Source organism: Sarcophilus harrisii, chromosome 4 (assembly GCF_902635505.1).
Source record: "Sarcophilus harrisii chromosome 4, mSarHar1.11, whole genome shotgun sequence".
Taxonomy (NCBI): domain Eukaryota; kingdom Metazoa; phylum Chordata; class Mammalia; order Dasyuromorphia; family Dasyuridae; genus Sarcophilus; species Sarcophilus harrisii.
Genome location: NC_045429.1, coordinates 53,792,686 through 54,081,043, shown reverse-complemented (window position 1 = coordinate 54,081,043; position 288,358 = coordinate 53,792,686). Strand labels below are relative to the sequence as shown.

Genomic DNA, 288,358 nt, shown 5'->3' with positions numbered 1-288,358 from the left:
CTCCACCATTTATTATCTTTTCCTGTCATCTTAGTCAATCTGAGAGATATGAAATGATACCTTAAAGTTGTCTTAATTTGTATTTCTCCAATCAATAGTGATTTAGAGCATTTTTATATGACTGGAAACAGCTTTAATTTCATTTGAAAACTGCCTGTTCATAACCTTTGACCATTTATCAAAGGGGTCAAAGGGTAATGGGCTTATATTCTTATAAATTTTGGCCAATTCTCTGTATATTTTAGAAATAGAGGCTTCCCTACTTCTAAAAACAAGTATCTCTTATGTGTGCCTTAATTGGACCAGATAATGAATATAATGAATAGTACCAAAGCAGAAATATTTTTCATGGCAAGCTCTCTCTCTCTCTCTCTCTCTCTCTCTCTCTCTCTCTCTCTTTCTCTCTCTCTCTCTCTTCCTCTCTCTCTGTCTCCTTTTCCTCTTCCCTCTCTTTCTCTTTTTCTCTTCCCTTACCTCCTCACTTTCTTTCTCTTCCTTCCCTCTATCACAACCTTTTCTTTTTCTGTCTCTCTCTCTGAATCTGTCTTTCTTTTCTTTCTTTCTTCCCTCTCCCTTTCTTTATCTCCTTTCTTTCTCTTCCTTTTCTTCTCTCTATGTCTGCCCTTACCTCCTCTCTTTCTCTTCCCTCTCTCCATCCCATCCTTCCCTTTCTCTCTGTATATATATATATATATATATATTATATATACAACAAATATATATATATAATATATATACACACACATATGGCACAATATATGTATACTATATAGGTGTACATATAAACATATGTGTATAGGTGTTTCTCTCCCAGTACTCCCTGTACTTCTTGGATATAAGTATTATTTTTCTTTCCTTTTTTATAGCCTTAGTAGCCTGCACAATATCTTGCACACAGTAAGCACTAAATAAATGCTTGCTGAGTTGAATCAAACTTTGGTTTCCTTAAAGCACCAGATAAATGATGATTTTTATTGTGGCTGAAATACAAGGGACAGATGTACAGAGAGATCACCAGAACAAGGAGGCCATGTTGTTAAATGAAGAGGGAATAGTAAAAAGTATGGGAGAGAAGAGGAGAGATGGGAACATTTGGTTTGATTGAGTTCAACAAATATTTACTATATAAGAGTATTGAATACCAAGCTGAGGCATCTAGCTTTATAATGAGACAAGGAAGCCACCATATACTTTTTTTAAGCAGAGAAGCAGTGCAAAAAAAAAAAAAAAAACAACAACAACATCTGAGGAAGATTGTTCTGCCAGCTGTGTGTAAGATGGTTTGAAATAGTGGCAGGAGGACTGATGAGGAGGCTATCACAAGAATCCAGGCATGAGGTGTGCTGGAATGCCTGGGGAGGAGACTACCTGGGGGAGTGAAAAGAAGTGGCCAATCAGAGAGATGTATTCAAAGGAAGACTAGGCAGGTTTTACTGAGGGGATTGAACACTGAAAATTAAATAAAAGAGCAAATAAAACTTCCAGTGCTTTGAAAGATCCTGTAGATTGGGCAAAATAGAAGGCTGTGAGAAAGTAATTCAAAGGTCCAGATGCAGAGATTCTTTGGAGTGGAAAAGATTAATTCAGGTTTTGATATATTAAATTTTATTGAGATTTCCAAGTAGAAAGGTCCTATAAATATATTTGTGTAAATGCTGAGAAGAGCTGAAGAATCATGGCTAAAAACATAAATTAGGATTCTACAATTATAATAATAAGTATAATGGGAATAGCTGACATCTTTATGGTGCCTCAGGCAGCTACATGATAGGATGAATAGAGTGCTAGGCTTGGAGTTAAGAAAGACTGAACTTAAATCTAGCCTCACATACTTACTAGCTGTGTGATCCTGGACAAGTCAATTATCCCTATTTACCTCAGTTTCTTTATCCATAAAATGAACTGGAGAAGGGAATGGCAAACCACTTTAGCATCTCTGCCAAGAAAACCCCAAATGGGGTCATGAAGAGTTGGACATGTCTGAAAAAAAAAGTGGTGCCTTATAAACATTATAGCATTTGACCTTCACAGTGACCTTGAAAGGTATTAATATTTCTATTCAACAGATGAGAAAACTGAATTTTATAGAGGTTAAGTGAATTTTAAGGGGGTAGAATCTGAACCCAGGTCTTTCTTCCCTATCTCCAGAATAACAGAATACAAAACAAAACAACCCCTCCATCTCTCCAAACTAAAAACCAAAAGTATATAAGATATAATTGTAGCATTATGGATTTAGAACTAGAAAGAATCTTAGAGATCATCTAGGAAAGGAGTTTTTAACGTTTTTTTTGTATCCTGAAACCCTTTGGTTGTTTGTTGAAGCCTATGGATTTCTTAATATGGCCAGCCCAACAGTCATGCTCTCTACAGTAGAGTCAGAATGCTTGCAGTAGAATTCAAGAAAAGAGCTCATTGTCTAGTATTTTATCTTGCAAGTGATCTTCAGAATCTTCCTAAGATATTTCAACTGGAAGCACACAGGGCAAGCGCTCATAAGGTGGTCAGAAAAAGCCACACAAGTTCTTCTCTTAAAAACTTTAGAATCAATTGTATTACATGGCACGAGACCGCCCAGTATAGTGTGCCCTTCTCAGAGAAGGTGCTGTGCTCTATGAACAAAGTAGAATTGAATTAGCTCAAAAGAGACACCGGATGTGCAAAGTTAGAGAAGTTACCCCAAATGTTCATAGGGACTATTCATTTCCAATCTGTGACAGAACAATCTGAGCTCATATTGGATATTGGTCTGATCAGCCACAGTGGGATACACTGTAACTTGACTCTAACATAGTGATGTCATTTTGGTCCTCTTCGAGAATGAAAGATAACAAACAACCATGGATTTCTCAAAATAATGCTTTTAAATGCACAAAATAAAATACATAGGATTGTAAAGAAAACCAGCTAAATAATCAATATAACAAATTATAAATTAAGTTATAACAAAAAAAATAAACTCCAAACAAACAAATTCATGGACCTCAGGGTAATACCCCCTCATTTAGCACAAGACCATTATTTCACAAAAAATGAAAACTGAGGTTCAGTGAGCTTAATGAATTTACCAAGACCACATAGATAATGATGTAGTTGAAGCCAAAATGCATGAACTGGGGAATCTTGGTGGTGGAGTGAATAGGACATCAGCCTTGAAGGTAGAAAGATCTGAATTCAAATTTGGCTTCAGATACATACTAGCTATGTGACTTTAGACAAGCCATTTAACTCTAATTGCCTCCCCCCCAAACGAATGGATGAACAGTGATCTTCCCCCTGTGCATACTTCACTTTCTCCACAGAGGGCAGAGGCAGAGGGACAAATTGCCCAACACTACACATTGGAGGAATATCTTCAGTTAAATATAAATGAGTGAATAAATAAAAATGAGAAAAAATAGTCAAATAGGCAGCTGTGATGAGAATGGGCCACATAGGAAGAAGTAGATTAAAGGCTTGAGGGTACACAAATATGTATTGATTGGTATCTGGGTGGGAAATGGTAGAGAAGGCAAGAACTCCCCAAAGACCAGTGCTTTTGATGCTACAGAGAGTTCAGAATCCATTCACAGAATCCAAGCTTTCCTGGGTCTCTGGCTGTGGAACAGAGAGAAGGAGAAGAAACTGAGAAAAAAGAATACCTTATGGGCCCTAGGGGCCCCAGGATGCAGAAGGAAGAGGTTTCTGTTTGTGATTGGATTGGTCCCCAGGGAATAAGTTTATTCAAAATGAAATGAAATGAGGTTTGGCAAATGTATAGCAACAAAACAGAATATATATTATTCTGATTGAAACAGTCACACTGTGAGTCAGATAACAAACCATGGGAATTATCATGATGGCAAATAGAGAGGCAGATAGTTTAAGATGCATCTTTTTGATTCATTCTGAAATAGATCAGACAGTAACAAGTTCAGGGAAGTGAATGGTATTTTAGGGAGGCGGTACTGTATAATCAGAGCTGATTTGGTTCTCCCTCTCTTCTTTTGCTTCAGTTCTGAGAAAGCTGATAAGTCAGCCATGGTTGGGATGTTATAATGGAGCAAGTTCAGGGAGTCATTCAGAAATCTTGAAAGCAGAAAATCCCCAAGAAGGAACAGACTCTCTAGTGAATTTGACAGAACCCTCAGAGTAATGATTGCACTCACATGCTTATCACTGCAGTCAGGAGAAATCCTTTCCCTGGGCAAATTCACACCATTTTTATAGAAGAGGCTAAAATAATGATTTCTCCATGACCCATATTAGGGTCAATGTCACCATCCAATTTCCCCATCACATTAAGATAATGACATTTTTGAATTTGCACGCCCATGGTTCTCAAAACAAAGTCCTAGAATATCTGTAAGGCAGAGTTCATTCTGCAAAAGAAAAAAATTGAATGCTGATCTTGATTTCACAGAGAAGGCATAAAAACCCAAATGATATCACTTCTTTTCAGAGATTTAAACATAGAATTCTAGAACTTAGAATCTGGGGCAGTGGGGTGGAACATACAGCTACAGAATCAGAGAGCCTGGGTTCAAATTCTACCTCCGAATTATGGGGACTTTGTGACTTTGAACTAGATGCCTACTCTCACTGGACCTTAGAGTCCTCCTGAATAAAATAATAATGTTGGACTAGATACTGGATCTTGAAATCCAGTCCAGTTCAAGGTGTGTGATCTTAGAATTGATTATTTTGGAATTTCTCTAGCATTGAGTTGGGGTCAAGGAGAACCATTACCTCTGGTATGAGGGCTGCTCATCTACCTTTGGTGTCTGCCTTTCATCCAACTCTCACCTATGGTTCTAAAAAAATTGTGGCATAAGCAGTGGCTATACCACACCAGAGTGGATGGGTTAAACCAGGTTGAGGGTGGTTGACAGGACTCAAATCCATTGGTGAATTGGTGGGGTGTTTCACCCAAACATATGAAAACTTTTCTTGGCAGAATGGGTGGATCAGATTTATTCTAGTGTCCATGAAGGTGGCTGAAGCTTGCATTGTCGAGCATGTAGAAAATAGTTTGATATTGAAGATACCAAAGTCATCCACTGAATCCTGGGCCATTGCCTATTGTCCTGACTTTGGTCCTATCATTGGATTTCAATGAATCTGGAAGAGAGAATGAGGCTGAGGACTCTGTGCAACCATGTTTTACTTAAATCCAGTTAACTGGCAAGTTAAGATATCACCCCAGAATGTCATTGTTTCTCTTTTAAAATGATGTACAAACAAGTTCACTACCTGACCTTTATATTTTACAGATGAAGAAACTGAGATGCAAAAGCATTAAAAAACTGAATTAAATTAAAAGCCCACAGTCATCTAGTAAAATGAACAAGAAATCATACAAAAACAAGGTTGTATAAAGTGAGCATTCATATAATGGTTTATAATTTTTCTTCATGAAGTAATCATATAAATATTATTATCCTAATAGAAATGAGGCTCATTGAGGAAAAGTCAAGTCAATAAGCATTTATGAAGTATTTATTATATAGCAAGCACTGTGCCAAATGCTGGAGATACAAATAAGAAAAAATAAAGATAGCCTTTTGCCCTCAAGAAGCTTATATTCTAATAAAAAATAAGTGGGAAGAGAAGGATGTTGGTAAAGTCTGGAGGGTCAAAAGCAGAACCAGAGGAATGAAGGCTGATTGGCCTGGACCATTCTTCAAAATGGGATTTTTAGGAGGAATTCACCAGTGGGAGAAAGAGACCATCATGATAAAGGGATGTTCCAGAATGAGAAGACTACAGACAGTAAGGGAACTTTTAGGGTGAGAAGGCTACTAAGTCAAGGTCAGTCAGTCAGTCAACATTTTTTAAGCACTTACTATGTGACAGGTACTGTGCTAAGTGCTAGGGGAGCAAAGAAAGGGAAAAGGCAGCTCCTTCTCTCAAGGAACTCATACAAACATGTAAACCACTGTAAGTATAGATAAACAATCTATACATAAGATAATTGAAAATAATCAACATGGAGAAGGCAGTAGCCTTTAGAGAGATCAGGAAATGCTTCTTGTGCTTGGATGGTGAGACTTTAGTAAAGAATTGAAGAAAAAAGAGATGAGGAGGGAGAACATTCTAGACATGGGGGACAGCCCATGAACATGCCCAAGAAAATGTAGGGAAGTAAAAAGAACTTGTTTAAAGTTTACAGCAAGGAATTCGGTGTCACTGGGTTGTGAAGTACATGGGGCTGGGGTTAAAAGGTATGAGGAGAATGAAAAGGTGGGGAGGGGGCAGGTTGTGAAGATCAAATGAAGATCAAATCAATTAATTTAGCACATATATGCTACATATTATATATACATATAATTTATAAATATAGCATAAGTAAATGCATAAAGCATTTAAGACTGTGCTTAGAAATGTAGTAAGCACTATATAAATCGTAGTGATGATGATGCTGATGATAGATGAAGGGGTTCAAACACCAAACAGAGAACTTTATAGTTCATCAGGAGAGCCGCTGAAATTTCTTGAGTAGGATATGGTTAAAGCCATGCTTTAGGCAAATCTCTTTGGAATCTCAGTGGAGAGTGGCCTGGGATGGGCCAGGAGACCAACCAGTAGACATGGTGACCATGTTTAGAGAGTCAGAAGCACAGAAGGAATGAAAGATGGTTAAAAAAAAACAACTTGGCTATAATGATACAAGATAATAAATGTGAGAGAGGAAGGACTCATATCAAGGTCTTCTGAGTCTGAATTTAGTATTCTCATTATTGCCCTCCCTCCCCCTGCCCAATACAAGCATTGCATCCTGCCGACACTAAAGAGTATCTGAGACAGCTCATTTAGACTTTTGGAAGAACTCTTTTAAATTATACCTGAAAAATGGGTGCATTCAGGAGGCAATTTCATAATTTTCCAGGTAAACTTCTTCCAATCAGTAAATTCTTCTTTAGAATCAACCTATTTTTTTTTTGCAGCTTATTTTCTTTTTCTCCTTCCTCAACGAAGTTTGTTCACAGTATAAAATTAACCATTCTTGTTTCTGAAGTCAATCTTTAATATTCTCTTATCATCTTTTTCAATTTATTTATTGGACTGTGCATTTTAGAACTTAATTTATATCATTAGGGGAAGCTAACAGCACAATGGAAAGAATTCCAGGTCTAAGGTCAGGAAGACTTGTTATAATGAGTTAAAGCAGATTTAATTATAAGACTTCTTTGGTCCATTCCAGCTTTTCTAAAATATATCTCTTCTTTCCCATTTTAAACATCATCTCCCATTTCCCCTTCACCCCCAGGATGTCTAGTGGATGGGCAGTTGACTAATCACTATATTATAGAAGGGATTCCTGTTCAATTGCAGGTTACAATAAGTGGCCAAAAAGCCCCTTCCAACTCTGAGATTCAATTCAAAAGATTTGTAGTAGCCTATTATGTGCCAGGTACTGGGTTAGGCACTGAGGATACAAGATAAATATGAGACATACCACTCAAGGGAGCTTGCCTTCTACCAAAGGGAAGCAATAAGCAGATAAATAAGTAGATATAAAGTAATTTAGGAATTGGGGCCACTAACAACTTAGAATATAGGGAAAGACCTATGTTAGGAGATGGGTTGAGCTTTGAAGGGAGCTAATAGGGAAAGCACAGCAGGAAAAAGTGGAATATTATGTATGGGAAACAGCAAGTAAACCAATTTGACTGAAACATAGAATGTAAGAAGAATGTAATCACCCTAGAGAGACAAGAGTCAGATTGCAAAGTTATTCGAATACCAAACAGAGGTGTTTGTTTTTTTTATTTCAGAAGCAATAGGAAGCCACTGAAGCTTTTAGAGCTGGAGAGTAACATGGTTAGACCTATGTTTTGGGAATATCATTAGACCTATGTTTTGGGAATATCAATTGGGAATTTGTGTAGAGAATGGCTCGACAGAGGCTGAATGCAAAGAGACATCTTAGAGGCTCTGGCAATGGACTGAGAAAAAGGTGTGAAGTTTGAACCACACATAAGTTGGTTTGGTGAAACTGAGGAAGGGTACTAAGAAGAAATGTGGATGTAGAACTGGCAGGATTTGACAATTGGTTGGATGAGAGAAAGTAAAGAATCCAGGACAACCCCAAAGTGGCCAATCTCTGTGACTGATTGCAGGCATGGATGAAACATTTATTAAGTACTTACTGTGTATAAAATTCAGCACCAAAAATACTGAGAATACAAAAAATAAGATATCCCCTGCTTTTGGGAGCTCACATTTTAATGGGTGATAACAATATACTTTGAAGATTTCAACTACAAATTCCCTGGAAAGTTTCCAAAGTTCTAAGGGAATAATGACAAAGCACATAGTAATGACCCTTCTTTGATGCCCTTTTCACTGATAGAATCATATCAATCATGGAAAGAACTGTGGTGCCCTCAAAAAAATAATTTAAAGTGGATCCTCTGATTTCTTTATATAAAGCCCAGGTTGGCAATAATTGAATTTTGCTTTCCCTGGAAAGAATTTATATAATGGCAGCTGGATATAAGATTGCAAACTTTTTGAGAGCAAGCTCTTTCATCATTTTGCCTTTATATTCCCTTCTCTAATCTTGTACAGTAAACACAGTGAGTACTTAATAAATATTTGCTGAATTAAGTATAATTGAATTGAATTCTATGTATAAATGATCAACATAGGGGAATGATCCTGTCTTCTCTCATGAGGACTAATTTGAAAGGTTAAATCTGATTCTGAAAATCACCAATAAATCAAAATGGGAGCAATGATTCCTCTCAAAAACAAGTTTGCAAATAAGGAAATTAAATTAATGGTTGAGTTTTATTTTTGTCTTATCTTGATTCTTACTATCTTGATATTTTGTTAGGTGTGACTGACCTTCAGGACTTCGAGGCAAATGAGAGGCTAAATTTCAGAGTTCTTAGGAAATTTGTGATAGCTCCAACACTAGCCCACGTGGAAACGAAGCACAGCACATATTTCACAGAGCCCTGAAAGCTTATGAATCATTGCTTCAGATCCTTTGGTTATAATCCTTCTAAATGAACATCCACTTGGGACTGAGAAGGCCAAAGATGAACACTTTTAGGACACAATCCACCAATAAGTGTTGTGTCCTCCTTTCTAGAGCACCCAAGCTGGGGTGATAAAATGTACAATTACTTTCTAGAGTGCCTGCACAAGTGATTAAAATATACCTTCCTAGTGGAGAAATGATGAAGCGGGACCCCCGAGGATGGTGGAAAAATGGAGTCCATTTATTTCAAGAGCTTTCCCCTTTTTATAATGTAACAAAAACAACACTGTGCATGTGGGAGCACATAAACAACTTGCTCTTGTATGTAGTTTGCCACCTGGTATCCCTCTGCTTCAATCTCAACACAGGTTATCACCACCCCCTGACTCTCAGGAAGGCCAAGAACCCTTAGAGGAGATGGGGATCCAAACCAGACATTGTTAGCAAGTTTCCTCTGAGCTGAAGGGTCTTATACCTCACCCAGAGTTTCCCCACTGACTGTGACCCTCTACAAACAAAGAATAAAAAGAAAATTGGAAGAAAAAAGAAATTAAGAGCCCAGACAGCTAATAAAATGGAAGAAAAAATTAATAAACAACAACAAACCACACCTTTTCTATTTTCTTCCTGCATTTTGTTTTCTTCCTGCTTTGTGGTATTGATGGATCCCTAGCTGTTTTCTCTAGAATTTCCTTTCCCCAAAAGACAGAAAGGGGAAAGAAGATAGTTTCCCCAGTCCTCATCTTCAGAATTTTCTCTTCCCAAAAGGCAGAAAGGGGAAGATGATGGGTCAGAGCCAAAAGTCTACTCAAAATTGCATATCTCTCTAAGGAATATGGAGAAATAAAATATCTTTTCTGTTGCTCCTGGTCCCAACAAATATCCTATCTGATTGACAGTATCTTGCTAAAAGATAACCTGTCTCCTCACCTGGATAAAAACATCCTGGCTCCTCCCTTACCTGTACCTTGCTCTTCCTATGTGGACTGTTAACTTGCTAGCTAAATCCCACATTTTCAGTATATACAACTCTCCTCAAATGACTTCCTTTAGAGAATGGTCTGTCACTATGGTGCAAATAAATTCTTTTGTGCCTATAAGAATTCTTTCAAACTTTGAACCATGACTCTCAGATACATCAGTATCCTCATTAGTGCCAGTACACACACACACACACACACACACATCTCCATTTAATCCCTAGATTCCTCAAACTGCTTTTGATAAATTGTCCTAAAACCAAGCTCTGAAAATTTCTCTCCAAAGTATAAAGAACTGATAACAATTTAAGTGACTACTGCAGAGGAAGATTTGAATTTTAACAAACTTTTTCTAGCCTTTAACTAACAAAGAAGCTCACAGAATATAGTGCCATTCAGTAGAGAGTCTTTAGGAAATAGTCCTTTTTTTTTTTTTGCAGGGAGGGGGAGATGTTTTCTCAGTGACTCTGAAAATCGAGGATTTTCACTGACTGTCCTTCCTATGTCTGGAATGCTGTCCTTCATATCAAATAAATCAAAGCCATGAGTTGAGGAATAAGGCATCTTTGATTGATAGAACAGTGCATTTCCTAATTTCAAGAAACATGGAAAAGCTTCTTATACCTTTAGGAGAAGTGGGGGAGGAAGTAGTATGAGATTATGGAACTTCAGTGGCCCTTAGTGATTGGGGCAACCAAAGTCACTTCATTCTGTTTGTTTTGCCCTTCGTTCCATGAATCCCAATGCAAGGGAGCAAAGACTCTAGAAGTCCAGCTTGAGCTAGGCTCCTCCACAAAGAAAAATTCCTGGGGAAGGTAGCTAAGGTATGATTCAACTCCACCTAATCAAAAATAAATATCTTAAAAAGTGGGACATTACAGAAATTCCACTTAAGGGAATGGAAGTCCATATTACATTTAGTATTTACAGTTTGTCATTATATTAACAATTATATTAATTTTTGTCACCCATTTCTACCTTTTGGATTATCTGGAGTCCTTCAAATCCCAGCTAAAATTCTGTCATCTACAAAAAGCCTTAATTCTAGTTCCTTCCCTCTGTTGATTATTTCTAATTTATCTTGTACATAGCCTGTATGTACAGGCTTTTGTATTTTGTCTCCTTCATTAGAGTGTGAACTCCTTGAGAGTCTGTCTTTTGCCTTTTTTGTATTCCCAGTGCTTTTCATAGTGCCTGACACAGAACTGGGACTTATTTTATCAACTGATTGAAAATAAAGTGAAGTTCACATTAGAATGTGTATGTCTATGCAAGTATTGGGGGGGGGGGGTGTGTGATAGGAAGAAAGCTGAGCTTGGGAATCATCCCCCTTCCATCACGTCCTATCTCCATACTTCAATCTATCTACTTTCACCTTCCCAGCTATATAATACCATACTTAGATCTATCCTATGGTTAAAAAGTCAATTATCAGCCTAAATCTCTTCTCCTTTTCACAGCCCAATTCCTAGAAGAAGCCTTCTACATCCTGTGCTTAATCTTCTAGTTTCTCAATTTTTTTTTCTGAAAAGAGAAAGAAAACAGAGTTTCTCATTCTTATTTTGTTTATTTCTCTTTTCTTTGCCAATGAAAAATGACCTTTGTGCTAAAAATTAGGAATTATGAAAGAAAAATGGCTATCAAAAAGTAGCTTAAGAACCCAAAATAAATAAGATTATAAGACATGGTACAGCTACCAAGGATCAAGTCTAGTCATGTTCTCCAGGTGAGCTGCATTCTTGAATACTGAAAGAAATGGCATATGCAATTGCCAAGAGATAGTCCATTATATCTGAAAATCATGGAATTGTGTTCTTTGGTAATGGAGGGCTCTTTGGGAGGGGATGAGGAGAGAAATAGAGTTGGAAATTTAAAGAAAAGTCATGGAAAAGATAATCATTAGCACATTACTTCTTTCCTTATATAAATGACATTAAAGCAAATATCTAATTTTTTAAAGGGCAGGGAGGGGAGAGAATAGAGTTTTCATTCTATAGTATAATGAACTTGATCTTAGTTACTGGAAATTTGTTTAAAGGATGGTTACTGAATATTTAGCAAAGGAAGTAACAATTACAAAGAATAGGAATGATTTTATTAAGGACATGCCATGCCAGAATGAGCGTATTTCATATTTTGACAAAGTTATTAAAGTAACAAATGAGGGGGATGTAAATTTTACCAAAGCAATTGATAAAGTATTTCATTTTATTCTCATAGAATATATGGAGATGTGAACCACATAACAATACATAGGAGTGGCGTTGGACCTGGCTAAGTAGGTGGATTCAAAGAGTAATAGTTAATGATTCCGTGTCATTTTGTCTGGAAATTTCCAGTAGCATTTCCCAGGGATTTATGCTTGATTCTAGGCTGCTTAAAATTTTATCAATGATTTGTATAAAGGCTTAGATGGCATGTTCATCAAATTTGCATTTGACTCAAAGCTCGAAGGAATAACTAACAATTCAGTAGGAGAGTGAGGATCCAAAAAGATTTTGATGAATTGGTAAAATTCAGTGAGAATAAATATAAAGTTTTGCCCATGGGTAAAAAACAGTCAAGCCCAAGAGTACAAGGAGAGGAGAATCTAACAAATTACTCCTTCTTTTGGAGTCTCAGGACTACAGTCACACAGGGTTAAATCTTTGGATTAGGGGCACTGTAGTGAAACAACACACAAAGAATGCTCATACTTCTAGCCCAAACTATCTGATCAAATTGTAGATATGCATTACCTTGAGGCAATACAATGAAGACCTCAAAGGTTTTTTCCCTCCATCTTTCCCCAACCATCAAACTTTCACATCACCCATTTTTCAAAGTCCTCACTAAATGGGAATTGTTATTTTTTGATCACGTCCAATTCTTTATGATTCATTTGGGATTTTCTTGGCAAATGTACAGGAATGATTCACCATTTCCTTCTCCAGCTTATTTTATAGATGAAGAAACCAAGACAAAAAGGATTAAATGACTCGCTCAGGGTCATACATCTAATTAAATATCTGAAGCCAGATATTGAGCAAATTGTACAATTCATTTTTGTATTTTCCTCCACTATCTCAAATGCCAAACAAATATTTCTAAGATGAATAAAAATATGAATGTATAGATAAGTGAAAAATTAGAAAAACTAACCTGTGCTAATTAGAAAGATTACCCTGATTCTCTTTTTCCTTCCTCCTTCTCCCAAGTAATATGTGAGTATATATATTTGGCTGATAAACTTTAAAAAAAAAATATGCTCACTATAACTGAATGCAAGAAAATGCAGATATTAAGCACTTAGCATATACTAGGTGGGAGCAGTTAGGTGATGAAGATAGAGTGCAGATCCTAGAGTTAGGAAGACCAAGATTTAAATCTAGCCTCAGGCACTTATTAGTTGTGTGATCCTGAACAAGGCACTTAACCCTTTTTTGCCTCAGCTTCCTCATCTGTAAAATGAGCTGAAGAAAAAATGGCCAACCACTACAGTATCTTTGCCAAAAAGACTCCAAAAGGAATCATGAAGAATCAGATACATCCAAAAATGACTACACAACAATGATAGAAATATATAAGACACTGTGCTAAGCACTAGGGATACAAATATAAAAAGCAAGACCATCTCTGAACACAAGTTGCTTGTATTCTAATAGGGGAAGACAATATGGCAAGTGATAGCTAAGGAGGGTGTTTTGGTCTGGAAAGTCAAGAAGATGGTGACTGGAGTCTTAAACCAGTTGACTGGCAGATCTTTCCCACATGTATATGTATATTCACACACACACAACATACATATATAGTTACTATTGTCATAGTTGTATAAATGCATATATACCGTGCTTTATCTAACAATCATATATATTTATAGCACTTTATATAGCAAATATATATATATATATGTGTGTATATATATATATATATATATATTGCTTTAATGTTTATAAAGAGCTTTAAAGTTATTTTATCCTTACAGCAACTCCAGTAGGTAGATGCTATTAATATTCTCATTTTACAGATAGGGAAACTAATACAACCAGTGGCTAAATGACTTGCTCAGGTTTTCAGAGCTAATTGTCAGAGGCACAATTGAAATTCAGGTCTTTCTAACTCCAAATACCACAGTTGAATATCACAGTAAGTCTGAATCGAGCTAGAAATAATAAATTGATGTTGTCTAATAATATTCTATTAATAAGATCAGGTCTGGTTATTAGGAATTTGCCTACGTAGCTGTCCTTGGCTCTGTTAGAATTCTTGGTTGATATCTTATAAGCCATCCTACTATCCAAAATGATAGTGTAATAATATCTTCCTTCCAGCTCCAGCTAAAAAAATAAGCAATGGACCATGGGACTGGACTGAGGAGATATAGCTGCTGTTGTTAACAAGAAAGGTCCTTGCTTCACTCTTGATCTTTCCCTTATAAAAGGACAGTAATCCAGTCAACTCTCAAATCTGGAGTGAAGAATTTTGTCTCTTACGGGAAAATTGAAGACCAGGCAACAGAGATTCTGAAAAATATGAGAAATTCACGATGGGGAAAATACATTCAGCAAATTCACCCTTTCTTCTATTCTTTAGGGCAAAGAAGGCCTACAAATGCCTTTCTCTCTTGCTCTATGCCAGAAAATACACCACTCTCTTTTTGGAGCACTCAGAAACTCTCTCCATTTCTCAAGGATAAGGGATGCTCAACAACTCCTTGCTTTCCTTGCACCTCACCTGCACCCCACTTCCTCTTATTATTTTTTTCTGTGTTCAGTTTGAAGGTAGATCAGTGACCTCACATCAAGTAAACAAGTTCAGTGAGCACCATGAGAGGTAACCTTACTGCATTTTCTTCACACAAAAAATGTTTCTGTATCTATGTCTTCAGGGTTATTTTAGAATTATTCTTGTTTTTAATCTATTATTTCCACTAGATTTTCTTGTTTATATTGAGCTAGAAAATTTCCCACAAATTCTTGTACTTAACTGATTTTCATAAGATATTCTCTCTCACCTCCCCCCTCCCCCATGTGTGTGTGTGTGTGTGTGTCTGTCTCTGTCTGACTGTCTCTCTCTGTCTTTGTCTCTCTCCCGCGCTTCTCTTCTTTCTATCTAAATGTTTGTTTTATTTAGGGAGATTTAACACTTTCATAATAACTTATTGGACATTTATTTAAAGATCCCTAGAGTTGCTGACTGCGAAGGAAAATCAATTGCACTTCCTAATTCCTTCCTGGATCAGGGTTTCTTAGAGTATAAAAAATGACTAGGGCTATAACAGGTAAATGGGGAAAATATATGGAAGCAAATGAGCCCCTGCAGGACACTCAGGCAACTGTAGATAGCTATCTACAATAATAATAATGATGTTAACAATAATAATAACAATAGCCAACAGTAATAATAAAAGCACTTATATAGTGCTTTGAGGTTTTGTAAGATTCTTTACAAATATTATCTCATTTTATCTTTAGAAAAAATCCAAGAGACACATGCTATTATTGTACCTATTTTACAGATGAGGAAACTGAAGCAAACAGAATACCTGCAGTCCTGGCCCTGAAAATTAGCATTTGCTTCAGTGATCTTATAGTTGCTTTCATTGGAAGGTCTACATTTACCTGTTTTTTCCTTTACAAACTCTCAGGAGCAGGCCAGAAGTACAGAAACAGCCCTTTTCCTGAAAACCTGGTCTTCTGAGAATTTTCCTCTGTCTTTCGAGTAACGGTAGTCTCATCTAACCTTGTCACCTTATCAGACTACTTTCCATGACCCCAGTTATATCTGACAAAAGTAATATCATGGAAAGAAACTTGAAAACTAATTATAATGTCCCAAAACAGGACTGTCAGATCCCAGTCTTAGCAAGAACTATTCTTTGCCTCAGTTTCAACATTTGCAAAATGAAGCTTACATGACATAGCTGTAACCCAGGCAGAGAGATGCCATGAGTCACTCAAGAAAAGAAAAAGTGAGATTTTCTATATTCAGAGGACAGTGAGCTCCCAAAGAGAATAATATTTCTACACATAGCTGTCATGTATGTAACCTATGATTGCTAAGAGTATTAATATTATTTTTCTGGAATGGCTATAGTGGCAATCCTACTAAGAAGCGAGGGCATGGGCTGGCATGGATTTAGAAATGAGGACCCAAATTGACCAGCGCTGGAGGATATTATTTTTATGCTATCCTCTCTTTATGAGGTACACCAAGAATGAGATAAGAGGAATCAGCATTCTGTGCTTTCCACCTGGCATAAATCATGAGTCTCCAGCTGCAGAGGAGAAGGCTGTACTCAGCATGAAAGGCTAAGCTTGATGATTTATGGAGAAAAATTCCATCCCAGACTTTGGCCTTGGATTGTTCACAAACTCCTAGGATTCATTTCCCTTGTGGCTTATAGAATCCATGTCCACCAACCCTATTGATTCTGATGTTGTAAGGTAGAAGGACGAAAACAACTTATACCCTTGGCTCTAAATTCATGAAGACGAACTCAAATGAAACATAAAAGCAAAGCATCATTTTAGGTGAGGTTAAACTTAGAAAAGTACATCTCACACTGAGACCATATCAGGATGTAGATAGCTTCTCTTTCTTATTCTTGATTTCATTTTATTATTGGTTTTGGTTTTATATCATATTCATTTCTACAAAAATTCTTCACTTGCTCTTGTAGGTTTAAGAAAGATTTTAAAAAGAGAAAAAGTCGGCAAAAACAACCAACACATCAATTACACCTAACATCATTTGCAATATTCCCTGTATGTAATCTTCCACCCTTCCAGTGAAAGGAGACAGGTGCATTTTATCATCTTTATTTCTGTGGCCAAGCATGGCTGCTGTAATTACAAAACAACTCTTAGAATTAATTTCTATATTCCTTCAACTCAAGTTTGTGTGTCTTTTTGTGTGCTTGAGTGTGTGTATATATGTGAGTATAAAAGAATATATGTAAATATTCATTGTGATTCTCTTTACTCTGCATTAATTCCCATGAGTCTTCCTATTTCATCTCCCAAACTTTTGTTTTCATTTCATTTTTCATTACATTCTCATGTATTAATATTCTAATACAGTCACATACTATGGTTGTTTAGCCCTTTTTAAATCAATGAATACATACTCCATTTCTAGCTTTTTGCCATAACACAAAGTTGAATATGAATACATTGGCATATTTGGACCTTTTTCTTTTTCTCTTTGGCCTCCTTTCCCAAACAGGGGAATCTCTGAACCAAAAACTATAGATATTTTAGTCACCCTTTCACCTGGATTCCAAATTGTCTCCAGAATGATCAGATCAATTCAGAGCTACAACCCTGACAGGTTTCCTTTCAAAACTCACAGACCTCACATAGAAAGAGATTTGTATATGTCACTGAACAAAACACTTACCTTCTAAGATTTAGTTTCTCCATCTTTCAAATGAAGAGATTAGACTGGAAGATTTCTAAGATACATTCTAACTTTTACAATTCTAACATTATTTTCTGAATAAGTCTATTGTAACTGAAAAATTGGAATAAGCTATCAGACAGCTAACACTGTAACATGAAACATAGGGCTTATGTACTGGAGAATTGAATATGGATAATATACTTTGTAACTCTAATTTAAAACGATGATGGTCATGGTGATATCACATTTGTATGTTGTTTTGTTTATAAAGAGCTTTCCTCCTAAGAGCTCTGTGAGATATGTAGTATAAGCATTACTACCACCATTTTACTAATGAGGAAACTGTGACTCTGAAATAATGTTATTTGTACGAGGTTGTACAGCTAACTATAATCAAATCTGGGATTTAAGTTAACAGGTTCCAGGGGTCAATATCCCATTAGTTAGTACTATGCCAATAAAAGCCTTAAATGGCTAAGAATTCATAATCCTTTTCAGAGATGTGGCCCAAATTTTCAGGAGAGCCCTATTTTGAAGAGCAAAATTTAGTCCTCTTAAAGCACTTGGAACTATGAATCTTTTTAAAGTCTTTTTAGTCTTTAAAATTTTTTAAATTTATTTTATTTTTAATTTATGGAATAAAATGAGCATTTATATAACAGTATAATAAAAAAAATTGCACATGAAACTGCAAAGCTATTATGTGGAGCTTGCCATTCCTTTTCAATATATAATAAAATGATCATGTAAATTCCTCTTTTTATTTTTCCTGTTTTCCCTCTTCCCTAATCTATCCTGCATGACTGCCATTAGACACAAATACATACACACATACATATAATGTATGTATATATGTACATGTTTATACACTTCTATTCATCATTCTTTTTTGGATGTAGATAACATCTTCCTGTCCTTTATTTTTAATTTGTATATTTACAATAGTCAAAATGATAATCACTTATAATAAATATTTATTGAGTGTCCATCATATACCTTATTCTTTTTCAGATAATACTCCTAACTCTGCATAAGATCTTATCTATTATGCTATGGAAACCTCTTCACCCTGGAAGCTTAATTCCCCAAAGTCCCTAGACTAGTTCTTCCATTGGAATTAGGTTCTGCCCTTTAAGCTTCCCCACAGTCAGGTTCTTCCCAGAACCTCCACTTTAATGAGGAGGCCCAGGCTAATCATGTCTTTAACCCTATTCAGTCTGCTCTTCTGACTGTTCTTTCTTTTACCATGTCCATACTGAATACCTTCATCTCCATAACCAAAGCCTTTTCAGATTCCACACTGGAATGTAATTCCACATTGGAATGGAAGCTCCTTGAGGGGAGAGACAACCTTTCTTTTGCTTGTACTTATATTTTTTGCACTTAGTAAGGTACCACTTAGTAAGGTAAGCATAGTAAGCATTTAATAAATGTTCGTTGAAGGAAAGCTATGACAAATCTGGACGACATATGAAATAGCAGAGACATCATCTTGCTGACATGTCTACTGCTTTAAGCTGAAGCTTAATTATTTTGGCCACATGATGAGAAGACTAAACTCATTGGGAAAGACTCTGATGGGAAAAATTGAAAGCAAAGGTAAAAGGGGATGGTAGAGGAGAAAATGGATAGATAATGTCATGGAAGTAATGAATATGAACTTGGATAGACTTAGAAATATATCGGAGGATAGAAGTATCTGGGTGCTGAGGTTCATGGGGTCACAGAGAGTGAGACACGACTGATCTACTGAGCCATCATAACAAATAAATAGTTGTTGGCTAGAGGTAACTAGGACTCTGCTGTAGGCAAAGTGGCAGAAACAAAGGTAATAAAACATACAATCCCTGGCCTTATGATACTTTAAGGTTGGCAAAATGTTTTCCATTCACTTGATTTTCACAAAATCCTGTTAGCTAGGTAGCATGAGGACTTTATTTTCAGTTTATACAGGATGAAAATGAGGCTCCAGAATATGAAATTATATAACTAGTAAATGGCATAGCCAAAACTTGAACCTAGATTTTATGAACCCAAATCCAAGGACCTATTCAATTATACTATTTACTTTCCTCTGAGTGATAACACCAAGAAAGCACCATTGCTTGACATAACAATTACAAAAGATGATATAACTATTGCAATCTCTTCTTCCTTCCTCATGAAATCCTAGATCATGCTGTATTTTAAGGACCACTGACAGCAGAGACAACAGAAGTGATGCATATAAACTGGGGAGGTAGAAATCACTTCCATCAGCTTCTCTAAAGTTCTGCCAACCCTGAAATGAAAGCACTTCATATTGGATTTTTCAAACACTTCTGACTCTTGCGGTATAAAAAAGGAGACCTGGTGAGGATTCTGGGAAGATGGTGAAGTAGGTTGGTAAATTTCCCCCTTTCCCCTCCCCTGTTCTAAAATGCTAGGCAATTTGATATAGGTAATGCAGGTGTGTTATCATGTAAAACATATTTCCATATCATTCACAGTTGTGAAAGAAGAAATGTCTAAAGGAAAAGAATAAAGTAAGTGAAAAAAGTATGCTTCAACCTGCACTCAGAGTCCATCAATTTGATTAATATCTGATTATGAATATCATAAACAATATCTGATTATGGAAAGCATTTTCCTTCATGAGTCTTTTGTACTTGTCTTGGATCATTGTGTTGTTGAGAAGAACTGAGTCAGTCATAGTTGATCATCACACAATGTTGCTGATACTGTGTACCATGTTTTTCCTGGTTTAGTTCATTTCACTTTGCATACAAGTCTTTCCAGGTTTTTCTTAAATCTGCCTGTTCGTCATTTCTTATTGCACAATAGTCCTGTTTTAATTTGTATTACTCTAATCAAAAGTGATTTAGAGCACTTTTCTATGTCCCTATAGAGAGCATTGAATTCTTCATTTGAAAACTCCGTTTGTACCTTTAACCATTTATCAATTGGAGAATAGCTTGCATTCTTACAAATTTTACTTAGTTCTCTATAGGTTTTAAAAATGAGACCTTTATCAGATTTACTTGCTGTAAAAATTGTTTTTCAGCTTTTTGCTTTCCTTCTACTTTTGTTGCATTGATTTTGTTTGTGCAAAAGCTTTTTTATGTTAAACATTGTAAAACTATATGTTAATTCCAATATATGCATATATATTTACACAATTATCTTTCTGGACAAGAAAAATCAGATCAAAAAGAAAAAAAATGAGAAGGAAAATAAAATGCAAGCAAACAACAACAAAAAGAGTGAAAATGCTAAATTTCTAAGAGTCCCCATAGTCCTCTTTTTGGGTGCAGATGGCTCTCCATCACAAGTCTGCTGGCATTGTCCTTAATTACCTCATTGTTGAAAAGAACCACATCCCTCAGAATTGATCATCATATAATCTTCTTGCTGCCTTGTACAATGTTCTCTTGGTTCTACTCACTTCACTTAGTTCATGTAAGTCTCTCCAGGCCTCTCTGAAATCATTTCTTATAGAACAATAATATTCCATAACATTCATGTACTATAGCTTATTCAGCCATTTTCCAATTGATGGGCATCCATTCAGTTTCCAGTTCCTTGCCATTACAAAAAGGGTTGCCACAAACATTTTTGCACATATGTAGGTCCTTTCCTCTTTTTTATGATTCCTTTAGGATACAGACCCAGTAGAGACACTGCTCTCTACTGGTATGCACAGTTTGATAGCCCTTTGGGCATAGTTCCAAATTAATTTCCAGAATAGTTGGATTAGTTCACAATTCCACCAACAACATATTAGTGTCCCAGTTTTCCCATATCCTCTCCAACATTTATCATTGGCTTTTCCTGTCATCTTATTCAATCTGAGAATTGTGTACTAGTACCTCAGAGTTGTCATAATTTGCATTTCTCTAAACAATAGTGATTTAGACTGCTCAGCCTCACTCTTTCTTACAGAGTCACCAAAGTCCAATAACAAAACCAAGTCAAGATAACTAGAAATGCATCCTGGCCTGGCCTAGGATGCAGTGGATGACTGGGGTATCTTTGATGTCTGACCAAGCTCTAAGCATTCCAGAGCAGTTGCTCAAGCCAGTTTCATGGCCAGGAACAAATTGCTTTCTTCTATCCATTCCCCTAAAGGAAGTCTTTATATGCTTGCGGTAGATACTCCCCTAAATCACTGATGGGTTTGAGACACCGGTTACATTTAACCTAATTCACCAATGGGTTGGAGGCCTGTCAGTTACCTTCAGTCTGGTTTAGTCCATCTGCAAAAATGGTTTTATCAGGGCATGGCAGATGCATGTGCTATAGTTTCTAGGAGCCACAGATGGTAGTTGAGTGCCAGGTGGACATCAAAGGCCAAGAGCAACCCTGAAAAAGTGCTAGTCGTCCCTGAACACCCTATAACCCTGAAATTCCATATATCCCCATACTGCTAGATATTGAGAGGCATTACTTATAATTACAATAGGCATCATCTTCCTATTCTCCTAATCCCTTTTTAAAAAATGTGAATCGGGCTTCTGCTTATTAACCATCATCCTAGCTTCTTCTGTTCTATTAAGGTTTTACATATATATATATATATATATATATATATATATATATATATATAATATTTGTTTAAAGTTGTATTAAAAATTTTGTTTTTATTGTTGTTTCTAGCCATATCCCTCCCCAACTTCATCCCAATATCAGATCCAGTGAATTTCTCCTTGTAACATTAGGCCATCTCCTTGGTATCTTTTGTGTCAATTTTTACCTATCCCAATAAACAGAGACCTGGGAAAGACTTTAATTTTTTTATTTTCTTTTTAAATTTTTTCTAAAAATTTAATTATTATAGCTTTTTATTTACAAGATATATGCATAGGTAATTTTTCAGCATTGACAGTTGCAAATCCTTTTGTTCCAATTTTTTCCTCCCTTCCTCCCACCCCTTCCCCCAGATGGCAGGTTGACCAATACATATTAAATATGTTAAAGTATAAGTCAAATACAATATATGTATACATGTCCAAACAGTTATTTTGCTTTATAAAAAAAGTCAGACTTTGAAATAGTGTACAATTAGCCTGTGAAGGAAATCAAAAATGCAGGTGGACAAAAATAGAAGGATTGGGAATTCTGTGTTGTGGTTCATAGTCATTTCCCAGAGTTCTTTCTTTGGGTGTAGCTGGTTCAGTTCATTACTGTTCTATTGGAACTGATTTGGTTCATCTCATTGTTGAAGAGGGCCATGTCCATCAGAATTGATCATCATATAGTATTGTTGTTGAAGTATACAATAATCTTCTGGTTCTGCTCATTTCACTCAGCATCAGTTCATGTGAGTCTCTCCAGGCCTTTCTGAAATCATCCTGCTGGTCATTTCTTACCGAATAATAATATTCCATAATATTCATATATCACAATTTATTCAGCCATTCTCCAATTGATGGACATCCACTCAGTTTCCAGTTTGTGGCCACTACAAAGAGGGCTGCCACAAACATTCTTGCACATACAGGTCCTTTTCCCTTCTTTAAGATATCTTTGGGATATAAGCCCAGTAGTAACACTGCTGGATGAAAGGCCAGGAACAAATTGATATCTTCTTGAGCATAGTTCCAAATTGCTTTCCAGAATAGCTGGATATATTCACAATTTCACCAACAATGTATCAGTGTCCCAGTTTTCCCACATTCCCTCCAACATTCCACATTATCTTTCTCTGTCATTCTAGCCAATCTAACAGGTAGATAGTGGTATCTCAGAGTTGTTTTTATTTGCATTTCTCTGATTAATAATGACTTGGAATATCTTTTCATATGGCTAGAAATAGTTTCAATTTCTTCATCTGAGAATTGTTTGTTCATATCCTTTGACCATTTATCAATTGGAGAATGGCTTGATTTTTTATAAATTAGAGTCATTTCTCTATATATTTTGGAAATGAGGCCTTTATCAGAACCTTTGACTGTAAAAATGTTTTCCCAGTTTATTGCTTCCCTTCTAATCTTGGAAAGACTTTAATTTAAAAAGCCAAAGTCAACTACTGTATTCTGGGCCATTGCTAGTCATCTTGATTTTTATTTTGCCACTGGATTCTTATGACTCTGGACACTTTGTGAAGCTCTGCCTTCCTCAAATCTAATTCATCGAGCAAGTTAAAACATGATGTTATTGATTCTCTTCAGAACAACAATTTATAGGAGAATTATGAATTTCTTCATCTCTTCTCCTGGTCAAGACTGATCATTATACTTACAAAACATTAGGCTTTGTTTTTATGATTTATTGTTTGTTTACATTTTTGTTTTAATTGTTTATGTTGTTTTCCTGGTATACTGTATATTTTCCAGGTTTTATAGCCATGTAACAATGAGGCTGGCACAATGGCTCTGTAGATCTCCAGTCAAGTAGTCAGTCTAATCCCTCTCCTCTTTCACACTTTTCTTTGGAGCCAGGCTTCTATTTGAATTGTTTTGGGAAGATTATGAAGATCACTGACAGGATAAGATGCCAGACACTGAGGTCCTTGTTTTAATTAGTTTTAATAACTTAAATTTATATGACTTATTTAGGGTTTCAAAGTGCCAAGGTTTACCTATATCACCTCAGGAACCTATAAATTATCTTCATTTTACAAATGAAGAGCCTATGAAGTGCTTCAGGCAGGATTCAAATCCAGGTCTTCCTGGATCCAAGTGAAGCACTCTATCTACTAAACAATTCCCAGGCAGTGATTTTCCCTTCCACTGAGGTTTTCAAACAAAGACTGTATGGCCACTTGTCAGTGATGTTAGAAAAAGGGATTGCTATTCAGGCTTAAAGTGAATAAGAGAAAGTCTGGTGAAATGGATAGAGCCTCAGATTCAGAGATGAGAAAATGAGTTCATTGCTTACCCTGATCATAAACCTACAAGTTTTGTGATCCATACAAGACCCTTCTTATCTCTGGACTGTTTCCTCATCTGTGAAATGGGAGGGGGGCTTAGTAGTAGTAATAGTAGTAGTAGTAGTAGTAGTAGTAGTAGTGGTGGTGGTAGTAATCAGTGCCTTTAAATGTCCTTTATTTGATTATAAATGCAAAAATGAAGGAAATCAACCAACAATAGTCCAGAATAATTGCTATTTCCTGATGCCAATCCTAGTGGGAAAAAACACTTTACTAAGAGTTGGGAGATCCTGGATTGTGCCTTATCATGAATTTTCTTCCCTGTCTAAATGATCCTATGACCTTTGTTTTCTAACTCTATTTGTTTTTTTTTAAACTTTGGAGAAATGAAATGCACCTTTAAGAGGTATTTGATTCAGTTGAACCAAATGAGCTTTTAAGATTTTTTTCATGTGAGGGGATTTACATATATGCTAAAATTATATGAGATTCTATAATAGATGTAAGTATGTGGTAATAGCATCAGTCATGGGGCTAAAGAGTGGAGGGACTGTTCCAAAATTTAATGGTAGGTGAGTGAAAACAAGAACATGAAATTAATGGGAAACAATTGAGATAGTTTCCTAAGAGAAGTCTTTGTGATATGGCAGATCATGTCATACAGAGTTAAGAAAAATCAAAAGGGGTTTGCTGTGTCCGTAAAAGCTTACAGCAAAAAGATAAGGACAGCAAAAAAAATACCCAGAGAATGTGCTCATGAACACCTGAGGGATTAAGGGAATACTAAGGGCTTTAATGTATAACTACAGGGAAGAAAGAAAGGAAGGGTGGTAAGGACATAAACCTATTGACAAACAGACAGAGGCATTCAATATAAATGCTGGGGCTAAAATATTTAAGATGCTGAACTCCATTTAAGAAAAAATAAAGAAAAAAAAAAGAAGACAATTAAGAACCTCTAAGATATTATCAGAAGAATCATTGGGGAAATAGCAGGAAAGGGAGCCCTTGGACAAGTGGAAGATATGCAAATCAGCAGGTCCACATGGCAAGCTTTCTGAAGACCAGAGGGAATTGGCTAATGAGCTTGGGCAAGCGATTACTGATAATTCAGAGAGCTAGGGAGTCTCAGAGGACTGGAGAAAAGCAAAAGTGCTGGATTAGAATTCCCATGAAACCCTGGAAATGAGTAGCCAATGCACAGAAAATAATAGAATGGATACTGAGTGACATGGTGAATGCATAATCCATGGAAGATACATGTAAATAAATATTATTTGTAGGTAAATGCAAACAAAAGCAAAATGTCTTTTTTTTCTTCCACAGGAATAAAAATGTGCTAGCAAGAAAGTGAGCACTTAAAAAAAAAGAGGGTGATACTGTGCTGATATTTTTGTGACCTATAGACTTTATTCAGAACAGTTTTAGAAAGATCAAGAAGCATCACTGCCAGTTATAAATGAAACAAATTTAAAAAAAAAGAAATGCAATAAGGAAAATCCACAGGAAAAAAAATCAATGTGTTTTTAGTATATTGAACAGTGTTGACTATTTTATTAATGACATTATTAAAGGGGGGAATTCAACCCTTGCCTTTCCATGGTTCAGAGAAGAAATAGTATCATATTTTTTGTTCTCCCAAGGCATTCAAAAATTGAGTCAATTCAATTTTAAAAATTCAACTTCAATTCAGCATACACATTAAGACAAATCATTTTATAAACAGAGAATTAAAATTAGAGCCAGGAAGATTTGAATTCAAATCTTGTTTCTAACATATAGTGGCTGTGTTTCCAAGGTAAGGCAATTCACCTCTCAGGGCTCTAGGCAACTCTAAGACTATGAAGTTACAAAGGTGATGTCAAATTTTATAAATTAGAGGAAGCTTCCTCACTTTGGAAGTTTTAATGAAATGAAATGAGGACCATTTTCTTTCACTATCTCCTAAATGTCCACCATACATTGATCACCTGAAAGGCAAATTAAGGTCTTAGAGACTCTGAGCTCCCTTTCCAGGAACAAAACATGAAAGTGAGTCTCTGTGTGAATAGGCTAAGGTAACCCATATCATATGACTGAAATAGACAAGTAGATAGTTTTTACCTAGTGTAAATGTTACAGGCAATTTATTCATGTTTAAAGACAATGAACTACGCTATTTTTTTTTTCATCAGACATGATTTAACTTCCCTTTATGTACCATATTTCACTGAAATCCATTATACATTACATTATAGTCCATTATAACTATTTGGGAAACTTTATTGGCTACCATTTTGTTTCAAGATGGCAAACTAAACTGTAAATCAAAATTAAAGTGTTTCTTGAAACCCTTTATTATACTAAATCTCATCAGAATCATTTAACTTCATGAGGTGTGAATAGACAGACAAGTGGGAAATATTAAAATATCAATAAAAGAAAAAGAGAAACCACTTTATTTTATCATAAATGTGAATATGAGAAAAGGCAACCAGTAGGCCAAAGTAACTTCTACTTCCTACCTCCAACATTGCCTAGTGAAAAGAGGCTTTTTATGAGTTGAAATAATCCTGATTTTTGTAGGGTCTTGAATTTTCTCCCCAGCATGAACCAAATGTGGGTACAGATTAAGAGAATTTCCTTCTTATAAAGTTTGTCTTCTATGGCCACTGGCACCTCAAGCTCCTTTCACACCTCAAGAAAGTCATCTTATAAAGAAAAGAGATTGCTCAAGACTATCTAATTGCTGGTACTGCTGTCAGTCCTGTTTGTTCCTGCCTTGCCTTAGAGGGATATATGTTCATGAGTAGATGGGGTAAGTGAATATGTATTCAAGTTTGAAATTATTTCCTCCATCATTTATCACAAATCACAAATAGTTCAATGATACATGATGTAATCCATTTTTTCACTTCCTCTATCCATGATGATGGTAAGCTCTTTCTGTGCCTTAATAATAATTAATAATAGTAGTAGTAATAATAATTGGCATTTATATAACATCTACTATTTGTCAGGCACTGTACTTTAGTGCCCTACCCTCTGATCCTTCTAGGTGCCTCTAATAATAGATTGATTAATGGATGATCTTCTTGAGATTTTACAGGTTAAAGAAAATCCTCCTTTGGTGGCCAACTCTATGAGGTTTACCTCAGAAAGGTTGTTAAGATGACAACAAGCAATCTTTTGTTGGGACCGAGCTTGAGACTGGTAGGATCTGCCAAAGTTTGTGCTTCACTAGCATGGTCCATGAGAGTCATCTTTGTATGGATGAGATATTGGAAGGAGTTCTACAGAGGAGGGGCTCTTGTTATAGTGTAAGATATTTTCACATTAGTGAGTAGGAGTATAATTTTTTCCTGAGTCTATTTTATGCATGTTTATTCATTTCTTTTACTTTTTAGTTATTGTCGGGGTAAGGTATCAAGAATAGGGTCTGGCACTTAGGAGCACTAAGTAAGAATTCTGTCAATACTTCTCTTCCTGTTGGGGATCCTTGCATGTTGTCATGAGGGAATGTAGCGACAACTGTCAGCTAAGAACCACATAAGTCTTCATACAGATCAACTTGGGATGGGGATAAGGAAGCTTTATCAAGTAGCACTTAGTAGGAATTTGTTGATATGAGCTGAGAATAAGGCCAAGGGAGAATGACGTGAGGCAGGGGACAGGGGCATGTAATAAGTTACATGATAACTTTATTATATATTTTAAAAGAATAGCAAGTTTTACATAATAAATTTGCAGTTTTATGTTTTATCATCTTTTCTCATTCTACTGTATTATAAAAATGCTTGTATTATTTTATAAATTAAAAATTACAAAATAAAAAAAGAGAACATAGGAGAGTCTTTCAGGATTAGTTTCTTTGAGTATACTTGTTCCCTATATGTGTGTTACTACTAGTGTGTGCCCACTCTTCTCACTGAGGTTGAATGTTGTTATGGGAGATTTATAAAATATACTCTGGATTTATTGGTAGAATGTTTTATAGCTACATTTCTTATGATGCTGCCTCAATAAATACCTTTGCTTTAAAAAAAAAAGCCACAGAGGATAACTTTACTGGGGGAAATTCTAAGAAAAGAGAGGAGTAACATGGAAATGAGTGATGAGAGGACCCCCAGACCAAACTTAGTTTAATTGACATTTATGCTTGAGATCACCTCATGGGTGAACATTGCATGAGAAAAGTAGTAGAATTGTACTTGGAAGCTATAGATGAGCAATCCATATCATTCTGTTTTTTTTTTTCAGTGACATCTTGAGTTGTGTATACCCACAGTGGCAAAGAGTGTATTTATATCTAACTTTCCCCTCAATTCTCATGTAAATACCATCACCCCAAATAGAATAAAGAAAAGGAGACATCCCATACCTGAATCTCTCTCTCTGAGAAGAGTAAACATACATTTTTGATCTAGATAGTTTTAGAGACGACAAGGCATAATTGAAAGAACACTAGATTTGGCAAAAGCAGGCTTGGGTAGGATGCCTATTTCTGCTACTTACAAGCTGTTTCTCTCTTCAATGTTCATAAAAATAGCAGGAGGTAGTAGATATGGGAAGCTGCATACAGTCAGAAAGACCTGGATTAACATCCCACTTCAGACACTTATTAGCTATATTGTGCTGTAGATTCACTTCATTATATATGCCTTAGTTTCCTTATCTGTAAAATGAAAGGGTTGGACTAGTAGTATCTCAGATTCTCTCCAGCTTTAAATCTATGATCCTATGAGGTCATGACCTTCTGGGGATTTATTTCTTTATGTAAAAAATCATCTCAATGCCAGAATCTTGAGGGAACAGAATGGGGGTCCATATTCTACTTTTCATCCTGCCTACTATTGGAGTTGTCCCAAAAATGCTTGCACTGAGCCTATATATTCCAATACTTTTATAAAATTAAATATGAGCAGATAGTGTGGAAGTATGTTTTATATGACTGCACAAATATAATTGCTATCAAATTGCTTGCCTTTTCAAAGATGGGGGAGGAGAGAAAGAGAATTTGGAACTTACATTTAAAAAAAATGAATGTTAAAACTTGTTTTTACATGTAATTAGAAAAAAATATAAAAAGTGAATAAAAAGCAGAAATCCTATCCACTCATGCAACATATAAAAGAACATAAACATCAAAATATAGCATAACAAAAATATAAAAGATATAAAATAGCATCCTGGAGACTTATTTTACCTGAACTCCATCAAAAAAAGATGAGAAAAATGAGATAATAATAATACTAGTTATCTAACATTTTAAGGTTTTCAAAGCACTTCCTGTACATTATCTCATCTGACCTTCACAAGAAACCTGCGAGCACCTGGCATTCTGAATAAATGCTTGTAAAATCGAATTGAATTGTACCCAAAGTGCTTGGTCATCACTAAGTGCTATGATATTCATGGGAGCTGTGCTATCACAGAGATTTGGATCCTAGCAGTCGGTTGAATAATGATGTTTTTGAAATCTGATCCACAATATTCATTAGGCTGATTTGAGCCTTCTCGTGTAAGAAATTGATTTGGATAAAAGGATGACAGATTAGAAGGGGGTGGCCAGACAGAATGTTGCAGAGATTCAGGCCAGGCAGGTCTAAACAGGAGGGTATTGGTCCCTGCTTAATAGCTTCATTAATGATCAGGCAGAGCAAGCTGAAAGCTTGGTAAACTACACATCCTGATCATGAATCTGAGTAACAAAGATGTTTAAGTGCCTCCTGGTCTTTATTCTCTGTGTTCTTTGAGCTCAGAGCATTTTAAATACATTTATAAAAAATATGGAATTGTTCCCTTTTGTACGGTTTGTGTGATTGTTTTCCTTTCTGAGACTAGCTTGGATAAAGAACACACTGTGGGGGGCCAAAAGCCATCCAAGAGTCAAACCAAGTACAAAGAAAAGGTTGCAGAGTCTTGCAGGGAACTTCAGAACACTCCGTGCTATGCCATGTAACCAAATGCTTTCTCTCCTGTTCTCCTGGGATCTACAGTGAAAGGCTTTCTCTAGATCAGTTAAATGTTGCCTTTCAAGTTTTCAAGTCCTAGTGAGTGAGAACTCCTGCATCTACTATAGAGCACAGAGAGGGGCAAAAATCTCCCCACCCACTCCTCTAGCATATAATTTTTGATTGAATGAAATGACCTTTCGGTTTCAGCTCAACTGCTGAGGATTGTGCGTTTGTCAGCTCCTGTCCAACTATCATCTTTCTACAGATATCCCAGCCATTTCTAGTTCTTGTCTCTGTCCTGAGTGCCAGTCCTGAATTGAGTTAATGGATGATTATTAAGTGCTTTTTCAATGTGTCATGCACTTTGCAAAGTGCTGGGAATTCAAATACAAGCAAAAGAAAAAAATTAGTCCCCATCCTTAAGAAGCTGAAATTCTAAGAGGGGCTTAAAACAATAAAAGCAAGCTGAGAAAGAGACAGGTATGAGGGAATTATGAAAAAAGAAGTCAAGAAGGGAGACCAGCAAAAAATGAAAGAACAAACATCATTAACCTGGCACTTTCTCTAAAATGAATGTTATAGGAAGAATTGAGCAGAGGAAAGGGCCTCAAGGGAGGGATCATCTTCCAGGATGAGAAGGTATCACTCACTGACTGTTGGATGTCTCCAACTATATGCCCTGTAGATATCTCAAACTCAACTCATCCCAAACAGAACTGATTATCTTTCATCCAAGTGTTTCCTCTTCCTAACTTCCTTATTTCTGATAACTTTATTATATATTTTAAAAGAATAGCAAGTTGTATGTAATAGATTTGCAGTTTCATGCAGTTTCATGTTTATTATACTATTATGAAAATACTTGTTTTATTCCATAACTCAAAAATAAAATAAATGGATTTTAAAAAAAAGAATATTTGCTAGAGTTTGGAAAAAAACATATTAAAAAAAATAGGAACATCACCATTTTTCCCCAGTCACCCAGGTTTGCAATCTCATTCCTCCTTTTCCTCACCCCACCTTCTCATATCCAATCAATTTCTAAGTCTTCTCCATTGTACATGCACAATGCTTCCTCCACTTTCCACTCATACAATGTCTACTCTAGATCCAAGTGCTCTTCACTTGCTGTAATAGCCACCTTGCAGTTATTCCTACCTTCACTGTCTCCCCTCTGGTTTTCTGTTTGGCATTTAATCCCTTCTCAAGCTGATTTCAACATGACCTTCAAGTACATTGTACACATTTCCCTTTATATACTCTTGTGTTCTGCCACACAATTTTCTTGTTGTTCCTAGTATAGACCACTTACCATCACCCATCTCTGTGACTTTATATAAGCCATTGTCCTTCATCTAGTCCACCTTCTCCTTTATCTCTTGACATTTTCATAGTTACTAGTAATCCCTTCCCTCCACTCAAATTGCTTTGTACTGAATCATGTGTATACACATTGTTTTCTACCAGTAGAATATAAGCTTTTTTTAGGATGGACTCGTTTTGCTTTTTTTATTTATATTCCTTTACCTAATATAGTGATTGGTACATAGTAAACACTTAATATCTACCTGTTATACAAATGAATAAATATTTTTAAACAAATATTGTTTGACACTAATTTTCCTACATTTAGCAGGCAGGAATATACTGATAAATGCTTAACAACCAGCTCCCTAGTGGAAAAAAGTATGCACAACACACTTTACATTTTTACCTGACTGATTAACATTTTCTCCATCACTAGCTTAAGTTTAGACAATCAAAAATCCCATAAATCAAGCTTTTATTTGTAGCATTTTCCAATTGTCAAGGTATAAATGCTCATACGGATAATTTAATAATTTGTTCCATTTGAGCTGACTCCAATACTGCCCTGTTAGTAGGTCCTTAAATAATATTTGTTTAATCAATCAACTAACCAACAAGTATTTCTTAAATGATTACTATGTGTCAAGCACAGTGTCAGGAATGAATGTTTTTTAAAAAGTAATCAACCTTTTACATTCATCTACAATTCAACTTTTTAACTCAATCTTACTCCCTGTCTATACTATATAATTTTTCACAGGTCTCCATATCACTGAAAAGTTAAAATTATTTTTATTAATGTCTCAAGGCCAATTGGTTGAAAGTTCTCTTTCCACAAATGCCAATTGATATGAAAAATCATTTTCTTGGATCCTATCAAATTTCCCTAAATCAAGAAATTCTCCTAATTGTTAGATTGTTATTTTTAGATGAAAAAAAAAACAGAATGATATGGAGCTGATCACTTATAGCTTCCAGTGTAATTATTCATCAGATGAATCTGGGATCTGTTTTTGTGAGTCCCTGTCCCTTCTGCATGTACCCCACTAGGTGTTCTCTTATCTCCTGTAACCTCATAACCTCATCAGCCAGACATCTACATCTGCCAGAGATTCATTATCAGTCATCCTAATGTTTGTATTGCTCCATGAGGATTGGCAGTAGACTTATCAAACATCTATGCACAAGGGTCAACACCTTAGCAGACCATACAGACTCTACCCTGTGCTGCTCTCTCCAATTTCCTGAACACTCCAGAGAATGCACCTGGAAATCTTCAAAGAGCATCTTCAGATTTCCCAGGAATATGTATGCAAACACTGCCCATTTATAATATACACTTACTGGTCCATTATTTCTATACTTGTTAACTAACTAATTACTTGGTTTCCACACACTGACACTGTTTATAGGGGCACCTGGGTTGTGTAGTGTATAAAACACTGTACTGACCTGAAGTTGGGAATATTTTGCTGTTTATTCCTTTGTTGCTCAGTTACTAAGCATCTGAGGCCAGATTAAAACCACAGGACAACAAGTCTTCCTGACTTCAGGCCTGGATCTTTATCCATTGCACTATCTATGTCCATAATCTTCCCCCTTCCTATCTTTTTAGCTTTCTTAAACCTTACTGTTCTCCACACTCTGTGATCCAGCTACATTGGTCTATTTTTGATTTTCTCTCCTGACTCTGTGACTTTTTCCTTTCTGTTCTCCTTGCCTGGAATGTTCACTCGCCTCTCTGCATTCTGCCTTCTCTGGTTTCCTTCAACCCTCAATTATAATCCCATCTTCTTGCTCTAAATCACTTTTGATTAGAAAAATGCAAATTAAAACAACTCTGAGATATCATCTCACATGCATCAGATTGACTAATATGATAAAAAAGGAAAATGATAAATATTGGAGAGGATATGAGAAAAACTGGGTTACCAATGTGTTGTGGGTAGAATTGTGAGTTGATCCAAACAATCTGGAGAACGATTTAGAACTATGCCCAAAGGGCAAGCAAACTGTACATACCTTTTGATCTAGCAATACCAGTACTACTGTACCACTACTATATCCCAAAGAGAAGAAAAACAGCAAAAAGGATCTACTTGTGCCAAAATATTTAAAACAGTCCTTTTTTGTGGTGGCAAAATATCGGAAATTGAGGGGATCCCATCAATTGGGGAATGGTTGACTAACTAGAATGGAATATTATTGTGCAATATGAAATGATGAACAGGAAGATTTCAGAAAAATCTGGAAAAATTTGTATGAACTGATGCAAAGTGAATGAATCCACCCAAGAAAAACACTGTATACAATATTAGCAACATTGAATGATGATCAACTGTAACTAACTCAGCTTTTCTTAGCAACACAATGATCCAAGACAAATACAAAGGACAATGAAAGAAAATGCTGTCCATAGCCAAATAAAAAAAAAACTGATAGACTCTAAATGCAGATCGAAGATACTTTTTTCACTTACTTTATTCTTTTTTCATTTTTCCCCTTTAACCTTTCTTCTTTGTGAATGACATAGAAATATGTTTTACATGACAGCACATGTATAACCTATATCAAATTGCCTACCGTTTTAGAAAGAAAGGAGGGGAGGAAGGAAGGGAGAAAAATTCAGAACTCAGAATCTTGTAAAACTTTTCTTGCTAAAGATTTTCTTAACATATAAATGAAGGAAAATACTATTTAAAAATAAATAAAAATAAAAAACAAACTCTATATAATCTCACTGTCTTTTAGAAGTCTTTCTTGGCTCTCCTTAATATTACTTTCTTACATCTGTAATTATCTCCAATTTACTTTATATACACTTAAAATATATATACATGAATGTTATTATTTGTTAATAATTATTTGACTTGGTTTATTTTTTATTTTAATATTTATTCATGATAAAGAGTGTATAAATTAACATGTAAAATATATACACTATACACTGTGTGTGTACATTCCATGTACTGATGCTAAGTGGAATCATTTTTGCAAAAGTCTTTGTATTTTTTTTTTGCATGTGTTTTGACAATAAGGCATGATCCCCACCTGTGGTTCTCATTTGAGAAAACTGAGGAAGACAGAGGTTAACTAACTTGTCCAGGTTCACACATCAAGTGTTGAAAGCAGAATTTGAACTTAGGCCTTCTCTCTGGATTTAGTGTTGTATCCATTGAATCCTCAAGTTGCCTCTTAATGTTTTTTTTTCCTGAGAAACAGTGTCAAAGAGAGATAGGATGGAGAAAGCACTAATTTGGGATCTGGGGAGCTGGGTGTAAAACTCACTTCTGCTACTGAAAAGCTAGATCCAATCAATTACATCTCTGACCCTCAGTTCCCAATCACTAAAATAAGCTAAATAATTCCTAAAACTGCTTCCAATTTTAATAGGATTTGATCCTTAAAGAGGCAGTGTGTTCTTCTGGTAAAACCACAGGACTGGGATTGTGGTATTCCTAGGAATTAACTGTTTAACCTTGAATGAATCTCCATATGTCAGAATTTAGGTTTCTCAACTATAAAATTGAAGACTTTGGACTAAAATCCCTTCTACTTACAAATTCCCATAATCCAGTGCCAGTTTCCCCATGGAATTTGACCCTAAGACCAGTCCTCCAAAGCTATATAAATCTGTCCCCTTGATCATCATATCTTGAGGTTGAAAACTATACATGGTGCTTTTTGATATCTCTTTCTGTGCCTAACAGTTGAATGCATAGATCATAATAAAAATTCTTTGGTTACAAAGTTATTTTGAGAAAGGGACAAGAAAGAAAGAAAAACAACTGGGATAAATACACTCAAAAATGATCTGGATAAATCACTGCAATAAAAGAATTCTGGGAGAGCAAGCATTTGGGGGAGAGGGCTTGAAGAGGAACAAATCTAGACATCAATCCCCTGAAGACATCAATCTTCCTCAGGAATCTTTCTTTAACTTCAGAAGCAACAGGACATAAATGATGTTTCAAAAACAACCTGAAAGAAAGAGATAATATCATTCAGGATTCTGAAGAATCCAGCTTGGTTCTACTTTATCATCTTATTACAGCAGCCATGTCTGGAACTACTGAAGATATTCCAGAATCTTGTCAGTCTCAGTCAGTGCTAGGTGGCTACCATCATCTACCCCCCCCCTCCAAAAAAACACCCTCTTTTCCCCCACTAAAAGAATTAGACTCCTTCTGGATTCATCTTTGTCATCAAATTGCTGAAGAAAAAAACAACAACTAAACCGTCATGCATGTGGAACAGATGGGCTGCTTAATGACCCTTCCTGGACACTGAAAGCTATCCCATGGCCAACTGTTACCAGTTCAGAATCCAAGGGAGTAGGCTATTTTTTTTCGTCTCGCCTACTGGTCTTTAATAGTCTCTGTACCACTCTCTCTGTGATCCCATTGCCTAGGAGAGCTAAGATGATTAAGGGAGTTTATATTTGCCATTTCCAAGAATCCCTCTTGCAATTTAAATGATTCATGCACCCGGATTTTATGAAGAGGAAAACAGCCGTATTGTTGTTTGTGCTTTTAAAAACCCTCAAGTGCTCAGCTTCCTTTTTTGTTGTCTGGAGAAAGGGGCAGTTTATCTGTGATTCTTCAAGCTTTCCTTTATTCCAGTGATGGGGAGGTCTCCTGGGATTAAAATGAAAATTATTTACTTAAGTGACAAATAGACAAATGCTATTCTGATTGGATCTGGGTCTGCTTGTCTTCTCAGAGTGAATATTGAGATGGAGGGGAGGGAGAAAGAGAAGAGAGAGAAGAGATAGAGTGTTTAATGTGGATACATTCCTTCATTCTGCTTCTCCTTCCTTTACCAGGGACAGATCCCATACAGCAGGACTTCTCCACTCTGTCCAGATAAGGGGATGCTCTTGATTTCCCTGAAGCCTCATGAGTCCTGCCAGGGGCACGTTACTGCCAGTACAAGCTGCTGACCAGGGACTGCTGACAGAGCAAATAGCTACTGAAGGAGGCAGAAAGAGGAGGGAGAAAGGGAGGGGTGAGGTTGGGCAGTAGCAGCAGGCTTGAAAAACTCACTAGATTGCCTTGACCAATCAATATGCTTCAGTTGACCTATTGGGGACCCCTGACAAAAAGCTATGGGATCTAAGATCTTATCCACCATTGTGAGGTGTTTAATAATCATCTCTCTGGCATATAGGACACAGTTTTAAGTTTAACCTGCTTTATTACCATTTTCTACATCACTTTTTAAAGTTTAGACAATCCTTGAAACAATAAAACCCCTATTTGTAGTGTTTGCTTCTTCTTTATTTTTTTGCCAAGGCAATTGGGGTTAAGTGACTTGCCCAGGGTCATACAGCTAGGAACTGTTGAGTATCTGAGGTCAGATTGGAACTCGGGTCTTCCTGACTTCAGGGCTGGTGCTTTATCCACTGCACCACCTAGCTGCCCTGTTTGCTTATTTCTGAGGTGTGAATGCTCGCTCTGAAAATTTAAAAATTAAGGTTACCTCTCTTGAGCAGGTAGGAGCTCTCTATAGCATACCAATGCATGAACTAGTTAACTAACTTTGTGATCTTGGAAAAGTTAATTTGCCTTCATTTTCTCATCTGTAAAGCAAGAGAGTTGGATTAGATGATCTCTAAAGTCCTTTGCAGCTCTAATGTTTTATGATTATGATTGTGTTATCTTAGACCATCCTCCCAACCGAGGTACCAGAGGTAAAATATTTCATTAAAATGGTAACTTCAAACTCTCGCTTCAGGGAAGAGATGCAGCCTCCCACATACAAATCTAGCTGTCTTGATAAGTTTGGTGTTCTCTGTAGCACATCTCCACCTATTATTTTTCCCAGCAAGAAAGGTTCCTGTGGGAGGCAGAGTTATGAAAAACACCTTTTTTTTCAGTGGACAGATTATCTAGGCTTAAATTTTGGACCCCAATGGATTCTCTTGTTATGTGAAATGGATTCTTGCTTAGTTAACCTTCAGACTGAGTATACAAACCAGCCTGCCTAGTTTGAGTGACAAATTAGAAAAATAAAAACAAAATATATAGAATAAAAACCACCAGTCAAACCATTTGAGTCAACAGATTAAACTGCATTGTTAGTGTTACTTATTTACTTATATTGATGGACAACTATTTGTAACATTAGTCAAATATTTAGATATAACTTCTTACCACAAAGCTGAAATATCCAAAATAATTGGCTTCATGTTGTCATGACAATAGAAGAAAATATCCTATATTCACTAGGCCTTAAAAATATTAAGGATTGGGTGGCAAATAGACATGCATGACCCAATAATGTCCCATGGAATGATAATAATAAATTTATAAACTATATCTTTATGTTGTTTTAGGGATAAGCATTCATTTATTTTTAACATTAGTTTTTATTGACATATTCTGTTTCTTACATCACTACTCTGAGTATAGTTTACCCTCTCCTTCTCAGACAGACATCAAAGACCTAAAATAATATTTTTAGAGGGAAAAATTAGCACCATTGATCATATATTGAAAGAAATCAGAAAATATGTATAATGTGTAACACCTGTGGACCTCCCACCCCCACAAAGAGAAAGGTTTGGAATGTTTTCTCTCCACTCAATTCCTGCTTGGTTTTATGATTTTTTTTAAACTTCTGATTTTTTTAGTGTACAATTTTTTCCCATTTACCTTGTTGTAGTCACTGTGTACATTGTTTTCTTGAGTTTTGTTTCTTTCCATGTTTCTCTGTATTTATCACTGGATCATTTTTATATTACAGTAGCATTTTATTATATTCATATACTATAGTCTATTTAGTCATTCCCCCGTTAAGAGGCATCTAGTTTGTTTTCAACTTTAAGATATCACAAAAAGTGCTACTATAATTTTTTTTGTTTAAATGGGGATTTTCTTCTTATTGATTTCTTCCTTAAGGTAGAAGCACAGTAATGGAGTCTCCAGTTCAAGGGGTATAGGCATTTAATTCACTTTACTTGCATAATTCCAATTGCTTTCTAAAATGGTTGTACCATTTCACAGCTCCACCAACAACAGATTAGTGTGCCTATCTTTTCACAACTCCCCATTTACTTATAATGTTTTAAAGAAGAATTGCCTTTCTTCTTGAGAAAGAGACAGTGATAGCTAAGACAATCTATGAACTCTTGGACTTCTTCCTATGTCATCTATTTTATTTCAACTTCTGCAGGAAATAATGCTAATCAGTGTCAATCTTTTAATATGTTAAGGTATTGAAGTAAATTTCTTATAAATCTGTTTCCAAATTGGTTTGTTTATTTCAATAGGATTATGAACTTTTTTCATCAACAAATGACATTTCTTGATTCCTACATTTTGTTTAAAGTATAAGACTCACTTTCAATACTAGAGAGTCAAATTCAGTAAATGTTGTCCAATGCTAACACCTCTCATTAGAAACTAAAAGAATTAAAATTATTGAAGCAAAATATCACCTTCAAGTCTGTCCTAGCAAAAACTCTTCCAAATATATGCAAAAAAAATTAGTTAGGACCTGATCAGTACAAATAAAAATCCCCGAAGTAGTCACATATATACAAATTCATGCTATTTCAAGTTTCAGTTACATAAAAATAGTCATTAGTTCTAGCCCAATAGAAATATAAAGTAAAAATTCCAATAATATGATCATTTCAGGAGATTATTTGAATTGATTGGGATCCATCTGTATATGGATTCCTTAAAGAATATGACAACAAAGATAACCTTGTCTGTTGATCTTCTGACAATTAATATTAATTAAGGCATAAAACAGGGAAATGAACACTCACCAAAGACGTTTGCCAATGTCATGGGGGAGATCCAGCTCAGAGACCAAATCAAAGAAGGATTACTGACAGATGGTGAGGTCCCCAACTATTCTTATTTGCATATGACATTGTGCTCATTGCACCAAGTCACAGAACATTTCAGAGGCTCTTAAATGAGACACATAATCAATCAAAAGAGGTGGCCTGACTATCCAGGGTGGGGGTGGGGGTAAAATAAACACAAAAAGAACAATTCCTATGGCCAGACAGTGATATGTAGTTAGATGGACAATGTATAGAGTTGGTCCATCAATATTAATAGATATCATAGACAGACACTGAAGTGGATAATGAGTTGGAATGGAACAGGAGGAAGAAAGCAGGGTTACTTTTGGGAAATTGCAAGGTTATTTTCATGACTCCAAGCTTCTCTCTGAAACAAAGTTCAATCTTTTTAATACCAATATTCCAAAGTGAGTCATGGAACATTATAGCCTCTGAAGAACTGAAATTGATGATCAGCTACAGAAAAATGGAGAAGTGCATGTAAGGAATGTGCGGGCTGCAACATGATACAAATGAGGAGTAGGGATGTACAGGATTTCATTGATGGAATGTTTGAAAAAGAAAATGGAAAACTGTAAATAAAACTGAGAAGTAGCTCAATCTTTTTGTATTTCAGTTTGGAATTATGCAGAAAAAGTGTCTTAAGCATTTGTATCCTTTTAGCCTAGTGATCTCACTTCTGGGAATATATCCCAAGGGAGTCAAAGACAAAATGTAAATAAGGTCCTTTATCTATCCCAAATATTGATAGCAGCACTTTTATGGCAGTAAAAATTGCAAAGTGGGTGCCCTTAATTTGATAAATGGCTGACCAAAGCATGATATACAATTATAACAAGATTTCATTGTGAAATAAAAGATGATGAAGATGAAGAATTCATAGAAATATGGGAAGATTTCTTTGAACTAATGCAAAATAGGGCAGAAGGGAGAGAGCAGAACCAAAAGAACAATATACACAATGACTATAACAAGATTACTGAAAAGAACTCTATAAGGAAGCTAAACTTTAGATAGCTGGAAAAATTAATAATGGTCCTAGAGAATAGATAATAAAATATACTTTCCTTCTCTAAGCAGAGAATCAGAGGACCACTAACAAAGAATAGTGTCTGTGTCATTAAACTTGGTCTCTGTTTTCACTTCACTGTTTTTCTTATTTAAAAGGAAGGTTCAAATCAGAATTGAGAACAGGGAAAATATTTCTTGAATGTCTATGATGCAAACACAAAAGACCTAATTAAAATGTTTTAAAAGAAAATGGGCTAGTCAAAAACAAGGGACTCGAAATCACTGATGGCTATCTTATGTGATGCATTGGTATCTTTGAAATGTGAAAAGAAAGCTAGGAAGGCTCCAGATCATTGAAGCTATGGTGAATTTATGGGAAATATAAAAAGAAGTAATGGATGGCAGAAATGAATGAATCCACACCCAATGGAGGGAATACTCACATAAGTAAGATTACAGATAATTAGACTATTCAAATAATAACAGTACAAACAGAACCACAGTGAAGTCCTTTGATACTTGCTCTTCCCTTGGCATAGTGATCTCTGTCGACACAGTCATTAGAATGGTCTACAGATATTCTGGGATATGTTGTTTTGTGTTGAGGTAAGTAGAGGGAGCTGGAGCAGAGTACTAGTTAAGTATAACTGGCAAGGCTAAATACAGATATTAGTGAATATTCTTTGGAATCAGCCACTAACATTCATGGATATTTGTCAGTCACTTTAGCTGTTCCTTACTTGTAATGGGCTGAAGCTCGATTTGATACACTGAGGCCCCAAGCACTTGAGGCTAAATAGCAATTGGACAATACTCTATTAATATATGCTTGGAGAAAGAATGGCCCCGCCCACTCTGTGCAAGTTTTGATGTGTTGTATAGGAAATGACATAGAGACGATTTTGGTGGGTGGAGTGAGAGAGACAGAGGCACTGCTAACTGGGTTTTTTGATTGCTCTCACTTCATATCGCCATTTCCCCTTCACTTCCACAAAGAATAAAGATCAAGGATTTTCCCTTAACCTGAATTCCTGACTCCAGCTGATTTTAAAATATATAGTCATCACACTCACTACTTGCCTCATTTCCTCTTCTGGAGGAAGAAACCTAGTCTAACAAGTTTGTATTATTGTTTAGTTGTTTCAATCACATATGACTCCACCCTTTTGGGGGATTTTCTTGGCAGAGAAACTGGAGTAGTTTGCCATTTCCTTCTCCAGCAAATTAAAATTTGAGATGAAAAAATGAGAAAAACAGACTTAAATAATTTGCCCAGGGTCACAGAGCTAGAAAATGTCTGAGATTCAAATTTGAACTTGGGCCCTCCTAACTCCAGCTCCACAACTCTATCCATTATGCTGCTCTAATCAGTTTATATCTCACTTTTAAAAATATTAAATATGAGAAGTGGGATTCTACAATACTAGTTCCCATATGTCAACACTAAAGAAAGCAGTTAACACCTATTAAGTTAGAACTAGAAATATAAACCTAATTGTCCTTCATGACACAAATATCAGTGTTTATCTAGACAGGAAGCAGGACGTAATTAAAAACCATTGAAACATTTATTAAGTCCCTACTATATGCCGGCTACTGGATTAAATGCAGGGAGAAGAAACCAGAATTTTAGAGTTGGAAGGGAAATTTCCTTATTCAATATCCATCAAATCATCTCTTGATGGAGAGGAATGTTATGTTATTATTTATATGTTCAATAATAATTGGTTCAGGACACGCTAAGTTGTAGCAACTAAATGTATTTGCTGTATGAGCTACTAATGAAGGAAAGACACTTCCCTGACCAAGTATTAAGTCTGGCTATAGGGAACAGGTAGAGGGGGCTGAAATAAATTCTAATATTCGGAGTCTCTAATGAAATATTCCAGGGCACCTCCCAGAGATACTGCTTAACAGATCAAGGATATTTGATTGTGATGTTCAGGGTCTGTTGTTAGATGACCACACATTTTGTAGTTGGCTAAATGAGAACCACTCTGACAAAGCTGTGGTAAGAAAACATCTTTAGATCCTTAGAACTGTCCCTTCCTTGGTGAAGGTCAGGTCTGCTATCAGTAAGTCACAATGACTACACTCACTTGGAGATTGCAGAGGGAAGGAAGAAAAATAGGAAAGAAGGCTGCTTTGTAAATGACTTCCCAGGGAGGGAATGAAATCACAGCTTGGTGATTCAACAGAAAACCCAAATTGCACCCATTAGTAGTGCTCACTGAATACAAGATACAGCCAGAAAAATTTAAGCTAATCAGTAAAACATTCACTCATGAAAAAATCATTCCTGGTTTGTTTTACATTAAACTAAAATCCTTCCTGAATATACAATGAGAGTATTCCCTACTGTTGAAGCACTCAACTTAAATGAGAAACCTCATCTGGGACCTTGACAAAGTATTTCCAACCTTTTGTCAGGGTACTCTCATTAATCATTCTAAAACCCATACTTCATGATGTACTTTTCTTTTCACATCCCATCCCTTGCTTTCCCCAGGAAATTAATTTCCATTTTCCAAATTTTCATCCTTTTCTCCCAAACCTATATCCTTTGGGGTCCCTCTACATTGCTTCTTATCCTTAGTACCCAGATCCTCCTAAGTCAACAGTAGTTTAACTTTCCATATTTCAGATCATAAACTTCTGGTCAAAGATGCCTTGGAGATCAACTAGTTCAAACATCATGTTTTACAGATGAGGAAACAGTATCAGAATGGCTAAATGACTTTTCCAAGGTCACAACATTAATTAATCAGGGGCAGGACCCTTAGTTCGTATTATTTCCCCTGGGAACCATCCCAAGTACTAGAAAAATTAAGAATGTTTAAGCTAGATGGAATGATAGATTTGAAAGTTAAAAACGACATCATTTTACAAATAGGGAAACTGATGTTCAGAGAGGGAAGGTCATAGCTAGTTAATGTAATAGAATTCAGATCTCCTGACTTTATCTGATATATTTTCCTCTTTATTACTACATAAGGCAGCTGGGTGGTGCAGTGGATGAAGTGCTAGACCTGGAGTCAGGAAGATTCATTTTCTTGAATTCAAATCTGACCTCAGAAACTTCCTAGCTGTGTGACCCTGGACAAGTCACTAAACTCTATTTACTTCAATTTCTTCATATGTCAAATGAACTGGAGAAAGAAATGACAAACCACTTTAATATCTCTGCCAAGAAAACCCCAAATGGTGTCAGAAAGAGTTGGACATGACTGAAAACAACTGAACAACAATACACTTCAGCATGAGCCAGAGAAGTAGTTAATTCATATCAAGTCAAGGGCAAAGATTGACTTGTAATATATATTACTTTATAATTTTCAAAGCACTTTTATCTGCATGATTTCATTTGTTTCTCACAAAAAGTTAAGAAAATAATTTAACAAATGAGAAACTTGAGACATGTCAGAACCAAGATGTAAACTTCAATCTCCAGACCCATATTCTAGTGTTCTTGACTATGACAGCTTGTTGATGTGTTGAGCATATGTATATCATCGTACAGAGGTATAACACTGACAATCAGCCATCAAGGTAGATTAGGATTAAGGCTAGAAAGGAACTTGAGTTTAAGTTTTAAAATGGAGAAAACAACTAGCAAAGCACTTTTGGATTGTCTTAAGACATGGAAGGACACAGAAATCTCTGGGTATGCATATGAAAGGACATGGAATCCCATGTTTTTATAGGGCAGGAACCAAAAAATAGGATAGATGGGTATTGGTTCTATACTTTGACATCTAGATTTATCTATTTTTCCTTTCATGTATCTTGAGAATTAGACTTTTGCTTACCACATGGGTGTGAAGTAGTGTTAGCTATTTCTTTGGGTTTTCCATTTCTTTGGGATGTAGGTAAGATCAACAAGGAATAAGACTTCCAGAGATCACTGGTATATTAACAACTCAGATATTGGAGCAGAGACCAGAACATAAGGAGGAAGTATTAAAAATCCCCATACTGGCAATTATTAGGACTCCTGTCTGATTAGTGAGCGGGAGAAGAAGATTGATTTGTACTTATCTTTCTTTTCCCTACTTTCCCTATTATATAATCCATTATGAGGCAGAATGCCAGTATGCCCTTTTCTCTTCTTGCTTTCCATGATGGGTGATTCAAAATTTCTTCCTGCCACTTTCCAAAGATCTGAGAGGGCAAGGGAAAGAGAATTCAGAAAATGGCTAGAGCCCATTTCCTTCCATTTTCGCTAGGTTCAATAAACTTTATTATTTCAGCATAATAAATCTCTGAATCTTTAGGTGCATTGAGCCGTGACTGAGAGAAGAGAACCTAGACATATGGCTTGGGAACTCATGAGACTGCCGTTTTAATATTTTGAGTAATGGTCCATTTCATCCCACATATTTATTCTGGACCAGGCCCAACTATCTGAAGGTTTATTCTTGTAGGAAGTCATCTAAGCATCCATAGGCTGCACATCCTCTGATGGCCAATGGGAATACTATAACCTTTTAGGAAGGTTATCTCAGACATGTGCCAAAGAATCTCTGATAAGACCATGGGAATGGCATCACAAGTAAAATACCACTTAATTGGAAACTCAGTGTATTCCTTCACTTGCTAATTAATATAGTAATACACTCCTATTTGTAGGGTTAAGACAGATCTCATTCAAGCCATAGATACTAGAGTACCAGGAAATGGGCCACAAGGATTACAGATGTCGCATTTCCTATATTTACACACCTCTACCACTTTGTTCTGCACACAACAGATTTTTAATAACTATTTGTTGATATTGAAAACAGTCCTGCTCTATGAAGAATATCTATCATAGACCATCTGGGTACTTATGGACCTCTGGCAATCTGTGAAGTCTATCACTTTTTCAGGATAATGTTTTTAAATGCATAAAATAAAATACATAGGACTATAAAGAAATGTAGTTATATTGAAATGAAGTATATATACATATATATAAACATGTATATATAGATGTGAGTTGCACACATATGCATATATGTATACATGAATATATATACATATATAAACACAATTCAGAAACTCTAGATTAAGAACTCCTGCGCTAAATAACATTATCGTCTCTTCTCTTTCCACATACAAACTGTAACTTTTAAATTTAGTGACTGTTCTATTAAAGTATTTTACATCTTTGTTGGTTGATTTGGAATCAAAGTAATGAAGGTCTTCATAAAGACTACTTCACTAGAAGTAGATGAAAACAAATTTCAACTTTTAGCTCATCTGTGATATCTTACTTGTTTGTGATTCTATTTCTTTCTACTCCCCATCCTCTTCAAAATTCCAGTGTCTCTTTCATCCTGCCTCCTTCCAGACTAAGACCCTGGAAAAACACTCTATTTCTATTCCCATGCTGTCAAAACTTCACTCTTATAAGTCCCAGTCCTTAACTCTCAGCAAAGTGACAGTAGGTAGTGATGGATCTAGTAGACAAATTAGTCCCTGCTCAATTGTTATTCCTCCCATAATAATAGCTAACATTTGTATATACTTACTATATGCCAGGTATTCTGTTAAGCATTTTACAAATTTTATCATTATCATCTGATCCTTACAACAACCCTGTGATATAGGTGCTATTATTATTTGCATTTTTAGTTGAGGAAATGGGAATAGATAAAAATTGAGTGCTCAGTCCAGGTTAGCTAATAAGTATAAGACTGGATTTGCACTGAGGTATGACTCTAACTTCCAAGATTTATTCACTAAACTACCAATACCAATACCAATACCACTGAACTGTCATTAAAGCCTTAATTCTATAGAAGGACAATAAGAGTGTCCATGAATAATGAGGAGAAAAATGTTTTTGACCTATCAATGCTCCCTCTGCCAAGAATCTAAAAGAGCCTGCATAATCTTTTTTTGTTCCTGGAAACTTTTTAAAGTCTTTAATATAAATTTATGTCTAAAGACAAATTCTGGGCATCACTGGCTCTGGGATTATGCTTCCTTCCATTTGTGGCTGTGGGAAACAATATGAAGGATTGAACCTGACTGGAGAAAAATTAAGAATGACAGACACAGTCAGAGTAACTGTTTAAGCTTTTGCCTACCTTCTAAGGATTTTTAAAATTCACCTTATCACAATATTGTTCAGTTACAATAACGATCCCTATATGAGAAGTTCAAAAGTGAAGCATACTTTTCTGGGAGGTGTTTCACTTTAAGGTAAAAGAGACTCAGGTGAGGCCACTTATTAAAGTAGAATAAAATTCATAGGTTTTCAGACATCTGCTGACCAAAAAATGCTAAGCTCTGCAAAAAGGTGCTGTATTAACTGAAGCAAGCGTTTGGCAACCAAATAGAATTGAGCATCTCCTGGACCACTGGAAAGCTGTAGTCAGCTAAGCAGTGGCCAGATATATAAGGAAATAGAATATGACCTGCAGTGTACCTTGTAGAAGCATAATGTGGAGGATATTTTTGCAGGACTAATTACTGAAGCCTTCTCTATCTGATGAGCATTGTTTCCTCTCCTACAACTGATTGTCATCTTTCTAGTTTTGTCTTTAGAATAATGGAGTTATTTAATCTCAATGGAAATCAGAGTAATATTCTTCCCTGTGTTTCCTACCCATTGCCATTATAAATGCTTCCAGAGATAAGGCTCCTACTGTCTTCCATCTTCTCTCAGGATGTTGGACTGTAACACAAACTTTAAAGGAATATGTTGTATTATAACAAAAGCATGTTTTGCTATACAAAAAAAGAGAAGCCCTTCTCTGTGAGAAGATTGAGAATGAGGTTATATTGGGATAATCTTTGATTCTTCCATGCTAAGAGGAGTGGTTATCCATGTTTTCTTCTTCTGAAGAGTCATGTTATTCTTTATCTATAGAAGGGGTTCAAAACCAAATAGAATAAAGACCCTAATCTCTGTCTGCCTGTCTTTCTGTATACATACAAACACAAATACACATGCATACACACAGACAATGACCCCTGCAGGGGCATAATGAGTTCACTTAATGACATTATCTATGTTCTACTATAGTTTTATTTATTTTGTTAAATATTTCCCAAATACATTTTAATCTGGAATGCTCTGGAGGATTGCTGGCTGAATGTTTGATATTTCTGAACCATAGGACCATGACAAAGAGAGATGAGGAATGACATAGGAGATAGCCGGTTTTGAAAGAATAGGAGATTCTATAGTTCAACGATAAGAAGAAAAAAGATTAAGGCCTTGGGAACCCACAACTAGAATGTAAAGTCCCTTGGAAGGGGCTTAACTTGGAGGTAGAAAAATAAGCTGAATTCAGAGTCTGGGAAATATGATTTTTGTGTAAATCATTTCACTTACCTAAGTAAGTTTAGACTTAGTAAGTAAGTAAGTTAGTTAGTTTTAGTAAACCTTAGTAAGTAAGGTTTAGACTTACCTAAGTCTAAACTTAGGCTCCAAAGTCCCTTTCAGTTGTTGTGGTTCTTGTGATTATCTGAGAAATATTGGAAGAGCAGAAAAAGGATGACTTGACTGGATTTTGGCAGCAGGTCCCAGTGATAAAAAAGGAATATTTAAATTATTGCCTAAAGTTGATAAATATATCATTGTTGCCATTTTTTCTATTTCCTTTTTGTTGAGCCAGCTTAGCACTTTTAAAAACAAGGGTCCTAAGCAAAGAAGCTATATCTTACTTAGAGACTAATACTCTTTTGATATCTGGGTAAATTTTAAGACATCTTTCCCATGGAGAGGCAAGTTGCAAACAATCAACTCTGAACAGTAGTGAAAGGAAAGAAGAGAAGGAAGGAGAGAAAAATCATTGGAAAGTAAATTTCTTCAGATCTTTTCACAATGATTGTTCAGCATTGGCAGGAATGTGAGGAAAAAGTCCAAAATTATCAGGACAAAAAGGTAGGAAAGTCAGAAAAAAGGTTCTTTCCCTTTCCCCATCATGCCAAGGCAGAAGACAGACACCTGAAAAGGGCAACTTGCCAAGAGGTTAGTAGCAAAAATTCAAACAGAACCATGATCTCCATTTCATCAGGTATGGATAGCAAGGAGAATATGTAATTAATAAAGAGATTAATTGAGGGGGTCTAAAATAGGAGGAAAGCTTGCATTGAAATGCTTCTTTCAACATCATCTAGCAACTATAAAAGGACTTGTCAAGCAACATGGATTTTAGGTAGATCAACTTCATTAATTTTCTTAGAAGTTAGACTTTTATAGGATTGAGGAGAGTGTGAACATGTCCATTAGCATCTCACTAGGACATTTTCTTAGTTCTGCATATTTTTCACCCATTCATATGTCATTGGATGTGGATAAGGACTGAATTTATGCTTTCATTAGTATAAGGAACTTTCAATGAGGAAACTCCTCTATAATTGCTGGTTAGAACCTAGAGAATTGCCTTGAGCATTTAAGAGTCAAATAACCTGCCCATGAATCATATAGCTAGAATGTATCAGAATTAAAATTTTAACCCAGGTCTTCCTGGCTGAAAGATCAACTTTCCATCCAACAAGCACAATGATTTGATTCAAAAAGACAAATGAGTTTTAGAAACATCACTGCCCTCTTTGGACTGAAACTATAAAAGGTACTCTTATGGAAATGATAGGAAAGATGCAGCAAGATAGCTCAGAATAGGTCACAATCCAGATCCCTAAGGGCAAAGGTAGGAGTGAAATGGGTGAAGGAAGGGAAGGGAAGGAAAAGAAGAAACCTATGTACCAAACATGGTTTTCCCAACATCAATATCACAGTAGCCTCTAGTAGCAGTCATAAAAATTCAGTGTAAAAGAATATTACAGTTGTATCTTCTCTTACCCATATTGCTTGAGAAGTAAGGTAGAATCTTTTAACCATATGTCTACAAGAAAAAAAATGAAGCCATATGATTCAACTTTACCAACACAGAAAAGATTTCCTGGAAAATACTGTTTATAACCTTCAAGAAAAAGGCAATCTCTACCTACCACCAATCTTTTATGATCTTAAGAACCGCTCTTCTAAAGAGAAGGAGGAGTTCCTGGACAAACCTAGCCTCTTAAAGAGAAGTCATTGTTTGAAGAACTATGAAATTCCCAAAATCAGTTCAGCATTTTATCTCCCTCCTCTTTGATTCTGGGCTCATTTCACTGATTTTGCAGAACTACATAGCAAATAGGTCTTCAACTACTTGTTTTTTTTTTTTGAGGTTAATTATCCTGTGTGCACAATTAGTTAAAACTCTTTTTGAGTGATCATGTATCTCATTTGATAGTGTCTGCAGTATACAGGAATTGATACAATTAAAATAATCACATTTTAAATATGAACTTATTACAGACTTTAATCATCTATAGAGGACCACTCTTCCATTCAGATTCTATAATAGACACCCTCCCTTTTGATGGTGGAAAATATCTTTGAGCAAACATCTATCTCCTGATTTTATGCCTCATTTGGCATTAATAATCATAAAATCATTAAACAAGTTTATCTCATTAAACCTTTCAGAGAATTTTTCATGATATTGACATATGCGTAGAAAATACTTTGAGGAGAAATTTAAGATAGCTTTGCTTTTTATGCTTAATAAATGATAATCATTCTCAGAATCCTGTGTTTTATAACTTTATAACTTTCAGCAAATTATATGTCTATAATGATGCAGCCTGCTGTAAAATATCACTGACAAAAGTATGTCTGTTCCTTTCTGATGACTTCATCAGTGATGCTCTCAATGTATGTGTATATCGTTCTCATAAATATTGTCTGTATAAATGAAAAGATAATCACTTATTGGTATTTTCTCATTTATTCATTTTTTTTTTGCTGAGGCAATTAGAGTTAAATGACTTGCCCAAGGTTACACAGCTAGGAAGGGATAAGTGTCTGAAATCAGATTTGAATTCAGATCCTCCTGATTTCAGGGCTGGTGCTCTATCCACTGCACCACCCTAGCTGCCCCTCATTTAATTTTTAAAAATGTTAAAGTCCATGATTTTGTCAGAGTATTTATTTATCCTTCCAATTTTTCAGATATTTTATTTTTTTATTTTTAATACTTGTTTTATATAAAATTTTATTTAATTTTATGCACATGTTAATTCCCAACGGAATATAAGCTTTTTGAAAACAGAGATTATTCCATTTTAATCTTTATAACCCTTGTGCCCAGAAAAATTGCCTAGTACACAGTAGCTTCTTCATAAATATTCATTGATGAAGTCATTTAAATTTGATCCCTAAAAATCCTCCAAACTGTGTAGCCTCCAGCATAGAACCCTTTGATATTTCAGCCATTTTCCCCATGTATATTGTTTTTAGTGCCATTTCTTATATTGAATAAAATAATGTCAGAACCCAAATATATGGAGGAAAAAGTTTATCATAGAAATCTTTACAGATTTTTTCCATTCTTTTTCATCTATAGCTTGGCCTTCTAATTTCATCATTTTATGCTCTTGAAATCATTTTGGTTTCTTGCTATATTTTCTATAAGTTATTTTTTCCTTCATGGCTTCTAGTAAGGAAATGTGAGAGTACAAAAAAGACAGCATATAATAAAGCATAGAACAGAAAATTCAGCTTATTTGAGCAGCAATTTTCTTTAGGTGGGCAACAGTTTGGAAAGCTAGAGGGAGGAGAAAACAACCATTTGGTCCTATTACTGGTATGTAATTATTTTGCCTTTTGAAATAGATTCCTGAATCCCAGAAAGACAGAACAGCTGTCATAGCTAAGCATAGTAAAAAATGGATAGTTATAGTCCTGGAGCCTTTGGTTTAGGTTACCACTTAGCTGTTGTGTCTTTAGATAGACTTTCAGGGAGTGGGCATTGCATATGTCCAATTAAGAGGATAGTTCAAGGATATTGGCTCACTCAACTGCTCACTGCTCAGGCCACACTGGGGAGAACTAGCACGAAATTCATATTCTAACACTTTGGGATGAACTATCAGTTGACAAGCAGTCTATGAGTAGAATCAAACATATCTTTTTTGTGGAAAGCCTTGTTCTAGTCCTTGTTCTGTTTCTGGACTTCCATGTGCCTTGGTTAATTAACCTCTTCATTTCTTTGAGTCCTAGTCACCTCATACTTAAAATCAGGATTCTGTCCAGCTTGCAAACACTATAGACTAAAGATTCCAATGTTTTCTGAGTATTTATTTTATGCAAGGTACTTTGCTCTGAGGAAAGCTTCAAAGCTGGAGGCTATACCACTCCTATCCATAAGGAGATGACAGAATGTCGAAGAGTACAAATATTCAGTGTCCTGCATCTGATTCTCAGCTCTGATATTTACTAGTTGTTTACTAGACTGTGGACAAGTTGGTCCAATTCTCTAAGGTTCAGTTTCCACATCTGTAAATGAGTGGTGCTGACATTTTATAAAATTGCTTATATATTAAGGCCATTGAAAAGAAAACATTTCATCAACTTTGAGTATTAGGTAAATATAAACTTTTATCATTATGACAGACTAGATGGGGAGATATATATCTATATCTATATAAACATTATACATAAATATAAAATTAATAGTGCAAGGGTATATATATAAAGTACCCAATGCATGGTAAATATAGTAGCAAGTGTGTGAGTTCAGAGGAGAAAGTCTAGCCCAACCACCCTACCTGTCAGGAATATCTGCTCTACCCCTGTCTGCATCTACAATGAAACAAACTATAATGCTAATGTTTCCTGTAGGTAGCCATGCTGTCAAAATTCTGGCTATAGGTTTACATTTAAAACATTTCTTCAAGCCTGAGAAAACATGGGAAATGACAAGGAAACATCCTCAAATCAGTTAGTTCAAAGGAAAAAAAGCAGATGGAGAGACAATCCTATCCCCATGTTCCAAATGGACTCCATTCTCAATCATTAGCTCCCTAATCCTCCTTAACTTTACATATACATAGAATTTTGGAGAAAGGCCTTTAATTCATTATTCACAGAATAAGGAAAAATCCCAAAATAGAAAATGAAATGAATTTTTAAAAATACACTTCATTTTCTCTTAGGCTTCCAAGCTCATCAACCAAACACATTTAATGGAGTGCCTACTATGAGCCCATTACCATGCTTAATTTGGTTTAAAAGCTGAAAGGGACCTGAGGGGCATCTAGTCTAATGTAAACCTGAAAACCTGTTCTACCAGATTCCTGATAACTAGTCATACATCCTCCACTTGAAGCACTTCATTGAAGGGAAATCCTCTGTTTCTTGGCACAGATTATTCCATTTTTGGATAGATAATTGTTAGAAATTAACAATTGTTAATTGTAAGGAAAATTTTCCTGATATCAAACTCATCTAATCCTTCTTTGATATGACAACCACCAAACATTTCAGCTTAGGAATCATCTCTATTAGGTTTTTTCCCCCCAGGCTTAACATCCCCAGGTCCTTCAACTGATCCTCCCATGGATGTTCTCCAGTCCCAGAACCATCCGTAGTTTGGACACACTCCAGCTTATTGATGTCAGGGGATAGAGTACTGGCCTTGCAGTCAAGACTTCAATTCAAATCTGAGCTCAGACACTTAAAAGCTGTGTAACCCAGGGCAAGTCACTTCACCTCAATTGCTTCAAAAACAAAGAAATAAATAGATGTATGTTTGTGTGTGTATGCACACAAATACAGAAATATACCTATATGTACTCATGTATATACACATATGTGCATATATATACATATATAGTAGTGTATATATTGTTTATTATATGTTACACATGCATATACATATATGTGTGTGCACATATACATACATATGCATATGTATATATCTATAACTTGTTTATTACAGAGAATGCATATATGCACAAACATGCACATACATGCATACATACATATGCACACTCACAACATAACATATACCTAAACACACATGCCTAACTATGCATGTGTGCACTGTATAGCATGCATGTTACATATAACACATGCACAACTACCCTTGACTATACCTACATGCATGTATGCGGGTGTCATATCACATGCACACATGCACAAACACACATACATGAACATATATGTGTGCATATGTATGCATGCTGTGTATGCTGTGTGTAGCATTATTAACTACATGTTAAAACATGCATGCACATATTGCATTGCATGAGCACACTGTGCATTTATATACATTTTATATTATATTACATTGTTATATATGTATATCACATACATATATTACATACCTTATATATTACATATAATATATACACACATACATATACATACCCACACATGCAAGCACACACATAGTTCCCAACTGTCAGAGCACTCTAGGTTTGATCTGATGGATAATGAAGCATATTAAATATATCTCCTATCTGAAGTACTTGACTTCTCTTAATGCAGACTAGTATTTTTGGCTGTCATGTTATTGACATTGAACTATTATATATGTAATTATGTATTTTTAAAATCTTTTATTTATTTAAATATTTAATTTAATTTATATTAAATATATATTATAAATATATTATATATCATATATTATAAAATATTAATTTAATTAAATATTTTAAATATTTAAAAAAATTTTTTTAAATAAACTGGAAGTTACCTTGGGCTAACCACATAATCCTTGAGCTCAGCTCATTTTCCTCCTCTATATAATAAGAAGGTTGTATTAGAGGCTTCTGAAGTTCCTTTCTTCTTTAACCCATGATCCTTTTTATTCAGCTACTTCCTTATTGTATATGTATATTATATGAGTTGGGAAGTAGCTGAAGAAACTGTGACATCAATGAAATGGAATATTGCATATATAATATAGTTTTTCAAAAGTATATATGCAATTATATGTTCTGTGCAACATAATGCAGACCTAATATGAGGAATACCATTGAATTTGAAAGGAGCTTTATCAAATAAAGCAAAAGCCAAAAAAAAAAAAAAAAAAAAAGATGAACTAGGATCATACAGTGATCAAATAAAGAAAATCAAATCAGAATGACTATATAAAAATGCTGATGGGGATTTAGTGTTACATAATCTATGCACATAAATTTATTTAAATGTAAATAGTTACTAAGGAAGTTTAACTGTTTTTATTAACTATTATTTTCATTGATTTGCCATGTTAAATTTCTTAATAAAATACTATTTTAAATTGACAAGCATGTCATTTAAATGCCTTCCTCTATATTGATGATAGAAATTTTGAATTGAAGTACAGACCTCTGGGATACTGCATTGGAGGAGAGCTCTCCAAATTGATATGGTCTCATTTTTTTTTTATAAATAACAGTGCTGCAAATGTCTATACTGACTTCAGGTTTAAAAAGTGTCATGCACAACAACCCAATGTGGTAGCCATTATCTTTTCCCTTTTTTGGATAGGAAACTGAGGACCTCAGTTTTTTCAGATATGTCTGAGTCTTTAAGACTTCATTTGAGATTTTCTTGGCAAAGGTACTAGAATGGTTTCTCATGTCCTTCTTCAGCTTGTTTTACAGATTAATAAAAAAAAACTGAGATAATCAGAGTTAAGAGATTTGCTTATGGTCACACAACTAGGAAATGTCTGAGGCCAGATTTGAACTCAGGAAGATGAGTTTTCCTGACTCCATACTTAGTATTAGCCATTGTGCCACTTAGCTTCCTTTTTCTTAATATACTTCAACCAAAACACATATTAAAACCTATTAGAATCTAGCTGTCATCTATTAAGGCAGACACTATCAGGATTTGAATAAGATGCTAAACAATGCTACTCTTCTTGCTAATGTTTTGGGAAAAATAGTCATTTTCCATAAAAATGTTACATGTGCTAAATTATAATAAGTTTTTGATGAAGGAAATGGCAAAATATTCCAAGTATCTTTGCCATGAAAACCCTAAATGGGATAACAAAGAGTCAGACATGACTGAAATGACTGAAAAGCAAATAACAACAACAATAAATAGGCTTATTATTATTAAAATCAATGTCTTTAAAAAATTGATCAGTTTTAACTTTTAATAGGGTAAAAATTGATAGATATAATCCATATAAACAGAAGCTATCTGTGGTCTTCAATGATTTTTTTAAGAGTATAAAGTGGTCATGAGGCTAAAAAAGTTTGAGAACCACTGATCCAGAGTAAATGGATATTTTATTCTAATCTTTCAACCATGACCAACTTCATCTAATTGTATTCTCCATAAGCAGAGCATGGAGGCTTTATCAAACTTTTTGCTGAAACCTCAGTTCACCCTGTCTTCAGTGTTTTCCTAATCAATCAATTAACCAACAAATTTTTACTTATGGGCGGGATTGTTTGCTAGGTGCTGGGAATGCAATTACAAAGAATGAAACAATACTTACATTTATGAAGTCTAGTTGCTTTGTCGAGTGAAATTGTTTATCTTCTGTGACGTTTTCTGTTAAGGATTATTTCTTTTACTAAGCTTACACACACACACACACACACACATCCATATACATATATATATATATATATGCACACACACATATATTCCATTTGCAAATTACACACACACACACACATATATATATATGCTTTAGAGTTTTGCCATGAACAAAAGTCAAATGCAGTGAACTGTTTCATAGACTCTACCCTTTTTTGAAAATTGGGATATCTGAAATGATGAGTTTAGTGAATTTAGAAACATATGGAAAGACTTGTTTCCCCTCCCTTTTTTCTTTCTTTTGTATTTAACTTTTAAATAAAGAAACAAACAAAAAAATCTCATCAACATCTTTTACAAATCACTGAAAAAAATCAGGGATGAAATCTAGTAGTTCTCTTACTATTCTACAACAGGAGTTCTTAAGCTTTAGTGTGCTCAATCCCTTTGGTAGTCTTTGGTGAAGCCTGTGGACCCCTTCTCAGAATAAAAATTGAAGAAAATGCTAAAATTTCATTTGAGTTTATGAAAATAAAAATGTCACTTTCCCTCCATTTCATGAAGTCAATTCATAGATCCTTCAGAGGCCTATGGACCTGAAGTTGACTCCTTATTCTAGGATGTAATTCTCCTGGACAGTTAGAAATTTCCAACCATGCCCTTACTTAGGCTAGTTTTCTACTCTCTTGGAATCATTTTTGTCCTCTCTAACCCAATCCAAAACTCTCTCTGGAGAGGAAAAAAAAACAACAACGTTAAAAATTAGTAGTTCAATCTTCTTACAATCATTTATTGTTATCAGTGGTCTTATCTCTTTTTGATTCTTCTTCTCATTCTAAACCTTAGTGCTTCCAAGATTATCATATATATTTCATTCCCAACTATTGGTCCATTGTATATTTATAAAAGGATTTTTAAACCTGAGTTTGATAGTGAGTTTCTTATGCTCCCATATCAATCTCTAGGCATCTTCCTCACTCCCATCCCCTTTCCTTCTCTTTGAAAGAATTTCTGCTTTTTCCTTCAAAATGTTGTCTTGATAGCTTCCCATCCAGTTGTGACTGATATCCCCAATAATATGTTAGGCTATTAAATCTATTAAATCACAATTATTCTTTTTCTGAACTCTTTAAAAAAAGTTCTCTTGAATCCTGGGGATAGGTCATCCTTCTGTCTTGGTGATAAATCAATCAACAAGCATTTATTAAGTGCCTACTATGAACTGAGATCTACAAAATAATGAAACAATCTTCATTCTCAATAAATTCACATTCACCTTGCTGCTGATTTTCTGTAGAAGCTGATCATTCTCTATATTCTTGAATAATAGATTTTCTGAATTCCCTTGCTTGGGGTAGTGAAAGGCTTAGTTTAAATTAATTTATCATTAATTCACAACACAAGGCTTGAGGACCCAAAACAAAATACAATTATCCATTTAAATCTATATGTGATTTCTCATCTGACAACTGTATTCCTGAACTTTCCTCCTATTTCCCTGGATCATAGGCTTTCTGCTGCCTTTGGGGTTTGAGGACTTAGGAAAATAATAGAGAAGAGAGAAAAGGAGAAAAAGAGAGGGAGGAAGGGAAATTACTGCAGTGATTTGTTCTCATCTAAAAGGGGCAAGAAGGATGGTACCCACTTTTCAAAACCATTTTAAGGATCAAATAAGATAATGGATGTGAGAGCTACTCTGAATAACAAAAATGCTATATTCACAAGTTATGTTTAATATTATAATAATAACTAACATTTATGTAACACTACGTGGTTTTTAAGACCATTTAGTCTTCACACAATCCTATGAAGTAAGTGCTATTATTATTCCCATTTTGCTGATGAAGAAAATTGGGGCTGAGAGAATTAAGTGACATACTCAGGGTCACACAGCTAAGTATCTGAGGAAGGATTTTAATTTAAGCCTTCCTGACTTCAAGAATTTATTGGATCTATTACAACACCTAGCTGACTTGATTATATTATTAAAAGTCTGCAAAAAAGAGCATCTCTTTCCTTATCCTCTTCCATTTGCCACCCCAATCATCCCATAAGAGAATATTTTGGACTGTCTCTGTTGAATAAGGAGGCTTAAAAAAATCAAAAAGCCTAAAATAAAATCATTCAGTCACAGAGACTCATAAATCCAAGAGTTGAAGGTGGGAATGGTGAAAATGACATCATTTTGACCCATATTTTGTCTTTTCCTAGAACCAAGAGTTCCAGGGAAGGCAGGACTATTTAGCCAAACTCAGACCAGTAGACAAAACTTTGGGGCTTTCCCAGAAAAGATAGTTTTCAAACAGAGTTTCATCCTGGAAAAGGAAAGAAGTGTTCCTCCCCCCTTCCCCCACATTTACATTGACCCTTGACTTGATGGGGGTAGCTGACTCAGCCAGAGGCAAGGGCATCAGCTGGTATTCGATACAGATGCTGTCAAAGACAAAGCCTGAAGCTTCCTGTAAACAACTTGAGCTAAGACTGTGTCATTTCCCTGTTCCTGTTTTCTGAATTTTGGTTTCATTATATTTCTACCCAGATTCCCACTCAGCCACTAGTCTTAGCCCTTGGACATTGGGCACCTTGAGATATCTGACCTCCATCTGGCCGTAGGAGCTGGTCTGCTCTTCTTCAGCCTCACCTCTCTTGACAAGGATTACCCTTCCCCTGCCTGGGGATTTCCCTAATTACTAGTTTCTGCCAGTTCTGCCTTGGGCAGCAGGTGACAATGCAGAACAAGGCACCTGGCAATATTAATTGGATGAGCAGCTGGAAGATGTAGGGGAGTGAGGAGGGAGAGGGTTGACATTACAGCTTCTACTCCTTTTCCATCACCTTATCCCCCTTCTCTTATCATATTCATCTTTCTGGTTTTCTCCTACTAACAGCTGAAGCCCCCATTTAAACCTGTAATTTTGTTTAGCTGGGCTTTTAGCTCATGATGGCCATAATATCCTAACCACTCTGCTGAGATCATCACTTTCCAGGCAGGGAGAGAGAATGGCTAAGATCAAAAGCATAGGAGGGAGAATGTGCTCATCATGTTTGAGGTCCTGTGAATAGATCTGAGAGTTCTTGTATAAGGTACCCTAAAAGTCTTAGCACCATTTTAAAAGCTTAAGAGTTGGGGATGTCCCATGTAGCCTTTTAAAATGTTACAAAAGGTTTATGTACCTCATCTGAGGCCCCACATTTTGTTGTTGTTCGGTCATTTTAGTTGAATCCAACTTTTCGTGATCCCCATTTGTTTTTTTTTTTTTGGAAAATTATTTGCCATTTCCTTCTCCAGCTCACTTTACAGATGAGGAAACTGAGGCAAACAGTATTAAGTAACTTGCCCATGTTCACACATCTAGTGAATGTCTGAGGCTAGATTCTTGACTCTGGTCCTAGCACCATCTCTATCCATTGCATCATCTACCAACCTAAGGCTCTACATAACCACAGTTATTATTATTTCTACTTTGCAGATATTGAAGCTTGTCTTATGCCTCTTAAGAAGGCTACTCCATTATGAACTTTTCTGTTTTTTTCTTTATATGCACTAGGTAGAGCATATAGAAAGAATTTTTAAAAGGAAGAAAGAGAAAAGTCCCTTCTACATATTCTTCTGCTTCTCTATCCACTGCTTTTTCTAAAAAGCAGTGGATAGAGAAGCAGAAGAATTCCAAACTCTCTGTGCATTTCCCTTTGATCCCTCTCCAATGGTGGCAGCTCAAGCTTTTCTGTGCCAGGTACAGTTAAAGGAAAAAACTCATGGTGCAATTGTGTTGTTAAAAGGATATTTGGTTTGTGTATGCTAAGTACCTGATCAGATGAAAAGTGGCCATTCACATGAAAAGGCTTCCTCATCCAAGAATGAGAAGGCGAGGCTACAGAATCAAAAGCAAAAACACTTTTTAGATCTGCCTAAAACTCCTTAGTTTGAGAAGGAGCATTTACTTAAGTGAGTTAATGGTCTCCATATTTTTAATATACAAACTAAGTCCAGATATGGAACTATCCTGAGACATGAGACTTAAGGAAGATGATGGGTTCAAGTTTCAGCACTTAAGAATGAAGTTAGGGATCAGAAACTGCAAAAATGTCTTTGATCATTCCTTCTCCCTTGTCTCCATATATAATGACACAAAATTTAATGATTCTTTGTTCTTTCTTCTTTCCTAATATAAAAATGTTTCACTGATATTTAGCAACAACTTTCTGAACGGTAATATCTGAAACTCTGGCCCCACATATCATCTTGCACACAAGGATATCAGCAAAACCAGATTAGTATTCTTGAAGCATCATATCATTCCCCTCCTTGCACAAAAGAAACTTCAATGTCTCCCTATAATCTATACCAGGGCTTCTTAAACTGTGAGTGGAGATTCTAGATGGGGTCTCATAGCTGATCATAGGGAATCATGAAATTATGATTTATTTTCAGTAGATGTTTGAATTGTATGCCTTTTTTACATCCTTATGTAGCTAGGGTCATGTAAAAATTTCTCAGGTGAAAAGGCACAAGGGGAAAAATTTAAGAAGCCCAAGAGAATCAAGTTGAAACATTAAGTCCCAAAGTCAAGCCCTCCACCAAAATCTGATCCCAATCTACCTTTCAGTTTTATCTTCTTCTGTATCAATGGGATAGAATCAAATAGAAATATAGGGGCCGCTAAATGTACATAAAGATCCCTGAGAGACAAATATTGACTTAGACAATTTATATATTTCTTTTTAATATGTAAATATATCAATATATTAAAATCAGATAGGAAGTACAATTTAATCTGATTTGGAAGCAATTAGAAACATTGTAGATTGACACCTCTGTTCTATATCAGCTCCCTAACTCAAATTATATTACTCACTGTTCTCCAAATGCACTCTACCTTTTACTGCCTCCATGCCTTTGCTAGCATAATTCTTCATATTCAGAATGTGCTCTTCTCAAAAAAAGGAGAAGGCCAAGAAAAGAAGGACCAACTATAGTTCTCCCTGAATCTCTCCTCTGGGTTCCCAGTCTTTATCTGGTCTATTTCTCCTGAGTTTCTCAGGACTAGAAGTGATCTGTTTCATTCATTCATTCATTCATTCGGGCTTATTAAGTACTTACTGGGCATTATGCTAGATGATAGGAAGACAAAGACATAAATAAAACAACTTGCCTTCTACTAGAGCGTAATCCCTCACCCCCCAAAACCAAAACCAAAACCAAAAAACAACCAACCATGTACACACATAAATCAACATGAAATTTATACACACACACACACACACACACACACACATATAAATCAAATACAAAGCAATTTGGGGCAGTGTACTAACAACCATAACAGGTTTCTTAAACTTTTTTGTGCCATAGACCCTTTAGGCAATCAGGTTAAGATTTTTCTTTAGTCTGTAAATGAAAAGACCTTCCCTAAGAATGTTTTTAAATTCATAAAATAAAGTCCAAAGAATTCCAAGAAAACCAACTCTATTGAAATATAGTTATCAATTAGGGTATATTTTTAAATATTGCATTATATCAGTATGTATATAATATCATATGATATCAACATGCCAATACAAAATATTAAATATACATTATAAAATATATTATAACATGTTATAATATAGTACAAATCTTAATATGTTTATATTGCATTGATATGCAAAATATATTAATATAAAATATTAAAAGTATATTACAAATGAAAAATATATCAACACATATATTACGTAATATATTGTGAATATATATATATATATATATATATATATATATACACACACACAGAGAGAGACAGAGAGAGATACATAGAAATAATACATATATATCTACATATCACAGAGTCCAGCTTAAGAATTCCTTAATGGAAGCATTAGAAAAGGTCTCATGTAGAAAATGTTACTTAAGCTGAGATATGAAGGAAGCTAAGGATCTCAAGAGGGAGAAGTGAAGAGGGGAAGTGCATTCTGGCCATGGATGACAGCATGCATATGGAAGGAATTGCACGAATTAGGAATAACCAACCAGTAAGCTAGTTTGTCTGGAACATGGAGGGCATAAAATGAGATAATGTAATATTGGTCTGAGAAGATAGGTATTAGAGAGGTTGTGATGGTTTATTAATGCTAGAGGAGTCTGGGTTTTTTCCTAGAGATAATAGAAAGCCCCTGACATTTCTTAAGTAGAGGAGTAACATGTTCAGATTTATGCGTTAAGAATATCCATTTGGAAGCTACATGGAAGATGAATAGGAGAGAAGAGATATTGGAGGCAGGTAGAACAATAGTAACCTCTAAATTAGTCCAGATTAACCCCTGCCCCCATACCTAGGTTGTAGAGATTCACTAAATTGCTGTCTGTATCCAAGATGTAGGAAAATTCTTAATATATCAGATAAACCCAGAAAATTTCTTTCTTTTTTAAAAAAAATAGTGATATCTTTTTAAAAAATATTACCCATGTTTTCCAATATATCTCTGCCACCTTCCAGAGATCCATCCCTTGTGGTATATAATTTTTTAAAAGAGGGGAAAAAACAATACAATTCAACAAAAGGAACAAAGAGTCCACTCAATTCAATATTATATGGTATGTTCCATGTCCATAGACACCCCTCCATAACTCTGACAAAGAAGGAAAGGAAAGTATATCTGTGAATGTTTTGTTTGAATCCAGCCTTGATCATCATTTTAGCATTTGGTTTTGTTTGTTTGAGGCTATTACATCAAACCTACAGTGATGTTGCTTTGGTCACTGTTTATATTGTTTTCCTGCTCCTACTCCCTTCCCTTTCTTGAATAATTCACCTCACTTAAAATGTTCTCCTCTTTTCCCTCAACACAAGGAAAAGACTCAGGCAGAAAGTAACCTTATCTGCAATTATTCCAGTACCTTTTTTTGCTTGATCTCTAATCTTTACTTGGCTTATTTGATCAGGGACTCCCAGGGTCCCAGAGCTGGTTTGTTTCATTCATGCATTCATTCATTCATTCATACATTTGTTTATGCAGTAGCCAACAAAAATCATGATAATAATAACAGCTAGCATTTGCATAGTCCCAACTATGTGCCAAGCAGCACACTATGTATTTACAAATACTTTTATCTTCACAACAAACCTGTGAGTTAGGTACTATTATTATCTCGAGAGAAATGATTTTTTTCTCTCCTGTATTAATACCTAATTATTGAATCGTGAACAAGGTTTTCCTCCTTTTCTACTTCTTCATCCAGAAATCAACCAGTGGAGAAAATCTTTCTCAAAGACTTATCCAGAAAATAATTCTAAGTATAGGCTAAAGAGTGGGTTTCTTTTCATTGTGTTTACTCAGATAGGTTTGAGAATATATAGATTGTCTTTTTTATCAGACAGGTGGTTTAGAAATTGATGTTTCCTTGACCAAGACCTGGCTGATCCAGGTCACATCCCTCAAGATCCTCATTGCAATATAATCCACCTCTCATTATAATATTCATTCTCTCATTAATTATTAATCTCTCAGAGTTGATTGCCACTCTCAGGAATACCCACTCTACTAAGAATATATAAACTGTGAGTCCATTATGATGAGGGGTCTTTAGTATTCAAGACTGCTACTAACTTCTTTTGTTAAAATACTATCATTATTAATAAGTTATTTCTTGATCTAGAAGGTGTTTCTCTCAGACTTTTAAATGTTACAGTTTCTATTTCACTGTTGAGAAAACTGTTAAGGTTAAGTGACTTGTCTGAGTATGTCTGAGGCTAGATTTGAACTGAGGTTTCCACAGCTAGCACTGTTTCCTGTGTACCACTAGAGAAAGACTTCATGTAGGATTGAAACTATATTGAGACTGAAAGGAAGGTTAAAAACTCTAAGAGACAGAAGTATTGGACAACTTGAACATAAGGGCTGGAAGTAAAATAACCCTCATGGAGAAGAGTAAGCAGACAAATTTGGCTGGAACATATGTCACAATTAATGCAAATAAAGTGCAACTAGTCTAGAAAAGGAGATAATAGTGAGATTGTAAATAGGTGTACATGCTAACCAGAGGAGTTTGTGTCTTATCCTAAGAGGTAAGGGGACCACTAATGTGTCTTAATCAGAGGAATGAGTAATAATAAGATCAGATGTATGTAAGAGTAGGGATTGATTAGCACATTAATCAAATCATCCTCCTGCACTTCTAAACTAAGTGATAAAATACTATGTTCTCATACATTTTTCAGGTAGAAAATATAAACATAACATCATAGTAACAGTTAACATTTATATAGAGCTTACTAAATGCCAGGCCCCATGCTAAGTATTTTACAATTATGATCTCATTTCATATTCACAACAACTCTAGGAGGTTAGGTACTATTATGACCCCCATTTTACAGATGGGGAAATTGAGACAAATTGAGATTGGGATTTGCCCAGGGTCACACAGCTAGCAAGTGTAAGTAAGTAAGTAAGTAAGTAAGTAAGTGTCTAGATTTGAATTCAGAGTCTCCCAAATCCAGATCTAGCTCTCTATTCACCGCCCCACCTAGCTGCCCCTACTGATATTTCCGTAGATGCCATAAGAAGTTTGTTTGAATTGGCTGAGGGATTGATCGTGCCCTGTGAGACTTGAAATGACTATGAAATATAACTATGAAATTAGACGGAATTAGAGTTTCCAAGGCTTGACAATCAGAAGGAGAGAACATTCCAGCAACACTCTTAAGAAAGAATTCTTGCAGGTTGTTGTTTATCCTTTGCTTTTGAATAAGACTACTGACATCATGGGTGATGTCTTGACTTGTGGGTGAGTTGGATTTAAATGAGACAGAGTTGTGCAAAATCATCAGCTTTAATCTCTTTTCCAAGGTTATCGAATTCCAGTCGCAGGACAAAAGTCAAGAAGACTGGAGATGGCCCAGGATACAGTGGATGATCTTGATGTCTTTGATTAATGGGAATGGGACAAGGAAGGAGGAAAAAAATTGGAAGGGAGGAGAAAAGAGGGATCCTTATTGGGTGGGGGTAGGTTAAGTAATAGAAAAGGTAGCGGGTAGAAGTCAGGAGAACTACACATAAAAGATACACACAAGCATACAGATCAGGAATAGAATTTATTAGGAAAAAAGAAAGCAGTGGCAGTAATCATTGATCTCAAAGTTAAAGCTAAAATAGATTTAATCAAAAGAGAAAAACAGGGAAACTACACTATATGTCAGCCATGTTAATCAATATTGTTTTAGACTATTTAAAATAATCAGACAACGTAAAGTTGGAATATTGCAATAACATGGGAAATGATGAAATTTAGAATTTAGATTTAAAATTTATTCTTTTTAGAATAAGTTTAAATTTAGAAATTTATGGGTTTAGATTTAGAAAAATATGGAAAGACTTGGACTTAGGAAAAACGATGCTATCTACAGCAAACAGAAGACAAACAAATATATTATGATCTTACGTAGATTTATATGATCTTATATGTCCATATATATGTATGATTATAAATATCTACATAATGTGTAATATGTCAATGTATGTGTATATATGTTTGTGTATGTGTGTATATATAAAGATATCTTCATTTAATTATAGCCTTAGAGAGGGAAGGAAAGGAAAAAAAAAAGAATAAAGTACAAAGTGCACTGTAGAGAACAAAAGAAAACCTACAAGGAAGCAAAGAAAAGATGGACAGCTCTGAACATAATATGTAGTGTTTATTATCTAGTCTTTCTTGAAATAGAAATTTATCATTTTATACTTTGAATTCTCTCATGTTCTGCTGTGTACATAGTGATGATTTCTTTTTTTCTATTTTGTATTTAAGTTTTAAATAAAAATAATAAGCAATTCATCAAAATTAACCAATATGTCAACCAAATTCAACAATGAATGCAATGTTCTATACTCCTACAACAACTGAGGCAGGGCAGCTCTGCCTCATTCTCATATCTTTTCTAGGATCAAGTTTGGACATTTAGAATTTAATATTCAATTAAGTTATTGTCATTGCTTCCATTTACTTTGTTGTAGTTGTAGTTATTGGGCCTATTGTTTTCTGAATCTTCTCACTTCATTTTGCCAGAGTTCATATGAATCTTGCCCTATTTCCCTCTTCTCCATATTCTCAGTTTCTGTCAGCACAAGAATATTCTTTCATGTTCATGTGCCTCAGTTCATTTGACCCTTTCCCAATAATTGGAAATTTGGTTCTAGTTCTTTGTCACTTCAAAATATATTATTATAAATGTGCCTGTATGTTTGGAACCCTTCTTTCTCTCTTTTCCTTCTTTGGATACATACTCAGTGGTGCTATCTATGAGTCGAAGCATATAGCAAGTTTTACTAGAACAATCCAAAAATTGCTTTACAAAATGATTGGACTAATTCAACAATGGGCTAATGTTTCTGTCTTTCTACAACTCATTCATCATTAATGATTTCCATCTTTTGTCATCTTTGCCAATTTTCTGGTTGTTAGGTAAAACCCCAGAGTTGTTTAGATTTATACTTCTCTAATTATTTTGATTGGGAGCACTCTTTCATATGTTTGTTAGTAGTTTGTGAATCTTTTTTAAAAGAACGTTCATATCCTTTGGACAGCCAGCCATTGGGGAATAGCTTTTGGAAAACTATAATTTTTCAAAAGAAACTTCCATGGGAAAATAAAAGAAACCCCAATTCAATTAAAGTAGTGTTTAAATACTTACTACCTACAAAACACTGAAAAGGCATTGAAAAGTAAAATCATTTACAAGGTGTAAAATTCTGATGCCAATTTTGGCTGGTATAGCTTATAGGATCCAAAAGCATCTGTTTCCTCTCTTGCCTCTCTTCTGTCATGCTTGGATGGCAATAAAAAAATATTCATACTTCTGGCCTGAGGGAGCTTTGATTTTCTGTTATGTCCCAAACTGGAATGATTCTCACTACCCACAGAACCAACTTCTCCTTTTTTACCTGAGGGAGCATTCAACCAGTACCCCTTGGCTAGAGTTGTGCTAGGATTTTGCTCTGCAGCCTCTATTCATTTTTCCAAATGTTTGCATTGGGACCCTGACTGTGCAAGTTCTTTCCCTCTCCCATCCCAGAAGTTTCTTGCCAGCTCTAAGTTATATTACAATGACTTCATAGATATGTCCCCTTGCCTTTCCCATGAATCTTCGGTTGCTCTATCCACCTGGGAAGCCAGAGAATCACAGAATCGTTAAGATTAATTTTAGAGGCCATTTAGTCCAATCCATATATGAGCAAAATCCCTTCCTAAAATCACCAATAAGGGATTACCTAAATTTTATAACAAAGATCTCAAGTGAGAGGAAACCTGCTATCTGCTAAAGTAGCCTATTCCTCTATTGGAGAGAGATAAAAAATTATTAGGAAAATTTTCTTCCTATCAGACCAAAGTCTGCCTCTACAACTTCTGTTTATTGGTCCTAGTTTTCTGTGCTCAGAGGTCAAGCAGTATAAATCTATCCATCCTTCACAGACATCCTTTAAAATACTCAAACGTTTATATCTCTGCTAAGTCTTCTCATTTGCAGGCTAAACATCATGAGATTCTTTAATCTTTATTCATCAAAGTCTCCAATCTTCAAACCCCACTTCTTACCCTAGAGGGAATGAGATGGCACACTGATCAAGAAGTTCAAATCAAGTCTTGGACAGTTATCTGTGTGACCCTGGGCAAGTCATTTAACATATATCTGCCTCAGTTTCTTCAACTATAAAATGGGGATAATAATAGTACCTATCTTTAAGGGTTTTTGCATGGCTCAAATGAGATATTTGTAAATACCTGACACATAATGGTTCCCTTCCTTCCTCTTCCAGCTTGCAAATGAATTTTTCATATTAAAATGTGCCCACATTTGAACAAAATGTTCTAATTGTGGTCTACTTATAGCAGAATACTATGAGACTAGAAGTAACATAGTCCTTGATGTTATGCCCCCATTAATGTCTTCTAATATAGCAGCATTTTTGGCTAACCCGTAATGTTTTATTATTGATATGTATTAAAATCATAACCCATTAAAATGCCCAGATCTTTTTTATATTAACAATTATCTAGACATTCATTCCCCTACAATTTTATAATTATAAAACTGATTTTTCTAATCCAACTTTAACAATTAATTTTTTTCTTATATAATCATATTTTATTAGAATTATCTCAGGACTATAATCTATCAACATCTTTTCAGATACTGTCATTGAACACTGTAGATCTCTCAGTTTTGTTTATTTGCCTAGCATGCCATCTATATCTTAATCAGTAATAAAAATGTACCTTTGTATATTAATTAATCATAAATAAATTAATGATCATTAATTAAAAAAAAAAGATTACTGGAGCATCCCACTAGAGACTTTCTTTCAAACTAACAATGACTCATAAATGCAATTCTTTGAACCTATTTATTCACTCAAGTCTAGATACACCTAACTGTACTATTATATAATCCGTAGCTTTCTCTCTCTTGGCCACATACATAACATGAGTCACCTTTTTAAATATTAAAAATAATGTTTTCTTCAGTTATTAATAAATAGAGTCATCTTGTTTCAGGGGCACAGTCATATTCTCAGAATATTCATAGTGATGCAACTAATACTAAGAAATGTCATCTTGGGCTCTTATTGGATTTTAATTGACTTTTAACCAAAATTAGTTAAAGCTGAATCTTTTGCAAAAAGCAGAGGAAGCAGAGTATCAGTATGTTGAGAAAAGGGGGTAAATCAAGGTACAGAATGTATATAGTACTTCCTTAATCTATCACTCTAATAACCCTGTAAAAAAAAGATAATGAGTAGTTTTGCACAATCTTTTTCTTGATGAAATCACATTGGCTCTTTGCCACCACCCATTTCCTTTTCTAGATATCCTTTAATAAAAAATCAAGAATTATCAACAAAATCCACTTCAGAGTTGAAAGAAATCTCAACAGCCCTTTGGTTCAATAAGCTAACAGGGAAAGAATCCACATTGTAACTCGCCCTCAATGAGGACAATTCCCTCTCTAAAGAGGGAATATTTCTATTTTGACCCAGCTCTAATTGTTGGGAAATGTTTTCTAGACATCAAGCTTTACTTGGCCTCTTTGCAAACATTTCCAATAAGTGAAGACAGTAATTGTGTCTAATCTTTTCTTCTCCAGGTTGGACTTGCCTATTTCTTTCAATTTATCCTCTCATAGCATAACAATATCCTTTACCATCCTTTGTCAGCCTCTCTGGCTTATCAATTAAGTTCCAGGACTGAAAGTCAAATTCATTAGCCTCTAATTTGTAGGTACTTTTCTTCTCTTCATACTTCATGTGCCAAATCCTGCTTATTATAACTCCACAATAACTTTTGCATTTATCTGCTTTCTTCCATTCACACTGCTACCACCTTCATTCAAGCTCTTATCATCTCTAGCCTGGCCTATTATATGGATTAAATTGGTTCTCTTTTCTAATTCATCCTCTATACAGATGATAAAATAATCTTTCTAAGTGTGAAATGTTCTCTGTCTTCCACCTTTCTGATTTCCTATAAAACTCACCTGTGTTATCATCTCCTGTGTATAACCTTCCTTGATCCCACTTTCCCTACCAGGATAGCATTCTCTACCTCCTCAAATATTCATTGAGTACTTTTCTGATTTCTTCTTTTTACTCTTGACTTTCTAATCTGTATCTAAGTTAAATCCTCACTATTTCCCTTGCCCCAATTTCCAGGAGAAACCAAGTTCCTTGAGGGCAAGAATGACTTAATGTTTTGTGTTTATGTTCCCAAGCTCCTAGGCTTATACATAGAAAATCTGGGCTTGAGTCACAGCTATTGCTGTGTGACTTTGAGATTTTCTTTTGATCTATATGAGAAATGAGGAAAATGCCTTCACTTCTTATCTTAGAATCTTGTGAGAGAGAGGAAGGAATGTAAATATATGTATATGTATATATATAATTATACATTTATATTATACATGTTATGTTATATTGTTATATACATATTATGTAATATATATATATATATATATATATATATATATATATATATATAAATTGCATTATTTCCCCAAAATACTAAGTACTTTGTTATCATAAAACCCAAGCTGGGTTTCTCTTTAAAAAAATCAAACTGACATCTTCTGTTCTGATCATTTCCTAATATATCTCTTGATCCTTTGACTCCTAGAGTCCTATACATTTTTTTAGCATGTGCTGATGAAAAGAGCACGATCCATCCATTTTATTTTGTAATTTGTATTTCATTTAATTCTTAAATTAAAGTTATTTATTTAAAACATAAATACAAAATAGGAAAAATATTGCCACGTGCATAGCAGAATATAAGATTCAAAATATGAAACAATAAATTTTCATCTCAAGAAAGTCTATACAATAAAGATTACAGGGCTGTCTACCTTTGCTTCTTTGTAGGTTTTCTTTTGTTCTTTGTTGCCTAATTTTTACTTTCTTTTTCCCTTTTCCTATCACCCCAAGAAGCTTACATTTAAATGCTAATACACACACACACACACACACACACACACACACACACACACACACACACCTATCCACTTTAAAAAGAATCAAAAAGGGTGGAGGAGAGCAGCTGAGCAAAGGTAAGCAATAAGTTAACTTAGTTCAACATGATATGGAATATTCTACCATCAAAGTCCCATACCTAAGAAGAAGGGAAAGAGGTTTATTCTCAGCTTTTTTTTTTTCGGGGGGGGGGGGGGGGGGGGGGGGGGGGGGGGGCGAGGTGTGTGACTATCTTCATCATTAAAAACTTGGAGAGGAGAGAAAGACAGAAAGAGACAGAGACAGAGAAAGAGAATAAAGCTGATACTAAAGCCTTCACTTAGAGTAAAACAAAGCTTAAAATGAAATTTGTATTTGGGAAGAGAATGTTATTTCATCTTTAAAAACCAGTAGTTTCTTACTAGCCCGTAAAGCAGATGCTGCAGGAAATACCTGCCTTTGGACAATCATTTTAAAATGCTGAATTCCCCTCCAGGGCCATCTCTCTTGTTTATAGAGTCCTAAGAGAAGACTCTTGCTAGTAAATACAAATATATCAGTAAAATATGAGTAGCTGATTATGCTTAAGCTTGTCAAGGGCCTCATGGACAGAAGCCCTTGAACTATTCCAAGAACATTTCATTTGGTATGGAACAGAAACCAGGATGATTCTATGTCTCCTTCTACCCTAGGTTATATATAACTCTATCGAGTGAATTCAGGCCAAGCATATCCTTCTGCCAATGCTACAAATTAGATAAAACCAATAATTTTTGTTAGCCTTTAAAAAAAACTTCTGTGAAAATGTCCCATTTTTCACATCAGCGGCACTGTTTTCAGAGCTTCCTTGGAAAAGCTAATTGGGATGCATGCCGGGGTGTCCTGGGAACAGAAACGCAAGCCAAATCTCTTCTCTGTAAGTGCCAGAAATGTAAAGTAGATGCAGCAAATTTTAACGTTACTTCGATTTGGGCCCAAGGGGCAAATGTCCAGTTCTGTGATCAAGTAAATTGATTCTAGGCCTGAGTGAGCCATTTAAAAGGTATTCAATCTGGAGGAACCTGGAAATTGGGAAGAAGGATGAGCATAATCCTATTTAAATAGCTCCTACTCTGGCTGGGAGACTGGTTGTATAGGGAATGGTTAAAGAAATAGAGGAGACTCAGCATCAGTAGAAATATGTTTATTTTTCAATAAACAAAGAGTAGGTGATATTGCGGATAGAATATTGGACTTGAATTAAGAAGATGAGTTCTAATTCTGCTTTTGACTCTTATTGATTGTGAGTTACTTAAAGTCTCTCAGTCTCAGTTTCTGTATCTAAAAAATGGGAGACAGTGTGTTTGTCATAATAACACCTAACTCAGGGCCATTGTAAGGATTAAATAAAATAACATAAGTAAAATACTTTTCAAACTTTAAAGTACTACATAAATACTTTGTCATCATGATCATTAGGATAAGGTCAGCTTCTAAAATATTAACTGAAGAGATAAAGAATTTAAACTTTCTATCACTGATCCATTGAAGTGTTAGGAACTTTTATTTAGGATAGAAAACAGATTTTTATAATATATTCTTCTATCAATTTTCTTAATATGAGATTGTGATTGGCAAGGCAAAACTCACCCTCTGTTTTTTTAGGGATTTCACAAAATTTTAGAGTTGAAAGGGACCTCAGAGACCATCAAAACTAGTCTATCCTTGATTCTTATGTTCTCATGTTGGGAAGTCTTGTCTATCTAGCTATATACCTACCCATCTACTTAAATATCTATCTAAATATCTAGTTATCTATCCCCTTATCTATCTGCCTATCATCTATCTAGCTCTGTATCTCTTACCTATCTGTATCTGCTAGCTCTCTGTCACCTATTTATCTATGTTATCTATTTGCCTATCTATCCATCCATCCATTCTTCTATCCATATAGCTATCCATCCATCCATCCATCTATCTTTCTTTCTATCATTTATCTATCTATCTATCTACCTGTCTGTCTATGGATCTATTTATCTATCTGTTTGTCTGCCTGTTTACTTATTTATTTGTTGTGGCCCATCCTTGCAACTATTTTTGGCTTATTTATAAGATCAATCTATATAAAGAGAATGATCCTGGAAACAACAACCCTACCTACCACAAAGCTCTCATAATGTTCTGTGGCCAATGACTCCATCTTGTAGATATATGACATGCCACCATATCCATGTTGACACAACTACAATGCCATTTTATGGTTTTCTGATGCCAGCACACTCTTCTTCTTCCTCCTCCTCCTCCTCCTGAATTTACTTCCTGCTCTTTTATCTAAGACTCTTCCTGCTTACACTGTCATTTTGGACCAACCATGACCACTCAGTATGAGTTCTCACAAAAGAGTCTTATAGTATGCCTTTTTATATTGTTAAATTTTAGAAGCACTTTAAAGAAAAGCAAAGATCATTCACATTTTCACAACATGCCCTTTCATTGTTAACTCAAAATAAAGGATTTTGAGGAACTTGGCCAGAGAACTATACCACTATCTGCAGAGAATTCTATCATCATTATACTTCTTGTGACAAGATTTTTCCTGTATTATTCTCGTGATCAATACTTGAGATGGGGTGGGATGATATAGGAAACTCTCAGGAGAATTTAAAAGCATCTCACTAAGTTTTTAAAAGTTACTTAGGTTAAATCTGAAGCCAGAAATAAATGACCTCACTTCTTTATTTGCCCAGTTGAAACAATATAGTGTAGAGACCGAATTGAATCACTGAGGTGATCCTAGGTTTAAGTGCTGTGGACTTGGTAACTCAGTACTCGTTTCCCTTTGAGGATGATATACTTGCAGGGTACTTCTGGCTCAGCACTAACAGGTCTTGTAACTTTGGTATGACACATAATCCCTTTAGGGGCCCCTTAGTCCTCTCAAAGTAAAGGAAAATGCGTGTGGGGAGGTGGTGGGTAGACCACCTGCATCAATTAGGAGAGATAGTTTTCAGCTAGTTCTTTATTTTTGGATAATATTGTGTAACTCTCAGGCTTCAGATTGGCTAGCCTTGCCCCTTTATAGCATCATGATTGATACTTCCACAAGGAATATGGACTCACTTAGTTGACTCTGCATCTGGGCCTCATGTGCTCTTTCTGCTTTGTCTTTCCTTCCTTGAATTTGTTACTGAACATTGTTTTCATGATGGATACGTCTGGACTCAGAAGCAACTCTTTAGTTCAAGATGGTAAAAGAATTTTAAAAAGTATCTACCTATCAGATCAACTATTGACCCCAGCAGGTTTGAGCCACAGAATCTTTTCCCTCTCCCTAAGATGTCCTCCTGCTGTGGATTCAATTTTGCAGATCTCCAGGATTCTTTCCTGGGAGCCCTTTCCACCAATAGAAGGCCAGACTGGGAATCTTTTGGATAATGCATGAACAAAGGTAAAATATAATCATGCTTATGGGTAGTTCACACAAATTGTTTTATGAATTTCTAAGGTTTAATTATCAGTCCCTGGAGGAAATTATAACAACAATTATAAGTTACTAAATCCTGTTTTAAGTTTGTATTTGTCAATGCACCTTTTTGAGAATCTTTTGTATTTAGTATTCTTGTGTGAAAAAAACAGATACAACCGATTTACATTGTACAGTGAGTACATTTTTAACTTTAGGGAGAGCTGTACTTGAGCCAATAATCTAAACTTTAAATAAAATGTCATTGGAATATCAGCTGAGGTGTTGATGAATCAAGGAGGTAGAGGAAAAAGAGGCTACTTCCATCTTTCTTTGAAGATCAGGGCTCCGGAGATGGATCCTACATGGCAGTGCCTCAAACTCACTGAACTCGCTATCTAAACTGATTTTTAGACATAAAACCATCTCACTTCCTTAGCTTCTTTTTGTTTGGGTGTATATTATGTTTTGGAGAATGAAAATAAAAGCTAGGTTTCCAAAAAAAACGTATATACCATAGAGGTAAGAAAATAAAACAAGCACTGGAAAATAGGATGGTGAAGAAAAGGAATTGTAAATCTTCAGAGAGTGGCCAATAACCTCCATAGGGACCATGTACAAATAAATTATATCATAGCATTAGCACTGAATAGAAGAAATAGGTTAAGAGGAGAAAGATGGGATTAGGGAATCAACAGATGAAGGGAATGTAGCAGCCGTTTATATTATTATATGGGTGTCAGTGATGCCTCTGACACAAGTTTTTATAAAAGTCACTCTTCCAAATAAAGGTGGATTGCCTTAGTTTGGGATGTTATTGTCTACATGGAGTACTGGCAAAATTGCAGATCCACAGAAATAAGTGATAAATGTGAGTTTCATCTGGTTGGAAGCAAAAGGTTCATTGGAGTGTGTCAGAGGTTGGTGTCAGGACTGGCCTCATTTAACATATTTATAAATGATCTGAAAGAAGGAAACAGCCACTGCTAATGAAATTTGCAGAGATGTGTTGGCAGTGCCCTGGGTTTGGCCATAATATCATGAGTTCTGCTGTCATGAAGAGAGATCTTCCACCAGGAAGTTAATTGGATTAAACTGATGATTTCCTGGGGCAAGGATATTCCATCAATTTCCCAACCGTTGGCCCCAGAATGGACAGATTTTGGATGTGATCTGAGGGAAAAAGTATACAAAAGTATACAAGATGGCCCAGTGGAGGGGAAGCCTTCATATAGGGATAAATTCTGCTATTTCTATGTGTGAGAGATTTGAGCCTAAGCTTTAGATCTTGATGAACCACATTGAATTCAATTAAACAAATATTTACTAAGCACCTACTATGAGCATAAATATCTGACAATTCTACTTCCTTTCCAGAACTAATCTAGGAAATCTTTGTCTTTTGGAAAGCTTTCTTCTTTCTCTAATTTCCAAATTCCTTTCATGAAGCTCTCAGATTTATGGACCTTCATAGTCCTCGAACTAGAATGACTCCTGGATTTCAAAGATTTGTCAGAGCCAATTCCCTATAACCTCCTGTTTCTTCCATTACTGCTAAAGCTAGATGCCCTTTTCTGTCATTCAGCCCATGATTTTCTTGTCACCTATGAATTCTATATATTTCAGCTCACAGGAATATATTTTCTAGGATTTATTTACAGAAGTTTAGAAGAGATATAAATTTAGAAATATTATATTGAGCAAGGTAATGAGTAATTCATATTTTTTTAAAAAATCATCTAATTCCAGACTGTTTGGCACCTAGATTTCCCAAGTTATTCTATATGTCTATACTTCCTAGGACTTAGTTTAGCCCATGGTTGTTCTCTATGTAAAGAGGAATCTGATCCCTGGAAACTCTTGAAAAAAGGCAGGTATATCACCCCCCATACATTGTTAGCGAAACAGAAATCTCCCAATGGGATGTATTGGATCAAGTTTATTTGTCTTTTCTTTCATTCCAGCCTCTCTATCAGTCAATCAGAATGTCTTGAATCCAGGGCAGGTTTTGTCATGTTCTACCCACAATCTTGTCTTGATATTGTTATCTAACTTTTTCTTTCACAGATCAAGGGAAAGCAAATATAGTTCCCACTGCCTTAGTTAATTAAGTTCCAGTTTTCCATCTATGAAGGGAAGTTAGGGTCTCAAAGGCATTGCATTCAGCCTTACTTCTAAGCCCCAATTTTTATATCTACTTCCTCCTCCAATAAGTCAGAACTAATCATATAAAATAACAGCAAAGTAAAAGGCATTTATTTGAAAAAGAATGCAAGAAGTATACTAAGAATCAGTCAGTGAATACTTTCCCCAGTTTTCCAAACTATAACTCCCAATTTTCTGGAGAAGTTTAGCTAGTCTGCTTGACTTCATTTCTCATGCCAGCTTATCAACCCAGCATCATTAGCTAGTAGAATAGAGAAACAGATGTGCAGGTCCATTCTTTTGGCACATAAACTCATTGCTATCCCAACATTGCTACAGCAACTACTTTGTTTTTTGGAAAAATCTGTAATGTCATCAATGTGGGTTCTCCTTCCAACAATACAGTTCATTATCCTTGCATGTGTTCTTGTATAACTATTGTGCATGTCCTCCCATGAATCCATCACAATCTGGAACCTTTTCTCTATCTGGGAAATGCAGATTCAATGTAGCATATGGGCTGGCCATACATTTTCCCAAGATCTCTCTGTGGGATCTTTTATGCCATCATTTGTGTATAATATGACTTGCAGCATTATAGAATCTTTGTAAGAATATTGGTGTTAAAAACAATTAACCTTTGTTTTAGAGGTTTGAGATAATTAAAAGAACTACATAGTTTTCTAAAGATAATCTTATCTCCTTTCTTTGTCTTGAGCCAAGTTCCTCATCCATAAGCAATATCTATCCAAGTTATATATAATATATGCTGATGAAACAATTCTATGGATTGCCCATTTAATATCATATTCTTCCCCTGGGACCTTAGGGTCTCAAAGGCATTGCATTCATCTTAAAACCTACAAATACTAGAAGCTTGCATCTATAGTTTCTCAAGAAAAGAACCACAAGGAAGATATATCTATTGCCATTGTTCCTTTGCACAATAATAGCAATAATAATAATATTCTTATTGGTAGTAGAAAGATTGAGGTGTCACTTGGGGATTATATTTACATTTTGGTTCTATTTACATTTTGCTCTTACCTGTTTTGAGTCTCTGCTCAGATCATTCTGTATCCTATTTTTCTCTCAAAAGTTTATGAAAACATCCCCTTCCTATTTGTCAGTTTCAAATTACATGATGGTGATGACTTGACTTAGGTGTGAATTGTATTTAAGTGAGATGGACTTAAAACAAAATCATCAGCTTCATTCTCTCTTCCAGAGTCATCAAAATCTGGTGGTAAGACAAGTCATCACAACTGGTGATAGCCCAGAATGCAATGATGGCCTTGGCATTTTTGATGTCTGACTAAGCTTTTAGCACTCCACAATGCATGCTTCAGCTGCCTTTATGATAGTTGAAACAATTTTTTAATCTCTTTATTCCACCAGGGGAAGTCTTCACATGGTTGAGATAAACATCCCTCATCTCCCTGATAAGTTTGAGGCCTATCTCTTAACTTGGTTCAGTCTGTCTGCCAAATATTATATTGAGCAAGGTAATGAGTAATTCATATTTTAAAAGAAAATCATCCAATTCCAGACTGGCACCTAGATTTCCTAAGTTATTCTATATGTCTATAGTTCCTAGGGTATAGCCCATGCTATATTTTCTTGGTCTGTGATTGGGTAGTATCATTACCTGATGTGCTCAAAAAATATAGTCTCCCCCCAAAAAAAATGACCAAAATATGGTGTTCCTATCACCACAAAAATCAGAATAATTCAGTTTAATATATGACATGTCCTCAATCCTTTTCCTTGTATGCACCTCCAAATAGATGACAATATAGTCTAAATAGAAAAACAAAACTGAAATGGGAGGGGGACTTTTGAGGATGGCCATGAATACAAATAAGCAAATTCTAAAATAAGTTAGAATATAAATTGTCTAAATTACATATCCCAATTCCAGTATTACCATACCTATTAATGTGAACATAAGTAATATTTCTTCGAGCTGGAAAAGAGATTATAAATTATTTAGTCCATCCCCAATATTAATCAGAATGCTGAAAATATGATAAGGAGTTGTTTTGTGAATCTCAAAATTTGTTAGTAATTCATATTTTCTCATAGTGAAAATACTGCAAAGGATATTAAGAACACATTTAGAGCTGGGTGAGATCTTAACAGTCATCTAGCCCCTTATTTCACAGATGACAAAATAAGACCAAGAGGTTCATCGATTTGCCCAGAGCCACATAATAACAGGTGCAAACTCAGGTCCATTGATTCCAAACTCAGCATTATGCCATGTTTCTTTTAGGTTTGCCTACAAAGATGTATTTAAGCTATAATGTAGTAGAACTATCAGACTAGCTTCCACTTATATAATTTTTTTCTAGAGAAAAAAAAATATCATATCAATCAGTCAGTCATTCAATAATCACTTATTAAGTTCCCACTAAAGCAGCTAATTAGCATAGTAGATAGAATGCTTATATAGATTTAGAAGATCAGAGTTCAAATACAGACTCAGATTCTTAATAGCTATGTAGCTCTAGGCAAATAACTTAACCTCATTTTCCTCATTTATAACATAGTAATAGTAATAGCATCTACTCCCAGACTTGTGAGGATCTAATAAATTAATATCTGTAATATTTGTAAAGCCCCCTTTGCAAATCTTAAAACATTATGTATATATAAATATAAAAATGCTATATATAGGATTGGTAACCAATATAAATACTAATTATGATTATGATTATTATGCCAGACCCTGTCTTGAGTTCTTAGTATACAAAGAAAAATAATTTAAAGGCCCTGCCCTCAAGAAGCTTACATTCTGTATTTGTAAAGGTACCATGAACCACTGAGGTAAAGGTCTATTTCTTTCTATTTCCATTCAATTCTTTCTATATATCTATCATATTGAGCTTATCCAAAAATCCATTCACTTCCATAACTTCTTTTTTATTTATTTTTTGGTTGATTCACCTAGTTCTTGGAGGAGTATGCAATATATTCAAAAGTAACAGTAATAACCGTGTTATACAAAAATTAAAGAACTCACTAAGAACACAGGTTCAGAATAGGGGCAATTCTGTAGTTCTCATGGCAACAATAAGGTGACGTTGTAGGAGGAAGACGTGGGAGACTCTGGGACAGAAGAGACCTTAAGAATGGGGTCCAATTATGAAATATGTGGCAAAATGTCAACCATTGATAAATACAGGTTGTTCATAATTTGGGTATATTTAAATAAGGAATATCTGTATAATTCTGGAATTTAGAAGTCTTTTTAAAAAATTACCAAGATCATTTATCACAAAACCATTTAGCTGTAGACTGTTCTCCCTTGGATAGATCAAATTTTTAAAATATGGGTTACATCTACATTTGGAACAGGATCATAACACCCATCATGTAGAAACATCATTTTTTTTAGAATAAGTTCAAATCATAACCTTTCCAAGTCTCAGTTTCTTCATCTGTAAAAGAGATAACCTCTAAGGTCCCTTTTAGCTCTAAGTTGAAATGGATGCTCTTCTGATTCCACTCCACATCTCAAAAAATATCTGAAGCTCCATCTCTGACAGTTATAGTTTTCTCATGTTTCTCATGTACACAATGAATTTACTTTGCAGTTCTTTCAGACAGAAAGTTCAACCCAAATAAGATCATCTGGGACCAGAAATCTATGAGGTTACAATTCATTTTTTGTTAGAGAGGAGTTGAATGTAATCTAAGAATCCCACTGTGCTTGTGATTGACTAATATGAGTCTTTGAACTTTATTGATCTCATTCCTTATGAGGTCATTCTTAGATAGGGACAATGACTTCTATTTTTCATCCAAAACAAGAGGGTTGTGCTGGAGGGCCACCCTGCTCTCAGGGATGGAAATAGAATATATTTCCTCCTGATTAGTCTGTATATGGTATTTTTTTAGTCCCTAGTGTAGCTACATACATAACCTGTAAAAGTGCCTCTAGGAAGGCACCAGGTAGTTTTTTTTGAAGGGGAAGTAACTGATGCCAAAACTTATAAGACAAATGTGGGAATTTTTGGACTAGAGGACAGTCAGTTTCCAACAGGTTATCCCTTTGCAGCTAGATTTATTCAGAATAAAATGCTTCTTATTATATTGTTCTCTCCCTTTCCCCATAAGAATATAAGCTCTCTGAGGACAGGAATTGTTTCATTTTTTTATCTTATTATCTTCAGTGCCTGGTCCAGAATAAGCATAATGATGGCTTGTTGATGAAGTGATTGATGCCTTATCTTTTAGGTAAGTCAAGTGATTTAGGGTAATTCCTTTTTGGCTATTTGTTCCTCCCTACCTTTCCCTTGTGACCTGTGATTCATAATGGAAGAAATCAACCCTGGTATTTAAAAGCTTTCTGATTACTCAGAATTTATGACAACACTAAACCAAGAAATGAAGTGAGAAGCAGAGAAGGAAGAGGCAAATATAAAAGGTCTTAGACAGATTGGAAATATAGCAGCATATAAGGAAATGAGATATTTCTTAGAAAAAAATGTAAATTCATTCATCTGAAGAAAAATAGTTTCCATATAACTGTGGTGGTTCAGAATGACTGATTTTCAGAGCCTGACATTTCTGGCAGTAGGATGTCTAGAGATGACTCCTTCTCTTGACTAGCATCTCGCCCTTATATAAGGAATCGTCCTTGCAATAAACTTCCATCTCCCTTGCAACTTGATAATTGATGCCCCCACGGGTGTGATGTTAGGGTTCAGGAATGAAGGACAAGTCATTTAACTTCTTCAGTTATGTAACCCCTTCAGTAAAATGAGATTGTTGAACTAGATAATATCTAAGATTCTTTCCATCTTTAGTCTGTGATCCTATTAGTTGCATTTAAGCAAAATAACTCCTTTCCCTATGAAAACACCAATTTCCCTAATACATGACTACAAGATCTTATGGTATGGGAATATATATAATATAATGAACATCTAAAGGAGTAATAAAGGACATGGAATGTCACAGAACTAGAGGTCACATGTCACCTGATTGATTGATCCCCTTCCTCATCTTTCTAAATTTAAAGATTATTGTACCTAACTGCTGTACCCCTTCCAAAGATTAATTGAGAGGGACTTTGAAATAACAGAACACTGAACTTGGGGTTTCTCAGATACTTAATAGTGATAAAACTTGAATGAAGTCACTTTAACCTCTTAATTTCCCTCATCTATAAAGAAAGAGATTTGGACTTAGCCCTTAAATTCCCTTTAAGTTCTAAACCTATGATTCTATAGGATCCTTATCTCTTTGAGTGACTTATCTCAGCTGTATTCTGATTCCCTGCCCTCCAAGAGAGTTCTTCCCAGGCCTTCTATTTTAGGAAGAGGTCTAGGTTGGCCATTCATCATTCCCCTCAATTCTCTCTTTCTGACTCACTGGACTTGGACACCTTGCTCTCCTCTCTCCTCTCCCTCTCCCCATTTTTAGTTCTTTTTTTTTTTTTTAGTAGAATGTAAGCTCCTAGAGGGCAGGGAATGGCTTTCTTTTTGTTTGCATTTACATCTACAGATTTTAGCAAATAGTACTTAATAGATGATTATTTCCTGTTGCAAGAAAAGGCTATCTTTAAAAGGCCATCAATAAATAGATCACATTTTGAAGTAGCCTACCAAAATGATGATATAGACTTAAAAGTACAATTCTTTCTCTTTCACTGCCAAGTTTTGAGGACCTGAAATAACAATAGTAGTCTTTTAAATGTCTCTACTTTGTCAGGTTTCACTTTGTCTGCATCCCTTTACAACAAGGTTTCTGATCTCATTAGTTTATTACTGTTCCCTCATTTGTTGCCAGCAATCTCTTAGCTACTAAATTCAAAGGCTATAGCTTTTGATTTGTTGATCACTCTTCTCCCACTGGAAACTATCTCTTTCTTTGGCCTTCATGACACTGCTTTAACCTAACTGGCTATTGTTGTTTTATTTCTGTAAATAAATAAATATGGATTTTTGTAAATATAAATATGGATTTTCTTTAAGGACCCTGACTTGGGTCCTCAGTTCTTCTTTCCTAATATTCTCTTTTGGGATCTCATCAGTTTCCATAAATTCAGTGATCATATTTATGCATATAATTTATAAATCTACAAATTGGTTCTCATCTTTTTCCTGAATTTGTCCTGTATGTCCTAGATGCTGGACCTCACCAATAGATTATCCTATGGGTTTCTCAAACTTAACATGTTTAATATAAGACTCATTATTATCCCCTCCAAAAATCCCCTCTCTTTCTCATTTCCCAGTTTTGTCTAGGACGCTACTATCCTTCTAGCTACTCTGGTTTACAACTTTAAAGTTATATGTGTATTTTCCCTCCTTCTGATCTTCTATATCGAATCATGGTCAAGTCTTATAGATTCTTCTTAGTATCTTTCACATCCATTCCCTATTTCTCCACTCACATGACTGATACCTTAGTTCAGACTTTCACTTTATCCTTCACTTATACAGTTGTGATATCCAAATGGCCTCTCTACCTTTATTTTTATTTCTCTTCAATCTATCCATCATTCACAAATTTGACAAAATAGGCTAGAAATGCATGGAAGGGCAGCCATTGAAGTTTCCTCCTTCATTGATATTTGAATAGCACCCGCTACTCATTTCCCACCTAAATCTGCACTTAGCTATTTCTCCACCTTCACTAACCAACTGTTTGCTACCCTCTTACAATTGGAATAGTCACTCTCTACTTTAGCATCCCCTGGTCATAATCACAGTCATAGCCTCCTCAGTCATAGCTTTCCTACTGAGAAAAGACCTTAATTTAAAAAGGTCATTGTCACCTACTGAATCCTGGGCCATCACCAGTCATCTTGATTTTTGTCTTGCCACTGAATTTCAATGACTCTACAGGACAAAGTGAGGCTGATGACTTTACACAACACTGCCTCACTTAAGTCCAATTCACCAGCAAGTCAAGACATCACCCTCAAGATGTCATTATTTCTCTTCAAGAACAAAGAATGAGCCATAAAAACTGACAAGGGACATCTGACCAACACAATGACTTCATTCTTCCCTGCAGAACTACCTCCAGGTCACAGAGGCTCTCATCAATTAGTGCACCAACCAGAAGCTTTACAGCTCCTATGTCTACTTGTCCATGTCTTTCTACTTTGACCAGAATGATGTGGCATTAGACAACTTTGCCATATATTGAAAATACTTGAAAATGGGTTGAATTCAATGGAGTATGCTATGCACTTGGAAAATAAAAGTGAAATGGTCCTTAATAGAATTGTATAAAATGACAACTGATAAAATTACTGAATTTGGATAATTCATTGAAATCCACTACCAGGATGAATAGGTAAAATCCATAAAAGCTTAGGTAATCACATTAAAAAAAAATCTTTGAAAGAAATATGCATAATATGTAGTGAGTGCTCAGTCAATGAATATTGTATGTATTTTTGAATTTCAGTTACTTGCAGATATGTGTATATATTCCTTACATTATTTATATTTTATTATTAAGATTAAAATAATGTTTCTTACTAATAGAGGTGTAGTTGTAAAGAACTGGAAAGGTTGTTTTGCAAGTTAATATTAGTTATGTTTTGTAGATAAGGAAATAGAGCCTCAGACAATAAAGATGCCTTTTCATGTCAAAAAAAAAAGAATAAAAATCTTTGCCAGATCAATGCCCTCACACCCCAATTCCAGCATGATGGAAATATATCTTTGAAAAATACCTCTGGAAACAGTAATGAGAGCTGAGACTCAACTTTGATTTTCCCACAACTGAATTATGGGCTTGATTTCTTACTGTCCTACAGTACTTGCATATTTTGATTATCTGGCCTTTTCTCATTCTATATACAAAAAGTTACCACCATTTATATCCCAATAAAATAAGTTATTACTGATAAGTAAGTAAAGTTGCCTGAATTAATTCTATGGCACAGGTGTGACCATGCTCAAAAGCCTTGCTCAAAATCCTTCATTAGCAACTTGTTGGTTAAATAAGATACAAACTCCTTACAGTGTCATTGAAAATCTCCCCACTTCTAGTCTTATTTCGCATTACCCTACTTTACATAATGTGTTCATGTCACACTGAATTATTATCATTTCCCCCAATTCAGCATTCCAATAAATTAATTGAGGGAAACAGACATGTTTGTCTTAAAAGAGGAAAATATTTTGGGGGTGGGGCAATGAAATTTATTTTCAATATGAAAAATTGCTATGGGAGAGGAATTGAATTTGTGCTATTTGTCTTAAGAAGGCACAACCAGAGTGATGCATAGAAACTGAGGAAACTGAGGGAAAAAACTTGATACTAGGAAAACTTCTTAATAGTTAGGGACTGAGATATGTTTGATTCACTACACACAGCTCCAAAAATAAAAGCAATGAAATGGGTAAGCTTAGTGATTTGCAATCTAATATACCTCAAGCATGTGACTGCCTAACACCAAATTGTCCATCAGCATCCTTAACCTCAACCACAAGTAATGTTACTTATTAAAAATAACAAAAAAAGTCACAGGATCATAGGATAAGATCTCAAATATATATATATATATATATATATATATATATATATATATATATATATGTGAAAAGGACTTCATAAATCATATTATCAAATGTCTCATTCAACCACAGAGATCATAATTGCCTAAAAATCACCCAGATAATAAGTAGAGACAGATCTCATAAATGTAAATGCACTTTGCCTTTTAGACCTGTTATTCTCAAAGGCTTCACCCTTATTCCAAAGATCCTGCTATTGCTTAAAACATTTCCTGTACTCATTTAGAACTGTATGCCAAGCCAGTTTATGAAACACATTTTTAAAAAATCAGTCTCATTAATTGGTAGTCACAGCTCATTTTTACTTCAAACACCATTACTCAACTTGCTCACATAATTTCTTTGTAAGACTTTTTTTAGAATGACTTTTGGTCATTTGCCAAAAAATTAAAATCAAATCCACTCAAAGAATGAAGTTTTTATCAGCAAATAGAAGTTGCAGATATGATACTGGATCAGCACTATCCATATTGTTGAGTTGATTGACAATATACCAGTGTATTTAGGCTGCAAAGAACTCCAAACTCCACTCCCTTCCTTCATCTTACTCAGGCAAGAGAATGACTTCACCAAGGAAATATAGGCCAGCTTCCCCATGAGATTCATCAAGACAATATGGATTCTTCTTATTCCTCTTCCTCCTCTTTCTCCTCCTAATTTCCTATTTTTTTTCCTCCTTATTATCCTTCATAATTATTTCTTTCTTCATCATCTTCTCATCCTCTTCTTTTTTGTCCTCCTACTCTTTCTCTACCTCCTCCTCCTCCTTCATGAGTAAGGGACAACAATTAATTGGACACACAATTCCTGAAGGGTGTTTAAAAATCAGTGTTCACTTTGTAATCACACCCTGTCTACACACATACATACACATATATTAGCCATCTTCTCTTTATCCTTTTCTACTAATTATCACCATCTTTAACATACTAGCCAAAAATTCACAAAAGGGATGATGCTATGATATACCAAAGCAGGTTTTGTAGAGCACCAGCAGGAAGAATTCCATATGTTTATATAGAATATGTGTGTGTATTTGTGTCTGTTAGCCATCTTTAGGGTGGGACAGGGGAAAAGAAATTTACATAACCACATTATTATTTATTTAAAAGGAATAGCAAGTTGTACATAATAGATTTGCAATTTTGTGTACAATCATCTTTTTTGTTATTATACTATGTTATGGAAATGTTTGTTTTATTCCATAAATTAAAATAAAATAAATAAAACATAAAAAATAAATAGCGGGCTAGACTCCTCCTTTAGGAAGCAAAAATGAATTTTGACAAAAAGAGGCTATGAAAATCCCAAGGTAGTAAATATCAGTCTCAGACAAAAAAAGCCACTAAACTAATCATAACTAAACTCTCACATCGCCCTTGAGGGCAGAAGCAGATCACTTTTCTTGGAGTGGTCAGAACCTTGATTTTCGTGTTTGGGAATTCTAGTCCCACTAACTCCAATCAACTGTCAAGCTGAGGAATGATAAAATTATGGAAATGATGAACAATATGGATACCTACCATAGGAAACTAGACAAGAAGTGGTATCGCTATCCATGCACACATAGATGACCATAGGTAAAATAAAAAGCAACAAAAATCAGAAGGAAATTTTAACATAGAACCATAGAAGAAGGGTATATTTCCTTAATGTACCCTTCTGGGTGGTCCAAAGGTTCTTTCTGCAGCTGGAGACTGAAATGAATATAGGATGTTTCTCTAGAACTAGAAGAGTCCTTAAAGATCACATAGTCCAACTCTTCTTCCCACTTTACTTAATCCTTCCATCCATATTATTGGTCTTTGTGGCAAAACTTAAAAAGGCCATCCACTATTAATGCTGCCACTTTCTCTTGCCCCATTCTCTTCTAAACACCTTACAATCCAGCTTCTAATTTCATTATTCTACTAAAATTGTTCTCTCCAAAGTCACCAGCAATTCTAAATTGTCAAATCCACTGACCTTTTCTCAATTCTCATTCTCTTTTAACCTCTATGCAGTCTTTGACACTGAAGATCACTCTCCTCTCTTTGATAATCTTTTTTTAATTGTTTAGAAAATATTTAATTTTTAATTTATGTAATAAAACAAGCATTTCCATAACATAGCATAATAAAAAAGTTAATTGCATATGAAACTGCGAATCCACTGTGTACAACTTGCTATTCCTTTTAAATAAATAATAAAATTATCCGTGTAAGTTTCTTCCCCTTTTTTTCTTCTCCCCTATAGCTATCATTAGATATATATGCACACACACACACACACACACACATTTACATATTACACAATATACATATATATGTAAAATCATTTCATACATACTTTTATTTATCAGTTCTTTGAACAAACAAGAGATAGAGAATAGAGTCAAATGTAAAATGGATGATTTTGATTGCATTAAATTTAAAAAGGGTTTGTACAAATAAAATAAATGCAGTCTCTCTAAGTTTTCAGGTCACTACTCTCTCCTGGTTCTCCTATCTATCTGACAGCTCCTTCTCAATCTCATCTGAATCCTCATCTAGATCGTGACCTTTAATCATAAGTGAACCATAGGGTTCTATTCTGGGTTCTCTTCTCTTTTCCTTCTATATTATTTCCTAGCTCCCATGGATTCAATTACCATCTCTGTGCTTATGATTCTTAAAATCTATCTATCTTCCAAACTCTGATGATGACCGACCTTCAATCTAGCATCTCCAACTGTCTTTTGGCAATTGGATGTCCAGAAAATATCTTAAACTCACATGTTCCAAATTGAACTCATCTTTACCCCTCAGCTGTACCCTTCTTCTTAGCTTCCCTATCAGTGAAGAGGATAACCTCATCCTCCTACTTCCTCAGACTTAAAACCTAGATGTCACCCTCAATTCCTCACTATTTCTCATCCACCCAAATCCAATCTATTGCCAAGACATCTCAATTTCTTCTTTACAGCATCTCTTAAATATGTTCCCTTCTCTCTTCTGACATTGCCATCACTCTAATGCAGGCCCCCATCATAGTTACTAATGAGTCTGTCTGCCTCAAGTCTCTTCCTACTAATCAATCCTTCGTTCAGTCACTAATTTGACTTTCCTATAATCAAATCCAACCACATTCCTCCTTGACTCAATAAACTCTGTGACTCTGTCACCTTCAGAATCAAATACAAAATCTTGTTTTTGACATTCAAAACCTTTCATAACTTACCTTTCCAGTCTTCCAGTCATAACCTTCCCTTTCCTAGAATGCTCTCTCTCCTCAATGCCACTTAGAATTTTCTTGAATTGTTTTCAGCCTATCTTCTACTTCCCTCAAAGCTCCTTAATTCCACTGGCTTCTTTCTCTTATTTCCTATTTATCCTGAATATAGTTTATGTGTATGTATTTGTTTGCTTGTTGTCTCCCTCTTTAGGTTGTGAACTCCTTGAGAGCAGTGAGTCTATTTTGGCCTTAAAAAAATCTCCAGTGATTAGCATAATCATATTCATGGAACACAATAAGCACTTAATAAATGTTTATTCGCAGACTGATTTTTCAGTCACATTAACATGCCTGAGAGGGAAAGCTCTTCAGAATTGCTGCATTAAGCAATTATGATCATTGACATCATTATCATTATTATCCCTGAAGTCATGACATAGTAGAAAGAGAACAAAGGGAATAACAACAGAGAACTAAGTTCAAATCTTATTTCAGACACATTAGCTGTATGATCCAAAATAAATCTTTGCCTCTTAGATCTTTAGTTTTCACTGCAAAATTTCATTACAAAATGTTTGCACTAACCAATTCACATGACAGTTGTGAGAAAAGCACTTGCAAACCTTAAGGTGCTTTGCAAATATGAATTAGTATGACTCTTATTACCAGCATCATCACTACCACTATCATCAGCTGGAACAGGATTAATTAATGCTATCATCTGACTGCTGTCAAAAAATGAATGATTAAACCCCTTTGCCTTACTAAATGCTAAGTGCATATTTAATGATAGCAGATTATAGTTAAACACAAGAAAGCATCTGCCAGAGGGTAGGAAATAGAAAAGGTTGGGGAATATGGAAGCCAAACAGTTATTCATCTTGGAGCTTGAGTTCCCCTAAGTCCTTTTCACCACTTGAGATGCCCAAACTGACCTATACACTTCTCAGGTTGGGGCTCCTGCTCCAGAACTCAGCGGATATTTGAAAGAAGGTTATGTTTTATGACCAACAATTAAACAGAGGAAAATTAAAGGAGAAAATCAAGGATACAGCCCAATGCATAAAAACCAGCTATACAATTAACCGCACCCACATTAATCACAAGTCAGTTCAGGCTCAGTGGTTTGATAGTTATTCATCTACAGGAACAAACAGATCTTGATAGGCAAAGAGGATTGATTTCAAATAACTGAAATACACATGGAACCCGTACCATTAATTAATCAAGTAATTGCTCTCTTTGTTTGAAGTTTGGTAATTGAGTTTGGAGAGGTTATTCCTCTTGCTTTTTCTAATTCTATTCCAAACTTCTGTCTCATGATAGATCTCTGCCTTGACAGAAGTTTTTATTTTTTTATTAAAACTTTTTATTTTCAAAACATATGCATGGGTAATTTTTTAACATTAACCCTTGCAAAACCTTGCATTTGAATTCACCCCCCTTTGCTCCACTCCCTTCACTAGATAGCAAGTAAACTAATATATGTTAAACATGGTAGAAATATGGTAACTCCAATATATGCATACATATTTATACAATTATTGTGCTGCACAAGAAAAATCAAATTAAGAAAAGAAGAAGAAGAAAATGCAAGCAAGCAACGATGAAAAGAGTGAAAATGCTATGTTGTGAATCACATTCAGTTCCCACAGTCCTCTCTCTGGGTATAGATGGCTTTCTTCATCACAAGGTCATTGGAACTGGCCTCAATTATCTCATTATTGAAAAGAGCCACGTCCATCAGAATCAATCATCATATAATCTTCTTGCCATGTATTGTGATCTCCTGGTTCTACTCATTTCACTCAGCATCAGTTCATGTAAATCTCTCCAGGCCTCTCTGAAATCATCCTGCTGATCATTTCTTATAGAACAATAATATTCCATAACATTCATATACCGTAAGTTATTCAGCCATTCTCTAACTAATGGACAATCACTAAGTTTCCAGTTTCTAGCTACTATAAAAAGCTGCCACAAACATTTTTGCACATGCGGATCCCTTCCCTTCTTCAAGATCTCTTTGGGATATAAGCCCAGTAGTAACACTGCTAGCTAGATCAAAAAGTATTCACATTTTGATAGCCCTTTGGGCATAGCTCCAAATTGCTCTCCAGAATGGTTAGATCAGTTCATAACTCTACCAACAATGTATTAGTGTCCCAGTTTTCCCACATCCCCTCCAACATTCATCATTATCTTTTCTTGTCATCTTAGCCAATCTGAAAGGTATGTAGTGGTACCTCAGAGTTGCGTTAATTTGCATTTCTCTGATCAATAGTGATTTAGAGCACCTTTTCATATCATTAGAAATAGTTTTATTTTCTTCATCTGAAAATTGTCTGTTTATATCTTTTGACTATCAATTTTATCAATTGGAGAATGTCTAGAATTCTTATAAATTTCAGTCTGTTCTCTATATATTTTAGAATGAGACCTTTGTCAGAACCTTTGAATATAAAAACATTTTCTCAATTTATTACTTCCCTTCTAATTTTGTCTGCATGAGTTTTGTTTGTACAAAACCTTTTTTAACTTAATATAATCAAAATTATCTATTTTGTGTTCAGTAATGAACTCCAGTTCTTCTTTGGCCACAAATTCCTTCCTTCTCCACAGATCTTCTAATTTGCTTATAATATCACACTTTATGTATAAATCATGAACCCATTTCAACCTCATCTAAGTATATGTTGTTAGGCATGAGTCAGTGCCTAATTTCTGCCATGCTAGTTTCCAGTTTTCCCAGCAGTTTTTGTCAAATAATGAGTTTTTAATCCCAAAAATGTGTCTTTGGAATTGTCAAGTACTAGATTACTATAGCAATTGACTATTTTGTCCTATTAATGTAATCTATTCCACTGATCAACTCTTCTATTTCTTAGCCAGTATTAAATGATTTCGAGGACCACTTCTTTGTAATATACTTTTAGCTCTGGAACAGCGAGGCTACCTTCATTTGCATTTTTTCATTAATCCCCTTGAATTAATGTTCTTCCTTGACCTTTGTTCTTCTAGATGAATTTTGTTATTTTTTTTCTAGATCTGTAAAATAATTTCTTGGAAGTTTGATTAGTATGGTACTGAATAAGGGACTTAATTTTGGTAGTATTGCCATTTTTATTATATTCATTCAGCCTATTCATGAGCATTTGATATTTTTCCAATTGATTAGATCTGATTTTATTTGTATGGAAAGCATTTTGTAGTTGTGTCTATATAGTTCCTGACTTTGCCTTGGCAGGTAGACTCCCAAATATTTTATATCATCAACAGTTATTTTAAATGGAATTTTTCTTTCTATCTCTTGCTGTTGGGCTTTGTTGGTAATATATAAAAACAGTGATGATTTATGTGAATTTATTTTGTGTGGATTTATTGTTGTGAATTATTTCTAGTAGATTTTTTTAGTTGATTTTCTAGGGTTCTCTAAGTATACCATCGTATCATCTGCAAAGAGTGACAATTTGGTTTCCTCATTACTTACTCTAATTCCTTTAATCTCTTTTTATTCTCTTATTGTCAAAGCTAACATCTCTAATACAATACTGAATAGTAATGGTGATAGTGGGCAACCTCATTTTACCCCTTATCTTACTGGGAATGGTTCTAGTTTGTTCCCATTCCGTATGATGCTTGCTAATGGTTTTAAATAAATGCTATTGATCATTTTAAGGAAAACTCCATTTATTCCTATACTTTTTAGTGTTTTTAATAGGAATGGACCTTAGATTTTATCAAATGCTTTTTCACATCTATTGAGATAATCATATGAGTTTTGCTAGTTTGGTTATCAGTAGAGTCAATTATGCTAATAGTTTTTCTAATATTGAACCAGCCCTGCATTCTGGGTATAAAGTCTACTTGGTCATAGTATATTATGCTGCAGATGACTTTCTGTAATCTCTTTGATAATGTTTTACTTAGGATTTTTGCGTCAATATTTATTAGGGAAATTGATCCATAATTTTCTTTTTCTGTTTTCACCTTACCTGGTTTAGTATCAGCAGCATAACTATGTCATAAAAGGAATTTGGTAGGACTCCTTCTTTCCCTAATTTTTCAAATAGTTTGCATAGTGTTGGAATTAATTGTTCTTCAAATGTTTGGTAGAATTCACATATAAATCCATCTGGCCCTGGAGACTTTTTCTTAGGGAGTTGATTAATAACTTGTTCTATTTATTTTTTTTAAATGGGAATATTTAAGTAATTTAGTTTCTCTTCCGTTAATCTGGGACATCTATATTTTTGTAGATATTCCTCCATTTCACTTAGATTATCAAACTTGCTGACATATAGTTGGACAAAATAACCCCTAATTATTACTCTAATTTTCTCTTCATTGGTGGAAAATTCTCCCTTTTCATTTTTGAGACTAACAATTTGATTTTTCTCTTTCCTTTTTCTAAACAAATTAACTAAATATTTATCTATTTTGTTGGTTTTTCATAAAAACCAATTCTTGGTTTTATTTATTAACTCAACAGCTTTCTTACTTTCAATTTTATTATTCTCCCCTTTTATTTTCAGAATTTCAAGTTTGGTATTTGATTGGGGGTTTTAATTTGTTCTTTTTCTAGCATTTTAAGTTGCAAGTCCAATTCATTGATCTTTCATTTCTCTATTTTATGCAAGTAAGTATCCAGAGATATAGAATTTCCTCTTATTACCACTTTGGCTGCATCACACAAATTTTGGTATGTTGTCTCATTGTTGTCATTCTCTTGGATGAAATTATTGATTATGTCTATGATTTGTTGTTCCACCCACTCATTCTTTAGGATTAGATTAATTAGTTTCCAATTATTAATTTTTGGTCTATTTTCCCCTGGCCTTTTATTGCATGTAATTTTTATTGTCTCATGATTTGAGAAAAATGCGTTTACTATTTCTGCCTTTCTGTATTTGATTTTGAAGTTTTTATACCCTTATACATAGTCAATTTTTTTATAGATTTCATGTACTGCTGAGAAAAAATATATTCCTTTCTGTATCCATTCAATTTTCTCCAAAGTTGACAGTTTTTAAAGGTTCAGGATACTGGTAGTCTGTTGAAGCATAGAAGATGGTCAAAGAAAAGCAGTTTTATTAAGAGATGATTTACAATATAAAAGACAGTCAGGGAAGATAGTAGTATCAGCTCAAGTCCTCTGGGACTATGGTAGATTTGACCACTCTGACAAGGCCTTACATGGAATGGGATATTGAAAACCAGTGAAGTCTGATGGGTTGGTTTAAGGTTCTAATCCAAATCAAACAAGATTTGGCATTGTGAGCATGAAGCTATAAACCTGGACCTGAGGGTTAATGCTACCTTTATTCTAATAGAAGGGCAATTGGATGAATTGGTGCTAAGTGGATGTTAATGCTCCCATCTAGTGGGAAAGGGGCTTCCAGTCTCTTGCTTCTGATCTAATTATGACAGAGTGATCTGGAGCATTTGTATTACCCTGGAGCTTCATCAGGCAGCTTGGTGGCAGAGTGGATGGAATGCCTGGCCTGAAGTCAGAAAGACCTATCGTTTTTGACCTCAGACACTTACTGTGATCCTGGGCAAGTCACTTGATACTTGCCTCAGTTTCCTCATCTGTAAAATGAGCTGGAGAAGGAAATAGCAAACAACTCTAGAATTTTTGTCAAGAAAATCTTAAATGAGGTCACAGAAAGTTGGACATGACTGAAAAATGACTGAACTGGGGTTTCCTCCTTTTATCAGAAAAAGTTACTTGCAAAATCCTATCCTTCTTTCTCTAGACATAATAGTTACAAATTAGAAGTATTCTTATTGTTATTGCATTGTTAATATTAAAATAGTGATAATAATTAATAATACTACTTTAAACTTATGACAATCAATAAACATTTATTAAACATTGTGTCCCAGGCATTGTGCCAGGTACTGAGAACACAAAATAAAACCATAACATGTTCTTACTCAATGGAATTTATGTCTAATCAGGTGAAACACACACACACACACACACACACACACACACACATACACATACACACATGAGCAAACACTAAGTTGGTGGCTGCAAAACATTAGGAAATGGAATTAGAGTCAAGAGAGGCCTTACATAGGAGGTTACATTTGAGCTAAATTTTGAAGAGAACTTCAGACTGGAAAATGGAGGCAAGGAGAAGGTGCATTACATGTAGAGTAGAGCCATTCCAAAGACATAGAGATGAAAGATAAAATTTTGTGTATGTAGACCATAAAGCAGTATATAATAAGTTTAGAAAGCAGCAAAGTTCAGAAAGGCTCTAAAAACCAGATAGAAGACATTTGGTTTACATGTTTGTTTGATCTTTTCTGTCTCCTCTCTCCTTTTCCCTTAAAATGGTATTTGTCTTTTGTCCTAAAAGCAATGGGAAGCCACTGAAGACTTTTGAGCAGAAGAGTAACATGATCAGAGTAGAATATTTCTTTGACAGAGTCATAGAGGATGAATTGAAGAGGAAAAGGATGAGGGAATAGGATGAAAGGGAAAAGGATGAATTGAAAAGATTAGAAAGTCTAGTATTGTGATGGCCTTGCATTGCATGAGAAAATGTACACATATTTTAGGTGAATATTTTGTAGGTTTATCTACAAATCAGTTTTGTCCATAAACATAGCAGGACACTGACCCATATAGGAATACCTAGCTGGAAATTCTCTTTCTTGGTTACATTTATATGTCCTTAAGACTGTTTCCAGGGCCACATAGGCTCTATTATTCTTGCATATTAACCTGCCATCCTGATACATATCATTGCATAGCCATTAATGTCAGCATAAACTTGTATTTTATTAGAATCATCTCCTTGATGAAGCAGATGGCCCTGATGTTATGGGGTGTTGCAAAAAGTTTGCTCCTTTTTTTTGTCTTGCCATCAAAACCTAGAATGTTTTTCTTAGAAGAGAGACTTAATAAATGATTGTTGAATGAATGAGTGTTTGGTGTAGTTGTTTGGTTTCTTATGTTACCTTTTTGAAACTATAAAATATTGCAATCAGTCAGAGATTTCCAAGATGATAATGGAGTAACTAATGAAGCAGTAAGCTTTCCAATACAGAGTGGGTTCATAAAGAGGCTCTGTCAAGGATGCTTTTAAAAGAGAATCCTTCATGAGGTAAAAATATGCAATTGATGATCTTCCAATATGTGATTTCAGGTCTTTAAAACCAACCTGCTCTAATAGGGATGATGTAATTTTCACAATAAATATGCATTTGAACTATCTCTTCTGGGTTTAGCCCTTTGGTTAACATTGAAAGTAGATTGAAATTCTCTAGCTTAGTTGAGTCTTAAAGCAAGAAGTTGATATTGCCAGTTATCCATAGAGTAGATCAATGGTTTTTAAACAATTTACCATAAGAAAACTCTAAAAAGTTCCTTGAATGATTGTATGATTTTCTTGGATATATAATTAGAGTAATTGTCATCATCAACATCATCCTCATCATTATCAGCAGCAGCTTCATGGATAAAACTTACCTATAATCACTTAAATAACATTGATTCATAAACACATAAGAACAATGTCTTAATTAATGTGGTGAAACCGAATGTTCATTATCTGCAAGAAGTTATGAAATTTAAAAAAAGCTTTCAGAAAATGGACATTGTGTGGAAACAGAATGAAATATTTACCATCTCTGTCAATTTAGCTATGACTGGAGTTTTTCCAAACATGTTTTCAGTGAGCCTAAAGAAGATACAGCAGGATATAGCAGAGTTCACCTTATGTATTAATTCTTTTGTTCAATTATAAAAACAGTTATTGTATTCACTTTTTTAATAGTTCAAAGAAAATCAAAAGTAAAAAGAACAATAGAATAATATCAGGATAACAATTTATTCCATAGCAATTTTTATCTGAATTCTATCAAAAATAAGAATAACCAAATAGCAGTAATAAATGGCATTTATATGGTGTTTTAAAGTTTCAAAGGGCTTTACATGCATTGTGATATTTAAAACGTATAGTTTTTTAGTATAACTTTTTATTGATAGAACATATGCCTGGGTAATTTTTTACAACATTATCCCTTGCACTCACTTCTGTTCTGATTTTTCCCTTCCCTTCCTCCACCCTCTCCCCTAGATGGCAAGCAGTCTTACACATGTTATAGTATATCCTAGATACAATATATGTGTGCAGAACCTTACAGTTCTCTTGTTGCACAGGGAGAATTGGATTCAGAAGGTAAAAATAACCTGGGAAGAAAAACAAAAATGTAAACAATTTACACTCATTTCCCAGTGTTCCTTCTCTGGGTGTAGCTCCTTCTGTCTATCATTAATCAATTGGAACTAAGTTAGATCTTCTCTTTGTCGAAGAAATCCACTTCCCTCAGCATTCATCCTCATACAGTATTGTTGTTGAAGTGTATAATGATCTCCTGGTTCTGCTCATTTCACTCAGCATCAGTTCATGTAAGTCTCTCCAAGCCTCTCTGTATTCATTCTGCTGGTCATTTCTTACAGAATCAATAATATTCCATAACATTCATATACCACAATTTACCCAACTATTCTCCAATTGATGGGCATCCATTCATTTTCCAGTTTCTAACCACTACAAAGAGGGCTGCCACAAACATTTTGGCACATACAGGTCCCTTTCCCTTCTTTAGTATTTCTTTGGGATATAAACCCAGTAGTAGCACTGCTGGCTCAAAGGGTATGCACAGTTTGATAACTTTTTGGGCATAGATATTTAAAACTTTTAAAGAACCTAAGAAACAGGCAATAGCAGTATGAGATCTCATTTGATATATAAAGAAAATGAGTTTCAGAAACATTAACTGACTTGCCCATGATTAGACAATAATATATAATTCTGTTGTTCAGTTGCATCCAACTCTTCATGACCCCACTTGAGAATTCCTTGGCAAAGATATTGGAGTGATTTGCCATTTCCTTCTCACCCTCATTTTACAGGAAACTGACACAGAGTTAAATCATGTGCCTAGGGTCATCCAACTAGGAAGAGTCTGAAGCTAGAGTTGAACTCAGGAACATGAGTCTTTCCAACTTCAGGTTCAGCACTCTATCCACTGCACCACCTAGCTCCCCCATAATGCATCCCAGATGGCATTAAACCCAGTTTTTTCTTTGCCAAAGATCAGCAAACAATCCATCACGCTACCACATAAAATTTTTATATACTCCCAACACTTTGAGGGCCCATCGTAATAGTGCATGCAATTCCAGTGCTCAGCAATGGAGAAGGATTTAGTAACAGCCAACCCATATTGGTATCAAGTTTTACAATTCACAATATTTTCCCTACAGCAACCATGTGGGTGAATGTACAATCATTATGATCTCAATTTTACTACTTTCCAGATAAGGAAACTGAGAAGTTAAATGACTGGCCCACTGCCACACAAAGATTAAATGGCAAAACAGGGATTAAAGGATATAATTTCATTGTTATCCCCATTATGCAATTCTTCCCTACTCCAGTCTTTTGACAACTTTGCAGCAACTATCCCTCACATATTCAATTCATGCACAAGTCAAGATATCACTCTGGTGATGCCATTGGTCCTCTTTAGAACAAAGGATGAACAACAACAGGCTTTTTGAAAGTCTGAAAATCAATAAACAAGGGGAATCAATTGAAAAGTTGCACTATGATCAGAGGATAGGCTTGTGAAGGCTGTACTGTACTCAAGATAGTATAAACTAGCTCTATTAGCTGAATTAAAAACCATTTTCTCAGTGGGCATTTCACCTCACCCTAGCTAGAGAGTTTCATGAAAGAGCTAAGAGCTCTGACATAATAATCTTATATAGGAGAAAATCATCTAGAGACACACCAGTACACCAGGGAGTGATTCTTTTCAGAATCCAGGTCAGATGTGTACCTTATCCAAAGGAAAATAGAATCTGCTTGTGAGATTGCATTTTTTACACATGTATATACATATTATATAAAACCATATCTAAATGATTATCACTAAGCATTTTTGCCAAAACTCAAATAGAGAAAGTAAAGAGAAAAAAAAGTAATGGAGTTGAAAATAGATACTAGAATCACTCAGGGAGCAGGCACACAGAACAGAGCAATTAGGCAAAATGTACAGTCAAGGTAATGAGGAAAAAAGAATCACAGCAATAAAAGAGACCTTACAGCTCATTCAGATTGCTTTGAGCATCAAATAAAAATTATTTTTCATTTTGTATGACATATGTATGTGTACACATCTATATTATATATATATATGTGTGTGTGTGTGTGTGTGTGTGTGTGGATAGAGATAGATGGATAGATAGAATGTGTTTGCATATATCTTACATACACATAGGCAGATAGTGTGTGTGCATATATCTTGCATATATCTTACATATATACAGACAGGTAGATAGACAGATAGATAGATTATATAGGTAGATAGATAGAATGTATGTGTGCATTCATCTTACATTTACACAGACAGATAGATTATATAGGTAGACAGACAGAAAGAAAGATAGTCATATGGATGATAGATTATATAGATTTATAGGAAAGAAGAAAGAAAGAAACAAACAAAGACATATAGAATGAATGAAAGAAAGAAAGGAAGGAAGGAAGGAAAGAAGGAAGGAAGGAAGGAAGGAAAGAAAGAAGGAAGGAAGGAAGGAAAGAAAGAAGGAAGGAAGGAAGGAAGGAAGGAAGGAAGGAAGGAAGGAAGAAAGGAAGAAAGAAAGAAGGAACATGTGTCCATATATCTTATGTATCTTTTCTGGATCAGAACTTCCTTTATAAAGAAAAACACTTTCTCTATATCTGGGAATCTTAAGATACTTTAAATGATTTGCCTAGTGTGGGAAGAGATGACCCTCGAACCCACCTCTGCCTGATTCTTTTGCCAACTCTCTAATGTATAATTATGCTTTGTATTATATATATGCACATATTTAAAGTGCCATATATAGCAATTATTTAATATCCAAAGTGACAAAAAGTCCTAATATTTAGCATACTCTTCTATAGCTGTGATTTCAGGAAGCCTCCCAAGCATCACAATAACCCCAATCAAACTGCTCATGGATACCTGAAACTCCTTTAACAGGAGAGAAATGTCTTTCATTGAACAACAAGAGATAAGCCTTAAAGGTCAAATAATTCTAAAAGAAATACTCTGGGATAGGACAAATAACCAGAAACCCTGTCTACAATCCCAGCTAAAGCGCTTAGCATGGATAAATTAGTTCAATTATCCATCCTCAGTTTCCTTATCTGTAAAATGATGATAATATTTGTCTGTTTGCTTTGCCTCATGAGGATTCTTCTGAAAATTAAATAAGATCATCTAGCTATCTATCTATCTAAATCTTTGACACCTACTTAACTTTTGGCTATTATTATTGTAAAATGATACACACTCATGAGCACACTTTCCTCACACACTTTCCAAACATTTTTTTCATTGCTTTTAAGATCATCTTGTAAAGTAAAAATTATTCCTATTAAGGGAAAATTTGGTACAAGTACCTATGGAGAAAGTAGCTGGTGACTATTTGTTTCCCTATGATTAGGTCCCTATCTGGAACCAGAATTCTTTTTGGAGGGCAGATATTTTTTGCCCCCAAACCCAGATGCCTCTTAACAAGTCCCTATTTTCTGATTCCAAACCTTCCAAATTTTGACCACCTGAGTCACACTTCCTTTTCAGTGATTGATTAGTAGGTCTTATTTCAAAAGAATGATTAATTCACATTTGATGCCTGAGTATTTGACGTTTTAGGCAGATTGAGACTCCCAACTTTCTTTTTCGAGTGGATTTGTGATATCATTGGTACAGGAAGCTCTGAATGAGCTAAACCATTCTACCAATGCAGATTAATAACAAATTTACATTTTTAAATCTAAAGAATGCTATTTGAAAAAATGGGAAGTCAAGCTACTTACCAATGGCTAAACAGTCAGTTTATGCTGAAAGTAGCCTTGAACTCAAACTCATTATAATAGGTAGGTAAGTTATGTAATAAATGGAATCAGGAAGAACTGAATTCAGATTTCACCATACTAGCTGTGTGACCTTGAATAAGTCACTATATCTCTGCATATGTTTCCTCATCTACAAAATGACTTTGCATTTCAGCACAAAATATTATGGTGATGGCTATATTCCAACATCAAAGGATTATATATTGATAATTAAAAGGGACCTGTTTTTATAGATAAGGAAATTGAGGGCAGAGAGGTTAAGTCATTTGTCCAAGGTCATAAAGTCAATAGAGACTAGATTCAATGCCAAATCCTTTTGTTCTTTCCCACTCTATTGTACTACATCAAGTTTCCAAAAGTTTCTTCATAGCATACATCTCTGTTGTGCTTTTCCCCAACTCTTATCTTGACTATATGACTTCATTCACTGTTTAACATATATTGTTTGCAGCATGGATATTGAAGAATTATAGAGCGATGATGTAGACCTCTAGGGAAATTACAAATAGTTCTATTCCATCCCTATCAAGTGAACTTCTAGGTGAAAATCCTATAAAAGAACAGAGATCTTGCAGTGCTATTCTCCCTCCCTTTATGCTTATCTCCTTTCTTTTCTTCCTTCCTTATTTCCTTTTTTCCTTCTCTCCTTTTTTTCTGATGTTATTTTATTTTTCCTACTCTCCTTTATGTGTTATGTGGAAAGAGCACAGGTTATTGAAATTATTGAAGATTATAGATTTAGAAATTAGAATGTGACTTGGATGTTATTTAATCTACCACCCCTTACAGATAGGGAAACTGAGGCCAAAAGAAGTAAAATGACTTGCCCAGGATCCCACATAAGCACCAGAACCAGGACTGAAACTACATTCACTTACTCTGATTATACTATATCAAGCTGCCACTTCATGATTATATTTACTTTGTTGTATGATATTGAATCTCCCTTGTAGAATATAAGTTCCTTAAAGGCAGGAATCTTTTTTCCTTTTGGCCTTTGTGTCCCAGATTCCAGTACAGCCCCTTGCTTATTAAGTACAGCAGGCACTTAATAAATGTTTGAGCTGAAGTGGGATGGATTGATTGAAATTGGAGACACAATTAAACATAGAAGTTTTTTTTCAGAGAGGGAGTCCCAGTAGGAATAATAAGATTTTGGGTTGAAAATAGATCCTAAAAGTAGAAAAAAGGAAAAAAATGTGAGCAAAAGTAAATATCTCTAAGCTACACCCAATAGGCTTAAAAAAAACCACACAGTTCAAACAACTCACAGTATGACCCTGGACCATATATGTAGCCTCTTGGCCTCAATTTTCTCAGCTATAAAATGAGTTTGTTAGACTAGATAATCCCTAAAGGTCCTTTTCAGAGGCTATTCCACATTCATAGCTCATTCCCATCCCTTTTCTACTATCTCATTTCTTTTCTCCTATATATATTTTGGTATGGCAAAGGTTTCTGGGACCTGCTTTATAAATGGAGACTGAATACTAGATGTATGTTAAATGTACTTTTGGGTCATCCTATCCCTTCTTTCTTAAATTAAATGAAAATGATAAACCCAATAGAAAAAGTAGTGGAGGTAGACTCAGAGTACCTCAGTTAGGGATCCAGAAATACTTCTTTTCATTTTGGGCAAATGTTTTCACCTGTCGAAGTCTCAGTTTTCCCATCTTTAAAATGAAGGTGTTGGACTAGATGGTCCCTGAGGTTCCTTCTCACTGTACTTTTGTAATCCTGGGACTCTGTTGTCCAGTGATTAAATGATCTTCCCTTCTAGCCTCAAGTCTTATGAACTCTTTTAAGTATATGAAGGAAATGCAATTCTCATGGTGATGGAAAAACAAAGAAAATCATTACTATTTCACCAACCATCACTAGATCTAATCAGACCTCTAAAATATTCTTGCATGTATCTTCAATGGATAAATCCCTGTGGAGACATTGCCCACAACAAAATATAGCACACAGAATAATATGTATAATCATAGTTGTGAACCTTCTGTGGATCAGTAAATAACTTCAATAATGTACAGAAATGTGGCTTATAAACTTTTTTATGGATGGATTATTGTAGGAATCAGGGTTTGGGTAGTAACGGGATGAGCCAGACTAGGGAAAACCTAGACTGAGAGTCCAGACAGATCCAAAGTAGCCATAAGTAGATAAAAGACAGGGAAGTTATTCCTTGAGCCTATTAATACAAAAGAATATCAGAAAAAGTTGGAATCAGATGGTAAGAGAAGCAAGATTTAAGTATCATTATCCGAAGACATAACTAAGGTGATGCAGTCAGAACTTTGGTCTAGAGAGGCCGGGTCCCCAAACTAATCTTCTGTTTGGTGGATGGTAGCAAAAGGAGTCTCCAAAGCTAGGACTGGTCCCAGGATGAAGTTAGCTTAACCTAGAGAAATGCAGTTCCTCTAAATTAGGTGTTGTCTCAGGCAGGAGGTACTTGTACAGTTCCCATGTAGTTGAACATGAATTGTAGCATGATGTGATTTCCCCAGACATTTTTTTTGTCTTCAATGTGTGTGTGTGTGTGTGTGTGTGTGTGTGTGTGTGTGTATTCATTAGGTTCCTTAGGACCTATGGGGAAAGAGGTGGGGTTACTCCCAGAAGAAAAAGTGTTTCCTTAGTACATGTGAATTCAGGAGAGGAGGAATCTCCTTCAGACCCTCTCAGCATATCAGTTCATAGATAAACAGCACTGTGGAGCTCTTGGTACATTGGAAATAGGGGCTAATTTGTTCCTGGTTCAGAAATGTGTTTCTTAAAATCATGTTAAGAAGGAGACATATTGCAGAACTGTAGGTCAGCCTCGCAAAGAGCATAGGCTAAGCCACTGTCCATGGTACCAACCTGTCTCCCCAATGAATTTGCCCCAGGCACCAGTATTCCTAGTTACAGCTCAACCATTAACTGAAGGTTAATGTGTCCAAAATCCAGAGTATCTATCCAAACAAGGCTGGGGCAGATGACCAATAAAGGTCCAAACATCAGATAATTAATTTACAGGAGTCTAGACATGGAGATGGTCAGAATTGGTAAGATCTGGAAATGGTGTTTCAGTTGTTTTCAGTTGCATCCAACTCTTTATGACCCTGTTTGAGGTTTTCTTGGCAAAAATACTGGAGTGGTTTGCTATTTCTTTTTCTAAATCATTTTACAGATGAGGAAACTGAGGCAAATGGGGATTAGTGACTTGTCCAGGATCACTCAGCTAATAAGTGCTAATTTGAACCAAGGAAGATGAGTCTTCCTAATTCTAGAACCAGCACTCTATCCATTGTGCTGCCTAGCTAGTTGATGAAATCACAGGTCCAGATTCCTTCTCCCAACCTCTTAACACTGGAAAAGAAATGTGTAAGGTACTAAGCAAAAATCTAGTCACAAAGGAAAGAGACTGGAATCTCAAATAAGTGAGGAACTGGACAAAAAGAAATAAACGAATTATAAGTTTAAAATGTAGCAATGATTTGGATTTACTTTTTTAGAACATGCCTGCCAACAATTTCCCCTCAGGGTTCTAGGGGTAACTCCTGAGGCATTGGGGTGATTCTTTGCCAATGCTATTTACTAACATCCCCAATCTGATGAGTTCTCCCCATTGTTAATCACAGTAATTAAAACCCCAGTTTCATATAATCCATTAACATCAATTAGCCTTTACAAAAGGGTATTAACTTCTAATACATAGCAAGAACAGAAATACAAATGTTTTCTTGCACCTAGGTGCACATTATCCTATTCTTGGTCTCCTATATCACCTTGGTCTCTGTGGACTCAAAACTTAATTCAATTTTCACATAGCTTTCATTGTACTAGTTTCACTTTCAAATGCAGCAGAGCCAATGGATGAGTCATCATTTTAACTACCACTGAGCTGGGTCCCTCAGGTCATTCTGCAGGGTATCATTACTAGGCTGCTTGTCTAGAAAATCTAGCATGGACTTCAGCTCCAACCATTTTTCGGCAGCTCACTATTCTGATATTTTTTTTTAATTTTTTTTTAATTTTTAAAATTTTTTTTTATTTTTATTTTTATTTTTTTTATTTAATAGCCTTTTATTTACAGGATATATACATGGGTAACTTTACAGCATTAACAATTGCCAAACCTCTTGTTCCAATTTTTCACCTCTTACCCCACCCCTCCCTAGATGGCAGGATGACCAGTAGATGTTAAATATATTAAAATATAAATTAGATACACAATAAGTATACCTGACCAAAACATTATTTTGCTGTAGAAAAGAATCAGACTCTGAAATATTGTACAATTAGCTTGTGAAGGAAATCAAAATGCAGGTGTGCATAAATATAGGGATTGGGAATTCAATGTAATGGTTTTAGTCATCTCCCAGAGTTCTTTTTCTGGGCATAGCTATTTCAGTTCATTACTGCTCCATTAGAAATGATTTGGTTGATCTCGTTGCTGAGGATGGCCTGATCCATCAGAACTGGTCATCATCTAGTATTGTTGTTGAAGTATATAATGATCTCCTGGTCCTGCTCATTTCACTCAGCATCAGTTCATGTAAGTCTCTCCAGGCCTTTCTGAAATTATCCTGTTGGTCATTTCTTACAGAACAGTAATATTCCATAATATTCATATACCACAATTTATTCAGCCATTCTCCAACTGATGGACATCCATTCAGTTTCCAGTTTTTAGCCACTACAAAAGGGCTGCCACAAACATTCGTGCACATACAGGTCCCTTTCCTCTTCTTTATAATCTCTTTGGGATATAATCCCATTAGTAACACTGTTGGATCAAAGGGTATGCACAGTTTGATAACTTTTTGAGCATAGTTCCAAACTACTCTCCAAAATGGTTGGATTCGTTCACAACTCCACCAACAATGCATCAATGTCCCAGTTTTCCCGCATCCCTCCAACAATCATCATTATTTTTCCTGTCATCTTAGCCAATCTGACAGGTGTGTAGTGGTATCTTAGAGTTGTCTTAATTTGCATTTCTCTGATTAATAATGACTTGGAGCATCTTTTCATATGACTAGAAATAGTTTCAATTCTTTCATCTGAGAATTGTCTGTTCATATCCTTTGACCATTTTTCAATTGGAGAATGGTTTGATTTTTATAAATTAGAGTTAATTCTCTATATATTTTGGAAATGAGGCCTTTATCAGAACCTTTGACTGTAAAAATATTTTCCCAGTTTATTGCTTCCCTTCTAATCTTGTCTGCATTAGTTTTGTTTGTACAAAAACTTTTCAGTTTGGTATAATCAAAATTTTCTATTTTGTGATCAGTAATGATCTCTAGTTCTGCTTTGGTCATAAAGACCTTCCCTTCCACAGGTCTGAGAGGTAAACTATCCTATGTTCCTCTAATTTATTAATAATTTCATTCTTTATGCCTAGGTCATGAACCCATTTTGACCTTATCTTGGTGTACGGCGTTAAGTATGGATCAATGCCTAGTTTCTGCCATATTAGTTTCCAATTTTCCCAGCAATTTTTATCAAACAGTAAGTTCTTATCCCAAAAGCTGGGATCTTTGGGTTTGTCAAAGACTAGGTTGCTATATTTGTTCACTGTTTTATCCCTTGAACCTAATCTATTCCACTGATCAACTAATCTATTCCTTAGCCAATGGCAAATAGTTTTGGTAACTGCTGCTCTATAATATAATTTTAGATCCGGTACAGCTAAGCCACCATCATTTGATTTTTTTTTCATTAATTCCCTTGAAATTCTTGACCTTTTGTTTTTCCATATGAACTTTGTTGTTATTTTTTCTAGGTCATTAAAATAGTTTTTTGGGAATCTGATTGGTATAGCGCTAAATAAATAGATTAGTTTAGGTAATATTGTCATCTTTATTATATTTGCTCGCCCTATCCAAGAGCATTTAATATTTTTCCAATTGGTTAGATCAGACTTAATTTGTGTGAAAAAAGTGGTCTGTAATTTTGCTCATAAAGTTTCTGATTTTCCCTTGGCAGATAGATTCCTAAATATTTTATATTATCAGTAGTTACTTTAAATGGAATTTCTCTTTGTAATTCTGATATTTTAAGAACTCACGCAGTCATTGCTATCTCCAGAGTAACAACAGCAGCAGCAGCAACAAGAATAACAATAATAGCCTCTAAATAGTGCTTTAAAGTTTCCATATCACTGTCTTTATACAATCTCAGCTGCAAACTTCATTGGTATGAAACTTTCCTTATTAGTGGAGATCAATGTTTCTTACCTACGTGAAGACCGGAAATGGCAAGTTTGAGAGAGAGGAGGTTTTCAGTTCTTTATTCAAGCTCAAGAATCTCTTCAAGTCTCTTTAGATTCTTGTGTCAGTTCAGGTGCTTCTGGCAAATAGATGAGGTCAATCCCACTTCAAGATGCCGAAAGAAAAGGCTGGGAAGGCATGAGAATATGGAAGTCTTTATTATGTCTATAGTCTCATACTAGAGACTTTAGGGAACTCACTCTTGGGTGAGTGAGACCTAGAATTCTCTTGGTTGAGCTCTTACCTTGATCTCAATGAGAGAGCACCTCACTCTGAATTATCTGATCTATATTCTCATGTTTATACTAATTGTGGTTTCTGTTTAGATAAATAGGTTTCATGGTTAATTGCCGTTTGTTTTCATTATGCAAGTGATATGTGGCAGGAAAGAAGTCAAACTTTAGAAATAGTGATCAGAAGTTAGACTGAACCTTAAAATCTCATCTCCTGGACCAGCTTCTTAGACTGTGGGTTGTAACTCCATATAGGGCCACATAACTAAATATGGGGGTCACAAAATTGATTTATTATCAGTAAATGTTTGATTTGTATACCTATTTTATATACCTATATAACCAGGCTCATGTAAAAATTTCTCAGGTGAAAAGGGGTCAAGAATGGAAAAAAAGAAACCCTGCCCTATACTAACACTATTTAAAGGCACAAATAGATATAATTTTAGCATTATTCTAACACTACCTGCTCTCTCAGAGGAGAACTGAATGAACAAGCCATTTGACACCAACTTCCTGCTTTCCTTACTAGCAGGTATTAAAGTTTTCCTTGTAGAAGCATGGGGGTGGAGGGATGAGAAGAAGAGGCTAAGGACATATTCCACCTCCCTTTGAGCTACACAATGACATACCCCAAACTACAGATTAAGGGACATATATTTTTTCATTTGATCCTCACAACAATTTTATGAGGTAAGGGCTAGTCCTTTCCCAACTCTGCAGATTGAAATTGATATTGTGTATTCCCCAGTCCTGAGTCCACAGCCAATTACCATTCTATCTCCTCATCATGTGGTTAGTAGACTGGAAAAAGCTACACAATATTTGTGCGTGCTTTAAAAATGGAACCAGATGTTTCCATTATACATTGTCATCCCTTTTGGGAAACAAGATCTCTGGCCTTTTCCATATTGGGTCTACCACGCCAGAGAAATATAGAAAGATAAAAGCATATTATTTGGTCAGAACCATAGCTGAGATCCTACATTAAGTGCTCAATCATGTACAAACAAAAAATCATGCACCAACACTCCCTCCAATTTAGTTTTTGCTTGTAGTCTCTTCAAGTTGAAGTGGTAGCTGACTTTAATTCTACATTTGTCCTCATTGAAGGCATTTGACAACATGACTGAAAACATCATGCTAAAAAGCATGGGAGCAAGCACACAGCCTTGTTTCACTTCATTGATAACTGGGTAAGCTTGAGAGCATTGTTCATTGTCCAGAACCTAGACAAGCATGCTGTCATGAAGTTGACATATTATACTGATGAACTTCTCCAACCAAATTTTGACATAATTTCCACAAACCCTCATGACTGGAAGCCTTAGTCAGATCTACAAATCTGACCTCTTTGTTGTATGTCTGTGAAACCTGGACAGTATACCAGCACCATGCCAGGAAACTGAATTGCTTCCATTTGAATTGTTTTAAGAAGATTCTGAAGATCACCTGGAAGGATAAGATACCAGCCACTAAGATCCTTTCTCAAACTAAACTGCCAAGCATTCCAACTCTATTGCAGAGAGCATGACTATTAGACTGGCCACATTGTTCAAACACCAAATGTATGCTTGGCAAAAAGATTATTTTATGGAAAACTTATACAAGCAAATACTTATAAAATGGTCAGGAAAAGCATCATTCTCAAGGTTTCTCTTTAAAAATATTAGAATTGTTTTATGACAGGGGAGACATTGGCAAAGGATCATCCAGCATGGAGTGCTCTCATCAGAGAAAGTGCTGTGCTCTATGTGTTAAGCAGATTGAATTAACTCAGAAGAAACACAAGATGTGCAAAATTAGAGAAGCTACCCTAGATGTTCATAGGAACAATTTGTGTCCAACTGGTGGCAGAGAATTCTAAGCTTGAATTAGTCTGACCAGCCACAGTTGGATACACTGAAACTTGATTCTAACAGTGATATTTTGGTCTTCTTCAAGAACAAAGGACAACAACCAACCATCTGGGATTCAGGTCTAATAATAAATGCATTGTACATTGTGCTTAGTACTTATTATCTCCTTTGAATGGCACAGTGACCCTCTGAAGTAGGTGTTACAGGGTTTGTTACCCACATTTAAAGATGAGAAAACTGAGGCAGAGGGAAGGTAAATAGTTGGTCATAGACTCACAACTAGTAAGCAGAAAGGGGGAGGATTTGAGCTTCAGATTTTTATTGACTGCATGCACCACCTTGCCTTTCTGTGCAGCTGCTTGTTCTGTTGAGCTCCTGACTTTCCTACCTTGCAGAGGGACTAGTGAAACTACTTCACATGAAAGTAGATTAAATCTATAAAAGATATCTACAAACCAACTTCTTTTTATTTGAGAGGTTAGTATCATGGGTGAAGAATGGTATATATGCTGCCAGATAAATTCATTGTATTGATTGGTTTTGTTTAGTAACTTCTAAAATTCATTCCAAGTGAAAGCTCCCTGGGTAAAACATATTCAGAAATGACTGGTTTTTAAAAGTCTCTTTTTATTAAATTAAACAAAAAATCATTTGCTAAATGTTAATTTTTCCTTAAGCATAATAAGAATTCAATATTCCAGAAGATCTATGATATTCTCAATAAAATTAGTCCCTACCAAATAAAAAAGCATTGTCATGTCTCCCATGATAATATAAAATAAAACTCAATGAATGCTTCATAGTTAATAACAATATCTTAATTTGCATAATTTAATATTTGTTTCCACAACCATTGTTTCATTTCTTGTGTTATTTTTATAACAACTCAGATGAGGTAGATAAGTCATTTAGCAGATTAAAGGGGGAAATCTGTACTGAGTAATCAAGCAACTTGATTAAGGCAACAAAACTAGTTGCCATCTAAATTGAGACCACATGCCTAGTCCCTTCATTCCCACCCAGCTCTCCTTTCACTAGCTGACACAGGCACTGATTAAGTGAAGTCAAATCAAGTCAACAAGTATTGAGTAAATGCTTACTCCAGATTAGACACACTGCTAAAAACTGGGAACATCAAGAAAGGCAATAATACCATCCCTACCCTTGAGATGCTTCCATTCTAAAGGCAGATTATACATAAATAATTAGGTAACTAAAAGATACCGTTATCTCTTCCATAACTCACATGTTATTTCTTCCACATATCAACTTTCCCCATTGTGATTTTGAGACAACATGGGTCAGCATAGGACATTAAATGGGAATTTTGGGGGGACATTGTGGAAGTTGCAGGTGACATGAAAAAGCCAGCAGACAACACAGAAAAAGTCTAAAAACTGAGAAATGCCTGAAATATATGTATAATATTGTATAAAATCAACATATTTTATCTTTTGGTAACATAATAATTCAGCCTTCTCTAGTTCAAAAGGAGCCAAAAAATTTTAATTTTCCAGATTGGGGTAGCATATCCCTAATCTCTACAATATGGAATTCAGTATGCTGAATATGTAAAGGACTTTCAGAGGGAAAGGTCTTAGTAGCTGGAGAGATTAGGAAAAACTTGTTGGAATAAATGGGATTTGAGCTAAGTTTTGAGTAAAGTTAGGGAAATTGGGATGTAGAGGTGAGGGGACAGAGCATATCAGGTTTAGAGAAGGCTACTAAAGCAAAAGCTTGGGAACAGAAAAAAGATAATTGATATGTATAGTACACAGATGTACTCTGCTGAAAATGTTGGAAAAGTTAAGCAAGAGACTAACTTCTGACCTATCACTCTGTTTGGCTAACATCCCCACTCTGACTGAGAAGCACCTGCTCCACTCCCACCCATATCATTCCTGTGGCAGGTCAAAGGCTGGTAGGTAGAGGTAGAAGGTTGGACTTAATCAGTCTGGGCATGCCATAGCCAGACACCTTCTATCCAAAGGTCACAGCCCTCAAATCAAATCCATTGGATTGGCTATTTGGTCTTTTATCATTTTGACAAGTGCAAAATGGAAGGACTGCAAGAGGGAAGAAAAACATACGCACACACATATACACACATTTCTTTCTGTAATGAGACCATTAGGGAGACTACAGAGCATTCACTAGCTCAGCGGCTAAGGAGGCATCAAGCCCTGTGATCAGAACCATAGTCTATCACTGCTTTCTAGCAAACGCATTTTGCCCAGATTCAAGAAAATGAATCTATTCCATCAAAATGCCAGAATATAGACCATGGAGCTGAGTCAGAGGTCTAGGTGGGAGGACTAGTAAACAATGGCCAAGAAACCATCTTCAAATGGTACATCTTTATTTTTTTTAAAAGATGGATATCTTTATCAATAGAACATTGAAACTGGGAGTCAGAAACTTTTCCATAGACCTGGTGCCAGCTGCTTCACTATTTATCAAGACACTAGTAATTATGACCTCAACATCAGTGTCTCACTCTATGGTATTTATTTACAACTACCCTTGGCAATGCAAAGAAAAATATAAGCATAATTTACCCCATCATTGTGTTCAATAAATACCAGTTCATTATTTCTTTTTGGTCTGAATCTGTGATTTTATCAGCTGTTGGGGAATTCCTGGTAGAGAAACTCTCTCTATGGAAAGGTCTATGAATATAGAAACTCACTGATAACTTAGAGACTTAAGATTCCCTAGGTTATGGAGAGGTTAAATAGCTTGCTCATGTGTATCTAGATAATATGTCAAAGGTAAAACTTGAACCCAAATCTCAAATTAAAGATCAGTCTACTAAGAAATGAGAATAGCCATAAACTTGATGAGGCAGATGCTACTGGTTTATAGATTGTTGCTGGGGGGTTGACAGGATGTCATCTTTCTATTAGGTAACCAGAGGAGTATTAGGGGAAAAAAAGAGACACAAAAACCGTATAGCCTCAGTTTTCAAGGAAATTGCCTCAACCTTGTATTTTCTCCATTATGTAGTATGGTAGGATTTGTAAAAGAATTGGAATAAATTTTAGCAATTACCTATTTTGATTCTCTCATTTTACAAAGAGAAATACCAAGATTTAGAAGTATTAAGTAGTCACATATATAGTCAATGACAGAGCAAGAATTAGAACTCAGTTTCTTAGTTTTCAATTCCATTTTTTAAGCTACCATCATAAAAATACTTATCATAAGCATATATACATATACATATATATGTAGTATAAGTATTATCATAAGGTTGTACCTTATCATGATCTGTCCCTTCCCTGTAATGTAACTCTAATGGATTCTGACAGTGATAGACACATTAGATGTGTTAGTCTACTTCCAAGATTCATTTCCTCCCATAGCATTTATGCTCAGTCATTAACTTTAGGGTCTTATTCATTGGTAAATAAGATGAATCTCTTTTGCTCCTAACTTGATTACCAAACTCTAGAAGGACATGGATATTCTGAAGAACACCCAAGTTAGATCAGAAAGTGTGACAAAGCTTCTGAGAGACATTAAAACCTTTTTTAAGAACATGAGGTTAGACAGTCCCAGGAAAATTCTCAGAATTGAAAGAAATCTGCTTAAAAGGTCCAAACCATACTGCCCAACTCCTCCCACAACAGTTTTTTTTTTTAACATACTAAATAATCATCCAATTTCTTCTTAAAAACTTACAATAAGTGAAAATCTTTCAAGGCAGTCCATTCCATTTGGGGATAGCTCTTAATTGTGAGGCAAATTACCCTCTCTATCAATTTCTACTCTCTCACTTATCTCAATCTCTCCCTGTCAACTGATTATTTCCCTGGGAGAAGACAAATATACCCAAGTCTCCCCTATCTCCAAAAAAAACCCTCATGTGATCATTCCATTTCTAACAACTGTTGACTCATATCTTTTCTGACTTTTGTGGCTAAATTCCTTGAGAAAACTATTTATCTATAATGGGTGCCTACACTTCCTTTCTTTTCACTCTTTTCTTGATTTTATAATCTGGCTTCCAGTATTATCACTCAAACAATATTTCTGTCTTTGGAGATAAACAATAATCTCTTAATTGTTGAATCTAAATATCCTTTTTTGGTCCTCATTCCATTATTGCTGCTTATTGTTCAATGGTCATTGTTATGTTGTCCTCTTTATTGTGGCCCATATGGGGCTTTTTTGGCAAAGATACTGAAGTGGTTTGCTATTGCCTTCTTCAGCCCATTTTCCTGATTAAGAACTGAGGCAAACTGGATTAAGTGATTTGCTAGTGTCTGAGGCTCTATTCATTGCACCACACAACCATCCTCCATGTCCCACATGCATTTCCCCAAACACTAATCTATTCAAAATCATTAATAAAAATACCCACAAAGCCTATGGACAAATGAGGTTAAAGACTCAACACTCAAAAACTCCACCAGTAACAACAACAACAGACAGATAGGACTCTAATAAAAATGGAAGCAAGGTTTTATAAACGTTAAATTGTTTTAAAAAATGTAAATATTGAATAAGTAGTGATTGCCTCTTGATCTGGGGCTGCTGCTCAGCCTGCCAGGCTTGGCAGATGACTAAGGTAGAAAGAGATGCTGGAGGCAGCTTGGTGGTGCAGTGAATAGAGCACCAGCTTTGAAATCAGGAAGACCTGAGTTCAAATGTGACCTCAGACACTTAATACTTCCTAGCTATGTGACTATGGTCACTGAACCTCAATAGCCTCAGCAAAAAAAAAAAGGGGGGGGGTGTGCTGGTGGGATTGAGATTTTCCCTGTACCAGATCACTAGAATGAGTTAGGCACAAAATTATGGGGTACATGGTTGATACCCCCAAAGTATGCTAGAGTTATGGACCAGTGTCTCAGGTTGTCTGAAAAGAAATTTGTAGGGTTAGCCATCCTCCAAATCAAGGAACAAAGATTTTATTAGTCTATAATTCCAAGGGAAGTTAGCTGACTAACTCCAAAAAGGAGTTACCTATAACAAGGAGTTTGCCAGGTGGGCTAATCCATAAAAAAAAGTTGGCTATTGTGACCAAAAAAAAAAAAAACAAAAAAAAACAAAACGAGTTGACAAGGATATACAGTATGAACACATCTTTTATAAGGGAAATATAAGGGGGGGGGTCAACATCATAACTATGCTTTTGATTGGATACAATCAAAGTGGGGTTACCTGAGACTTCCACCTAGGGTGGGGCTGTAAACAAAAGTCCACTTGAACAAAAAGCCTACTTAAGAACCAAAGGTCCCCTTAAGGCTGAGCTATTGAGTTCTGTGCTCTTCCCTGATTGCCTCAGGGCTAAACTTCCAGATTCATACTTTCACTGCTAGCCTACCTGGCTATCCAGGACTCCATCAGTGGAAATGACAGTAGGAGTAGTTTAGATCAGTTCTGTTCATAGCTGCTACTACTTGAGGTGATATGCAATAAATATGGCACATTACCTTAATAGGTTTTTTGTGTAAATGAGTGTCAGAAATTATTGTGAGTTGTGAGTTATTGTTAAGTGTTTCTCATTGAAGAAATAGGACAAGCAAACTGGAAATTTGTTCCTTAATCCATCAGTCATGTTGGAATAAATTTCATAGCGAAATTGACTGTCCTCACTTTTTACAAGGTTTTTCTAGACACCCTTCTCTCCTGGCTTTCTTCCAACCTCTCTGACTGCTCCTTCTCAGTCTCTTTAGCAATTTCTTCCTTTGAGACACATCCACTAAGGGTGCTCCATATAGATCTATCCAGGTCACTCTTCTCAGTACTCTATACTACTTCATACTCTGACCCATACCAGCAACTAATTTCTCCAAACTACCTAAAAGAAAGCCAGAAATAGAAATGTCAAATTATGCCCCAAGGTTTGCCTCTAGATAGAAACAAATGATAGTAGGTAAGGAGAAAGGAAAGGCAGGAAAGATGTCCTGCCTACCCAGGGAAGGGGATGAGGGATGGAGCATGGGGGATGGGCATGAGAGAAAAAATTAATAATAAAAATAATAATAAACAAATTAAAAAATAAACAATTTGGGGAGATCCAGAGTTTCTCCCTATTTCTAAAGTCCTGATTTTTATAAGTTTAGTCTTTCTAAGGACATTGTTGATAATGAAATTAGACTAACTTTCTTAATGAACTCTAGTCAGGTACAGTAGAACATTGTATTCTGCTCAAGCTTGGGTGGGACATAAATTCTTTGAATAGTCTGCCTCTGACTGGGGATGTCTAAGTATAGAAATAGTCTTTCTGTCCATGAGTGACATGATGTCATTCTTGGTCCCTCGTAATATTCATTCTCATTAATTGCTAACCAGTAAGGTTAATTTCCATCTTGGAGAACACCTATGCTTGGTAGAGTATACAACTGTGAGTCCATGATTGTCTGTGGTCTAAGAGAGATAGTCAAATTACCATCATTTTCTTAATATATTATTGACCTTATTAATAAAATGATTAAATTATCCCAAAATAATGTCTCTTGATCCTTTCTAATTGCAATGGGAATATGACACTATTCTTAGGGAACACAATCAATACACTCTTAATAGGCCAAACTTATCATACCAGACTCATATTGTACATAGTTATTTTATTTGAGGAGATACTACATTAATAATATGTCTGGTCTACGTAAGAATAAGTTCTATTATGACAGATATTACGACAATGTCAATGCAAATAGTATAGTTCTGCCCCTACAGAGAAATGAACAATTGTTTTCTAAAAATAAGGCATTCTTTTTGTTGTCTATTTAAAAGCAACACCAATTTCACCATTCATTATGACCTCAGATTTCTATAATATAGTAGGGTTTACAAAAGCAACCCTAAGGCAGAAAATAAAGGTGTTATTATAGCCATTTTATAGGTGAGGAAACAGAGGCTTTGAGAGATTAAGTGACATGCCCACTATTTCTTAGCTAGTAAGTGGCAGAGCTGAGATTCAAAAACAGGTTTTCTAGCTTCAGATCCAGGACTCTGCTACATCATGCTGCCCATCCTGAATAATTTTGTCATTCAGTCATTTTCTGTTCTGTCCAACACTAAGGTTTTCTTGGCAAAGATACTGAAGTGGTTTGCCATTTCCTTCTTCAGCTTATTTTACAGAAGAGGAAACTGAGGTTGTTGTTTTTTTCAAGTGGGTGAGTGACTTACCCACCAGAGTCACATAGCTAATAAGTATCTGAGTTCACATTTGAACTCACAAGAATGTGTCTTGCTCACACCAGTCTTAGAACTCTATCCATTGTACCTCTTAGGTGCCCCCTTTAACCTAGCCAATAAATGTTATGCCACAGTTCTCGTTTATTGTCCTGACTCAGTTTCCCTAATTATCCTGACTCAGTTTCCCTAATTGTTCTGCCCCAGTTTATAATAGTTCTGTTCAGTCCTACAAAATCACTCCTCCCTCTTAATCAGACTATTTGATAAGAATAAAAGATCTTATATTTTAGAATATCAGAATGCCTCTCCTAACCCCCAAATATCAGAATATCAGATACCATCTTATCAAGATGCCTCTCCCCATCTCTGGGGTTCCTCCCCCGCCATTGTGTCATCCCATCTCCAGTGGCTCACCTCACCCTGTCAGAGTCTCGATCTTCGCTCTCAGCACCCTGACTCTACCCCTGCCTTGGTCTATCCCCTGTGTCTGAGCCACGTGTATATATCTCTTTGAGAACTCCCATTGTTTGCTGGATACTTGGAGACAAGTCTCATTCAGCCCTGGGACCAAACCATGGAACCATTTGGTCTCAGTAAATCTCTTCCTTTTAAATAAATTATTAAATACTCTCTAATTTCTATCTTGCTTCAATTTCTCCAGCATTACATAAATTATGGTTTACTTAATAATAACAAATGGAAGTAAATTCATGAGGGTACTTTTGTCTCAACCAAAATAGTCACTAATAGAAAATATTTTAGAGGCATTTGCTGATGTTTGCTATTAGAATATTCAGGAAACAAGAGAATCTTCTGACTTGGAAGTGTTTGAACAATGTTTAAAAGGTAATAAACATAGGTAATCAGATAACTCTATTAAAAGGAAACTAACTGGGCAAGTCCCTTTTGAGGTGAGGAATACTCACCAGATTTTTGAAAAAATGTTGCCTTAGAAATGTAATATAACCACTCATCTAGATTACTAAACATTTCTCTGTCTTACCTATTGCAGGATAAAAATTCTTTACACACACACACACACACACACACACACACACATTTAATTTTTCATTCTTAACTCCCTTTGAATAATTCCAAATTCTATATGTTCTTCAAAACCCTAATTCAGTGAGACATTTCCTATTAATATTAAACAGTTATTAAACAGAAGTTCATACACACACGTATGTATGCATATAGATACATATATATATATATCTATCTATATGCAAGTACATATATTCATGTATAATAATATACATAACTATATGTATATAGTTATGTGTATATACATATTCATATGGATACACAACATTCTATATGTCAACATAATTTCCTTCATAACTATTTAAAAACATTCTTCAGAAAAGGAATACATAGCTTCACCAGAGCAGTGTAGTGAATATAGTAGTGGACTTGGAATCAAGAAGTCTTGGGTTTAAATTGTCTCAAATACTCATGTGTTATCCTGGGCAAGTCATTTAACTTCTGCCTCAGCTGCCCCAACTGTAGGATGGACAAAATAATAGGACTTATCTCTTCTGATCATTGTGAGGATCAAATGATAAATAAATTAGCATGGATTCTAGCATGTAATAGGTGTTGAGCAAATAAATAAATGCTTGTTCCTTTCCTCTCTCCCCCTAACAGATCCATAATACATAGAGAATTAATAACTCCTTAATTATTTCTTCATAATAGATTCATCAACAAAACATCATGATGCATAGATAGTTCTCGAGAACCAGATTTCTGAGAATTTTACCAAGGAAGGCCAAAGGGAGATTGTTTTGCTTTTGTTTTTGTCTGATCAATAAAAGCAGGAAAATCTCCAGATGCTGTGATCAATAATGAGGCAGGAGTGAAAAGTGAACTCATTAACAGAATGTTCAGCAAAACTCAAAATGGAAAGAAAGCTGATGGGGTTGGATTCCAAATGGAAACTGAAAAAAAAAAAGAAAATTTGGAACAACTGTTTCCAATTAGGTACTTTAAAAGATGGACAAGTAAATGTGAATCTCTCTGAAGCAAGAGGAAAGCAGCCAGGACCTGTACTCTGGAAATTAGCAAATGCAGGAGCATTTTCTACAAGATTTTTTAATAGAATCCTAAATGACTTGGGATAGTATGTCCCATGGAAGATAAGAAATGCTGTCAGGGAGATAACAGCCTCTGTATTTTAATTTAATTCCATTTGGACACAAATAGAATTAGCAATAACAATAATGATAGTGATGATAAGGCAAAGGTGTAGAGCAAATGCTCAGGAAATTCTAGTTGAATTGCATTTTATTTAATTATTTGTTTTCAATATATGTCCAAACATGGTCATTTCATGTTACAACACTCATGATAAGCATATGTACAAAAAAGACAGATCACATTGAATTTAATTGTAACTTAGACATCTATGTCTGTTGCAAAGGATAAGGAGCAAGAGAAATTCAAGAAGAATTTATTAAGGCTTTCCAAATTAATGTAGGATAATAAAATATATGTTGGAAAACATGACTTAGAAGTAAAAAACCAAAGAGATCAAAGTGCAAACTCCAAAGAAGTTTCATGAGTTCATATCATGAATACAGTCTTTGACACATATACAAAAAAGAAATTATTGTACTTTGACAGGAAAAAAACAACCTGCTATCAATATGGAGTCTTTATGAACTTATTAGGCCAAAGGTCAAAATCAATTGGAAGTGAGATGAAAAAAATAAAAACTGGAAGATGTGGTATTTAACTGAAGCAACTCCAAGCTATTCTGTTTAAACAAGCTATTAACGCTGACTACCAAAAAATGGATTAAAGCACAGATTGAGGCACAAACTTTTACTCTATATCATCCATGATGAAGGCATGAGATGAAAATAGACAGGCTTTCACAATTCTATGTTGAACCACATCTTTGTGATTATGCACTAATTAAAAGATTCAAAGAATACAAGATCCCATGGTGCTAGTTAACTATTTTAAAACAAGATTTTGATTCAGTAAAGCGAAATTTATATCTTCTCTGAAAAGTTATCTCCCATGCATATGTCAAAGTCATATGTGATTCTTTGAAAGATGTATTAATAAAGATAATTTTGACAATATTCTGATCATATCAGAGCTATAAAAAGAGGGATACATATACTCACTAAAACTATTAGATAATGTCATGAACAATGTCTCATTGATAGTCAAAAATTATTTGAGCTCCTATTATGTGCTGGGCACTATAATATATGCTAAGGACACAAAGAAAAGGGGGAAAACAATCTGCTCTAAAGGACCTCACAGTCTAATGTAAGAGATAACACAGAAACAATTACATTCAAATAAAATATATACAGGATAAGTTGGAGATGATCAAGAGAGGAAAGAAATTGGCATTCAAAGTGATAAGACAGATTTCTAATGGAAGAAAAATTCCCTATCCAAATCTTAAAGTCTCAAGATACATTTGTACTGATGATATTGTACAGATTGAAACAAATATCATATTATTGCAGAACTTTTTAAATGAAACTGTGATTATTAAAAAGAAGTGTGGTCTATCAACAAAGGGAAGATCAAGCAGATGAAGAATGCACACTATCTGGGCTATTATCTGCATCTGGATATACAACCATACAGGTGGTTGATACAATATTTGTGATGGCAATAAATTAGGACCAGAATTAAATAAGAAGAGAATGAATTAAATCACTTTTGGCAAATTGAGTAGTAAATTTAAAAATTTGAGATATCTTATTTTTTTTTAAATCACCATTCTCTCCCAATGAATCATTCCCTCATTCAGAGAATGATCTCTTGTAACAGAAAACAAAAAGAAAGAGAAAATAAAAAATAATTCATTAAAACTAACCAACACATGGACCAAGTTACACAGTGTATGCTATGGTCCATATCCATGTACTCTATCTTTTTAATGAAAGTAGGGAGGTGCAATCTTATATCTCTTCTTTGGGGCCAATTTTGACTTTTTAGGCATTCTATTTATATTGTTATAGCTATTTTATGCATATTGTTTTTCTCATTCTACTTACTTCTTTTTATTCACATATCTTTCCTTGCTTCTTTGTATTCTTTATATTAATCATTTCTTATGGCAAAGCAATACTACATCACATTAATGTACCATGATTTGCATCAGCCATTCCCCAGTTATTGGAAATCTACTTTGTTTCCAGTTGTTTGCTACAACAAAATTGTGCTGCTATAAATAGTTTTGTATGTTTTGAACATTTCTTCCTATCTTTTTGCCTTTTGGAAACATATACTTAACAGTGGGATCTCTGGGTCAAAGCATAAAACATTTTAAGTCATTTTCTTAGCTATTATTTCAAATCATTTCCAAAAATGTTTGGACCAATTCACAGCTCAATCAAATGTATTGCTATGTTGGTCTTTCCACATCCTCTCCAACACTGACTTATTCTCTTTTTTTGGTGGGGAGATGAGTTTTGTCATTTTTGACGTTCTTTTGGAGTGAGTAGTTTTGATTCAAATTAATTAGTTGCAACTTTGTTGTTAATAGTTTACAATTTTTTGAGAACCCTTTACTCATATCCCTTGACTGTTTATATATTAGGAAATGACTTTTCAGTTTCTATTAGTTCCTTATGATTCTTGGATAGCAGATGTTTAGTGATATTTTATTCAAAGTGTATTGGACAGTCTGAAACCTGGAGTCAGGAAGACCTGTGTGAATATCATGTCAAATATGTATTAATTATGTGCCTGAGCAAATCACTTAACCTCACCCAGTCCAGATTTCTTCTTCTGTAAAATGGGAACATTTCTGTAAAATGGAGACAATAATTACCACATAAGATTGTTGTGAGCATCAAATGATAAAGTCAGGAACTTTTCTTTAGAGCACTATGTAAATATAGGTATTATTATTTATTTTAATGACTACAAGTTTTTTTCCTAAACCAACAATCCATCTTTTAAACACCAATATTATTCCACTGTTACTATGTGGGGATGGGTAAACTCTGAAGAATTATGGGTCTTACTTACATGCCAATGCACAGGGACATGGGGGGGCATAAGTAGGCATCATAGCTGCACAGGAGTTATGTCAAGGATGTCATTAGAGAATGGAAAAGAGAACAAACTGATCTTAAAATGAGGGATAATTAATAAGTAGTCTTCTTATTCCATAAATGTCTATATGAAGTCAAGAAGGCCTTTAGAGTTGTGAGAAACCTTGTATGGATGACTTATGGAAAGACTTAGGCAAAATTCTCATTGGATGAGATATGGATAGTTTGTAAATCTAGAAGTCTAAACAGTCACTAACTCTAGTCCCCTCAACATTTGGTGGGTAAGCAAAGGGATTTGCTGGCTGAACTAGATGAAATAGATCATGGAAGGTCATGCTAGATACTTGAGTGAGGAAGGGACATATTTAAACTGGTGTTTAGAAAGATCAGTCTATTAGCATTGTGTAGGATGGATTAGAATAATGGAAACTAGTCTTCAAATAGAGACTGAATATCAAAAATGTTGAAGAGAATATTAATTTCTTAGGTATGGGCTGGAAAAGATGACCTCTGAGGTCTTTCTAAGTGTTGAAATTCTATAACCCTGTGATTAGCTTGAATATGGCAGTCAGAGAGATGAACAAAACTGATACAAGGTGATAAGTTTGTGTTTTGACATGTTAAATATAATATGCCTATAGAAATGGTGGAATATTCAAATAGAGAAGTCTTGTAGGTAATTCTAAAAAGAGTACAGGTGAGAGATCAGAACTGATGATGCTATTTGGATAATTGTTAGCATTCAAATGATAGTTAAAGAAAGGAGAGAGAGAGAGAGAGAGAGAGAGAGAGAGAGAGAGAGAGAGGGATTGAAAGAGAGAGAGATTGAGAGAGAGATTGAGAGAGAGAAAGAAAGAGAGATTGAGAGAAAGAAAGAGAGAGAGAGAAAGAGAAAAAGAGAGAGAGAGAGAAAGAGAGAGAGAGACAGAGAGAGAGAGAGAGAGAGAGACAGAGAGAGAGAGAGAGAGAGAGAGAGAGGAAAAGAAAGCTCAAAGAACCTATTGGGAAAAACCAGAAGGAGAACCAAATAAAAACAAATAAATATGTATTGAAGCTAGAGAAGAAAAAAAGTTTCTATAAGTAGTGAATAATATAGGATGGTGAGAGAAAAGGACAATTGGATTTGCTAAAACAATATCATTGTTACCTTTAAGAGACATCTCCTTAGAATGGGATCTGAAGGAGGACACATTTGGTTAAAGAGGAAATGGGAAATATGAGAAGGAAAATCATTCCATGCCATGATTTTCCCCATATTTTCAATATATTGTACATCAACATAAAAAATTAAATGAATATTTCTAAGTTTTGTAAAAGTCATAGACAACAAAGGTCAACAACTAAACAGGTTTAGAAACTCAGAAATGCATAAAATATATGCATAGAATTATGTAAGAGCAACTCAAATTTAACAATAATGTACTGTTGACCCATAAATGACTCCTTCACTGGTTATGAAGAGAGGGCCAAAAATATTTAAACAGATTATTCATATCATGGGGGCACTGAATCCCTAATGCCTCTGTGATATGGAAAGGGAATGATTGTAGAGAGATTGATTATATGCAGATAAAATGTCAAGAATTTGATAATGAAAGGAGAAATAGAAATAATTAAAAATGGGGAATGGGATAGTTGAAGAAATTAGAAATGGGAGGGATAGTACGTAATCAAGATTAAATTCAGGGACAAAAGGTTTTCAATGAATTTACTGAGGAGGGAGCTATAGTCCTGGGTCTCAGAGTGCTAGCCTTTTCTACTTTCTTCTTTAAGAATTAAAAAAAAACCAAGGCTTTCTCTTTATTTTTCAGAGAGAGTAGAGGTTAGACTTTAGAATGAAGAGTTTTGCAATCTACATGACATTTTTGAAGAAGAAAATCTAAATTAAGTGTATGTTCAATAGAAACAATTTTAGTTGGTACAATTTTATGGAACCATTTCATCTTCTTGCAATTTAAGAGGCATAGAATCATAAACTCTCATAGTTGGAAAGTGTTTGAGGGGGCCACCAAGTCTAATACATAAGTGAATAAGAATTCCCTACTTTATCTTACCTGACAAGTAGTTATCTAGCTTTTGCATAATAAATTCTTATAAAAGAGAACACATCACTTTCTGAAATAGACCATTATGCTTTGGACAACTTTGATTACTAGAATTTTTTTTCTGATATCAAGCCAAGCTTGTCTTTTTTTTCAAATTCTACCTAGAGCTCTTGATTTTGCCCTCTCAAAATAAAACTAGAGTAATGTGGAACTATGCTTAGTGTGATTGTTGATGTATAATTTAGATTGCTTGCTGTCTTGGGGAGAGGTCAGGGAAAAGAGAAAAAAATGGAAATGGAAATTTTTAAAAAGTAAATGTTGAAGACAAAAATAAAATATTATGTTAAAGAAAAAAATTAATTAATTTTTAAATTAAACAAGAATTAGCTTAATTCTTTTTTTCTTAACCTGACAATCCTTCAAATAATTAGGTAGTTATCTCCCCAGTATCTACTCCAAGTTAAACATCCTCAGTTCTCTCAACTAATTCTGTTATACCATGAATCCAAATCCTAAATCATTCTGGTTTCATTCCTCTCAACACTGCTCAGCATATCCAAATGCTATTTCTAAATATGATGCCCATAAATAAACAATCCTAAAGGTATGGTCTAGTGTGGACAAAATCCATTGTGAGTGTTCACTTCCACTAGTCCTGGTTGTTTTGCCTAATATAATGTAGTCCAGGGTCACATTAACTTTTTGGCTATCATAACAAACTGTTGAATCAATAATATTGAGTTTAAAACCCACTAAAACATCAGGATTTTTTTCAGACAAATTATTCTACCGTCATGTCTTCCACATCTTTTACCTGACATATTGATTTTTGTTCAACTTATATATACGATTTTTACATTTGTCCCTATTGGATTTTGTCTTAGATTCAACTCAATGTTCTAGCTTGTCAAAATCTTTTTGAATGAAAATTTCATCATCCAATTTTCTTTTAACTATTTATCTGCAAATTTGGTAATCCTTAAAAGTATGCCATTAGCTAAGTAACTTCTTTAAAAAAAAAGTTTTATAACACAGAATTAAACAAAGGTCCCTGATGATTTTCAAAGGTACTGAAATGACATTAAAATATTCAGTGACAGATCTTTTGGTCCAGCCATTGAACTAAATCCAAATTCATATAAGGATAGGTTTTTTTAATTAATATTCTAATTCTATATTAAGGATAGGATGGACTCAAGTCAATCAGGGACAGATTTATTGGTTGTGCATTGACATAGTACATCTGGTAGTGAGAAAAGCAAAGTTCAGAGACAAATGGTGCACATCCTCCAAAGAAAAAAGGCAATGACCTGGGGAGCAGCACAGCAGAACTTTAGGTAATTCCTTTAGGAAAGGGCAGAGTTTCCCCTGGCATACACTAAGAGTGGAAAATGTGCATGTGGTCCTAGATTCAAAGGTATAAGTTCCAGAACTTGCAGAAAGGCTCAATGGGATTTTAAGGTTTTACTTAAGGGTCAAGTTCCTAGATGTGTCCACAACCAGTAGCTGGTTCCTGGATGAGTTAGGAAATATTTCCGGGGTGGGGGGAGGGGAGGAGAGGGGGAGGAAGGCTCAGAGGTTGGGTCTTCCATAGCTATTTGTCCTAGTCATCTGTCAGGTAGGTGGGTGTCACCTTGATGGCCACAAGAAATACTTATCACCACCTCCCAGAAAAGCATTGTAGAAGACTTCCCATTGACTATTGGAAGAGGCAGGCCATCGGCTGGGTAAAAGGAGAAGTACAGGTGGGTCTGGGGGGAGATCACCCACCTCTAGATCTTTGTGATTACACAGAATTCACAGCATATTAGTATATAAGGATCACATAAACATTGCAAACACTATACTGGCTAATCAGTTAGGTAGAATGGTATTGATCCTAATCAGGAAGATCTGAGTTTGAATGTAGCCTTAAACACTTACTAACTCTATGACCCTGGGCAAGTTCCTTAATCAGTTCCCTCAACTGTAAAGGGGGGGAATAATAACACAAGAACAACTCCCCAGATTGTTTCCAAGTCTCAAATGAAATGAAATTTAAAGTGCTTAACAGAGTGCCTAACACATAGTAGGTGTTATATAAATAATTATTCCCTTCCCTGTATTGGTTCTATGTGGATCACTGCATCTTTTTTTTCTTAATTGTTCACTAAACCTTCCTTTACTAATTAATTGACAAAATTTTGGTCAGCTCACTGGGACATAGCTTACAATTTCAATTTTATTTTTTGCTTTGAAAAACTAAAACCTAGAAATTTACTCTTCTTCAATCCTGCAAACAACTCTCTTATTCTCTAAGGTCTTTTAAAGATTACAGAGAATGACTCACAGATTATATTTAACAGTTATTTTCATTACTTGAGGTCCTGATTCATGTGGATCTAGTGACTTCAACTTATCAAAAGTAGCTCTATTATTATTACACTACACCAAATTTATTTTTAAAAAGGAGACAGTTTCTCTCTAAAGCTTACTCTTGGGCAAAAAATAACAACAACATCAACAAAATTAATCTCCAGGCATACTTAAGGAGATGTAGGTTGTTTTTATCCCCATGGGCCAACTTAATAAATAGGCAAAGTGTCTGGCTGCCAACCTAGGCTTATTGACTCTCTACCACCTGATTGATGTTTGACCTTTCTATCTAGAAGCTTTCTGATTGCTCTTAAAAATGAAAATACTTCTCAATGATAGTTAGCACTTCTAATTATTATCAGTCATTTAAACTTTATTGTGAATGAAATGTAGATGTTTTTATAAAACTGTATAATGTCACAGTTGGAGTGGACCTCAGAGTTCATAGGTCAATTATTTCACATTCTACAGGTGAAGAAAAAAAACTGATTTTAGAATCAGACAATTAAGTTTAAACTCAGTTCAACTCTGCATGATCTTGGGCTTCTCTGGGTCTCGCTTTCTTCTTTTGTAAAATGAGAGGATAGGAATTGGAACAGTAGATAGGATGGTGGGCAAGAAGTCAAAAAGTCTCATCTTTCTGATTTTGGATCTGACCTCTGACACTTACTTGCTGTGTCACACTAGGCAAATCACTTAATTCTACTTGTCTCAGTTTCCTCATCTGGAAAATGACAAACCATTCCACTGTCTTTGTCAAGAAAACCCCAAATGGTATTACAAGGACTCAATGTAACAACAACAAAGGAATTAGACCAGAGGTGACTTTTAGATGGTATTGGAGACAAAACACTTACTAGTATTACAGGAACCAGATTAAAATTTAATTGGGAAATATTTAACAAAATTAACAAAAATAGGATGGAATATGAACAATATTAATGTATGCTTTTCTAAGTCAATATGTAGCTTATAGGGATGATTTTGGACAATAAATTTGAGGGAGGAGGAAGGTATAAAAGCAGAAATAGGAGGTTCCTGGACAGATGAGAAAAGATATTTGTCATCAAGGGAAGGGCACCCAAAATAAACCTCACAGTTTTCCTATGGGCTAGACTTGCCATGGTGATAAATTATATTAAACTTCAAGGGAAACATGGAAATATCTTTGCACTTAGACAAAATAGGGGAGGCAAAAGTTAGCACAGCAAAGGAGAGCCACAGAAATAAGATATTCTGGCACTGGTTATTTCCGACGTCTCTCTTCAAAACTGTAAAATCAATTTAAATACAATTCAATAGAACTAGTGTATTGGTGGGCTTTCTTAGAGTTCCACAAAAATCCATGCTTGGGAAGAAATGATGGATTCAATCCTCTTATTTCTGTTTTGAGTCCAGTACTCGATGCAGAATCCTGGGAGCAGAAGGTCTTATCAGTCTTAACAGAAACATGGTTCTGTATAGTGTGAGATATCTTTCTTCTGCAGAAATTAACTAGCAATAAAGGACCTTTCATTTTTGTATCAAATGGCTCTTATCTTTCCAAATATGGAAAGACTGTCCTGATAAAGAGACTGATAATTATACATTCCTTCCTGAGAATCAAATGATAGAGAGACAAGAAAAGAATAAGAAAACCTTAACTAAATCTGATTGCCAAGTTGTGAATGATCTTCATCTAGCTTATTATTTTCTATTTACCTGATTTGCATTCACAAGTGCTTCCCTCTTACCTGGGAATTATCTGTACAATTCTTTCATAAGTTCTCCTTTATTCAACAGCTGCTACTAGGGAAAGCAACATGCTCTTTATTAAGGAAAAAATACAGGGTGGTCACTTTCTAGTCATCTTAAGTCTAAATCTAGTCACTTAAGGCTAAATTGGCCATGGTGGGAGAACAAAGGAAAAGAGATAGAGGTGAAAAAGCTGATTTGGGAATTAGCCAAGTGCTGTCAAGAGAGTTATACCCACTGGAAGGTCTAATCATACACACAGGTATACCCATCCTTCTACAAGTCCTTGAGAGAAATGGGCTTAAATTGAATTTTTATAAATCCAATTATTGTGCCAATGCACTACAGCAGTGAAAGGAGCTCTGTGGTGCTTCATAATGTGCATAATAGATTCATAGAATATCAAAACTGAAAGGGCACCCAGTCTAAACCCTCATATTAGAGATGAGATCCAGTGAACTGAAGCTTTCTCTGGATCTGTCTACTTTTCTTTCCAGTACATCATCTGTGACCCTCCACGCCCAATTTTCTGAAACACCAGTTGAGAATGTTACTAAGGGGGCTTTGGAAAGGTAAGAACTCACCTGTATTCAAAGCAGCATGACTGCTGAGTCTTGACTAGGGTTCAATGAATGTCTGTTATTTCTTGTAGCAGGAATGATAGTAAAAGTAGACTCACTAGCTGTTGTTCCTTAAAAAAATACAAATGGTTTATAGATTCATTGACTCTATTTTCATAAAGTATTTTTATTTCATTTTCACTAGTTTAAAACTAGAGAAGCTGACTAATTTTTCTGGAAAATAAGAAAGGTAGACCATACACTGTTACCTTATGTTCATTTATCACCTAATCATTAGTTAACTCTGTTAATTATTGTTCCATAATAAGTGTTTATAGGGTAGCAGATGCTTCATTTACTTTTCCAGGCCTCTTTTCCAGAGAAGATTCCTCAGGTATCATATGTGATGCTAAAGGAGGAAAAGACAAGGATACCTGCAATTTCAATACAAGTAGTCTAAGAAATCCATTCCAGACTATCAGGGCTTAGTCTTCAAGCTGAAAGCATTTAGGGCCTCATCCATTCCCATGATTCTTCCCTATTCTGACCAGAATTTTTATCTTCTGACTTGGGAGAGAAATTGGTTTGATCATTGTGAAGCACTACCTTTAATGGCTAGGGGTTAGAGACTATTCTGTAACAAGAGTGGCATGGACCATGAGAAATTGTAGTGAAATATCCCTTTATTGCCCATCTTCTTCTTCCCCTCCCACCTTCAATGATTGGGCAGTCTCCAAACCTTGTGACCACCAGAGAAGCTTTGATCTATTCAATTTTCAGTCAAGATTGACCAAAGACCTACTGTGCCACAGTGCTAAGTACTTTGGAGGATTTAAAGAACCATGTGTCACATTAATATTGTCTGATTACTTTTCATATGAATTCCGTTTCTAGTGAAATTTCATGATAATAGCTATGGCTAACATTTATATAGCACGTTAAGCTTTGTGAAGCATTTTACATACATTATCTCATTTGCTTTCATCAACAAGTCAACAGCTAGGCTAAGGTAGGTCTATTATTATCTTTACTTTATACAGAGATAAGGAAACCTGCTATCAGTGTAGGCTGGCATCTTTGTAGCTTATAATCTTAGAGAATTGCCTAGGAAAGGGAAGGGAACAAGCATTTATGTAGTGCTTACTATGCATCAAGCACAGATCTAAGCATTTTTCGTTTTTGTTTTACAAATATTATCTCATTTGGTCCTAATAAGTACTATGGAGATTAATGAGTAATGATAATAATAACAGCTAATATTTAAATAGTGTTTAAAATGCACCAGGCACTATGGTAAGTTTACAATTGGGCAATGATTTACATTATTTTTTACAATTATTTATTCTTTACTGTGATGACCGTGTATTTTAAAATCAGCCGGAGTCAAGAATTCAGTTTAGGGGAAAATTGTCAATCTTTATTCTCAGTGAAGAAAGATCGGATATGGAAGAGAATGGGCAATAGCAATGTGTACAGCTGAGTCAAGAAGCTAGCTAGACCAGAAGCCACATGACCAGCAGCTACCAGCATAGAACCCAGGCCCAATCTCTCCCAGCCTCTCTTCCTGTTTCTCTGTCTCCACCCACTAAAATTGTCATTTCCTATACAACACATCAGGGCTTGCACAGAGAGTGGGTGGGGGCCATTCTTTATCTAAGCATGTATATTAATAGAGTATAGTCCAATTACTATTTAGCCTCACATGCCTGGGACCTCAGTGCATCAACTCAAGCTTCAGCCCATTACACTTTACAATTATTAACTCCTTTGCTCTTCACAACAACCCTAGAAGGTATGTTGTCTTATTATCCACATTTGTGGATGAGGAAATTGAGACAGTTTCTGTAAAGAGACAGTGACTTGCCCAGCTAGTAAGTGTCTGAGGCCACATTTTAATTCAAATTTTCCAAACTTTTAAGTCCAGTACTCTATCTCCAGAATCACTAGCTGCCTCAAAGCATTTGGAGGTTTAGTGATTTGAGAAAGATCACACAGTCACTGTTTCCTTGGTAAAAATTAAATTTTAGCTCCAAAGCCAGCTCTTTATGACTACCTTTCTAATTTCCAATTTACTTATGAGAAAGCAGATACTCAAAGAGTTTACATGACTTTCAAAAAGTCATGTAACAACTAGTTTAAGAAGTGAAATTTGAATACAGGATTTCCTGACTCCATATCTAATGGTAGAATGGGGGAGTGGCAAGAACACTGAACTAAGAGTTGGAGACCTGGATTAAAGACTTAGCTCTACCAACTTTTCCAGACTTGTGATATGAGCAAATTACTTAACCAGAGGAAAGGAGGAAGGAGAGAGATTTGGCTATATCAGTTACTAGGAGATTGAAGTTTTTCCTTAACATCAAAACTTCATCCTTTAAATACCAATAATCTATCAGTGTTGTACAACTGTGTCATAGATCATGACCATTTCTGAAAAAATAAAAAGAATATTATTTTTCAAAGGACAATGAAAACATTTATGATAGATGTGACTCCACATGACAAATGAAAAAAAACAACTACAAAGATCCATGGTAAAGGATGCCATCAAAAGGATGAATGGCTAAAACAGAAGACAAGGTGCTCATCTGGTGAGAACAAAATATGACCAATGGATATTCTGCACATTTCACTGGCATCCTTGCAATGTCAAGAGAAATCTTGGGAAACCCTCTCAAAAGGTGATTGGATCTTACGTGTCTAAGTCTTTGGAGTACATGAATAGCAGTCACATCAAATGGACAGGCTGGAAGAGCTATGGTCTGCATTGTTTCTCTTGGCTCCATTGGAGTTAGTGTCATTTTCTATAATATGTAAGTTCTCCTTGACCAAATGGAAAGCATAAAGAAGATGCACCAATACAGGTAGAAAACTTTAGAAAGAGTCTTAGCAATGAGATTTCTGGACCTTGAAGAGAGTACTAAACATTCCCATCACTATTAAACTCTCCAATCTGTACCTAGTGCTTGATTCCCCAGGCAGGCTCTGAAATAGTCCTCCCTGATTCTCCATTTTGGTTGAGTCAGATCCACATGGGAAATATAAACTTCTCCCAAGAACAAAATAATTTTAAATATGCTGCATGGCAGGATTGCCACTGATTTATTTATATTCCCCACAGACCTAAATGAAGCTTGGGTATGGCAGTTTTATCTCTATCATCTTGAAAATATTACAAACTATCAGAATATAAAAGGATTTTAGAAATGCCTTCCATTTTACAGATGAGGAAACTAAGTTTCAGAAAGAAAAGGACTTAATCATGTAAAAGCAAGAAGCAGAGACAGTATTCAAATGGAGGGGGAGATTCTGAGAACTGATTCAATAATCTTGATTCTCATTGTTTTTCCATGTAAGATAAATAGAAATAGTATTTGGAAAAAAGTCTAATTCAATATGTTTGGTACAACCTATTATTTCAGTTAATATTGGAACAGGTGACAAAAAAATGAATGTGATTGGAGGATAAACTCTGATGACTTGAGCTATTTGCTGCAATGAAGACCTTTATAGAAAATTATGGTGAAGTTTTGGTCTGACAGGAGGCTATGTTTGATTGCAGATACCTAAGAGTCAGAGAATATTGCAGTTGGAAAGTACTTTAAGGTCATTTATCCTAACCCCCTGTTTCAATCATCAGATGAAGTCACTTACCTAAGGTCATATGGCTGCTAGTGGCAGAGATAGAATTATTCAGTTCAACATTGATTAGGTACAAGGTACTGTGCTAAACAATAGTAACATAGATACACAACAATATGGCCTCAGCCTCAAGAATTTTTTTTTCTACTGGGACTGGGGAGCATGGCATATAACATGTAAACATATAAGTAAATATGAGATTATTTGAGGAGAGGGAGAAGGAACAACTGTAAGAATCAGGAAAACTTAAGAAGTATCACCTGACTTGCATCTTGAAAGAAGTTAAGGGTTCTAAGAAGCCCTGATGAGGAGGAACATTCCAGGCATAAAGGACATAACCTTATTTGTGCAAATACATAGAAATGAGATATCTAGTTCAGAGAATTGCTTATAGTTCAGTTTGGTTATAGTAGTAATTGTGAAGATGACTAATGTACAATAAGTCTAGAAAGAAAGTTTGGTGACAGATTTTGGGGAGCCTGAAATGACAGACTGAGCAATTTGTACTTTTCCTAAAGCAGAGATTCTTATTCTGGGGTCCATGAACATTTTTACAGTATTTTGACAAGCGTATTTCAATCTAATTGATTTTCTTTGCAATATTTTGTATTTTAGTTTATGTACTTAAATATGTCATTCTAAGAAGGGGTTCATAGATTTCACTAGCCTGCCAAAAAGGTGCATGACCCACCAAAAAGTTAAATACTCCTGTCCTAGAATAACTAGTCACTGAAAACTTTTAAGCAAGGAATAACATTATCCAACCAATGATTCTGAACTGTTAATTTTGGAAGCTTTGGACGATGAATTGGAAAGGAGAGGAATTAGAAGAAAAGACATTACAATAGTTCAGAAGAGAGACTAGAGTGAGGATTATCTTGCTTTTACTATTTGAATCCCTGCTATTCAGGATCTGGCACAGAGTAAGAGCTTAATAAATGCTTTTTCTTTCGTTCATTCAAAAGGTTTAGAGCAGTTACCAAGGTGAACATTATAGAGAATTAATGAAGAAGCAAAAGATTGCCATGAAGTATTTTAGGTCCACTGGAGATTAGAAAGCATGAATTGATAGTAGACTCAGTTGTCACAGAAGGGCAACTTCTAATAGTATGGGAGTAGGAGCAGTAAAGCAGGTTGTATCAGTTTCACAGGACTGGGGACTGACAGTTTATGATCATTGGTAGGTCAAAGGATTCAAGGATGAAAGACAATAGGATCAGTTATTAATCAATCACCAAAAATCTACTCTATACCAAGAACTGTGCCACAATTAGGGATGTAAAAAATAAAATATTAGCCATCCTTCAGGAGCTTACCTTCTACTGAGGGAAACAACACATATGTAACACTGACTACCCCATTACCTGAAAGCTAAGTATGTTAAATTTCACCATAACTCCATGACTCTCCAGTTCTCTTAATGGATTTTATTGTATCTAGGCTTTCTGCAAATGGTTCTGTCCCTCACTCATAGTGTTCTCTGAAGTATAGGAGGTGATTTCAAGCACCCCAGAAATGTTTAACCAGTAACAGGTAGGGTTTGTACAAAAATATCTTTACTTTAATAGTGAAATAAACATTCCCCAAACAAGTGCTGCTTAATACTCTTACTTCAGGATCTAGAGAGAGAAAGGGGATTAGGTTCATATCTTAACTCAGTTCCTTCAAGTCACAGTCTGGAGTCCAAGCCCCAACTACACTAGGGTTTGAGTTCCAAGCCTCCTGGCTTCTCTGTTACTACTTTTGGACAACTTACTTTCAGGAACCTGCCCACTACAAATTCAGACCAGCAGGGCTTATTCTCTCATGTCATATCTTCTGATCAAGACACTCTGGCTTCTTCACATCTCCTTTCTTAACATGCATATAACCCCTCTTCCCCTCTTCCTTAAACTGAAAACCAATAAAAGAACATAATTTAAAATTTGTAAGTATTTTATTTTTCCAAATACATGAAAAGGTAGTTTTCAATATTCACTTTTTCTAAACTTTGTGTTCTAAGTATTTCTCTCTCCTTCTTTCCCTTACTCCTCCCTGACAGCAACCAGTCCAATGTAGGTTAAACATGTGCAATTTGATAACATAATTATAAATTAAGGAATTTCATTGCAAAAACAAAGCCATTAATCCAGCTAATCTACAGACAAAGTGTGGTTTAGTTAAATATGTTTTGGATTTATGATTACTGGATGTGGGTTTGAATCCTGGCTAAACAACTTAATACTTAGATAAGTCATTTACTTTATCTGGGCCTGTTTCCATATCAGCAAACTCCAGAGGTTTTTTCCAACACTGAGTCCTATGATCCTAAGATCCCTTTTCCCCTTCAGTTCACCAAATGTGGTCCCATCTCCTACATTTAGCCAAAGAGTGTCCATTAGTTGACTTCAAAATAGTCTATGTCATCATCATTTTTCCCTGAGGGAGGGTCCTATAGCTTTCACAAAATCAAAATGAGTGACAGGCATCCTGGGGAATGATTTAAAATTTTGTTCTGAATTACAACCATCCAAAGCCCAGAGGCACTAGTGGAGCCACCCCCTCCTCCTCCCAGAGAATCAGAAGTTCATTAAAGCTGGTTCTCTGTTGACATTTGGATGCTGTACACTTGTGATGATGTGTGAACTTATTTCATGATAGGGAATTGAGGGTATCATCAATTGCTTGTGGGGAGTTACTCAAATGTGATTTTCTTTATACCATGCATGATCTTGACTGGAGCCTGCAGATCCAATTAGTTTCTCCTCCAGAGAATATGATACTTGATTTAGAGGGATCCTCATTTTTCTCTTTCTCTTTTATTTTGTCTTCCTTTGATAAAGCTCATGCTTCTGATATTACAAATGTGACTTGGATTTGCTTTCTATTCATAAATAGATAGTTTTGTGCAGTAATAAAAATAATTTAGACTTAGTAAATATGCAAGTGGGGGTTTCCATCAGTATCATATTTTGTTTAGGTTGGACCAAGGTCCATATTGAATTTTTGAGTGAGTATTATATATACGGAGGAACTGTTCACATAAGGATCCTTCCAGGAGCCTCATCTACCTGTTCCTCAAGCCCCCTCTGCACCATGATTGCTCCCTCATCTTGATGACAACCAACTTAGCAATCTAAAGAAGAAGATTTCTATTCTATCATTTCCATCATCATTGAAAGAATCTTTGGACATCTAATGACATATAATATTCTGCTTTGTATAGCACAAAGGATCTCCCCCAAAGCCCTGCCCATAGAAAACATTCATGGTGAACAACAGACATATGATAGTGAACTCTTGCTACAAACAAAAAGATGGGGGAAATCTTGCCATCATTGCTCTGCATGAGCCATGTGGATTTCTCCTTAGAAGTGTAGTTCATTTTTCCTCTAAATGGGCGGAGGAGAGATTATAGATGTAGAACATTGAATACATTTTCAGAAACTGTCATTTGCGCCAGATAGTTCCACTTAACTCTACTTCTTTGTTATAATAGAGGATACAGTGAGAGGGTGGGATAGAAAGAGTTTCAGAAAAGACATATGAAAACAAAAGGTATACCAAAAGCTTTACGTTTTTTAAAAATGTAGTTCATCTATGATCAAAGGGCTATCAATATGTGTATACCCATTGATTCAGCAGTGTTTCTACTGGGCTTATATCCCATAAAGAAGGGAAAGACCCACATGTGTAAAAATGTTTGTGGCAGCCTTTTTGTAGTAGCAAGAAACTGGAAATTGAACAGATGCCCATTAGTTGGAGAATGACTGAATAAGTTGTGGTACATGAATGTTATGGAATATTATTGTTCTATAAGAAATGATCAAGAGGATAATTTCAGAGAAGCCTGGAGAGACTTATGTAAACTAATGCTGAGTGAAATGAGCAGAACCTGGAGATCATTGTACATGGCAACAACAAGATTATATGATGATCGATTCTAATGGATGTGACTCTCTTTAAAACAATGAGTTGATTGAGGCCAGTTCCAATGATCTTGTGATGAAGAGATTCATTTACACATAGAGAGAGGACTGTGAGAACTGAGTGTGGATCACAACATAATATTTTCATTCTTTTTGTTGTTATTTGCTTGTATTTCATTTTCTTTCTCATTTTTTCCCTTTTTGATCTGATTTTTCTTATGTGGCAAGATAATTGCATGACTATGTACACATATATTGGATTTAACATATACATATATATATATATATATATTTTTAACATGTTTAACATATATTGGATTACTTGCCATCTAGTGGAGGAAGGGGGAAATTTGGAACACAAGGTTTTACAAGGGTCAGTGTTAAAAATTATCAATGCATATGTTTTGAAACTAAAAAGTTTTAATAAATAATAACAATAAAAGAAAATGATAGAAAAAAGTGTAGTTCATTTAGGCTCAGCTGGAATTTTAAGATGGAAGATAGGAATTGCTAGGGATGGAGAATTCAGTGTGTAAGAATCTAAAAGAATGATAGCCTTTTAGAGCTGAAAAAAAACATAGAAGTGAGCTAGACCTATATGCTCATTTTACAAAGGAAAAAAGCTGACAGAGTTGTCTAAGGTGATATGGTTAGCAAGTGATAAAGCTGGGATTCAAACCAGGGTCTCTTGATCCCTAGCCTTTTGTTTTCTACTATACATACTCCAAAGCGATTTCAGAAGAAGTGACTATCTCTTGACACTTGTGGTGGTGGTTCAGTCATGTCCAACTCTTCATGACCTCATTTAAGGTTTTCTTGGCAAAGATACTGGAATGGTTTACCATTTCCTCTTCCAGCTCATTTTATAGATAGGGAAACTGAAGCAAACATGGTTAAGTGACTTGTTTAGTTCACACAGCTAACAAGTGCTTCTCCTGAATTTCTCCATTTCTGTCCATTCTTATCATCTCCCATTTCTTAGCCAGTTCTCAGATTAGAATAGAAAACCTGAAATTAGAAAGTCAGAGGGAGATGGTTTGTTGTGTATGTGTCACATTTCATGAGCTACTTGGGACTTCCTGTTTATGATCATAGAATAATAAATGGTTGAAAGAGAATTTTGAGATCTTCTGGACCCAATCTGTCATTTGCAAGTTAAAGAAAAACTGAGGCCCAGAAATGCTAAGTGACATCTTGATTCCTCTCCAGGCTCTCTTTTTGATGCTATGGACTTTCTCTGTCACGCCAGAAAAGCATTATCTCCCTGGAAATTCCCTCCACAACTGAATTTCTTACACTGGAAGTACATGACACTTCTGTGGCCCCTTCCTCTGATTGATTAATTCTCAGAATCCCTTTTTTAAGGAAAATTCCTAGGTTAGCTAAGTCTTCATTCCTCTCCCAATTCCAGTCTTATCTGGACTTTCTTTTCTATGCTTCTGCCTAACTTATTCCCACACATAGTCCCTGATTTTCAGCTTCCCTTTGCGTATTCTCTTTCCCTATTAGAATATAAACTCCTTGAGAATAGAGATCTACCTTTCTACTTGTATTTATATTCTTTGTGCTTAGCACAGTATCTGGCACATAGTAAACTCTTAGTAAATGCTTGTTGGTTTAACATGGTTAGAGTACCCAAGATCTCACGAGTAGTGTCAGAGCTGGGATTTAAATACAGATTTTCTTATTCCAAATCCAGCTAGCTCTCAAGAAAGATGCTGGACCTGGAGAGATAAATATGAAAGCAATCTATATAGAAGTAATAATAAATTTAGACTTTGGAAGGAACTCCAGAAATCATGTCTTCCAAACTAAATCTTGAATTCCATCTATTACATTCATGTCTTGCTTTGAATGTCAACAGATATTCCCCTTTTTGCCATCCTCCAAGTCCTCAAGATGGTTCATTCCATTGTTAGGAAGGTTTTCCCTTATATTGTATTGGAGGGATAGAAATAAGAGCTAGCAAAAGTGTCAGTAAATTTGTAGTAAAAGAAACAGGATCAAAATTAATATTGTACAATATCACAATGTTGAAGACATAGTATAGGCTTAATCCAATAACTGGAACTGGATGAGCTCCACAAAGCAATTCTGGCCAATTTCCATCATTCTTAAACAATAAGCTTTTCTTAATCTTATTTAAAAGAAAAGTTCAAATTGTGAAGAGAAATGGAAAGTCCTAAATACCCATTTAAGTCTTCTAAGCCTTGGTGTCTCAGTGGCTATGCCAGTGGAGCCCAAGCTCCCACAGATTTTATCAAATTTAAATGATTTGGAATATGAACTCTATGTAGGACTGTATCTGAGGACAAAACTAATTACTTTTTGTTTAAACTGATAACCAGGTTAGCCTGTAAATTATTGTATTTTGCCACAACAACACTTAAGAACATCTACCAAATCAAGAAGAGTTATAATCAATGTTGTAAGAAAGAATAATGAAATAACAGATCCTAAAAGTAATGAAATATTGGAGAAGTGGTAACCAAAAAAAATTGTTTCTTAGAACTTTCTTAGCTATAAGGTATCTTTAAAGGCCATCTACTGTCTCTACCTGTCATCAAATAGGGGCACACTCAATCAATTAGAGACATAGAAAGACTTCTATTTTTTTTAAAGGAGAGTCTTCAACCATTGTAAAAATGGTTCCAATGTTTCTGAAAACTTTACTAAACAGTTTTGATGAAAATAGGTTTAGAACAGTATTTTATACAATATACTCAATTAATTATGTGGAGGATGAACTGAAATGGGAAGATGCCTGATGTAGGAAGATCAATTAGAAAGGAATTATAAAAATCTAGCCAAAAGGAGATGAGGTTGTGACAATAAGCATTAAATAGATGAGGGGTATAAATGTGAATGTTCACATCATAAAACAAATTAGAAAGTAATAAAGTATATAACAAACATTAACATGATTGTTAATAATTCATAGGCAAATAACAGAGAGAACAGAGAAAAAACAAAACAGAAAAAACAGAAAAATGTGATTGCAAAATATAAGCAGTAGGGACTATTGCATTTTTGTCTTTATATCCTCAGAGCTTAACATAGTAATATTAATAAACATGGATTTTTTAAATTAAATGTTGAAGCTTTTGCATAAACAAAGTCAATACATCTATTAGTTTAAAATATTAGAAAGTAGATGCCCATCAAATGGGAAAGCATAGAACAAATTGGCAAATAAAAATGCAATATGGAAAATATCTAGAACATTTTAGAGAAAAAAGAATGAAGAAGATACAACCAGGAAAGCAACAGGAAAAATGGTTCCTAAGATATAATTGAAATCAACATTAAAATAATAATAGGTAGTATTTATATGACACTTTACCAATATTATCTCATCTTTAAAACAAACCTGAGAGAAAGGTACAATGATTATTCTCATTTTATAAATGAAAAAAAAAACTGAGGCCCAGGATCATACAACTAATAAATATCTATGGTAGAACTTAAACTCAGATCTTTCTGATTTCAGGTCCAACATTTTACCTGAAGGCCACCAGGTACCTAAAATAAAACAGCATTAAGATTAAATACAAGGACTAATCTTGAGTATCGCTGATTGGTTAAATAAAAACAAAACTTCTTTCCATTCAGTAGTAGACTACAAGGACTAAACTGTCATTGTAAATTGGCATTATAAAAATGGTATTTGGAAGCAGTTGTCTTACAAAAACAAAATTCAATAATAAAACATTAAAAATAAATATAAAATTATTGCTAAGACTATCAATAAAGGTAAAAACAAGCTACTTATTCTTGGTGATCTAAAGAATTGGCAAAACAAAAAGTTCATGTGAAAACCCAAGAGTGAGGAAAGCCCCAAAGTTAAGTAATGCATGTGTCTTTAAAGAGAGATTTAAGTGAAATGAGTAGGACCAGGACATCATAATATACTTCAACAACAATACTATATGATGATCAAATCTGATGGACCCGGCCATCTTCAGCAATGAGATGAACCAAATCAGTTCTAATGGAGCAGTAATGAACTGAACCAGCTACACTCAGCAAAAGAACTCTGGGAGATGACTAAGAACCATTACATTGAATTCCCAATCCCTATATTTTTGCCCGCCTGCATATTTTGATTTCCATCACAGGCTAATTATACAATATTTCAGAGTCCAATTCTTTTTGTACAGCAAAATAACAGTTTGGACATGTATACTTATTTTGTATTTAATTTATACTTTAATATATTTAACACGTATTGGTCATCCTGCCATCTAGGGGAGGGGATGGGGGGAAGGAGGGGAAAAATTGAAACTAAAGGTTGGCAATTGTCAATGCTGTAAAATTACCCATACATATTACTTGTAAATAAAAAGTTATTAAAAAATTTTTAAAAAGAGAGAGATTCATAAGGACAAGCAGCAATGGTTTAGGAACATAAAAGAGTGTAGAGGGTAGCTTTCATGGTACAAACTAAGGGACTCAAGTCATGTTCAAAAATCACATTAAAAGCATTGTTACAATAGGGTATTTGTTGGTCAAAGGATATGAACAGACAATTCTCAGATGAAGAAATTGAAACTATTTCTAGTCATATGAAAAGATGCTCCAAGTCATTATTAATCAGAGAAATGCAAATTAAGACAACTCTAAGATACCACTAACACACCTGTCAGATTGGCTAAGATGACAGGAAAAAATAATGATGATTGTTGGAGGGGATGCGGGAAAACTGGGACATTGATGCATTGTTGGTGGAGTTGTGAACGAATCCAACCATTCTGGAGAGTAGTTTGGAACTATGCTCAAAAAGTTATCAAACTGTGCATACCCTTTGATCCAGCAGTGTTACTACTGGGCTTATATCCCAAAGAGATCATAAAGAAGGGAAAGGGACCTGTATGTGCATGAATGTTTGTGGCAGCCCTCTTTGTAGTGGATAGAAACTGGAAACTGAATGAATGCCCATCAGTTGGAGAATGGCTGAATAAATTGTGGTATATTAATATTATTGAATATTATTGTTCTGTAAGAAATGACCAACAGGATGATTTCAGAAAGGCCTGGAGAGACTTACATGAACTAATGCTGAGTTCAATGAGCAGGACCAGGAGATCATAATATATTTCAACAACAATACTATATGATGACCAGTTCTGATGGACCTGGCCATCCTCAGCAATGAGATCAACCAAATCATTTCCAATGGAGCAGTAATGAACTGAACCAGCTATGCCCAGAAAAAGAACTCTGGGAGATGACTAAAAAACCATTACATTGAATTCCCAATCCCTATATTTTTGCTCATCTGCATTTTTGATTTCCTTCACAAGCTAATTGTACAATATTTCGGAGTCTGATTCTTTTTGTACAGCAAAATAACGGTTTGGTCATGTATACTTATTGTGTATCTAATTTATATTTTAATATATTTAACATCTACTGGTCATCCTGCCATCTGGGGAAGGGGGTGGGGAGTAAGAGGTGAAAAATTGGAACAAGAGGTTTGGCAATTGTTAATGCTGTAAAGTTACCCAGGCATATAATATAACCTGTAAATAAAAGGCTATTAAAGAAAAAAAAAAACAATAGGGTATTTGTGCTGCAGAATGAATAAAAAAAATCATGAAGTTCTTTAAAAGAAAAGATTATAGTGAGGGAGATCTTGTCAACAAAATAAATTCTATTCCTTGGTGACTACTGTGATAAGATTCAAAATTAGATATAAGCGCTAAATACAAAGGACAATACTTAAATTCAAGTAGTTATATAGCAAAGGAGGAGGAGGAAGGGAAGGAGAGAAAGAGAGAAAAAAGAGCAAAGGAGGGAATAAAGAACAGAGAAACCAGGTATCCTAAATTTTGGGATTGCAATTATGTAATCTCTGATATTAGGAGGACAAGAAAATAATAACTGATATTTATAGAATACTTTAAGGTTTGCAAAGTGCATTATAAGTATTATATAATTTGATCCTCACAACAACTTTAGGAAGTATGTGATTTTATTAATTCCATAGAAGCAGCTAGGTGTCCCAGTGCATAGAATCCAGGGACTGAAGTTAGGAATATCTGAGTTCGGATTCTACATCAGATACTAGAAGTGTCTCTGGACAAATCATTTAACTTCAGTTTCTTATCGGTAAAAGGGAGGAAATAATAATACATTATGATGATTTTCAAGAGGATCCAATGAGATGATACATGTAAAGTGTTTTACAAACTTTAAAGCATTATATAAATACTACCTAGTATTACTATTTTGCAAATAAGGAAAACAGGGTTAAAGAAAATAAGTGACTTGCCCAGGTCACAAAGTTGTTAAGTATTTGAAGTACAGTTTGAATGCAGATCTCCCTGTCTCTAGGTCCAACACTCTGGCCACCGAACTCCCCATACATTAATGTTAATGAGGGAGAAGTAATCTTATTTTGTATAGTTGTGTTTTGGAGCATATAATTTGACCTATAAAACATATCCAAGTACTCTCCCAAAGGGCTGATTTAATGTTCTATTGTATACAACAAGGTCATGATTTAAGTTTACACATTATGAATATAGACTTCTTTATTCCATTTTTCAGCCTCTGCCTGCTTTCTGCTAAATGATGTTAAGGACATGAAAGGCTAGAAAGACTGAGTTCTTGTCAGCAGAAAATGAAAGAAATCATTTATTTATCTAAAAACTTAGGTTTTGAAAAGCAACCGAAAAGGAGAAGATAAGAAGAGTTTTCTCCCCTTGAATATTTTCCTTCTTTTTTTAACAATTGGAAGATAACCATCAAAATCAGAACTCCTAGGATACTTGATGGTATTGAACATATGAGAATGGCATTATAGCAAAGATCTAAATTTTTATTACCATTGGGATTAGCATAATTGGGGAGATCAAGCAATCTCATGGAGAGAGATATCTTACACAGTGGATAGCAAATGTGTCACACACACATATGATTACTCAAGAGAATTGTATTAGTAGAGTTAGAAGTTTCCTATGGCTGAAAAGATTTTAAAGATTTGTGTCCAGACCCAATATTGGAAACCAAAATAGAAAAAGAAGATTCAGGAATAAATATATCATACCCATTGGCAGTATCCTTAGCATATGAGAATAATGGAAACAATGGTTATTTTGCCAAATGATCTACAAAAGAAAAAAAAATGGAGAGAAAAAAGAATACCAGTATAACTGAGGGTTGACACATAAATATATCAAGCACAAGTACAAAAGGAAAAAAATTCCTTATGAGTAAAGACTGATACTTTTAAAAATCAATTATTCAATATTTATTAAGCACCTATTATGTGCCAGGACCTGTGGGAGATGCTAGAAATAAAAAGGGAAAAAAATGAAACTCTTTACTCTTATGGATGTTTCTACTGGGGAGAAAATACATACATACAACATACTCAGAGACAACATTAAGCACAGTGTCAGGCACATAATAAGTGCTTAATAAATGTCTACTGACTATTTAAATGAAAACAACACTAATAGACATCAGAATTCAAATTATATACAATTTCCTTTTTCTCAGAGAACTGATGGTGAAAGGCTGAAAATATAAATATAAATAAGTACTTTCATCAAGTAGCCTAAGACAGATTGTTGATCATCAATTATAAGTCTTGGTAAGTTAGAATAGGCTTTTGCTGGGTATAGGTAAGATATTCAGGTAAGATACTAGCAACATGGCATCCAGAGTATAGGCATCCAAAGAGAATGTGAGAGGAAAAAAGAGAATAGAGTAAAAATGTGATATGGAAAAATCTACTAAAATGTAGACAAAGAAATTCCCTTACAGGGAAGATAAGGGATAGTTATATCCAACATCCCAGAGAGTACATCACCTTTCCTGCCAGTCTGGAGCAACCTTCAATCAAGTACACATACAAGTTAAAGGAAAGTTTCCACTGATGAAGTTTTCAAATATTGCCATTCAGCAAGAGAAGAATAATTATGCACAAAATATCTCTTAAATTCTGATGATATAATCCAAAAAAATCTCAACAAGCTAAAATATTGGTCAGAATCTGATAGGATTAATTGTAAAAGGATAAATTAAAAGTCTCAAACTTGAGTTTAAAAAAAAAACCTTCACAAGTTCAAGGTAGGAAAGGTGTGGTCACACACAAAATCATTTGAAAAAAAAATCTAGAACTTAGTGGACCATAAGTTTGGTATGTATCAATGCTCAACTATCAGAAGTAAGAAAGCGATCAAAATCCTAAATTGCATTTAGAGATATGTAGAATGTGGATATAATAACTCCACTATACTCTGTTCTGCTTAGGAGCATCATGTTTGATTCTGGATGCTGAATTTAATGAAAAATGTTAATAATCTGAGAAATATCCAAAGAATGGCCACCTGGTTTATCCTGGAAGCCTCAATAACTTATCATATGAGAAGCATAACAACTAAAGAGAGTTAGCAAGGAGAAATTATAATTTAGGGAGGCCTGATAATTTTCTTCAAATGTTTTAAGAGCTGTGAAAAGATGAAAAGGAATTGAAAAATAGAACTGATTAATAAAACTTGAACAAGAACAGATTTAGCTTTGATACAAGGCAAAAACTTCCCTAACAACTGAAGTTATCCAAAAGTAGAAGGAACCGCCCCGGGAGATCATGGGCTCCAGCTTAGCCTTCAACTAAGTCTTAAAACACTTATTGCAGTCATTATTTACATTCAGTTTTGGATAAGATTTAATGCCTTCTGAATTTCCTTCTAATACTCTTGGTATCCTATGATTCTATATAAGGTATAAGAAAGTAGATTTTTGTTTTATTGGGAAGCTTCATTAAAGTTGCTTGAATTTGCCAAGTGTCTACCCTTTTTATGAACATTAGTGTATTTTGATGATACTCCAACCTTTATTGAGGTTGGTAAGATCATCTGACTTGTATGTCTTTCTTATCTCTTTTTGATATGACTGACATATCACTATGGATTCAAAATGCAGCTATCACTATATCAGAGTAATTTCTGTGCAATCTTGTTCACCAAACATCTTGTACATTCTTATCTCTGTCAGTGACTATTTTTTACCATTAGGCTCATGGAAGGTGTGAACTTAAAGCATAATGACTAGATAATATATTAATTAAAGCCCCAGAATACAAAATTCAAAGAAGACTCATTTAATAAAACTGTTTGTTTTTAAATTATGCTATATATTTATCATAGTTAAGATTGTTTAATACCTACAGCATTGTATAAAGAAAAGTATTTACTATTGTAATTGTTCAATTAAATTAATTTTGTTTACAGCATGCTACAATGGGAAGAGCTCAGGGTAAAAATATGAGCTTCAGTTATCTTATCAGTAAAATGGGTGTAACATAATTGTACTATATCAGAGGGGTCAAACACATTATGTGTAGGTTACACTGGGACTTGTAACTCTCTCCAGAGCTACCTAAACCAAATTTGAAATGTGACTTTAAATAATTAACAAAATAAATAAAAACAGAATAGAAGAAAAGTAATATTAATAAATACATTTTTCTAAGTTAATAATGAAGCTTGCCGGAATCCTTATATATGATAGTCCCTGTTTCTATTTGTGTTTGACATCATTTGCCTACACTACCTACCTACCTACCTCCGTAGAATTGTCATGACATAAGTGCTTTGTGGATATTTTAATAAATACTATGTGAATATGAGCTGTTAACATTTCACACTAAAGGCCTAACTCAGAAAATTTCTCTGAGAAAGGGAAAAGGTATTCCAAAGAAATATGTAATCTTCAGAAGAAATATGTTAAAAAAAATTTTTTTACTGCAAATGTTTTTTTCTAATTGTTCTTCACTATTCCAAATATTATTGCACAAAATTTCATCATATACACTTATATTTAAAGAGAGAGAGAAAGAATAATTGCCATGAAAGTTTCCAATAGTTAGTTTTCAATGGAATACCTCACTATCATAAGACTTGTCAGGAATGTGTAACCTCCAATAACCTCAAGAAAATTGCGAAATATTCAGGTCCATTTATCACTAGAAAGCTGTTGTACAATGTGTACTGGCTATGAACATTTAAAGAGCAGACATGAATCAGTACAATTCTTTAAACTCGGGGTAACTGTAGCCCTGGTTTCTAAAAATTGTATGTGGTCCCTTTGTTGAAAGAGTTTTTTGAGGAGAAAAATGTTCACCTACCAAAGGAAAAATTTTTAAAAGACCAAACAAGGGGCTGAACTAGTAGAAGAGTAAAAACTGAGTTCTTTCAATTAAACACCAATATTTTTACTTATATAGTACTTTAAATTTTAGAATGATGTGTTGAGGCACCGATGGTTTCTTCAGGTCTCTTTACAACATAACATTTTTATAAAGAAAAGCACATTTTCTATAAACCAGAAAGCCCATTTAGGAAGAAAGTGTTTGTGTTCTTCAATGCTTTTTCTGATGTCTATATTTCAGCCTTCTCTGAGATGCTGGCCCCAGTGAGAGCAAGAGAAAATAGACCCTTCTGTCTAGCGGAGACAACAGGCATTATTGGCATTGTTAATATTGTTGCTTTGGTAGGATTTCAATCAATCTATGGAGAAAACTGTTACAGAATTAATATTCTAGAAAATCTTAACTAATTTCTGACATTCATCCAACATCCAAGTATGTATTAAGTATATTCTATATTCCAAGCATTATTTGAAGCATTGTTTGGAGATATACAAAGAAAGGCAAAATGACAGATCCTGCTTTCAAGGAGCTCACTGTCTAATGGGGGAAACCAATCTTGTCCAAACAAGATATATACAGGATAAAGGGAAGATACTCAATACAGGGAAAGCACTAGGGAATCTTGCCCTAGCACAGGCTCTTCTGCCTTATTCACTCAAATCCTCCGAGCCCCCCTTTCCCCCTCCGCTCTGCTTTAGGCTTCCACGACTGTTGAACTATTCTTACTTCAGCACCCCGGCCAGTTCTCTGGTCCCTTAAGCGCTCGGGTCTTTTTCCAGCACCATGGCCAGCTCTTTGCCACACCCGCTGGAATACCGCGAAAGCCCACGCGCCACCCTCTCTTCTCCGCCCCCTCCAGTCACCTCCACCTGCCATAGCCCCTCCTTCTCCCTTCTCCCCCATTCACTTGGCCCCCTCCCACGTGCAGCGCCCCACCCGGTTGCCAGCGGCCCTTTAAACCAACACACAACAGAGCCACACACGCCGACTGTATCCGGGGAGGGACATAACTCCTGGCACCTAGCCAGCTCGGTCCCTGGAATGCGTTTCACAACCTTACCTCCCCCACCACACACTCAAACAGGCGCGCATACACACCTCCCCCATCCCACACACGCGCAAGCACACTCACATGCACACCCGCACACTTGTCTCTCCTTGCACGAACACACTTCCCCCACCACACGCACGCCCGCCCCCAGTCCGTCTCTTTCCTAGTAGCGCTTCCTGGGCCGGGGTAGCCCCAGCTGGAGTGTGATGACCGGAGTTGCACAGTTGCAAAGGGGGCGCCAGCCCCAACCACCGCTCCCTCCAGCCCCTTCTCTCTCTCGCTGCTGCTGAGTGCCTTCATTGTACATGGGGGGCAGCAACGATGCGGAGATGGAAGCAGCAGCGGCTGCAGCGGCTGCTGCTGAGAAAACATATCGGGCGCTGCTGCTGCAGCCGCCACCGCCGCCGCCCTAACCCCGGCTCCAGGTTGCTGCTACCGCCGCTGCTGCAACTGCTGCCTCCTCTCTTACGAGGGGAGGGGGGCTCCGGCCAGGGGAGGGAACAACTCGGCTACACGCCTCTTCCCTCCCCTCCCGGCCCGCGGCCAAGGTGCTGAAGCCGGCAGGGGCGCCAGCCTCTTCCTCCGAGGAGCTCGTCCTCTCCGCTCCCAGCCCGGGAGGAGAAGGAGGAGGAGAAAGAGGAGGAGAAGGGCGGTGTGGGAGGGGTGGGAGTCCAGGCAGCTCGGACCCGCAGCAGGAGCAGCAGCATCAAGAGGGGGAGGAAGGAGGAGGGGCAGGGCTTCCCTATAGGATGCGGGGCGGCAGCGGCAGCGGCTGCTCCCTCCTCCTCGTGCGCTGATCAGCTGGCGGGGAGACGCGGTGCCCGGCTTGGGGAGGGGTGCAATTCGGGGTGTGGGTGGGCGGGTTGGGGGGGAGGGGAGGGTGGGTGGGAGTTAGCATGCCAGCGTGACGGGTTCCCCCCAGTGCCTGCCCCGGCCCCAGCGCTGCCCCGCGCTACGCCGCGCAGGGGCTGGTGCCGGCACTGGGTAGCAGGATGGGCTGTATCCAGAGCATCACCTGCAAGGCGCGGATCCGGCGGGAGAACATCGTGGTATACGATGTTTGCGCCACCATCGACCAGTGCCCCACGCTCATCGAGGAAAGCTCGCCCATCGTTTTGCGGTACAAGACCCCTTACTTCAAAGCCTCCGCCCGGGTGGTCATGCCCCCCATCCCCCGCAACGAGACCTGGGTGGTAGGCTGGATTCAAGCCTGCAACCAGATGGAGTTCTTCAACACGTACAGCGACCTGGGCATGTAAGCGAACATTAAAAAAAAGAGAGGGAGAGAGAGAAATGAAAAGAGAAAATTCCTAACAACTCTCTCTCTCTCTCTCTCTCTCTCTCTCTCTCTCTCTCTCTCTCTCTCTCTCCCTCCCTGCCGCCTCCTTTCCGCACCTCCCTCGTTCCTCTGCTTTTGTTTCAGTGACAGGGTGTGTAGGGAGAATCAGAGAAGCATTTTATTATTTTTTAAAACACGTAAAACCAAGTGAAATCGTGCAGAACAGAAGGGGAAGGGGAAGGCGGGGTCAGAAAAAGAGAGAAGCGCTTTCGTGATACCCTGGCGGGCTTGTTTGAAACGCGGTTACTATTCTTTGCGGGTGTTGCTCTCGTTTCTTTTCTGAATCATTTGCGGCTAATGCAAAAAGAAGTAGGAGGGCAGAGGTGTCTGAAACATTAAATACTTGCCCTTTTGTACAAACGTCGACACAAGATAGGCATGAGATTATGGTTACCTAGGGTTTGTAATTTGGAGTTACAGGAGCAAGTGGTTAGTCTCCAAGATGAGAATTTGTTGTTTCTATCTCTGTCCTTAATTGCTAAAGTTGAATCCTCCTTGCTTGAGATTAGGAAGACTGTGTGGTTTTCCTTTCGTGTATTTAACGGAATTAATTGCACTTTTCTCAGGGTTCTAACAATATGTAGCCCCGAACGAAGTGCGGGATAGTAGAAGAAACCAAGTTCTTAACTGAGGAGTCTTAAGAGAAAACTAGGATAGTAGAGGATTGTTTATTTGTTTGTTTTCCAGTGAAAGAAATGAATTGTCTTTTAGTCTGTCAGGAGTAGAGTGGAGTGTTTTCTCTCTCTTCGAAACTTGCACAATTTCTTTCAGAAAGTGTTTTTCAAACTCCCACCTTGAAAACCCCTTTTCAGGGGAAGCCAGGAGCTGTCCAACTTCATTCAGCAGTTGTCTTTCCCTCGCCCGTGGCCCTCACGCTACTGCTAAGGGTTTGCAGCAGCTCAGGGTAACTCCAAGGCTTCTCAGCTGTTTGGGGAGTCAAGAAGGAGGAAGATTGTTCTTTTAGCTTTTTGAATTACTTTCTCATCTCTCCACCCCACTCCTTTTTCCCAGAGCACTTCTTTCAGAACCAGGACTCTGAGTAGGTGGCACATATACTGGTTAAAATGTTTTGGCTGCATTGTTATCTGCGATTAAATTAATAAAAGCAACATCTGTGAAGCATGCTAATTATCTAGGAGTCTTTAGGGAACCCCGTCCTGAAACTGAGCTTCATTTACAAGGCACTTTTTCAAGAGGAAACATTTAGTAAACTACAATAATCCCAAGGTATCAATAAAAACGGTGATGGTGAGGAGGAAGACTTGATTTTAATGTCAAGACACTTGTAAAGAAATATTTTGGACCCCTTTCATTCATTTAAGGATCATAGGGATTATAAGATTTAGGGCAAATAGGAAGCTTTGAAATAAATACTCTCATTTTACAAATGAGGAAACTGAGAGCCCCCCTCCAAAAAAAATTAAATGAATTGCTCAAGGTCACAGAGATAGTAAATGACAGACCTGGGATCTATACCAAATCCTCCAGTTAAACATTAGCACTTGTAGTTATAGGCTTTTATAAAAAAGAAGAAGAAGAAGAAAAGACAAAGAAAAATAGGTTTTGACATAAGGATTTTGTTTTGTTTTGTTTTCTAAAGCTTTTGTCTTTTTTCTCTTTCTTTTTCTCAACCAACAAAAAAATGACACTTGAGAAGACTGGTTTATCTTGTACATGCTCAGTTTCCTCCATTTCTCTGGGCACTGTGTCCTCTTCTATCTGGCAGACAGCTGGGCTGTGAGAAATCGGGGGCTTATTATTTTGGGTGAATCATGCCACTTAAACATACACACTCCCTCAAAAAGAATGGTTTGTCTGAGTGCATGTATCTCTTAAAACTGCTTTTAGAAATCTGTTATTCTTCAAACCAGTCAGAACAAGCTGAAGACTGGGCAAGGGCCCATTAAGCTTAGGGCTCTGATAGCAGAGTGCATAACCTTGCTCCTTTGTTTTTGGTAGTGCTTGCATGGGACAATCAATGGGGACTTTCTGAACTTATAATTTGTAGAATAAATAGGAATTATGGAGAAGAGGACATAAAGAACTAATGAAAGACTAGTTCTGCTTTCATAAAGACAGTATCAATCTCTTTCATTTCAGAGAGAACTTTATGATATAGTTTTCTTATAGTTTCTTTTCCTCAAATAACTTGTGACTGATCTTTATATTGATTTCTCAAAAATAAAGAATGATACATATTGTTCTATGTGTATGTATGTGTGTGTGTGTATATATATGTATATACATACATATATACCCATACACACGTATATATATATACACATATGTACATGTACATGTACATGTATGCATATACACATATTCCTTCTTTAGGAGGCACAAGTTTGAGTATAAAACAGAGGGTAGGAAAAGCTAACCCTTGGGGAAAGCTAACCCTTGAAATCAAAAGGTGCCAATTTTACTTATAGAGTAACATTCAGATAAGCATGATAGACCTAAACATCCTATGGCCCTCATCAGATATACATTCCCTGAACCTTTTGCATTGAATTCTTGTTTGTATCTAGAAGAGAATTAGGTATGTTGTTATTACTGTTGTATTGCTATTGTTATTGTTGGTATTTTTCTTAAATCCCCTGTATATTAAAAAATTTTATATGCTTTGAGGTTTACGTGGGAAGCAAAAATACCTCACAAGAAGTTGAAAAATGAATCAATTTTATAATATGGTTTTCTTTTTTTTTATCAGTCTACTCTATTAAAGACATTTCTGAAAACACACAATTAAGCGATTTGCCTTGCATTTTAAGGCCTCCTTTTAAATCCAAGTACATTATGGACACAAGAAGTATGGTACAAATCCCTAGGTCTGTCACCAGAAAACTTTGTGTCACTGGAGACTTTTCTGTGTAAAAAGAAAAAATGAAATGATAATTGACAAAGCATGAAACTCACTAAAGTCTTCCCTGTTAGATCCATGTTGGCCAGCCCTTTCCTGTGGGGAAAACCCCACAGACAGATTTTTAGCCCTGTATGATATTTGTGTTATATTAGGCATGATACAGTAAAAGAGGATTTAAGCTAGGAAACTGCTTTTCAAGGATGATAAAAAAAGAACTGTGTCTAAGCACATCTTCCACCAGGGGAATATTTCACAGCCAAAATTTCAAGAAAGCTTTATCTATGTAGTGAAAGAAAAAGCAAGTGATTTAATACTCTAGGATTGAAGTGAATTTTAGTGTTCTTGAGGATGAAAGTTTCTAGTACAGATATTTGAACTGAGTGAAAGTAACATTACTTTCTATATCTAACCTTCCATTATTGAGGGTGGTGGAGTCATCTTTATTTTTAATTTGAAATTTAGCCCTCTATGATGATTATTAATTGAGATTTAAATAAACTGCCATAAAATATTCTCCAGGGGGAAAAAAGGTTATAGGATCTTTAATCAACCAACAATTTTTGAATGCCAAGTGTGTGGACGCAATCAATATGGGGTATAAAAATCACCATAAGACATAGCTCTTGACACCTAAAAGTTTACAATCTAGTTGGAGAGATAATATACACATATGAAAAGATAATTATGAGATAAAACATTAAGAGAGATGGACTATCCAGGAATGAGGAGATGGTAATCCTGTTGCTAACTTCCCTGGTTATAACACATCACCGGTATTGTGTTTAGTTTGAATCACTACATTTTAAGAAGAATATTGACAAACTCAAGGATCTTCTAAAGGACATGATCAGGTCCTTATGTTCATGTATATGGGGATTGACTGAAAGAAGTGGGGATGTTAAGGCTGAAGAAAAGAAGTTTAATGAAATACATGACGTTTGACTACAAGTGTTTGAAGGGCTGTCATGTGGAAGAATTATATTATATTCTCCTTAGCTTCTGAGAGCAAATGTAAGTATGAGCAAAAAATGTAAGGAAGCTCTTCCTAAATATCAGAGCTGTCCCAAAGTAGAATTGGCCACCGTATGAAGTAGTGGGTTTAAGGTCTTGACACAAAGAAAGGCAAAATGATTATTTGGTTGCTACACAGTAATGGAGGGAACACCTTTTCTGGTACATCAGACTAATTAGCTCCTGAAATTTCTTCCAACTCTGTAAAATCCTGTGTGAAATATGATAAGACCTATGGATAGTACAGGCTATAAATGTTTTGTTTTGTATTGTTTATTGGTGGGGAGAGAGGAGAAAGATGGAGTGGCCTGGAGTGGAGATTCAAATAGAAAGTTATGGGAAAATTTGAAAGTTATCTGGTGCCAAACTTTAAAGGTCTTATAGTGATTCAGCCAGGAAGATAGAAGACTAAGCAGTGACATGCAATAGCAAATGTAAGGTCTGCTATTACAAAACTGCATGAATAAGTACATGTCACATCCATTCAGAAGCAGAAAAGGGTAGTCATAAGATAAGTTATAGGCTATGGGATATAGATATAATATTGAGCCATATGATTAAATCATAGGATAGAGACATGAGGTAGGTTTAAATCAGAGGTTCTTAACCTTGGGCTTGATGAACTCATGTTTATATCATTTTGATAACTCTATTCCAATATAATTCATTTCCTTTCCAATCCTGTTATTTTGTTGTATGTATTTAAGCACATTGTTCTCAGAAGAGGCTTATAGGTTTCATGAGATTGCCAATGAATAGCCTTTGATTTAAAGGGCAGGACAGGTCATCACAGAGATTGTAGAATGTTTTTTTTTCCTCCAAATGATATTTTAAAACTTAAAAAACAGGGATAGCTATGATATAACCCTATGTTAAGGTAGGAGGAAAGAAAAAATTCTGGATGATCTCTTACTCTCCAACCATCTGAGTAATATTTCAGTCCTAGCTTTCTTTTTTCCATGATGTGGACTTGTCCAAGCAAAATCTATCTGTAAATTACTGGCTAGAATTGGAATAGAAATTATCTGTATGCCCTAGAGTATTTTAAGATCATCTTAACCAGGACATCTTTTTTGATTAGTCATGAAGGTGTAGTGAATACTTAGAATTTATCCACACTGTTAAAATATATTAGAATATCCGCTGTTATAGAAAATTCTGAGACTTAATGGGACTTTGAAAGTTAATTAAATTGAACCTGTCTCCCTACTTCTCTTTCTAGAGACAAGCTCTAGGCTGAAGCCTTCCCTGATTACAAATACCCACATTTTTGGTCTTTAATCCTCCCAGAGTAACTTGTTTGCCCAGTCCTGTGCCCAGCCTATTTCCACTGCCAAAAATTTGCACATGCCATTTCCCTATGTAGAATACCCAAAACCTAACTCTTGGGGAAAAAAGCTCTTGTCTTCAAAATTGCTTCCCTTACATCATAGGTTTTAGAGCTGGGAGAAATCATCTAGTATAACCCTCTTATTTAAGGATGAAGAAACTGAAACTTATAGAGGTTGTCATTTGCCCTAGGTCAGAAGGAGTAAATGGAAGTATGAAGTTTTTCCAGAGTAACTCTAGATTCTCCAGCCACCTTTTGGGTACTCAGTATTTTATTCTGTATGGTCAACTTTAGTTATCATAGGCTATAGATTTAGAGATTAAAAGGATCTATTCCAACCTCCTCATTTTTGTTCTGTGTTCAAACATGTATTTCTTTACGAGATGTCATCCATTGGGTTGTTTGTTACTGAAACTCAGACATTGTTTCTATTATCTTTAGTGAGATCTTAATATTATTTGCTAATTTCCCATCCAGAACCTGCTCTATAACCTGATCTGTTCTTGGTGACATTCTGTATGGGGTGAGTCTGTTTGGGAATCTCTCCCAGGAGATGGTTTATTGGAAATGACAGGTGGATTGACTAAGTCATATGACTTTCATCCTTAATATTTTGGTTAAGGACTAGAAGCTACTGTGTTCATATTTTTAAAAGAGTAGTAGGGGAGGCTGTTCAAGCCAGTGCTTGTGCCCTTGCTGCAGTATAGAAAGCTTTCATTCAGAGCAACAGCCCTGAAGTTTATCCCTATGCTTGTTCTACCTATCTGACTTATCTTTAAATATAGTTGGCTGTGCTATGTGCTCATCATTCATCTGTGTGTTTTATGAGGGTGTTAAGCACCAGTGCAAAGGAGCTAAGAGCTGTATTAACTAGATCAGAGCTTTACAGCCAGGAAATCTGGATTTGTTTGTTGGTCACAAAACTTCACAATTTGTAGGTCTCTTATACCCTTCCTCTGCCTCTGATTGTTGAACACATGGATCTTAAGGGAATATTGAAAGTAGCTCCTCCTCTAGATTGAGGATCCTTTCATGACACATGCAAGGTTTTGGAGATGGGTATAAGTTGGGCACAAGTATGGATAAACAAATTATTTGTGGAGGAGGCCATTCTATAGAAATACAGAATATAGAAAGAAAAAAAGGATAAATTCTCATCCTATTACAAACCCAATTTGTGCCCTTGGGCAAACCTACCCACCCATCATCCTCATTTCTCCAAGGAGGTAAAACAGTCACTGTGGAGGGCAATGAGGAGGATTACATCTTCATCTTCTCCATCTTCTTAAATCACATTTTAGCCTTTTCCAGGTTTTTTTCCCACAAGCATCATCTTACTTCATCCTTTTAACAACTCTTTGTGGGATATAGGGTAGCATTGCCAACTACCTTATACTGAGGAGGAAACAAGCAGAGGGAGAGAGGCTTTTGATACATAGCTGGTAAGCATCAAGTCTTGTTTGTCTCATTGTCAAGAGTAATGGCACTTTGAGGTCAGTGGAGATAAAGTATCAATGTTGGTCAGTACATATGAAAGAGATTAGACAAATGGACAAGAAGGGAAAACTAAATGAAAATTGAAATGGGACAAGTTTTGTTTGGAGGCCAGTGACTGGTATTCTGAAATACAATGATCACATATACTAGAAGGGCATTAGGGACACATTTGAATGGACTACTAGACCAGAAGCTCTATGAGAATATGGGATAGGTCTGATATAAGCTTGATTTCTCCTTCAGGCTTATCAAAGTGCTCTGAATATAGTGGGTCTTTAATAAATGTTTTGAGTTGAATTGAAAGAATCTTGAGAAATAGCCCACAAGAAATTACCTGTGATTTTCCAAGATAGCAACAAAAACTAATGGATTCAGGCCTGTGTCTGCAGAGGCATCCTATTACAGAGCAGGGAAGTGACTGGCTTCATCTCAGGAAGACTATTTGGAGGAAGTTCAGAAGATTAAAGGTACAGAAGCAGAACCACTGCAGCCCATGTGAATAGCTTATTTGGGCTGAAGTGGGTGCATCATCATCCACTCTCATCATTCCAGCATGAATAGGCAGGAAAGCCTGGCAGGTTGCTCCATGCAGTTAGATCCTTGGCTCCAGTCCTGCATGTACACTTACAAGGTTTAGTCAGCAGTATCTAGAGGCCCCTAAGTAGGTCATTACATAGCCCATTTCTCTCCAACACCATTTTCCCCTCCACTCCACTCCAATCCACTCCACTCCAGCTGCCCCTGACACTGATGTAAGAAAGTTCTCCCAGATACAAAAGGGTACACTTATAGGCACTGGGTTTGCAAGAGCTACAAGGTCAGAGATGAACTTATCATTATAAGTTCCTTTTGAAAAGAGTAAGGACAGTGACTATACGGTCATCCTTTTTGAGCACTTTTCACACTGCAGAAGCTGGGCCAGACTGAAGGTCCTACCTTTTTGCATTTGGTTTTTGCTGCATTTTGATAGACAAAACCCCAGACTCTATCATCTATCCCCTTCTTTATCCCCTACAGTAAGTAACATGCTGATTATTTTTTAAAACTCACTAATCCAAAACTTCAGGCTTGCTTGGTAGTATCAGGGAAAGAGAAGTAAAAAGAGAAAGTTTGACACTCTCCTTTGTTATTCAAACACTTTCAGTCCTATCCAACTTTTTGTGACCCCATTTGGAGTTTTCTTTGCAAAGATGCTGGAGTAGTTTGCCCTTTCCTTCTCTAGCTCATATTGCAGATGAGGAAACTGGGACAAATAGGGTAAAGTATCTTGCTCAGAGTCACACAACAAGTAAATGTCTTGAGGCTGGATTTGAACTCAGAAAGATGAGTCTTACTGACTTCAGGACCAGTGCTCTAAGCACTACAGTGCCATTTATCTGCCCTAGTCACTCTCCTACAGGTAAAGAAAGTGAATAAATATATACAGTGCCTACCATATGCCAAGTCCTATATTAAGTGCTTTACAAATATCTTATTTGATCGTAACAACAATGCTAGGCCATAAGTATTCTTTTATATTCATTTTACAGCTGAGGAAACTGAGGAAGGCAGAGGTTAATGACCTGTTCAGGGTCACACAGCTAGTAAGTGTCTGAGACTGAATTTGACCTCAACTCTTCCTGACTCCAGGCCCACTTCTCTATGTACTGAGCCACCTAGATCCCTCTAAATCCTTTATTTAGTGCTTATTTTCTGTACCACACAATTAACAGCATTCTGTCCTCATTTCTCCTTTGCCAGTGGTGAGTCTCTTTTTAATCAGTGAGTGAGGTCACTGAAACATTTCAAATCCTTTCTTCTAAGAAATTAAGAACTTAGTTCCAAGGAGAGAGACACCTTAGAATATATGGGGAATACAAAGAGAAAAACTTCCCAAATGGAAAGAGCTGTTTTTTTTTCTTAATGGTAATAAGTTTCCCATGATTGGAAATATATGAGTCTGAAGGCTTCTTTGCCAGAAATGTTGTAGGAGATTTATGCTTTGGACAAGGAGTGGACTATCTAACCCCCAAAGTCCTTATCAATTAATAAGATTCTAGAATGATGAAGGCTGGAATGGACTTCTTTTGAAGAGCTGAGAACCCAATTTTGAAGAGTGAAGTAGAAATGATCCCTAATCATCCTATCCCTCCAAAACAAAATGAGGAAAATTGTCTGGTCCAAATATGAGAATCAACATGACAAAAAACAGGGCCCTGCCTGCTCTTCTAGGAAGGTTAAATATCAGGTCCAAATGTCAGGGTTTATATGCAGAAAAAGCATCCAGGGTTTCAATCACTATTACTTATTGTTAGGTATGGGATATTTGAGTATGTACTTCCCATTCCCTACTCCTTTAAAGGATTATTACTTTGAGTTGGAGTAGGAAGTGAGGAAGGATTTCCTCCTCTCATTTGTGGAATGGAACTCTTCTCCCCCAACCTTTGAAATCTTTCCCATTTCTAAGACCCATCCCATTCCCTTTTGGTGACCTCTCCTAGGGGATTTCTTCCACTATTCCTACTGAGCCTGAAGACTATTTGGGTCCTTTCTATTCATTCCTGGAAAGGGGCAACTTGGAATTTGGGGAAACTATATCTGGGTTACAAAAGTTGGGTCAATTTTGTAATTTCCCTAAAAAGAAGGATTGAACTAACTGTAGATCCCTGATGTTATTCTCTGTTAGCAGGTGGGATAGACAGGGCAGACAGAGCAGCTTTCCATTTAAGGAGGGAGATCCCTGATCCTTCAGCCATCCCTGCTCTTGGCATCTTCTTGCTGTCAGAGAGCCAAGAGGGGAGATTAGAGCTGCCCAAACCCCACCTGGCTTCTCAGCTGTTTGCCCAAAGCCAGGTTTGGTTTCTGCTCATTTTGAAAGGAGGGGAATGAATCTACTTTCTCTCCTAAAAATAACACTACTACATCTGTTGATGGCGATAGGCAGTTCTGCATTCCCAAGGACAAACTACAAGACCTGAGACAACTCCTCTGCTGGGTACTGCAGACTAGGATAGCACTTACTTAAGAGGCAAGGTGTTTGTAATCCAGGTATGCTCTTCTGCTTCCTTATATTTCTTACATCACATGGATGATACTAGGAATATCTTCCTCCCAAATATACTCCATCAAAAGGAATTCTCTAATTTCCTTGATCCATCAGTCATAGCTGATATTTTTACAGAGTGTTCCAAAAATCTTAGGACAGTTTTAAATTTTAGACACTTTGAGGTTTGCTCACCAGGCACTTTACAATCAGTATCTTATTTAAGCATCTCACAACCACCAGCCATACTAAGAATTACAGGTATTGCTATTCTTATTTACAGAAAACTAAGGCTGACCTGTTAAAATTATTTTCCTCCATGATCCAAGAGTCAGTTAAGTGTTAGAGATAGGATTCAAAATGAAGTCTTAATCCTCCATGTCAACCAAAGCTTTTTCCATTATATCAGGCTGCCTTAAGTAATTAGTGTTATCACTAATTACCTACTATGTTCCTAGTTCTATGCTAGATGCATCTAAAACTTGAGAGGTAGGATAGCATCTCTTCTCCCCCCTCCCCTCATTATAATATAATCAGTGAGTTTAATTGACATGATATAAGATAATATACAATAAGAAGAAAAACAAAGTAAGAGGAAGGAAGGAAGGAAGGAAGGAAGGAAGGAAGAAAGGAAGGAAGGAAGGAAGGAAGGAAAGAAGGGAAATAAGCATTTATTAAGCACCTAAGATGTTCCACGCACTATGCTAAGTACTTTAAAAATTTGATAAGGATACAATAATGTCCTTAATTTGTCAAGATTAAAAAATATTTTAAAAGATCTGTGTTTTTATAAGTATGGAAACTTGTCCCACCAAGGCAGATGATAAGTCACTCAGACAAGCCCCAACAAATTACCTGCAACCCATAGAAGTGATTACCTAGCCAGTAAATGTCAGAGTCAAGATTTGAGCCCATGTCCATCACACTTGTACATCTAATATTCTACTCACTCTACCAAGCTACCTTTTTATATAACTGGCACTATATAATTTTCAAAGTGTTTTCCATCTATCATCTCCTTTATTCTCCCAACAACCCCACAAAGTCATTTCCCAAAGCCAAGGAAAATTAAGTGATTTTCCTAAGGTCACACAGTAGGTCTTTGGCAAGACTAGAAGGGAAGAAAAGTGAATATGAATGTATATGCCACTTACTTTGTTCCAGGCAGTATGCTGGGCACTTAAAAATATTATTTCATTTAATTCTCACAATAACGCAGGGAAGAAGTTGCAATTATGATCCCCATTTTATAACTGAGGATACTGAGGCAGACAGAGGTGAGGTGCTTTGCCCAGGATCACACAACTACTGAGTGTCTGAGGCTGGATTTGAATTCAGATTTTCTTGATTCCAGGCTCAGTTCTCTATCCTAGAGCCTAGAATCAGAACTTAAGTCTTCAGACTCAGTCCAGAAGGTTTTCTACCACAGAGCTGATTGTTCAATATAGGCTCAAAGTGCTCAAGGAGTCATGGAATTGGGGCCTGGAAAGAACCTTATTCTAGTCTATAGTCTAGAGAGATTTTGAGGCTCACCCAACTTCACACAGGTGGCAAATAAGAGAGCCAAGAGGGGCAGCTAGGTGGAACAGTGGATAAAGTACCAGCCCTGAAGTCAGGAAGACTTGAGGTCAATTGTGGCCTCAGACACTTAACATTGCCTAGCTGTGTGACCTGGGTAAGTCATTTAACCCTGATTGCCTCAGGAAAAAAAAAATAATAATAAGAGAGCCAAGAATTGGAGAAAGGAGAGAACAAGAGAAAGAATGCATGTAACACTCTGAAAGGAATGTTTCTTGTCAAAGATCACCCAGAGAATTAGTAGAAGAGATGGCACAGAATCCTAATGAAAGAAATGGTACAGCTTTTCTGTACCTCCTAAGTGCCAGTCTAGATGCTCTCCTCCAATCAATCCTGCCTAAGGAAGTTGGGAGGCAGGGAAGTCTGGAGAGGAATACCAGGATTTGGAATTTTCTCAAATAGTGGAGGAGACCAATGAACAGTGTTGTGGAAATGTGTGGTTTTTAGTTTTCTCTACTGTGGCTTGTATGGGTAGCTAAGGTAATCAGCCAACCCTGTTAATGAAAGCAAAGGTTATGGGATCAGTCCCCAGCTGGGTCAGTTAACTTTGTTTTGGTCTCTATCTGACCTCAGTACTGACCACCTGTTTCACAAGCATGCTCTGGATAAGGGTGTGTGAGCTTCAGGATCCATTACTAGGAGGAAAAATTAAGAGTATCACCTGTAGCACCTGATAGTGAGAGTTGGGAAGGGACTGACAATAATGTTGAAATGGGCTGGGGACACTCGGGCTGCCAGATGTTTAAAAATAAATCAGTGATGCAGTTGTTCTCTAATGGCACATGGTTGAAGGGCGTGGGGGTGCTGTGTGACAGGCAGAGACCAGAAAGCTTCTGGTATTCTCCATCTCCCGTGGCCTGACCTTTCCGAACTGGCTAGCACGTGTCTGCTGCTGTAGCACTCAGGAGGCTGTCAGAGCTCTGGTTAATGTGAGGCAATAAATTGGCCATCCTCGATCAGCCAGGGCTTTGGGGCTGGGGAGGAACATGCAGGTCAAAGGAGGGCATGACTTTGGGGATTGAGTGGTAAAGGCAAAGGGCTTAGCAACACAAGAAATGTCAAAAGCATGATTAGCTGCCAGGAACACTTAGACTTAAATGGCTCTTTAGTATTATGGGGGCTGCCCAGAGGAGTGGGAAACAGCAGGATTTTAGGTCCTGGAAAGCAGGTACCTTGCTTTCATTTTCCCTTTCTATCTCTCTTCCCTACCCCAACAGTAATGAGAATATATTATAGTTGTTAAATACTGCTATAGATAAGGGGCTATCGATATATGTGTTGGGGAGCCAGAGCTTCCAAAAAGCTAGACCTAAAAATTGGAGCTGAGAAATGCTGGTAGTAGAAATAATACTAGGTCAAGGGTCAATGATTTCATCCATGCGGGCATTCCTTCCCTGCCTTATAAGACGGCTTCACGTATTGTAAGCACTTGCCATCTGGTACCTGACTTTCTGGTATCAAGGTTCTTCAAACTGAACTAGGTTGTTCCTTGGAAGACTAACAGATAGATTCTGATGGATAATCCACTACTGGGTTCATTGTCAACATCTTTACAGCTTTGTAGAAATTGCCGGTGATTGTGTTAGCCTGGCATGACCTTTAAAAACCAGGTTCCTCTCCATACTATGCTGAGGCATAAGAACAATGATTTTGTGGAGAATTTACTATTATCGTGTATTTTATACTGCTTTAGAATGTATAAAGTATTTTATGCATGCTAACACATTTCATCCTCTTAGCTACCTTGTGAGACAGTACAAAGTATTATCCCAATTTAACAGAAATGGAAATTGAGGCTCAGGAAGGGAGGATAATTTGTTGAAGATCACAGAGAGTTAGTAGAAGAGACAGGCAAAAGCCCAGGCCTCCTAACTGCCAGCCTAGTGTGCTCTCGTCCATCCTGAACTGCCTAAGGAAGTCCTAGGGGAGTCTGGGAATGAATGCCAGGACTCTGATCCTACTCAAATAGTGGAATAAACCAAGGAACAAAGTGATGTGGGAATGGCTGGTTTCAGCTTTATCTATTGTGGCTTGTCTGGGTAGTCGAGATGACCAGCCTAAGGCTGATTATGAGATCATTTCCCAGCTGGGCCAGTTAGCTTTGCTCTATTCTCCTGGCCTCCATCTGCCCCCGATGCTGACAACCTGTCTCACAAGGGTGTGCTCTTGACCACAGAAAGGACTGGTGGAGATGGTACAAATGGCTTTGTATCAATCCATCAGCACCACTGGAAAATGGCTGATACTAAATCGTGAGCCCCCATCATTGTTGCCTCCATTATTATTAACATAAAAGACACAGAGTAATATTTCTTCTGTCAAGATATCCTTGATGATATTCAAGAGCTTAGATCTGGGTTCCTTTCTCTCCTATAGAAATGCTGTCTGCTGGGTGGGTGAATTTAGCCTCTGCTAAAGCTCAGTTCTTTTCCCAGAAGAGATAATCCCACTGAAGCTGCCTCCTAGGTGACTTATGAAATAGGATTCTCTTTCTGAAAGCAAGGGGCTATGGATAGGTGTGTTACTTATAAATAATTACCCATGTAACCTAATCAGGTGCCCCCACCCAGGGTAAATTAGCTGTGTACTTTCCTGTTAAGTCTAAGTGACTGAGTAAAATTCTCAATGTTGTATCCTGCCACCCTCCCCCAACCCTGACCTCAGGAGTGTGGGGCAATGGAAAGAGTACTGTACTGGCTATCATTTGAGTAAGGTTAGGTTTAGATATTGAGTAGGTCTGTGACTTTGAACAAGTCTCATTTTTCTCATCTCTAAAATGGGAACTATAATATTTATGCTATGTCTCTAAGATGATTGCAGTGAGTAAACTACTTTGTAAGGAAATTTTAAATTGAATGTGCAAATATGATGCATAATTTTTCTTACTGTCAATATCACAGCCTTGGATTGAGAAAAGACCAATTTTTCCCTCCTCTCCCAATATGGGCCCTTCTGAAAGACTGAAGTCTCCCCAGGGTGCATGAATTTTTTTCAGTAGATTCATTTTAGAACCTAGGTTTCTAATATGATCTGAATGCTTCACGGGGGTAAGTAGAGAAAAAAAGAAGAGGATGGTACTAGTTTGTATCAACCACAACCTTAAGTAGGCTTTCTAGAAATAACCTCTGTGAATTTGCCTATTTGCAGATGAGCTCTCTCCCTATGAAAAAAGGGCTTAGAGTGCCAGGAGATGAGAGCAGCCATTGGCTAACGCTTACCATATTCAGCCATTGGTGCATGGTGACAACTTTTTGAATCTCTCAAGACAGTAGTCATACGACTCTAATTGCTGATCATGGCTCTGTCTGGCCTTTTCAAAAATAAGTGTAATGGGTTCTCTTGAAATTTACTTGCTGTGGATCCAGGCATTTGAGGAGAGGTGAATGGCAGAAGAGGGGAAATGTGATGCTTAAAAACAGGATACTGCAGGCTGCCAAGGGTGCCCCTTCTCAGCAGTATGCAGAGTGCAACCCAGGTCAGCCCGGAGATCCCTGGCTAGTGGCCAGGGGAAGGAGGGGCACAGAAGGAGAGGCAGGTTCCCAATGTCCGTCAGCAGTGATTAGAGGAAAGGAGAGTTGATCCCAGGAGATACATGTCACAGATGGCAGGAAATAGAATGGCAGAGAGGGGGAGTAGGGGAAACCAAGTTGGGGGGGGCAGGCATGGAGAAGCACAAAGAAAAAAGAGAGATCTGGGACCTGAATGAGCTGCATAATAAAGCTACTCTTTCATCTTTTGATCCACCCTCGCTCCCACCCCCTACCATAGTGCTGATGGCACACTTTAGGGTAGGGCAGACCTGCCACCCTAAGAAAAAAAGATAGCTTAATGGCCTATGGCAGCTATGACAGAAATGAAATTCAAGCACTGTCACACATGACAGATTGTGAAGGGCCCACATGCCCCCTCCCCTGACAGGCTGGACTCAGCTGAGAGATCTCTGTAAGAGAACAGATGGAGGGGAGGGGGAACAGAGAGGATTTCCTAGTCGCAGTGTGGTCTTTTTTCCCCTGTATTGTCACTTTCCTCTCTATGGATTTTTTTTTAATTTAAAGAATTTCAATTTATGATTATCATATGATCCTGGATTACCCTCAAAAGCATGGGGAAGTGGAGAAAAAAGAGAAGACAGAGCATATCGATGTCAGCAAGCAATTATCCCTGTCCTCTCCTAGTTCCCGTTTCTCTCCTAAAGGAATTATAAAGGAAAGACTAGGTCTTATGGGGTCACCTTCTCACTAATCTCTTAAAGGAAGAAATAATACTTTATATATACACCACACACACACACACACACACACACACTGTTCCCATTTGCCAGATAAGAAAACTGAGTCTTAAAGAGCAGAAGTAACCCATCCACTATTTGTCACATGACTAGATAAATGTCAGGGACTAGAAACCAAATCTCCTAAAACTAAGCCCCTCTACCCTGAGAAAATAGAAGATAAAAAAGCTTCTCACTTGTGCCCAGATAAACCTAGCTTTTTTAAAATTTATTTTTAAATTTTGAACTTGAATTCGAAAAGACAAAACAGAAACAATCTCATGTATACATCATAAAATAAAAAAGAGGATTAAATATAAAATTGTGAATTTCCATTTCACAATTTCTTTTTTGGAAAAACTATGTAATAAATACAACACATAATTTTCAAAGCTACCCTGCTTTTCTGTGCTTCCTTCTACATATTCTTTTGTTCTTTGTATATTTACAAAAATACATATATATATATATATATATATATATACACACATATGTATATATAATGCATATATATGTAAAATCATACTATACATACTTCTGTTTATCATATCTTTCTCTAGAAGTGCTAGCATTTTCCTTCCTAGATTCTCTGTTGTTGTTGGTCCTCCCAGTCCACCCAGTCCTTATCTAGGACTACTTGTTCTTCTACCTCCTGAGCACTGATTTGGTGTGGGTTCAAATAATCATTCTGCCACTTGATAGCTATAAAGCCTTAGACAAGAAAATTACATTTTCTGTAAGTCAGTTTCCTCATCTATAAAAATGAAGGTAATAATACTTGCATCACCTTTTGCACAGATTTGTCATGAAGGTCAAATAAGTTGTGTATATAAAGTCCTTTATAAACCTTATAAAGAAATTAACCAATCAACCAGCATTTATGAAGCATTTACTATGTGTCAGGCCCAGTGCTAGAAGCTAGGGGTACAAAAATAAAAATAAAATTGTTTCTGCTCACGGATCTGGCATACTATCTGGAGAAACAAAAACATAAGTAAATACAAAGTCAATTCAGGGACCTAGCAGTTGAGAAGATCAGAATAAAAAAAAGGGGGAGGGGGAAGAACTCATATAGGAAATGTTTCAAGAAACAAGCATTTTTTTTTTGAGTGAAGTGAGCAGAACCAGGAGAACATTGTACACATTGTACAGCAGCATTGGACAATGATCAATTTTGACAGACTTAGCTCTTCTCAGCAATATAGTGAAATAAGACAATTCCAAAAGACTCAGAATGAAGCATGTTATCCACAATCAGAATCTGAATGGAGATCGAAGCGTAGTATTTTCACTTTATTTTTGTTTTTTCTTTCTCTTGGTTTTTCTCTTTTGCTCTGATTTTTCTGTCACAACATGACTTGTTTATTTATTTATTTTAGCACCTACTCTGTGCCAGGCACTAATGTGCTAAGCAATTTACAGAAATCTCACTTGATCCTTACAAGAACCTTGGAAAAGAGGTGTTATTATTATCCCCAGTTTATAGTTGAGGAAACTGAGGCAGACAGCTACTAGATGACTTGCTTAGGGTCACAAAATAAATATCTGAGACTGCATTTGAATTCAAGCTCAAGAAGCTATTTGAATTCAGTAGAAGTTCCCTCAGCTGTGGGTATTTGAAATATGGAGCTTCCTGGAATGTCAGAGGATGGGGAAGTAGAATGACTTGCCTAGGATAACATAGTTAACAAGAAAAATGCTGCTGAGCTTCTAGAAAGGATATTTAAGATGGTGCACATCTTTTTTTTATTAAAAAATCAATTCAGAATTGGATTTTTTTTAAATACAGCTTTCCTCTGGGAACATAAAGAATGATATAGTCTAACAGAAATATTCTTTAGAAGGAATGGACACATTTTTCAGTCAGTATCCTTTTCTCAGTGTTAAACAGGGGACATCAAGGGTGTTGCCATGAGAATTAATGAATTGGCCAAAAGACTTTTTCAGCAGCCCACCTCCTCCTCCTAGCTTTCATAAAAAATCTGACCTGCTTGCCACTTACCCCATTGTTAAGTTTTCATTAAGATGGATGACTCATCCTCTTCCCAGTTTTGTTGCTATCATCGACAAACCTCTAAGTCTTTTGCACCTTTCTCAGTGACCAGTACCTGGTCCAGAGTATTCCTCCCTACTCAATCTCCTTTGAACATCCTCAGGGACTTTTAGCACTCTTATTGATAAATGATCCTTCCCACATTCTGGCTTCAGAGTTCCCAGATCTCTTCAACTTTTCTACTACATTGTAAGGCTTCTGGGTCCAAGGGCACTGTGTCTAATTCACATTTGTATCCACCCCTCCCTACTAGTGCCAGCACCGAGCTTCTGATACCAAAGGTGTTTAAGAAATGTTTGAACTGGATTGAATTGAAAAATGAATCTCAGTCTCCTCTGCCCTTTGGGAATCAAGAGATGAGGAGAGAGGGATAGACTCCTCTTTGAACTGAGAAATCTGGGGAAAGCAAAGAATTAAAATCCTCTGGTAACCTTTTTGAAAAGGTAGCTTTGCTGATCAATGAATAAATTTGGAAAGGTGCTAGCTTTCCCCTGGTGAAAACAGATTGGTGGGAAGATTGGCAAAAGATTTCATATATTCAGAGTATGGAGTAATCAGAATTATAGGATCTTTTGTCAAAATATCTATCTGTCTTTGGTGAGGAGAAAATAGCATTTCATAATCATTGAAATCTGAGAAATGAATTTCAAATCCCACTCTTCTAACAACTCCCTTCACCCTCTCCAGGACCTCAGTTTCTTAATATATAAAACCAAGGGATTGTGTTAGACAGCCATTCATTGTGATCCTTTCTAGGTATATGATTCTAAAGATAAAGTTTCTAAAGATACCTTTGACATCTAAGGATTTTTTTGCTTATACTAACATATCCCTGAATGTAGTTTTGTCCTACTCAATTCATCAAACATGTTAAACACACAGTTGTCTGAGGCAGGATTCCAGTTCAATTCTTTCTGATTCAAAGTTTGTCTCTCTATTTGGTTTGATCTAGTTCCAGAGAGAATGTTTTCCATTGAAGCAGTCAGGGAATGCATGGAAGAGTAGATACTTAAACCAATATTGAATGAAGAAAAAGATCTTAACAAGTAGAGATGTAGAGGGAATGGATTCTCTGATATGGGGGATTGAAAATGCAAATCCAAGGGAACAGTAGATGCTATTGGTCTTTATTTGTGGAGAGAAATCACTGGTGATCTTTATGCTGAAGTCCTTTGGGTGTTTGAATGGATGAATAAATATTTAATAAGCACTATATTTATGAAGTCTTGTGGAGGGACTTTAGGAGATACAAAGAAAAACAGATTGAGATCCTGGCCTCAAGGAACTTGACAATCTTCCTAAGAAAGCAAGATAGACTATATATGAAAAGGTAACCAAGAATGTTACCAGTAAATACCTAGGAAAGCAGCAGAGTAAACACATGAGAGGGACTTAATCCAGGTCTAGGTGGTACTTTGAGATCATTTTGAAACCCATCCCCTACTGCTTCCCACCTTAACCTTCTTCATTCAGTTGCCAAATTGATCTTCATAAAACACATCCAATACAATACAATAAATGTGGATTAAGTGTATACAATGTGGCAGACACTGTGCTAAGCATTTGGGATACAATTAATAAAAAGAAAGACAGTCCCTGCCTTCAATGAATTTACAATGTAGAGGGGGAGATAACACACCAAAGGAAGCAGGAAAAGGGACTGGAGGCATGAGACACCAGGGAATTCCCCATGCTGGGGCATCTTGTTTTAAAGAATTGAAGCCAGGCAGGGAAAAAGATGCAAAATGAAATGATCTGAGAATTAATTTTTTACCCCCTTAAGGAAAGGAATTGTGAGCAATTTGGTACTCAGCCATCCAAACACAGGGAAGAGGAGGCTGAGAGAGGTGGAGTCAATCAAGGCTTGATTGATCCCTTCAACAAATTTCAATGGCTCCCCATAACCTCAAGAATCAAATATAAAACCCTCTGCTTGGCTTTTAAAGTCATTTATAATTCAACCCTTTCCCATCTTTCCAATCTTTTATGTCTTACCATCCTCTACATACTCCACAGGTCTCTTTGTTGTTCCCTGGATGTGATAATTCATCTCCCCACTTCATGCATTTTGACTGGCTGTCCCCCAGGCCTAGAATTCTCTCACTTCTCATCTTTACCTCTTGGATTCCTTCAAGTCCCAGCTAACATCTCATATTCTAAGAAAAGCTTTCCTTATGCCTTCTTTTAAAAATTGCCTTGCTTATGACATTATCTCCAATTTACCTTGTGTGTGTGTATACACACACACACACACACACACACACATACACACACATACATACACATACACACATGTTAAATGCATATTCTCTCCCTCATTTGACTCCTCAAGAGCAGGAATTTTGGGGAGGCTTTCTTTGTATCTTTAGAGTTCAGCAAGTGCACATGATAATAGATGCATAATAAATGTTTGTTGATTGACAACCTCCATCTTACTTTTTTCTAAGCTAAATATCTTCCCGTTTCAACTCTATAATCTAAGCAATTTTCACTAAACCAATGTTCCCACCTCCCACTTGAGAATCCCAGCTGAGAATTTATGTGTAATAGTAAGAAGAAAAGTACCTGACCAGAGCTGAAGATGATAGGGGAAATGTCCCAATGGTCCTTACATGCTGTGCTCCCTTTTAGACAACATTTATCCCATTTGATGTGCCTTTTTTTCTCTTTTAAACTATAGCACTGCACTGCTGACTCATGGCCAGCTGGCTACACACTATCCTCTCTGGACTTTTTTCTGTCATGCTTGCATATGGCTAGCCCTTTCCAGTTCTGTATTTCTGCTGATTTTTTTTCTATCTCCATGTCTATAACCTCATATTTGTCATTAATGAGCTCCAAGATAGCATTTTCTGACTCCTCTGTTTTCTTGTTGAAATCATTTCTGACCATATATTATCTTCCAAGAGGTAACCTAAAATAAAGAGAAGAGTTTGAAAAGTGGAGGATTTTAAAGCAATCACTTCATTTCGAGGCTTCAGTGTCCACATTTGTAATGTAGTAATAATGATACTTGGTACTATTATGGGGCTTGGATGAGATTATATATGGAACATTCATGGTAACTGTATGTTATCTCATTGCTCTTCCCAACCCCATGAGATAGGTGCTACTACTGTCCATATTTTATAGAAAAGAAATAGATCAAGTGACTAATTTAGGGTCACATACTTAGTTGGTATATAAAGTGGGATTTGAAAGTCAGGTCTTTCTAACCAGACTGGTGTTCAGCTCATTTTGGAACTATGACCATTTTTAGTTTATTTATTTTAATATACGTTGTTTTTATGAATTATGTTGGAAGAGAAAAATCAGAGCAAACTGGAAAAATGTTGGAAAGATTAAAAAACAGGAAAAAAAGAAGTGAACATAGCCTGTGTTGATTTACATTTAGTCTCCTTAGTTATTTCTCTTATTGCAGAGGGCATTTTTGTCCACGGTCTATTGGGATTCCTTTGGATCACTGAACTACTGAGAAGAACCAAGCCTTTTATATTTGATCATTGCACATGTTTGCTGTTATTATGTACAGTGTATTCCTGGTTCTGCTTGTTTTACTCAGCATAAGTTCATATAAATCTTTCCAGGCCTTTCTGTGATTATCATTTTTTATAGAACAATGGTATTCCATTACCTTCATGTATCACAACTTGTTCAGCCATTCCCCAATTGATGGGCATCCACTTATTTTCCATTTCTTTGCTACCACAAAAAGAGCTGCTATTAACATTTTTGCTTGTGGGTCCTTTTCCCTCCTTTATGATTTCCTTGGGATACAGACCCAGTAATGGCACTGCTGGGTCAAAAGATATGAACAGTTTTATACCCTGTATGATATATATAGGGTAGATATTATATATGTATATAATATATAACTATATGATACTACATATTTTGGGCATATGGAACTATGAACATTGAATGCATGGTAACAGTACAAAGACTGTTCCTCCCAGTTGAAAACCTCAAAACACAGATAGCCTAGTTGAATGAAACAGAAAAGGGGAATTACCTGCTCCACCGCGATGACACTAGCATTAACTGTGCACTATTAGGTGAGGAGCTTGTAGCATTTGAGCAAGACCATGCATGGTTAAGGAGGAGCCCTCATCCCTCCAATGATATTTCATAAATTTTCTTATGACAGATTTCTGAGTCACTGCTCTAAATTATATTAATTTGGGCATCAGTTTCCTATCAGGAAGACAGAGACAAAAGCCTTTTGAGTGGAGAATTTGCAGAGTGTGAGGCCACATTTGGGGTCTAGTTTTAGTGTTCATTTTCAGCTATCTAACAAAATCATGTCTGACTTGAGTTTGCTTCTGCCTCAGAGCCAGTATCATATAAATTCCGGGCTCTGTCATTGTTTGAGAGCTTGAATATTCATACTTCATATCTTCATACATAAATTATAGATCAATCAGTAAATAAGATATATTAAGCCCCTACTATGTGTGCTATGTGCTGGAGCTATGAGAAGAAAATCAAAAGTGAAAAAACCTATGCTCTCCAGATGAAAGGGAAACAATCCCTGCTACTTCTAAAATCTAACAAGTGAGGCCATAAAGTACATATTTTTTCCAGTATATGCACAGTAGAGATGACCATTTGATTATAAGGCACTATAAGCTGGGGAGAACAGGAAAGGCTGATTATACAAGACAGCACCTACATTGAGACTTAATGACATCTTAGCATCCTTATTATTGGGATGAATTTTTTTAGTACATTTCACTCATAGGACAACGAATCCAAAAGTCATGGAGATAGGAATAAGGACAGCATGGTATAGTAAATAGAGGGCTAGCTTTAGTGTCCTTAAAACCCGAGTTCAAGTATTGTCCCTGATGTATTCTGGGTTTATGATACACAAGTCACTCAGATACTCAATGACCCAAGCAATTCTTAAAGTCTATGTTTGGGCAAGTCATTTCACCTTTGAGTCTCATTTTCCTCATCTAGAAATCAATAGGATTGTACTACAGGATCTCCAAGGTACTTTACAATTCTAATTTTATGATGTTATGATCTTAAATTACAAATGAGTACTCCTTCTATAGAGGGAGTTTCCATGCTGGGAGTTCCTCCCCCAACTGATGAAATTCAAGATCCAGAGCAAAAAAATGGGATAGGGAAAAGGGAGAAGTAATAATGTTAATACCAACTGGCTTGCCCCTATCCTCAAATTTTTGTACAGAAAATGCTTTGCTAACTGTAAACTATGTTAATAAATATGATTTTTTTCTTATTATATGTAGTATGCAGTCACTCTTAAAGTATTAGAAACAAGCTAAAAGACGTTGAGAGGTTGGTCCGTCTTTGCTCTTCTCCCTTTATCCTTCAGACAGATGACTATTCTTTTTTTCAACTTGAAGTATGCTCTTTCTTTTTGAAAGTCCTGACAAAATGCTGATGTATCATTTGCTGTCAGCAAGCAGAATATCCTGATAAAAGCAAGATGTTAGGGCCATCTTATTCAGGCAAATGAGTTGGGGATGATAGTGATGGTGGAGAGAAAGATAAGTAAAGATCCAACTCATTTGGGCATTGTCATCACCATCAAGAAGCAACATGATATAGTGACTGAAGAGTTTGGCCTCAGTGTTAATAACATTTGGGTTCAAATCCTGCCTCTGACACCTATTATCTGGGTGACCTTGGAATGATCCCTTTACCTCTCAATGGCCCTCCAGGCAACTTTATAAGATGAATAGTTTCCGTCTGACCTGCCCGATGAAAGAAATTCCCCACACCAATGAAATCACAGGTCCCATACTTAGCAATAATAATGATAATTCATATTTCTTTGGAACTTCATATTATTAAAGTGTTTTCCTCAAAATAATCTTTTAAGGTAGGGTAGTGTATCATTATCTGTCTTATACAGAAGGAAACTTAAGCTCCGAGAGATTGTTTTGCTCAGACAGTGGTAGAACAGAATATGAATTCAGATCTTCCCATTCCAAGTCTTGTAATCTCTCCATTAGGGCACACTCCTCCTCCACCCCGCCAGGTGCTTCCTTACCCATTCCTCCTTAATGGCCCTGCCATAGAAAGTATCCTGAACCACCATGGCCACTCTTGGATTCTAATTCAGTACCCTAAACAAGTCTATCCTTACTCTGAAAGGTTGTTCAGATAATGGTCAGTTATAGGATTTTAGAGCTGGAAGGGACCAAGAATATGATCCAGTATAATCCCTTTATTTTATCCAGGGAAAAAACAACTAAGGTCCACTGAGTGAAAATTACTTGCCTTCATAATGATTATCCCCAAATTTGGGCACATTGCATACCCTTTTCCCATCTGTATTATCCTGATACCCTTAAGAGGATAAAGAAGATTCAGGAGATTGTTTTTATACACTTCCAAAATGATGCTTGAATTTCCTCCTTTTGTCTTTTGAGAGAAATCCACAATTCTAAATATAATGTGCGTTGGGAAGAGGTGAGAAGGACTAATTCATTTTTAAATGAAAAGAAGATAAGGCTGAGATTACTTAATCAATTAATCAATATTTATTAAGCACCTCCTATGTACCAGGCACTGTGTTAACCACCTAGGGATCCAAAAAGAGTCAAAAGATTTTTCTTTGCCCTCAAAGTGTTTATAATCTAATGGGGAAGACAACATGCAAATAAATACATAAAAAGCAAGCTATATGAGGATAAATAGGAAATAATTAAGCAGAGGGAAAGTACTGGAATTAAGAAGGGTTGGAGAAAGCTTCTAGTAGAAGAGGAAATTTTATTTAGAATTTAAAATAAGCCAGAGATGGAGGAGAGTGAAGAAGAGAGAAGAGAAAAAAAAATAAGGTGTTCCTACAGAGAAACAGAGTATCTCAGCCTTGAGAGCTTATATTGATTGCCTCCATGTATATTATTTCGGTTTAAAGTGTTTTGGTTACTTTGTTTTTTAACATGCAACTGAGATATTTTCCCCTGAGGAAAGATGTTTTATACCTTAATGCTAAAGGAAACATATTTATTTGTTGTATTAAGAAACATCTCCCAGCCATTTGTAAACCATGCAGCCTTTACTTTAAAAAATCTTCCTTTCCTTTCCCCTCCTTCTTTTACTCTTCTCTGGAATCTCTACCTCTCGGATTTGGGGGCATAGATGAGAATCAATTTTACCTTATCTATTTTTGAACATTTGAATATCTGAATAGAGAAACAGGCAGAAACAGTTGTTGTGTCTGCTCTTGGAGTATCCGGTATTTCTGTCCTCTCTACTCATCATTTAGAAAAAGTTGGAACCCAAGACATCATCTGGTTCAATCCCATCTCTAACATATGAGAAAACTGTATAACTATAAAACTCTGCATACTCTTTGAGACAGCAGTGTCTCTAGACCAAAGAGATCATTAAAAAGGGAAAAGGACCCACATGTGCCAAAATGTTTGGAGCAGCCCTTTTTGTAGTGGCAAGGAACTGGAAACTGAGTGGATGCCCATCAGTTGGGGAATGGCTGAATAAATCATAGTATATGACTGTAATGGAATATTACTATTCTATAAAAAATGACGAGCAGGCTGATTTCTGAATAGCCTGGAAAGACTTACATGAACAAGCAAATTGAGTAGGACTAAGAAAACATTGTACATAGTAACAACAAGATTATGTGATGATCAATTGTGGTAGACTTGATTCTTCTCAGCAATGGGATGATTCAGGGAAATTCCAAAAGACTTGTGAAGGAAAGAGTCATCCGCATCCAAAGAAAGAACTATGAAGACTAAATATGAATCAAAGCAAAGTACTTTTACCTTTTTGGTTGGTGGTGTTATTTGTTTGTTTGTTCCCCCCCCCTTTTATCTAATTTTTTCTTGCACAGCATGATGAATATGAAAATATGTTTTGAAGAATTGCATGTGTTTAACTTATAGTGGATAACTTGCTGTCTAGGGGAGGGAGGGAAGAAGAGAAAGTGAAAATTTTCTCACACAAGGTTTTACAAAGATAAATGTTGAAAAATATCTTTGCATGTATTTGGAGAAATAAAAAGCTATTATATAAAAGAGAGGTTTCCATTTCTACCACCTTTGTTCAGGTGTTCTCTACTACTTTACTAGCTTTCTAATAAGCCTCTCTTCCTCCATTCCCTCCTTCATACTGCTAGCTGATAAAGCTCTAATTGTGTCAACCTTTTGCTCAAAAATATACCGTGGTTCCCTATTACTTGCAATTCAGTTCAAACTTGAATGTTTTTCTCAATTTGACATGTATTCACTTTTCCAACTTTATGTCAAGCTGCTCTTCATTATATGTATTCTAACTTCAGTCAAAATAAACTACTCAATAGCTTTCAAATCAATAATATATATATATATATATTTATATGACTTTAAAATTTACATGTTTTATAAATATTGTCTCCTTTTATTCTCACAACACATGTTCTTATTGTCCCCATTTTACATATGATTGATCTGAGGCAGGCAAAGGTGAAATGCCCTGCCCAGAGTCACATTGTTAATAAATATCTGCTGTGGGATTTGAACTCAGGTCTTTTTTTTTTCCCTGAGGCAATTGGGGCTATGTGACTTGCCCAGGGTCACACAGCTAGGAACTATTAAGTGTCTGAAAGCAGATATGAACTCAGGTTGATCTGACTTCAGAACTGGTGCTCTATCTACTGTGCCACCTAGCTGCCTGAGGTCAGGTCTTCTTGACTTCAAGTCCAATGCTCTATTCACTGTGCCATCTGTCTGTATTCATGCTCCCCACTCTTCCACCTCTGTATCATTATTTTTATTCTTTTTTTCCTTTTGCACTGAATGCCATCCCATCTCCCATTGAAATATCACCCTTCCTTTCAGGCCCATTTCAAATGATACCTCCTTTTGTTAATGATTTTGTTAATTATATATATATATATATATATATATATATATATATATATATGTAATAACCAACCTCCCACTAGACTGTCCTCTTTGAGGACTGGGACTATGTCTTAAGCTTTCCCATCACAAAGCACAGTATGGGTATTTAATAAATAGTTCTTGTTATTCCTGTCAAACATTTTTTTTTCCTCAGAGACAAATCAACTTAAAAACAATGGGAGATTATCTGTATGATCTTGGGCCAGTCACAATTTCTGTAGACTCCCATTTCCTTTCCTGTATATAGGAAGACTGAGCCTTTTCATAGGTCAAAATACTATATCAATGCAATTAGGCTTTTTAGTTGCTATATGAACATAATACATGAAGATAGCTTAAAGGTAAGGAGAAGCATGACCTTGCTTCCCTGCATCCCCTTTGCACTCCGAATCAACTTTACTTGTAGAAAAAGTAGAAAAGATCTTGGGAGTTTATAAAAGGGAACAGATAACCTGAAGGTGATAAGATAGTCATCTGAAATGAGACCTGAAATGGAAGGATCCTACAGAACACATCTAATCTTATCTTAGGGTCACCCCTTAAGTTTAAGTGAAGGGGATTGTATTTGCTGATCTCTTAAATCCTCCTAGGTTTAATATGCTTTGAGCATAAATTTCTGTTTTCCTTAGGACTTAGAATCAGACCATTGTTCAAAGCCTGGTATTTACTGGCTTTGTGACCTTAGAGAGGTCTCTTAACCTATTTGATTCTAAATTCCCTTATCTGTACTTCTAAAGCCTCTCTTAGAGGCAAGTGTAAATGAAGCTCCATTGAGATAACTTATATCAAGCAATTTGCAAACCATTTGAGTACAGTTATGGTGCAGAATTGTCATAAGCAATTCTCAGCAAGGAAAATCTCTCTCTACCAATATAGATAGGTACCTGCTTTACATTTTAGAATCTTGGAGAGGTTTTGAGGTCACTATAAGTCTTATTCAATATCACAGAGCCAGAATGTGTCAGAGAAAGACTAAACACTAAGTTTTCCTGATTCTGAGGCCTGAATCTCAAACCACTGCTTCATGCTACCTCTCTGAAAAAGACTTGAAAACCTTAAGGCATTCTATAAGTATTAGCTCTTATTAAAGTGGACCAGAGCTTACAAACACTTCTTTGCATGAGAATGGAGGGATCTAGACTGATTCAATAAGGATGGTTACATGTGTGAGAACCAGCTCCAATCCAGCAGATTGTTAAATTTGTCAGCGTGAGCATTTACAACACAGAAACTGGCAATCACTGCAAAGCGGAGTTTGATTTATTGGTTTGTTGATTGTATAGACTTTAAAAAGTATTAAATAATGTAGATTAAAATTAAATCTGTGTATAGTATAGAAATAGATGGTAGATTGATGGATAATAGGCAGATAGAAGACAGATTGATAGATGATAAATCGATAGGTCATTGATATCTAGATAATTGATAGAAGATTGATAGATAATAAGTGGAGAGATGAGCGATTGATAGACAATTGCTAAATGATAGAAGACAGATAGGTAGATGACAGATTGATAGATAATAGGGTAGAGATGATGGAGTGATAGATAATAGGTAGAGAGAAGATAGATAAATGATAAAGGGATAGATGATAAACTTATTGGTATGATAAATAGACAGACAGATAGATAGATAATTGTTGAGATACTAATGGTTAATCATTTACCAGTACAGCCCGACTTTCCAAGTCCTTTTTCTCCTCCTACTAGTATTCTTCCTACTTCTTCTCTTTCTTACTATGTGTGACCTGCCAAGATTTTCTTCTCAGGGAAAGGAAGTGACTAACCCACCAGCTCTTCCTCAGCTTTAGCCCCACTCCCCCCACCCACCCTCTGGCATACCTTTGGGTGGACAGATGGGGATTGAGGTAATTCTTCAAGAAATATCTCACTCTTGTAGTCAGATGCTCCAATTACATTTAAGTCATTTAAGGTCTCCAAATCTTAGTTTGTCTCTGCATCTTTGATTTTCTATCCCAGTTCATTACCTTTGCTGATTTCATTCCCATATCACTCATTTCTGTTTCTCGATCATCCACAACAAAGAACAAAATTAATCCCTTATCTTTGGTGTTATGAAAACCAAAACATAAGGAGCCATTTTTGTATATGGGGCAAGTGTCATAGAACATGCTCCAAAAAATTTAGAAAAAAATGAGGAAGGAAATAAGAATTTATTACATGCCTACTACCTACATACCATACCATTCACTGTGCCAAGTGCTTTTTATAGAAATTAGGTTATTTAATCCTCACGATAACCATGGAAACAGGTGCTATTACAATCCCCATTTTACAGTTAAGGAAACTGAGGCATACAGAATTTAAATGATTTTCCCAGGGTCACATAACTCCTAAGTGTCTGAGCTGAATTGGAATTCATTTTTTCCTGACTTAAGGCGCAGCACTCCATCACACTATAGTGTTACCTTTTTCTAGGAAGTATGGAAGTGGCACGAAACATGCTTTGAAATGCTGAAGGGAGCTTATTACTCAAAGGCATCTACCCCAGGACACAAAGAAACAGCTAGATGACTCAACGGATGATATTAGACTTGTAATCAAGAAGACCTGAATTCAAATTCTGATTTAGACACTTACTTGTTGTATCACCTTTGTTAAAGTACCTCTCAGAGAATGATGATAATAAAACCTAGATTGTAGTGAGGATTTAATAAATAAAATACACAAAACAAAATACTATGCATTTATCATCATTATTATTGTCATTATAATTATTCTTCCACTTCTGTGGGAGCTGTAACCTAGGGATAGCAGTGCTAATGTGTCAGGCTGGGGAAAACCTTATCTGGGATGCCACTCTCTCTTGGAAGAGGGAGCCCATGTACATCATCTGATGGCTTCTTATTTAACAAATTATTCTGGTCAGCTAAGTTCTGAGATAATTTGTTTCCACACTTCTAAGTGAATGCAAATGCTGAAAACACCCTTGGAAATTTTCAACCTCCAAGGATAACTCCTAATTGCCCTACCCTAGTTACACATTTGACTGGAACAAATACTTGTCTTTGAACCAGAATATCTGGGTAATCATTTGTCCGACTTTGGACAACTCATTTTGCCTCTCTGGTGTTCAGTTCATTTAACTATAAATGAAATAATAATAATTGTATGGGATAATAATAATTATATTACTTACCTCACAAAAGTATTTTAAGGAAATTTGATCATAATCTTAAAGCATTACATAAGTGTTAATCACAGTAAGTGCCCTCTTGCTGATCCTTTCCCTCCCCCCTCCAAAATCAAGTGCTTTATCTTCAACCTTTGAAATCATGCCCACGTTCCCCCCTCCACACCTTCTTTTGGAATTTTCTATTTCTTTGGATTAGTTATCAAAGAATTGGTCATAGTTCATTAAGAACATCTCCTACTTTGCTAGTCCCCAGTGGATATATGTTACACAATTCCATTAATTTAGATCAATACAGTAAAGCAAGCACTAGACCCAGGGTTGGGAAGTCCTAATTCATAAATGGACTCAGACACTTCCTATGTCACTTAATCTAGATCTGCCTTAGTCTTCTCATTTTAAAAGTAGGACTATTGTAAGGATTAAATGAGATAATATATCTAAAGTGTTTTACAAACCTGAAAGTACTATATGCCTGCTAAATATAATAATAATTATTATCATTACTATTATTATCGGCAAAAGACATATCTAGATTTGGGTTTTCATCAGGAAGGAACCCTGCATATGAAGACCTATTCCTCTTAAAAAAAAAAAAAAAAAATATATATATATATATATATATATATATATATATATATAGTATTTCTTTAACATATTTAACACGTATTGGTCTACCTGCCATCTAGGGGCTGGAGTGGGGGAAAGGAGGAGAAAAGTTGAAACAGAAGGTTTTGCAAGGGTCAGTGTTGAAAAATTACCCATGCATATGTTGTCTTGTAAATAAAAAGCTATAATAAAAAAAGAAAAAAGTATTTTATTTTATTTTTCCATATACACGCAAAAATATTTTTTCAATATTCATCCTGTAAATCCTTGTGTTCCAAATTCCTTCTCCTTCTCTTCCATCCTCCCTCTTCCCCGAGACAGCAAACAATACTATATAGGTTAATCATGTGCAATTTTTCTAAACATATTTCCGTATCTGGCATGCTGCGCAAGAAAAATCAAATCAAAAGGGAAAAAGAAACATGAGAGAAAAATAAATAAGCAAACAAACAACAAAAAAGATAAAAATACTATGCTTCCATCCACAGTCTCCATAGTTCTCTCTGGATGCAGATGGCTCTTTCCATCACAAGAAATCTCTTTTTCCTGTACAGAGAGACAATTTTCTTCAAGTGACCAAAGGGATACTGATAAATGTTTAACAACCAGCTCCAACCCCCCGGAAAAGTATACATAGTTCACACTTTTAAGTTCAATCCACATTTCCCCATTCTTTTCTTAAAACAATCACTATGATAATACAACAAGCTCTAATTCATAGCTTGTCAATTTCTGAGGTATAAGTGCTTCCAATGAAAATTGGAAGATTAGTTCTCACTTGTTAGAGTTAGGTCCAGCACACTCCTCAATTGACATTTTAGAGTTTCTTGGGAGCACACAGAGGTTAAGGAATTAACCCATGGTCACATAGTCATTGTGGCTCAGAGGTAGTGTATCCATTCTGTCACTCACCTCCTCAGATTTATATGCCCAGAATTTCTCCCTCTCCTCACTGCTTCTTTGGGGCAGTAGCCAGTTCTGATGTCTCATCATTACATCCTCCCTGGCCAGATTTTGTTTCATCGTTTTTCCTTTTTTCCCCAGATAAAGGCAGCTCTGAAGAATGACTTCACACTCATTGCTTAGATTAGAGGCATTAGTCCCATACCCACCTTTTCCCCCTCCCTCCTGTCTCTCTCATGTAGGAGTGGATTGAATTTCAGTCAAAGCTTTCATTTTAAGTTTTCTGTGCCCTACCACCTCCGGTGTGCTTGTGAAACGGTTTTCTTGACAGCCTCTTGCTTCCTTCATCTCATTTAATGTTGCGATTGTTCTTCTCCGCTCCCGTGTACCTGTAAAGTCCAGATTCATTTATCCTGAATCTTGAGAGTGACCTCATTCTGTGAAACTTCTGATCAAACTGGAATCTGGGGCATTTGAGGTTATCTCATTCAGCAGACTCTAATGGGAATTTCATGCTCACCCAACATGTGGTGATAAATTCACTACATTTCAATCAAGATATATTTCCTGAATAACTTCCATGTGCAGGGCAATACAGTGGGGTATTCAAAGAGATAGCAAACATAACTCTTACATGTTTGTTATAGGTTCTACGACTGAAAAGGAACTCAGAGATAATCTAGTTCATTTTACAGCTAAAGTAACTGAAGCACAAATGTTAAGCAGCTTTACCAAGGTCACATAAGAAGAATATAGAAGAGCTAAGATTTAATCCAATGCTCTTTGATTCTTTCTACTTTACCAGGATGTCTCATAATACTTCAATTTGGTTACCTTATGAGGTAACAAATTATTGCTTGATTACTGGAAGAATTTGTCCAGAGGAAGCTATTAACCTCCTCCGATGTTCATGATTCAAACAAGAGGTGGATTAGATAAATGACCCCTTCTTCCTCCAGTAATCACAGAAGTTAATAATATATACACTCTTTGATAATTTGGAAAATGCTCTCTTCACAACAACTCTGTACAATGGGTAACTCAGGTGCCATCACCCCCATTTTGTAGATGAGAAAACCGAAGCTCCAAGTGGGTAAGGGACTTGAGGAGTCTTGGCTAGCTAGTGAAGCAGGACCAGAACACTCAAGTTTTCCAATTCCCAGTTTCTCCATTGTCTTTTAAAGAAGGGTCTTGAGATTATGCCATAAGAAAATTGTTTGAAGGAACTAGAGAAGTTTATTCTGGATATTTACCAAGCCCATTTTCTTTTTTCTCCAGGGTAAACATCTCCAGCTCCTTCAAAAATTTTTTATAGTATAATTTCAAGACCCTTCCCCAAAAGACAATGGAGAAACTGGGAATGGGATCAGTAAAAAGTAAGACATGAGAGACTTTTAAGATAATTTGATGGATTAGCATTTGTAAAAGGGATTTTATTCATTGTGTTTGATAATAGGAAAGCAGAAAAGAAGTAGAAATTACAAAAAGACAAATATGGGCTTGAGATACAGAAAAAGATATTTTTAAACAATTAGAAGTCTTTCCAAATGGAATTAAGATAAAGGATTCCCCCTCTGGAGATTTTCAGACAAATACTGGATAACCATTTGTTGGGTATGTGATAGAAAATATTCTACCAGTTATGGATTAGACTAAATGGACACTTGAGGCTCATTCCCCATTCTGTGATTGTGGGAGTGGTATAAAGGAAATTATCAGATGACTATAAAAGGAGATGGGTCAGTATACTATACTCTAGTGAAAATAAGAACTAACTGATATATTGATGTAAAGACAAGAGATAAATAGAGGAAGATTGACAAGATGTTGGAAGAGTTTCTGGGAAGATAAGAATAAGAGTTATACAGGCTATTGAAGCATAGACGGGTTGCAGTTTTCATGATGAGAGAAAAGAGTTCCATCAAATGAGAAAATATTTTCTGAGCTAATTTCTAATTTTATATTATTTTATTTTTAAATAAGTTAAAATATACCAGAGAAAGACCCCCAAACTACTATTATCTCTAATAAAGTTCTTGTTGTATTTCACATATAGGGTATAAGCTTAAGATTTTTAGAATCCTGAATAGGTTCTATAACTTCCCTCATTAGTACAGTAGCACAAAGTTTATCAAAATCAAATGACTGCCACTTTAGAGATATGGAAGAGAAAAGAACTGTTAGTTGGAGGCAGAGAAGATTTGGCAACAGCAAACCTTTGAGGGGGTAGGAGGGGGAACAGTGCTGAATGGGGGCAAGGAAAAAGGAGAATCCAATGGGGACACTAATGAGTTTCGGACAGTGGATGAAGGAGAGACAGCTCCCTCAGAGAGCTAGCTTAATAACTTAATAACTTACTTAATAACTTAACAAACAAGTCCTTGTTCTATATGCATTATAGCATATATAATATATAATAATATATATTAGCAAGAATAATAGCTGGCATTTCTGTAATGGCTAAGGATTTGCAATGCCCTTTCCTCATAATAACCCTGTGAGGTGAAAAGTATGATATCCCCATTTTAGAGAGCAGAAAAGTGAGACTCAAAGAGAAGAAAAATTGTCTTACAATCACCAACCTCCATTCCTAGTTAGAATCTGAACTCAAACCCATATTTTGAGTCATCTTACTCTTTTATTTGGAAGGTAGCTGGGTTTAAAGAGCCTCAGGAATCTGGGACTGAAAAACGAGAATCTTAACCTGTCCCTCAGCCTTCATATTTAATTCAGTGAAAATATTTCAAGATCTCTATGTGACAGTTCATGTGCTAGGTATTAGGGATACAAAGAAAAATTAAAAAGTCTGCCCTCAGGAAGTTTACAATCTAGGACCATGGTAACAAACCCAAATAGAAATGGATCTCTGTGTGTCTGCATTTCAACTTTATAACCAATTATACCATTATAACAATATTAAAAATTAATAATACTAATGAACAACTAGATAGAGCAGTGGTCAGAGCACTGGGCCTAGAATGAAGAAAACTCATTCTGTTCTTGAGTTCAAAACTCAGACATTTACTAGCTGTGAGATTCTAGGCAAGTCACTTAATTCTGTTTGCCTCAGTTTCCTCTACTGACAAATGAGCTAGAGAAGGAAATGGAAAAGCAGCCCAAGAAAACTCCAAATGAGGTCACAGAGAATCTGACAAACCTGAAATACAACAGAACAATATTAACATCACTGTTGTATTTTTATTTTATTTATTTATTCCTTTTGTTAAAGTGTTTCCCAATTATATTTTAATCTGATTAAAACTAAACTTGAGAAGGTTGCATTTGACATCAATGAAATCACAGATCTAGTTCCAAAAACTCTCCTGAGAGGAGCCTTGAAGGCCAACTGTTCTTTAAGATCTGCATTCATTTTGTCCCAGAAACTCATGAAGGTAGCCAGTTCACAAACATTATCACTAAACACTTGTATTGTCCTTTTTAGGTATGTAGTGTACTTTTCATATATTATCTCAGTCAAATTTCACCACTACCCTGTGACAAATGTAAAGATTTCATCACCCTCACTTTACAGATGAGAATGTTGAGGCTCAGAGAGTTTAAGTCATTTTCCCAAGGCCCCAGAGCTGCTAAATGTCAGAGCATGGATAATATTGACAGCAATGCCTGATTTTAAAGCTCTGTGTTCTTTGGCACATCACTAACATTTAGAGAATATGGGAGGTGGCACAATGGATAGAGTGCTAAACTGGAAAGACCAGAGTTCAAATCCTATCTCATACACTTACTGGCTAAATCCTAAATCACTAAATCTCTGCCTACCTCAGTTTCCTCATTTGTAAAATAGGGATAATAATAATAATGATAGCATTTACTTCCCAGGGGTTATCATGAGGATAAAATGAGGCAGTGTTTGTAAAGTAATCTGGGAACCATAAAGCCCTAGATAAATGCTAGCTGTTATATTATCATCCCTACTTTGCAGATGTCTTGGGCAGTGATGTGATATGCTCATAGCCACTCACATAAGCAGGCTGAGTAAGTAAACAGAGCCATTGGTGGTGAGCTCCCTGATTCTTTCATCCAGACCCAGTCTAACCCTCACTCCAGGAGTCCCCAGGCGTCTCCTTTCTCCTCCCACAGATGTATCGGGAAGTCAGACTTCAGATTCATTAGCACCCTAACTCTTGTTTCCTGAAGTCTCCGAGCCCTGTAATGTTCCTGTCTTGCTATGCAGATTTATAATCATGATTTCTAGCCCCTCACAACTGGAGTCGAATTTGCATATTCCCTCTTCCGTTCCTATTCAAATTCTCCCCGTTGGCAAGCTAGCTCTAATGCTTTCTTTCTCTAGATTACATTTTTTTTGGTTTCCCTCCCTTCACAGCCACATTTCCCCAGGACTTTGGAAACACTTGGAAACCAAATGCTGAGGGGGGTGGTCTGGAGGAGAAATTTCTGAGACACAGCTGTGGATAGTGATGAAGTAGAAGCAGTCTTGGCCCTTGCTTGGGAAGGAGATGGGTTCAAATCGCAGCTGTTTGTTAGAAGTCAGTCACTTAATAGTTTATGTTCCTGGAGGTTCTAAATTTTGCACAGGTTTTTACCTATGTAAGGATGGGGTGATTAGATGGTATTGAGTAACTCAGTCATTGAACTAAGCAGGAAGAAGGGCAGAAAAGAGGGACAGATTCATCTCCAACAGTCCAAAATTAGTATATACATATATCACACAGCAGGATGTTCTTGGGCATGAGATTAAAATGAACAGGGTATCAAGTACAAGGGGCATCTGGGTGGCCCTCCTCCTCCTCATTCCACCTGCATTTGAACTTCACAACACTCAGATAATCATTTTGCAGATAAGGCTATGCAGTCAGTAGTAGTACCATGGAGAGAGGCCAGTCTTGGATTCTGAGAACATGGATTCTAATCCTGGCTCTGCTGTTTACTTACCTATCAGTGATAAGGGAGACTTGGAACAAGTCACTTAACCACTAAACCTCCTGTATGAGGCTGGGTGAGACAGAAGAGATAAGCTGAAGATTCTCCACCCCATTGGGAAGGAGCAACCACCAAGATGGTGGCAGATGCAGAGATGATGTAAAATGAGAATCATTAAAATACTGGGGATGTTTAGTTTGGGGAAGAAAAGATTGGCTAGGGAGAAAAGGAAGACATAGTAGTTCTCTTTGAGTATTTTATATGTAAAAGATGTGTTCTATTTTTTCCCTAGAATGATGAACTAGCGACAGGTGGGTAGGAGTTTTAAAGGACAAATTTAGGTTTGACATAAGGGAAAACTTACTAACAATTGCAAGGTAGAATGGAATACTTTGAGAGTTTGTGGTTCCTGTGTGCTACAGGGCTTTCCACATAGGCCAAAGGAACATCTGCTAGATTTGTTGTGAATATGGGTTGAACTATATAGCCTCTGGGGTCCATCTCTATCATAAATTCCAAGACCCACTTCACCTCCAAATTTATGAACCTTTGCTCTTGACCCTGGAAAAGTTGTGACTTTTCCATGGATCCATAGCTAGTAAGTGTTTGAGGTAGATTTGAACACAGGACTTTCTGACACTAAGTCCAACATTCTATCAGGTTTCAATTTCTTCATATACAGGAAAAAACAAAATTTCTGTTATTTTCCTCTCAGAGTTGTTTAAAAAAAAAAAAAAGGTTTTATTAAACCTTAAAGCACAGTGAAAAGTGAGTCATCACTGCCCAGAATGGATAATTCCATATAGTAGATTTTTGTTGTTGTTGAGTCATTTCAGTTGTGTCCAACTTGTGGTGACCCTATTTGGGGGTTCTCTTGGCAAAGTTATTGAAGTGCCATTTCCTTCTCAAGATAATTTTTACAAATGAGAAAACTGAGGCTAACGGAATTAAGGGATTTTCTCAGAGTCATACAGCTAGATTTGAACACAAGAAGATGAATATTTCTGATTCCAAGCTCAGTACTCTATTTACTGTGCCACCCAGATGCCCCTTGTACTTGATACCCTGCTCATTTTAATCTCATGCCCAAGAACATCCTGCTGTGTGATATATGTATATACTAATTTTGGACTGTTGGAGATGAAGCTGTCCCACTTTTCTGCCCTTCTTCCTGCTTAGTTCAAACAATGGCCTGGCAAGCCAAAACTGAGACAGCTGAGGTTAGAAGGGGATCCGCCCCATTAACATGGAGAACATCTATGTCCAAGTTTTTCTTTACTTAAATTAGCATCTCATATTTTGTTCTAGAAGGGGTTAGGGTAAGGGAAATGTTTCAAAAGTCAATGGAACAGAGTTGAGGCTGAATCACCTACCCATCACCTGAGTCCTAATGGAACTAGGAGGAACCACACATCACTACCAGTCCCTGGATGGCCAGGACAGCCTACTTTGGACTTCTCTGTAGTGGAAGCAGCAATGGTACAGCCCTCATCCCTCTGCTAACTTCTGGCAGAGAGACTGAACTGTGCTCTATCTGGGACAGCATTACTGTGACTAATGATATGTTTCTCTGTCTTGAGCTCCCCTCTCCAATTGCCTTGGGGATATGGTTCTGCCAAAGACTGACCCAACTTCCTCTTTATTCAGTTATCTACATAGGAAATGAGGAGATGTCAGTCTGCTCATGAGCTGCAGTCACTCCCATGGCCAGTGAAGATAGGTATATCATGTTTTGGGATAAGGCCACCTTGGGTTTGATCTTGACCAAGGTTGGAATCCTTTGGAAATCATCTACTCTGAGAAACACCACACAGACATGAGAAGATGTACTAGAATCCATTGCACTCATTCCAATTGTTGGAGCAATTTCCAAATATTTCTAAATAAGATCATGATCCCAGGGCTCCAATTCAGTTCAACAAACTTTAAATGCCTTCCCTATGGAAGACGTTATGCAAGGGCACAGGGATAAAAAGACAAACATGAAAATCTATACTTGCCTTCAAAGGCCTTACTTTCCAATGGAGAATGCAGTATATACGTGTGAATAAGCCTGCATTATGTGTCAAGCACTGTGTGCTAAATTTCATGGATTCAAAAGTAAAAATGAAGTCTATTCATGCCTTCACAGAGTTTACATTCGAATGAAGAAGACTATGCATATAGAAAGGTAGCCATGTATTGGGGGTATTTTGGTTTGGAAAGTCACAGGAAAAGTGAATGGACCCACATGTTGATATGCCTTTTCTAGCAGCACTGGAAATGTTTAATTGCTTGTGGTTTTAGAATTGGAGAATAAGAGATGGAGGGGGAGAGAAGAAATGGAAGGCAAAAGGAGTAAGTAAGAAGGTGCAGAGTGAAGAGGAGCATGGAGAAAGCAGCTAGAGCATGTAGTGAAGCACTCAGCAATCAAGAATGGAGATCCCCAGGCCTGGAGTTCCAGAATTTAAAGGTTTAAAGCCTTTAGGATATGGTTTCTGGTCTCAGTAGAAAAGCCAGAGAAAAGAGAAGCAGCATGGTTGAAAGTGATAAGAGTTGACCACATATACGGTTGAAAAAAATTGAAATATTGTGTAGAAAAGAGCAATAACAAGGAAAATCAGGGCAGGCTTCCCATAGGAGGCAGCTTCTGGGCAAAGGGAGCTCAATATTTTAAAAATTAAAGCAAATATGGGATACTTTCCAAGCATTGGAAAGTCTATGCAAAGGAATGGGGACAAGAGTTAGAATGTTATATTAAACAACAGCAAATAGGTCACCTTGACAAATTTGGCAACTCATATCCCTTTCTGGACCAAAAAGAGAAAAAACTCCATCCCTTTTCTGTCCTCCCCTCAAATCAGGCTTGCATTTTGCATCCAAAGGGAATTCCCTCATTTAGCAAATATGTATTGAGTGCCTATTGTGGGCTTAGCTCTGTGTGAGTCATCATGGAGGATGCAGAGACATACAACAGCTAATATTTGTTTAATGACTCATGTTTATAAAATACTTTTATGTATACTGGAGATTTTCATAGCAATCTTACAAAGTTAAATACTTTGATAGAAGTATCTAAGTAGAAACAGCTAGGTGGTACAGTGGATAGAGTTCTGGACATGGAGTCAGAGAGACCTGATATCAAATCCAAGCTTGGTGACTGAGCAAAGCACTCAGCCTTCATCTACCTCACTTTCCCCATAGGATCTACTTCACAAAGTAAGGGATAAAATATTACATTTGTGAAGTATGTTATAAATTTTAAAGTGTTACATAAATGCCCCCCCCAAAAAAAGTTTGTTCATTTTACACTTAAGGGGACCAAGACTCAGGAGTTACTAGACTTGCCCAAAATGATATAAATATAAAGTTACAGAGCTAGGGTTTGAACTCAAATCTTTATACATTCCACTTAATATGCAATCTAAACTCTTGATCCCTGAATCAGAATCTTAGCAGCTCACAATGGGATTGAGACCTCAATGTGCATCTGGCTCAGGCTTTGCTTACATAAAATCCTCCGACTTTTCCAATGTTCTTCGATCTTACTCTCTACCATGTATTGTGACACTGGGCTCCTTGCTATTCCATGAACAAATATTCTATCTCTTGGATCTGGGCATTTTTCTGGTCCCCTCTCTGCCCCTACCATGCTCTTTCTCTTCCTCTAAGTCTCAATTAAAATCCTATCTTCTATAATAAGCATTATCTAACGCCTCTAAATTCTAGTGCCTTCCCTCTCCTAATTATTTCCTATTAATCCTGTTTAGAGCTTCTTTGTACATATTTTTGTTTTCTTTCTGTCTCCTGTATTAACTTGATTAAGAGAGGGACTTTTGCCTCTTTTTGTATCTTCATTGCTTAGCATAGTGCCTAATGTACAGAAGTGCTTAATAAATCTTTATTTAGGCAACTGATACAGTGGTTGGCACAGTCAGAAAAACTGAGTTCAAATCTGGGCTTGGACATTTACCAGCTTTGTGACTTTGGGAAAGTTACTTAATCTTTGTCTCAATCCCAGCTAACTCCATGATTCTTGTAAGGAAATGAGATAATATTTGTAACATATTAGCTTTACAGTGTCTTGCATGTAGCAGTCTTTCGCTTCTCTTATTGACTATTATGTGATTGGCTCTACATAATATCTAATAAATGGCTATCCAGTGTCAGCTTCAAAAATTTCAGTGTAGGGCAGTCCTTTATTTCCTAATGTAGTCCATTGCATTTTGGGAAAGTCTAACTTTGCCTCTTTACAACTTCTACCCAGGGATCCTGGTTCTGCTTTCTGGGGTCAAGTAGAACAAAGCTAAGCCCTCTTCAATATGGCAGCCCTTCAAGATAGTCAAAGACAACTATTATGTCTTCCTGAGTCTTTTCCAGATTTTAAACATGCCCATTTCAAATCTTCAACCAATTATCATGTGACATGAAATTAAGACCCTTCACCATCTTGGTTATCTTATTCTCAACTTGTAAATGTAAGATTCTATTATATTATTATGTGTGAAACATTTTGGAAACTTCTCTATCCAGTGAGCATTCTTCTTTCATTTACATTCTATGCAGGCATCTCCTATGACACTGGCAAACAACTTAGATAAACATCTGCCATCCTGTTTTATGGCTTCTTTTGAAGAGAGTCACCACAATCTATAGAAGAATCAAAATTATAAGGACAATGGAAAGATGTGTAGTGGTCGTATTATTCTTAAGCAATTGTATGAGTCTGGACTATATCGATCAGGATTGGATCCGAAACTATCTCAGGATGACCTTATTATCATAATTTGGTTCTTGTTCAAAACTATCTCTCCCTCCCAATGCACACACTCATATACCCACCACCATTAGGGCATGTCCCATACAGAGCCACAGAACATGTGATTCGCCGAGAAGGCAAAACATACAACAGGTGTGTGTATATATGTATATATGTGTGTGTATATGTATATATATGCATAGTATGTACACACATATATGTATATATGGTCTGTGAGTACATATTTATCTAAATATGTATGTGTATACACACACACACAGACTATTCTCACAACTTCTTACCAATCAGCACCTGAGGGGGAGAAATAACGCCAATTACAATGCTTAGCACAGTGCCTGGCACATAGCATTTCCCAGGACCATACTCAAAGCTATTATATCCTTTTCAAACCCTGAAGCCTTACCTGGACCTGATTTTTACTGCAAATAAGGCACATTACCTAAAAGCACCAAAATCTGACTACACAAATAATCTGTCAGCAAGTGTCTGATAACTGCCCCTCCTTCTCCTTCAATATCCCAGCTCCTTCTGTCTTTACACACAGGCAGGATGGCAGTGCATTTGCCACAATATTTTCCATAGCCTCCACATCTCTGGAGGGCTTCTCTAATTATAGTGCTAATTGTTTCTCACCAACAAGACCATTTCTACCCCTTACCCATTCCAAGAATGTGGGATGGAGGTGATTTGGCCTTCTTACATGTGCTTGGAGAGAATTGGCTCATGCAAGAACATTGCGGCCTTCCTATGTTCATTGGCATGCCATGTGATTGCCAACATCTTTACAACCATCTGTTGTTGGTCAACCACGTTACCTAGTGTCAGCTGTTCTTTGTGACTAAATGCCTCCACCTCATGTCTCAAGGCTCCCATAGACAGCCTTCTCTTCCCATACACCATCTTTCCCGTCTTCCCTTTGAAGAGCCAGTGAGTACAAAAGGCCATTGCACTTGTTCCCTCTGCCTGCCTACCCCCCTGGCACTTTCAGATTCTTGCCAGGAAAGGCAGATTGGCAGCTTCTTTACATCATTCTGTCCTTTTAACTTACCTACCTAGGACAGAGATTGAATTTCAAATTTTAACCATCAGGAGTTTCTCCCTTCCCTTTGAGATTATAATAACTAGCATTATATGGAACTTGAAGATTTGCAAATTGTGTTATATGTCATTTCATTATGACTCATTAAATGCAGCTAAAGTAGCTAGGTGGTGCCATAATAGATAAAGTGCAGAAGATAAAGATTTATCTTCCGGAGTTCAAATCTGACCTCACACACTTACTAAAAAGTCTGTGTGAGTCTGGGCAAGTCATTTCATTCTATTTGACTTGGTTCCTCATTTGTAAAATGAACTGGGGAAGCAATTGGCAAACCACTCCAATATCTCTGCCAAATGGGATTTCTAACACAACTCAAAATAACTGAATAGTGACAAAAGCAACTAGGTAATAATTTGAATAGAGCCCTGGACCTGGAGTCAGAGAAGCTGACTTCAAATCCTACCTTAGACACTTATTAGCTAGTGATGCTGAGAAAGTCTCTTTCTCTCTGTCTGCCTTAATTTTCTTGGCTATAATATGGTAATAATAGCACTCACCTCTGAGGATGCTTGTAAGGATCAAATGAGGTATTTGTAAAGTGCTTAGTACAGTTCCTGGCACATTGTGAACACTTAATATTTGCTCTTATTCTATTCTCACAACAACCTTGTGATGTAGGTATTTATTTTACAGATGAAGAAACGGTAGCAAGCAGAGGTTAGTCAGGGTCACTTAGCTAGTAAGTGTCTAATATAGTTCCTGATTCCAAGTCCCATCAATAAGATATTTGTAAAGTTCTCGGCACATTGCCTGGCACAGAATAGATGCTTAATAAATCAATTTCCCCTTCTCTTGTCCCCAATCCAGTGAATATAGTCGGTCTCTTTCTTTGAGTCAGCTTCAGTAAGTGTCCAACTATTATTTTTGGGAAGTTGAAGCACTTCCCTTAATAGCCATATTAAAAAAGGTACATGTTAATGGGCACTGGTTCAAACCCAGGCTTGGATGATGCTTCCTGAGACACTGAAGCACAACTATGACTGTCATGGAGCCCATATTGACTAACTCCCAAGTTTCTCTGTCTGTATGTATCCTGCCTTCCAGGACAGGGAATATACTTCAGCAACTCTACATAAGGGAAAATACCTAAATCCCATAAACTGCTGAAATCTGCCTGGAAGATTCCTCTTCCCAATGGAATCAGGAGAATTTCTTTAACTTCCACTAGCAGACATCCTTTCCCTGGTTAGTTACTACTTATACCACCAAGAAAGGTGACCAGTTATTTAATTAGAAGGGCTACACACTGCAGATGGGCCACATATCTGACAGTTCTGGTGTAGAAGAATAGAATGCTGGACTGGGACTCAGGAAAATAAAGGGTTTGAATTACTCCTCAGACACTGGCTGTGTGACTCTGAGAAAGGCAATTAATTTCCATCTGCCTCAGTTTTCTCATCTGTAAAATGAGAATAGTAATAGTCTCTGCCTCATAAAGTTGTGAATATCAAGATAGGGAAAGAGAGAGAGAGAGAGCTAAAGAGAGAGACAGACAAAGATAGAAACATGGAGATAAAAAGACAGAGACAGAGAGACAGAAACAGACACAAAGAGAGGCAGAGAGAGAGAGAAGGGGGGAAGAGAGGAAAAGGAGAAAGAGATAGATAGAATGATAGAGGCAAAGAAAAACAGAGACAGAGGCAGAAAAAGGTAGGGAAACAGAGGAGCAAAGAGAAAGAAAGAAAAGAGGAGAGAAGAGAAGAAGAAAGAAGAGAAGAGAAGAGAAGAGAAGAGGAAAGGACACACACAGAGAGAGAATTCTCCTGCCACTTCAATGTCTCGATAAACTTCCGGTGCTTATTCTTCTGATATAGCAGATGTTATTTTGTTTTCAAGGTCATATAAACCAAAGTTAGTAAATCTTTATTAGTTTACATTTATACGGTATATTAAGATTTGCAATACTCTACATGCATTATCTCAAAGGATTCTCACAACAACTCTATATATTTATCCTCTCCATTTAACAGATAAGAAAATTAAGGCATGGTGAGGTTATGGAGCTTGCAAAGGAACACACGACTAGTAAGGGTCTAAGACAGGATTTTCCAACTTCAAGTCCCATGCTCTATCCAATAAGGAATGCAGTCCTTTAAATGCTTGCTGAAGTCCTTTCAAAACAATTTCATCAGTACCACCGTCTTCCAGCCTATGATGGAACACAGTTGATAAGATTCACTAATATGGACTACTGAATGTTATTCCACCTGGAATCCTCATGTGCTGATAGCTGCAGCAATCCACAAGAAGAATGCTCCAAATATCCACAAATCCTAGCATAAATTTGCCAATAATTCTTTCAGCCTCGTTCCTTCCATTCATCAAAGAAGCTGACCATTTCCAAGTGACCCCTTCTAAATTTTCCCCATCACAAAAGTCATCTCTAACCCCCCAGGAGGGAAGAAGGAAAGAAAGAGACAAGGAGGATGAAGAATCTTTCTACTGACTTCTATAGCATCTTCTAAGCTGTGGTATTCTCTGAGATCTAAATGTTTCCTTTTGTCAGAATTTAAATGAAAGTCTAAAATAAATCAGGCTTTTTATGACCCTGATCAGTCAAAGAAGATACTATAGGTAGGTTGTCAGGGGGAGGGTTATTCCATCATACAGAACCTTAAATATAACATTGACATAATTTTAGCCATTCATTAAATTAAAGTTTTTTTTCTCTGCAAGTTTTCCAGTCAACACCCCATTTTGCTCCTTGTTCTCTCTCAGATGGCTCTATTTTTTCTATTTTCTTTGCTAATAAAATTGTGCATTTAAAAAAAACAGCAAGGAGTCTGTAGCATTACTATCTGTAACAATATTGTCAATGAAATGTTTCAAGAATCACAGCCACGGGGTGGGATCAAAGGGTTGAACTATTTAGATTATTGTCCTGTTAACACATCACAGATTCTCTCACAGGAGTCAACACATAGCTAGAAGAGAGGACGTCCGACTGTCAGTCCCTCTACCTGCAGGCTCTTGCTTCCTGCTTCACAGGCTCTGTGAAGATTAACCTGTCATCTCTAAAATACTTTGAGTTTCTTAGGGGAAAAACATGCTGTGAATTCCAGGTATCAATACAATATTAAATGTTATTGAATCAGCAGTAGCTTCTGTGCACCAGAACATTCATTGCTTTCCTCATTCAGATCACCAATAACCTTTGCTAACTCCCTGCTGGGGATACTGAAGAGCAAATTACTGACAGTATTTGGTTGGGAGACTGTACTTGATCAGACAGCTAAAATATCATTAAGTACCAAGTTACACTTGACAGGTGGTTTGGAAAAAAATTATCATCAAAGCTTACTGGCTTTTAGTCTGTAGCTGGCAGGTTCAGACATCTTTAGATGACTTCAGATATCATTTAAGACTACCTCACTTCCTCAAGGAATAGCTAAAGATGAATGTTTAGTGCTAGAAAACATCAGTTTTGTGTGATTTAGTTGTGAGTTAATCTTTGCAATTTTTTGCCAAATTCATGAGAGTTTAAGTTAGATTTAAAGTTGATATTTAGGGTGAGGAAAGGAAAACTACACTTGGAGTGATTTTTCACTTGAAAAAGGCTATTTTTCCCTTCTTGCTCCATCATGGATGGCAGATTAGTGAATTAATTGCTATATGATTGCATTTATCTGGATAAGAGGGTTTCCTGGCAGTCTCTCTGAGCATGACTATGGGCATCCTGTTATATATGAAATATTATCTTTCTGTTGTCTACAATTTCTTTTTATTAACAATCAATGGGAGGTTTAGGCAAAGATTGGACTCTAAGTTCATGTTTGTATCTATCTCTGCTTAACCCTTGATCTGCAGCAAAATGCAAGTTGCTTGCATGTTTGGATTATAAAACAGCTGATTATATTATTACATCTCTGGTCCCCTCCTACTTTTTCATCCTTCTTACATTGTATTTCTCTATGCTTGATGATCCAGTGACACAGGTCTCTTTGCAGCTCTTCATATAAGACTCTTCCTCTCCTAACTCTACCTTTTCATTCGCTATCCCCCATGTCTGAAATACTCCCTCATTTTCAAATCCTAGCTTTCCTGACTTTTTTTTTCAAGTCTCCTCTAAAATCCCACCTTGAGAAGAAATCTTTCCTAACTCCCAATGCTAGTGACTTCCCTCTCTGAATATCCAATTTAATCAGTATAAAGTTGTTCCTTCTACATTATGGGTATAAAGGATATGATGACTCTGCAATCTAGGGTATAAAATATTTTGGCCCTTCTTTTGTACAAGAGAAGTCTGAATTTTTTTCGTTTTCTTTTATAGAATATTTATAGTACCTTACTGCAAAATTTAGGTTAAATATCTGATCATAGGCTCTATGTCACTTGTGCCCTTCATGTGTTGTCTGCAGCTTCCACAATTCCAGGAAATTCTCATTTAATTTCTTACGCTGACCCATGATATATCAAAACTATGACTGGGGAAAAGTCTTGATATGGAAGGGATAATTGTATATTTCATTTGTACATAGATGTTTACATATTACCTACCCCATTAGATTGTAAGTTCCTTGAAGACAAGGGCTGTTTTGTTTTCCTTTTATATCTGCTATTTCCTCATATCCTTCATGTTCAGCACAATGTTTGAATAAGTGCTTATTAAAATGTTTGCTGACTTGACTTGCTGTCAAGTAGACAAGAACTGAGAGAGGAAGAAGTCGTAAAAGCCTACCTCTCCTTGGAATTACTTTCATTCCTTGAGTAGATTGGTATAGTGGTGACATTAACCCAGTTCCTATGCTCTAAGATGCTTGTAAACCAATAGTCTTCCTAGATATTGCCCTTCTCTGCTACAGTTAATTTATGCCTTTATTTTCTCCTTTCACTGGTTGCCCAAGGAGACCACCAGTTATACCTCTGTATGACCCTGCTTTATATTCCTCACTTTCAGATCTTTAGAATTTCTAACTATTTCTGAAAGAATACTTTCCTTTAATACAAATTCCTCAGGGCATGACCAAATATTGTAAGCAATGTCTTTGATTGATTCAAGAAGGTGTATAAGCTCTGTTCATACTCAGTTCTGATTGATTGTGATTGATTGATTCTATCAAGAAGTGTTCTTACTTAACTAAAATAATTGTTTGTAAATTCTGGATAATCAATGAATTCCCACCCTAAGAAAGGGATGAATGGTAAAGTAAGTAATGAATGTGTAGAAAACTCATTTGCTAAGCATTGTGCTCAGTGCTGAATGCATAAAATGCCAAGATAAGAAATTTGCATTTTATCCAATGGAGACAGCCATGTGACTCAGTGGATAGAGCACTGAGCTTGGAGTCTGAAAGACTCATCTTCCTTAGTTCAAATCTAGCCTCATAAACTTATTTTGCTGTTTGACCCTGGTCAAGTCACTTCACCTTGTTTGCCTCAGTTTCCTTATCTGTAAAATGAACTGGAAAAGGAAATGGCAAACCATTCCAGCATCTTTGCTAAGAAAACCACAAATGATGTTCATCATTTGGGGATTGTCTTAACAAGTTTTTGTAGATGGTTGTTATGAAATACTACTGCACTATAAGTTTCAGAAAAGACTTATATGAACTGATGCAAAGTGAAGAGGGTAGAACCAGGAAAATATTGTACATAGTAACAGCAATATTATATAATGATAAAATATAAATTATTAGCTATTCCCAGCAATACAATGATCTAAGACAATACCAAAAGACTCCTGATGAAAAATGCTATCCACCTATAGAGAAAGAACTGGTAGATTATGAATGCGTTATTGAAACATGTTATCTTTCATTTATTTTTCATGGGTTTTTTTTTTTGGTCTGCATTTTCTTTTACAACATGATTAATATGAAAATGTGTATTACATGATTGCACCTTTATCACATATCAAATTACTTAGTATCAGGATAAAAAGGGGTAATTAAGAATAAGAATTTGGAATACAATTAAAAAAATTTTTAAATATATATTTAAAATTGCTTTTACATATATATAGGTAAAACTAAAATATCCTCTCCCAAAAAAGAGAAGAAAATACCAAATGGTCATGAAGAGTCAGACATAACTAAAATGACTGAACAACAACAACAAAATTTTATTTAATAGGTAATAGATAGAAATTGCAATTTGATTTTTTGGGGGGTGATGAGAACAGCAAAAGAGGGACATAGATGTATGCATTAGGAAGGTTATTTTTGGCAGCTAGAAAGGTTATTTTTGGCAGCTAGTAAAGGAAGAGCGATTGGAGGTAGGTAGGAAGTTAGGAAAATAATATTGTTCTAGTTTAGCTAAGAAGTGGTTAGAGCCTGAGCTAGGTTTTGAAATGGCCAATTATATCTGAGTAGTTATGATATGTGTGTGTGGCTGTGGATGTAATTAAGCCCCTATCATAATAGTGGATCACATTTATTGAGTAGAGCTTATGAGGCGTTTTCTATACTACATCTTTTTGAAGTAGGTTGTGTTAGCATTATTATCCCCATTTTGCAGAGTAAGAAATTGGTTTAGTGAGGTTATAAAGGTTAGATAACTAATGGGAGAATCAGGAATTTGATCCTTCCCCTCTGTCCTTCTCTTCTCTCTTTATCCTGCACATTTCTATACTTCATCTTTTATTCCCTCCCCCTTTTATTTATGAAACTAAACTGTCAAGCATTCAAATTCTACTGCAGAGAGTATTGCCAAATGTCCACTTGCCAAAAAGACTATTTTATGGAGAACTCACACAGGTTAAGCGCTCACTTAGTGGTCAGAAAAAGCAATAGAAGGACACTCCCAAGGTTTCCCTTAAGAATTTTACAATTGATTATATGACATGAGAGACACTGGCAAAGGACCACCCAGCATGCTGTGCCCTCATCCGAGAAAGTTCTGTGGTCTATGAGCAAAGCAAAATTAAATTAGCCCAAAAGAAATGCAAGATGCACAAAATTAGAGAAGCTACCCCAAATGTTTATAAGGAGTCTTTGTGTCCTACCTGTAACAGAGCATTCTGAGTTCATATTGGTCTGATCAGCCACAGTTAGACTAACAACTCTAATATAGTGAAGTCTTTTTGGTCTTCTTTGAGAACAAAGGACAACAACCAACCAAACAATTTCTTTATAGATTTTGGAAAGTGTGATACCCTTCTAGGCACATATACATATGTACATACACACATCAATATGTATTGTTCCCTCTTTAACCTATTCCTAAAGTGAATAGGATTTCAGAACTATCAGCCTTCTTCCCTCATGTAATTCCTCTGTGTTGATTCTTGGACCCCCTTGCTATTGAGCTGCTTCCCAAACTTGATACTTTCAGGTAACAGCCCATAATACCCTACATGTTGTAGTGTTTGAAAACATCTAAGATGTGAAAGGTATCACTTCCCTGAGACCTCAGTGTTACTTGGCCTGTTCTACCATGACTGATTCCCTGCCCAGCAGGGTTTGTTCCAGGTGCCTTGTGCTACATGTGATGGAGGGACTTCCTATTATTGCCCTATTATTAACACATTTAACATTCTGGGTTGAATAAAGTATGCTGAGAAGGCTTATCTGATCCAGCCTAAATGAAACTACATTACACTACTATGTGAGAATGGGAGTACTGGAATCCAAGAGTTAATGCTTGAATCCCATGTCCACTCCTTCATATCCATTCAAACTTGAGTCATTTTCTTCCTCCAGAGCTCATTTTCTCTATCTGTAAAGTGAGGAGTTTGGAAATAGATAATCCTTTAGGCTGTTTTCAGGTGCAGTGTATAGAGCACCAGGCCTGGAGTTGGGAAGATTCATCTTTATGAGTTTAAATTCAGCTTCAGACACTTACTAATTATGTGACCCTGGACAAATCACTTTACCCTATTTGCTTCAGTTTTCTCATCTGTAAAATGAGCTAGAGAAGGAAAAGGCAATAGCTCCAGTCTCTTTGAAAAGAAAGCCCCAAATGGAGTCACAAAGAGTCAAGTATTACTGGAAAATGACTGAAAGCTCTACACTCTATCATCTAAGGCCCAAACAGGAAAAGTGACCTGAACAAAGTCAGAGTAAGTTAGTGGTACCCACCAACGAGATATTGTCGAAAGAAATTGATGTATTTTTTTTGTCATATTCGGGCTAGCTTTCTGGAGGATCTCGGGATCAGCCCAAGTCCTTGGTCTTAATGGAGAAGTGATGAAGGCAGGATAGCCACCATGAGACTGGTCAAAGATAGAATGTCCCATTTCCAGTCCTTCTCAGTCCTTATATATCTTAGTACAATTACATCATTATAGCATTCTGAATATGTGTGAATTAGAGAGCCATTACATCAGCATATGAAGTCCTAAGTATATATGTGAACTAGAGAACCATCATCTTATCAATTCCACTAAGTTAACACCTTGTTTTAAGTATACTTCTCCAGAGTTCTGGCCCGCTACATTTGCTAATTATTCTTCTGTTGTTGGAAGAAACTAAGATATTTGTAAATTTAAAAAAAATTTAAAGAAAAGTGCTTCTTGAGTGTTGGATATCTGTCATCATCAAACAGTTTTGTTCCTCCTGCTTTGGTTATGAACATATGATAATAATAGTTTTTATTCATATAAAATTATATCATTCATATATTGTTGAAAGGCATAAGAAATTACATGGGAATTTTGAGAAAGTTTTGTGGAAACTGCAAATGACATAAAGGCCAGCTGACGACAGAAAAAAAGTTTAAAAACTTAAGAAAAGCATAAAATGTATTCATAGTATTGTACATATGTTTTAATATTGTAAATAGTCTATAAAAGAAAAAGAAAAAAATTCACACTTCTTCTTTGATATGAAGAAAGAGATAAAATTTTTGCATAGAATTTCCACATCCTTGAGGTGCCATGCTCCCTCACTCCCATGTGGAAGGAATAATTAAATAGAGATTTAAGGTTTATAGTGTGATTTAGAAATAAATCACAGTCCAGTGGTTTGTCTTAGGTCACAAGCTAAGTAAAAATCTAAGGTTGGATTTGAACTCAGAAGTTTTTTACTTCAAGTCCAGGTACTCTCTCCACTGAGTGCCATGGACACCAGAATGGAAAACAACATGTATTGTTTTCTGTATTGGAACAGACATCTGTGTTCTGTATTAGAAGCCTGCACTGATTTTACTGTATGACCTTGGCAAACTATTCACCTCCTTTGTGCTTTATTTGATCCCTCTCTATAAAACAAAGATCATGAACAAGGAGATGTCATAAGCAAAGTCTTTAGAAAACTCAAAACTTATACATTAATAATAGGTGTTAGTGTTGTTGTTACTCAGTTATTGTCTTATTTTGGCAAATTTCTTTTCAGTATTTGCTTGATGACAGCCAGCTACCTTATAGTGTTTGGGTCCCAGCATCACCACTTATTCCTATATGATAGTCATCAATCCAAGTCATATCTCTGAGTCTGTTTCTTTGTTTATAAATGAAAGACAATAATACTTGTACTGCCTAATTCACAAATCCATGGTGAAGTTGCAATTATTAATACAGCCAAATGGAGATATACTCATGATAGAGGTATATCAATCAACAAGTGGTGGTTGAGAAAGGGGATAATGAAGAAGAATTGGTTGAATTGTTCATTACTGTTTATATGATTATTTACACGAAGTCCTTCAAAAATCTCATTTATTGAAAAAAAAAAGATTAATCCTGATCTCAGTTGTCTTTTTAAAGCACCTTTTATAAGCCTAAAGAATCAGTTTGGAATTAACCAAGTTGTCAGCAGGAAAACATCATATACTGAGCATATGCCATATGCTATTTTCTCCTAATATTCTAACAATACACTAGGATGCTCTAAATCTATGTGTGCCCACAGCAAGGATGCTGAGCAGCAAGTTGCTATGCTGGGCTTCTTTCCACAGCTCCCACATCCAGACAGGAAAACCTAGCTTCTGCACTTCAGGAGCAGAGCCTGATGTGCCCACATCTGTGGACAGACACAAAGCCTTAGTTCTCGGCCCTACTTGGCACTGACTCCACTCTGTAACTGACCACAGTGTATTCTTCCGTCTTCATTTCTTCCTTTACTTCCTTCACCTCCCCCTTTTATTATTTCATTCCAATGATCCTTGCAATTATAATGTTGAGATTCTTGAATGCATCTAAGAAGGGAAAAATCAAAACAATGGCTCCCAGGACAGCTATCTATCTTCTACCTTGCATACATATTAAGGCGCAGATATTTATTTACTCTATATTCAGTCAAAAGAAACTGCTATGAGCATCTTCCAACAAGGGCAGGTATTTGAAGGAGTGTTCAGTTTTCTTGACCCAGTTCAGCTGACTTTAAACCTTCAGCCACAGAGGAGAGGAGAGGGGATCGGTTGCTCTGATTTTCTAGTTCCTAGTCATAAGCATAATTCCCCAAACACACAAACCACACTTCCTAACCAGGGGCCACATGCACAGACCATAAAAGCTCTTTGTTCTTTCTCTTTCTTTGTCCTCCTGCCTTTTGAAAATTTCACTGCATACTGCTTCTTTTTCTAATAGGGTAGGATTCAATCCAAGCAGTTTTGCTCCTTGTTTGTAGCTTTTAATGCTGTGTTGGAGACTTTAGAATGGAGTTTTCCTCTCCTTACAGAATCATAGATTTTCAGAGCTAGAAGAGACTATCAAGGCTCCCAATACCTACACCATGGCCATTTTACAGATGCAGAGACTGAGTCCAGTTATTTGTGCAAGATTAGATAGAAATGGGTTGAGAAACAAGATCTTATGACTTCTAAGGCTGAACTATTTGCATTGTGTAATACTGGGTTAAAGGACTGATTATATTGAGGCTATTTTTTGAGAGGCAAGCTGAAGGGGTTGCTATTGATCAGATTGAAGCCTCAAAAGAGTTCTGTGTTTCATCTGATTATTTGTGACCCAAATTCTACCCAGACATAAGACATCTGCTAGGAGAACCCACTATTACTATTAATAATGGTAATAATAATCAGTATTTCTTATGCAACTCAGATAAATCTAGTAGTAACTCATTATAACAGTAGGGTTCTGTTGGTCAATTATTCCATTGATCTATTGTTTGGACAGATAATTGGTGACAAGGAAATTTCCACAGACTTCAAAGCTCCAATCTAGGAGGAAGACCAGGGGTGAACTACAGTTATTCTTTCCTCATTGTGGCAATTAGGGGTATAGTGCCTCCATAATATGGAAAATCTGCATAAAATTTTTGGCCTTCCCTTTGTACCAGAGAAGTCTGAATTATTATGGGATTAAAAGACAAAATATGTTGACATTATATAATACTATTTATATACATATATGTAACATATGCATATATATTATGCATTTTGTAGATTTCTGAGTTTCTAAACTTTTTTTCTTAATTGTCTTTACGTGTTATCTGTGGCTTCCATAATCCCCCAAAAAAATTTCCTTTTAATTTCTTATGCCAGTGCACAAAAATGCAATGGGAAAGTCACAATGTAGAATGGGATGTAGAAGGAATATAGAAGGGATGCAGAAGGGATAAGTCCAATTTATACAGAAATGATGTGATGTAATAGAGAGTAGAACTTATGATCTAGAAGCCCTGTTTGTGAATATTACCTTCTATATATAATACCTAGATGAACTCAGATAAGTCATTCAATCTCTCTTATCCACTGCTTCTACATCTGTAAAATGTGGCTAATGCTGCCTATAATACCTACCTGAAAGGTGTTATAAGAATCAGGTTCTGTCTGTACTTTGTATGCCCATTGGGGGAGGGTACAAACTGATTCCATGAAGAAAGGAAACTACACGTGAGAAAGATCACCTTACCCATAGAAATTAGCAACTGTTCTGCAACTATAGAGTTGCTTAGGGCAAAGCTTAAGCTGTGGGTTGAGACCCCATATAGAGTCGTCATTGAATGTGGGGGTCACAAAATATTTGGCAACTATATGAGATTCCTGAACACAATGGTCAAAAATAAATTCAAAATCAAATGTGTAATGAATCCGAGGTGTTTCTGACAGTGCTTGCCTATATTTCATTGCATGATTTCACTGCAGCCTTGGTTCTGAACACACAACATCCTCACTTTGCAGTGCACATACACAAACATTGCCAGAAACACCTCAGCTCAGATGGGTCAGTAAAAATTTATTAGGTGAAAATGGGTCATGAGTGGGAAAAAATTAAGAAGCCTTGGCCTAGAGCATTGTGAAGTTAAAAGATTTGTCCAGAGTAGCAGAACCATTGTGGATCTTAGTTGGAACTGGAATCTTTTGTCTTCATTACTCTAAGGCTTCTCTGCTCACTGGACAATATTGTGCAATCATTATAATAGCCTTTAAAAAAGTGGTCATGTGGCTTCTACTTAAAGATCTCAGGTGACAGGCAACTCACTTTTTTATGGGGCAGCCCAGGATACTTGGACAAATCCAAATGCTAGGAAATTTTTCATTATGTGGAACCACATCTGCCTTTCTGTCCTCTATATCCATTTATTGCTCTTAGTCTGCCCTCTAGGAGTCAAAGGAAACAAATCTAGCCTCTGTACCATGGTGTGGGAATCAGTTCTCCTTTCCAGGAATTCTATTCTCTTCCTCCCTCCACTCCCATTCCTTTGGATCCCCTAGAACCTCTACTCGATTATCAATAAACTCTTTTTTTTTAATAGCCTTTTATTTACAGGATATATGCATGGGTAACTTTACAGCATTAACAATTGCCAAACTTCTTGTTCCAATTTTTCACCTCTTACCCCCCCACCCTCTCCCCTAGATGGCAGGATGACCAGTAGATGTTAATATATTAAAATATAAATTAGATACACAATAAGTATACATGACCAAAATGTTATTTTGCTGTACAAAAAGAATCAGACTCTGAAATATTGTACAATTAGCTTGTGAAGGAAATCAAAAAATGCAGGTGTGCATAAATATAGGGATTGGGAATTCAATGTAATGGTTTTTAGTCATCTCCCAGAGTTCTTTTTCTGGGCATAGCTGGTTCAGTAATGGTTTTTAGTCATCTCCCAGAGTTCTTTTTCTGGGCATAGCTGGTTCAACAACAGTCAACAAATATAGCAACCTAGTCTTTGACAAACCCAAAGATCCCAGCTTTTGGGATAAGAACTTACTGTTTGATAAAAATTGCTGTGAAAATTGGAAACTAATATGGCAGAAACTAGGCATTGATCCACACTTAACACCGTACACCAAGATAAGGTCAAAATGGGTTCATGACCTAGGCATAAAGAATGAAATTATTAATAAATTAGAGGAACACAGGATAGTTTACCTCTCAGACTTGTGGAAGGGGAAGGTCTTTATGACCAAAGCAGAACTAGAGATCATTACTGATCACAAAATAGAAAATTTCAATTATACCAAACTGAAAAGTTTTTGTACAAACAAAACTAATGCAGACAAGATTAGAAGGGAAGCAATAAACTGGGAAAATATTTTTACAGTCAAAGGTTCTGATAAAGGCCTCATTTCCAAAATATATAGAGAATTAACGCTAATTTATAAAAAATCAAGCCATTCTCCAATTGAAAAATGGTCAAAGGATATGAACAGACAATTCTCAGATGAAGAAATTGAAACTATTTCTAGTCATATGAAAAGATGCTCCAAGTCATTATTAATCAGAGAAATGCAAATTAAGACAACTCTAAGATACCACTACACACCTGTCAGATTGGCTAAGATGACAGGAAAAAATAATGATGATTGTTGGAGGGGATGCGGGAAAACTGGGACATATCAATAAACTCTTATCCTACACTTCATCTTCCCTTTTTATCTTCAGGTGCTAAGAAAAAAAAAACCTGATTCTTTCTGGAAGACCCTAAACTTCCAGCCAACCTTTCCAGTTCTACATATTCTTTCTCTCATGTCCTACTTAGCATATTGGGGCAGGAATAAGAAGAAGTTTTTGTCTTGTTCTGAGCTTCCACTTCTCTACCCTATCCCCTGCTAAATTACTCACCACTTTCTCATCTTTTAAAGTTCACCTCTAGTCTTCTTTGCTGCCATCCAGTAGCCTTTAGATCATTTTCTCTTTTCAGAAGTATTTTAGTATATGTTTCTCAGCCTTCTTACCTCAACTCTTGCCATCACACCTGGGGATGGCTCTTTAAATAACATGACTTCCCAGTTTATTAATTTCATTAAGTAACTGGAGCCATTATTAAATATGGTTATATCCTTGATTTCAATAATACCCATAAATGAGTTCCTTCCCTGATTCAGGATTCTGAAATTCTTTCCCCAGTTATGTTTTAAAACTCTCTTTGTCTTAAATCTTCTATAACTATTCTTAGTCCTCACCATGGTTTCTAGTACCTCCTCTCTTCCCAGTTTTCCAGTCCATCAATCTTATTTTGACATCTTCACTGACTACTTCACTTATATACTATCTACCCTTGAACCTTTTCACCATTCTATTGTTACTCATTACTTGCCAAGAACCAAACCTGAATTGCTTCCAGCATCTTTCTTGTTTGCTATCAGGTTAATGGTGCTAATCCATTCTGGAGGAAGATAATTTGGTCCTCTACAAATTTGTTGGTCTCTACTAGTCCTTTCATTTTGTATGGCAATTGATTAATCAACAAACATTAATTAAGTACTTACAGGCTCTGCTAAAAACAAAACAAAAGACAAAAACAGTCTTTGTCCTCAAGGGATTAACATTCTAATGGAATCTTTTTATTCTTCCCAGATAGACTCCCTATTCTACTCCACACTGGCTATTCCAAATGTTATCATCTGTTCCAGCCCCCATATGTCACTTCAATTATTTCTCCTAGCAAAGAACCTTATAACCTATTTTACCAAGAAAATCAAAGACATATATCATGAGCTTGTCTTCTCCCTTTGCTCCGCACCTCATAACCCCTATATATCATGACCTGACCTTTTTTGCTTCAATTTCTGATAAAGACATTGTTCTTGTCCTCACTAAGGCTTAATATCTCTACTTGTCGCCGTGATCCCATTCCCTCCCATATTCTCTATTTCTTTTCTTTGAACTCTCCCTAATTATTGACTCTTTTCTTGTTACTTAAAATATGACTAAGTTTTCCTAAAAACATTTTTCCCCAAAAATATTTTATTTGATTGATATCCCCTCAAACTATCATCTGCTAACTCTTTCTTATCCAAACTCCCCCCAAAAGTTATTTGTACTCATTGACTTCATTTTTTGAACCCTCAACTACTTTTGTAGTTGAATTATATATACTCTTTTGAAATCTGGCTTCTAATCAAACCATTCATCTGTCAAATAGCTTTCCTTTTAAAAAATTTTTATTAGTAATAGCTAACTATATATAACTCTATCTATGCCTAACTCTCTATTTCCTTTTACTAGACTTATCCCAATTTTCTGTCTCTCATGATCTTTTTGAATTCGGACTCTGTAGATAACATCTTGTTGGTGATCCTTCCCAACTTTGTGCCACTGGCAAATTTGATAGACATCATATATATTATTTTTTACAAGTCATTGATGAAAACATTCAGTGGAGCAAGGCCAAAACTAAATCCCTAGGATATTCCACTTGAGTTGTTGTTGTTTTTCAGTCATGTCAGACTTTTTGTGACCTTAATTGGGGTTTTCTTGGTAAAGATACTGATCTTGGTAAAGATTTTAGACTGGTTCACCTTTCCTTCTCCAACTCATTTTACAGATGAGGAAACTGAAGCAAATAAGGTTATATGATTTGCCCAAGGTCACACATCTAGTAAGTATCTGAGACCAGATTTGAACTTGGGAAGATGAGTTTTTTTGACTGCAGACCTAGCACTCTATTCACTTCATTCTCTCGCTGTCAACTCCACTTGATATCACTTTCCAATTGACATAGGACCCCTCCTTTAGGGAACTCCAAATTCACTTGGTTACATGATCATCTAACTCACGTCTCTTCATCTTTCCCACAAGAATAGCATGAGACTTTTTCAAATAGCTTTTCAAAATCAAGGTAGTTAATATCCATTGCATTCCCCTGATCACCATTTTTGTAATCTTTTCAAATAAATCAGATTAAGGGGTATAGATTGAGGACATTTTTGGATCAATTCGATAAGTTTGGAAAATGGCAAGCTTTAGTTTAGGGTTATAGATTTATTTTATTTTCCCATGAAGGGTATGTACACACTCCATAGTGAATTCTGGATGGTGGGCTTCATTGATGGAGTCTATAGCCTAAGATGAACTGCTTAATTTTAATTATCGTGGGAAGATCTGTTAAGAATCACACCTTTTTACTGGCCTATAAAAAGAGCCATCTGACTCATTTCTACTCTAATATTTCTTCTGAAGATATTCTCAAAATACAAGAGTCCTGCCTCCTCCTCCCTGCAGTGGTTGCCTTGGGACAATAGTACATGGCAGATTATGTGTACAAAAATTCTAGGTTTCAAACATAGATCTTCTGTCTCAAAATTCCAGTTCAGGTACCATTCTGCTACTTCTTTCCAAGATGATGCATCCTTCAGTCAATAAGCATTTATTAAAGTGCCTACTATGTGTCATACATTGGAGATCTAGATTTCTGACTTACAAGCTGTATAATCTTTAAAAAGTCTCTTAGCCCATCTGAACTTCAATTTTTTCTTCTGTGAAACAGAATTAATAATGATTGGACCACCCTACTAACAAAGTTGATGTGAGGACAAAATGAGATAATGTATTTGAAAGTATTTTGTAAAGCATTCAATATCCTACAAATGCAAGAGATTCTGATTAGTGCCACTACCTATTATCTTTATCATTCACCTGCCAAGCCCTCATTTATTTCTACATACATTTAAAATCAATTTTCTGAGGCAGTTACCTTACTCTGAATCACAACAAGCCATTCAGCTTCATCAAGCATCCCTTTTTCATTCATACAAATCTCAGTTTCCTTATCTCTAAAATGAGGAAAATTATGGCTACATTAAGGACATCATAAAGCTATAAAGAGGAGAGAATGAAATGATATATAACTATAAAATGAGGGACTGGACAAAGATACCTTTCAGCTCTAATGTTATGAGATACTATTAAAAACGTGGCTAAATAAATGTAGAAGGTAACCACCATGTTCCACATTTTGTCCCTTATGCCTGACCTTGATATTGGGACATAGTCTGCATGCTTATAGGCAGAACTATAGAATATCAAAATTAAAAAGGACCTCAGAGGCTGTGTTCGCCAACATGAACATTACCAAGAATCTCCTTTGTGACATCATAGACAAATGATCATCTAGATTCTGCCTGAAGAAATGGGAAGCTCACTCCCTTCTCAGTGGATCACTTCTTCCATTTTGAAAACGGCTTCCAAATTATCAGAAAGTTTTTGTTGGGATGATTCTAAACTTGCCTCTTTTGCAACTTCTTCACCTTGCTTCTGGTCTTGCTTCATGGGGCTCAGCAGAACAAATCATGGGACTGTAAATTAAGAGCTGGAGAGGGCCTTTAAAATTCTTCTTCGTTTTGTAGGGATCTGAGGCTCAGAAGTGGAGTTAACTTGTCCAAAATCCTATAATTGTCAAAGCCAATAATCAAGCTCCAGTCCTGTAATGTCCTCAGCTCTCTTTTAACTATATAAAGTTTCATCCCTGAGGCTAATCTTTCTATCATATGACTACTCTTTAAAGACTATTATATCCCTCTTCAGTCTTCATTCTCCAGGTTAAATATCTGCACAGTCTTCAACTAGTGGTTGGTCTCCACTGCCCCCAAAATTTATCTTCTTTTGAATGTATTCCAGCTTGTGAATGTCCTTCCTAAACCATGGCAGTGTTCCCAAGTCTCAGGAGTATGAACTCCCATCATTTTTATTGAACAATTTGTAAACACTGACCATTTTTATTGAACAAGTTATAAAAGCTGCAATCTAACTTGGTGCAGATATGGCCCCTTCATCTTATAGTCAATCAATCAGTCAATCAACAAGATTATATTATGCAACTATTATATTCCAGTCAGGCTCCATGGCTACAAAATCAAGAGAGACAGTCTGCAAATTATAGAAACACTGGATGTTAATCACACTCCCTTCTCCTTTCTTTGTATGAAATTTAACTTGAAATCCTGAGGAGAAATTTCCCTAAGAGTAAATTGCCCAACTTGCAGCTAGATAAACTAAGTCAAGAATACTTAAGTGATATACACTTAAGTTTATTTATTTAAAATATTTATATTATATATTAAATTTGTTATACATTATGTTAATATAATATATTTATAATATGTTATATTATAATAAATCATATATTATTAATAATAAATATTTAAAAGAATAATAATAGCTAATATTAGATATCACTAACTGACTTTTGTCTTTTTTGCTAAAGTTCCATGAGCACATGTGGGCTCATTCACACACACACACACACACACACACACACACACACACAGAGATACACACATACATACAGACAGACACACATACATATACACACACACAAGCATCAGCGTCACCAATATCAAAGTTCACTGATGGAATTCAGCACTAAAAAAATCATAATTAGGAAGAGTTGAATCAAAAGTCCCAGTTAGTGTTTTTGTGCGTGGTTCATTTCTTCATGTTATTCCCAATTAGCCACAGAATAAAATAATTTTGCTGAAGCATATGGAGTATTGTATGCATGATTACATGCAGCTGGGTTAGCCAAAATTTTTTCATAGAGGATGAATGGCAAGAGAGCCCTGCCTGTGGCAGGCTTGTATTTCTTTGTCCATCCATACTTGTCTCAACCCATCCACTTCCCTGGAACTCTGAATCAGAAAGTTCTGAAATAGCTTTTTCTCTATCCCCCCTCCAAGTTTCCCAGCCCCTTTGGTGATGACTGGGGTAACTCTCATAGAAAATTGGGGATGGCAGTGGCTTTAGACTAGATTTTCCTTTTGAAGGGTACATTTGAAAATGGCATACAGAGCATTTTGCATATTGGAAAACTTGGTGTGATCATTTATCTCTGCATTTTTACATTAGTTGTGGAAGAGGAAAATTTTAATGCATAAAGTTAATATAATTTGTCCAGATTATCCCCATGTCTCAGACGTACTCCTTTTGCTTTTTAGAATTTCTTTCTTATCTTCTATTCTCATCTCAACTACCACTTCCTGGTATGCAAGATCTTCCCTTTTCTGAGCTTTCCAATCACTAGTGGTTCACATATAACCTGAATTGGTCATTCCCAGATGTTGGCCAACAAGAGATGGAGGCAAGACCAGACTGTGGAATAGTGTCTTGATTATCAGAAAAAAAAAAAAAAAAGTGTGTCTCTTTTTGCTTTCTTCAAGCAAAACTAAGAGAGATGATTCTCACCTTTTTGATTTTGGACATTTGCTAGTGGCAATCTTCTTGGATAACCCCCAGGAAAAAAATATGACTGCAGCTGCTACTATAAAAACACCATCCTCAACTCAGCCTAGGGAACTTGCTTATATCTAAAAATTGTTCTAAGCAGTAACACTTTACACTTGCTTCCAATTTCTAAAATGCATTTACCTATGTTATCTCACCTGAACATTGAATGGGGTAGATTAGATGAACTGTAAGGTTCCTTGCCAGCTCTAAAGTTTTGTAATCTAAGATTATACCCATTTTTTGGATGGGGGAAGAGATATAGAGATCAAGTGATAGGACTAAGGTCACATGGCTGAGGTAGCTAGGTGACACAGTAGATTTAGTGGTAGACTCAGAGCCAGGAAGACCAGATTTCTGATTCTGCCCCAGATACTTATTATTGTGTGATCCTGATCAAGGGATGATAGATCATTCTCAGTCTTAGTTTTCTCATCTGGAAAGTGTCGATAATAATAGCACCTACCTTACAATGATAATTATTACAAGATTGTTATAAAAATTAAATGAACTAACATATGTATGACTTCCTGTAAACTTTAAAGCATATAAATAAATACTAGTGGGAGCAGCCAGGTGGCACAGTGGTAGAAGTGTTAGGCCTGGAGAAAGGAAGACTTGAGTCAAATCTGGCCTCAGACACTTACTGTTTGACCCAAGGGAAGTCACTTCACCCTGTTTGCCTCAGTTTCATATCTGTAAAATGAGTTGGAGAAGGAAAGTACAAACTACTCCAGTGTCATTGTCAAGAAAACCCCAAATGAGGTCACAGAGTCTTGACACAATTGAAAACTGACTGAACAAGAACAATAAAAACAACAAATAAATGCTATTATTATCATCTTCATCCTGATCAGCACCATCATTATAACTAGTAAGTTAAAGATCTGGGCTTTCACTCCTACCTTCCAATCCAAGTTTTCCTCCCACTATATAACTTTACCACTGTGCCTGCATTTGTAGGTGCTGCCAAATATTCTATTGTTTCTGCCTTTAAAAAAATCCATGTGTTTAATGACCTCATTTAGAATGTATACTCTTCAAAAACTCAGAGAGAGGATTCAGTTCTAGAAAGGACTTTAGATATGATCAACTTCTAATATGTGTGTGTGTGTGTGTGTGTATGTGTGTGTGTGTGTGTGTGTGTGTGTGTGTAAACTGGGTCTCAGAGACAGCTTATGGTCTTTCCTGAGAGCAATCAGAACCAGCCTCAGATATTAGCTGTGTGACTTCTATTTGCTTCAGTTCTTCATCTGTAAAATGGGGTTAATATCAGCACTTAACTCCCAGGGTTATTATGAGGATCACATGAGATAATTTTGGCAAAGCACTTAGCACAGTGCTTTGTACGTAATAAATCCTTTATACATGAAAGGGATGATGATGAAGATGATGATAAAGATGATCAGTGGTGATGAAGATGATGATGATGATATTAATGATGTAGCAAAATTACTCTGTCTAGATTTGAGCCTTTGCCATCTGTCTTCCAATTCAGTGTGCTTCCCACTTCACAAGGCCTGCAATTCCCATTTCTATTGCATGTTCCTCCCATTCTTCTTTGAAAAACTACAGATCTCTGATCACACTGTGATATGTTTCTTGTGAGCTGATTGAGTTACCCAAAATGGAGTAAATAATAGCTATGAGCAATATACTCCACAGGGCTCTGGTGAATCATGAGATAATGAATATGGTACAAGAGAGACTCTCCAGAAAACCAACTATTATTTGGGGGTAACATACGAGGTCACATTTATTTAGCAATGCAATTCAATTCAGCAAAGATTTATGAAGTGTCTACTAGGCAGTTAAATGATGCAGTGGATAAAAATCCTTAGCTTAAAATCAGAAAGACCCAAATTCAAATCTTCTCTCAGACAATGACTAGTCACTAATAGAAATAAGGAAACCAGGAGGAGCATATTCTGGAGAATGATGATAATTTACTATGGAGTTGGCAAAGCAGCATATTTGACCTTAGGCAAAGTCATGAAGCTTTCCTGAATCTAGTATTCTCATCTACCAAAATGGATAGTAGTGCTATAATAATAGTTATTATACAACATTATATATAATAATTACTTCTGTAATACTAGCACCTATTTTATAGGGTTGTCACAGGGATGAAATAGCATATATAAAGTGTTGGCAAACCTTAAAACACTTTATATACTAGGAGCTTTTCATTTTGATGAAAAATGAAAAACAGTCAGGAAATTAGTATTTGTTAAATGTATTTTATATACCAGGCATTATGCTAACCATTAGGGATAAAAAAAATTTTTTTAAAGGCTAAAGACAGTCCCTCTCCACAAGGAGCTCATCCCCTAACAAAACAGTCCCTGCTTTTGAGGCAATACTTGCTTTATGGCTCTATGAGGTGGGCATCACAATTTTACCAATACAGAAACGGAAACTCAGAGAGACAAGGGAACTTTTCCAGTATCATGTATAGTAATATTCAAAGGTGGATTGATCTTTTACCTTCCATCTCAGTGCATTTTCTTGACACAGCCACTTCTGGACTTGCCTTTATCTCATAGCCAATCAGAGGATGATAGCTATAGTATAAAATAATAAACTGAATCATGAGTCAGTATCAAATTGCTGATTCATTTTGCCATTCATCGTTGATTTATGTTAAAGGCAGATTGGATTCATCAGAGAGAGAAATCAAGTGTTACACACTTTTGATCACAGACCTAGCTGCTTCTTGATGATGCTAGGGTAGCCATGTGGTTTTCAAAATAGTGTTATGCATCTGCTTGAGTTTTTTTACCTATTACTCTAAAGGCAATTCACCAAATGACAATTCTACAATTCAACAAACACTTTCTGGACCCCTACCATGTACAAGGCTCAGTGTTAGGCCCTTTGGGAGATATAAAGCCACATTACCTGGCCTAGAGAAGTTTATAACCTAATAGGATGAATAAGCCATGTCCCCTGTTGTAATAAGAGAATCTGGCTATGCTAATGGAGTAAAAAGGAAGAAGTCACTCATAGTGATTGGAGCTAAATTTTATATAGCTTTTTGTTTTACATACATATTTTTTTCATTTGGCAAATTATGTCGTAGAATACTGATTGTTATTAATAATATTTATATAATTTATATTATATAATACTTTACATTAAATGTACTTTATCTTATATATCATATATTATTATATGATATATATTTATATCATATATGTTTATATAATATTTTAAGGTTTGCAAAGTGTTTTACAAAAACTATCAAATTTTATACTCTAAGTATACACTCTAAGTATTAGTCCTCTTTTACAAACAAGGAAACAGGCTCAGAGGAATTGTGCCAGATTTGAATCCACATCTTACTGATTTCAAACCTAGCACTCTAACTGTGCCTTATCTTTACTTAAACTCTCTGAGCTTCAGATTCCTCTTTTGTGAAATAAAGGAATTGGACCAGGACTAGATGTTCTCTTTGGTCTCTTTCATTTCAAAATCTGGTGCTATGACATCCAAATGTCCAATGAACTTATTGTGCTTTCTACAAACTCAGATGAATTCTTTGAGAGAGATCCAAATGGAAGGATCTATGTATGAAAAAGCATCCTAAAGATAAGATGGTGGGAAAAGCTATAATAAGCATCATCAGGTGAATTCCTGGGCAATAAATTTAATCTGATGACAGATAACTAGTTAGGACACTTTCTGTAATGGTCCCAATTAGGGTCCATATTAAGTAGAGACAGTAGGAACAAAAAGGAATGGATTAGATGCAAAAGACATTGGCCACCAACTGGTGACCAAATTTGGTCACTAAGATGGATAGGTAAAGTTGGGGAAGGAGCTAAAGATGAAGCCTGTTAGCCAGTGGAAGTGCCATTAACAGAAATAATGAAATCATGAAGAACAGTTAGTTTAAGTTCAATGATCTCTTAATTGAAAATTGTTTTATTCTTTTAGAATTCATCTTTCTTGACCTCTCTGTATATTGTCTTTGACGCTGTTGATCACCATCACCTTCTGGATCATTTTCCTCTCTGAGGAGAGATCATTGGTATTGATTTTAAAAATTAATTACCCAAGTTAAAAATCCCTTACTTAATTAAAAAACTACTTGGAAAATGAAAAAAACTATTTGGCAGAATAGACCAATTCCTTACACCATATTCCACAATACATTCTAAATGGATATATGACCTTAATATTAAAGATTATACTATAAAAAAATTAGAAGAGAAATACATCATATACCTCTCATAGTTATGATATATTCTTAACCAAAAATAAGAGATATATTCTTAACTGAAATAGGAGGAAAATCTTTGTATCAAATTTTTGTGATAAGATATTAGTTTTATACATATATATATACACACACACACATACATATATATATACCCACACTATGTATATGTTATATATATATATATATGTGTGTGTTTATATTATATATAATAGTATATTACATATTATACTATTATATATAATATAATCATATTACATATATAATATAATAATAGCCATTCCCAAGTAGACAATTAATCAAAGCATATGAACAAACAGTTCTCAGAAGTATTGTAAAGTAATCACAGCCACATAAGGGAATGCTTCAAAATATTAATAATAAAAAATAGAAATCAAAACAATCCCAAATATTCCCCTCATACTGTACAAATTCTTAAAAATAGCAATAGTCAGCAAATAGGTGGTGTAGTGGATAGAGCACCAGCCCTGAAGTCAGGAAGACCTGAGTTCAAATCTGGCCTTAGATACTTAACACTTCTTGGCTGTGTGATCCTGGGTAAGTCACTTAACCCCAATTGCCTCAGCAAAAAAAAAAAAAGCAAAAGTCAATGTTGGAAGAAATGTGGAATAATGGGCAGACTAATACATTGTTGGTATATTTGTTTCCAAACATCTTGGAAAGAAATTTGGAATTATCCCTATAAGGTGACTAAATGTCTATGTTCTTTGAACCAGAGACTCTATTACTAGACTTATACCTTAAAGAAATCATCTTTCTTATATATGATAACAAGTTATCATATATATCATAATATTTATAACAGCACTTTTGTGAAAGTAGAGAATTAGAAACAAAATCAATATCTGTTTCTGGACAATATCTACATTTGGACAATATCTACACAAATTGTGACACATGGACATAATAAAATATCATTGTGCTATAAGCAATGATGTGTGTGATGAATACAGAAAAGCTTGAAAAGATCTACATGAACCGAATCAAAAGGAAGTATGCAGAGCCAAGAAAACAATATATGCAGTAACGGAAGCACTGTAAGTGGAAAGAACAATTATATACCAAAAATAAAAAGTAAATATTGTTGGAATCTTTACAAACTGTTAAGCCATTGGAGTCGATAGAGACAATAATTATCTAATTTGGCATGGTTCAATATGATTGATTTGATCTTAGAAGGAGATATTTTGGGCCAGAACTTGAAACAAGGTACTAAGTACAACTGATAGAAACGATGCTTGTGTTTACACCTTTAGAGAGCTCATAAGTATCTAAGTACTCAATGGATTTCACATGTTTGGGAGATTTCAGAGCTTAGTATGGCTTAGTATGAGATATCCAAATTCACACCTCCCTTAGGGCCAGAGAGCACTCTGGGAGATAACCCAGAATCCCTCTCTCTCCAGAAGGAGGAGTAACCTTTGGGAGATCATATATATACAGGAAGCTCTTAGAGCTTGAGAGAGTTTTCTTGGGAACGTTGACTGGGGTCGGAGAGGAGCACTCTGGAAAGAATTTCTCCGGAACATTGACAAGAGTTGGGGACAGAGTACTCTGGGAGGAAGCCCACAAGCCCTATCTCTGAGACAAGAGAGATTCCTTGTATCTTCTACCTTGGTGCTGGCTGGAGGCTGAAGAAAGCAAAGGCAGAAGCCAAGGACGAAGCTGCAAGAGCTCTTGGAACCAAGAGGAGAGATAGGCCTCTGAGCTAACCAGGCTATATTGAAGGAAACAATAAAAGATCTGAACTTTTATCACCTGGCTGTGTTTTGGAAAAAAAAACACCAACAAAATATAACAAAACTATAAAGATCAAGTGAGAGCTGAATGAAGAGATATAAAAGAAGATACCACCCCCAACTCAACCCATCATGAATGTAGGGAGGCCTACATCTATACATTACACATGTTTTTGGACTTTTTCAATGTATTAATTGCTTTGCTGATTTTTTTTCTTAAAAATATCATTTGTTATACGAGATGATTCTTTGAGAGGGGAGACACATGGATATTTGCAATGACTATGAAAATATAAAAGACAGAAGAAGAAAAAAATATATTTTAAAAAAGACACCATTGCTAGCTTTAGAGAGAACAACTGCAGTTGGTTATGAGGTCAAAAACCAAAGTGCAATGAGTTGAGAAATGAGTGAGAGGAGAGAAAATGGAAGCAACAAGTCTAGATACATTGTTTTAGTAGTTTGATCAAAAAAGGTGTGGAGAGGAGCTATAAGCTTATAACTTGAGATAATGGTGGTCTTCTGAGGATTTTTTTTAAGGATGGAGGTGATTTTTTGGGGAAAAAAGCAAAAAAGAAATCTATAGATAAATTTAGGGTAGAAGGATACGATTGAGAAGCTACCAGGAGAATATAAAAAGAAATGGTATTAAGGACAGATGAAGGGAAATCATCCTTCACAAAAAAAAAAAAAAAAAAAAAAGAAGAGTCACCTTTTTATCAGATACTGTAATAAAAAAGAGAGAGAGAGAAAGCTGGATTTTGAGATGTAGAGCAAGTAGAAAGAGAAACTTCTTAGCAAATGACTTCTATTCTCTAAAGTGAGACAAAGTCCTCAACTATAAAGATAAAGGAGGTTTGAGGAGATGTTTGAAACAGCTTGCCATGGAAAAGAAAATCAATTTGGAGGGAATAAAAATGTTACTTTACCGTGTAATAATTGCAAACCTTAGAGCACTATATAAATTCTGTTATTTTTATACTATCTAATTTTGACATCCAAAGAGCACTTTAAAGTTTGCAAAGCACTTTACAAATAATATTTCATTTTCGTCTCACAAACAACTCTGGGAGACAGGTACAATGATTATCCCCATTTTACAGATAGGAAAATTGAAACAGATTAAATGACTTGCCTAGGTTCACACAGCTAATAAATGTGTGAGGCCAGATTTGAACTCAGCTGTAGCAGATTCTGGATCATGGTATATAGATTTGCAATATAGCTACTCAACATAATTGTGTGACTTTCTATAGTTCAGCTCATCAGCATGTGAGTAGAAAAGAAAGTAGAAAGAATACTAAATCCATTCTCAAATCAGTTGTGGAAAGGAGCTCAAACACCAGCCTCATGGGAGGGAGGGACAGAGACCTTTAGATATTAAAAGGTTCTTATTTGGAAGGACCAGGAAGAAGCAGGCAGAGTTAAGTGAATGATGAATTTTGGTATGGAAAAATGAAGCTTAACTTTTTTATTTAACTAATTATTTTTACTGTTATCAAAGGAATGAAAGTACTGTCGCAATATAAATTTATTTCTATTTTTATTTTCAAAATGTAAAAAAAAAAAACATATTCAATGTTTGTGCCTTCTAAATTTGGTGTCTTCTGGAAAAGCCCCAGTCATTTTGTCCTAGTTAATTAAGGCTCTGGAAGTTTAAAAAAGAATCATCCAAACAAAAAGGAAGACAATTCCATAAAAAGAAAAGCTAATGTCCCATATTTGCCTCTCCAAATCCCTCTCATAAAAAAATGGTCATCAAAGAATAGGCCCATTTAAAAATGTGAAATGGTTTTAATTCATAAGTTTTCAGAGATGGTCAGGAACAGGCCACTATGGCTGCACTGGAAGCTTTTGGGCATCTTGAATCTCCCATGCTGATTCTGAGATTTCTGTATCCAACAAAATGGAAGGGAAATCAGATGAAATCAGTCACCCCTCTACCTCCCCTTCATGCACAAGAGCTAAAGGAAGCTAAAGTAGCCTGCATGAAAAAAAAATCAGACTGATCACTGATACAACTCTTCTGTGGACTTATCCTTAGTGCTCAGTCTTGCTTGTAAGATTTCATTTTTGAAATTCACACCTACATCTCAGCCTGGCATTATTTTCCTGCACTTAGGGAACGATCCAGTGGGTTAAAGATTAACCTTGTAAGGCTCTTTAGAATTGCTGGAGAGTCCTATTTGTGATTATATTCTCCATTCTCTGGACCACTTATGTTAGGATTACTAATGTATTTTCATCTCTGTCATGAATATTCATTCTTGTCTCTCCAGGAAATTTACCTAATAGAAAAATAAATACAGATAAAAGTAGGATACCTTGGATATCTGCTAGAAGGTTAAGTGTGTGTGTGTCTGTTTGAGGGGGAGGCAATCTTTACATCTCTTCTCTGAGACAGACATAAATCATGAGAAAGAATCTGATTGATTCTGTAAAGCCAGGGGAATTCTTGCACTCAGAGAGCAAGCATCTGGTGTCATATCAGCAGTTTGTTTTTTCAATGTGCTGGTCGGTAGTTGAATAGTGAATTTGGGTTTTTCCCTTTCTTCTCCACAACCCCCTCCACCCTAATTCCTCTCCTTGCACTGTATACTTTTTGAATGGCTTAATTCAGAAGAAGGCAAATTTCAAATACTCCTCTGTTGGTATGTTGTGGTGGACGCTACAATAAAAATAGAAGGCAACTGAGTGTGTTGAAATGATTTGAACTGATCAGGGCTGCTTGAAGTGATTTCCCTAGAAACCTGTGAAAAGACTTTTCAGAGTTGAAACCAAGACAGTTGTAAATGTGTCCTTTTCTTTGGTGACTGAAGGTGAATGCTAATGTTGAAGGGGAAGTGGGAGTGGGAGGGAGATAAAGGGAGGACTAGAAGGACTTGTTTGCTTTGGGAGGCTTTGGGCTCCAACGAGGAACAATCAAGCTGGTGGACCTATAAATGACCAATGTATTAAAAGCTTGATTCCAAGATGAGACCATGGCCAACTCTGTGTGACCTCTATGAGACAATTAATATCCCTGAACCTCAGTTCTTACCTTTCAATCATGAAATGAAAACATTTGCAACAATTCCCAAAAATGATGCCCAAAGATGAGACAAGATGTAAGAGCTACCAGAATGCATGTTGCATGTGGCATTATGAAATTAATAAAAAGTAGGTCTTTTGTAGGTGATATTTGAATCACAGTCGGAGAGTTGGAAGTGACCTTGACGCAATTCTAGTAGCAATCAGAGAGTTATAGAAATCCCCTTTTTGTTGGAGGTGCAGGTTCTTTGTGAAAGAATTCACGAACCTGAAGAGTTTTAGGAGGCAAAAATGGAAGTTTATTGTTGGGTGAGAAGTCAGCTTTGCTAAGAGACTGACTTCTTTAGTGGCAAAGTCCAATTAGGGAAATGGAGGCTGGCACTGAGAAGAGAATGTCTTCTCAGCAGGCAGGGTCTGGCAGCTATACCAAGGGATAAGGCATAGTCCTGCTTTGGATATTCCGAAAAATGAGTAAACTGAAATCTATTATATGAACAGATCGTGGCAGGGGGCTGGGGCAGCCTGAGCTGATCAGACCAGGATCTCCCAAATGAAATTGCTTTGAAGGCTTCCTCAGCCTGAATTTGAATAAAGATTCAGCTTGCCCTAGAAATGGCCCAGTCGGATGATGCCAATTAACTTGTCGAGGGAGATATGCCTCCCAGGAGGACCTGAGTCTCAGATCTCCCTTCTTTACAGACCAAAGGGTCCACAATTTTAGAGTGTCAGTTTTTCAGTTTAAAGGTAACACAATTTCACACCCCCATCAACCTCAGAGGTCACCTATTCCTATACCTGCCCAAGTCATGAATCCCATCTACAGTAACCCCAGCAAGTGGGCATCCAGACTCTACTCAAAGCTTTACCTGCAAGGTACTGTCCTCTGAGGATAGCTTTGCTATTTCCCCCAACTTCCATCTGACAATCTGACCATCAAACAGGTTTAAATTTTTTTCTATAGGAAAACTCTACAAACATTTGAATATTATTATCATTTTGTCATCTCTTCTTTAGGTTAAACATTGCCATTTCTTTATGATATATGCCATATGATATGCTCTCTAATCTCTTCATCCCAGTTGTCCTCCTCTAGATGGAATCCAGTTTGTCAATTACATTTAAAAATGTGACCTCCAGAAATGGATACTCTACTCTAGATGTAGCATTCCTGGAATAGAATATAACATTACTATAATGTCCCTTTTAAAAATATTATATATATATATATATATATACATTTATTAATAAAATCACAGATTCAGTTAATTTCTTCTGGCTCCTACATCATATTACTTAATCTTATTTAAAGTATTGCCCTCAAATATCCCTGGGATTTATTCACAGAAATTGGATTATGGCCATATATCTCCTATTAAATACTTCTATAAATGACTTTTTAAACAATGTGGGACTTTACACTTATTTTCCTACATACTACATTTAGCTCTATATCCATAATCTTAGAAACCTATATATTTCATAGAGAATTACACAAATGATCGAGTTGGCAGTAATAGTTAATACATATATAGCACTTTCTATGTGCCCAGTAATGCCTCATAATGTTATAGGGAGTTGGAAGGGATATTCTAGTTCATTTCACCCAGTCTCAGTCTAAGGTAGAAAGCCAATATATATACATCATCCTGGTCAACTTCTCTGTGCAGAGGATTCATTATCTCTGGAGGCAATGCATTCCATCTGTTGATGGCTCTAATTGTTAGTCAACAAACATCAATTAGGAGCTTTTTATGTGCCTGGCACATCCCTAAGTATAAAAATACAAAGAAAGACAAAAACAGTCCTTACCTTCAAAGAGCTCACATTCTAATGAGGGAAACAACACACAAACAACTATGTACATACAAGATCCATACGGCATAAAAAAGAGAGAATCTGAGAGGGAAGGCAATAGAAGTGGGGGAATAAAAAGAAAAACCAGTTCTGTAGGAAGTGGGATTTGAGCTGAGTCTTAAAGATGGCCGACTGGCTCATTATAATGAGCCCAAATTTTGTAAACTTTGTAAAATTCTTCTTATAATTTTTGCTTTATCCTACTTTTCCAGTCTACTTGTATCTTATGCCCCTACTACTCTGTGATCTGCAACATTTGGCCTCTTTGCTGTTCCTTGAATAAGACATTCCATCTCCTGACTGCATTTTTACTATCTGTCCCCCATACATGGAATGCTTACCTCCCTTATCTCTTTTTTTCTGCCTTTCCTAATTTCTGTCAAGTACCAGCTAAAATCCTGACTTTCAGAAAGATAGATAGGAAAATTGGTAGATAGATAAGTAAACAAGCAAGTAAATGGATAGATAATTAAATAGATGAACAGACAGACATTTAGATGATAGATAAAACACCAACTTTCACAGGAAACTTTTCAAAATCGCCCTTAATTCTAACACCTTCCCTCTGTCAATTATCTTCAATTTATCTTGTATTTAACTTGTTTGTACATAATTGTTTACATGCTGTCTCCCCTTGAGAGTAAATACTTTTGCTTTTATTTATATTGACAGCCTTAGCACAGTGTCTAGCACATAGTTGGTGCTTAATAAATGTTTATCGATTAATGGGCGAGTTACACAGAGGAAGTCCATTCCCTCATTGACAACCCTTTAAATATTTGAAAACACCTTTGTCTTTTCATCTCCAGGATGAACATATCCAGCTAGCCATGATGGTGGCAAGGTCCAATTTGATTCATGGTACCTAGTAATCTCTAGCCCATGTGTTTGCTATCTTTTTCACTAGATCCATAAGTATCAACTCATGGGCCCACAGTCAATGGCCAGGGAGTCATATAGGATGTAGAAGGGATTCTTTATGGATACTGTTATGCCACAGTTCTCTTTAACTGTTCTGACTCGGTTTCCCTGCACTAGTTTCCCTTGTCTCAGTTTGCTTAACTGTTCTGTCTCAATTCCTTAAACTGTAAAAACCCCTTCTGCTCCATTAAGATTGGGAACCCTTTACTCTAAGGTTATACATTGTTAGCAAGATAAACAAGAGAGTAGACCTCCTGACTCTTTCTGTCCTCAAGACTTCACTGATATCTTTATCTCTATGTATTCAGACATCCTGTCTCTGGGTTTTTAGGATTTATGGTCTCCCCCCATCCTGACAGAAGTTTTCCCGTGCTTCTTACCCCTTCTTTGTTTCTAAAAGGTATTTAAGAAGTTGGGTTTCTCCTACTCATTGCTGGAGGCTGTATGTTAGACACTGGACTCTTTGAGATGACAGTCTCCTCCAGCCCTGGGACCAACATGGATTCCTTGGTCCCAGTATATCTTTATCTCTGTCTGACTGGATACTTTGAGACAAGAGTCCTGTCTAGTCAATTATACTCTCCAATTAATAAAATATTAAAAAGCTGTCTAATCTCTCTTCTGCCTCAGTTTCTCCGGCATTACAATACAAGCTTATAAGGGTCCTCCCAACTTAGTAATTTTGGAATTTTGTGAACCAACTCCCCTATTAAATTGTGTAGCTATGGGAAAGTTGTGACTTTCTTAAGCTTCAACTTCTTCATCTGAAGAATGTGGGTTCATTTGTTAGATAGTTATTAAATACCTGCTTTTAAGTACCTGTGCCAAATAGATCAATAAAATGCCCTCAAGGAATGGTCTACTTGTGACAAATGTCATTTATAAGATGCTATCCCTATATAAAGGTGTGATCAGACATTGAACACTTTCATCAATGGAAGATGGCAACAAAAATTTTAAAGTTGAGGGAAACACCAATGTGAGAAGAAACATTTCTATTCCATTTTTCAAGGACAAGTAGCATCAGTGTTCATGATAACCCACAGATTTCTCATTCTTTAATCCATGAAACCTGTTTGCCATCATACAGAAAACCATATAAAAAGTGAGGTATTTTAGGCCATTTCTGCAAGACCAAGTAGAGAGATTTGGGTTTGGAGACAATACCTTCACTAGCCTAGGCTCCTTGGAGTATAGTGAGGATGTAAAAAAACAAAACAATAATAACTCACCTTTATATAGGGGCTCAAAGATTATAAAGTAACTTGCATGCATTATATCAATTGAGTTGCATTTTAACTGGTAAGTTAAGAGTCTGATTTAAGAGCATGATTCTACTCATTTTATAGGAGATTAAAACTTTTAGACCCAAAGTGTTAAGTAGGACCATATAGCTTGTTTCAGATGCCAGATCTTAATTAAATATTTCTGATGTCAAGTTCAGCCCCTAGTCATAATACCATGCTGGCACCCTAAAAGTAACTGGTATTTAAGGTTTTTCAAAATGTTTTATCCTTCTTTCTGGATTTCATAATGTTAGTCTGTCATGCTTTTCTTACCAGTCTGATTCTTCTCAGTGTTCTATTACAGAATCATCATTCACATCCTGTACCACAGGTGAAGATATACCCCTGGAACCTCTTCTCTTCTCTGTACAAGATCTTTGTGATCTTGTCAACTCCCATGGCTTGAAATATTGTGTGTGTGTGTGTGTGTGTATGTGTGTTCCCTGAATCTACACATCTGGCATTCATCTCTATTTCCTGAATGCCCTCCCTTCACTAACTGCCTGCTAAGCATCTACTCCAAATGACCCAACGACATTTCAAATACAATATATCCAAAGCATAACTCATTATTCCCCCCATTTTCACCTAACTTTCCTATTTCTATCCAAAACATCACTATTCTTCCAGTCAGATTTTCAAACTTACAATCAAGAATGACTTTTCACTTTCCCTTTTTCCCTCCTTTTACTCATCCATTGCCAAGTGTTATTGATTCTATTGCCACAATATCTATATCATCTACATCTTTCTACTTATACAACTATAATTCAGGCCTTTATCACCAAGGCTGTCACAACAGCCTAATTCATCTCTACACATCTAGTTTCTCTTATCTTCAATCTATTGTCTGTCTGTACATCTACTAGATAAATACTTCTAAAGCATTGTAATGATATCACTGTCCTGTTCTGTAATTTTCAATGGCTCCCTATTGTCTTTAAAATAGGTATAAATTCCTGTGTGGTGAATAAGCCTTTCTCAGTCTGACTTCTTCCTTAAGCATTTTATTTTAATAAGATGGGAGAGAACAAGGAAGAGAAAGAAAAGGACAAGAAAAAGGAAGGAAGTGCAAGGAGGAGGAGGAGGAGGAAGACAAAGAGGAGGAAGAAGAGGAAGAGGAGGAGGAGAAGTCAATATTATATAAATATAACGCTTTGAAGATTTCAAAGCACTTCACAAATATTCTCATTTTTTTCTTTGCAATAATCCTGGGAGGTAGATACTATTATTATACTCGTTTAACAGATTAAGAAACTGAAGTTGAAAGAAATTAAAATGCCTTTCCCAGCATCACACAGTTAGTAAGTGCCTAAGGCAGACTTTGAACTCAGATCATCCTGACTCCAGGTTCAGTACTCTTTTATCTACTGTACCCTCTAGCTGCCAAATCAGTCCACTTCTATCTCTTGCTTCAGTACTTTTTTACTTTATACTTCCTTAGCCCTACTTCTTGGATTCCTTTAAGGTTCAATTCCAATGCCATCAAAGGCCTGCCAGAGGTCTCCCCTTCTTCCTCCAGTCATTTGTGACATCTCCACAAAAATGATTTTACATCTACTTAGGAAATGTTTTCTAGTTCCTTCTCTATGTACATGTTATTCCCTCCTCTCATAAAGAAATCACAGGACTCTTTTATCTTTTCTTTGAATGCCTAACTCCTAGGACACTGCTTGGCAAATAGTAGACAATTAATAAGTGCTTGTTAAATGGAACTGAATTGCCTCATATGAGTTTCACAATAGCTCTGTAATGTAAGTGTACATTTCCCCTGATAATATTATTCCCTCCTTTATAGAGGAGGGAACTGAAGTTCAAGAAAGGACATACTTGCCTCCCAAGCATCATTAACTCCAGAACTGTAGGTGGGGGAGAACCTAATGGTTAAATGAGGTGCTATTTATAAGTTATGGGATCTCAGGAAAGTGATTTTACCTCTCTGGGACTCAGTTTCCTCAAATGTAAGATGAAGAAGTTGAATGTGAATATTGTGAAGTTCCCATTTACCTCTCACATTGTATGATTCTACTTTATTTCACATAAAATTTTGACATTTAATCATATATTGACGTGCTATAACTTGATTTAATTCTAACACAGGATGACAATATAAGCCCTATATTTTAGCCCCACCAACTAGGACAGCAGTCTGTATAAAGAAGGTACTCCATGTTGGAGCTGTATTGGGTGGGAGGTGAAGAGGGGTAGCCTAATATATAGAGCCCTGAGACTAGAGTCAGGAAAACCTGCCCTCACACACTTACTAGCTGTATGACCTAAAACAAGTCACTTGTCTACCTCAGCTTCTTCAGCTGAAAATGGAAGTAATAACAACACCTACTTTCTGGAATTGTTGTGAGGATCAAATACACAATACTAGTAAAGCACTTAGAACAGTGCCATGCACATAGTAGGTGCTATATAATTCTAACTATTTTAGCAATTATTATTAATATACTTAATTAAGCAAGCCTTGTTCCACTCAACTAGATCACAGGTTCCAAGAGAACATGGACTATGTCTTACATTTCTCTGTATTCCCCAGAGTAAAAGGCCAGAAACATATAAGCATTAGATCAATATTTGTTGAATACTGACTAAGCAAGACAAAAGGTGCCGAGTGGATGCCTGATCTTTGCTTTCCAGGCAGTTGTGAGTTGAGCACAGACTGATCTGTCTTCCTTATATCCAGTCTTCAGCCTTCTTCAGTGTGCCCCAAGTAGATTGTTGACACAGCTTTTTCAGTCTTTCAGCTTGAGTCAGCTGATTTGAATGGAGTTAAATTCTTAACCTTTTAGTTACATTATTTTCATTACCAATTCAAGCACCTGCTACTTGCATCCTATTTTTTTCTCTTTCTTTTCCACCAGGAAATAGCAGTTAGCCTGACATTTTGCTGAAGGAAAGCCTGTCATAGTTTGGAAATAGGCTGATTATACGTGAATCTTCCTCTAGTAGTTTATTTAATTCATAACAAAAAATTGCTAGTTTTTATATATGCTTTAAGGTGTACATTGTTTTTACAAATATTATCTTATTTGATCCTCACAATAGTCCTGAAGGGTAGGTACCATTATTATCCCCATTTTACAGATGAGGAAATGGAGACTGAGAGGTTAAGTGATTTTCCCAGAATCAGACAGCTAGTAAATGTCTGAAGCTAAATTTAAACTCAGATCTTCCTGATTCTGGTTCAGTACTCTATTCACTGACTTTAGGAGAGCAAAGTGAAACAGTGGATTAAGTACTAGGGTTGGAATCAGGAGAAGTTGATTTCAATTTTAGCCTCAGACACTAACTGTGTGAACCTAGTCAAGTCACTTGGCATCTATCTGCCTGGGTTTCCTCAGTTATAAAATAAAGTCAATAACCTACCTCACAAAATGTTATGATTCTCAAATGAGATAATATTTGTAAAGCATTTAACCTAGTGCCTGTACATAAATTCTTGTCCCTTTCCCTCTGGTTGTGCAGAAATATATATCTCAAAAAGTTCATAACAATAAAGGAACCACATTAGTGTAGGGTCAGATTGTCAGAAACATTATCAATCATGGACAATGTGGCAAAGTATTGATACTAAACTATTAGAGTCAGGGAGCAATAGAGAAGTGGGAAAAATAAATCTACAACATCCTACAGAAAAAGGAAAAAGTTCGACTGTGAGGAACTTAATAGAATAATAATAGAAAAAGAAAGGTAGACTCACCAAGCACAACAGGAAATGATATAACATCATGAAAAAAGAGAAAAAGAAAGGGAAAAATAAAGAGAAAAGAAATGGAGAAAATCAAAGCAAAAGAAAAATGAGAGGGAGAGAGAAAGAGAAAACAGTTTATTAGATTCTAGATGGATGGATGGATAAATGATAGACTGGTAGACAGATGAATGATAAAAGATTAGATAGAAAAAATACATGATAAGATATAACAGATGGATGAACAAATGGATAGATAAATAGATGAGATAATTAGATTGTAAATGAGTGGTTGAATGGATAGATAGCCATACAAATAGATGACAGATAAGTGGAAGATGGACAAATGGAGAGATATCGATGGTAGGTAAATGGATAGATAGATTATAGAGATTAATAGATTAGATCATAAATAGGTGATAGAGACAGATAGTAGATGGAGAGAGAAAGAAGAAAGAAAGATAAATGATGATAGTCAGACAAACAATGGATTGATGAATAGATGGAGACAAAAAAAGATGATAGAAGTAGAGAATAGTTGGGGAATGGGCACTATGCAAAGCTCTAGGAATATGAAGAAAGGCAAAAAACAGATCCTTCCCTCGAGGAGTTCATTATCTATGAGGAGGATGACAACAAGGTACAACAAGGCACATACTGGATAAATTGGAGAGCATATCAGAGAGAAGGCATTAGGATTCAGGTGGACTAGGAAGACTTCAGGCAGAAGATAGGACTTCCATTGAGATTTGTGATTTCTGTTGCCCAAGCCCCCCAAATAATTCATTCACTATTATAATAGGGATACTCATTTGGAGAAAAAGGGCTTACTTATTATGAGTATCCATAAGGCCTATGAGTGAAGGGACTGCCTGTTCAGTTGTCAGTGTAATTGAAGGAATTAGCTTTTACATAAAGAGTCTTTTCTGAGTTTTTTTTCTCATCCTCTTCTCTGAAATCATAGGGTAAGAGGCTCTGGATCTCAGCTCAAGGATGCTTGAAAAAGGGTCCTGTGGAGCAAGGGTCCCTTTGCAGCTTAAATTCAATCTTTTTCAGACTGAATTAAATATTGTTGTTTTGAAAGACTGACAGGGTTTTTTTCTCTTAAAGGGACAAAAGAAGACAAAAAGCAGAAGGGAGAAAGTGTACAGTGCTTTCTACTAGGGATCCCTGATCTTGTTCATATTAACCTCTGTGTGTGTGTTTATGTATGTGTATGTTATTGTTATTTATCTATATATACAGGAACTATAGTGAGTGAGTGAGATTTTAATAGAAATGCACAAAATAAGAAAGCTTTTTTTTTGATTATTTGTTTCTCCAGTACTGATAATCAGTAGGAGAAGGAAAGGTATTTTGATGTGGTAGATATATTGCCTGATTGGAGTTAGCAAGCCCTTCATTGTCTTTGCCATTATTGATTGCACAGCATGACCTTGAACTAGTCATTTAATCTAGGAAATTCTCCAGGAAACCACCCAAGTATTAGCACCTGGGAGGAATCAAGAATGGCTCCAGAGACCATCAATTTATAATAGGTCTTAATCTACTAAGTTTTAGATAGGTTTCAGTTTGTGTTGGTAGAGGGGGTTCCCACACCAAGACTTTCTCAAGCTATTTCTCCTAAATCCTTTGTGTATTTGGGGATGAGTTTGCTCTGATTCATCCACTCTCCCGCCCAATTCTCCTTGTAACTGTGGGTAACACTGACATAGACATCCCTGAGGAGAGTACCAGCTGCTTCAGCATGGATTACTTCCCCTCAAGGGAAGAGGAGGTTGGTGATATTTATGAAGGAAGATGTCCCAGCATACCCAGCACATCCTTTTAGGCAGCCTATGGTGACAAATATTAGCCAAAGTTAAGGGGGGCAAACCTCAACAGCAGAATGAAATTAAACTACCTGACTGGCCCAGGGGTAGAATCTGTGATCTCAGTCTTATTAGAGCACAGTGCCTTCCACACAATAGGCATTTAATAAATACTGGAATGAGGGAATTTAACAATAGAAAAAATTAAAGAATCCTAGAAACCTGAATTTGAGATATCTCCATGAGTCAGTGCAAAAGTAAATAAAGTCTTCTGGGAATGGGAGCAGATGGGAGGCTGCAGATTAATATGAGGCATTATTCAAAGTTAAAAATTCATGCTTGTATTATTTAATAATTATGTTTGTTTATTCTAACCTATAATCTAGAAACTATTCTCTAATGAGGGTGGCCATTTGGGCCTTGCAGCAAGATGCATGGTTTGCTGTGTGTTTTTCAGGTGGTTTTGTTTCCAGCTGGGACATTTTATTTCTTCTGGTTTTTGCATGTTGTTTGTCTAAGTGCCATTTCCTTTTAGGAGTCATTCTCTTCCCACTGTCTGCTGGCCTGGTATCAGCCCTCAAAATAGTAACCTATAAGCTCATCTAATCGGACTGCTTATTAAAGGCCCTCCTGCAGAATCCTTCACCATGATGGGGTTTTAGATAGCAGAGACCTTTGTCCCAGGGAGTAATCTGATTCAGCACCTCCATTCATCACTCATTCAACAGATACAGTCCCATTGTCCTCCTTTCTGAAGTCATAAGGAGAGTGAATTCTAAGGGAATTCTATAGAGAGAAACTGTGGAGACCTATTAGGGCAAATATTGTAAAGTTCAAATTCTCATCATGAACCATCCAAAGGGGAGAACACCAAACCAAAATCCAGTCTCAAAAGGTCAACATCATCATACTAGCTGCGTGATCCTTTACAAGTCATTAAAGCCTTCTTTGCCTTAGTTATACAAACTTAACTATACAAAAAGGGAATTAGTCTCTATGGCCTCTAAGGTCCTTTGAAGTTCTCAACCTATGATCCTACAGTCTACCATGGGATTTTTCTATTCATCTGGTACACTCACCTATTTCCTGTACCTGTAGGTTCAGATTTTCTGATTAGTTATCATCCTGGGAGGAATTATATAACAATCACTGATCTAAGCTGCAGCCTTAACTGGGATATCAGGTTTATCTTACAATATGATATCACTTTCCCTTTCTTGCCTCAGTTTCTTTATCTATAAAATGAAGAAACAAGATTAGCTGATCTCTAAATATCCCCGGATCTTGTTGGTTCCCAATGTTTCCTAGTACTGTTGAATCTCACATCTGTCTAACCAGATTTTTGACCTCTGATACATTTGGTTTCTATACAACAGGCTACCTCTCCTCAGTCCTAGTTTATATCTGCAATGCCTGTTCTTCTACTGCCCAAGACTCTTATACAAAAAAGTAGATAGTGGTTTTTTTTACTGGCCATTATCTGAAGCCAACAAAGCACTGAGAAATATGGTATTCTTAAATATTATAAAAGATAGAACAGGTAAAAAGCTAAGGATTTAGAATTGAAAGATCTAATTAAATTCTGTCTTTGTTAATTACTAGCCTGGGTTCAATCCAATTCAGGTATTAGACATCCTACTATGTGCAAGCCACTACGTTAGATGCTGGGGATCCAAAGACAAAACAAAAAGTACTCCCTTCCCTCAAAGAGCTTATATTCTACTTTTGATATATTTGATAAGAAAGATATTTGAACACTTTGAGCCTCTCTTTCCACTTTTGTAAAATGAGAGGTTTCGATTACATAACTTCAACAGTCTCTTCAGCTCAAAATTTTACTATCCTGTGGATAATGAAGAAGGGCTCATGGGTATGAGTATATGGTAGGCAAATTTCTTTGGAAACACAAAGGGATATATCAACCCTAAGGTCAAGCCTGTTGGATTAGCTTCTTTATACAGTATCATGCACAGATGGGTTGGTAATTAATAGTAGTTGGTGATAATAATAATTAATGGTGATGATGATGATGATAGATTTAAGTAGGCAAATGCTCACATATCACTTGTTGATCTGAACCTTTCCCAAACTCAATGAGATCCTAAGAGCTAGTTTAAATATTGGAGTAGTTTTCCATTTCCTTCTTCAGCTCATCTTAGAGATGAGGAAACTGAGGCAAACAGGGTAAGTGACTTTCCTGGGGTCACACAGCTAGTATCTAAGACCAGAGTTTAGCATATAATAAATACTTAATAAATGCTTATTGACTGACTTAGTGATCAAGGAATGCTATATTTTCCAAATTAAAGCGCAGACATTCAGTTCCACAAAGATTAAATGGCCTATGATGGCTAAGAGACTATATTATGTGCAAAGATGAAAACTAATAGAATCCTTATCTTCAAGGAGTTTATGATTTAATGACGATGGGAGCAGGGATAAAGCATGTATAAGAAATCATTATGACTCATAACATGATAAGGGCAAAGACCCAGAGAAAGTATTCTTGGAAAATATGATGCATTTTCATTATGGGGAGGAAGCGTCAGGGAAAGTTTCATGGGGGACACATATTTGAGTCTGGGTCTCAGAGAGAAATGGTTTTAATGGATAGAGCTATGGAGAGAAAGTATTCCAGGTCTGGGGGCAGGCATAGATAAATGGGAAGAAGCAGGGTGAGATTACAGAAATAGCTCATTCAGACTGTGCCAAACATGTCTGGGGCCTTGGACTTTTGGGCAAAATCCAAAAGAAGCACAGCTGATACATTTTTGACTTGCCTTAATGATGATTTTCATTCTTCAGAGGTGGAGAAAAAGACAAGGGTAAATGCTTATTTGGACCTGATTCTAACCACAAAAGGAAAGGTTTATTGCTGAAATATAAAGGACGGGATCTGTGAGGGCAAGTGACTGCTCTATCAAGCACTGTGTGATAGAGAAGGAGAGAAAAGCCAAATACAGTTTAACATACAATATTGTTAGGAGTGTGATGGTAAATGTTTAACAACTAGCTTTTGGGGGAGGGAGGGAAATATGTTCCTGACACATTTTTAACTAATCTTCATTATTAACATTTTCTACATTACTGAGCTTACATAATCAACAAAATAATAAATCAGGTCCTGATGTGTAGTGTTCACCAATTTCCTTAGATGTCAGAGTTAACACTGAAAATGTGACAATGGGCTATTACAAGCTCTTTTGAATTAGATCCAACACACTTCTGCCTAGATTTGAAGAATGTCAATTCCAAATGGTTCAGAGAAAGGACAGGTGTCATCTGATAGTCTAATATTCTACAGAATTTCAATTCAATTCAACGAGCATGTAAATTTTGTTGAGCACAACTCCACTGCCATGCTGAACATAGTGCCTGGCACATAGTAAGCGCTTAATAAATGCCACTTGAGTTCTTGACTTAAGGCACTCTCTTGGGCATTGGGTAGAGGGAGACAAAATAAAGAGCTATTCCTGTCCTCAAGGAGCTTGCAAACTTTGGCTGAAGAGGAACAATAAGACTTGAAGAATGAAATTCTGAGTGAAGTCGCTCTTTATGCAATCAATGAAAGAGCTTAATATATAGGCTTGATGAGGTTAGTGGCAGTCAGAGAGTTGTGGAAATCCCCTTTTGATCAGAGGCTCAGGTTCTTTGTGAAAGAATTCACAACCCAAAATATTAATGGCAAAAATGGAGGTTTATTTTGGATAGGAAGCCAGTTTTGCTAAGAGACTGACTTCTTTAGTGGCAAAGTCCTATTAGGGAAATGAATCCTGGCACTGAGAAGAGAATGCCTTCTCAGTGGGCAGGGTCCTACTTGGGACTTTCTGCAAAGAAATGAGTAAAAAGAAATGTATTTTATGAGCAGCTCTTGGCAGGAGACTGGGGGTAGTTTGAGCTGATCAGAGTAGGCTTTCTCAATTGAATGAGAATTTAGAATTTCCTAAATAAGGCTGTAACTTTCCAAAAGATCAATGGGAGTTGATTTGCCCTTGAATATTGTTGCTTGTCTCATCCTGGGAGGATTGGCCTTCTCTAGACACCTTGGAGCCTGGGAGACCCTGATCTCTCAGATCAAAAGGGGATGCAATTTCAGAGTGATAATTTTACAAATTAGAGGGAACACAGTTTCACATCCCTTCAGGCTCATGAATAAGTCTAAAGCAAACGATATTGGTTTCCTTTCAGCATTCCCTCCCTTGTGTGGTTTCTTCATTAAAGCAAATATACTTGCTCAAATAGAAGCAAAAATCAGGTTATCTTTACCTGAAGACAAAAATCTCTGGAAAAGTTCAGATGAGGGAACAGCTAAATGGTTCAGTAGATGGAGCACTGAAGTCAGGGCAATCTGAGTTCAAATCTGGTCTCAGAAGCTTAATATTTATTAGCTGTGTGATCCTGGGCAAATCACTTAACTACAATTGTCCCACAAAAACAAATAAATAAAACAATCACTTTTTTTTTTAAAGTACTGACAGGTCTGAAATCAGAATAAATCATCTTCCTGAGTCAAATTGAGCTTTAGACATTTACTAGTTGTGTGATCCTGCAAAAGTCACTTAAACCAATTTACTTCAGTTTCCTCATCTATAAAATGAGCTAGAGAAAGAAACAGTAAACTCTACTCCATTATCTCTGCCAATAAAACCTCAAATGGGATCACAAAAAGTCAGACACAACTGAAAAAGGAACGAACAATGTAAATTCTTGATGGTAACAATGCCATTTGGCTGGTGGTGAAGTGTAGGAGAAAGGAAGAGTAGAAAGGTTAATTTCACCATGTTTCCCAGGCAAATAGATGTATCTAGATAAACAACATATTCTACACTGGATTATTGATCCAGATAAGACTCTAATTGTCCATTGATCACTTTACTTTGGGGTAGCTTGTATCTACTACTGCTACTACTACTACTACTATTATTACTACTACTATTACTTCTACTACTACTACTACTACTAACAGTTACTGCACACAGACACACACACTCACACACACACACACACACACACACACATACATACACACATTACTCTCCAGCTACCTTGGCTCACTTAGAGTTTCTTGAATATAATACTCAGAATACTATTTCTGTATCTTCACACCAATTCCCCTTCTTTCCTGAAATGCCCTCATTTTCATCTTTTAGTTACTTTCAAGACTCACCTTAAATCCATTCTTTTCTAGGAACCCTTTCCAGAATCCTTTTGTTGCTAATGCTTTCCTTCTTTTCAAGTTACCTCCATGGTCTTCCCTGTTTATACATACCCTTCTTGAAAACTCTTCCTTGTATACTTAGTCCTTAACACAGAGTTTGACACATAGAAAAAATTCAAGAACTCGTTGATTGACTGATAAAACACAAATGGTTAGTTTTATTATGCAGAAAAATAAAGAAAACTTCACTCAGCCACTGCTAACTAGAAATCAGATATATAGCCAAAACATCCTTAAGATGATTATTCAGATAATTTGCTTAACAAAATTTCCATTTCTACACAACTCTTCAGGAAGACATCCATTGCGCAAATTGAGACTCTGCCCATATAGGAAATTCTGGTGTTATCTATGTATGTATGATTGGTATTACAACCATATACCCCACAGTTGACAAACCAATATGAGCAATAGAAATTCGTGCTGTGAGGAGGAAGGCTGTGACATCCACCAAGCTGGGCTTAGTTATCCCTGGCTTTTTATTATCCACACTGATGTTCTTCTCCATTGGTGCAGATAATTAAGAGATGATGCTAGTTCATTAGCTAATTATGTCTAACTCATGTTTAGCAAGTGTATTACAAGCAGTTTGGTCAACCTTTCCTCACCAAGAGCTGGGAACTGAGCAATTCTTTAGAAAGTTGTCTGCCTATTCTCTGTCCTACACTCTTTATTTTTCTCTTTCCAGAAAAAAATCACACAGAATCCAATGCTTAAAAATAGGGATGGAGGATATTCTCTCATTGAATTCAACAAGTATTTATTAAATGCCTCCTATGAAGTACTAGACATTTTAAAAAATTTTGCATAGTCCTAGTCCTAAAGAAGCTTATATTCTACTGGGAGATTTCATTCATTCTCACTATACCACACTCCCTCTCATTTAGTAAGGAGTCTTTAAGTTCATGAAACAATAGACATTAGAACCAGAAAGAAATGTAAAGATCGTTTGAATCTATTTTTTACTAAATGAAAAAAACAAGGATCCAGAAGGTTGAATATCTTGTCCCAAGATATGCAAGCATATGAAGACAAAAGATTTGTGTTTTTGTGAATGGAAATTCCCATTGCGGGAAGTCTTTATACCCATGCAGTTTCACTAATGGGTAACATCTATAATACACTAGACATATCAGTCCTATGGACTTTCCTGGGGCATATTCTAGGTATCTATCTATAGTCACACGATAACTGTCTGAAGCAGAATTTAAATCCAGGTCTTTCTGATTATTCTATCAGGCTATTTCTTCACATAGTAACTAAATAGCAGGTAGTTCAAAGTTAGACTTTTAATTTTCAAATCCAGGGTTCCTTTCAAACTAGCAAGGTCTGAGAATAATGTCAGTGTCACTTTTAATCTATCAAAGATCCAGGCTGAGAACTTGATCTTCTTTGTGATATCTCAATAATTAGAAACTTCCTTTATTCCCTCCCATGTCTCTAATATAGAAACATCCCTGTACATAATCTTGTTACATTCCCATCTGCAGGGGAACAATAAGATGGTGTAGTGGATAGCAAGCTAGGTCTGGAATCAGGAACATATCATCCTGAGTTCAAATCTGCCCTCAAATACTTAAATACTATAAATGAGGTGGCGAAGAAAATGGCAAACTACTCTGGTATCTTTGCCAAGAAAACCTTAAATGGGGTCACAGAAAGTCAAATAAGACTAAAAAGTGACCAGGCAACAAAAATCCTGAGTAAAGAAAGGATGAAATCTAAACTGAATGAATGATGTATTTTGGCTTTTCATTGTACTATATTCAGTCCAGAGTAAAAACACAGGCCCTAAAGGCAACCAATGACCTTTGTCATCTTCATATCCAAAGGGTAGCACCATATAAAGTAACAGGAAGATGTCACAATTTTAGACTGTGAGGGTCATAAGATCATAGTGTTAGAGTTGGAATCAAAAAATTAACCACTCAGCATATATTACTCCCTAGCTGTAAAATGTTGTATAAGTAGCTTATTCCCTAAACTGTGAAATGTTAGATAAGTAGCTTCATCTCTCTGAACCTCAATTTTCTTGTCTGTAAATCTGATAACTGCCCTACCCACCCCTCAGTCTCTTTATGAAGATCAAAAGAGGTGATAGATGTGCAAATGTTTTATATGGATGAAAGATATTATAAGATATTTTAATGTGACAAAAATAATGTTTTATCTTTGGTTTAATGGAGAAATGGTGGGATTTGGAGCCAGGTAAGTGAGGGGGTCAGTTCTTTCCTTTGACCTATGCTGGAGATGCATATACCTAGATATCTCCATGCTGTCTCCCCCATTCGACAGTGAACTACCAGATCACAATGCAGGGAAGGTTGATTCACTTTTTTTGTATCCCTAACACTTAGAATGATATCTGGCCTAGTGTAAACTCCTTAATAAGTGCTTTTTGACTGATTGTGTGACTCTAAATAAGTCCTTTAACTTCTCAGAACCCTAGACTAAAGATATTTAAATATGCAACCTGCTGTCCATCAACATTCCCAAGCTCAGCCCAAACACAGTTAAAATGTGATTGAGAAATATTTAACAAAATAAATAAAAATATGATAAGCCTGGAATCAGGAAGTTGATTTTGTTGTTGATTAGCCTTTTCCAGTCATGTCTGACTCTTCACATCCCTTTTGGGGTTTTCTTGGGAAAGATACTGGGATGGTTTCCCATTTCCTTTTCTAACTCATTTTATACATGAGGAAAATGAGATACACAAGGTTAATCAGAGGTAAAATCTTGTGTCAGACACTTACCAGCTATATGACCCCAGGCAAGTCTATTTGTCTCAGTTTCCTGTTTTGTCAAATGAACTGGAGAAGGAAATGGCAAATCACTCCCGTATGTTTGCCAAGAAAACCCCAAACTGGTCATGAAGATTCAAATCCCACTGAACACATCTGGTTTCTATCCCTTTTTAAACAGATAAAGCTTAAATTCTACAATTTAATTCATAGTAACTACAATTCATAGTGAGTCAAGCCAATTGCACTTGAAGGGTTACTGGTTAAGAGTTCTGAAGGCTCTACTTTGATAAGAACCTAACCCTGTCCCTTAAGAGAAAGGATTTCTCAGGTTTCTGATTCAGAACTCTGAAAATCATTCCCTTTTTGGAAAAAAAAAAAAAGCAGGTTTCCACGGATCTACTGAAATTCTAACCTCCTTATAAATATGAAAAGATTGTCATTAGGGATCAACACAGGCTTGACTTGTAGTAATTGACATTGGGGATATCAAAGGCCCCCTCTTGTCTTAACTCCAGCTAAGTTTGGAGGGGGAGAGCAGGTAATGATAGACCTGCATTGAGATTAAATAAAAGGAGCTAGTCGTGCTGTTCTACTAATAGAACAGAATCCCAAACTGACCTGTATAGAGAGGGAAAGAATTCCTCAACTCAAACAGGTCACTCTTGAGACTTTTTATTTTCCTTCTATCTCTTTGTCCTGGTCATAACAAGAATGATTGGGGGAAAAATGTCTCTCTCCACAGTCTTTCCCCACAGCTTCTCTTCTTTCTTTAAGTTTTTCCATGCCCTCCAAAAAGTTATTCCATACCGTTCACTCTGAATGAGGCCATCATCATCATTATTACTATTACTTTACCAATAAGGAAAGTGAAAATTGAAGATGTCAGGATGTGGCTGATGTCACCATGGCACTTAAGGGCAGAGTCAGAATTAGAACTCAAAATTCTTCAGTCCCCATGTATCTATTTGATTTTGACCTTTAGCTTGAGTTTTGGGCAAAGTTTCAGCTTTCAAAGGGAGAACACAGGGGACTACTGTCAAATCTGCCATCCCCTAATGATGCTGCCTAAAGCTAATCTTTGTGTGAAACAAATCATTATTTTCCCTTCTTCCCCTGTGCTTTTTTTTTTACTCTTCTGTCTTTCTAATTAGCCCTCAGTGAAACCCCCTGACTTTTGAATGACTGCTAATGAATTCATACTTTTTCCACCTACTTAGCACCTGAATTTGGTACCTCACTGACTGAGGAGTTCCAGGCTATGATGTTTGAATGCTGTTACAGCAAGCTCAGTTGGTTCCCACATTGTGAAACAGGACTTTACTTTCTGCATCTTCCCTCTGGCTTGTTGACCCTCACACATCAGAAGAGCAAAGGCCTGAATCCTGCCTACCTCTAGTATAAAATTATTTCCATCCCAAGTTAAGTTAATGCCTGTGCTTAAATTTCAGTCTAGTTCTCCAGTGGAGAAAGGAGAATATTTTTCTAAAGTTTCTGGGTGAAATGTTGCCCCTGAAAGCTTCAAGCCCTGGAGCAAGTATTCTCTCTCCACCCCATAGATAAGAGTGATCAAATGGAATATCGTAAATTTTAAAATGAAATCTTAAAAAAGTATTGTGTTCATCCCATGATAGGGATAAGCAATCTTGCCTGAGTTTTCCATTTGGTGGAAAAAAGTGCAAAGAATGATCACACTCCTTCACCCCTCATATCAATCAATCACCAGATCCTACTGTTTGTATTTTCCTTCTACCACCCTTCCCCACCTAAACATTTGACATTTTTTGTGATCTCTCCTCCTCTTCATTCCCACTTCTCAGTCTCATCTCTTTCTACACATTTAGCCTCCAAAATAGTCTTACTTCTTTTACTCTATGCCTTATTCAATTAATTCTCCACACAAATCCCTAATAAACTTACTAATGCCTATGTTCATTTCAGACTTTTATTGAGACACCCTCGGGGATTCCCAATTGTCTGTTAAATACTTTGGTATAATAAAAAGAACATAGAGTCCAAATTCAGAAGATGCTCATTGAAACTCTAATTACTACTTTCTAGCTATGTAAGCTTCTTTCCTTATATCTCATTCTTCTCATCTATAAAATGAAAGAACTAGATGAACTCCAAGATTCTATTCACTAAATACTGTGCTCCAACTTGTAGTAACATGACAAACAAGACATGAAAATCAGCATCCCTTGGGGAATCAGGTAGCTCCTGATCCCCAGATGCAATTGTTGTATTTGACAACCATCCCCTGTCTTCTCCCTTTGAAAGCCAGGATTTTGCCTAAAATTCAACCCAAGGCTAAGATCAAATATGTAGGAACTGAAGAATTTTGAGTTCTGGTTCTACTCTCAAGTTCCATGGCGACATCAGTCAAATCCTGACATCTTTCTACTCTCAAATTTCTTATTAGTAAGTTGTTGACATTGTCAAGGGAAGAGCTTGCCAGGTTGCCCATAAGACCAATATTTAGTACCATTGCTAGTATGACAACACCCAGCTTTTGAGAGAAGAATGGTTAAGTTTCTCTTAGCTGAAAAAATTCAGATAGGCGGGGTTAAATGTTGTCTTTGTTCTATTCAGCTTGGAACTCCATCCCTTATCCAATTTCTTTTTCTAATCAAGATATATGTTGTGATATCAGCTTTAAATGGTGTCCATTCAATCAACTGTATATTTTATATACAGGTGAATAATAGACATGTTTATTCCACTCTCCCCCTTTTGTGGCTAATCAGTACAAACTCTTGTTAGTGATTATGGATCTCATTAAGGGGGTTCTGAAGTTTTGAGGGGCTTTTATTAAATCATTATAATGTCATTAACAAACAAGAGCTTGATCATCTAAAGGAATCCTTCTTCTAAAACAATCTTCTATTTGCCCCTATTCCATATCACAGCTCTTTAGATACATAAAGACAGCTCTCATGTCCCCAATTCATCTTCTGACTAGGTACTGACAGTACAGTATAATTAGAAACATGATTGCACATAAAATAATTAGAAATTGAACATAGAACATAGGTTCAAGGTTGAGAGGGACCTCAAAGGCTGAATCTAATGCCTCAATTTACAGATGAAGCTGAAAAAGATTAAGTCTCCCAATTTGCATGGTTCCTATGAGGGCAAACAGGGGGGAAAAAAGGCTATTTTTTCCATACAACAGCTCTTCCAATTATTGAAGACAGTTTTCATGTCCCACATAGGTCTGCTCATCTTTAATCTAAACATCAGTTTCCTTCAAGTTATCTTCATATGATCAATCTCAATCTCACTCTCCTCCAGAGTCATCAAAGTTCAGTAGTAAGACATAAGTCAAGATAACTAGTGATGACCTTGGGCTTTTGGGTAAGGAGGTAAAGGAATGAAACAATGGAGCTAATAGTTTAATTTGTGAAAACACAGATTAACATTATCTAATACCTCATTGTGACATGAATGTTACCCTGCATTTTCATATGGTGTAGAGCTAGGCCTGATATATTTTACTCAGAATCAGTTTTGATTCCGTCCATATGTCCACGTGATTGTTGTCACAGGATGAACTCAGACTTCATCAAGAGGTTGGCTACAAGGCAATGACACTCTAGTTCTCAACAGCACTCAGACATTTTATTAGGCCACACAGGGGTTGCACTCTACCTTGGAGAGAACATACAGATCTTAAGTTCCAAAGACTTCCCATGCTTCCAGTTACTGGACTGATTGTAATTTTTTTGATATTTGAAGTTCCTTTCTTTCAAGTGGATGTTCTCTCTGCCAATGGAGATTACCACTTCCTCAAGATCTCCTGTAAGTACTGAGAGTACTGAGAAGTGAAAAGCTTTGCCCATGGTCATGTAGGAAGTGTGTCAGAAATGGGATCTGAACCTCTTTCTGACTCTGAGATCACTTCTCCATATACTCATCAAGCTGTGTCCCATCCTACAGTAAGGCACGAAGGAGCCATAATTGCAAACAAACCAGTGGATGTAGGGAGGGCCGGGGATAAGCAGTGATGCTCCAAAAATATTTTAAAATGTATGTTCCATTGGTAGTTAGCATTTCTTCCTCCTTTCTGCCCCACTTAAGAAAGAAGCAAGCAGACTTCTTTTCTACACACAGCACTAAAATCATGAACAACTCTTTTAAATATCTCCCTGGTCACCTAAACAGCTTCTACAGTAGGTTGATTGACTCTTGATATCTTTGTTCTGCCACTATTGATAAGTCCCCACATCTGCCACCCTACCCAGTAGGCAGTAAAATGTGGGATGTGGAAAGCACAAATTAAAAAGGTAATGAAAACAATAAACTATTTTTTAAATCTATGTGGATAGACCACTCCACCCCCATCCCAAGCGTCATCCCATCTGTTTCTCTGCATCTGCCTGCCTCCTGCCCCACATCCCTGTTCTCATGTATCTTATTCACTTCCTTTTTATTTTCCTTCCTACTTGAATGGAACTTGGTAGAGACAAGGCTGCTTACTAGTAAAGGAATGGGAGCTCTTGCCAGCTAGGAAGGAAATAATCATAAGGCCAACCAGAATCTGTTTCTAGCTGTGATCTAGTCATAGCCTCAGGAAAGTATCAGTGAACTTAAAAAACAACACAGCATCTATTAAGGATCTGCCATGTCTCAGGCACTGTGCTTAGTCCCAGAGATACAAATAAAGGCAAATAAAGGCAAGAGTCTTTGCTCTCAAGGAATTCACAAGTTAATGAAGTAACAACATAAAAACAACTTTGTACAAACAAGATAAATGTAGGATAAATCGCAAATAAACAGAGGAAAGGAACTAGCATTAAGAAAGAATCAGGAAAAGCTTTTCACAGAAGATGGGATTTTAGCCAGGACTTGAAGGAAGCTTGGGAAGCCAGGTGACAGAAACTTGCCCTCCAGATGTTTCCTCCACACTGCTGGCTGATTGCACACAACAATAGCAAGAATATATGGAAGATTTGTGATTTCATTACTATCAGGAATTCTTGGTATAAGATTTCCCTCCATCTACTTATCTTTCACTTTGCATATAAATCGTGAAGTTTAAGTGACTTGCCCAGGGTCACCAAGCTCCCAGTTGTCAGGGGAAATGATTTGGACCCAGGCTCGTCTTGATTCCAAGCCCATATTTTTATGTTTAACTTCACCACCTCATCCCCATAATCATAAAAACAACGTGTCTGGAACTTCTTGTCCCCTGTCTTCACTACAGATCTTTCCAAAGTGTTGGTGCCAAAATATTTAACAACCAACTCTTGAGGGAAGGAGAACTATATGAAGGATACATTGTCAGTTAATGCATAATAATGAATTATTAACATTTCCTCCATCATTTTCTCAAGTTTAGATAATTAACAAAAGTATGTCAAGTTCTGATTTGTAGCATTGATTGATTTATGAAGTATAAATGCTAAAAATTTAACAACCAGATCCCAAATCAAGCTGACTCTAGAATGTCTGTGGATTTTTTCCTTCACTTCTATTATCAGTGAAAAAAAATACAGAAGGTCAGCAATCATACCATGTCATATGATAGGGATAATGGAGTGCTGGAGGGGAACAATATAGATAAGGGGATCAATGACATCTTGTGTGACATGCAGAAGCTTTCCCATCCAAAGCTCCTATTGCATTAGTGGTTGAATCATTTTTCAGTCATGCCCAATTCTTTGTGACCCCTTTTGGGATTTTCTTGGCAGAGATACTGGAGTGGTTTGTTATTTCCTTTTCCAGCTCATTTGACAGATGAGAAAACTGAGGCAAATAGGATTAAATGATTTTCCCAGGGTCACACAGTGACTAAGTGTCTGAAGCCAGATTTGAACTAAGAAGATGAGTCTTCCTGATTTCTGCCCCTGCTCTCTAACCACTTTGTCACTTGGTTGCCCAGTTCTATAGCATTAAGTGAAATAAGTGAATCAAGTGGCCTTTGAGAGATATCAGTACTTGCTAGACTTTCAGGGCAATCAGATACTGAGGGGGATGTTTTGGATCTGAAAAGCTTATAAAATCGAGATGAGCACAGTATGGGTTAATGTAGGATGTAAGTTTAGGCATAAAGGCCAAGTGAGCCTGGGAGCAGAGCAGAGTGAAGCTTTGTGATTCCTAGTATTAAGATATGACCTTTTCTCCCCTTGTGCCTTTATTGTGGGAGATCAGAGGTCTCTGTGTTGGTCCAGGGGAGCAGATCACGCTGCTCACACACTAAAACTAGACAAGAAAGTGATTATGAAGTTCTGTTCCAGCCTTAGCTTTAAAATTGCCTGTCTCCACAGTAATTACTAAGTTTGATCCCTCAAGGGGGTGTGCTCAATGATGGGAATCAGACTTATGACCAAAGATTAGAGAAGCCAATGCCAGGAAGAAACACAAGTAAGCAGAGTAGGGGGTGAGCTGCTGCAAGCTGTGCAAGGCACTAACACCCCTTCTGTCTCAGTCTTTTACCTTCAATGAAAGGACTCCCACATTTCCTCTGCCAAGGATGTCTTGGCAAAGCTCCCTTGGAAGTTGGATGGCAACACTTAAAGCCATTCTAAAATTCTTAAAATTCTGTTTTCTCCAAGTTCCCTCTATCCTCATTTACCACATTTAGATCTCTTTAATAACTTCTCTATCCATCAATCTGCAAGTGTTCACTGAGTATTTCCTACATGAAATGTAGGATTCCAGACAACATGAGGGGATATGAAGAAATGTTAAGCATATATCTTGACCTCAAAACTTACATTCTAATTGGGGAAACAATAAATAACTAGCAACACTGGAAAGTCTATAATTAGTACCCAGCCACTGGTTATGGCAATAAGTGTTATGGAAGATCAGAAGAGCCAGAGAGAACCCAGTGGTCTAAGGTAGCAAGAAGAAGGTTAGGCCTTGTGGGAAAGATAAAATTCAAATAGGAAAAAAGGAGAGACTATGATAAAAAAAAATACAAAGCCTGGAATATATACCACATGTTATAGTAAGTAGTCAATCTGATTGGAGTAGAGGCTCTTATTGGGAAGTAAGTTTGAGAAGTAATTTGATACGGAGGAAGGGAGGAGGGGTGAAGGAGGGAAGGAAGGAGAAAAAGAGAGAAGGAGAAAAGAGAAGAAAAAGAGAGGGGGAAAGAGAGAAGGGGAAAAGGGGACACACACACAAAAACAGAAAGAAGGAGGAAGAGAGGGAAGGAGGAAGATAAGGAAAAGAAAGGAAAAGTGAGGAAAGGAGAGGGAAAGAGAGGGAAAAAGAGAGATAGAGACAGAGAGACAAAGAGAAATTCAGAGACACAGAGACAAAGAAAGAGAGAATCAGAGAGAGAGAGAGAGAGAGAGAGAAGAAAAGGAAGGAAGGAGAAAGGCTAGAGATATATACATATATACATGTATACATACATAATCTACCTTCTCTACCTTTCCTCCATTTTCTACCATTACTATCCTGCTTCACTAAATCTTTCCCTCTACCATCATCTGACCATTGAGAACAACTGGTCAAACAAAAAGGAATGCTAGGCTCTCTACAACTTGAGTTAAGAAATCCATGTTGTGTGGCTGGATCATTAAGCTGATGTTAATAGAACACATTCCAATTTACTGAATTGAAGTAAATTCTTACCCTCAGAAATCCTGTTTTTTCTAAACACTAAAGAAAAAGGTTAATAGTTGGTCATAAAGAATGAACAAATGTATGATTATCATGTACTAAGTGCTTACTGTAGTTACAGTACTGTGCTTAGAACTGGAAATACACATACAAAAGGGAAGTCAAACTCTACCCCCAAGGAGCTTACCTCTGATTAGAGGAGGTAACATATACATAAGGAAATAATAGACAAGAAGGGTTATTTTGCCTTGGAAAGTTATTGGTTAATACACTTGATCAGGAGCAACGATTCAATTATTGTTTCAGAACTGGAAAAGGGGGAGTGTTGAAGAAATATATATAGCAAAGTGCTTTGGCAAAAAGATAGGAGAGTACTATTGTTGCTTGACCTTTCATGTTAATCTTTCTTGTGCTTTGCACTTTGGTGGCTCTGAGGCATCCCTCTTGCCATCCCTAACATCCCTACCCAGCTCAATATGACCTTGTTCTAGGTTTTCCTATCTCCATAACACATGTCAACAAGTGGAATGGACCACTTCATGCTTCAGAGATAAAGTAGATTCTTCCTCAAAGATCTCCATGCAGGGGATGAGTGAGTACCTGTCAGATATGTCATAGTGAGCTCCTTTTTCAGGTATGGTTTGAGCTATACAGTGAAGAGGTCCTTTTCAATTCCAAAGTTCTCTGAGATGAAAGAAATCAGATTATGTTTGAAGGACACTTAGTCATCCAGTGTGGTTGAATATGAAGAGTGGATAACATGAAATGTGGTTGAAAAGGTAGGTTTGGAGCGAAATGAACAGGGAGTCTTGCACACTAGTCTAAGGAGTCTGAATTTTATCATATGGATAATAGAGAGTCACTGATAATCTTTTTTTGCATGGAGAATATATGGGAGAGAAGAAATGATCAGATTATTTTCGCAGCTATATGAAAGATAGACTATGGAGAATGAGAGATTGACTGGAGAAAGGCACAATGAAAAAATAATTGTATTACATAAGATGATAAAGATATAATTAGGGTGGTGACCTTGTGAGTGAAGAGGAGGGATAGATCAAGAAAAGTCTGTGCAAATAGTCATGTTATGGAGTGAAATAGAGGGAAGAATCAAAGATGGCCCTAGGATTTCAAGCTTGAGTGATTGAGAATATGGAGTTGTCCTCACCAGGTAAAAAGGAAGGGAGGAAAGACATTTAGTGAAAAGTGAAAGAATATGCACTCCATTTCATAGGTTGTGTTTGATGTGCCAGAGGGACGTTACAGGAAGAAGATCTGGTAGGCAGTTATAAATGTGTGTCTAGATCTTGGACTAGGACTAGAACCCATAGGAGGGAAGCCTTGCCATGTTTCATTCTTTATTTGATAAATATTTTTGAGTCTCTATTATATGGAAAGTACTGTGCTAGATATTAGATCTCAAGGAGGAAACTTTTGGTGAGAGAAACAAATGTCTCCTTGACTTTGAAGAATCGCCATTCTTTCCCTCTCTCCATCCCATCATCAGTCTGATCACTGAATCTAGATAAGAAGAAAATTTGACAGTTGAATGTCCATATCAACAGACCCTGAACAAATAATGAATTTGGACTCCTAGTAATAGAGACTAGGACTACTATAGGAACCATTAGGATCAAACATTAGGGAAAAGAGATTGCAGGCTCTGAACTCAGGACATCACAAGTTCCAGTCGAGTCATAAGTAAACCTATCATTTATTTTCATCTCCAGACAGATGTGCTATTAAATTCAGCCAAAGAAAAACTAATTATGTCTGTATAAATAGTAGTTAAAAATGCAGAGTTGATTTGATACAACCCTCCATTAGATTGCAATGCAAGAACATTGAGTGGTTTTTGTTTACTGCTGCTGGCAATTTGGATTATGGAGCATAGGCAGATTTAGTTAACCAAATTATGTATGAACCTCTGCTGGATGGAGGTACTGGAAGATTTCCTCCAGGAGCACAGTTAGAGATGTTCCATTAGAACTGAAAAGTTTAGAGGCTGAGCCATGAGCAGATTTGTGACAGTTAAACAGGAATATTGCAGGATGTCTCCCTAGCCTCAGGACATGGTTCAGGGCTCAAACAGGGAAAAACAAGCCAATTCTCTGGCAGTAAATTGGAACCTTGGGCTTAAGAACTGGAGTCAGATTCCATTTTCTCAATGGAGCAATATGCTCTGCAATCATTAAAAGTCTCAGCCAATGGTTTTCCTCTCACACATTCATGATTTAGCAAAGCATGGAACAAACTGAGAGATGGAAGAACCGTATTCTAGTTCTGGTTCTGCCATTTCTATGTAATTTTGGTGAAATCATTTTATCTCTCTGGGTCTCATTTTTATCTGAGGCTCAATTATCCCTAATCAAAGTGAGATTAGATGACATGATCTTTTATATTTCTTCTACCTCTGATGGCCTACATTATTGCATACATTTATTGTCATCAATGATTTAGAGTGAATAGATACATCTTGCATTTTTAAAAATCAAAACATTTCCATAAAAATATATCTTAGGTTGAGATAAAGACAACTTAATAGGACCTTTCTACCTACCTTCCCCACTGCTTAGAGGTTTGAAATAGATGAAAAAAGAAAAGTAGGAAAAGGATTTTAATTCAAAATGACTAAAACAACATGAACAATCAAATTCTAGAATCCAGGGGACACTACAGAGATCTGATTTTGCTAGCCAGAACCTACTCTACCTAAAGTCAGAATATAGTAACTCTTTTGGTTTTCTGACAGCATGGGAAAGAAGGCATGAAGAAATGTTTTAGGCACAGGGTCCTGTGCCTTAATCACAGTGGCTATAAAAGAAAGGGCACTATAATAATGGAACAAGGAGTCATTTGCCCATATTTACTACTAATGTCAAATCCTCTTAGCCGCTTCCCTCTGGCTTTCCTCCCTCTGGCTACTCCTCTCCCCCTATCTATCACTTTCAGGGAATCAGTCACAAATATCACAAAAAACTAAATTAAAAACTTGCCAATCCAATTGTTAATGCTGTAAAGTTACCCATGCATATATCCTGTAAATAAAAGGCTATTAAATAAAAAAAAAAAAAGAACTAAAAATTATTCTTAAAAAAAAAAAAAAAAAAAAACTTGCCAATCCTTTAGCATGGTATTCAAATCTTTCACTATACTGGCCCCAAACTATTTTTTGAACCTTAGCCCCTACTACTCTGTTGCTCAAACCTTCCACTATAATCAGTCTTTAATATTTATTGCTCACCAAACTTCCAGCATATTTCTAGCCTAACCTTTGCTCCATCCCATCCACCTCCTCTAAATCCTCCCCTACTGGTCCCTCAAAGCCCAGCTCTAGTTTTACCTTCTTTAGGAAAGCTCTTCTGATTAGCACAGACTGAAACAATCTCTCCTGTGAAATTCCAGGGCTTTTATTGACTCAGCACTCAGCACTCATTTGACCTTGATCATTTACTCCCTTAAATTTGTATTACATAAATCTTGCTTTTCTAAGTAGATTGTAACCTACTTTGTATTCCCCTAGCACAGGTCTTTGTACATAGTAGTGCTTTAAAAGTATTTCATATGAATTGTAGGATTTTAGAATTAGAAGTGACCCGATAAGCAAACAGCATACTAGGACCCATTTTACAGTTGGGGAAACTGAGGCCCACCAGTATTAAATAATTTCACTAAGGTCATGAAGGTAGTAAGTGCTGAACTAGTATTCGAACTCATCTTCTCTAGTTAGCAACCTAAGTTTCTCTAATCGAATCCATTAACTTTTTCACTATCCTTTGTTCCCCCTTATTTGATCAATTTATTGAACCCCTTAGGCAATTTGCATTTCATTAATTTATATGCTCTCTTTGCTATAGCTACAGATTTTCCATTATTTTAAGGCCATATCAGTGACATTATTATCCAAGGCCGTTGGATTCTGCCTTCTTCATTTTCAGTGCTGAAAAGATCTACTGGTGTCTCTCTTGGTCAGTCTCCTTATATAATCCCCTGGTCTGACCACAACTGGAATGTTCTATTTAATTGGAGCACCATTTTTAGGAAGAACACTGGAATACCACTCAATGTTAAACATCTTAAGTTAGTGAGGATACTGAGGACCATGGCATATAAGAATAAGTCAAAAGAACTGAAGTTGGCTAGCCTGGAAAAGAAAAGTATGGAGAGACAGAGAAGGCATTATAACTGTTTTCAAGTAATTGAAGGACTATTATATAGAAGCAGGGTAAGCCTTGTTCTTTATGCCCCCAAAGGTCAGAACTAGAAAACATGGGTGGAAATTTCAAAGGGAATAGATTTCAGCCAGATGTGAAGTAAGAATTCCTAACAACTGGAGCTGTCAAACAAGTGGAATGGGCTGCCTCCAAAAGCTGCAAGATCTTTTTAGTTTAGGTCTTCACTAGCAGAATGGATCTCTACTGGTTAGATGCATTGTAGGAAGGATTCCTGTGTCAATAGCAGCTGCATTCAATTGATTCTGAGCTTCCTTCAACATTAGAGATTCTGAGATCCCTTCAAGAAGTTAGAAGTAGATTCAGCCCTCTTTGCCACAGCTGAAAAAACTGGATATGGTCTCAGACAATGAGATCACTAAATGAACAGTGGTCATGGAAAATCATCCATGCCTTCAAAAGGGGTAGTAAGTTTCATAACCCCCAATTTTTTAAGATTATGGAAATTATGCTTTCAAATTAAGGGGAGAGAAAAATCAAATAAAGCTTAAAATGAGAGTTAGAATCCCCTCTCCAAATCCCATTTTTAAATACCAAATTGCACCCCATCCTCCCACTTTCCCTTTTACTACAACAGTTCCTTTAAAGATTATTAGATATGATCTTTTTTCTGATTCAGAGGGGAAAAAATCCACAAAGAAAGTATTCACCTCACTGTTTAGCCAAATAAGGACTCTGTCCAAAAGGCAAAAGGCAACGGACTGGAAGGGAAAAGTGGAGGCGGGTTGACAGTAGTTAGGGCTTCTCAGACTCTGGCATAAACAGTAGAGATGAAGAAAAAGCCTACTTAAAGAAAAACTTACTGTGTAATAATGGAATGAAATATCTGAAAATTGGGATGAGAGCCAGCACTGAGGCTGGGAAATTGCATGTGAGTAGGCTGAGAGCCTGGCCTCAGGCAGGAGGTTCTGTGACTCACAAACTCTAAAACGGAGAATGAACTTTGCTTACTCCTTTCCCACCCTAACTTCTTGCTTCTCTTCCTTGCCTCCCAATCTAGCTTCCCCAATCATCCTTTTACTTTCTGTACTCTTGTCTTCCTCATGTGCTCTCTGAGTGCTCCCCTCTCTCACCTTGAATCTGTCCTCTGAGAAGTATCTAATACCCACCTATTTTCTACTTTATTCTTTGAATACAGCAGGAACATTGGGTAATCATTTCAGATCTATAAGGAAAATTAGAGACTATCTAACATGATCCTCTCATTATACAGATGAAGAAACTGAGGCCCAAAAATTTAAGTGCCTTCCCAAGATCATATAGATACTAAATGTGAGAGACAGGACTCAGGTCCTCTGATTCCAAATTCAGCAACCTTTCCACTTCTAGTTCATTAGATTGTTATTATTGCTGTTCAATTGTTTTAGTTGCATCTGATTTTTCGTGACCCCATTTGGGTTTTTCTTGGCAAAGATATTGAAGTGTTTTTGTTATTTCCTTCTCCAGCTCATTTTATAGATGAAGAAAATGAAGCAAACAAACAGGGTTAAGTGACTTGCCCAGGGTCACATGGCTAGTAAGTGTCTGAGGCTAGATTTGAACTCAGGTATTCCTGATTCCAGCCTTGCGCTTTATTTCCCTAGTTGCCCCTCCCAGCATATTAAATCCCAAACAAAATGTAAGTACTCACAGGTATCCAACATCACTCCCACACTCTACTTCCCCCATTCCAAGCACGTGTGTTGGGATATTCCCAGCCCAGATTCTTTCACATGGATTCCATGAGGAAACTACAGAACTGCCCTTGCTTGGGCTTTGGAGAAAGAGGCAAAGGTCAGGTGGATGACTGATCAGAGTTCTCTTGCCTAGCAGTTTGCCTGGTACACTCAGCATCCCTACAATAACCTCTCTGTGACAGTTACCAAGGTGCCCCATTTAATTATCTACCAGTCAACTGTCAGATAAAGATAACAGATCAGTCATGCTGAAATAATTTCATCCCACAAGTCTCCAGTTTCCCAAGAGCTCTTGGGGCTCTATGCCTCATATCCCTCCCCCAGTTTCCACCAAAAAAATCAGCTCATTCACCAGTTGTGCATCTCACTTTATAGTTTTTGCAACCACAGTTTGAAGTTTTAGTTTGGCAGCTTCTCAGATCTTTAAAGAAGGAATTAGGAGATGGAGCCCAAGGAGTAGGAAAGACCAGTTTATACTGTTTATAGAAACAAAAATCTGTTGTCAACTGCTTGGAAGACCTTAGCCTTCTCTACTCTTTATAGACCCTTCAGAACAGCCTGGAGGAAACCAACTTCCCCTGAGTGGTGATACTCATTGCATCACTTATTCCATGCACAATATTCATCCTTATCTTCCTTGATCCAAACTCCCCCATATTCTCTCTCCTTCATTGTCTCCCTTGACACTGAAACCTCTTTCTTGGTTTTTCTCTTCCTTAAATGCCTCTCCTTTTCTGACTTCTTTGCTGATTGATCATCCAGCCCCTGCCCCCTAAGCATGGATGTCCCTCAAGGTTCTATCCAGGGTCCTCTGCACTTCTTTCTCTGTAGTACCTTGGTGAACTCATCAGTTTACAAGTATTTGGTTATTATCTCTCTGATGTCCCAAAAGCATCTCAAACTCAACCTAGCCAAACCTGGATTCATCTTGTGTCTCTACTGTTTGTGGAAAGAGACTTGTCTCCTCACCTTTTTCCCTCAGAATAGTGGTTCAATCTGTATCTCTAGATCTCTTGTTTCTGTCTCTTTCTCTCTGTCTCTTTCTTTGTATCTCTGTGTCAGTCTCTGTCTCTGTCTCTGTCTCTCTCTCTACCTCTCTCTATCTCTGTCTCTTCCTTTCTCTCTCTCTCTGCCTGTCTCTCTCCCCCTCTGTCTCTCTGTTTCTGTCTCTGTCCCTATTTGTGTGTGTCTTTGTCTTTGTCTTTTTCTTCCCTAATTCTCTTCCCTTCCCTTCCTCTTTCTTCCTTTCTCCCTTCTCTTCAGTTCTCTCTCTCTTTCTATCTCTCTCAATTACCATGTTTTATCAATTTATCATCTTCACTTCTCATATCTAACCACTTCACACATACACACACACACACACACACACACACACACACACACAGGCACAACACTATTTCAGGTCATTTGTACTTCTTTCCTTAATTATCACAATATCCTTCCAACTAGTCCCTCTGGTTTTAGTTTCTTCCCTGTCAATGCCATCCTTTCCACAGCTGCCTAAATAGTCTTCCCAAGACAAGATGTGATTATGACACTTTCCATCTCAAAAATCTTCAATGGCTCTCTCATCTGGGATAAAATTACAATCTTCTCAGACTGATTGTTAAGCCCTTCTATAATCTAGTCCCCACCTACCTTTGCAAGCTAATGTTAAATAATACTACATTATTTCTCTTCACACAAAGTACATTTCCAGACAAATGGTAGCACTAGCTATTCCCTGAGCTCATCATTCAATCTTCTTTTCTGCATTTGTGCAAGCCTGCTCCATTTAGTGCCTGGAATGCACCTCCTGCTCATCTGCCTATTTCCAAATCCATATCTCTCTTCAAAGCTGAGCTCATGTTCTGCCTCGGCCGTGAAGCCCTCCCTGATTCCATCAAACATCAACATTCTCTTCCTTTGTTTTTACTTATCTGGGAATATGTAAGCATTTTGAAGGCTAGACCATTTTCATTTTTGTCTTTGGGTACCAATCTTTTTACATACTAATGAGTACTTAGGAAATGTTGTCCATGTTTCTAAATCAGCTTCCCATAGTCTTCATGGACTCTTCCCCAACTATTCCTCCATATAGAACTTTCCCTTCTCTGAAATTTTAAAAGCAAATCTCAGATTATCACAGAATTCTAGACTTTCTTGCATTACTTAACTGTTCCATGTGAGTCTCTACAACCATATTGTAAGCTACAAAAGGATTGGGACTCTGTCTTCCATTTCTTTTGCTTTGAATACTACATGCATAATAAACACTTGGAAAAAGGAGGAATAGAGAAAGGGCAAGGAGAAGGAAGGCAAAGGAAAAAAAAGGGAAAGAAAGAGAAGAGAAGGAAAGTAAAGAATATGATAGTAATATGCTTTGTCATTTTGTACATTGCAGCCATATCCTGAAGTATGAGGTATGGTTATAGGTAAATTGACTTTAGTTTATTTCCAAATAATCATACCACAGCTTATCACTGCAACAGAATTAACTTGAAACAGTTGTTCCTATACTGACCATATATTTATCTCTGTAGTACTATCATTTTTCAAAACACTTGTAGAACTCCTCTTTTAAAATTACCATTAGAGCCTGTTTGTAAGCCAAGCAAGAAACTTAGTCCCATGACACCAACAATGAGTTACCGAATCTCAGAGTTGGAAGGTATCTCACAGGTTTTCTTGTTTAAGTCATACTCAATAAAAAAAGACCCAATATAGCACATTCAGCAAATAATAATCTAGCCTTTCCTTTATGGCACACCATGAGGGGAACTCTTGCTCTCTCAAGGCATTCTAGTATACATTTGGAGAACTCTAATGGTTAAGAAGTTTTTTCTGTCCTCAAGTCTCTATTTCTCCCTTTGCAACTTTCATTTACTGATCCTCATTTTGCCCTTTGGGGATCAAGAAAAGATATGTGTGAGCCAGTTCAGCAGCCCAGATAGTGGGCTGATTGTTAAATTTTTAGCAAGAGTTTATACCTCAAAACCCAGCAAATGCTATAAATTGGGGCTTGATTTATTGTTTTGCTGACTATGTGCACTTAGGAAAGTAATGGAGAAAATGTTACTAGTAAAGATTAGACTTAAAAATGTGTTCTGCATACCTTTTTTGGAAATCAGATTATTAAACCTTTACCAGAATACCTCTAGGACAAATGGAGCAAGTCTTCTTCTACAAAGTAGTATTTCAACTAACTGCTGGTTAGCATCTTTTCAATCATGATCCTCCCTCCATCTTGCTCCCAATAAGTTAGATACTCCCAGGACCTTCAACTGATCAATCAATCAATAATCAATTTAGTTAGAATCTATTGTGGGTTGGGCACTGTGCTAAGTTCTGGGAATAAAAAAAGGGCAAAGACAGTCCTTCACCTCAAGGAGAAATTATATATCAATTTTATAGCCCCAAAGTAGAAATAAGGTTAATCCTGTGTACTGGATCTTTGATGCAAAATGGTAAAGTTTATTAGATTCAATTTATTCATCACCTCCATATGATCCTCATGTGGCATGATCTTAGATCCCACATAATTATGATATTACTAAATATTATTCCCAGAACTAAAACATACACCAGATGTTGCCTGACCAGGGCAGAATACAGTGAGATTATTAGTTCTCTTGTTCTAAATAGTATGGCCTTCTTTAAAGGCTAAGATTATAAATTTTTTTGGCTAGATATGTATTTATATATTGTTGTTATTGTGTTGTTGTTGTCCAGTCGTTTCAAGCAAGTTCAACTCTCTGAGATCCCATCTGGAATTTTCTTGGCAAAGGTATGGATGTGGTTTGGCATTTCCTTCTCCAGCTCATTTTACAGAGAAGAAAATTAAGGCAAACCCAGCTAAGTGACTTTCCCAGGGACACACAATTAGTAAGTGTTTGAAGCTGCATTTGAACTCAGTTCCTCTTGATTCAAAGCCAATAATCTATCCGATTTCTAGGTGCTACACATATATGTATACATAAGTGTGTGCATATATATATAGTATAGATATAGAGATGCATAAATATATGTGTGTATGCCAAATAGAGCACATTTGACTCATATTGAGTTTGCAGTCCACTACCCTTTCTCCTTACTTTTATGAAATACAAGCTGCTGTCTAATGATGTTTCCTTTAATCTACTACTTGTGAAATTTATCTACTAAATCTAAAATTCACCCTAATTAATTTCCTTTTTAATGGATTTCATCTTACTAGATTAGTTTGTCAAGATCTTTTTGGATTCAAACTCTGTAATCCAGTGCTTTAGCTATCCTGCCCAGCTTTGTGCCATCTGCAGATTTGATAAAGAATTTGGCTGCTACTTAATTCAAGTCATTGATAAAATGTTCAACAATACATATCCAAACACAGATCCTGGGAGCCATTTACTAGAAACTTCCTTCCAAGTTGATGTGGAACCTAAATCAGTTGGCAAAATAAATTTCAAAAGCAAATTCATTGCCAAGCTTCAAAAGTATAAGTTGTATGTAACTCAAAAATGCAGATCATATTTCATAACAATAACTTTTGGATACAAGTGTATAATAAACTATAATTTCACAACGAATTATAAATATTTTGTATACAACTAGACTGCACTTTTAGGCAAATAGCTCTTTTTCATGGCAAAGAAATGAAAGAATAAAAAAAAAAAAACTAGAGCAAACTATTTTCAGACAATAAGAAAGATCTGATTTTTCTTTTTATAATTCTTTTAAAGGAAAAAATTATTTTAAAAGATGGATCAATCAATGAGTCTTTCAGGCAATCTATGCATATAAATATAGGTAGCAAAATGACCTTGAAAAGCTTTAGATGTAAAATTTATAATTGTATTAATACATTATTAAATTTTAAAAGTAACAGGAATATATATCTTAATGATATTTAATATACAACAAATGATTTCAAATTATATCCTAAATAGTTTATATTTCTGCATAGTTTCATAGTAAGATCATTCACCTCCTTCTGAATCTTAATTTTACAAGCATCTAATCCATATCTCTCTATCCTTTTCATGAGAAAAACAAGAAAGAGATATTATATCAAATGTTTTATAACATCTAAAAACCCTTTATCTGCAGATTTATAACTCCATCCAAAATGGAAATTAGGTTGGTTTGGTACTGTTGGTTTTTTATGCAAAATGACAATATTTATTATACACACTTGATTCACCAGATCTACTTCCAAGTTGGTTGTTCTAAAATTCAAATCCATATTCAAAGGATGAAGATTCATCTTCATTGAACACATTTCATAATGATAACAATTACTAGCATTTACAAAGCACTTTAAAGCATATAAAGTACTTTAGAAATGTCTCATTTGGTTCTCACAATTCTAGGAGGTAGGGTTTAAAAAAACTAATTTCCAGACAAGGAAACTGAAACAATCAGAGATGAAGTGGCTTGTCCAGGATCACACAGTGAATAAGTATCTGAGGCCAGATTTGTACTCAGGCATTAATGACTCCAGGTACAGTCTGACATTGCATCACTTCCCTTCCTAAGAATCTCCCGCTGGCTCTGGAGGTAGTTTCACAAGAGTGATTTGAAAGAAAAAGTATGTGACCACTCTGAAGGGCATGACTTGGATGTGGAGGTTCTGTCATGATTATGAAAAAGAATCATTTTTGTTTTCATTGCTGCTGCCATTTGTTACACTATTTACATGAAGACAGCTTGTACTTTAATATTTTAAAGCTTCTTAAATGCTTTTCTCAGAAGGGTCCTGTGCAGTAGAGGTAGTGCTGGGATTAGTATGTTCACTTTACAGATGAGAACAATGAGACTCATAGGGGTTAATTGTTCTCCGTTTGGTCTCACAGCAAGTAATTTCATACCCATTGTCATTTCCACCCAGTTCTCTTCACTGCAAATCCAAAACTATTTCTGCTACTCCATGTAACTTCTCTTCCCCAATAGATCTCTATTTTATCGTTATTATTGTGGTGCTCCCTCACCATTAGCACATATATATTTGTTATAAATTGTATAAACCCCGGTTTATTTGTTATATAGTTGTATTATTATCTGTATCTTTACATTTGCTTTCTTATCATTTATTTTAGGGAAGTTGGAGGCCCAATAAGACAAAGCCACTTGGCCAAGGTCCTTGACCTAAGGCTCGTATCATTTGGTTTTATTACAGAAAAATAGGAGATGACCCTACAAGCAGAAAAAGTTTGTATTCACTATAATAAAATATAATTCAGTGAACATCTCCCCCCGCCCCCCCAAAAAAACAACATTTATTGTGTGCAAGGCACTAGGTACCAAGTGCTAGTGAGTTCTCTAGTTCTTCCAGGGATAAATCTATCTGAGAAATCAAAAAGTGTGCATTTATCAAATTAAGTCTGATAATACACAAATCAAAAAAAAAGATTCTCAGGAGTTATACTATGATCAGGAGGATTTAGAGGGCAGCAAATGATTCCCAATGAGAGAAATGGGTTTTGGTACAAAGTATTACCATACAAACCCAGAAAAATATAAATCCCTCTAGATCTAATTTCCCTAGCCCAAATGAAGATATATCAAGGTAATTTTGTGGCATGGTGGCTGAGGGATTCAACCATTTTCCTTTGCTTGAACAAAAAAGTCTGGTCTTTGTCTTCTTTTTTGTCATCTCATAAAAGACTAGTTAGATCTATGACCAACCCTTGATCTATGTACAAATAGATTCTACTCAAACAAGTACTTCTACCTTTTATTTCATTTTGCTTTTTGGCAAGAGGGTAATAGCATTGTCTGAAAACTGCCCAATGACAGTGATTTGAAATAATGTTTTAAATAAAGTATCTCACTAAGTCTACAAGTGAGGTCACTTTGTACTTAGGGTGCTGTTGTCAACAGTGATGCACTATGGTGATATATAATTATTACAGGAGGACATCAGAATGAGAGAAGAGAGGTTTTTGTAGTTTGGTTTTTGTAGTTATTGTCTCAGTTATAAGGGAAGGACAAAGAAAGTATGAAGTCAAGATCTATTTCACAATTTACCATGACCGGCCTTAAGAATCAAATCTAACTATCTGTAGTTGACCCCAGAAGCTAAAAAGTCATCCTCATAGCCATAGGGATTTATTTTATATCTCCTCTTCCATTTTCTCATGAGGAAAAACAGAAAGAACAAACTGTTGAGAAGTGGGTGGCCTGAAATTATGGTATATATTCATCTTCTTTGCATGTGGAATGGATATAGGGCTGGGGTGTATAGGACAGAGAGGCTAAATCACTTCCAGAAGCCATTTTTCACATCATGAAAAGCCAATAGGAAGGAGAATTCAGAAGTACAAGCATTCAAAATGAAGCAAATAAATGCCAGGAATGGATTTGAAAGAAAATGGGGGAATAGTGGGGCAGCGCAGTAGCACAGTAAATAGAGTGCTGGGCCTGGAGTCAGGAAGATCTGAGTTAAATTATAGGCTCAGATCTGTGCTAGCAGTTTGACCCTAGGCAAGCCACTTAAATCAGTTTGCCTCAGTTTACTCATCTGTAAAATGAGCTGGAGAAAGAAATGGCAAGCCATTCCAGTATCTTTCCCCCAAAAAAATCCCAAATGGGGTCACAAAAAGTTGGACATGACTAAAAACAACTGAACTGAGGGAATAGTATGTTAGAAGGTATCCATTTGCAGTGTTGTTCATCTAAAAACCAATGTAGTTGCTGAAAGGTGAAAGTTGCCTCCTCATTCTAGCCGTTCCTTAGTTTTGCCTTCTCTAAACTGATAACTAGCTGTAACTTATGCATTTTGAACAATTCTCTTGCTTGGACAGTTATTCCACTGTAACTCCTAATATATTACCATACTCCTCAATATTTCTTTATCCTTACAGTCTTGATCTATAAGCTCCAGATACGGTAATTCATCTTCCTCTTCTTTTGGACTTGATGGTTCCTTTCATCTACAACAGGGAGATGATTTCAAACCATTGAGTACAATTTCACTGTTGCTATTGATTAGTACATTTGAAGGCTTCACAGCTGCAAGTTAGTGAGGCAAGTTAGGTGGGCAAGAGGCCCACCTCTTCAGACCAACTTTTCCCAATTAGGAATGTCATTATTGAATGTGTGGGGGGGATTTAATTTGATTCTACAATAGGACAATATAATTTTAAGCAATTAGTTCTTCTGACAGATCTCCTATGCTGATGTTAATAAGACAAGGCATCAGTTCTCTTTGTAGAATTAACCCAGCCTCTTCTTTTCTTGTACATCTCTTCTGCTTTCCTAGGTCAAGCTGGGAACTGCCGGATTTGAGGGAAGGGAGAGTAAAAGCCATCAGTGACTCGGATGGGGTGAGCTATCCTTGGTATGGAAATACTACCGAAACTGTGACTCTGGTTGGACCCACCAACAAGATTTCCAGGTTCTCAGTCAGTATGAATGACAATTTCTACCCCAGTGTGACATGGGCTGTCCCTGTGAGTGATAGTAATGTTCCACTGCTGACGAGGATCAAGAGGGATCAAAGTTTTACCACCTGGCTAGTGGCCATGAACACAACTACAAAAGAGAAGATTATCCTACAGACCATCAAATGGAGGATGAGAGTGGACATTGAGGTGGATCCCCTGCAGCTTCTGGGGCACCGAGCCCGCTTGGTGGGCAGGACTCAGCAAGAACAGCCCAAGATCCTGAATCGAATGGAACCCATTCCCCCCAATGCACTAGTGAAGCCCAATGCCAATGATGCCCAAGTCCTCATGTGGAGACCCAAGCGAGGACAGCCTCTGGTTGTGATACCTCCTAAATAGAATATTATCGTGTGTCTGGTACACACAGCCAAGGAGTGGAATGATGCTGTCAGGGCATAGTGTGAACAAAAACTGATATTCTGAGCCAAAGCAGACCTCTCGGGTTTGCCTGCCTTTGCAGCCACTAGGAAAAAATGGGGTTGCTCTTCAGGCAGAGGAATCATATTCCCTGGGAAGGTCCCTCCTTATTAAGGAAAGGAAATCACTGATCTTATGGACTTCCTGTGATGTATCCTGTGGGTAGCCATACTTCAGGTCTGATTAAGGAGGCTTCCTTTACCTGAACAACTGAACTGAATCCTTTGCAGTGAGACACAAGGAATGAAAACACAATTAATCAGTGCCTGTGGCAAATGCTGCTTCCCAACCATTAGAAGTGGAAATGGAAAACATCCATACCAGGTGTTTGTAAGACGTAACAGTCCTGATGACTGATCAGAGGGTGTTGTGAAATGGGGGTTGAAAGTTGGGTGGTTGTGGGGTGGGGAAAAAACTTACAAAAAAGTGGGAGGAGTCGTTACAGTATTTATACCTATGCATTTTAATTGATAATCAAAAGGTCAACATGTTCATTGGAATGAAAGGAATGTTTACAAAAGGGGCAAGTGGGAATGTTGTGGGAATGTGTTCCAAACAGTGATGGAGCCCAGTCTGCATAGGACTGTCCTAGGTGCTGAAGCAAAGTACAATGTGAACTGCCAATGGTTTCATCTATCTTCCTCTTTCCAATAATTATTTATTCAGAATAATTTCAGTCTAGTATTTTGCATGCATAGTTCCTGTATTCTACAGTAGCTATGATATTTGCAGCTTTCCCCATATTGTCAGTGAAATCCAAATCCATCTCCTTTACAACCGATCTATTCCTTCCACACTACCAGCCTAACTCTGCAAAAAGAAAATCATTTTAAGTGAATGGTGGAGCCACAAATCCACTTAAGGATTCAAAAGCATTTCAACAAACTTGGCTAGTATTTCCTTTCCATTTGTTTAACATCTGAATGGATGACAGATCCTATGGGATGCATATATCAGAATGAAATAATAAAACTACACACAAATTCTGCAAATACAAATGTACTATATGCGCATATGTAGTACACATACTATATATTCATATATGTGTATATATGTATGCTCCATTTTATAATAGTTTCAGATAACTTTTCAAATTAATGGGTGTTGGTTTAAAAAATAGCTTATCACAGGTCACCCACAAAGCTTTATTTTAAAAAAAAATTATCTCAACCATTCATCAGAAAAAAATCAGCATTTTAGAACTGGAAGAAACTTTTCAGAGATTACTTGGGCTCTTAGTTTTGAAATCTTACATTCCAAGAATCAGATCATTTAAAATGGTAGTCCATTCACTCTTAAATTACATCAATATGAAACATGCTATTGTCCAGAGTGATTCCATCCTCCACTGTCAGAAAATTTTGTAGATTTCAAGGCTTCCTAATTTATTTTCCTTCAGGCAAACTAGAAATTTAGCTACAAAGGAGGGAAATCATGACACTGATGATAGCTAGTGAAGTTCTCATTCAAAATATTTAATTAAAAAAATTTAATAAATTTTCAGCTTAAAATCTTCACAATGCCCTGTCCACAGCCCTTGTGAGCTCCATATTTTGGAATGAAGAAGGTAGGATACAGAAAGGTTTTTACAAATTTGTAGATAGATAAGACTCCAACGATCAGTTCATTGATGGTAGCCACTAATGTCATATTGAAAGATCTGCCAGTACTTAGTTTTTTTCTGAAAGAGTAAATTATAAATATTTGTGGAGAAACAAACAGATTTTCTACTTGTGTTAAAAAATGATCCATGTTTTTTTTTTTTTCTATAGAATAATTATTACTGTCATGAAAGAGTTAAGGCAATTCCTTACTCCTGAAATTCCTGACTTTTTACCCTTCTACTGTAACACCAGGTACAATTTACTAGATTAACTATGGACAGTAAGCAGATCTATTTATAACTAACATAGTAATGACGCATCAGTGAGAGAAGACCTGGAAACATTCAACATTCCTCTTAGAAATAATTTATTGCTGCATTTTTTTCTCCCTCTATCCTTTCCCTTTCTCCCTTTTTTGCTGTGAAAAGTTTGCCTAAAGAAGGGAATCTATATGGTTGGAGAATGGATTTATTCAGTTCTCACTAATAACAAAATCACCAGCCTGAAGCAACAATAACTGAGTAAAGGCAGTATGGCATAATGGAGAGCACTGGGTGGAATCCCAAACACTGAGATTCTAGTCTCAGTTCTGGCATTGACTTAGTAGGTGGCAATCACTTTGTCTTGTTTTTCAGATTCCTCACCTATAAAATGGGGAGATTGAATTAATAAGATAAAACTATAATCTCTCCAATTCTAGCATTCCCCAATTCCTAGTTTGATGCAGTAGGGGAAAAAACTGGATTTAGAATTTAAAAAAAAAAAAAAAAAAAAAAAAAAAAAAAAACCCTGAATTAGAATCTTGATTGTGCTAATCACCAGTTACATAGCTTTGGGCAAGTCAATTAACTTCCTTAAGCCTCAGTTTCTTCATTTGAAAAATTAGAAGAATCAATTAGATGATTCCCAAGGTCTCTTCTAGCTCTAAAGATATGATCCTATCATTCTCTCAAATATCACCATCACAGGGGTTCTGATGTCAATCCTAAATGCAGACCAACATACCAAAGATTTTTTTTTCATACTGAATGTTCTGGGTACCATAGAACCAATGAGGAGAGTCTATTCTACAAGGTTTAAGAGCATAAAACTTTAAGGAAATCAGGTTAATGGGAATATGAATTTTGGAAAAGAGATGAATGTGAATCATTTGCATTACAAAAGTATTCTTTGCTTTATTGAATCTTATTGAAAGATTCACCACAGGTTTTTTTTTTAATTTATACAAGTTCCCTTCTATATTTAAAATTGAATTTAATTTATGCAAATTCTCCTTATCCTTTTTTCAGGAATTTATCTATTATTTGTAAAACAAGGCAGAATACATTGAGAACCTGAGCATTTTTCTTAACCTCACAATTTTCTGAGTTCCAGAACAAGTCTTCTGAAATAAAAGAATGTTAGTCTGACTTCATCAAGCTTTTAGAATTGAGAGAGCACTTGGAGATCATCTAATTTATGCCCTCGTTTTTAGGTTAAGAAACTAGGTCCCAGAGAGATTAAGAACCTTTTTCAAACATCATGTCACTAGCCAGTTAGTGGCAAATTCAGGAAGAGAAATCAGTTCTTTCTATCACCACAATCCTATTTCCACTATCTTACACTGTCCCTCATAACAAATCTGATAGATTCTGGGAGATAGGGGGATAATGAAATGAAGGCAAGTGAGCTTAGACAAGTTGAGCAGAAAGATGTTAGTTATCATCATCATCATCATGGGCTAGATATAAAGTCAGAAAGATTTTAGAAAGACTACCTCTAATACTTACTAGTTTTGTGACTCTGGACAAGTCAAAGACAAGCCTCTCTGAACCTCAGTTTCCTCATCTGTAAAATGAAATTGTTGGACCAGATGACCTTCAGCTCTAAATTCATGATCTCTAAAAATATCAAAGTCAGATAAATAATAGGTCTATAGAATATTTGAAAGTTAGCAATTTTCTATTAGGAAGTAATTCTTTCCCCTTCTGGGTATCCTGGCTCATTAACTCCCAGCAAGTCAAGATTACATCCATGAAAGGGTAATTTAATGAAACAACTACCTCAAAGTAATAATAGCTAGAATATACATAGAGTTGCAAGGCTTAAAAAATATTTTACAAATATTATATTATTTGATCCATACAACAACCTTGAGAATAGGTGCTATCTTTATTCTAATTTTACAAATAAGGAAACTGAGGTAGACAGAGATTATGTTCAGGGTCATAAAGCTAATGCTGAATCCAGATTTGAACTCAGTCTTTCTGACTCCAATCTGGTATTTTAATCAATTGAACCATCTATTTGCCTCAAAGCACTCTAGGGCTTACAAAGCATTTTTCATGATACCCCTGTAAAAAAGATAGTGCCAGTATTTTCATCTTCACCTTACATAGAAGAAAATTAAAACACAGAGAAATTAAGGTATTTTCACATAATCCTACAGCTTGAAAATTCCATATTCTGGAATTCAATATTGAAACCCAACTCTGCTAACTCCATCTCAAATTTGGATTGCTACCAGGATTCCATTCAGGCTTTCTTCCCCCTGAGTATGGCTGAGCCCCAACCCAGGCTCTGTCAATTGGAGTTACATATTCAGAGCCATGGTGAGTGGCAATGGGAAAGTCTTGGCACTATGGTAGCATTCATTTTCCAAGTAAATTGAGCATAAGATTCTTTTGCCTTATGTTTCTATCTAAATTATCAGTCAGATCATGTCAGAGAAGTTTGCCCTATTGCATAGAATCATAGAGCTTGAGGGACCTTAGCTCTCTCCTCTTCCCTATTTACCAGACAAGAAAACTGAGACTGTAAATGCCCATGATCATAGCTAATTAGTAGCAGCACTGGGATAGTTTCTGGCATTACTCTAGAGATTCTGGTATATCTCGAGAGAGTCCTCTGTCTATAGAGAGATATTAGTTGAACTTTTCTACCTTATCCCCATTCCCTATCTAGGACAAACCTGCTTTAAATTTTCAGTCCTCAAACCTTCAACTGCAAATTTATTAGTATCAAATCTGGAAACAAGCTGATTCATTCTTTTTACAAAGAAAAAAGAAATATTGCTATTAAATCTCAAACCATCTTCTGGTTTGATATCTTTTGAGAAGATTCTCTTCACTTAATCTTTTTGCTGCATGGATTTGGTTTCTTGTGTCTATTTTTCTCATAATGGGTTCAAGCTAGACAGATTAGGTGACCTCTTATTTTAGCACTCCATTATTTTGTAATTTTGGATCATAGTAGGCTGATTAGCTATGGAGTAGGGGAAATAACAATGGTCTTGGCATCAGAAGGCCCCAAATCAATTCCTGGCTTTGTCATTTGCCAGTTACACATTTAAGCCATTTGGCTTTTTTGAACTTTATTTTCTTCATTGACAAAAGGGAGGTGATAGCATTTGCACCAAGGCTCTCACAGGGTTGTTATAAAAGAATTTAGCAAACTTTAGAGTACTCTGCAGATAGGAATTGTGATTATTTATCCATAGTTTATTTTTTCCTCAATCCTTTCAAAGGTCATTTTTAAAAGTGCTTCCTACTGTGCCAAATCCCAAGCCAGCACTGGAGATGACCTCTCATGGACCAGCACTGTGATCTAAATAAGAAATGGCTGTGGGCAAAGAATCAGCCTTTTAAAATATCAAGTTTCTCTTTCATATTTGATTATGGTTAAGGAATGGGGAGAAATTAGAGAAAAAGAAGGAAGTGAGAATGAGGAGATTAAAGAAGCTATCCCAGTATCAATGAAAGTGCATGGATTTGAAATCAGAGGAGTTATGTTCAAACCCTTCCTCTGCTACTTACCAGCAGTAATTTTTGCCACATTCTTTCTCTTTTTCTAAACCTCTTTCTTCATTTGTAAAATAGATTTGATTATATGACCTCTAACATCCCTTTAAATTCTAAAATCCTGCCTCTATCATTGTGGCTCACTCAATTTTTCAATGGCTTTAATGAGCATATGAAAATAAACAGAGTAGGAAGGGACCACATTGTAGTAAGGATAATGCTTTCATATATAATGATTTTGTCATCCCCCAAAGGTAAAATGTAGGTAAAACAAGGCAACATCCTGAAGCTTCCTTTTACTACTCATATAGCAAATATGGGTAGTAAAACCTGTACATATTTCCCTTCTTTCAAATTCATTTTCCTCAATTATAAAATGGAAGGCTATATGACTTCTAATATTCTTAGACTCTAAAAAATGAGGCAACTGAGCTGGCTGATCTAGGAATCTTTAGGTGGAGTCACGATCTAATAAATGGGGGATCTAGTCTCCTAGTCATCAAATACCACACATCTCCCAAAAAGGAAGGAGGAAGGGAACAAGAAATATTGCTCCTGAAGTAGAAATTCCCCATGGCTGAGCAAAAGCCCTGCTGCCAAGGAGCTCCCAATACAGCTGAGAGCAGGCCGAGTCAGCCAGGGAGGGAGACAGGGGAAAGAGATAATGCCTTTCTTAGGTTCATTTGGCATATAGAGCATCCCTTTGAGAGCTGAGGGGACAATTACATATCAACCAAGAGGACTCCCAACTGGGATACAAACAAAGATGTAAACATATGCACACATTCACCCTTCAAGCTGAAAAGAAAATTAATCAAAACCTGATGAACGGCTGAACTCTATAATTAAGCCCAAACGATCCTCACATAGAAAAGGAGCTGAGTGAGCAAGCTTGGTGAAAGGCAGTTATTTTTACTCCAAGGCCTCATTGCCGTTAATGCCTTTTGAGTCCTTGAGCACATCTGGTTCCAGTCTCCTTGGTAGAAGAACACCTACCCTTCAGGGATCTTCAGTGAGTCTTGAGGGTCTGAGCGGCATATTTGGCTATGGAATGGGCTGGCTCAGGGGCTCTTCCTGACCACTTATGCAGTATATTGTGATAGGAATCCTTTCTCAGATATGAGATGGAATAGACAGTGGCTGCAAATTTCAAATTCTGTGATTCTATATTACAGAGATCATAGGTAAGGGCCAAGTCCAAAGCAATTTGTCCATTCCCCGAAGTCTGTTGGAAGCATCTCTGGCTGAAAATAGCCAGTTAACAACAGCTCACTTTCATGTAGAATGAATAGTATTGTGATTATCTCATTCAATCCCCACAACCCCCGGGAAAGTCTGGATTATGTTATTGTCCCCATTTTACTGATGAGAAAACTAAAAATTGATTCAGTTAAGTAATTTGCCCAAAGGCAAGTCCTTGAGAGCTTGCCCAGTTCTCAAAGCCGGAGACAGGATTGGGACCCAGATTTTCTAAGACTCCAAATTCAGTGTTCTTTCCATTACATCATGCCTCCTCCCAGGGTAAAAAGAAGAGCTATGCTGTTTTCATTGGAAAGACACTGAAGGATTGTGGGTCAACTTGTAGCTACAGTAAATCTTTATTATAAAACAGTTCCCTACAGCATGAACTCACTTATGCTGAGAATCAAATCAATCTCATCTATCCTACATAATGAAAAAGTATGCATTTCTTCCTATAACATTGGGAGTTGCTTTCTCTGTAGCTAGTTGCTGTGAGAACAATATTATAACAGAAATGAACTTGTGCTGGGTAAATAAAACCTTACCCTGCATCCATAGAAAGTTTCTTGCAAGCTCACGCTTCACTTGAGAAGCAGGCACATAGATAGTAAACACAATTAAGATTGTGTTCTCTGCCTGCCCAATTTCATTGTTCATGGAGATTACATGCCTAGTGACCTTAACTATTCCTAGAGATCACTTTGACCTGGTGGAATAGGTTCTCCATAAATGAGTGGGCACTTATGCCTGCTGATGACTCCCTGGGAATGACCAGAGCATTGCCATATGGGTAAGAAACACCAAAATATACCTTGCCCTTCATGAAGACCCTACCTTTCCCGCAGAAGTTGGTTCCACAGCCGACCCACCTTTTTTGCTTTGTCCACAGGCCATTGTCCCTTGCTTTAGACACATGCTTCCTGTTAAGAAGTCAGTTCAATATGCTTTCATGAGTAGCCCAACCTCCATCACCACTTTGCTACTCTACTTAACCTCATTCAGATCCCTTTGAGAACATGGCAAGAAGGCTATACTCAGGGACTCCTTCCTACATTTGAAGGTCTCTGCCTAGCATTATAGAGAATGGTGCTATCAGGCTATTCCAAGAAGCATTTTTAAAAATAGAGGAGTCTTGTGCTAGATCTTCCAGGCCCATCTCTTTTGCTAAGGTCTGAGGCCTTAAGCAAAGAACTGCACTTTTCAGTGCCTCAGTTTCCCCATTTGCTAAATGAAGATCATAATACCTTCTCTGTCTCCTTCACTGTGTAGTTGTGAGAATGAAATGAAATATGTAAAAGAAGATACTCCAAACAAAGTTAAAAGTACTATTTCAATAATATCTTTAGTGTTCTTTATGACATTACTATTGCAGAGGGTGCCCCAAAAGTCTTAGTGCACTATTAAGCTTTTAACTCTTTAAAAAGTCTGTGATCTCTAAACACATTCAAGTCAGATTAGCAATAAAAATATAATCCTTCCTTGGACATAATTGACTTGCTGGAAGGTAATGAATCAGGATGCTAAGAACGGGGAAAGACTTACTTCCTAATAGAAAAATGCTAACTTTAAAATATTCCATATTTTTTAGCTTTAATAGTTTAAAATTGCACTAAGACTTTTTCTGGAACACCTTGTATTACCAACTTTGGGGTAGATATATAGGCATATTTCACATTCTTTTAACAGTATGTATAAGTTTTGTGTTAATTTATCTTAAAGTTAAAAAAAACCTTCTTTTTTATATAGAGTCATTAGATTAAGGGTGGGAAGAGGCAGGATAGTTGTAGTAGAAAGAACGCCAGATCTGGAGTTAAGAGGATCTGGGTTCAAATCCCAGTCTGGCTATGATGGAATTGGGCCAGTGATTTCCTCTTTCTAATTTCTTCATCAGTAAAATGATAAGTTTGGGTTTTGGGAACCTCTAAAATCCTTTTTAACTCTAAGACTGATCCTGGACCACTAAGAAATTCTCAAGCCAATTTTTGCTAACCTTGAGTGAATAACTAACTGTCCTAAGCAAAAGGAATAAGGAGTAAAAAAAGGAGAAAGCCTATTTGTTATGACCTACAAATACAAAAAAAAGCAGATATAGAAAATCTTGTGTGACATGGCACTGAGCAACACTGTTAAGAACTTCCCAGAAGCATCATAGAAGAGAAAGGTGTTCTGAACTCTAGATTTGTGGCAGAGTTGAAATATCTGCAGGATTCACCTAATTTAAATCAGATCAATAAGGTACCTGTGGTTTTACTCTCTAGCTATTGTTTAATGATTTGCAATTGTGTTCAGTTTAGGGTTTTCTTGGCAAAAATACTGAAGGGGGTTGTCATTTCTTTTTCCAACTTATTTTACAGCTGAGGAAACTGAGGCAAACAGGGTTAAGTAACTTGCACAGGGTCACAGATAGTAAGTATCTGATGTTGGATTTGAGGTGGGAAGATGTGTCCTCCTGACTGCCGTCTCTATCCACTATGCCACCTAACTACTCCTTACTCTCTTGACCAAAGGGAATAAGTGAAAAATACAAATTCTTAAAGTATGGTTCCAAGGTCCTATGCAGTTTCTAATGGAGTGGGGGAAGAAGCTAGTATAGAAAGCATTATTTTCCAGGAGTGTTCCTATTCCCCTCCACTTTTCTATATCCCACATTAGGTTAGTCATATTCTTTAGTCACACAGAATTTCATGGGGCCGTAGTGAAAGACATTAGTGTTTGTCCAGCCTCTTCATTTTCCCAAGACTCTGCCTAGCCAGTTGTCCTCAGGGTCAACTACTCCCCTACAGCTGTATTTTAAACCTCAATACTCTGTCCTAAAAGGGATTAGTTTGTTTAATTGGAAGATATTCCGTTATAGAAACTTTAATTCCTACTTTATATATTTAGAGTCGAAACAGGAATGGCAGAAGTACCTATCCTTCATGCTCAGATCCAGATCCAGTTTTGGCCAACCAGAGAAATGTAGGTCAGTGTCTAAAGGAGACTACTTCTGGATAATGAGAAATAGAGAGAAAAAGCTTACTATAAGTAAAGAGGAAAAGCAGTCCAGAAGATATATAGTCCAGAATCCACTCAGCTTTATTACCGATCAAACAGGATTAATGAGACATTTGGGGATAGAGTTCAGAAAAAGACAGGGAAGAGAGTAAGAATCAAAATGTTTCATTTCCTTCACAGTGCATGGCACCTAGAAGATGCTTAATAAAGACCTGTTAGAAAAATTAATGTTCATTCTCTATAGTCTTCTGGTCCAGCAAGAAGACATGATAAAGAGAAAAGGAAGTCCCTTTGAATGGGAAGAGGTCAGATATAGTTACTAACTTAGCCTGTTTAAAATAGGCTAAGGAACCATATCACATAGGTTTTAGAGGTCAGAGATTTTAGAGTTGCTAAGCATCCTTAGAAATCATCTTATCACATTTTACCAATGAAGACAATGGATATTTAAGTGAGATATTTAAGTGGCTTACCCAAATAATGGGTATATGTAAGTGAGAGTTAAGTGACATAGTAACTTAAAGACATAGTAACAACTGATTTTTTTAAATCATCATTCCTTCATTCTCCTTCTGGTCCTGATTCCTAACTTCCTTTTGATTTCAGAATCATGCCTCTTCTGCTATTTAATTCTAAAACCATCCTGGGCTATCTAATCCTAGAACTATCCGGGGCCTCCCCATCCTGGTACATGTTGCCGATTTCTTATCCCAGGATATTCTTGTTCTGCAAGGCTCAGTCCCCTTCTCCCATTAGTGACTGCCTCCTGGAACCTCTATTTGGTGAAGGGGTACTGATCTGGTATTCTCTCCTACATTCTATTCTGTCTGAACCCTAGAATTTAGATAATATTAGCATAGCCTTTTCACTCTTTACAAAATTGGCTGCTCTATCTTTGAGGTAGAAAAGCTCCCTACTCCTTCTTGAGGGGTCCCATGAAGGTCAATATTATGGCCACGATGCCTGTGAAGGGATCTGCTGAGGCAGGGCACTGTGAAGAAAATTTCATAGCCAGTCCTTTGGTAGTATTCTCAACAAATCTTTGAGAGAAACAGCCCAGCTATTTCTTCCATCTGTTTTTGTCCCTATCGCCACCTTTCAAACCAATTAGGATATTCCACCATGCAGACTCGATCCAATGAAATGTTAATTGGAAAAATAACAGGAAAGATAATGCATACACTTCAGGCTGAGAACCATTTCATTAAATTGGATTTTGAAATCAAGACAGCCAATTAAATTATTTCCCACTTCACTCACTCACGTACCAGAAACTGTGGAAAGCTATTACTTTTAATTAATTAGTAAAGAAAAGAAGGATTCTGCATCAGCATATCAGATGAATGGCTACTGTGGATACTGTTCCATCTCTACACAGACACATACTGTCTGGGCACACATAAACACAAAGGTTCTGTTCTCTGTAACTTGATTCTTCTCTTACCCCACCTCCATTCATACAACTATGAAAACCCGAACGTGTCCAAATATAATAAGAAAAGATCTATTTCCTAGAACGACTCCAGAAAATTACCAACAGATACTACTATTTTTCACTATTAGGCATCATAGGATTTTTTATGACCATTTGATGAACTCTTATTCATTTCTAGAATTATAGCTGGAAGGGACCTTAGTATTTTTGTCTGAATCTCTCATTTTTATAGATGAGAAAACTGAGGTGCAGAAAGTTTAAATAAATTGCCCAAAGTAACACAAAAAGTGGGCACTGATGCTTCAAGAGTAGAATCAAAGTCTGAGAAAAGATCCCTGAGCTCATAGAGGCAGTGAGGTGGGACAATAGAGCACTGGGCCTGGAGCCAGGAAGATGTGTTCAAATTTGGCCCCAGATATTTAGTAGCTGTATGACTCTAGGCAATTCAACCTTGCTTGCCTTGGTTTCTTTTTCTGTAGAAAATAATTGTGAAGTAGGTTGAGATAATAATTGTAAAGCACTTAGCATAGTACCTGGCACATAGTAGGTGCTATTTAAATTCTTATTCCTTTCCCTTACTGTCAAGTAGGAAGATGAGACAAACACAAAGCTGATAATACTAATAATATAAGCTAAAAACACTCAAGAATATTGACTAAATTCATTAGAGAGATACAGAATGAAAAACAGTACTGCTTTTTAAGGAGCTCCTCAATTTCAACTAAGACAATGGTATCTAGCTCAAATAGAAATGAGACTACTAAACTGTATGGAAATATTCTCTCAGTCATATATTGGAGAAAAAATCATTTAGGCTTTATTGTATTTTATTTTAATTGAGTTTGAACCTGCTAGCAGAATGTTTAATATCTCTGGTTTAAAAGGAACAGGACAGAGAAAAGACTATATATGGGCTCTGTGACCCTATTCATTGAGCTGACCCCTGATTCCTACTCAAAGAATGCCACAGATCTGATCAGTTTCACGGCATCAACAATGATAGGGGCCCAGCCATTCTACCTCTTCTGATCGACTCCTGGGAAGTTGCTGCTACTAATTAGGAGCATATAGCAGGGCATCTATTATGCCATTTTCTAAAATGCATTTCAGGTGTCAGGGAGTCCCGGTTCATGCCCGTTGTCTTGACACACAGGGGAGTCTTAGTTGACTTTTTAAACAGTTGAGCTTCATCAAGGCTTAATTGGATCAATTATGCAAGAGCACCTGCTAAGTCAATGGCCTTCCCAGATCTCTTTCTGCCTCAGAGACTCACAAGAACAAGCCAGAACCGTCTGGTACTACCATTTGTTTCCCGTAATTTTTGTCCTGGTTAAGAGATCACAGCAATGAATCATAGAGTTGTGATGGTCCTTAGAGGGTTACCTACTCCAACTCCCAAAAAACTAAGGCCTAGGAAAGTTAGGTCACTTGTGCACAGTCAGATCCAGAGCTCAGCTCCTTTGAAATGTAATGCTTCTTCCACTCCACCCCAGCTACACATTCTTATCCTGAATTTTCCTTTAGAAATGAAAGGTCATTGGTCAACAACTCCTTTCTTAACACCCATTTTATTTGCATTTTTCCTTGTCCATATACAGGTCTCCTGGTAGGACAAGGCAAGTCCAGCCAACAGAACCACATGGCAGAAACTAGCAGGATATAAATGAGAAATGGCCTGTGGCTTTTGAAGCTGAAGCCCTGGACAGATGCTTCCCTGCTTAAAAAAATATAGTACCATCCAGCCTCCCACACCACCGCCTTCCCATTTGTGGGACCAGATGCTTCCCATCCAACCTAACCCTGTGGTGCCATGAGAACTTTGCCACTGACTTTCTGGGTGTCATTTGGAATGGTCTGCTGGGAGCTGTACCTGCCAAGTCTATGTCTTGCATAGAGAGATTAACTTAATCTAAACAGAAAATCCATCTCCCCTCTCCCCTGTGGTGAACCACTGCAGAGCCCAAGATTTGGTCAAATCAGACTTTGTGGCACTAGCCACCAGGGCTCTGACTCTTGCCTTTCTGATTGGCTGCTGTTCTGCCTAGATCAGCTTAGGGTGAAAAGCAAGGGGAACATTTATGTCTTCCTTCTCTCCTTTCTTCCCTTCTCTTTTCCCTATCCCCAATCCCATCCCTGCTGAATATCAACCAAGAGGGCAGGATGCGGTCAGCTTCTATTAAGCATTTTCAAAGCATCCAAAGACATTTCCATACAAGAAGGGCCAGAGAAAAGGAGAGATAAATTCCCTCTGGGAAGCTTTGTCACAAGGACCAAGTAACATTCAAAGACCATGGAAGAAGCTTCAGATGTTACAGAAAACCAAGCATGAGCAAGCAGGGTCTCCTTGATGTTGGCAGTGGAATGAGAGGAGAACTACCCAAAGGAATCACCATTCATTTGTTCATTTTTTGACTTTGGTATATACATATGTATGTTTTTAAAGTATGTACTTGTTGTAAACTGAAAAGCTGTCTTCCATTTTTGAAATAATTAGTCTCAGTTTTAGCCACAGGATAGGGCAATACAATCTTTGGAACCACAGAGAAAAGTCAAATAAACCCGGGATCCAAAGACGTTTGAGGCCATCATATCCAATCGCTGTATTTTATAAACAAGGAACAGGAGACACAGAGAAATAAGATAGTTTCCCAGGATTGTGAAGTCAAAAAGGAGAAAAGCTGGTCTTCAAACCTAAGTTCTCTGATTCCAAAATCAGAGCTCTTACCAGCACACTGAATGCTCCAAAAAACATACTTTCCAAGGTTTAAATTCATTCCATCAAAAATCCCTCTCCTCCCTTGGAATGCTCATTCCAACTCGAACCCTAATTCTGACTCTACCATGCAGATGATGAAACACTTAAGACCATTTTAGAAGTTAAAAGGGAAATTAGCAAGCTAGTACAAACTTGGATGAAATGACCTCTAAAAGTCCCTTCCAAATTTAAATCTAGGGTTTTCTTATCAGTACCTCTCCTTTTATCACTGAAGAAACTGAGGCCCAAGGTGGTGGGGACAGTGATTTGTCAAAGTAGCACAGTTAGTGGCAAAATAAAGACTGGAACTCAGATCTCCTGAGCCAGTCCAGTGCTCTCTACATTACCTCATACATCAAAACCTTTACTGTCCTATTCATTTTTACTTCTAACCCTATGGAATGTTGGGGTAGGAAGTTGCTGTCAGGTTCCAACCCACCATTTAAAGATCTATGTTCCTTGTTATTTATTTGCCATCCTCCAAAGGTCCTTCAAATCCAAGATCTGATGTTTCCTTAATTATTAAGAATAGGATTGTGGAATAAATCAATTGGAAAAAGAAGGAATTATTTTTACCCTTCCTCCTACTCCATTCTCCTCATTGAACCTTCCCTTATTCCTTATATCTAACTTGCAGCAGATTTCAAAGTAAAGGGACAAGAAAGTGCTGAGTACTGGGTTTATTTTTTCTTACCATGATGCTTCAGATATTTACAATAGTCTTCAAGTATCTGAAGAGTTATCATATGGAAGAGAAATTATGTTTGATTTACTAAAAGGCAGGACTAAGCACAATGAATGAAAATGCAGAAGGGCAGATTTAGGCCTAGTAAAAAGGAAAACCATCTTGTAATTAGAGCTGTTCAAAAACAATGGACTGCCTTCAGGAGAGATGAATTTCCCCTCACTGGAGATCTTCAAGCAAAGACTGGATAATCATAAATTGGGGTTGTGGTAGAAAGGATTCTTGGCCAGAAACAGGTTGGACTAGATGTCTCCCACAGTTCTTCCAAACTCTGAAATTCTAGGATACCCCAAAAGAACCATCAAGCCACTCTTGGTCCACATACAGAAGCTCCAAGAGCAGAAATCTACCAATCCCAGCAGATTGTCATTCAAGATCCCCACCTTCCTTCCTTCTTTATCTTTGTCACCATGACTAGATTTTCAGACTCCAAAATTTTGGGGGGGGATTCAATGTTGTTCCACTCTCCCTCTCTGAAATAGGTCTTCCTATTTCTCAAGTCCTGGGCCTGAGACTTTCCTTAGGAGTCTTCTAAGTGAAATTCTAAATAACACTTGAGGAAAGAGATAATATTGCCAAAAAGTCAGTAGTCATCAAGAGATCAAAGATATTGGTGCCTTCCAATATTTGTTGGTTGACTAAATGGTATCACTATGGTTTTCATAGCTATGGAGAGGACCCTTTTGTATACATTAGGGGATATATTTTCCATGTCTATAGGCACACAGAAGCTCATTTGAAATGGAATTCCAAATAGAAACAATTCACAATTTTCAGCATTTCTTATTCATTGAATTTTCACCATACTGTGTCATAATGAATATATATTAACTCCAGAATCCACGTGTATATACTCAGACTATTGTGATATATACAATAACTTATCATGAAGTAGGCAAAGTTATCACTGATACTTGAAAATTTCTCACTTTCCCTTAACCCCCCACTAGTAGTTATGTTTTCAAAATGTTCTCCAGCTATCCATAAGTATAAACTATTTTCTTTTATTCCCCCATTCTATCTCAGTCTGGCATATTTTCCCCATATACCTTCCTATGCTGTAGATCCTCACCAAAGTCAAAACTTACCTCTTTGGTCTCCTGTTCCCTCCAAAACTTGATTGTCATTATGTGCCAACTTGAACAATCTAATCAACGGCTCTTCCATAAGGTTTTAGTGGGTGCTAATAGGCTAAATTATTATGCCTCCTAAGTAAATACATCATTTAACCCAGACCTCCTAGAAGCTATGCCTTAACCCAAAACTATGACTAATGGTAGACTTTTTAGGCACTTTATTAGGCCCATTGGGAGGATATATTTAGGCAGATGAACTAATGGGAGATATTTTTAGAAAGGCGAGTTCCTCAAATCATGGCAAGATGTGGGCTCCCCACCCGGCCTATAGATAGGACTAATACCATCCACACCCAAGGAAATATACATGTACTTTTCACTGTCTTGAGATTCTTTTTTCAGTATTTCTTTGTTGATGTATATAAAAAGTAACCAGCCAAATTAACTGAAACCTAAGAAATTTAAAGTATCAGCTTCCATTTCACTGTCTGGTAACCACTTGACTTTAACCTACTGCCTTTTGCTCCCCCTGAAATCACCTGTTTTGCTTCTTTACAAATCTCCTCCTATCCTTTCTTTGCAGTTTTCCTTTTGAGTTGTATGTTTGATATTACCAAGGATGGGAGAGGAGGTTCAGAACACAAGCATGTATGTATGTATGTATGTATGTGTGTGTGTGTGTGTGTGTGATTTTGGAGGAAAAAAAATCAGGTATTCTGCTTTGGTTTGGAGAAAACCCCAATGAAGGAAAAGATGAAAGCTGGCTTTGCAGAGTGCCTTAAAAATGACTTTAATTAGGAAATTCTGACTCTTCAGTCTTTGGATGTTACAGAAACTCAAACAGATGTTGCATTTCACTTCTCTGGGATTAAAAAAAAGTTAAATACAGTATGTATTCAACCAACAAAAATGTATGTTTTTTTTTCTGTTCCAACTTGGTTTTTAAAGTTGCAGTACATGGTTTTCTACAGAGCGCTCGCAGAAGGTTATTGGGAAAAACCAATCCAAAGAACTCCTGGAATATACTGGGAGCCAGTAATTCAGGGATAACACCAAGAAAGGGCAGTAACATTGGACCAATGGCTATTGTAGCAATGATGAACACTCACCATGAGAGCTAGTCCGGGAGAGAATATCAACAGGAGAAAGAGAGAGCACCAACAACAGAAATTAAGAAAGACAAGATCATGGACATGAAGGATAAAAAAAAAATGGGAACTATGAAAAAGAGAGGAATCCCCTCCCTAATTTACTGCCCTTTATCTCAGGCCTGGGACTTCAGGGTTCTAAGTCATACCATCATATATCATGTCACATCATGCCCCACCATGGTTTGGCATGGTATGGCATGGTATGTGACATGTCATATCATATCATACTAAGACAGTGTGCTATAATGAAAAGATTACTGAATTTGAGGTCATAGAATGTTGGTATAATAGCTCAGTCAAATACTGCCTTGTGACCTCAGACAAGTCATTTGAATTCTTTAATTTTCTCATCTGTGAAATCAGGGAATTGAACCAGAATGACCTCTAAGGTCCCTTCAAACTTTGAGCCTATGACCTCATATTGTTATCATATCACATTATATATCATGCTATGTCATGTCGTGTTATATAGTAAGTCATGATGATTTCCAAGACACTGGGATCAATAGTAACAAACATAAAGTCTTGCTTGCCATCTCCACTCATCTTCATCCCTCCTTTCTTCACATACAGCTTTCCTTCTAAGCATACTCCTTTCTACTTCATTATTCCATTGTTCCAAGTGGTCTTGGAGCTGAACACATACTCAGCATCTGCCATTCATTACTTGACCAAAAAAGAAAAAGTGGGGAAGATTGGGGAAGTAAGAAGAGACTTTGTAAGCCTGAGTTTCTAAAAGCAGTGACAAGTTTTTCCAGTTGCTCATTTCAATTATTCCAGATGTTTTGTTTTAATTGATCAGACCCTATCCAGTCACTAGAATCTCCTGATGTACTTCATATCTAAAAATTATAGAGGATGGGGAAGAACTAAGTTTATGTCCTTTCTTACTTCAGAGACCATAACTCAATCCCTTTTCTCTGGACATCTGCTTTTTCCTCCCCAACATCCATCCAAAGGCAGGACATGTCAGAGAGTCAGGAACCAGATACAACTCTGGGCATGTGAGCAACCTTACCTTTCTTGGGTTGCCAAGGTTTAAAAATAAAAGCATTTATAAGCCCCAGTTCAGGAAAGAACAAGCAAGAGAAAGGGAAACTTGTAACTAATATGAGTTGCCATTCTTAAAAGAATAAAAATTAAAATAAACATCTGTAACCTAAATTCTGCTTTCAAGAGTCATATAACACTTTGGGAATAAAGGTATGGGGTAGGGATGGAGAGTCGTACCTTTCCCTGTCTTTCTTGAGTTCTGCCTCTTCCCATAGACAGCCAAGCAGCACATGCTAAACTCTGTAGAAAGTAGCTTCCAAGACATATTTTAGAAAAAAGGAATCATTGCATCTGTTCTGTCAGATTGCTTGCTTTTTGTCACCCTTTCTGTGAATGAACAATTTGCACTTTTACACCCCCCCCCTTAGTTTCTTTTTAATAAAATAAGGAAACAATCAATCTACAAAGCAATCATCACTGGACAGTGTTCTAAGCACACACATATGCGCATACAGAATCTCAAGCTGATGTTCAATATGTGAATGAGTGAGGGTGAGTGTGGCTCAAGAGATAGGAATTGTGAGTGTGCATAATGTTCCTTCCTCCCTGGGGAGATAAACCTAACAACAAATCTCTGCAACAATCCACAATATGAGGCATAACTCTACAGAGGTAAATGGCTGTGTCTCTGTGATGAGTAAGTATATTTTTTCCTTTAGACACCAATTCAAAGACTATTTATACATTTAACACATGTGGTGCTCATTAGGGAAGGGAGAGCTGTTTTGTGAGAACACAAGCATGGAGGCAGTTAGACAGGCTGCCTGGAAAGTTAGTTTACCAAATAACTGTGTGTGTCACAGTGGAGAGAAGTTAAAGTCATCAAGAATGTGCTTTTACGACATGCAATACATATCTCCCAGAGTAATTCATCAAACTGAACTTCTGTGTTTGGGGAGAAAAAAAGGCGATACAGTATTAAGCAGAAAGGGGCTAACCAAGACACATGGAAATGTAACTAGGCTGCATCTCAGGATCCCTAGATGAGCACAGCAAAGGTCTATGAATCGACAAAGTATTGTGTGCATGTATGCAAATGAGCCTGTGATGTTCAGATGCAGAATAAATGGGGGGAAAGAAAAGTACATTCAGGGCCCCAAATGTCCAGGATTTGTGTCTCTTCTGAACAGCTGTGTTCCACTTACATTGGCATCCATGGGATAAGACAGGGCTTGTTAACTCCTTTTGTGGAGGGAGATACAAATTCTAACTGGATTGTAAATGTAGAGCTGGAAGGATCCTGAGAATCTCTCTGTTCAAAAATCCCTTATTGTACAGATGAGGAAACTGAGGCCCAGAGAGGTCCCCAAAGTCATACTATTAGAAAATTTAAAAATGGGATTTGAATCTAGATCTTTCTCCTCCAGACCTTTTCTTTTCACTATACTACATTACCTTCCGACAAAGGCAGGCCAAGTGAGGAGAGGGCAGAGGTGACACTTTTTCAGAACTTAGAAACAATTGAGTTTAGCACCTAGTTAACAAGAATAATTTACCAAAACAAAACTGCTTTCTGAGATTATTTCCTGAACCCCAGGTGAATTTGTACTTGGACCTACTCAACTCCAGTCCCAGCAGCAGCCTCTCACCATTTAATGTCAGTATATAGTCTGTGCCTTTGTGTTGTTATAGTTTAATCATTTCAGTTGAGTTCATCTCTTTGTGACCTCTTTTGGGTATTTTTTTCTTGGCAAAAATTTAGGGCGATTTACCATTTTCTTTTCTAGGTTATTTTACAGATGAGGAAACCAAGGCCAATGGTGTTAAGTGACTTGCTCAGAGTCACAAAATGGAGGTCAAATTTGCATTCACATCTCTATCCACTGCACCACCTAGCTACCCAGTAGGTGCTTACTAAATGGTTGATCCATTGATTGACCTCTTGTCCTAAGAAAGAAGCTCAGGGGACTGCCCACCAAGGGCTTGTATCCTATGGTGTCTCCCCCACAAGATTCTGTATCCTTAGGTTTAAAACCTTTCCTTATGACCCATCATCCTCTTCAACTCCAAATCCCAACATCCGCACATACATTCCAACTGCTGGCCCCAAATAAATTGTGTGTTTGTTCCTATTACCAGAATTACTATACTTTTGTATATATAACAAACAGGATTAAAAGGGGCAAATGATTTGCTGCATTTCAGATATTGTCTTCTTCCCTTTCTGACTCACTGAGGTTGTGATTACTTCAGTGGATGAAAAGATCTTACCAGTTTGAAGAATAGTGTCATGTGCAGGTATGAGGGATGGAATGGATAAAATATTTTTTTAAAAAACAGTTTGAAATGGCAGGTAAGGCTGTGAATTTGGGGAAAGCTACAGGTAAAGACTCAAGTTTATAAAAGTGGTACTGAACTGTGGTTTCTCTTTCTCTTCTCTCTTCTCAAGGGAATTCATTTTTCCCCTGAGAAAAGTATTCCTAAACAAATGTCTGTAAAACATGAATAATGCAGCCTTCTTACTTCTCAGTGCAGCTGCTATGGGCAGCCTCAGAGGTACCCTAACTAAAACACTCCAAGAGAAATTCAAGAAAAACACTGGAAGAACAGAGGAACATGGGTGAAAGCACAGAATCACAGAATTATGGAATTGTAAGGGGCCTCCTCCAAGGAGGGGGAATTCATCAGCCCCTGGGATAACCTGTTCCCCTTTGGAATAGCTTCAGAGAGTTTGATACTGACATCTACCCCAACCTGCTCTTTTTGTAATTTCTCCCAAATGCTACTGATCGTATTCTCTGGGACCAGATAGAACTTAATCTCTTTGCTATATGATAGCTCTTCAAGCACGTAAGGTCAACTAACATGCTCCCACAACTTTTCCCCAAATTAAATACCCTCAGTTCTTTCAATCACTTTTTATATGACATGGACTCAAGGCCTTCCACCATCCTGTATTTCCTCCTCTGAATACTATCCAATTTGTAATTGTGCCTAAAATTGAATATAGTACTCTAAATGAGGTCTACATGAGGGCAGAGTATAGTGGAACTCTAAATTGCTTATTCCTGGAAGTTGTACCTCTTAATGAAGCTCAAGACCCCATTAACTATTTTCAGCTGCCCATTGGTGCTGCTGCCTCATATTGGTCCATAAAATCTTCCAGACCTTTTTCAAAATAACTATTGTCTAACTAGGATTTCCCATATTGTACATATGATCCTGCTGATTTTTTTTCCTAACTAACATGACTTCATATTTACCTATAGTGAATTGTATCTGTCTCATTTCAGTGCTGTAAACTGTCAAGATCTTTTGGGATCCTGACTTTATTCCCCATTGCATTAGCTATGATTCCTAACTTTGTTTCATCTGGAAATTTTATATAGGTGCCTTTACTCAAGTCATTGACAAAAATATTTAACACAGAGTCAAGATCCTGAAATGTTCTACTAAAGACTTCCTGCCTCATTGATATTAAAACAAACATTTTGAGTCTTGTACTCCTCCAACCAAGTCTGACTTCATCTACTCTTATCATTTAGTTCAAAGCTTGAACACATCTCTTAAGGCTGCAAAAGGCTGAAGAATTCCTGATTGAAACCTAAACCAGAATACATTGTAACTGGGAAATGTTTAACAAAATAAAATACAACACAACATAGATGACATTAATTTGTGGTTTAGTAAATCACTAAACAGCTGAAAGGGGTCTGTTTCCATCTGAATGTAACACCACTGGTCTGGTCTAAATCTCTTCATCTTTTCTATGGTAAAACAATAATTTTCTTATTTGTTAGAGCTGCTAAGTAGGTAGCAACAGTAGCTGCAGCAGCAGCAATAACAGTGGCAATAATAGTAACAGTAGCAGTAGTTGTAGTGGTGATGATGATAGTGGTAGTAATACTAATAAGTAGCAATTAGTAGTAATTGTTATTGTAGCAGTAATTGTTATGGTGATTATATTAATAACAGTAATAATAATGGTAGTAGTAGCAGTAGTAGTAGTACTAGTAGCAACAGTAATAGTAGCAGTAATAGCAATTGTAGAAGTAACAACAGTAGCAGTAGCATCAGAAGCAGTTGTAGTGGTAAATTAGTAGTAGCAACTTGTAGTAATAGTAGTAGTAATTATAATAGTAGTAGTAGCAATAGTAGTTGTAGTGGTAATGTTAGTAGTAGTAGCAGTAATAGTTGTAATGGTAGCAGTAACACTAGTAGCAGTAGCAATTGGTAATAATCATTGTAGTAATAGTAGTAACAGTAGCAGTAGCAACAGAAGTAATAACAGATAATAGTAGTGGTAGTAGAAGCAACAGCAATAACAGTGGTAATAGTGGTAGTTGTGGTAGTGGTAGTAGTAATAGCACTAATAACAGTAGTACTAACAATAGTAGCAACAGCAGTGATGGTAGTGATAGTAGTAGTAATAGCGGTAGTAGCAGTTAGTAATAATAGTTGTAGTAACAGTTAGTAATAATAGTTGTAGTAGCAGTAGTCATTGTGATGATGGTGTTAGTAGTACTATTAGTAATAAAAATGGTAGCAGTAATGGTAGTAGTAGTAGTAGTAGTAGTAGCAGTAGCAATAGCAATAGTAGCAGTTAGTAATAGTAATTGTAGTAGTAGCAACAATAGCAGTAGAGGCAGTAGTAGTGGTGAAGCAGTAGTAGCAGTTAGTAGTACTAGTAGTTGTAGCAGTAGTGGAGGTGGTGGTAGTAGTAGTAGCAGCAGCAATAGAAGTTGTGGTAGTGGTGGTGGTAATAACAGTGGTATTAATGTCAATGATAGTGATAGCAGCAGCAGCAGCAGAGGCAGCAGTAGTCGTGAAGCAGTAGTAGCTATTAGTAGTTGTAGCAGTAATAGTGGTAGTAGTAGCAACAGCAGCAGCAATAGTAAATATTGTGGTAGTGGTAAGAGCAGTAGTATTAATAGCAGTAAACAGCAGCAGTAGTAATAGTATTTAGTAGTAATAAATTTGAATATGTATCAAATTAGTAAAGTCAAAGACAGTAAGATAGAGGAAGGAGAGTAAAAAGGAGAGAAAATACATACAACATAGAAGCAAGAATCTCAAAGGTGAGTAGAAATAATAATAATAGTATTTACATAATGCTTTAAAGTTTGTAAAGCACTTTACAAATATTTCATTTTTTTATCATAACCCCTAGATGAAGATCACAACAAAGATAAGTGCTCTTATTATCCCTATTTCATAAAGGAGGAAATTGAAGAAAGTAGGATTAAATGATACCAGAATCATGCAGTGTAGAGGGTTGGGGATGAAGGTGGGCTAAAGGAACCAGCATTTATTAAGTGTCAGGCATTATGCTGAGCAATTTACAAATATCTCCTATAATCCTCTCAACAACTGTGTGATGTAGATACTACTATTTGCATTTTCTGATTGAGAAGACTGAGGCAGATATATGTTAAGTGATTTGCTCATGATTGCTTATCTAACTACAATCTGAGGCCATATTTAAACTCCATATTTAGACTTCAGGTCAGAACTCAGGGCACTATGGCACCACTTGGCTGCTGGTCAGTAAGTGTCTAAGGCTAGATTTCTTCTCAGATATTCCTGACTCCCAGGATCAATGCTTGGTCCAAATACTTCACTATTATTAGAATCATACATTTCAAGTCAAGACATAGCAAGTTCATAATGAAGGATTTGTACTGTGTTAAGAATAATTCAGTGTCAGTGTGTGTGTGTGTGTGTGTGTGTGTGTGTGTGTGTGTGTGATGTAGCACACTGGTAGCAAGAGAAAAGCAAATAGATTCTAATACCAACAGGAAGGGATTTATGTTAGTGCTCTGAGATCTTCAGTTGAACAATGACATCAGGGCTGCCATGGTGACAGGATTGAGTTTCTACTCTAGTTTCCTCTTTCCTTCCACCCTCTCCAGATGCTAATAAACAGTGAAAAGGCTAAAAAGCAGAAGAAAACACAAAGAAATGGGTAAACCCCCAAACTGGGTGATCAACTGGATTGACTATAGTAATCTCCACCACATTTTTCCATGTTGGAAAAAAAAAAGGCTTCAATGGGACTAGAACCCAGTTTCCCTTTTGGAGAAGTTCTTTTCTCTTGACAATGCCCTTAGTGGCAAAGAAGTCATATTGCCTCTAGCCAGGCTAGTGGGTTGTGATTGGATCCTGAATCTGATTCTACTGAATATTTGGTTAGTGATACCCTAATATTGCAGCAATTTTAGACATGTGCAACTGCCACCCACTTCAACAACAGCTGTGCAGCTCCAGGCCCATCAGGGTGAGCTGCTTACTCCCAGAGAAGAGTGGGCAGACCTTGTCTCACCAAGGGATTGTATCCAATGTTTCCTTCTGTTCCAATCTCTCTCCTTAATCTAACTCAGCTAAAAAGTCTGGTTTACAGCAGCACTTTTAAATTTTTTTTCACTCCAGCCTAGAAAAAAGTGAGGGTCCCCCAGACAAGGTCAGCACATTAGCCTGGATTTCTTCTGGGAACACAGACACACTGATCCTGCATGTCAGGGAGTCCCACCTGCAGCATCAGAGCTGGCTGTGAGATCACAAGCAGGAGGTGTGTGGGCTGAGGTGGTCCCCAGATCACCAGCTATTGGCCTCTGGTGGAAACTACAGCAAGCTTCTGCTCTGAAGCCTGGCCAATTTAGAGCCTTATCAAGCAGTATGCCCTTCAACGAGGCCTCTGGGAAAGCCATTGCTTGGTCTCCCCACCAACACAGCCTCTTAGCATCAGATGCCGGTTCCACTAATGGCTTCCAGTTCTGGAACACACAAGGGACAACCCCCACAGTGCATCGACACCAGATTTCAGGTGTGTCCAGAGACAGCAGTGATGTGGTGAGCACCCACAGGTATTCGGAGAACAAGATCAATCCTCAGAGAACCAGATCCACTCCGGTATCTACATGGATAAAGGTCTATACCATAGGGTTACTGAACAACAATAACTCTGAGCAAATTGCCTGATTTCCCATGGGTAAAATCTCATTCAAATTTGAGATTTCTTTCATAACTCAAAAGAAAATTTTTTTCACTCAAGACTCCCGTTTTCACCCAAGAAATTTTTACATGACCCTGGGTATGTAGGTATATAAAATAAGTATGCAAATCAAAATTTACTGATAATAAATCATAAATTTAATTTTGGTATACATATAATTTTACCATTTATTAAATTTGCAAGCAAATTTGCATACTAATGAGATGGATATGCTTGAAGAATTAAATCTTGGAATATTTGATACCTTTTCCTGCTGCCAAATTTTTCATGACTTCCACATTCAGTTACATGACCCCGTATGGGGTCCCACAGATTAAGAAGCTTTAGTCTAGAGAACTCCCTTGGTGCCTCAGCAGGCATTAGCATTTTGCTTGAGCCCAGAAATAGAGATAGTCAGATGATAAGTAAAAAACTCAGGAGGAGTGATGAAGGATCACTGGATGACCCCAATCTAACCCTTAAAGATGATGGGACTAAAAGTTTTCTTAAATTCAATATTTATCTTCTATTATCTTCCTGGCCCTGTACCTGACTTACTCTGGACTTCAAAATCATGCTACTGCATAAAATATCTTCATTCTCCCCCGATTCTCCCCACTCCCACTTTTTTAAGCTGTGTGTGTGTTTTGTTGTTGTTGTGTGTTTTTATTGTTTTCCCCAACAGAGTGTAAGCTCTGTGAAAATGGAGTCAGTCTTTCTTCTTGCTGGATTTACATCCTCCCCACTTAACACAGCCCCTGGCACATAGGAGGTACTTAATAAAAGCTTGCTTCCTTTCTTTTCTTGCTTTCTCCTGGTCAAGGGAGCAACAAGCTGACCAGGGCTTCTGCTATTTCTTTGCCTCTGAGGTCTGTGCCTTATGTCCTCCACTTAAATGTGACCACCCAGTTTCCAGAGGTGACCAGGTCTCCTAGCTCCAGTGAGCAATTCTCCCAACTTTGAATGTGGTTTTTTGTGCACAGAATTGACATCTTGAGGGATAATGTGAGATTCCCTTAGTCTGTGATCCTTTCCCTCGTCTATAAAATCAGCCTGGTAAAATGGAAAGAATATCGGATTTGTAACCAGAAGAGACTTGAGTTTGAATCCTGACTCTGATACAAACTAAGCTTCATCATGAGAGACAAATCATTTATGAGCTCATCTATAAAGTGACAATAATAATATTTGCACTTTTTCATAAGACTCTTAATCCAATTCAGTGGGTATTCATTAAATATCCACTATATGCTAAGAATTAAACTCAGCTTTCAGAATACAAAAATAAAACAAAATAGTCTTTGCCACCAAGAAGCTTAGAATCCACTGAATGAAAATAGATCTTCACAAATAAATAAACAACAAAATAATATGGAGTGGGGGGTACTAACAATTGGAAATACAGTAAAAATTTCTTTAAGGAATTTGTGGCATAGGGGACAAGTGACAATGTCATGAGGAAAATAATTTTTAAACCTTGAAATTTACATAAATGTGAATTCTTAGATTTTCACAAATCGGGAGAGGGATTCTAGGTGTTCTCTTTTTGAGTTCTAGGAAAACCAGTCCACTACATAAACACCCACACTTAAGTCAGTAGCACCTTGCTTATCCCAGATAGAATCTAGTCATTATGAAAGACTATGCCATGACAGGATTGAGTGTGCCTGAAATACCTTATTAATCAATCAACTGCTCTTTATTGATGTAATTACTGTCTTCAGGTATTTAAAGAGTGGGAAAAAATTGATAGACAGACAGATAGATGGATGGATAGATAGATATGTGACAGATAAATAGATGATAGGTAGATTAGATAGATAATGGATAGATAAGTAGATAGATGGATAAATAGATGATGGATAGATGATAGGTAGATAGATTATGGATGGATAATAGATATATGATAGATAGGGAGATAAGTAAATGGATGGATAGATGATAGGTAGATAAATAGATGATAGATAAATAGATGATAGGTAGGTAGATGTATGATGGATGGATAGATAAGTAAGTAGATGGAAGAAGAAGGACAGATGGATGATATGTAGGTAGGTAGGTAGATACATAACTAGAACATTTATTAAGCACTATATGTTATATGCCAAGCACCATGCTAAGTACTGGGGAATACAAATAAAAACAAGCAAGAATCTTCTACTCTCAGGGAGCTTACATTCTAAAGTGGAAAAAACAATGCATGAAGGGAATCTGGAGGGGATGAGAGAACCCCGAGCACAAAATGGTTTATGAGGAGAACTCCTGATAGTGAGTTAAGGCATGGGTGAAGTGAAACATGATTAGGACTTTTCCTGAAACAGCAGTCCTGGAAGGGGAGTCACTAATGAGAAGACTGAAGCTTCAGGTAGGGCAAATAATTCTGCCCAGAGTGGGAAACTGAGTGTCAAGGAGAAGTGGTAAGAGTAAGCAGAGTTGTGAATTCTGACATTCCATGGATTACACTTGTTCTTGGGTAGAGAAGGAAGAAGTAGAATGAAGAGATGTTTCAAAGAGGCAACCAGGTAGATGAGTTTAATAATGATTCTCTGGCCCTCACACCTAAAGGCCATTTATGTTACATTTTACCATGTTTCTTGAGTTCTCCAATATCCTTAAAGAGATTAGGAGGAAATGCCTCTCATCTCTGTCAGTGGCTCAAGTTCCCATTGATCCTCATTTTAGGGATCAAAGCACCACAATTCCACTTAGTCACTTAACAGTCTGATTAGTTTCTATAAAAGAAATATTTCTTTCTTTTTATTTCTTTCTTTTTATTTTTTTGGCTTGTTTTAATTTTTTTCTTTCCTTTTTTTATTGAAGCATTTTATTTTCAAAACATTTGCAAGGATAATTTTTCAACATTGATCCTGGCAAAACCTTGTGTTCCAATTCCCCCCCCCCTTCCCACCTCCTCCCCTAGATGGCAAGTAATCCAATATATGTTATTTTTATTTTATTTTTTTGCTGAGGCAATTGGGTGACTTGCTCAGGGTCACACAGCTAGGAAGTAGTGTCTGAGGTCAAATTTGAACTCGGATTCTCCTGACTTCAGGGCTGGTGCTCTATCCACTATGCCAACTAGATGCCCCACCAGTATATGTTAGACATGGTAAAAATATATGTAAATCCAATATAGGTATGCACATTTATACAATTACCTTGCTGCACAAGAAAAAAATCAGATCAAAAAGGGAAAAAATGAGAAAAAAGTAAAATTCAAGCAAACAACAATAAAAGAAGTGAAAATACAATGTTGTGATTCACACTCAGAGATGGCTCTCATTATCACAAGATCATTGGAACTCATTGAGAAGAGTCATTGTATAATTTTGCTGTCGCCGTGTACAATGATCTCCTGGTTCTGCTCAAGAAATAGTTATTTCAAAGATATAGCAATATCTAGAGACATTCACATCTCTACAATGCCTCTGTCTCCGAGGTAGAAGGGGATTAGGATTATAGTTTATCTCAGTTCCTGAATAGCTTGTTTCCCAGAACCCTGGCCTCTCAGGGATTCCCTACTTGCAGCTTGTGTAGTATTCTGGGCTTAATATTAATTCAAGCATTGCTTGAACTTCTGTACAGGGGAACTACAGTCTCTGTATCTGCAACTGGAAGGGACAAAACAAAACAGGTCAAAACTTTAACCCTATTTCTCAGTCATAGGATCCAAGGAGGAAGGTATCCCTTTCACTCACCCCAATTATGACATGGTGTCCATGCTTTTGAATAAATGAGACTATCACCTCTGGACACCACAGAAAAGAGACAGGGACTGTCCCAGTCTGGTTGTTTAAAGAAGCAGGCTCTTCTGTCTGTCCCTAATGGAAAGAGGCTGCTCCTATTTGTGTGATAGGCCAACAAGATGTCTTCTCCCAGAAGCAAGTCCTTGATATCTCCCACGAGTTTGTCTCCATCTTTAACAGTCCAGGTATCTAGCAAAGCCCTGTTAAATAAAGAAAATATCCTTAAAAATTAGAATTTTGTCAAAGTAGAATAGGCTGCTTCTGGAAATAGTGAACCCTACCTCCCCAAATGTCCTCAAGTATGAATTGGTCAAGTGTAGATTCGACTAGACAGCACCGGCAGTACTTTACAACTCTGTAATTCCATGACTCTCAATGCACTAAATATGTGTTTGACTTTCCAGGCATGAAAGTTGTTCAAGAACAACAAATATGGCAGGGATCTGGGATGGACAGTAGGGTAGAAATCTCAAGGGAGAGACAATCATAACTGCTAATCAGACATGAACATCCAAAAAATTAACACTGGGCTGAGAAAATTCCACCCCTTCACCCAGACCTGGACAGAAATTCAGCTCCATCTGGGGCAGTCCTAGGATGTCTTATTTAGTCCAGTGTTTGATTCACTTCAACAACCATTTTTATATGTCCACTATTTGCAAAGTTCTGTGTGAAATACAAAGACAAATGAGACGAGATCTCTATTCTACAAAAATTTACAACCCAGTGGTTCTAACTTCATTGGCACAATCAATCAGAGAAAAGAGTCTCTGATGGCCGTGCCCACCTGCTTCTTGATTTTCTTTCTTATCTCCTGTTCCCACCTCAGACTTTCTCATTTTTTTAATAATCCCCAAAGCTATAGGCCACTCAGTGTCAGCAGGATGGTTGCTAATTCCAGAACATTTTGGCCTTTTAAAGAATATCTACTGGGTTAGAATGGCTAAATTGCATCTCTGTAATGGACATAATAGGGCCCAAATTATGAAGAGCAAGGGAGACATCAGCCACAGAAGCAGAGACGAGCTGGGGAGCAGCATTTCCTGCTTCTTCCTCTAGTGATGAATGAAATATTGGCTATCTGTGATTTTGGGTGGGTGGATATCAGATGCTGTGAGCAGGGAAATTCTTTGTTAACCTTTTTGCTGCCTGGGCCCACAGAGTTGCATACCACAGAACTAACTTGACTTTAGGGATTGTGAAAGCCACATGTTCTCTGGAAGAGGAAGGAATCAATAAATGAACAAAGGAATAAAGGAGGCAAAAAAAGAAGTGAAGAAAGAGAAAAAAAAAAAGGGAAGAAAGAAGTGGTTTACCATTTCCTTCTCCAGCTCATTTGACAGATGAGGAAACAGATAAACAGAATTAAGTGACTTGCCCAGGCTCACACAATATCTGAGGCTGAATTTAAATTCAGGAAGTTGAGTCTGTTTGACTCCAGACATGGTATTCTATCCACTGTGTCAGATGGTTGCCTAGAATATGGATGGAAATGTTAACATATATTGGACTACTTGCCTTCTAGGGGAGAATTTGGAGGAAGGAAGGGGAATTGGAACACAAGGTTTTGCAAGAGTTAATGTCAAAGAATTATCCATGAATTTGTTTTGAAAAATAAAAAACTTTATATAAAAAAAAAAGGAATATGAATGGAGATCACAAAATAATAGTGTTTCAGAGCTGGAAGCTGTGACTATCTAATCTAACCTTATCAGAACAAAAGTCCCCTCTACAACATAATTAAATAATCATCCAGCCTTTGCTTGAAGACTTCCAGTCAGGGAGAACTCAACTCACTATCTGCTGAAAAAGCCCTTTCCATTTTTATATGGCTCTGATAGTTGAGATGTTTTTGTTATTGTACTTTCCTGACATCAAGCCTAGATTTGCTGTCTTGTAACTTCTACAGTTTAGTGGAACAGTGGACAGAGCACAGAGCATGGAGTCAAAAAGATGCCTGAATTCAAATCCAGCCTCAGACACTAGCTGTGTGACTCTGGTGTGACTTTTTTTTTTTTGGCTGTGTGTGACTCTGGTATGATCTTTAATCTTATTTACCTCAGTTTCTTCATCTGTAAAATGAGATGGAAAAGGAAATAGTAAACGACTCTAGTATCTTTGTCAAGAAAACCTCCAATAGTGTTACCAAGAGTCTGACCTGACTGAAATCAAACTCTGCCTCTTTTAAATATAATAAACTGAATTATTCTTCTACATACTAGTCCTTCAAATACTTTGGAAACTGCTATAATAACACCATATCTTCTCTTTTCTAGGTTAAATATTTACAGCTTCTGACCATGGTTCTCCTTTGGCATGTATTTAAGACGTTTTTCACTCCTTAGTTGTCCTGCCCTAGACCATCTAAAATGTTCAAATTTGTATCCCCAGAACTTAGCAAAGTGCTTGACACATAGTAGGTACTTTAAAATGTTTTTTCACTCATTGACATGGTCCTTCCCACTACAAGAACTTACAATTAGAAAATAATCCACATGTATCTACTACCAGCCAAGCACTGTACTGAGCAAACAGTCTTCGAGTAACTTAACTTCGAGTAACTTAGTACAATATTGAGAAAAAAAATAGGTACAATGTATAGTACAGATTTTTGCCCCAGGACAACACCCAGAAACCAGCCCAAGTAATAGGAGAGGTATGGCCTTAGGGACATCAAGCAACTTAAATATAACCCTTGGGGAAACTTTCCCTATAAATACCTAGGCTATACTAGCCACAAATAAGCCATGGTTTTTCTGAACCAAATCCTTTGTAAAATTGTCTGAGTTCACTGAAGTTACAGTTGATTGATTGATTTGCCTCTTGTCCTTTACTGATCTAAAAACAATAAGAACCCTCTCCTGAGAAAAGAGAAATAGATATACAGAATGAGGACTCTCCTGCCACTGAGAATCCAGTTATACCTCCTTCTCCTTCCAAGCTCCTTAAATGGGAGCAAGAATAAGCCCCGGTCACAAATTGCTGCTTTAGTAATATAGTCAGTCTGAAAAGTCCTTCCATTTTCTACCAAAATCAAGTCCTTTCTCTAGTAATGAAAGAGAGCCCGACAATATTGCACATGACCCCTTCAAATGAAAAGGAATCTTGTCTTAAAATTC

At 36.5% G+C, this 288,358-nt stretch overlaps 1 protein-coding gene across 2 annotated transcripts; it reads left to right on the top strand.

Moving 5' to 3' along the window:
* The first annotated feature begins 146,211 nt into the window (after window positions 1-146,211).
* Window positions 146,212-274,676, top strand: FAM78B (family with sequence similarity 78 member B). Of its 2 annotated transcripts, XR_004229280.1 has the most exons (3): window positions 146,212-146,568; window positions 256,128-257,052; window positions 269,381-274,676. XR_004229280.1 is itself a non-coding variant. In XM_003767380.2 (2 exons), exons 1-2 carry the CDS (start codon window positions 146,306-146,308, stop codon window positions 256,648-256,650), a joined length of 786 nt encoding a protein of 261 aa, XP_003767428.1. In that variant the 5' UTR covers window positions 146,212-146,305; the 3' UTR covers window positions 256,651-260,089. The 2 variants fall into 2 exon arrangements, 1 of the variants encoding a protein (XP_003767428.1); XM_003767380.2 differs by lacking the exon at window positions 269,381-274,676 and having other exon boundaries at window positions 256,128-260,089.
* The last annotated feature ends 13,682 nt before the right edge of the window (window positions 274,677-288,358 follow it).

Coding starts and splice junctions, on each gene's coding strand:
- FAM78B (XM_003767380.2), top strand. CDS start 146,306: ATGGGCTGTATCCAGAGCATCACCTGCAAGGCGCGGATCCGGCGGGAG. Junction 146,569..256,127: donor ACGTACAGCGACCTGGGCAT/GTAAGCGAACAT, acceptor CTGCTTTCCTAG/GTCAAGCTGGGAACTGCCGG.